The sequence below is a fragment of the Falco peregrinus genome, chromosome 17, assembly GCF_023634155.1.
Source record: "Falco peregrinus isolate bFalPer1 chromosome 17, bFalPer1.pri, whole genome shotgun sequence".
Lineage (NCBI taxonomy): Eukaryota > Metazoa > Chordata > Aves > Falconiformes > Falconidae > Falco > Falco peregrinus.
In genome coordinates this window covers 8082-288347 of record NC_073737.1, presented here as the reverse complement: position 1 = coordinate 288347, position 280266 = coordinate 8082, and the positions used below count along the sequence as shown (strand labels likewise).

The 280266-nt window shown below is 47.9% G+C and overlaps 13 protein-coding genes and 2 long non-coding RNA genes across 34 annotated transcripts in view; 8 read left to right on the top strand and 7 right to left on the bottom strand.

Moving 5' to 3' along the window:
• The window catches only part of SFRP1 (secreted frizzled related protein 1), an 18458-nt gene extending 4061 nt beyond the window's left edge, over positions 1–14397 (bottom strand). The window contains exons 1-2 of the mRNA XM_027781105.2: positions 13596–14397; positions 7272–7349 (exon numbers count right to left, since the gene is read on the bottom strand). Of these exons, the coding sequence (XP_027636906.2) occupies positions 7272–7349; positions 13596–14121 (604 nt within the window). The 5' untranslated portion in view covers positions 14122–14397. The remainder of the gene's footprint in view (positions 1–7271; positions 7350–13595) is intronic.
• A 24146-nt stretch (positions 14398–38543) lies between these two features.
• GOLGA7 (golgin A7) lies at positions 38544–45673 on the top strand. 2 transcript variants are annotated; one of them, XM_055820339.1, is made up of 5 exons: positions 38544–38794; positions 40103–40255; positions 40604–40705; positions 41852–41915; positions 44336–45673. In XM_055820339.1, the coding sequence occupies exons 1-4, from the start codon at positions 38684–38686 to the stop codon at positions 41897–41899; spliced, it is 414 nt and encodes a 137-aa protein (XP_055676314.1). In that variant the 5' UTR covers positions 38544–38683; the 3' UTR covers positions 41900–41915; positions 44336–45673. The 2 variants fall into 2 exon arrangements, with proteins under 2 accessions (XP_055676314.1, XP_055676315.1); XM_055820340.1 differs by having other exon boundaries at positions 38591–38794; positions 44333–45673.
• Positions 45674–45849: 176 nt separating this feature from the next.
• GINS4 (GINS complex subunit 4) lies at positions 45850–53685 on the top strand. Its single transcript, XM_055820209.1, has 8 exons — positions 45850–45970; positions 46194–46280; positions 46590–46703; positions 47170–47267; positions 47583–47671; positions 48050–48140; positions 48252–48351; positions 53649–53685. Exons 1-7 carry the CDS (start codon positions 45869–45871, stop codon positions 48346–48348), a joined length of 678 nt encoding a protein of 225 aa, XP_055676184.1. The 5' UTR covers positions 45850–45868; the 3' UTR covers positions 48349–48351; positions 53649–53685.
• Positions 52212–55135, top strand: LOC129782558 (protein phosphatase 1 regulatory subunit 3C-B-like). The gene is made up of 2 exons (XM_055820208.1): positions 52212–53574; positions 53649–55135. Exons 1-2 carry the CDS (start codon positions 53561–53563, stop codon positions 54550–54552), a joined length of 918 nt encoding a protein of 305 aa, XP_055676183.1. The 5' UTR covers positions 52212–53560; the 3' UTR covers positions 54553–55135.
• Positions 55136–57797: 2662 nt separating this feature from the next.
• On the top strand, positions 57798–65309 carry GPAT4 (glycerol-3-phosphate acyltransferase 4). The gene is made up of 12 exons (XM_055820207.1): positions 57798–57962; positions 60781–60850; positions 61191–61488; positions 61657–61731; positions 62174–62263; positions 62382–62475; positions 62970–63085; positions 63305–63360; positions 63698–63783; positions 64021–64149; positions 64231–64310; positions 64926–65309. The coding sequence occupies exons 1-12, from the start codon at positions 57798–57800 to the stop codon at positions 65032–65034; spliced, it is 1368 nt and encodes a 455-aa protein (XP_055676182.1). The 3' UTR covers positions 65035–65309.
• A 6256-nt stretch (positions 65310–71565) lies between these two features.
• On the bottom strand, positions 71566–73889 carry NKX6-3 (NK6 homeobox 3). Its single transcript, XM_005233531.4, has 3 exons — positions 73306–73889; positions 72103–72272; positions 71566–72026 (listed from the first exon to the last, which is right to left on the bottom strand). Exons 1-3 carry the CDS (start codon positions 73685–73687, stop codon positions 71796–71798), a joined length of 783 nt encoding a protein of 260 aa, XP_005233588.2. The 5' UTR covers positions 73688–73889; the 3' UTR covers positions 71566–71795.
• Positions 73890–74576: 687 nt separating this feature from the next.
• Positions 74577–140984, bottom strand: ANK1 (ankyrin 1). Of its 10 annotated transcripts, XM_055820128.1 has the most exons (45): positions 114875–115010; positions 108854–109009; positions 105555–105656; positions 99913–100011; positions 98706–98804; positions 97926–98024; positions 97627–97812; positions 97390–97488; positions 96705–96803; positions 96287–96385; positions 95645–95842; positions 95463–95561; positions 94977–95075; positions 94625–94723; positions 94237–94434; positions 93964–94062; positions 93776–93874; positions 92476–92673; positions 92171–92269; positions 91671–91769; positions 91247–91345; positions 91050–91142; positions 90782–90854; positions 90359–90382; positions 89575–89682; positions 89367–89469; positions 88933–89080; positions 88628–88725; positions 88324–88548; positions 87749–87903; positions 87367–87578; positions 87036–87240; positions 86751–86847; positions 86137–86365; positions 85828–85953; positions 85622–85741; positions 85322–85406; positions 85049–85123; positions 84312–84443; positions 83978–84124; positions 81790–82342; positions 80905–81163; positions 79515–79598; positions 79073–79240; positions 74577–76858 (listed from the first exon to the last, which is right to left on the bottom strand). In XM_055820128.1, the coding sequence occupies exons 1-45, from the start codon at positions 114896–114898 to the stop codon at positions 76832–76834; spliced, it is 5994 nt and encodes a 1997-aa protein (XP_055676103.1). In that variant the 5' UTR covers positions 114899–115010; the 3' UTR covers positions 74577–76831. The 10 variants fall into 10 exon arrangements, with proteins under 10 accessions (XP_055676103.1, XP_055676104.1, XP_055676109.1 ...); XM_055820129.1 differs by lacking the exons at positions 108854–109009; positions 114875–115010 and adding an exon at positions 140844–140984; XM_055820134.1 differs by lacking the exon at positions 108854–109009 and having other exon boundaries at positions 114875–115029.
• A 6465-nt stretch (positions 140985–147449) lies between these two features.
• On the bottom strand, positions 147450–198481 carry KAT6A (lysine acetyltransferase 6A). The gene is made up of 18 exons (XM_055820429.1): positions 198369–198481; positions 196455–196504; positions 195584–196354; positions 175549–175657; positions 174950–175065; positions 174623–174704; positions 173688–173823; positions 172119–172432; positions 170827–170945; positions 167564–167679; positions 165209–165350; positions 164621–164782; positions 163599–163692; positions 162059–162290; positions 160731–160941; positions 159039–159731; positions 157858–158173; positions 147450–152566 (listed from the first exon to the last, which is right to left on the bottom strand). The coding sequence occupies exons 3-18, from the start codon at positions 196184–196186 to the stop codon at positions 149979–149981; spliced, it is 6033 nt and encodes a 2010-aa protein (XP_055676404.1). The 5' UTR covers positions 196187–196354; positions 196455–196504; positions 198369–198481; the 3' UTR covers positions 147450–149978.
• A 147-nt stretch (positions 198482–198628) lies between these two features.
• Positions 198629–212809, top strand: AP3M2 (adaptor related protein complex 3 subunit mu 2). 4 transcript variants are annotated; one of them, XM_055820433.1, is made up of 9 exons: positions 198630–198867; positions 201925–202890; positions 205028–205199; positions 205731–205868; positions 206407–206492; positions 207018–207151; positions 208024–208231; positions 209061–209205; positions 212436–212809. In XM_055820433.1, exons 2-9 carry the CDS (start codon positions 202618–202620, stop codon positions 212570–212572), a joined length of 1293 nt encoding a protein of 430 aa, XP_055676408.1. In that variant the 5' UTR covers positions 198630–198867; positions 201925–202617; the 3' UTR covers positions 212573–212809. The 4 variants fall into 4 exon arrangements, with proteins under 4 accessions (XP_055676409.1, XP_055676408.1, XP_055676407.1 ...); XM_055820434.1 differs by lacking the exon at positions 201925–202890 and having other exon boundaries at positions 198629–198867; XM_055820432.1 differs by lacking the exon at positions 198630–198867 and having other exon boundaries at positions 200868–202890.
• A 1389-nt stretch (positions 212810–214198) lies between these two features.
• PLAT (plasminogen activator, tissue type) lies at positions 214199–228488 on the bottom strand. The gene is made up of 14 exons (XM_013296102.3): positions 228338–228488; positions 222737–222838; positions 221690–221729; positions 221145–221276; positions 220616–220729; positions 220100–220274; positions 219456–219547; positions 219020–219194; positions 218614–218699; positions 218018–218213; positions 217391–217527; positions 217155–217295; positions 215515–215663; positions 214199–214654 (listed from the first exon to the last, which is right to left on the bottom strand). Exons 2-14 carry the CDS (start codon positions 222815–222817, stop codon positions 214496–214498), a joined length of 1677 nt encoding a protein of 558 aa, XP_013151556.1. The 5' UTR covers positions 222818–222838; positions 228338–228488; the 3' UTR covers positions 214199–214495.
• On the top strand, positions 214555–215055 carry LOC114011088 (uncharacterized). Its single transcript, XR_003552839.1, has 2 exons — positions 214555–214671; positions 214835–215055. It is a non-coding gene; the product is annotated as an uncharacterized LOC114011088 (long non-coding RNA).
• A 1685-nt stretch (positions 228489–230173) lies between the features above and the next one.
• On the top strand, positions 230174–243471 carry IKBKB (inhibitor of nuclear factor kappa B kinase subunit beta). The gene is made up of 21 exons (XM_055820430.1): positions 230174–230430; positions 230514–230608; positions 231237–231354; positions 232093–232162; positions 234952–235040; positions 235502–235591; positions 235951–236075; positions 236413–236520; positions 236820–236949; positions 237399–237593; positions 237843–237957; positions 238304–238427; positions 238683–238834; positions 238949–239010; positions 240007–240116; positions 240375–240424; positions 240986–241085; positions 241248–241395; positions 241602–241729; positions 242340–242430; positions 242854–243471. Exons 1-21 carry the CDS (start codon positions 230326–230328, stop codon positions 242920–242922), a joined length of 2274 nt encoding a protein of 757 aa, XP_055676405.1. The 5' UTR covers positions 230174–230325; the 3' UTR covers positions 242923–243471.
• Positions 243472–243681: 210 nt separating this feature from the next.
• Positions 243682–258503, bottom strand: VDAC3 (voltage dependent anion channel 3). 4 transcript variants are annotated; one of them, XM_055820438.1, is made up of 9 exons: positions 258407–258503; positions 254637–254708; positions 253492–253541; positions 249454–249606; positions 248253–248305; positions 246683–246910; positions 245620–245770; positions 244447–244504; positions 243682–244201 (listed from the first exon to the last, which is right to left on the bottom strand). In XM_055820438.1, exons 2-9 carry the CDS (start codon positions 254701–254703, stop codon positions 244110–244112), a joined length of 852 nt encoding a protein of 283 aa, XP_055676413.1. In that variant the 5' UTR covers positions 254704–254708; positions 258407–258503; the 3' UTR covers positions 243682–244109. The 4 variants fall into 4 exon arrangements, with proteins under 4 accessions (XP_055676413.1, XP_055676415.1, XP_055676414.1 ...); XM_055820440.1 differs by lacking the exon at positions 258407–258503 and adding an exon at positions 258244–258378; XM_055820439.1 differs by lacking the exon at positions 258407–258503 and adding an exon at positions 258181–258203.
• Positions 258504–258531: 28 nt separating this feature from the next.
• LOC114011096 (uncharacterized) lies at positions 258532–269183 on the top strand. Of its 2 annotated transcripts, none has more exons than XR_003552847.2 (3): positions 258532–258691; positions 259318–259449; positions 267825–267903. It is a non-coding gene; the product is annotated as an uncharacterized LOC114011096 (long non-coding RNA). The 2 variants fall into 2 exon arrangements; XR_008750063.1 differs by lacking the exon at positions 267825–267903 and adding an exon at positions 269051–269183 and having other exon boundaries at positions 258536–258691.
• On the bottom strand, positions 259521–274267 carry POLB (DNA polymerase beta). Of its 3 annotated transcripts, none has more exons than XM_055820436.1 (15): positions 274117–274267; positions 273989–274046; positions 273809–273875; positions 273228–273302; positions 272702–272760; positions 271324–271373; positions 270853–270904; positions 269910–269964; positions 269726–269798; positions 269164–269234; positions 268344–268430; positions 266274–266338; positions 265590–265729; positions 264888–264990; positions 259521–262613 (listed from the first exon to the last, which is right to left on the bottom strand). In XM_055820436.1, the coding sequence occupies exons 1-14, from the start codon at positions 274175–274177 to the stop codon at positions 264896–264898; spliced, it is 1008 nt and encodes a 335-aa protein (XP_055676411.1). In that variant the 5' UTR covers positions 274178–274267; the 3' UTR covers positions 259521–262613; positions 264888–264895. The 3 variants fall into 3 exon arrangements, with proteins under 3 accessions (XP_055676411.1, XP_055676410.1, XP_055676412.1); XM_055820435.1 differs by having other exon boundaries at positions 259521–262602; XM_055820437.1 differs by lacking the exon at positions 259521–262613 and adding an exon at positions 262646–263244.
• Between the last annotated feature and the right edge of the window lie 5999 nt (positions 274268–280266).

Sequence of the window (280266 nt, the reverse complement as noted above, 5' to 3'; positions counted from 1 at the left end):
AGGACTACTGAGTTTCAGCTGCCTTGCTGTGGACTAAGGAGTCACACAAACAAACCAAACCAAAATTTAAAAAAAAAAAAAAAAAGACATCTGGCTTCCCAGTCCCCCCTTGCTCCCCTACTTGGGCTGTGTTCCTTAAGCTCAGACCCGCTTTTGGGGCACAAAAGGCACATTTCGCAGTGGCAGGGCTGGACATGCAGCTCTAACATTTTCCATGCACATCAGGAAAGCATTGTCTGAGGGCACATTTGTTCCCAGCTGCACACCCAGCTCTGAGAGCACACCACCACACAGCAGGAGGCATCCCCTTGGCTTGTGGCTTTTTTAAAACATAAAGGATTTGGCAGGGGGGAACCACTGTGCAACTTGCTGCTGCTGCAGCTCGCCTGGCATCTCCGCCGGCCCTGGGAACACTGCCGCCCCAGCAGCAGGCAGGCAGTGGGGAAAAGGCTGGAGCAGGATGGATTGAGTCTTGGCTCCATGATCTGGCCGAGCCGCCAAAGCAAACAGCTTTCTCCCTGGGAGCCCTGGCCTTTCCTCTCCCTCTGTGTCACGCCAAATCCATCTCAGTGCTGAGTGGAAGAAGAGCCGAAACTGTCCCCGAGACCCCAGGACACGCTTGCTCGCACAGACTAAACCTTCAGCTGTCACTGCCAGGAGGGAGCTGACCCCAGGAAGAGACCTGGAGGGTTATTCATAGCTTGCAAGCGCATGCAGCTCACCCAGCCCAGCAGCTGCAGCCTGCACCACAGCTGCAGGACTGCCCCAGCATTAGCCATAGCACCTGCTGCAGCATCGACCCATGCCACCCCACACGCTGCAGCAGCTCTGCATTGCTGCAGAGGAAGATGCCAGCCGCAAGCCTGTCCTCCCCTTTGCTCTCATGTGACACATGTTCCAGCACAACCTCTTATCCCACTCACACTCCCTCACTACATTGCAGGCACATCTCCTCACCCAACACACTCAACATCTTCCACTTTCATCCAAGCTCCTGTCAACTGAAGCATCCACTGTGTTCCTGAAGATGCTGGCTGACACGCTCACAGGGAAAAGCCATTGCTCCCTCCACTGCGAGCTCCCTCAGGCAGACAGCAGCCTCCGGGGCTGCAGAGACCATGAACCTTCCTGTGCACGGGAGCACCAGTGGGACCAGGAGCCAACTCCCAGCCATACCATGAGAGAGGGGATGGCAGAGCAGCCCCGTCCCCTGCTGCTGGCTGGCTGCAGCCAGGACCAGCCATAAAACCAGGAAAGGTCTTTCCAGACAGGCATTGTGCCCTGGTTTCAACTGGGATGGAGTTAATTTTCCTCCTAGTAGCTGGTACAGTGCTGTGTTTTGGATTTAGGATGGGGCTAACGTTGGTCACTGCTGGTTCAGTTGTTGCTGAGCAGCATTTACACTAAGTCAAGGCCCTTTCAGCTTCTCACCCCACCTCACCAGTGAGCAGGCTGGGGGCACAAGGAGTCGGGAGGGGACACAGCCAGCACGGCTGACCCAAACTGGCCAAAGGGATATTCCACATCCTACGACATCACGCTCAGTGTACAAACTAGGAGGAGAGGTGGCTGGGGGCTGCTGCTCAGGAACTGACTGGGCATCAGCGACTCCATTGTGCATCACTTGTTTTGTATATTCTAATTCTTTTATCATTATTATTTTCGCTTCTGTTTCTTTCCTATTAAACTGTATTTCAACCCACAAATTCCACTTCCTCACCACCACCAACTCTGCTGTCCCACTGTGGGGGGAGAAGCAGCTGTGTGGCATTTACACCAGGACACGTTGTCTCAGCTCTGCTCACGACATCACCAGCACTGCCAAGATGCCGAGACGCAGTGCCAGGTCCAGCACAGCACAGCACCAGAACTGCAGCCCCTTGGTGCCACGGCGGGAGGTAAGCAGCATCCCCAGGGACGCTGCGCACCCTGCTGGGACAGCCGTGCCCACAGGGTTGGGGACAGGGACAACCCTCCCTGCCATGAGGGACTGGCCAAGCAGGAGTCTCCCCCTCCTGCAGCGAATGTGCCCTGGGGTGTGCGGTGCTCGGGGCAGAGTGGGCTGCTGCACGGCACCAGGAGAGGTTTTACTTTCACACAATGCGTGGTCCCAAAACATCCTCCCTGAGAGCACTGCTGGTACATCTGCTTGCAGGCAAGTCGTGGCAGGAGACCTCCAGCACATGCCGGCATCCAGCCACCCACTTCAAAGGCTCTTCCCAGCAAACACAGAAGTGAAAGCATTAGTCAGGCTGGGAGGGAAAAGACAAAACACAACAAAGGCAAATTTCAGGATTTAATTCCGGACACAACAGCTCTCAGCTATGCCATTTCCAACAGCAGAAAATTCTCCCAGAGTGCTAAAGCCACACTTGCCCTTGCTCAGCCCTAGCGTTGAAAAGCTGCTGTCTGCCCCTGCACAAGCCACTCAACTAGCACTGCCATGGCTGGGAGAGCCAGCACCGGCACAGACCCTTTCAGCAGACACTGCCCACTGCCACAGCGAGCTGCCAGCAGGAGAATCAGATGTAGCTGAACTGCCCTCAAACAGCACAGAGACTCCTTCAAAGTGCCTGCAGGCACCAGCCGGCAGCTACGGCCAGCTTTCCCCCAGCATCCTTGCTCCTGATGCAACACCGCAGCATCAACCAGCCCTTCCTTCTCCCAAGGCATCGTCCAGCAGGACCAGGAGTGCTGGAGATATAAAAATGTCTTTTTTTATTTCTACTAATACGAAACAGGGTATATGAAAGTGTTTGCTCACTCAGAGTGAAATTACTTTTGGCAGCAGCAGCTCCAAGAGCAGCGAAGGCCCCACAGAGCTGGTCGGGGTCCAGCCTGACAAAGCACAACTCACATTTCATCACTCCAAACAATTCTTATTGATGTCCCTACAGCTCCAACTTCCAGTCCCAGCGTGAGGAAAGAGGAAACGCAGTCTCGCAGGCAAACTGGGAGCACCAACTAAGTGCCGCCTGAGGGCAACGCGCCCTCCTTCCCTGACACCAGCACCAGGGCTCCGGGACCCTCTCTGCCTCTCCAAGGGCTGCTGTACCTGGGTTGGCCACACGCTGTGATGCCCAAGCCCCTGCACCCTGCCCACTGCCCACCACCATGCACCCACCATGACTGTGCCCCACCGGCACCCCCAGTCCCTCTTTTTCAGCACGCAGCAGCCTGGGAGTGGGACGCCATCCCTGCTGTTCTCCTGCCTGCATGGGCAGGGGCCTCACACCGGCACTTCAGGGGCAGGGAAGGGAATATGAGAGAAGGGAAAGCTCTACTGTTCCTTTGGCCTCACTGCTCCTTCCTTTAGAAATCACTCAGGAGGAAACCTGCCAGAAGACACATTAGGGCTGTAACAGGAGAAGGCTGCAGGCAAGGAACTGTCAGTCACGGGATAAAATAAACAGCATGTATTGATTGTACTGCAGTCTCCAGTGCAGTGAGAGAAGCCTGTTCAGCAGGATCCCCTCAGACCCCAGAGAAAGGGCAGAAACAATAAATAAAATCACCAAGAGAAACAGACAGAGGAATGAACTCCAGGGCCAGGCCAGCCTGCACGAGGAGCAAGAAACAAACCCTGGCTGCAGCCCAGGGCAGCTGGGGGAGGCGGCTGTGGGGGCACAGGAGGGCCACCTCGCACTTCATCTTGCAACCCATTGCTGCCCCAGCACACCAGAGCTGCCCCAAAACCTATGCTGCACACCCGGCCCAGCCCCCCAGGCTGGTCCGTGCCCCCGGTGAGGATCCCTGCACCACTCGCTGACACCCCCTGCTCTGCACTCCCACAGCCCCGCTCTAAGCCACAGGCGACACTGCTGCTGCCCACTCCCAGCCCTGGCACCCAGGGAGGCAGGCGTGGAGCAGCACTCGCACAGCCAGAGGTGCAACAGGACCTTGCTGCATACCACAGGGACGGGAGGCTGCTGCTACAGCAAGGAAATGAGCAGCAAACGAGGTAGAATGCTGGGAGCTGCATGCAGAGATGCTGGGTCAAAAATGTTCCCCCCTTCCTAGGGGCACTTGGCTCGTGCTTCCAAGGAGAGAGTCGGGGCAGAGAAGAGAGGAGGCAGCTCCTGCATGCTGCTGAAATAAAGAAAGGAGAAGCTAACCTCCAAGTGCCTCCGGCAGTGCTGACCCAGGTCCCCTCCACCTACAAGCAGGACAGCCACAGTAGCAGGCAGACAGTGCTGAACACTTCGCTGCAGGTACAGGAGCGCACACCACTCCCACAGTGCGGCTATCACACAGCCAGCCCCAGCCAGAGCCATGCGGCCAGCAAGACATGCTGCCACCCCAGAGCTGCATGGCTCTGAGGAGCTGCCAAGCTGCCAGCAGCCCAGCTGGGAGCGGCGATGCCCCAAACCAGCACTGGGAACCCACATTCACCACTGCTCAAACAAATGTCAACCCAGAGTCTTGCTGGCCCATGAGGCTGGCAGGCTCCTGGAACCCCTCTGACCCCCAAGCCATCTCCTGGGCCAGGGAAGAAAGGTCGCTTTTCCTCACAGCCTTCCTGTGTTCACAGCTGGATGCAGCTCTCTTCCTTTGCTGTCCTCGAGACTGGCATCGCTCCCAGGGCCATTACACAGCCACCTCCTGCCCTGGCACGTCTGCATATCAGCGGTGGGCAAAGTGCTCCTTGCATCTTGTCTGTAATGAGCCACCGGGATGCAAGTGAAACCCACAGTAACATTACTGCGGGAATCAGCACAGGACCCACCAACAGCTGCCCTGTGCAGCACACATTAGTTTAAACATTTATTGTATGTGTCTGGCTTTGATGAAGATCTGTAACCTCTCAGCTGCCAGTGTTTACCTTGGTGGATGTGCATGAGAAACCTCAGTCTGAAGGGTTGGGAGTTTATTTTAGTGCCAGATAAACAGCTCTCCTTGAGAAATCACCCCATGACAATAACCCCCCAAGACTAAACAAAGATCCAAGGGCCACGCACTGTGCTTTGAGAAAACTTCCAGAAGTCAATGCCTCCTCTGCTGGCTGCTCTCCACCACTGGGACATCCCGAGGAGCACCCCTGCACTGCCTTCACTTCCAGGGCACAGGCAAGACACAAGTCACATCTCTCCCCTTGCTGCAGCTCCCCAGCTGGCTACAGACCGGGCACGTCTGGAGGCAGCACTACGTGCACGCAGAACCCTCCTGGGTGGCGGAGGGAAAGCACAGTGACAGAAGGAAGAAAACAACAAATGCAGCTGCATGAAGCCTACACCACTGAAAATCCATGCCAGTGAGTTCCCACCACAACTGAGTCTGATGACCTCTGCTGCTCGTGGCACACAGTAACACTGTCTCTGGCCACTAGCCACAGCCCTACCCAGGATGCCACCTGCCAAGAAATACTTCCATCCTCTACATGCTGTCACCACAAAATTTCCCAATGACCAACTTATTCTGTGGGCAAGCCAATGTCACAAGCCGCTCCACCAAGGCTGTGAATACTTCTGGTTTGGCCTCCTCTTTCCATTGTGTAACTGTCCCAGAGCACGAGGAGAATATTTAGCAGCTTAGGCTGATGACAAGCATGCGGTTAAGCTTGTATTTCCCTCCCCAGCACTTGCCCACCAGCAGGACGCTGCCTTGGGTTGCTCATCGCGCTCCTCCGGGGAGGCGACAGGTATTGCAGTGACCTGTCAGCAAGGGAGCCGCTGCTGCCACCCAGCTGGTGCCCCCCATTCCTCCTGCAGGACAGGGGTCCCTAAGCCCAGAGCCTCTGGGCTGGGGCGATGCCTCTGTGCCACTGCAAACCCAGGCACCGGCCCCTGCCCAAACCAGGTGCACTGGTCCCAGAGGCTGCTCGCTCTCCCCCCGCCAACTGGGAAGTTCTCTCCAGTCTCACCCCATGGACATGGTGGGGCAGAGGCAGCTCCTGTTCATCCCTCATCTCATGCCTGCCCGGGACTGAGCTCAGAACACACCAGCTCACCCGCCTCCGAGTGCTCAGCCCAACAACCGGGCAAGCAGCACCCCCGGCTCCCCAATCACATCGAATCCACGTGTCCACTACCCGATGCAGGCAGAAGTACACACATTCCTGGGAAACTATTACATGGGTGTTCCTGTTGATGCTTTTCCCTGTTAGAAAAAGTCTGTGCTGAACTTAGGACTTTTGGCATACCAAGTCTGCAGGAGAGTTGAGAATTCATTTCCAGCAGAAAGGGTAATACACCAGCATGCAGAGCTGGTTTGGGTTTGCATAGTACACTTTGGCACAGGGCGCATTCAAGTGCTAATCCCCAAGGAATGCACACCTTGTTCAATATGCCTTTAATAACCTTCCGGGAAAGTTACATACACCAGCAAGGATGTCAAAACCAGTTAATTCTGAGTTTGATCTGAGAAAGCTAATATTTTTCTCTGCAATACCTTTTTTTTTTGAAATGAAGTTCTGTTTACCTATGATTGCCTGACTTACTTACTCAGTCCTAATATATTTAGGAGACAGCTTTCAAGTAGCTCTGCATTTTTTAAGCTCACTGCTTGGCCCTAGCTAGAACAAGACTGGCTTTGGGGTTTTACACCTAGACTTGACAAGAGCAGCGTAACTTTTGCTAAAAAGAAACCCAGCAGCACAAGCAGTCAGGAAGGAGGAGGCTGGTTTGCTCCTGCATGATTGCAAGCAGAATAAGGGTCCATGCTATGCGTCATTCCTGCAAGCACACATGGGCACAGGAACACCAGGGTTAAGTTATGAACCCCACCGAGCTCACCAAAGAACAGGCACTGCCACCTCTGCTCCATCGCCAGACTCCAGACCAACACCATCTGGCACTCCGCTCGCAGCAGTGGGGCCTCGCAGCCTGCAGCATTGCTGCTTCCACAGGTGAGCCCACGCTCCGGCCTCGTCCCCAGTGGAGCTTCACCAGGCAAGGCAGGAGGGATGCTCAGCTCTGTGGCCAAGGCGATGCAGGAACACAGGCACCGCCGCCAGGACCCTGCCTTCCCGGTCCCCCTGTCCCGGTTCCCGGGTGTGCTCGGCTGCAGGAGCCAGACCCATCCTAGACGCATCCAGTCCCGTCCCGGACACGGCCAGACCCATCCTGTCGCCTGCCTCCGCGCACCGACACTGACATCTAGAGGCACAGTGGCCTTGCCTTGGGGAAGGACAGCAGCTGCCCACGGGTAGTGTGGCCACACTGCTCTTGGAGCGGGCAGGGAAACGCAGTGGTCCAGGATCCGGCCCACACAGGAGCCACGCTGCCCTGTGGTCCCCAGGAAAGCCCCCCCATGCCCCCAGTGCTCCTCCTTACCAAACTCGCTGGCACACAGGTGCTCCACGATGGCCTCCGACTTCATCTCATTGTCACAAGGGGGACACACAGTCGTTCCTGGAAAGAGGAGAGAAGAGGTGGTGAGGAGCCAGCTCAAGAAGCACCACAGAGCCAGGCTGCCTGTGCTGTCAGACCACTGCCCTTGAGGGGGGCACATGCCCAGGCACCCTGCCATGGGCGTCCCAGGTCCCAGCCCCACAGGATGACAACCTGCCAGGGGTCAGGAGCCATCCACCAGCTCACAGGGCAGCACTGACCACGGGCAGCCTCCTGCCAACCCCGCTGCAGCACTGCCAGTGGCCCCGAGGCCGGGCACAGGCAGGGGCAGGCAGCTGCCAAGAGTGAGAGGACAGCGCTGGCACGGAGAGCAGTTTTCAGGGCCAGGCACTCAGCTGAGGGGAACTACTCACTGCAGGGCATGGCCCACAGCCCACTGACGTGCCCTTCCCACGGCGTGCCAAGGCAGGCATGCGGTGCCCGAGCCTCGGCATGGCAGGGACACGGTTCCCCAGGGATGGCTCAGGCACCAAGGGGCTGCCCCAGCCAGGAGCTACCCCAGAGCTCAGGGCGGCTCAGGACTGGCACGGCCCAGCTCAGCACAGGTTTCCCCTTGGTGCCAGGGACCACCCTGCAGGCTGCCCAGGCATCGCATGGCAATGCACGCCTCGCCTCCCTCCATCCCACCCTGCCCCAGAGTGGCAGGGGTTGTTGATGGACCCACACATCTCTCCCATGCATTGCCCCCCTCCAGAAGCCACTCCAGCACAGCCCCAAGAACGGACATCTTCTCTTTTTTTGTTTTCAACCCAGCTACACCACAGGCCTGCGGGGGGTGGGGGGAGAGGCGGCATGACATCCTCCTCAGGAGATTTCATCGGGAACCATCATGGGAGGAAAGCTCGCTTCACCCAGAGAACAAAAAAATCTGTTTCCAGGTTTCTATCTCCAGCCAGAGTGGAGACCACCCAGCAGCACAGACGCAGATTTGTGCTACTGGCGGACAAATTTATTGAGCTGGGAGATGCTGCTTCTGTTCCTGGTCCAGCAGAACAGAGGGCTCTTTCCCACACAAGGGAGTTCCTCTCAGGGACAGTGCTGCAGCAAAACATCTGCTGGTTCCTACATGCAGACAGAGTGCCCACCCCTTCACAGCCATCAGCCAGGCCAGCAAAACCTGCAGCATGGCTGGACAGAAAAAAACAGAGGGGTCTCCAAAAAAGAGGGGTGCAGAGCCAGAACAGCCGTTGAGGGAGGCACAGCCACGACCCGCGCCAACCACAGAGCTGAGTCTCCTCAGTCACAGACGCCACACAGGGTTTCAGGCAAGACATTTGCTTTCTGTGGCTTGCTCTTCCCCTCTCACCCACCCTCCCCAAATCTGTTCTGTGCCAAATGCTAATCCCTGGGGTCATGCACCACGTCTTTATTAATTACACATGCAGAGCAACTGGCCTTCCAATCACCCTGATGTGCAAGTCACAAGGCAACCTTCCCAGCACCTGACACCTGACTTGGTCCTGCTCCCAGCACTCCATACCTGCAAGAGCCACCATCACGGGGGCAACCTCCCCTTCCAAAAAACTAGCACGCAATTGCCACTTTTACAGTCTTCACATAGAGTGACACAGGCAGAAGACGGCCTTTGGGGACATGATGTCCCCAGCACTTTATTTTTAAAATCATCAGTCAGAATATTTCCATCCAGGCTGCACATTTAATGAGCTCATGATGAGGGAGAGGGGATGCTTGCAGGAAGGTGACAGCCCCAGTGGTCTGTCTCTGCTGCAACGCCAGGAGTTAGTTACTGTGCTGGGGACCACCCTCAGGAGCGAGAGGGGCTACCTGCCACGCATTAGCTCATCTCTGCACATCCCAGTGTGCAAAGCACTTAAATGTGCCTCAGCAGCCAAAGTGTATGCTGAGAGACTGGCCAAGCCTACACGGGCCAAACACCCTAAAAGCCACTGCTGCTTTAAGCAGTCCACCCTAGGAGCTTTCCAGGCAACTAAAGGAAAAAAAACCTCGTTGCTCCCTTGTGAAAACACAAGCTTTGTTTTAGCTGTGTTACAGCAGCCCCTGGGAACGCTCCGGCACACCCGGGATGGCAGGGATCCCTGCCTCGCCAAGGGCCTGGAGCCAGCAGCATCCTGCGCAGGCTGGAGCTGCTGCGGCCAACCTGGGCAGCCCCTCCAGGGGCAGCGCGCCCACCCTGCTCCCCTCCAGCACATGGCGCACCCCTGCCAGCCGCAGCTGGCGCGCCTCTCGCTGCAGAGGGGATGCTGCCCCACAGCCCTGCTGATGCCCAAGCAGGGCAAGCACTGCCAGCGGTCCAGCACAGCTCCAGCTGCAGCCTCACCCACGCACACATTGCACTGCCGGGCTGCCACAGCCCTGTGCCAGGGTAAAGCCCCTGGCATGCCACCCCGTGTCAGGACGACCCCTGTGGCTTGGTGAGCAGCAGCAGGCACCCAGTGCCCAGCCCAGCTGCATGTTGGGCAGCTCCACGAGCAGGGAGCACCCTCCAGCCCGGCCTCCCGCAGCCCTGCTGCAGCATGGCCCTGCCTGCACCGCTGCCCAGGGACACTGTCCCATGCCAAGGGGAAGGGAAACGCTTCTCTCCTATGGGACGCCTTATCACACCAAGTCAGGAACACGAATGCCAGGGGCCCAGTCAGCTCCTGCACAGCTCCACACCCCAGGAAGACTGCTGTTCTGTGGAGCCACAACTATCCCGAAACTGCCTGCTCTCCCACCCCTGCTGAGGCATCACAGCCAACGTCCTCCAGCCCACAGCACCATCCAGCACCTCACCTTCCCCTTCTCGCACAAGCCCAGGCTGAAGGAGCCAACAAGAAGCCCGGCCATGATGCGGGTCCCCGGGCTCAGGCAGCCCCGCTGCAGCAGCCCAGAGGCAGCCACGGCAGCAGGCGCACAGCACCCCGTGGCACAGCCCCCTGCTCCCTAGCTTGCTGCGGTTCGGCTAAGGCCCATTTTCTGCAGATGACAGCTCTGCTCCAAGCACAACCTTAGCCTGCTTCCAGCTCGCTTTTCCCCTGCTGACCATTTGCTAATGCCTGGCTTCAGAGCCAGCTTACTCTAGGGGTAGGAGAAGGAATGTGTAATGCTATATTAATCTGCAACTCCCCTGATGCATCCTGTGGGCCTGCAGGCTTTACCGCCTTGTGCTTAAGCAGAAAGGAATTCAGCAGGTCAGCTCTTTGAGAGGCAGAAACAAATCCCAATTTCGAGGTGTTAATGGGGAAAAAACACTGAAAGGGTTCATTCTTATTAGGGCCCAGAGAAAATGGGGGACACTGCTGGGTTCTGACCCTCTTTGAATCAACAGGAAACACACCCCAGTGCCCAAGACCAAAGGGGCTCCAGGAGCTGGTGCTGAGGGAAAACGTGCGCAAACTGCAGGCAGGGTCTCAAGTGGCAGCGACCCCAGCGGAGGGAAGGACCCGCATGCACCAGGACAAGGGCTGAACCACAGCAGCAGAAGCGCACTCACCTAGAGGCACCCCTCGTCTGCAGCCAAAGCACCCCGGGCACCTCACCGGCTCCAGTCCCTGGCATTGCTCACAAATCTTCTGTGAAGCACGGAAGCAGGAGCACCAGTGCAGGAGACCTGGCTGCGTTGGTTTACATTACACCAGTGGTCATAATTAACTTTGTTTGCTCTGTTCACTCTAAGCTGTTTTGAGGCACGAGCATCCCAGGGCACAGCGTATGTGGCACACGGAGCTTCACCAGCCAAAGGCTATTCATAGGAGAATATGCCACAAACCAGCATTAATGTCATGTAACTGGCACACCTAAGAGCAGCAGGTCCAGCCCAGAAGGCTGCCAGGGGGGCCAGCCTTCTCACCTTGAAGAAGGTGTTTTCTAGCAAGGTGGCCTGTCCCCTCACAGGGAAGCGCCCCAACCAGTGCAATGGGCACAGAGAGCTTGCCCCAACACCTCTGGAGCTGCTGGGGCTCAGCTGCAGCTTGTGCAAGAGTTTCCTCTTGAAACACTTTCAAGCAGCCAGGGGACATGTACTTTCCACTGAACGCTGAAGAGAAGGCACATTTGCACAACAATTTAAAAGACAGATTTTCTGTAAACATTCCTGCAAACAAATTGCTCATTTAAAAGTGCTTGGGACATAGGCTTTGTGAAGCCATTTAGCAGACACTGGTTTATCTGTGTGACTGCAATACTCACCCAGCTCTGATTTACATTCAAAGAACAAGTTCATACACCCTAAAGCCTGTGCAGAACGAGGCCTCTCTGTACCCCCAACAGGACCAGCAACAGACCCACAAAGGACTCAAACCTTATGTAATTCCTTGTAATAAAGTCATTTCAGTGATGCCTGTGAAGGACAGCATGGTACCCAAATACTGGGCTGATGGGCACGTTAGAAGGCCAGTAATGTCCCACCCCAGTGCTGCTGTCAAAACAGATCTGAAAGGTGATCAGAAAGTTCATTGTTAAACTGCACAAGGGAAAACTCAGCAGATGCTGCTCATCTAGAAGACTGTTCCCACGTCTTGGGTCATTAACATCTCTAAAATGAATGACCAGCAAACAGCTCAAACTCCATTTTGGACCTTGGAAGGGGCAGCTGTACAGCCAGCAGCTCAGACCCACCTGCCCCAGGAGCACGCTTGGCTGCAGGTCCCTGGGGAATAAAAGCAACCTTTGTACCCACATCACAGGACGCGGCTGCGGTCTTGACCAAGGGTCTAGGTTCACACAGGACAGATGATTTTAGAGCCTTCCTGGAAAACAAAGAGTTTCCTCCAGCAATCACTTCAGTAACCTCAAGCCACGGCGAAGAAGCCAGCATAGCTGAGTTGCCATCAGTGCCGTGCAGGGAGAGGCTGGGTCCCTGGGAGCGAGAGCAGCCAAACCTCACCCCCGGCCCGGCACAGGCTTCACACCTCACCTGCCTCTGGATGCCACTGCCAAGACACAGCAGAGGTTTCCTGTACAGCCGTGGCAGGTGTCGAGCCGGTGTCCCTCCCTGCCTGCCCGCAGCGGCCGCCCCATCCCGCTCCAGTCCTGCTCCAGTGCCACTCCAGCTGTCGCTCTTGGGCTCCCTCCACATGCCCCGTGGACGCCCCCAGGGTGTCACCCGTCTGCCGCAGCATGCACTCCCTTCCTGCCGTGTAGCTGAGGGGCTCCCTGAACACAGACGAGCGGGTAATACTGCATGGTCCCCAGCAGGCTGGACGAGGGCTCCCAGCTGAGCACAGCATAAAGCCTTTGTCTGTAAAGGTAACTGCACACGAGCTGCCACTGCGAAGAGCGACCTTCCCTCCGGGAGAGCTCCGGACACAGTGCAGAAGCCACCGCAACGGCTCAGCCCTACGTGTGGCTCCCCCATCCCTCAGCTCCTCCTGAGCGCCTGCACTCCCCGTGAAATCAGGAGTGCCCATCCCTTCCAATGAAGCTCCAGACACAGGAAAGCATTGCACTCTTTTATAGCCCCCTGCCTTCTCCCTCTACAAACACCCCTCCCACCCGCCTTCCAAAGCATTCTGATGCGGAACGCCAAAGTAGTATTTATTTTAAGTCTTCAGCAACAAGCCAGACTCATTGTAACTCACACAAACAATCCAGTCTGGCACCAAACAGATCTGTCAGGCGTAACGGAAACAACCAAGAACCACATCCACTTTCCCCAGTTGTTTCTTGAGAAGCTTCTTGCCCCATCACCAGTGGGCAGCCCACCTGGGAGGGCAGGGCTGGATTTCCACCACACACACAGCCCCCGGCTGTCCAGACTCCAACCGCAGGACTGCGTGGGAAGCCGGGTACCCCCCCCAGGATTACTGTCACTACTTACTCCATTCAGGCAGTGCTTTCTGCCATGCGGGACCACACGTCCTACTGCTGCCGAGAACGGCAGTGAAGGAGTTGTGCTGGGGAGAGAAACGGCTGCCAGGGCGGTGCAGTGCCTGGAGGACGGAGGGTGGAAGCCCTGGTCCATCAGGGGCTGGAGCGCAGCCCTGGCGCCGTGTGGGGGGTCACAGTGCTGCGCACCCTCCCTGCCCTGGCACTGTCTGACCCCAGGCTCAGCTCTGAGACAGAGGTGAGGAGCTGGCAGCGTGTCCTGCCTTCCGCGGGACAGGAGCGCCGGCAGAGTGCATGCAGGCTGGAGGAGGGTTGCTGCCAAGAAGCAGAGTTCAGGTGAGCCTCCTCCTGCTGCAAGACCCACGTCAGTCCCACACGGCCCCCGCCTGTGCTAACACCTGCCCCACCAGCTCAGAGAAAAGTGCTGGGAGCAAGGCTGCGGTGCTGGTCATGCCTTACCTTTGGGCCTGGAGACCTCGGTGGCGTTGGGGGCCGTCATGGCAATGCAGACATCGTCCTGGGGAAACTGGTCACACTTGAGCATCTCAGGCCAGAAGAAGCCGAAGAACTGCATGACAGGCTCACAGGAGTCACGCACGGCCTCACAGAGCCAACGGCACGGGTAGACCGGCCGGTCCAGGCAGACAGGGGCGAAGAGGGAGCAGAGGAAGACCTGGGTGCCCATGTGGCAGTTCTTGTTGAGCAGCGGCACCCAGCTGCTCGCCTGGTGCTTCACCTCAGCCATGGTCTCGTGGTCCAGCAGGTTGGGCAGCACCATCTTGTCGTAGCCCACACTGTGGCAGAGCCGCAGGTCGGCAGGGATGGCCACACACTGGTGGGGCTTGGCGTAGAAGCGCCCGCCGGGGTAGGGGCCCAGGTCGGACTGGTAGCTGACATAGTCGTACTCGCTGGCCCCGCCGCACGCCAGCAGCCCGGCGGCCAGCGACACCAGCGCCCGCAGCACGGCCCCCCGCCTGCCACCCATCGCCGCAACCACCGACGGTGGCCCCGACGGCGCCGATCGCCGCTCCCCGCCCGACGTCCGCTGCCGGCGGCCGCGCCGGGGACCTCCCCCGCGCCCCCCGCCGATGCGCCCTGCTCGGGGCCCCCACCTCTGCCCGGGGCGCCGACTCGCTGCCCCTCCGTTCGATGCCCGCCGCCGGCAGCCCACCCACCCCCGTGGGGCGCCCGCAGCCGCCGCTGCCCCGCCGAGCCGAGCTGCCCGCTCCCGCCGCCACTCCGGCCCCGGCCCCGGTCTGGCCGCGCCGCGCCGCGCCGCGGGTTTGTGAGCCCCCGGCAGCCAATCAGGGCGGCGCCGCCCGCCGCGCGCTGGCCCTCCGGTGTCAATCAGCGGCCCCGGGAGCCAATCCCGCCCTGCCCTGGCCCGGCCCGCCCCGCTCGGCCCGGCCCGGCCCCGACGGCGCCGCGCCCCCGCGTCCGGCGGGGAGCACCGCGGCGGGCACCGGGAGGGCAGCGGCTGCCCCGCAGGCTGCGGCGCGGCTCCGACGGCCCCGGCGCCCGAGCGGGCGCTTCTCCGCGCCACCTGCAGCGCGGGCTGCAGGCCGGAGGGAGGCGCCGCGCAGCCCTGGCCCCCCGGGGCGCCGGAACGGTGCCGTGGGCGACTAGCCGGGGCTCGGGGGCAACGGGAGACCCCGGGCGTGGGCGGGTGAGGGTCGCCCTGCGCGGCTGGTTCCCTCGTGGGCGGCCCGAGCGCCGCGGGGCCGCGGCAGGGAGCGCGCCCGAGGCGGAGCAGCTCGGCGAGAGCCAGGCGCTCCTGGGAAACTTTTGCAAGGCTGCAGATGTTTCTGAGAACCTGAACTGGGCCGTGCAGACCTCATTTCCCTGTGGACAAATTCCAACAAAAACTGTGGTATTTGCAAAAAAAAAAACCAAACAAACAACAAAACCCACCAAAAAAAAAAACCACCACCAAAAAAAACCCAACCAAAAAAAATACAAACCCCGGAGAAAGAAAGAGTTGGTCTGTTTCTTAAAGAGGTATCACGCCTGGGAAACCTGGCTCCAGTCCTAAGGGAAGCAGAAGCTGTGCAACAGCAGCATCCACTGTTCCCTCAGCAGCAGTGCCAGTCCCTCACCACCCTCTGCAAGTAAAGGGCACGTGTAAAGCAGGGCAGCAGTGCTGCCTGCCATGGGTCCAGAGCTTCGTGCAGCGACTGGCACCTTCTCGCAGCGGGAGCCACACCACAGCAAGCCTAGCAGCTTGCAGCACAGCTGTACATCCCGCTCGGAGACAAAGCAGGAGATGCTTGGCACAGCACAGCCCTGCTGGGGAGACGACTCGAGTGTGCCCATGGGCAGGCACAGAGTGCTGCGCTCCCGAGGGCCTGCAAAGACTCAGTGCCCTCCAAAGCCAGGAGCTGGACATGTTGGAGATGGTGGCTGTGAACCTACCCAGGCGCCAGCGTGGGCATGCAGTCCTACGGGTGCTCGACGGGCAGAGCAGGGCACCCCTCGCACAAGCCAGGCAGAAGGAGCTGTCTCAGTCCTCGTGCCACAAGATGTGGCCGTTGGGCAGCTCTGAGCCCCAGTGCCCACATGCCCTCGTCCACTGGAGCTCTCCTGCGCTCCCTCCTCTGGGCTCACACAAAGCTCCCGTTACTGCTGCAGCCTTTTGCTTAAACAGCTTGAGCTATTTAATACAGGAACTACACCTCATTGAGAGGTAAATGGAAGAGGCTCTGCAGCCTGGAAGCTTGAAAGAGCCACTTTCACCTGAGGGCCAACAGAAGAGAGAAGCCAGTTAGCACCGCTAATGAAGTGGAGAATTCAGCAGTAAACAAGAGAAATCTTTGCCATGAGGTGCCAGTAGCTCAGTGAGAGGCAATTGGATGGAGCAGGACCTCTGCTGCTGCTTGGGCTCAGGAAATGGTAGCAAAGCACTGATCACTGTTTGCACCAAGAAACAGCTGCAAAATGGACTTCTCAGCCTGGGAAATTCTGACAGTCTAGCATTTGCTTTTACCAAAATCAGTTTAGAAACACAGAAATACCTTATTTTGAGAATGTAGAAAATACTGTAGTGCCCTAGTAGCATGCTCTAGTATGGTACACGGAACAGGGCACTGATCTGCTCGAGGGCCGTTTGGCCACATTTCTCTCAAGAATCTGTATTTGCACCCAAGTGCTACATCCTCAGGTATGAGTCTCTGGTCCAGAACGTGACCCCTGCTCATCTTGAGCCCTCAGAACCAAATTGGGCAAGTAACTCCATTTTCAATTGCAAGATCATAAGAAAGTCTCAGAGCCTCTCCATTTCCAGCATGGCAATGGGCATGATTTACTTGGCAGTGCTGTAATCCTTCTGTTCCAGGCTGACTAGTGTGATGTGTGATAGAAACATCATAGGTGAGCAGGCAAGATGAGGATTTAGGAGAGAAACTCCTGTTAGAAAGCTGGGGAGCTCTCTGAAGGCAACAGCAGTTAACACTGCGATAAAACTACAGTCAGGATTCTGGTTATGCCCAGCTCAGCAAACACCACGTGGAACACGGTAAATGTCCCGTCGTGGTCATTTTAGAGATGTGTGCCACCGCACACCTGCAGCATCCCACACTGATTACTGGACTGGCTGCAAGCCTGGACACACTGTACAGTCATCGCACAGCTCGAAGGGTTGCCCGCCACAGCTCAGCGCTCTTGATCCAAGCAGGCAAGCCTCAAGGCAGCATGCCTTTGCTGCCAAATCCATCCACATCCAAAGCCTGGGCAGTTCTTGAACTTGGCCCAGGGAAGGTCTTTGCTGGTTCTCTTCTCTTCTGTATCCGATACCCACAGTCACAGCAGAAGTGCCTGAATGGGAATCCAAGAGTGACCTGTAAACTGAAATACAATTGCCCAGCACATACAATTGCCCAGCAAACTGTTTTTATTTAAAAAAAAAAAAAAAAAAAAAAAAAGAGAGGAGGAAAATAAAAAGGAAAAAAACCAATAGTTCTGGTCTAGACCACTAAATTGCTTAATACACAGTATTATAAGGCCTCTTATAATAGCAGCTGCCCAAGAAGGGCTGCTCTTCCAACAAACCCCTTCCAAACTGAGCATTAACTTTTCTGAGTGAAGCCTGTGCAGCGGTTCCATTCATAATTACGTAGCCCACTGCTTCTTAAATCTCTGCATAGTCTCTAATGTCATCATTTAGCTTTGCTTTATAGCCATTTATTGCTTCCTCTCCCACAGGGGCTAACATATTCTCATTGAATAATGAGATGCTTTGCAACACGCACAATTTCGGCTATCCCCAGTCCTCTCCTACCCTTTGAAAGGCCCAGCCCAATTAACTGTGCTTATTTCTGGCTCCATTGTTCGCCCCCACAGCCTGCGGGACCAGGTGCTCTGCCCCTCACCGCAGCCTCCTCCACTCACCATGGCTGCTCTCCTCCACACCCACCTGCAGCAGGCATCTGGTGCCGAAAGGACGAAGGGATGGCTGGAGGCATGGCTGGAGGCTGACGTGCCCCTGCGCCACGACCACCTGCCTCGGCTGCCCCCCGCAGTGCCCCCCCCCCCCCGCCCCTTCCCAGCCTGCCTGGCTGCATTGCCCACCAGTCAGCACGCGGGGCTGGCAGGGCATGCTCTGCCCTGGCTGCTAGCACTGGAATGCGTGTTTCCCTCCATGCTGCCCCAGGGAAACAGGCATGGGATAATAGAATATATTAGCCCTGAGCCCATTCAGCCCTGGGCTCTTTACAAACAATGCCTGCTAACTGAGCTGATTTTTGCCAAATGACTGGCTTTCTTGCATGAGCAGCAAAGTGGAGCCCCCAAACAGTCCCGTGCAACAATCCGGCAAGCACTATCGCACATGGCCCATTGTTTTATGGCTGTGTTTGAGGGCATGGAGGAGTCATGGCCTTGCCTGCCCTGGCATTTCTTCCCCAGTTTCCCAGTGCTGCGCTAGCCCCATCTCAGCTCCAACAGAGGCAGCAGTGATGGGGAGGTGAGACCAGCCGTCCACAGGCATCTGCTGTCCCTGCCATGAGCAGGGCAACACGAAAACCGCCAGCAGCCACCCTGCGCCAGGGCTGGCACTGCCGCTCGGTGCCCATGCCCTGCCTAGGAGAGGACGGAAAGTGCCGGTGTGGCAGGGTCAGCCCTCCCACCACGTTCCCACACAGGAAGCCCCCATGCCAGCCCTGCAGCAGGACGGCTCCTGGACACCCCCAGGGAATATTTGCTTTAGATTAGACACCCCCTCGGCCAGCTGACAGATGATAGCCCCTGCCAGGGTCAGCCTGCTGAGGAGGATGTTAGTTTTGCTGTGTTTGCTTTCTGGTTTTCTCAGCAGATAGCTCCGAGGTTCAAATAACAGTGATGCAGCCAGGAACGCTCCCTTGCCCCACAACACGAAAATCTGCAGAGGGAGGTTTTGCACCTGTGGCCTGTGGCGACCCGCTCCTCTGCACTGGCATGGTGCCCAACGCCGCCTGGGCTGCAGAGGATGCTTGCACCAACAGCCAGCCTGCAGCGGGGCCAGGATCAAGGCACACAACAATTTCAGCTGATGTCTCCCGTTAGTGTGAAATTAGCACCATTAAATGCTATAACTAAACACAATCAACAAAGGGTTTACTAGCTGAGATAACATATAAAGAACTACAACAGCTAATGCCTTCAGCACTGCTGAAACTCTGATGGTTTGCCCCTAGTCCCAGGTGGGAACTGATGGCAAATATTTACAGGGGCTTATAAATATTTATCCTGTAATAACTTGCTGCATTACAGCACATTCTTCTCTATGAGGCTCAGCTTTGCCTTGGACCAGGTGCAGGCTGCTGAGAGAGTCTGTAGCATATATAAAGTTTGTCTGAATAACATACAGTGAGCACTGGTGTTCATAAAATAGCCAGCAGCTGAGCTGCTTGCATGAAATGCCCTGCAAGTCATTTCTTACCCAACAAAAGAAAAATGTGGCTGGGGAGCACAGGTGTGCAGTCACTCTCAGTGTGGGTGCAAACCCCTTCTGTGTTGCTGGAGTAACCTGGGGAAGAGCTGCAAGTCAGTGGGGAGCTATAAATGACGCCGCTGGGCCGACGTGACGAGGGCCTCAGACCAGGAGCAGCCCCGTGGTGACTGAGTGCGCAGGAACCCTTGGCTGCTTTGGTGAGGACATCAAAGGAAGGAAGCCAGAGACCTGTGCACCACAAGGATACCTCTCCTCATGCTTCTTGTTCTGCGGAAATCCTGTCTCCAAGGAACCAACCCACCGCACCCCGAAATCACCAGGGATCACCAAGGTCTGCTCTGCAGGTGGCAGCTGGCAGCAGCCCCCCGCAGTGCTGCACACGGAGGAGTCCTCTCCAGCAGCTGAAGCCGACAACACCAGCAGGAATCACAGCCCACCACGGCTCTTCCTTTGGTCCTGCAGACCTGACAGACCAAACCCCAAGGGGACCACAGGCCCCTTTAGCAGGCACTCACATCAGCCACCAGGCAAGTACATGAATTTTCTTGGGTGTCTTGAGAGCTCTTGGGTCTCTCAGCCTCAAAAGGAAGGTCAGCTGTTGGCTGGGGTTTCTGGGATTTCTTCTTTGGACTCTCCAAAACCAGACTCTAAAACAAAAACCAGAAAATAAATGGGTTTGTAATTTTTACCTGACTTTCCACTAATGAAAGTCCCTCTCTGCTTCTTCCCAGCCTTCCTCTGTGTGGTGTAATGAAGTGCAGATGGCTCTGGCGCAGGTGTCTGCAGTGCAAGCCTGGAGCTGGTGGCATGGCAGCACCCCAGAGGTGCCGGCAGACTGGCACCGCGTGACCAGCGCCGTGCAGCATCCCTTCCCCAACCTGCAGGCATGACTGCTAGCCCTGCAGCGAGTGGTGTGTTCTCTTCATCTGCTGCCCAGTGCAAACCTGACTTGCTCCGCAGTGAAAAGAGCCTGGAAGCAGCGTTTTGTTGTGTTGTTCCATTTGTTTGGAGACCAGATATTTATCTTCTCTCTAATAATTTTTTGAGCCATCCATCCACTTACTTATCTTTCTCATGCTTAACAATTTGCAAGAGCATAAGCAGCCTGTGGTGTGGAAAACATGCAACAATCTCCGAGCAGCACCAGTGATGGGGTTCTGAACTGCTTTCTAACATGAATAAATAAACAGCATGGAAAGGCTCCATTGTGTGTATCTAGGTTGCTATTTTCTTAACCCTGTCTCATTAAGATGGATGGAGTTTCTGCTTATTAGTAATTTGGCAAGTTCCTCTTTGTGTACACTCTGCACTTCTCACTAATGATGCTTTGCTTCAGTGATTAACAAAAGAGACTTCCAACATAGTCAGTGAAAACACAGCCACGCACTTGGGGCACTGGGACGGAAACCCAATGTCCTGGAGATGCCATTTGTGGAAGACAAGAAACTGCGGGGAACCCAGAAAAGGAAAAGCTGCTGGTCATAAAACCTTTCCTGACATTAAAATAATTTTGACCTAAGGACATTGGTTCTTTGATTTACATGCACAATTGCAGAGCTGACAGGGTCTATAACAAAGTGATTCAGAGCCCTTACACTGCTGTTCCTAAAACACGTCTGATGGAGATGAAGCTGGCACTGCTACTGCCTGGATTTACAGCTGGCCATTAAAGTATGTTTACAAGCCTTTAGTACAGTGTACACATCTGGTAAATCATTGATTGAACAAATAGCTCCTGCTGCCATGCTCCCTCTGTCAACTTTTTCCACTACTATGTTACCCAGCACAAAATCATCTGCTTCAGACCTTGTGTTCTGCGGCGTCTGCCCGCCCACAGGCAGGCATGCGCACGTGCCCAAGCAAGTAGCCTTGCACATACCCACATCTGCACGTGTAGCCTGGGTTGTCACTGCGACCTAGATGCCACTGGACACACACCTACACAAAAACCCCCACGCAGGTCTGCGGCACACCCCAGTTGATCTGTACCTTACCTATGAGCAGAGAAAGCAGCATCACCCACACAGGGCAGAGTCCTGGCTAGTTGCACAATGGGTGAGAAATGAGAGAGGAGGCTGTTTCTTCCTAGGGGTATGCATAAGAGAAGAGAAGGCAAATAGGAGTGCCTTCACCAGCCTGTCTGCTGCCTTCCAGCAAGCCGGCAGCAAGTGTGTACCGGTGCCCGCACTGGCCATTGTCCCAGCCGGCTTAAGGCTGGGCTGGCGGGCATGGCTCAGCGGGGCAGGGGGGGACATGAAGAGCATCAAGAGAGTAAACCTGCAACTGGAGACACTGCAGGCAGACCAAGACCTCGGAGCCTCACCAGCAGGCAAGATAAAGGTCCTAGATGAAGCCAGACCTAAGAGGACAGCTCTTCTCTGCCTGTGGCAGCACATCGGCCAAGCGACACACCCCAGCACCCTGTCAGAGCCAGGCTGCACCGGCGGCACAGGCACAGCTCACCCCACACCGGCTGAGAGCTGCCAGATCCACCACAGCACCCAGGGCTCACACCGAGCAGTGAGAGCCAGGGGCTGGCAGGGCCTTAGGTTTGCTGCATTAGCACAGGCACAGAGGGAGAACAGCAAGACGGAGATGGGGTGCAGCGCCAAGAGTGCAGGGGGGCAGCATCCATCTCCCCTGGCGCTGGGGCGGCATCGTGCAGAGCCCGTGCACAGGACCCACACTTAAGTCTTCCTTGAGGCAGGAGAAAAAAGCTGTTTGTGTTTTACTAAGCATGCCAGTGCCCGGGGCCAGGGAGCCAGAGGAGCTGTGAGCCCCCACCACAGCTCTTTGTGCTTCTGTGAGAGCATCTGGCCAGCTGTGCAGTGATCTGTGGCCAAGCCCTCACTCCCCTGGCCATGGAGCTGGGCAAAGGCCAAAGGGTAAAGGGCAAACCACGGGAGCAGAAACAAAGCTCGACCAGCTCATTCATGCAAACCTTTTCAAGAGCTTTTGGGTGGCTGGACAGACAGACATGGGAGAACAGGACTTACCATCCGGGTGTGAATCACTGCAGGGACACACAGGCTGCCAAGTCCTGTGCTGTCACTTTGCAGCAGTCGAAAAGGAGATGCAGGATCCTGTGCTCACAGCCGGCCTTTAAGTAAAATGAGAGTGCAGGGACTGCTCCCAGCTAGAGACAGAGCTCAGAAAAGCAGGGGGAACAGTGAAATCCTGGCTCTCTGCAGAAAAAAGCACTGCATCCAGTCCTGCCCCCGCACACCTGCAGGCAGCTCACAGACTGCTGCAAGGACAGCCCCCCCCCCCCCCCCCCCCCCCCCGACGCTGCTCAGGTCCATGGCATCTGCCAGGGCTCAGGCAGCTACAGGCAGGGGAAACTGTGAGGGAAGGGGCAGACAGAGCAAAGGCAGGAGGGCAGGAGGATCCATGATTGCAGCTTGGAAAAGGCAACCCAGAAGGTGAGCAGGGGAGAGTTCCCCGCTGTCATCCCACTGTGAGCAGTGACTCAGGGGAACGCAGCCTGGAGAAGCATTTAGCCAGCTTCCACCCTGCCTGGGTCACTCTTCCAAAGTACCTATTCCCCATCCGCATTCGTGCTCATGGACACTGGGTGATGTGGGGACTGGGAAAAGCCAGCACAGAAAACTGAGGCAGATTCTCTCCTGGGCTTGTTGAAATTACATACGGGGCAAGCACAGCTGCTACAAACAATTTTAAACCAACAACAAAAAAATGCAGGCAGATTTAATTGTTAGCAATAACCTCTTAAAATAGCATCATTAGCCCAAGTGCAAACAGCTTAAAAGTGTTGGCATGATTTGTGGGATCCTGTGGGGTCTTCCGGGATTTTCTGGGGTTCCTGTAAAACGAATGCAAAGAAGAAACACAGCCCCTGAGTCCCGAAGAGAAAAAAACGTACTTCATCTCACATTAGCATGTGAAAAAGCAGCTCTAATACATGGTAGGTTACCATTTTGCTGCAAACCCAGAACCTCAAGGGCTGCAGGGATGGCCGTGCAGAAGCGTCAGGCATGGCAGTACAGGACAGAGCTTTTGGGCTGCTGGAAGCCAGTAAGGGGGCTGCTGCAGCGGCTGCTCCAGGGCCCGGAGGCAGAGGAGACACCCGGGAGGGCTTGCCATGTCCAGCCGCTCTCTGCAGCCTCTGGAGTGGGAGGATGAAGGACAAGCTGAATCCCCTGCCCAGCACCACGCTCTCCTCCCACCCTGCTGACTCCCCAGCTCCCCACCGGGGCCCTGCGCAGCGCCCAGCCGCAACATCCACCAGTGCCTAAATCCTACCGCACCAGGGATCTTCGGAGTATCCTTGAAGTTAAGTTTTTGCTTAAGCGCTTTCCTAAATAAAAACTTAATTCACCAGAAAAGTGCCCGCAGGGCAGGAACAGCCCTGTTCCTGTGTCCTCTCTGTAAGGGGTGGGAAAATGTGGTGCCTGTGCCCCGAGGCAGCTGCATCTTGGGCTGGGAAGGGAAGAGGCCTGCTCCTCACCCTCCATCCCCATTGCACCCAGCTGGTGCTGGTGCCAGCTTCTGTGGGGTACTGGGAGACGCAGGCTTGAGGTTGATTTCCTGGGGCACAACAGCCCCTGAATTTCAGGTTTTTAATGGGCTAGCAGGGCATCTGGGAGGGAGGAGAGGGAAATAGACTTTTCCTTCCCCCATAAATAATTTTATGGAAGATTTTAAGAGAGATGTAAAGAAGAACCTCTTCCCTGCCCCCCCCCTCCCCCCTTCTCAACAGTACAGTGCATTTTAAACCATTTGCAGAAGGGAACTAATTAATACAGGCAGCAGAGCCCAAAGCTCTGCAGCAGCCTGTCCTCTGCAGCACAATGGAGATCCTACTTTTTCTCCCCTGCCTGAGAAACACATGCCCAAAATCCAAGTACATAAATTTTTTCTAACCTAATTCATTTTGTAGATTGATGGAGAAAATCCATAACAAATATTTATGGCTTTGCAATAAATAACCCTCAATAGAAGTTACAAAGAGCTCTGGTGAGTCTCAAGGTAACTTTCAGCGAGTTCCAGAGGTCAGGGCACATCGGGATACTGAGTCTATAGTGTTTGAGCCTTTGGCTCATCTGTTTTGAATTATTGGTATTACTCAGTTGAGCAGTGCTCTCAATGGAGTAGCTGTGCTGTTATTCCATGCCATATTTTATTTCTATGGTGGGAGAGAGGCTTCAATAATTATTAGTTGTACTCTGTTGCAGCCAGCAAAGAAACTGGCCCCAGCAAGCATGGGTGAGTCCTGCTGGTGCTTGCAGGCTGAGCTGTATAGGCTGGAGCAGGAAGGCGTCCATGCCCGAGCCAGAACTGCCTGGGATGGGATTCAGGACTGGACATAGTGCATTTTGCTGCCAATTCAAAACACAGACCTGCCAAAATGCTCGTGGGTTGTCCGGTGTGAACAGGTCTGGTGCTTCCTAAAGAGGTGCTCGTGCAGCCACTGTGTTTGCACAGGCAGCGGCCAGTGCTGCCGGCCAGGCTGGCACCAGGCAGAGCTTGGGGGCACGGGAGGCGGATGTGCCCTGCACAGACTGAGGCAGCTGTTAGTCCCCATTTAAAGGGATGTTGATGGTGTTTCAAGCTGCAGCCTTTGCTGATTGTGGTGATGCCTGCTCGGGGAGATGCTGCACCTCAAAATGCTAAAACCACCAGTCCAAAGTGAAGGGGTTCAGGTGCAGCAGTGAGTCCGCAATAGCCGAGGACCATGCTCCTTAGCCTGTTTGGCTGTTTACACTTTGCTTTCTATTTTCCTGTGGGACCCTCACCTTTCCACCTGTGCCAATCCCACAGCATGTCCAGCACTGTGGTGGGGACCGCTGCCCGCCTTCACCGTGGTGGGACGGAGCCATGGCCAGGACTGCAGCACCGCAGCTGCACATACCCGGGCAGTGGCGTCCGCCCTGGCGAAGCAGCCAGGTGATGCACCGGGCTCTGCTGGAGCTGGCAAGGGGCAGCAGGAGAGCTTGCCCTCACTGCACCGCGTGCCAGCGCATGGCATGGAGCCACCGCTGGAGACGGCACCCTCTTCACAGGAGCCAGGGCTAGGGCAAGCAGGGAGCAAGCCTGTCCCTGCTCCATCTTCGTTAGCTCTTAATCATCACAACGGAAAGAGAAACCGCCGGCAGCGTCACGCTGCTTTCCCGGGCATGGGCTCCTTTCAGGGCTTTCAGAAAACAGGGTCAGACGTGTCTTCTGACCTGTGACCTGTCGCTTCCCTCCTCGCCATAATTATCTAATACAGCGCTCTCCCTGCCAAGTACAATGAAACAATTTGTCACTTCAATTGTCTGTCAGTCAACACTGGGGCCTTTTCAACAGGCCAACACATGTTTTTTGAGAGCTTGTCAGCAAGGGCTGTCTGGCCAGGCACATAACCATGGAAAATGGAACCTTTGTTAATACTGCTTCTTAGAAAAGTAAATCCATTCACTTGCTTTTTTCAGGCCTTCAGTTTGGAATTTGCACAAGAAGCTGAATTGCCCCTGATCCCTAAATGATTGGTCAGAGGATTTGCATGAGGAAGCAGAAATTAATTATTCTTTTCTTTTCTTTTTATTTTCTGTAATTGTGTGTTTAGAAATGAGATTACATTCTACAGCAGCACGAGGGGCTTGAGGGATGGGGGGGTGGGGGGGGGCAGGGCATTGCTTTGCATTTGCTTAGCTTCTTAAGAGTTAAGATCACCTAATCGTTTCAAGCATTTCCTAAGATTCTCTCTCTCTTTTTCTGCTTTAATGACCAAACAAAGACTGTGCTACTTCCCGGGGAACTTTGCTGGCAGCTGAGCTCAGCAGCAGGAGCCAGGGGCTTATTCCTGTGCTGAAATGGTCTTCTTGCTGCTTTTGGCTTGCAGGGCACAAAATGCGTCCCAGAACCTATAAGCTTGGGAGCCATGGCAGCTCCTCGCACTGGAGAAAGGGTGAAATGGATTCCTATCAGCCCAGGAGGAATATTCTGGCTGCTCGAGTCGCACAGCCAAGCAGCATGAGATGGAGCAGGCAGACGGTCCTGGCTCAGGGAAGAGTCCCAGGAGCATCTCAGTGTGTTCACCTGAGCCAGGACTGACGCTGTTGGGACATGGACCTGTGAGCTGCCGCCAGGTCTGCGTGTGGCTCGTGCCGATGCATCAGATGCAGTGGGTCCCACAGGACGGAGCGCACTGTGGATCCACAGGCTGCAGTGCCAGAACCACGATGGCGGTGGAGTTGGGAGAGTCACCCTGATGTGGCAGGAACGAAAGGGAGGTGGGCCAAAACTGAAAAGCTTGTGGTGCGTTGCGCTGCCATGCTGTATTTTTGCTGTACAACCTAGTAGAGGGTCTGGTCCTTGGGCAGTGGCTGCATTGCACAGAAACAGGAGCAGCTGAAACATAGTCCCAGAATAAAGGGCTGGATCCTTCACACAGCCTGGGGAGCATCTGCCCTGCTGAACCCACAGTCTGCCCCAAAAAGCTTTTTCCCACTGCTGAGGTTTCACATAGGAGCTCCATACAGCTTTTATGTTTTGCAGAGTCACAGACAATAGAGCTGATAACCTTCTTAACAGCACAAACTGGTAGAGAAAAAAAATATCTAATTTTTTGGTGCTACTTAAGAGCTTCCTTCTTTTTTCTTTTCTTTTTAAAGCAGCACCCTTTGAAATTCCCACTTTCTCTGTTGACACACATGTGGAATCTTATGCCTAAATATTTAATACAGATAGATACCTCCATTTTCAGGTATTCATCATTTTCTTAACCATGCAGAAGCTTGGAATATTTTACTTGCAGAAATGCTAGATGGTCCCTACTTGATTACAAATGCCCTGAGTCAAAACCTCTCCAGATTTAGCTTTCCAGAATACCGCTATCCAAAGCTAATGTGAACCATGCAGGGAGGCCTGACTTAGAATCTTTTAAGCCTATGAAATGAAACAAATTGGCTTTGCAAGCATATCTCCCAATCTAAACTATGCCTGTAAATTCGATTTGTCCTCTTGGATCTATACTGCATTAGGTGGCCTGAAAGACTCTTTGTTTCAAAGTCCTTCTGTCTCCTCCACAAACCCTGTTTCTGTGTTTGGTCATGTCAGGGTGGAAAACCGTGCTCATTAACAGCAAGGACTTGGTGCTCCTCCAGCATCTCGGCTTCGCCTGCTGGTCTGGCAGGGGGGGAGCAGGATTGTGCAGCCCCACCACATACAGGACCTTCGCCACGAGGACCCCACGCATCAGACCAGCTGCAGAGGGTGCCTGGAGCACCCAGACACTCTTGGCCGTGGAGCCAGCACATGCCACCAGCTTTTACCGGAGAGATCCCTGCCAGAGCAGGGTCAGGGCCAGCGCCTGAGTCAGCTGGGCTTTTCCGAGCCTTGGGCTTTCAGGATCCCAGTTCATCTGCAAACAGGACCTGGCAGCCCCTCTGTCCCAAGCTGCTCCTGGAGCAGGTACTGCCGGCTCCCCATGGCAGCACTGCATCATGTGGGGCTCCCTGTAGCAGCGCTGCAGCATGCAGAGCTCCCTGTGGCATGCAGGGCTTCCCATGGCACGGGGGGCTCCCCACGGCAGCGCTTCTGCCAGGGTCCAGAGACACCCAGCAACTGCAGACCTGGGGGTCAGGGCGAGGGAAGCCCAGCCTGCAGTGACGCAAGGAGCAAACATCTGCAGGCAGCAGTGACGTTTGGTGTTTCTCAGAGGCAGGATCTGCAGCCCTCAGATCACAGCTGGTTTGACTTACAAACAACAAAAAGAATCCTGTTCTTTGCACTTGTTTTTTCTTTGTAAACATCAGGGGAGATACCCACTGGTGCAGGTTCAAAATACCTTCCGCAGGCAGCACCGGGGCAGGAGCCTTGCTGCCCACACCACACATCCCGTGGGAAACCTCCCAGAGCAGGGCCAGGGGCTCCTGCTAGTGGGACTCGGGATGCCCCTGTGGCTCTGGGGACCCAAGTGGGGCTGGGGGCTGCGTGGGTTTGCTTCATTGACCGCTGTGTGCTGCCTCGAGGCGCTTTGCCTCCACCAGCTCCCTGACCTCTCCCCAGCACAGAGAACAAGCTGCTGCCCTGTTTCAGTGGCCTTGGAGCAATGACAGCAGCACTGGGGGGCTGTGGGTGGGAAGTCCCTGAAAAACACCACCCCAAGAAAGAGGTATGAGCAGGCAGGTTTTCCAGACCCCTTGGCTTTATGCATTGCTGTTTTCCTCAAAGGTGTGTGAGCTAACACAACTGGTTTAGTTCCCCAACTTGCAAGTACACTGCTGTGTGACCTTCATGGGGCATCCAGGCTGAAGAGCCTGGGTTCAGCACAAGCCCAAGACAGGGTTTCCCTTCCCTCTGTTTGCAGCGGCAGTGCCGGCAAGGATGGGATCCCGAAGGCGCAGCCCTCCAAAGCACCGCACTTTTGTTGGAAGGGGCTGAGCCACTTCGGCCAGCTAGCGGACACAGCTTGTAGACAGAGCCTGGTTTTCTCTCTTTAACAGAGTAATTTACTCCCTTTCTTTATGTTTTCATGTACGCTTGCTATATAATTTTAATAGGCTTATTCTAATTCACCATCTTTGAATAGGAATAAGCCTGTTAAAATTATGAACTACTTAGGCATGGAATCATAAAATGCTGGAACTCAATATATGGGTCTTTCAGAAATGGACAGATTACATGATCAGCATTTTCATGCTTAGCCTTCATGTTCACATGGCAAACCTGGAAGATTCCCAGTGATCACAGTATTTACCATCTTTTCTATTCCAAACGCACAACAGTAGATGTCTTTAAATGGACATCCATTAAATTCCATACATCTCCTTTCTTGATTCAGGTTTTCACTTAAGCCAGGGAAGAAATATATTCTCACCTAACATCTCCAGAAGCCTGCCTACAAAAGACTGAAGTCACCATGCAGGATAAGACAGATCTATTCTTACACTTGCTGGGAGATAACCTAAACAACTTAGTCAATTGAAGAGTTTCCCCGAGCTCTTTAAGTTGTATTTTTAGTATCTGATTCAAATGCATTCATGTCAGCAAAGGCAAGCCTTTAGCCCCTAACAGAAAGCAAAAGAAGGTCTTGGTGCAGAGATGGAACATATTTATTATTAACTCCCTATGTTAGCTGTTTTCAGAGGTGACCAGGTACAGGACTGAAGAATTAGCACACTTACCTAATCATAAAAATTCCAAAGACATCTCTCATGTAGTAGCAATTATATTCCATTGCAAGGGCTCCAGAGTTTACAATGAAGGCCAGCAGCATCTCAGACACCCCGAACACATATTTTTATGTTTCTATAAACTATAGTAAAATTGTAATTGGAAAAAACCTTGCATTCAAAAGCACATTCTTTGAGAATATTTTATATGCACATAAAACATCTGAGAAAATGTTAACATTATGATCTTAACTGTTTGCACATTGGAACCAGCTAAAGATTAGGAAAATGCAGTCCATCTGGCACAGTATTTTAAGCAGAATATTTCTGAGTGCATTTCCCTTAGAGCTTGGCTTCTTACCACTGTACAGACGCAGCTATGACTGCAGATGCATTGTGACGCACAGGCCAAGATGCTGATCACGATGTTGGCAGGAAGAATGAGCCCAGTTTGTTTTCACCATGCTTATGACCCGGGTCCCCAACGAAGAGGCAACACCTGGCAGCATCACAGGGTTTCTGCAGCTTGCACAGTGCTGTGCTGGCTGGAATATGCAGCTCTGCAGCCTGCGTGGAGCTTGTCCCCAGCAGCTGCTGGTCAGGGCAGGGTGGGGAAGGTCTGCATGCTAGGAGCAAGAGTCCTGCTGGAAGGACAGTGCAAGCTGCGCAGCTTTTGGAGAAGAGCTGGCTGCTGCACAGCTGGCAGGCAGTGCCCCACAGAGCCAAGGTCCCCCCGACACGAGGGGACCGAGCCCTGCGGCTGGCGACAAGTGGGGCTGGGAAGGACAAAGTCTGGAGAAAGGCACAGGCACCAGGGAGGTGGGCAGGGGAAACCTCAGCATGCAAGGCTGGCCGGGGGAGCAAGCAGAGGTCTGCGGGGCTGGCAGCATGCTGTGTGACTGACGCTGTGCAGCAGGGACCCCCTTTGGTGCAGAGGCCAGGCTGCTAGCAGGGGGATCAGGTGGGCAGGAGGGGAGAAGCCAGGGGCAGCCCCACGCTCCCTGGTCTTCCCCCACACCGTGCCACGGGACTGGGGGTTTCCTATGGCTTGTGCAGAGGCTGTTTGTTCAAGCAAACTCATTAGGTGTTTATTAGCCTTCATTATGGAGTGCTAGAGGGTTAATTAGTTCAGGCTGTTCCTGTGGGAGAAGGTGGGAAGCAGGAGGGTGAGGCAAGAGCAGCAGCAGCAGCCCAGTATCCGGGTTCCTAGGGCAGTCCACCACTTATCCCGGTTTCTTTCTTTTTTTCCCCCCTCTTTCTCTCTTCCCTAAGCAAATTAGGAGTGTCATTATCACATATGCAAACCGATTAGCACAAGAAAGAGTGCCTGGGCAGGAGGAGGCTTGGGTGCCCAGCTCCTCTGGAAAGCCCGGGTGGTGGGGTGGTGGTAGGTGATGGGGAGGCAGCCTGGCTCCATCTCCTGCTGGGGTGGTCCCAGGCAGGCAGGCACTGAGGGCAGCAAGGGTCCATATCCAGGCTAAGGGCTTGAGCCTGGCAGGGACCAGCTGGCCATGGCTGTGGCCAGCTGATTTCTGGCAACCTTTGGGAATGGCAAGTACCTCTCCTGGAGGTGACATCTGAGCAACCAGGGCATCCTTCGAAGGTGTCCCTTCCCCAGTGTGCAGTGAAGCCCAGCTTCCACCAGCCTGAGCACAGGCCTGGGAGACCTTCCAGGGAGCCAGCTGGTGCAGACATGTCCCTGGAGTGTGTGTTTGGGCACAGTGACAGCACTGTTTGTCGTAGTATTTTGTTGCAAAATTGCTGCTTTTGTCCAGAGCATGACATGGACACTACTTACTATAGTCTGTAAAAACTAAACTAAATACATCACTTTTGTGTTTATTTCTTCCTTGTTGAATTGTGGTGCGGTTGGCAGGGGACAACAAATGATCCATCAGTCTCCACACTGGATGGGATGTAAGGCTGTTGAACCCTAGCAGGTCAGACAGCCCACGCAGAGCTCCTGCACTGACCCACCACTTGCAGCCTCTTGGCCTGGCAACAGGGAGACAAGGGGTGATGTGCTAGCCACCAGCAAGCTGTTCTGACAGATGATTGCCCTTCCATGGAAGCCTGAGTTCATCGAGCTTCTGCTTCCAGCTGACCTCGGTATATATGCATTTTTGCCTGTTTTTATCAGAAACCTGCTCCCTCTGTAAATACTTACAGGCCATGGGAGACTGCTAACTTGCAGCCTCAGAAGTCCAAATCAGCCATGCTATCCTGACACCTGCAGGCCCTTGTGTCAGCTCTTACCGAGGTGCAACAGAATCCATCCCTCCTTCCCAGGGATGGCCAAAATCGGCTTGCAACAGTGGAGTTTGCAAAGAAACAAACAACAAACCCAGAAGTGCTTTGCTAGAAAGATAAGCCTGGGTTCTTCTTCCTTGCTTACAGTAGGGGGTAGTCCATCACCAGCTGTGCCTTGCATCTCTCTGAGGCAGTTGGTGCTGGATGCCAGTGGGGCAGCAGGTCTGGAAAACCTGTCCCTGAGCCTGAGAGCATGCAGCCTGGGCTGTCCCAGTCCTCATGCATGGACAGCCAAGGGGGAAGCTGTAGACCCCTCCCCGGCACCAGGGAGCCCTGCCACAGCAACCAGGGTCCTCTTACTGCTTAGTGGCCCTCCTAGCTGCGGATTAAGGGTTAACATTTCTTGCTGCTCCACTGGCACTGAATTAATCTTGGCCATCAAAAGTCCTCTTGCAGAGGAAGGACAATACTGCACCAGACTCCGGTGTGATGTGAATGAAGCAGCCCAGCTTGGCCAGCATGCAAAGGGAAATTGCAAATGCTAAAAACGTAGGTTCATGGAAGTCTTATAAACTCCCAGGCTGGGCCCCCCAGCTCTCTCAAGCTGTGCTCAGCATCTGACCAAAGAGGGATGCATCCCCTCCTAGTAGCCTTCCCAGTCTCCCAGATGAATTAGCACAGTTTCCACATCAAGAGCAAAAAGAAAAAGGTTAAATGCAGACAGAAAAAGGCATCTTTAAATGGTGTGGTGCTGCTTCCTTTTCATACACACACAGACACCCACAGCCCAGTCTGCCACCCTCCTGTATATTCTGTTTAGCCTAGCAGCCACTCCTGGGATTTATTTGCCCACAAATGCCACAGACTGACTTGGGGTGCAAGAGCATCTGAAAACAGATTTCCGTATCTCTTGTGATGGGAGGAGTAAACTTTACCAGCTTTTTAGCAAAAGAAAATGCAAAACTAGCAGAAGAGCACAATGAAGTGATCCCTGCCAGACTGAACTCCAGCGGTCAGGTACAAGTTAACAATGGCTGTGGCCCTGCTTGATTATTTCTGCTCCAGCTAATTGTGAAAAAACAGTAATTTCCACTTAAAAGACACTCTGTGTGATCTTTAGGAGGGTGATTCCCCTGCGGAGCTGCATCTTCCCCCGAGGAGGCAGCGGCAAGGCAGCACCGCAACTCCATGAGGGCTTTGAAGAGGGATTCCCTGGAAGGTGGGCATTAGGCATTAGCATTTTCCAATTACTGCGTGGAGAAGTCCGTCTCGGTAGGACTCTGCCCTGAAATCAAACTGCTGCTTGTCCCGTACCCGGAGAGCTGCTGGCAGGAACGGAGATACACTGCAACGGATCCGTGAACCAGCGGGTCTGGGCTCAGTATGTCTCGCTTGGAGTGCCCCAGTGGGGGGTCTCCAGGTCCCAGGACCTCCCAGAAAAACTCCCATGGGCCTTGGGAGGGCTGGTCCGGACCTTGCTAATAGTACAGCTATTATGCACCCAATATACAAGTGCTCAGGCATCCAGCTTCTCTGATACTTCCAGCACAAAGTTTAGAAACAACATCTGCAATTTTGGGAGTTTAAAGGAAATGAAGCTCCCAAGGGGATGTCCACAGAAAGTCCAAACTGTCTTCTCGTCTCTCCAAACCCTGGCACTGCAAACCCACCTCCCAGCACGTGGCCACAGCACAGCCGTCTCCTGCTCCCCCCTCCCCTGGCTAGGGGTGACCAGAGGTTTATCCTCCTAGAAGGGATGAGGACGATAGCTCAAGGCCATTTACAGCACTACCTCCTGATGAATTTAAGAAAGCCCAGCACACACTTCCTCTGTGTTGCAACACTTTCTGCCACTGCTGTGTTGTATTTTTAAACAAACACAAGCTGAAGTGCCATGGTCCTGCAGGCAAGAACTGAACTCACTGAACCTGAGATTCACCATTACTACCTGTGTCCAAATTTGTAACCAGCTTACACAAATCCTGTGGGAAGGCAAAGTGGGTTTTGGCAGGTATGAAAAACCAGATGTCCAGGGAAGCTGTCAGATCCCTGCACATCAGGGAATGGCCGCAGTCTTTATTTAAGTGTGCCACTAGGGGACACACAGTAAGGACAAAAACCATCTGTGTTGACAGGAAATAGTTGGTCCTGGTTAGTCCAACTCTGATGTCTGGGATGTTCGTAGCCTCCAGATCCAGAGAAACCTATTAGGTGGTATTTCCCCACATTCTCAAAATGCCTCTGACTTGTTGATCTGGCAGTGCTGGTGCTCTGCACTAACCTTGTCTCATCAGCCAGCTGCCTACAACCAGCCCTGCACTGCAAGCACCCGCCCCACGTCACCTGCCTTCCCCTCTTCAGCAAGTCTGGTGCTTTCCGGGGATGCTCAGCCCTTACTCCTGGGATGATTTACATCAGCTTTACCTACAGCCAGAGATAAAGCCGCAGACAAAAACCTGGACTAGGTCAAGCTTTTCCAAACAATTGCAGATCTGAGAGGCCATTGTTGCTGAAGGTAAATAATGATCAAATGATTTTCCTCTTGCAACAGTGTTGAGGTCTGTGGCCCCAAGCCAGGAAAGGCCACCTCACACCGTGGGGGGAGAGATGTTTCAGCTGGTCTGGGGCTGAAAAGGCATCAGCATCCCTCCAGGCTACCTGAGTGCCAGCGGTAGTGCTAAAGATGAAATGGCACCTCGAGACAACAGCCTGCTTGAGGCAACAAAATAAACAAGCGGTGAATAGAGGGGGACAGAAAAACCTGAATATGCTGCCATTACTCTTCTTCCAACACCGGCCACTGATGTCTGTGCAAATGCCTGTACCCAAGGGCTCCTGAGCCGTTCACAGCATACAGGGCTGCCCAGTTCTGCATGCTGTTGGTTTATTACCTTCATAACACAAGGACAACATTGATCTGATGTGCTTACAATCTTGCTCTTAGCCATAAAAATGCAGAGCAGTATGTTCAGCAAAGGAAAAAAGTTGAACCCTACAGACAAATACCATGGCTGCTTCTAAACACAAGGCTGGCTTGTGGGGCATTAAGCAGGGATGGGTTACCCAGCCAGGAGTATTTTCTGTCTCCAAAAGCATGAATTAGAGACCGTGTCTTACTATCAGCATCTGGAATTTCAAATGTCCTTGGAATAGATAGCATCTGGATTGAATTCTCCTTCTATTTTTTACAGGGCTCTCTCATTTAATAAATAATAATAGTTTATTACTGCATTGTAAAATTTCATAATCCTTTTCACAGCAAGAATGAAAAAGATTCAGAAAAAAAAGGAAGTGCTTTAAACAGGTTGATGCCAAGAACTAACCAAGGCAGAACATTTCTTCAAGAGAGATGGGTCAACTCATTTTGCACTTGCAGCACTCAGCTCCATGTACATTTGCAGATGTGCCAACAAGTGCAGCAACAATTGCTAATAAAATCTTGGCTCACATCAGAATGGCAGAACACGCTCCACACCTGCTCTGCTGCAGGACCCATACAGCCTGGGTTGCCTCCGAATACATCTCAGCACACGTGCTGAAGAGGGGGTCCCAAGCAAGTTTTGAAACATCAGACATTTTTTATTTATTTCCCAATTTGTAATAATTTCAGACCCACACTGACAGTTAATTAACAGAGCTCCCATTGACCAAGACAGCAGGAGTTTTGGAGGTAAAATATGAGACCAATTTAAGCAGTAAAATGATGTCTTTTCTCCCAGGCCTTAGTCCCCTGTTTTACACAAAAGCTTTGCTCTCTGGAGGTGTGCATGGTCCCTTACTGAGCACAGGCACATCTCTGTCTTGCTCAACAGCCCGTAGCACTGCTGTGAGAAGGAGCAGGCAGAGCAGTGCTGTGGTTTATGACAGCCCTGGGCATCAGAGGGACCTTAGCTCTCCTCTTCCTTACATGCTAGCCCCAAGGCAGCCGGACACCAGGAGCACCAGGGCAAAGCTGCACGAGGACTGAGACAGCCTGCGAGCTGAAAGATCCCCAGGGTTCACAGCTTTCTCACTTCACTCGGGTTAGTGTTCCAGGGCTGATAACTCTTGTCATCCTCTTGCAAGACAAAAGAGGTTTAGGGAGATGAATTAATCTGTACAAACCACAGTAAGGGCACGGAAGGGCACAGATGGTGAGCCTGTGACCCACAGACTTCACCGCAGAGCGACGGGTCAAAGCCTGTGCTGCTCAGCAAGGAAGAACATGGGCATCGGTTTCTTTTTGGCACTTGGACAAAGGAAGACACTTGCACGCATCCCTTTCTTCCTGTGCAGCTTCAGATCCAGAAAGGCAGGACTCATGCCCACTAGCACTCTGCCAAGTCCCGTTATGATTTGAAGCAAGACAGTTTTCAGGTAATGCCTGCCAAGGCAGTAAGGGAGTTTGCATCCATGGAGAGGTGGACAAATGCCAACAGAGCAGCATCCTAGCACCTCACTGGGGACACTCCACAGCCTGGCTTGCCCCCACACCCCTGGTCCTGCAGCCAGCAAGCCCACTGACCCCACACCCTCGCCACAGTGTCCCGGCAGGTCCCGCACAGCCATGGCACACGGCCTGGCAGTGGCCTCCCTCCGTAAGCCTTGCTGATGTCTGGGGATGCCTCCCTGTCGGCACAGCAGACTCAGTGCCCCGGTTCATGGGAAGCAGGTCAGCCCTTCCGTCTGCTCTGACACTGACCTGGTAGAGATGGAGCATGGCCCAAGCCACTGTGTCTGCCCTAGAGTTCATTCCTCCCTGGATGCATGGGAACTGTTCTGTATATCATCTTCTAAGTGGAAGCATCAGCAGACTGAGAAGGAGCAGCTGCTGTAAGCAAATAATGAAACTGAATGTCCCAAAAGCTTTGCTTTCCTTTACTTTTTTTTCACCCAAGTGATGGCTTCCAATAATTGTTTAGTTAAACATGTCACTGACTAGCTAACTTCTGAACCTTGGAACAGTATCCTCTGATCATCCATGATTTCAAAACTTCCAGACAAGAAAAAAAGACTCTCAGGAACGCTGAAGGCAAGACATTAGCTTTATTTGCACAAATCACAGAACTAGGAACAAGGATCACACAGGGTGGTTCAACCAAGGCACATTTCCTAATTCTGGCTGAAGACCTTGCTACCATTGGACCTCAAGATCTCACAGTACTTCTGCCAAGTACTGCATTAATTAACCCAGACATACAACTCACTGATGGCTTTTGCAGAAGGGCTTGCTCTTAATACCTCTGTGTGACCTCAATGAATACTCGCTGAGGACTGTGCTGCAGCCCAGGTTCAGTAACTGTGCTCATAATCAGCGTCTGCTTGGTTTTTTGATCCCATGGGTACAGATTGCCATAGAGACCTCAGAAATCTTCAATTAGCTGTATCATTCTCCAGTTCCCCTGGTTTGTGAATTAGCTGAAAGGGTGCTGTCATTTTTCAGGGGGGTTGTGGAGTCTGCAGCACTTGTTATACTGAACAGAAGCATTTCACCTCCCAAGGAGGTTCACCTTCACCTTATGTTTTTGTCAGTTTAAATTTTTTTTTTTAATAATGTCATGAGATCCAGAGGCCATTTATCTGCAGTATGTGAATTTTCCCACCACCTAAAGAAATTTTAAACTAAACTATCTCTTTGCAAATCTCCCATGTCTGTTGCACACATGCAGGCTGCCGGGCTCCCGAAGGCTCTGGAAGGTACATGGTGCCTTTTCAAGCCCATCACCCCAGCTCTGAAGCTGCTCAGTGATGCAGCACTGTGCACGCCAAGGGCAAAGACCTCGGCAGAGGGGTGCTGCGCCCATCTCGCTGCTCAGCACCTCAGACCCACCGGTCCAACCCTGTCCCACGTAGTCCCCTGGCAGTGGGACAAGGCAGTGGGACAAGGCAAGGTAGAGTGTAACACTAAGGCAGGAGGAGGAGGCAGTGACTCCACAGTGAGCCCCAAAGGACAGGACGGGACAGCCCTCCCAAGCAGAGCTCGGCTCGGAGGCCCAGGTGGACCTGGCTGCTCCCGCACAGCTGCACAGCCCCTGCCCCGGGCAGCCAGCAGGACCCTGTCCCTGTCCCGGTGGGGCTGCACGGCGTGGGGCGGGGCTGCGGGCCCCCAAGTCCCACGGCAGCACCAGGCCAGTGCCGGGGAGGCCCAGAGCTCAGAGCCCCGGCCTGAGGCTGCCCGCCTGGCTCGGGCGCGCTGGGCCTTCAGGCCTTCCTGAACCCGAGCGGCCTGCGGCCCCACCCGCGCCCCGCAGCCGCCGACCGCCCGAGGCCGAAAGTTAACGGGCCCGGAAACGATCGCGGGTCCGTACACCAGCAAAACCAGCGTGGAACGCAGCCGGGCGAGCGCCGCGCCGCGCCGCCCCGCTCCCGGAGGAGAGCCGCGCCGGTCACAAGCTGCCGAGTCCCGCGGCGGAAACCGCCCGGCGCCGCGCCCGGGCCCGGCGGAGCGCTGCCATGTCTGCGCGCGGGGCGGGGGGCGGGGCGCGCAGGGCTGCACGCGCGTGCGTCGTCAGGGCTATACCATGTGTTCGAAGGGGGGCGTCACGCGGGCTATACCATGCGGCGAGCAGGTGGGGTAGCTGTGCCTGTGATGGGAGGGACAGTCGCTGTAATAAGTAACTAAGGGTAATTTGCTGATCAGATGGGTTTTTAACAAAAGAAATGATCTTGCTGCATTTGAGAATGTTTTGTCTGGCGAGAAAAGAGTTAACTTACCCATGAGGTTGCGAGATGTACCTTCTCAAGGCCAATGTTAAACCATAATCTCATGTTACTATGACAACCTTTGTCTTCGTCTAGACTTTAGTGTAAAAATAGTTTAGTTTTGTAATATACAGCTTCTTGCTACGGGACTGAGAGCATAACTGTTTGCTTAAACCGGCCTTGAAGCTGAGGATAAAAGGGCTGTGTTACTTGTCGGAATTTGCGAGCCTGGATGGAGCTGCGACTCCCCGGCCGCCCAGCGCTGTTTTTTCTTTCCTGCCTTAATAAACACTTAGTGAACTTATTTCGGACTCTAGTTATTTCAAATCCAACTATAACAGTCGCCACGCAGCCCACGGGACCGGGCGGCGTGCGCACATGCGTAGATCCCCCCGCTCAGCTCTCTCGCGAGCTGCTTTTGCGCACTACGGCGGCGGCGGCCCGACGCGTGCGCCAGAGCGCACTCCTGCCCTTTCCCCGGCCCGGCGTCCTCCTGACGCTTTTGCGACAGCCGTAAGTGAGTGGCGGTGCCCGGTGGAGAGGAGCGGGCGGCGGCCGCGAGTGGCGGCGGCGCGATGAGGCCGCAGCAGGCGCCCGTGTCGGGCAAGGTGTTCATCCAGCGCGACTACAGCGGTGGTACGCGGTGCCAGTTCCAGAGCAAATTCCCGGCCGAGCTGGAGAACAGGGTAAGGTGGGGCGGGCCCGCCCCGAGCCCTCCGGGCAGCCCGGGGCCGCTGGGGCCCGCAGCTCAGGCTGGCCGCGGCGGGAGCGGGGCTTGCGGGCCCGCTCGGCGGTGGGGCAGGGCCCGGCCCCGCGGACGCCCGTGCGCCGTGGGTGTCGCGGCGTGCAGGCGGGGGCCGGCTGGCGCCCGGCGGCGACCACGAGTGACCCGACAGACTCGCGTCCCCTTCGGCGCTGTTGTGAAGCACGCCGTAGGTCTCCCGCACAGCCCTCAGCTCCCTTGTCCCGTCTCTCTGGGGGCAGGAGCCGGGAGGGCTTCTCCCCCGTGTCCCTGTCCTGGGACGGCTCTCCCTCCGGCGCACCCCAGGGATGCTGTGTGAAGATCTCGTCTACTGTCTTTAAGTTTAAGGCAGCTAGTGCTTTCTAATCCTCTCTTCTTATTACAGCCCTATGCATAGTGCCAGAGAGGCATGATTTCAAAGTGTAAGGCACATTCTGCTTTGCACATTGCTTATTTTTTGGCATAATAGCGTTGTTTATTGTCCAAATAGCATTTTTGATCAGTTGCGGTAAGCAGGTACTTTTAATTTGTGGTGAAAAGCCACATGCAAAATAGTTTGAAAATGCTTCTCTTTATTGTTTATGAAATGCTGGCATGTTGTACTTTCTTTAACCTTGCAGAAAGCAGCTCTCTTTTGTAACAGTAATGTAGAATGTGTTGATTATGTCTGTGAGAATAAAGCGTACACTGTTGTGCTGCTGTGCACTAACACTGTCCTCCCTTGTGGAGCCCAGCCAGTTCTGCTGGGCCTGTTCAGTAGCCTCACAAGTACTGTCTCAGGTACTTTCATTTTGTTTAATGCTGTTAGATGTAGTATCTTCCACTAACAGCAAAACAAACACTCCTTACTAGTGCCTTTTCTTTTTCTCGTGGCACTTCTCACTTGTTTGATCAGCACTGTAGCAGCAAGATGTTACTAGTCTACTCCCTAACTGCTCTTTTTAATCCAGCAGATCTCCTTGTGCCTGAACTAAGCTCCACACCCCCACCCCGAATTGAATCGCACATTGGCTTAGTTACTTTACTCTTTAATTGTTTGGTGTTCACATTGTGTTGGAATTCAGATTGGCCTAATCACTTGGCAGATACTCAACGAAGAGCTATAGGTCTGTAACTTGGTGTCCTTCAGACTTTGTCTCTAAACAGTGGCTGCAAAGCATGGAAGTGCAAATAGGCAATAAATGAAGGCAGAAGATATCGGTGAGCTCTGAAACGTGCAGAATGTGACAGCTAAACTTGACTTCTCTTGCAGATTGATAGGCAGCAGTTTGAAGAGACTGTCCGAACACTGAATAACCTCTATGCAGAAGCTGAAAAACTTGGGGGCCAATCTTACCTTGAAGGGTGTCTCGCCTGTCTGACTGCCTATACCATCTTCTTGTGTATGGAAACGCATTATGAAAAGGTGTGCTGCTTTTGTTTACCTTCTTAATTGCAAGGGAGTATATCTCAGAATTCAACCAAAGACTTATTTCTTGGTCAGTTTCCTGTGACTTGCACCATTGTACAAATTCCATATAGACTCTGGATGTTACTGCAGAGTTGTTTCACATATACATCAGACAGACTTGTTATTAGTCAGTTTAAGTAACATAATGATTACTTGTACTTCAGAGGAATTGTGCAAGTTTTGTCTCTAGTTGTGTGCTAGGTTCTCCTAATGTTGCTGTATCTGTAATATTGCTGGGGCTCTGACTCTAATGTGCGGAAGCCTGATGAAGGAACTCTGACCTCTGTGCTCTTCTGTTACCAGGTTCTAAAGAAAATTGCCAAGTTCATTCAAGAACAGAATGAAAAGATCTATGCTCCTCAGGGCCTCCTTCTGACAGACCCCATTGAAAGAGGACTAAGAGTTGTATCCTTCTGTGGTTTCTTAGATTGTTTCCTGCTTTGTCCATCTGTGGTGTGTGCTGTCTCTTTATCTCAGTGGCATGCCTGGTTTGTGATATGGCAGAATATGTGATTAGTTTTGTTTCCATTATGTAGTGCTCTCTGGTCAGACCCTTAGTACATTAAGATTTGTCATATCGAAAGACAATCAAAGTGGAATCCATCCTTTCAGACTTCCTGAAAATCCAATGTGTATAAACAGAGTACTTCCAACACTTTAGATGCTTCCTTTATTTCAGTGACCTATAAAAATGCAGTTTGTCAGATTGAAAAAAGTGAAGAACTTGTTAGGATAGAAATCAATGACATGAAAGCAAGAGATCGCCATTTAATTTGCAACCCTCAGCTCAGGTTCTGGCGAAGATTTCGCCATATGACATCACTGTGAGTAGATGCCAGCCTAGAACTTGCTTTTGCTTCTAGCATGGCTTATTTCAACCTTTATTCTTCAATTCTTGAACCACACTGCAGGCATTTATCTAGTCATTACTCATTACTTTAGCGGTTGTAAAGACCTTGAATAGCAAGTCTAGCGATAGAGTGACTAACACACATCGTTTTTTGAGAATATTGAAACCGGAGCAGCTTGAAACACAGAATGCCAATGAAATGTGTGCTAAGGCTAATTTCTTGCAGTTGGGTTATTTGTGTATTTGTCTAAATAGCTTCTAGCTGTCACCAATATGAGAAGAATGCAGTTATTATGTTTTCTGCATTTTTCTGTGCACACACCTCCTGGAAAAAAAATACTCATTTTCAGTTCGATTAGTGACTTAGTAGCTGAACTGTAGAAGTTTTAATGTTTGTCTAATGCATAGCCTTTCCTGAAATTTAACAGAAGGTGGCAAGGCTCACAAACTCTCTATACACAGCATCTTGTGTTATTGTTGGCAGAACAGTCCTGGGCTGGATCGATCACTGATCTGACCTGACAGGGCATCTCTTAGGTGTACTATTTGTTTGCTGTGTAGCTCTGAAACTAGCCTTGAAACAGCAGGTATGAAGCAGAAAGATCAAAGGTTCTAAAATCTTAATGTTTTTCTGCCTTTTTTTTTTGTTATGTTTTCATAATCTTTTTATAGTATGTTTCCCTAATAGCTTTTCTGTGCAGATTGAAATTACCATTTATGAAGACAGAGGTATGACCAGTGGAAGATAAAACTGTGGAGTCTCAGGTACATGTTAACCTTACACTAGCTCATTCTCAACCAGTTTCCTATGCTCAGAGGGGTAGATTCTGTCATACTGAGACAGAATATTTATCCCACCACTATATGTAATCAAAGGCTGTTCACATAAATCCTGTGTGGACTAGCTTTTCTGAATAAGTAGAAATACCAATACTTGGCATTATGCCACTGAATGTTAATACAGATCAAGTGTTACCAAAATTGTTCTCTGTTCCGTTGAGAAAAGGATCTTCTTTTATTCTCGTGAAGCCTTTCTGTCATAAGGTTCTGAGCAGACAAACTTCAGACTAACCCTTAAATCTAGGCTTCAAAATAGGTGACTAATTAAATGCTTATTTTGGATTTCCAGATAGTTTTTTGTACTAGTAGTATGAGAAAAAGAGTCAAGAAAAATCGTTGATGGTACTATACTAGCACCTGCTCTTCCTATACTGCTGTGAAAGATACAGCTTTTCCTTTCAAGTTATTTTCTGTGGTACCTCAGGCCAGGGTCTATATTAAAAGCCTCCATGTTTTGAGCACTTGTGAAATCAAGGTCATAACCACAGCATGTTAAAGATCCCCTTCTATTTTGCCCAGAAGTCAATATTAATAGCCCCTGAATCCTGAACAAATCAACGGGAGTAATTACATTTTACCTTCTTGCTGCTAGTATATAGAAGATTCACTTCTGTTGAATAGTAGCTTTTCTGTTCCAGGAGGGACTGAACAGTGAACTCCTTTGCTGCTCAGAAACATTTTGTAAGATACTGTATAAATACAGAATATCTTACCTGCTGTCCTGAATCTTAGAAGAATATGATATATTCCAAGAGTCAAGCCTTAACACAGCCTGAAAGGAAAATGCAAGTTTACTATACTTGGTACTGTTACAAAATTGTTTCAGTGCTTTTTGTAACCTGCCACTGCTATGTATCTCTAGGATTTCCCTTTTGGTAGTCTGCTCATGACTGACCCGTGTTTACAGTGCATATAAACCAGGTTAATCTACCACATACTGGAGCAAACCATGACATAAGTTCTGGTAAAGCAATACGGTGAAGATTCTTTGATGCATACCCGTTTCTAAACAACTCTGACTTGTAACTTGGCATCATTTGTAGATGCCAATTGTGTCTCAAAGTATCCTTCTTTATGTGGTTATTAGCACTTGGGAAGATGTTGTGTTGCATGGCACTTGTATTCTGTTGTTGAAACAAGTTAGTGTTTTATCAACTGCATCTGCATATATTTGGCACAAGGCATTGGTCATGACTCATTTCATAGCAGTTATTGCAGAATGTTGTTCTAGGTGATGTGGGGTTTGAGCAATTACTTAAAAGCTATTTCTGCCAGTGTTCAAACAACTGAAATTTCTGAAATGCAGAAGGACTTGTATGATGAAGTTCTGGATAGTTTGATGAATTGCAAATATTTGTTGTCAGTAAACCTGTTTTGAAAGCAGTATGAGTACTCAAGTAAGCCTGCTGGAGTTTTACTTCCTCCTACTCATTTGGAGCCTGCACGCTGTACTGAATGATCTGTTCGTGAATGCAGCCTACATGGGCTCTACAAAATGTGTTTTTCTATCCAGTATAGTGGTAGTGGACACGACAGGCTAGATGGCGTTTTGTAAGACTTTAATGGTCTCTGCAGCATGTAAATTTAGAGGAACTCTGAGATCTACTACTGTATTTGAGACCTTATCCTACCCAATAGATTTAAGTGAAAACACCTCTGTATGACTCTGTCCCTGAGTGTATGCTAGCATACACAAACTTTTAATTGCAGTTTTTCAGCTGGATGCAGTTCCAGTTCTCACCTTGGTATCTTTACTCATGATGCTTTCAATTAAGAGTGGCCAGCAACCTGTAGGTTTAACTGGGAAAAGGTGCTGAAAGGCACTTGGTTTTCATGATACTGTGTGGCAGTTATGAAGTGAAAAGTGTGCTGGGAGTACCTGAAAGAGAGAGGCTAAAATAAAGAATCATGCTACTTGCATGCAGTATAGAACTGCAAAATTACTATCACCAGGTTTCCAAAATACCTGTTGAACTTTCATTAGGCTTTGCTCTTGGAAAGCTCAAATTTTAATGGGATCCCTTGTCTTAAGTACTCGGCAGATCATGGGGATGGCAATGTAAGTCTAGGTTGTTGGCAATGTGTGCAGAAAAGAGTTTGGAAATATTTACGATGGTTATGCAGAAAGAAGCAAGGAAGTAAAGGTCTTTATTTTCTGTTAGACAAATGAAATCCAGAGTGTTGGCTTCTGTTGCTGTTACGTTCACCACAGCACGTGGTAACCCTACCTGTCCCGCTGTGTACCTCCTAAGATAACAAAATGTGGCTGTGTAAAGGTTGGTGTAGGGTTTTGCTGGTTTCATTTAGTAATAGTTTCTAATAATATGAAACTTCTTTTCTAGCAGATAGCTCAACAGTGGACTTGCTGTATCGAAGTTCCCCTACCTCCTACTACAGAGCATCATTCCTTTCTTTGCTGCCAGATCCACAGTGCCATCTACTACAAGGACTAACTTCCTAAAACTGCTCCACGTGGGGTGACCTGGCTGGTCAGCATCCATTTTGTGGCAAACTTTTAAGCAATTAGATCACTTCTTAGTTTTTTGGGGGTTTTGTTTGGTTTTGGGTGTGGTGTTTTGTTTTTTTTTTTGTGGTTTGTTTTGTTTTTCAAAAAAACCCAAAAGTGGTAAAGCTACCATACTCTTCTGAAAGAAAGAGGGCACTTAGCCCAACAGAAGTCTATTTCTAGTTGCGTAAGCACAGTGCTGTTCTTCCCTAGTTCTTAAACCCTTCTGTACATCAGTTGGGCTTTGGAAAACTGCAAGTCAGAGTTGGGAATTTTCCAGAAACGAGGCCTTCCCTCAAGTTCAGTCTTGGAGTGAGGGGATACACAGTGCCTCTGCCTGGCGAGAAGTGACTCAAGGCAATGAGGATTTTATATTTCCTGTGTTGATCCTCATGGAAAACCAGAAGGCAAGGGGTTACTTGTTTCAATGTTTTCATTGTTCCTAGAAGGGGGAGGAATAGCTGGAGTTTAATAGTGGTGTTTTTTCTACTATGTCTGTGCTGTTACTGCATCTGTCAGTGCTCACCAGAAGAGGGGGGTCTACTCATTCATAAAACAGTAAGTACAATAAAATGGATGCTGAACCAATAAACGTAACAATTCCTACCCTACTCTGATTAATATGTGAAGTGTAAGACTTTCTTTATGGATTTATTGTATATAATTTATAGGAAAACATTGGTTTGACAGACTTTTAGATGTTGTGTAAGGTGGTTTCTTAATTTTCTCTGCTGGCAACTATTGAACAGTGGAGCTGTGCGTTACTCCGTATCCCCCACACATTGACATTCCTCAGCAATCCCTGCAAAAGTAAAAGTTCCTACCAACCAGACTGGTTTAGCATTTTTCTCTTGTATCCTTTTCCCATATCAAAGCAAGGATGTCCTGGTTTTGGTTCAGAGCGTCAGTGTGCAGTTGCAGAAGGAATTCAAGCATTCAGGAGAGGAGACGGCCTGTGCAGAGCGGTTTGGGCTTCTGGTGGTGCTGTAGGTGCTAATACTGGATCTGAAATTCCAGGCTTACTACTCAGCCACTGATTATTTTGGGTTTTTGAGATTTGTTTAACATTTTAATTGTATAAAACTTGTTTTTTCTAAACTGTAACAGTGTTTGCCTTTCACATCTGTTGCAATATTGGCAGGAGTACTAACGGATTAGTAAATTTTTTCTTAAACGATGTCCGTGTCCTGTTTGGTAGTACCCGGGGGGGAGAGTTTTGCTCCTGCCGCAGCGGGGTTCGGACTGTGAGCGCTCCTCCGGGGCGTTCCGGGCGCCCCCGCCGTTGCCGCCAGTGGGGCGGGGCGCGCAGGCGGGGCGGGGCGCGCAGGCGGGGCGGGGCGGCAGGCGCCGCGGTTGGCGGGAGACCGGCGGAATGGCGGCGGCGGCGGACGGTGGGGCTCCGGGGGCGGACTCGGACGGCTGTAGCGAGGAGCTGGTGCTCACCCCGGCGCAGCTCATCCGTAGCCTGGAGCAGGTAGTGCGGGCTGGGGGGAGCGGCCGGGCCCGGGCCCCTGGGCAGGGGCAGGGCGGGGATGACGGAACGCGGGGCCCGGGGCGCTCTGGGGCCCTTGTGGGGCGGCCGGGGCTGGGCCTCTGGCCTTGCCGGAGGAGGGGTGGCCGAGTTCCTGGCCTCTCTGGGGACTCTGGCATGTGGCAGGTGCGTTCCTTGCTTCTGCTGACATCGTGCATTCTTTCAGGCCTGGCTGAATGAGAAGTTTGCTCCAGAGCTGCTGGAGAGCAAACCTGAGGTCATCGAGTGTGTTGTGGAGCAGCTGGACCATATGGTAGGTTCTGCTGGGCTAAGGTGGTGGTGTAGGCAGGCCCTGGTTGCCTGGCTTGGCAGATGCGTGCTTGGGTCTCTCTGGGGTTACGAGGGTTATCTGCTCCTCTGTCGCTGGGGTACAAGGCTCATCTGAGTACCTTCTTCGAGCTTGTCTTGAGAGGGGACTGGGAGATGCAAGGAAACAGTATGCTTTGTGTCACCAAAAACAGCTGCAGTCTATTTTTGTGGGCTCTATTTACAAAACTTGTCTTCCACTCTGTTTCTTGTTTGGCGTTTCAACCGTTTAATTTCTGTTTACCTTTCTTTGCAGGAGGCAAACTTGAAACGGGCAAAGAGAGGAGACTTGAAGGTCAGCATTCACCGCATGGAGATTGAAAGGATCCGTTATGTGCTCAGCAGCTACTTGCGATGTAGGCTTGTGAAGGTAATGCTTGCTGTGCTGCCCAGGGGATGAAAAAGGGTGACTTCACGAGTGATTTTTACCCATACAAGGCCGCCTGCTTCAGCAAGGCACTTAAATAAAGCACACTCTATCTGTATCCTCTTAAGTGCAACCGGAAGGAATTAATTCCTTAGACGCATTTTTCTGTTGAATGAAGGGAGATCACAGCGTTGCAATGAGTGTTTTCTTACCCCGTCTAAGCCCAGGATGACACAATGAAGTGCTTGCGTGTTCTGCCTGGGTTCTGCCACGTACACATACAGTTGTGTAGCTTGCAGACCCTAGTTGACTATATCACTCATTAAGGCAGGAACAGGTATTTGGGCAGGCCTGCAGCTGCTGTATAAACCTTTACAGCAGTGGACTGGTGCTTGTAAGAGAAGAGCAGAGACTGTAGGCACTAAACTACTGACTAGTTTCAGTCTTTGGGATTTTGTTCCAATATCAGATAGAGAAGTTTTTCCCCCATGTCCTGGAGAAGGAGAAGTCTCGAACCGAAGGGGAGCCTTCCATTCTGTCACCAGAGGAGTTTGCTTTTGCTAAAGAGTGAGTAGGTTTTGGATGCATCTACAACCTATAAAGAGGGAGGGAGAACTTGCCCGTGTATCATGCTGAACAGTTCTTAAGACTGTTAGCCTTAGGTTTGCAGTAAGAATCATGGGTTTTACTGGTAGGTTTCCATGTGGACTGAAATAAAATAACTCCAGTAACTCTGAGCCCATTACCGGGACAAGCCATTAGGCTTGTCTCTGGCCATGCCTGTGGGAGTGGGAGATGTTACTTGCTGGCATTTTGAGTCAATACTCTTCCTGAGAATTTGTATTTGATTAAACCAGTAAATGCTCCAATGGTTTGTTTCAGGTATATGGCAAACACAGAGACTTACCTGAAAAACGTGGCCCTAAAACACATGCCACCCAACCTGCAGAAAGTGTCTCTCCTAAAATCAGGTGAGTGCATCCAGACTCTGGGGTGATCTGAAGATTACAGTGGCAGGGGTGTGGGGAAGACTTCGGGGAGCATGAAATGTTAAAAAGCGTAGTCCTCCAGCTAGTGCTTAGTAGCAGCAAAGATGATGTGACGACAGTGTCGTAACACTGCTCTGCCGTGTGGTACATGGCTTGATACTGCTGTCAGAAGATCATGCTGCCCCTGCCATTGAGCCTTGTCTTAAGTCAAGGCTGTGCACACTACATCTGATCAGAAGCATCTGGCAATTCCTTTACTGGCCCTGAGTTTGCTGTCCCTCGTACCCTTCTGTCAGCTCGGTGTCTTGCAGAAGAGCATAAGTGAATACTGAGCTTGTGCTCTGCATCCTTTGTCTGTAGTTCCGAAGCCCAACCTGGACTCCTTTGTGTTCCTGAGGGTGTTGGAGCGGCAGGAGAACATCCTGGTTGAGCCAGAGACAGATGAGCAGAGGTAGGTGGGCACTTCCCTGTATGGTGTACGTACCTGAGCTAGTCCCACAGAAGAGACATGGGTTACAGCAGAACAACAGAGGCAGCTCAGCATCACTTCTGTCCTTGGCAGAGAGTACGCCATTGACCTGGAGGAGGGCTCACAGCATCTCATCCGATACAGGACCATAGCCCCACTGGTGGCTTCGGGAGCGGTGCAGCTCATCTGAAGGGTGAGTGGTAAGTGTGGGGCCAGGACCGCAGTGACGGTGGGGGCAGCCACCACTGTCATCGGGGACGTTGGGTGGGGCTGTGGGGCCACCTGGGTAAGCAGCATGGCTGGGGAGGGCAGCAGTAGTGTTGAAAGGAGTACCCTTGAAAACATGCAAATAAAGCAGCGGGACATCTTTGCTGATGCAGAGGGGCTCATTGCCCCCACAGCTCATTGAACTCTTTAATTGCTTATGACATGCCTGGAATACAGCCAGACTCCTCTCTGGTGCTGCTGAGCGAGGGCAATCTGTGTCACAGCACTCCCTCCAGCAAGGCTTTGCAGCAACCTTGCATAGTCCCCTTGGAGTCCTGAGGGAGGGACAAGTGTAGCTACTGCCTCTCTAGATCCCAGGCTGGTTTGACAGCAGATGTGGACAGAGCACATCTATACTCAAAGGTGAATACACCTTTTGTAAATAGCAGGGTGCTCTCTTTTTAAACCTGCAGCTTTGTGTTCATTCCTGTTCCAGTTTATCACTGTTCTTTAAATTAGGCTATTGGGTGGAAACTGACTAAATGGTGTGGCAACCAGCTATGTAAACTCTGCCTTCCCCCATCAGCTTTGATCTCATCACAGGATCTACACAACCTGCTGTTGTGCAAGTGGCCAGTTCCTCTGAGGTGAACCGCAACAAGGGTGGGGGGATACTTCTGCACCATCTTTGTCACATGTTCCATCGAGAAAAAAAGTTACACATGATGATATATGGTGGCAGAGCAAATCTTGGTTCTTGCAGAAGGAGCAGGAGGGATTTGGAACACGTTAAGGATGGGAACTGCAGCTCAGAGCAAAGGGAGAGTCATGGGGTCCTGTGTGGAGAACTTAGCCCGAGCTTGTTACCTGCAGTGAGAGGGGAGGGTGAAATGTTTACCAGATTTGTTCCCTTTGTCTTTCTGACGAAGTAACAGCTAGGATATGGCCATGAAGGTAGGGTTCTAATTCAGGGTTTCTACTTCCCTCAGTTTCTCCCTTGAAACATTATGCAGGCCAAACAGCAAGTCTGTCCTTAGTTGGAAAGACCCTGCCTTTGGGGAAGGCAGGCTGCACAAGCTTTGTTCTGTGTATGTAGCCTGTGTTCCAGTGTGGATACAGTTGTGTCAGTACAGCCCCTTCTAATAGGGCCAGAGAGGAGTTATGCTGCTTTTTCCTGGCATTTTGGCCATAACAGCACTATCCTTGTGAAATACCCACCCTTGCCATTACAGGTATCTGAGACTTGCATGCACAGTAGGCCTGGATTTGGAATTGCTACCTGGACCTTATGCTGACAGTGGCATTTCTTGGCCTGGGCCAAGAAGTGAATGCCTCCAGGAGCCATGGGGAGCTGTGTTTTCTCTGATCAGATTTGTGAGTGGTGTAACCACAATCAAAGCTTTGGAAATGTCAGACAGCATGCACAGGTTTGTCACAAACCTCTTAACCAGAGCAACTGGTTCATGCCCAGGGCGTTTGTGCCAGAGCCATGGGGTCTTTATACTGCCCATGTAAAATTTGTGTTTCAACCTGTGCTTCTGCTACGTGCACAGGCTTTGCATAAAGCCAACACCAGAGCAGGTCCTGCGCAGAGGGTTTGAGTGCTGCTGTTTCACCTTTTGAAATTCTGCGTGTGGATCAAGTCCAGCAAGGAGAGTGAGAGGCCTTGCTGCTTTTCCAGCCTTTTCTAACCTGCTTCTTTGGACTGGCTGACTTCAGGGAGATTGCACCACTGTTGCAGCTAATCCTAAAGCTCAAGACTGCCTTGGTCAGTGAACTCCAGAGTAACCGGAGCCCTTATACAGGGTGGTCTGCATGGTCAGCAGCTGAGCACTGTGGAAGAACTCTGAGGAGTTTTGTAAGCTTGTGGTGCCTTCATGTTGTTCAGAATGATATTGGAGCATGAGGCTGGCAGAGCTTTCCCAGAACAGTCCATAGCTGCAGCATGAGAACAGGAGTCTTGGTTTTACATCACCTTTTATGCTTTGTGTATTAGATTTCTGCAGCAGAGCATTCAGCTCCCTGTGCAGGGAGACTTGATCAATAGAACAAATGCAAAGTGATGAATTGGAGGGCGTTTTCTGGAAAGCTTCAGTGTATAGCTGTTGGGATGCCTTATTTAAGACCACTAGCAACCAGTTTCACTAAAATGGAACAGCTGTAATCATGGGCTTAGGAAAACACAGCTTTGCACTATGTGTGATCTGAATGCCTTCCCTCCACAGAGTGAGAGGTTCTGGTACAGCTTCTGATTGCGGTTGTGAGGTACAGACTGTCAAGCTCCCTTCTGCTGAAACAGCTGCTGGGGCAAGGGGGACAGCAATTCCTTTATGCTGGTCACACAGAGGAAAAGTTCCTCCAGCCTTGTTGGGCCCTGTGTGCCTCTTCTAGTTGGAGGAGAAGCCAGCGTCCCATGCTACTTCAGCTTCGTGTCTGTCATGTGCGTTGACAGACAGTGGCTCCTGTTCCTTTGAGACAGTCTTGCCTGCATGGTTGTCTGTGTGAGGAGCAGCCTGGTGCTCCTCTTGACACTCCCCTTCCTCTGCTACGTGGGGGGTGACAGTGCATCTTGTGGGGTGAGTGGCTTTGCATGCCTGGTTTATAGTGCTCCTAATAAATCCATTTAGGTAAAGAAGATTCTTTTAAGTATAGACATTAAGAGGAGGCTGGGTTTAATCCGTAGGAATCATTAGCACATACCTCTGCCCAGCCCCCCAGAAAGGGCTGTGGATTCTGCCCTGCCCATATCTACAGCCCGGGCAGCTTCACAGAGGTGACTGAAGCTCCCAGCCAAAGTCATTGTTAATCTGCTGGTGCAGAAGTGTGCTACGGAAGAGCTGCTTGGAGAATGTCTAGGTGACACGTCTGGAAGACTTTCTCCTTGGCCCTATTAAGTTTGACTGAACAATTGCCCAGACAGCTAGTACTTGCCTCACCACTGTATCTCACGTGGCTGCGGCAATGTGAGCATAAGGGGTGCCTGTCCTCTTCAAGCAGCTGGATCTTAACTGAATCTGATTGTTTCCAGAGTGCCTTCAGTACAGCTCCTCTCTGGAGTCTTGGCAGCTGGTGTGTGGCAATGTCACCACAGGCAGTGCAGGATTTTTGACAATGGCTAGTAGGCTAAAACCAGTCAGGCTCAATGAAATTCAGTTTTGGCATACCTGAAAACGCTGCTGTCTGCTTTTTGTGTCCTTCCATGACTAAATACTGGGACACTTCTGGGACTGGATACTGCCTTGCTGCTAACACTGAGCCTCTGTTCTGTCTGTGCTGGGGGAAAGGGAAGTGTCTGCAACTTTGTCAAGAAGATGAGGCTTTTGTGAAAGTGATGCCCTCTGAAAGTCCTGATTAGGAAAAGTAATCCAAAGGTGGTTCTATTTCTTTTTTCCTGGATATCTACAGGAAATTGATCTCAAATATATAACATGATTCAGGGAGGGTAGTCACAATACTACCACACACCTACCTAGTATACTACCTAGTCACAATACTACCTAGTCACAATAACTACCACACAAACTTTCTTACACGATGGGGAAACAACTGGAAATCGTGGAGTAAAGTTTCAAGTAGTCAAAAGGTTCAAAAGCAGACAACTTGCAAGACCATGAGCCCTTGGTTCAGAGATAAGGGGGACAGTTTGTTGTCATGACCTCGTGGGATCTTGCTTGGGTTTGTAATCTGAGCAGTTGCAGCTGCAGTTAAACCTTGTAGGGGTGAGTATGCTACAGCTGATCCTCCAGCTGACCTCTGCAGAGGGATGTGGTGCTGGCCTTGGAAATGGGGAGCATTGCTTCTGGCGCGGTTACCAGCCACGGCTTCAGCCCAAGGCTTGTGGCACAGTGAGTCAGCTGTGTGCTGGTGGCAGGAGGCCTGGCGTTGGCCTGGCAGATGGATCTGCTTTGGTGCTGGGGGCTGGTATTTGGTAGTCCTGGCCATGAGCAGATGTCTCTAGCTGCTGTGGGCCCAGCCAGACGAGCACATCTGGCTCCTGGTCACCCACAAAGATGGTGATGGCTGCCCTGCTGCTCCTCAGGCAGGAGCGTCTGGCCAGCAGTGACACAAGTGCCATGCGTCCTTCTAGGGGGATGGTGCCATCTTGAGTCTCTCACTTCTTTTTCTGATGTTTTTGCTGACTGAAGCCAGAGCTGAACTGCAGATTTTTTCCAGCCAGGCACTGGGTTCAAGCTTGCTTCTGGTGGTTGTGAGAGGTGTCTTGTGTTGTGCTGGAGACATTCAGATGTGGTAGTGATGGAGAGCCATATATAAATACAGATAGGTGGGTTGTGTCATGAGCTGATGGAAATCTGTGCTGTCAGCAGGAGCAATCAGGGCTGCTTAACATAAATGGCTAGACAGCTCTGGAGAGATTAGCCGGTAGTACAGGGCAGGGGTGATCTGATTTATGTGGCGGACTTTTCTGTCAAGGAGTCACATGCAAGCTAAACAGAGAAGGTGATTTTGATTATAGATGTCAGGGACACCGCAGTGGCTCTTGCCTGCTCAGGCATGAGTGAATTTCTTTTTCAGGGCAAAGGATCTGGGGTAAGAAACTTGAGTTAGATTTGCTTTTGGTAGAGAGTGAGCCTGGAGCCTGGGGCGTTATTTATGCTCAGACACCCTGGAAGTAGCTGTCTTCAGACAAGCGCCTGCAAAGGGATGTAAAACAACGGTTCAAACCTCCCACCACTGAAGACGGTGTGAGAGGAACACGCTCCTCTTCTTCCTGTAGCTTCCTCTGGGTGTTGGCAGTCCAGAACACGTTTGCCTTTGAAAAGCAAGTTTTTGTGGCGTTAGGAGCTTTCTCAGTGCTGCCCCTCCTGTTAGGCCGCTCTGTGGCTGCGTTCGGCAGCGCAAGCGGGGCTCTGCCCCGTCCCGGAGGGTGAGAAGGCCGCAGCCAGGAGCGCTACCCGGCACAGGGGCGGTGGTCTTCGGCACCCGGGCCGGCCGGCTCTCCGTGCCCCGCTCCCTCGGGGGCCGCGCCGCCCGGGGGGCCCTGCGGCACGGCGAGGGGGCGCGGGCTCAGCCCGCCGGGGCGGGGCAGCGCCGGGCCCCTATTGGCCGCTCGGGGGCGTGTCCCCGGCGCTGATTGGCTGCCGCCGCGGCCGCGGGGTGTCCCGGCCGCCGGCGCTCCCACGGCTCCATTGACTGCGCGGAGCCGCCGGCAGCGGGACCGGACCGGGCGGGAGGCGATGAGCTGCGGCGAGTGAGCGCGGGGCGGGCGGGGGTGGGGGGAGCCGCAGCCGGGAACACGCCGCCTGACCCCCTCTTCGCCTCTAGGCTTTTCCAGGTGTATAGCGCGCGGGCCGTCGCGCCCCCAGCCATGCCCGTGGACCTGGCCATGCGGCTCTGCGGGAGCCACTCGCCCCCCATCCGCAAGCTGCTGAACTCCTACGAGGAGCTACGGGGCAACCGTGGGCGCAAACCCCTCCGGTCCTGTCTCAACCAGAAACTGAGTGCAGAGCCCGAGCGGCGAGACAGCACCAAGAGCTCAAAGGGCCAGAAGAAGAAGAGAGTCGTGTTTGCTGACATGAAAGGGCTCTCACTGACGGCTGTCCGCTTCTTCTCAAAGATCGAGGAGGACCTCTGTGACTTACAGCATGCCCTGTCTGACCTTGCCTGCTTCCGACCTAGGCTGCAGGACTTGTGCCCAGAAGTGTGCAGGTATGTGCTGGACTTCCCTCAGCCCTCTGTGGACTACACGACTTTCCGCAGCCGCCTACACAGCAACCTTGTCTGCCTGGAGAACTGCCTGATCCAGGACCGTGCCCTGTCAGGGACAGTGAAGGTCAGAAACATCGAGTATGAGAAGAAGGTGATGGTCCGCATCAGCTTTGATGGCTGGAAGAGCTTCCGGGACATCTCCTGCCGGTACATGCATAGCACATATGGCTCAGCTGACACAGACATCTTCTCTTTTGAGCTTGCCCTGCCCAAGCCATCCATTTCCTGCAGGGCCACAGAGTTCTGCATCTCTTTCCAGTGTGGGCAGAACACCCACTGGGACAACAACCATGGGAGGAATTACAGGATCTGCCACACAGGCATGATTTGCTCTCCCTCCCATGCCGTGAAGAGTTCCAGCAGGGCCTGGGAGCATCTTGGCACTTCTCGGGCTGCCGCCCTGGTCCTTTCTCACTTGCAGACCTGGCGGCGCTCAGAGACCCAGGCTCCTTATTGGTAGGAAATCAGCGTGGGGAGAGGTGTAGGTCCCTTCTGTGTTCTCATTATGGTGCAAGGGTCTTTGGGGAGGGGTCAGCTGCAGAAGATGCTGCTCACAGGTGTTCTTATTAGCTCCTCCATGTGTCTGGCTTGTTGCCATACAAGCAGCTGCTGGCCTCTGTGGAAGCTTCTTCACTGCTGGCTCCTGCCGTTGAGGCTAGAAGCTGCTGCTGGGTGTAAGTCCTGCCCCTCAGTTCTCAAGGCGATGCTGCTGTGAGAGTAGGGGGGTGACAAAGGGATGGCTGAGGCCTGCGGACCCCATCTCTGCTTTGGGCGAGAGCCAGCCCTGTGAGCCACGGGGGTCCTGGTGCTGCCCAAGTGCCTTGTGTGGAGTGGCTGGGGTGGGGTGTGCACCCCCCAGGGCCTGGGGTCTCGGCAGACCTCCCAGCTTGCAGCCGCCCTGCCAGCCTGCCGCCGTGGGCACTCCCCGAGCCACGGTCCCCAGGAGGGCTCGCCGCGGGGGTAGCCGTGCGGTCACTGGGCGGGGCGGGGGGCGGCGGGGTCGCGTCCGGTCGCTGGTGCTGTAACGGGGAGTTAATAAAGTGACGGCGCTTCGCGAATGCTGCCTCTGCCTGAGGGGCGGGGGGGCGGGCGCCCTCTGTCGGCGGCGGGCGGGACGGCGCGCTCCTGCGGGCGCGGCCCCGCGGGCGGCGCGCTGACGTCAACTTACGCAGCGCGGGGCAGGGGCGCGCACGGCACGTGGCGGGGGCGGAGCCGGGGCCCGGCGGCGGCAGCGGCGGCAGGTGAGTGCGTGACCCGTGCGGCGCGGTTCGGCGGCTCAGCCCCGGCTTCCCCGCGCGGGCCTGGGGCCGCCGCGCCCGGCGGGTCTGCGCGCCCGGGCGGGGCGAGGCCGCGGACCGTTAACCGGTGTCCGCCTCGGCGAGCGCGGCCTCCCCGCCATGGTGCGGGCCGCGCCGCAGCGCCCCCCCCGGCGCCCAGTGCCGCCCGACCTGGCCCGGGGCGGGGGAGCGGGGCTGGCCGGGGCCGTGGGCTGCCGGCGGGAGCTCGCCCCACGCGGCGCTCGTCGCCCGACGCGCACACGCCGAGGCCGAAGGCCGCCGTGCTGAGCCTCGGCCCCGCCGCGGTTCGCTGCGCCCGCGGGGCGCGGCCCCGGGGGAGCCGTTACGCGTGTCCGTGGGCCGAGTGGAAGCGATCGGCCTGCGGCCGCCAGTGCGGAGCCCGGCGCTGCAGCCCGGAGCAGTCGGTACGGGATGCGGCCGCCGTGCCCCTAGGCCTCGCCGCGGGCCGGCGGGTGCCGCTGCCACCCCGGGGCGGTGCGGCCCGAGCGGCGACCTGCCAGCCCGGGGGCGCCGGCGGCGCCGTCCTGCCCAGCGGCCCAGCGGCTGTGGCCCGAGGGCTGCCCGGTGCGTGACCTGCCCCAGCGGGGTGACACCGGGCAGGAACGTGATAGCCGAGCCCTGTGCCGGCTCGGGGGGCTCCTCTGACCAGTTTGCCAGCACCAGTCCCGGTCTGCCCCGATGGGTGACAGCTGTGGTGTGGTGGGCAGTTACACACGTGGCTGCAGAGGTGCCTCTCCCAGGACACGGTGTGTGTGTTCCTTGGAGCGCCAGCAACATTCTTGGCTCCACTGGTGTGGCAGTGCTATGCCAGCAGCTGGAAGACACTGTACGGGGGGAGCGAGAGGATCTTCCAGATTCTCCTCAGCTCCTGCGTGCTTGTTGCCCACCGGCTAAAGCCCATCCTCAGGCTGGCGCTCCGAAGCCTTTGCTCGAAGCCAGGTGAAAGCAGTGTCTGGAGGGGAGTCCCCCCGGAACAGACTCATCTGTTTTTACTCCCTGGGTTGGCCTTGCACATAGCCATGGCATGGAGGGAGTCCTGCCCCGGAAGGGCTGTAGTGCTGAGTGTTTGACTTTGGCGGTCTCGTGTCCCCGGCAAGTTCCACTTTGACTAATCATCGTCATTAATTGTCCCCTTGGGCTAACTCCCTGTCCTGAGCTGTTTGTGAAGCTGCCTGGTGTGCTGGGGGTGGTGGTGGTGGGGGAAATGTGTGTACAGCAGTAGAGGAAGTGATGCCTTCCCAGGAATCTGGGTACCTGGTTAGCTCAGCGCTCTCAGATGCCTCTGAAATGAGAGCAGTGATAAGATCTTTATCGTGAGGACGGGTTTTATGTCACTCCATTGACTCCTTTCCTGTGCTTGGGACCAGATTGCAGTGTCCTGTGTAATAGGCGTGGTTCTGGACAAGTCTGCTCAATCTGAGGTGTGGATGGTATGAAAATACGGGACGAGTGGCAGCAGGGGTAATTCCCAAGTCTGTGACAGTGCCAGGCAGTAGCTGGAGTGCCAGTCTGAGCCTGCTGTGTCTCAGGAGCTGCTCTGAGTGATGTGACCAGCCCAAGTGCTATCTTCCAGGTTTCAGAGCCCACTGTCCCTGGCTTCCTGCCACCCTCACTGAGTTGACATCTCTCTGAGGTGCGTGACTTGCCTGACTTCGGTTTCTCTTTCCTCCACTAGTGCTGGTGACATGTGAGTGCCTCATCTGCCAAGAAGCCAACTTGCTGTTTGAAGAGCTTTCCAGGGACACAGGCTTCATTCATGTCTATAATGACCCTTCAGCATGAGTGGATGACAGGGGCCTCTGGATTTAAACTTGTTCCAGGCGTCATGCAAGGATCTCTGTTACTGCCTGTGTCCTCACAGAAAGAACAACAATAGCTCCGCACACAGTAGGCTCCTGCAAGTGCTAACTCCCTCGATCTCCTCCAATGCAGGCTCAGGGATGGACTCCACCTTTTCCCTGTGAAGAGACTCTGCATGCTTTCAGCAGCCAGAAGGGGATTCTGCTGCCAGGTTCTTCACAAGCCGCCCCACAGCAGGACTTGCTCAGCGGCGCCTTGGGAGGATATCCATTTGCGCAGTTGTGTCAGCGCAGTGCTCACTGCACACCTATGGAGGAACCTCTGTGTGTGTTCCATCGTCTTTGAGCACCTCAGCCCACACTGTCAGAACTCACCTGGGCTTCCAGCAGACTGTTCGCTTGTTTTCCCAACTGCTTGCCCTGATCCTGTTGTGTTCCCTCTCTTGCAGAGCCTGAAAAGGATGTGAATTTTGGAATGGGGTCTGTGAGCAGGCTGCGAACTCAGTGCATGTGTGAGACTGTTGTTGAATAACAGGAGGACTGGTTTATTGCTGTGGGCAGCCCTTCTGTCTGGCTGCAGGGCTCCAGCCTTGCCTGGGCCCTTCACCATGTTCCTCCTGCTCCCCTTTGACAGCCTGGTTGTTAATCTCCTGGGGATTTCTATAACTGTCCTCTTCACTCTGCTTCTGGTTTTCATCATTGTGCCAGCAATTTTTGGGGTCTCCTTTGGCATCCGCAAGGTTTACATGAAAACTTTATTAAAGATTTTCCAGGTAAGTTGTTTTCGTAATTTTCTGTCTGTTTACAGGGGTCTTGTCAAGCGTGGTTGTGCCAGGGAGAGAGGCTTTTGCCCCTCAGCAGAGCATTGCAGGTGACTGGGGTGAGAGGTTGGTTTGTTGGTGACGTGTGCTGGTGCCACATGACCTGTTTGGGTCATCTCATCCAAATGTAGTTTACTAGAGCTCTGTTGATGAGCATTTTTTTCCCCAGTAATTAATGTTGTAAGTAAAGCAGTAGGATATAGCGTGGCCTGTAAGCATGCGGTGGCGCGGGAGAATCTGTCAGTGTGCTGAAAGGAGGTGTGTGCCTGGGTGGGTTAATGTCCTAGGCAAGGCAGTGTGCCTGGTATAATTTGATATGGAAGGAAGCCAAAAGGGGTGTAGGGTGTGATGGGGAGGGGCAAGGCTGCAGTCAGCAGGCTGCCTCTCTCCGGGTCATGTTTGGATGAAGCCAAAGCCGGAGGTAAGGCAAGGCTTCCTGTACTGCAAGCCCTGAGGTCTGTGGCCAGAACCCACAGCTCACCCTCAGCAGCGCTGCCTGCTCATCTGCTGGGCCCAGCAGCCATGGCTGCACCTGCAGCCTCTGAGGACGACCAGCAGCCCTTGCTGACCCTCTTGCTAAAGAGAGGCCAAGTGGAATTTTCCAGCTTGGGGTCGTGCTGTTCTCTTGCCTGCCTTTTGCAGGCTGGTTTTATGGGCTGTCTCACAGCCAACGTGTCTCCTTGAAGCAAGTCCCTGGTGAGACGAGAATTTTTGCCAAGATCCTACACCACCTTACCCTCGCAGCCCAGGCAAAAGCCAAAGGGGTGACCTGTGATTGACAGGGAGGTTTTAGGCTCTTAAATATGAAGTTCAGGCTGCTAAAGGATTTATGATATGGCTAGTGCTGTTTGAACAGGGGTGGTCTTCCCCAGCAGTATCTCTGTACTGGCTGGCTTGGGAAGGCAGCCCTGGAATTTGCATTGTTCAGCTCTTTAAACTCTTGAGTCCTCCCAAAAAGCCTGAGGTGCGGATGGGAAGACCCTGGGCTTTGTGAGGTGCTTTGTTAACACAGGTGTCTGAAGACCTGACTTCAAATGTAGTGACTGAACTGGGAGAAAAAATCAGTAAGAATTTTGGTTTATCTACAATAGAACTTTTCACCTTGGTTTTTTTGTTTTTTGGGTTTTTTTCCTTTCTTCAATTCAGGAATGTTTAATCTCAGCATCTATTTTGGTGTTTAATTTTGAAACTATTTTTCTGAAAAGACTTTGAAGTCTATTTCAGCTTTTATTAAAGAATCTTTGTGGTGGGTGAGAGGAGCACTCTGGCCCAACTGCTTACAGTTTTGGTGGAAAATTCACTCGGTAGGTTTGGTCATTCAGAATTGGATTTTTGAGGAGCGTTATTTACCTGAAAGATTTTCGCATCTCTAGAGGCCAGTGTTGCAAACATAGCCCAGATGGACAGCAGTCCAGTCTGGCAACCTGTGGGGGGACAGCCCAAGCTGCAGGGGTTGGGGTGGTGGCTACACATCACTGTTGGTGGCTGAGGGAGACATGCCTCCTGTTCCCCAGATGGGAGTCTGGGTTTTCTGCTAATGCAGTCAGGATAGAGCCCAAGCTGGGCTTGCAAGGAACGAACGCCTTCTCCATAGGCTGCTCAGCACCTGCTGGGTGAGAGCTCCTCTCCTGACTTCTCTGGGATGGCAGTGTCTAGGCAATCTTCTGCAATCCTGCAGTTCCTTCTGCTGGCAAAGGCAGCTGCTGGATGAGCTGGAAATTGCATATGTAGTTAGCATTCCCACATCACTGCCTTCTGACCTGATGCTGGCACGGGCTGAGACTGGGTTGCCAGGAGTTTCCAGCAGCTTCCCCTTCTTCACAGATCCCTGATGGAGCAGCTAGCCTGGAGCAATTGGCATGCTGTACACAAGTCCTCCTTCAGAAGCTTCTTCTACCAGGCCTGTGTAATGAAGAAGAGAGTGAAGCTGAGAGGGTTACTTGGAGGGCAGGCAGAAAGACCGATCAGAAATCCAGCCAGCAGTTTTTGCTGGTGTCCTTGAGAATTAGCTGAGAGAGGTTTCTATGGCTAACAGGTAGTCTGGGCATGGTTTCTGGCAGCCAGCTGCCACAGAGCTGTCTAAGGGTGCTTGCTGCTGCAGCTTTGGACTGACTGGTCAGCTGAGAAGCAGCAGCAGCTGTGAGCTGAATCTGAGAGGGAAGGATCCCATCCTGTCATCGGCCTGATGTTTTTAGCAGCAGCCTGAAAACACAGTCTCTGCTTTGAGCTTGGAAGAAGTAAGGGTTGAAAAATAGCACCAGCCCCATGATGGGCTTCCTGCGCTGTGGTGTGGGCCACACCAGCTGGATGCACGGTCCACCCAGAAGCTGTGCAGTGGCAACCACATGCCAGGTGCAACAGAGCCTACAGGACACAGAGACTGCAGAAAATCTTGCTGTGCCGTATCAGCACTGACCTCTCGGCTTCCCTGTGGCGCTCACGCTTCCCCCTGGCGCTCTGCTATGCAGAGTGGCGCACAAACATCATGGCTGTCCTGTGCCTGTACTAGTCACCTCCCCATCAGTTCTCTTGTCTTGCAGGGCAGGCAGGTCTCTGCTGTAAAAACATTCCTCCCAGGCCAGACTCTGCTTCCACCTTGGTTCAGTTGTGTCCACCACTCACTCTTCCAGTTCTGTATGGAAGCCTCCTGCTTTAGCCCCATCTTCTCCCCTTAACCATGGTCTTTCCTGGAAGTCTACTGTAGAACAAGGGGTAGTGTGAAATGGAGCTACAAGCCTTGTGAATCTTGCTCATCATTTGTCTCTTGCAGTGGGCAACACTGAGAATAGAGCGTGGTGCCAAGGAGAAGAACCATCCATTATACAAGCCCTACGTCAATGGTAAGATTGTGCCCTGCATGGGTACATACGAAGTTCAAAATTCTTTTAGGGAGATGAGGTAAATGTGTCTCGGAGCAGCTGAGGTTTTCTGGGAAGCCTCCTCCATATAGATGGAGTGGAGGGAGCTATGGAGAGGTCCGTTTTGTGAGGAAGGGGAGGGAGGCGCCCAGGCAGTCCTTCATTTCTACGGGGTTGGGAGGGCTGGTCTATGCCTGTCTAAACTGGAGAAGGGAAGGGGGGGCCCTGTGGAGGGTGGGCAAGTGAGCAAGGGCCCTGGCTCTCGGCTGCATTTGAATGGGCAAGTCATACTTTGCTCAGAGCTGCCTGTGGCATGTTGCAGGTATCATTGCAAAGGAGCCAACATCACTGGAAGAGGAGATCAAGGAGATCCGCCGGAGCGGCAGTGGCAAAGCCCTGGACACCCCTGAGTTTGAGCTCTCAGATATCTTCTATTTCTGCCGCAAAGGCATTGAGACCATCATGGATGATGAAGTGACCAAGAGGTTTTCAGCTGAAGAGCTGGAGTCCTGGAACCTGCTCAGCAGGACCAACTACAACTTCCAGTATATCAGTCTGCGCCTCACTGTACTCTGGGGACTGGGGGTGCTCATCCGCTACTGCTTCCTCCTGCCCCTCAGGTGAGTGCTCCTGCCGAGATGGTGCTGATGGCATGTTCCCACTGCAGCAAGTGCAGCTGGTCTCCAAGCTCCACAGAGCCTGTTCAACATGATCAGGAGAGGTGGGCTACTTGATGAGTAGGGCCTGTGGCCTGGTTATGCTAGCGTGTAGCTTCCCTCTTCCTGCAGGATAGCCTTGGCGTTTACTGGCATCAGCTTGTTGGTGACTGGTACTACAGTGGTGGGATATTTGCCAAATGGAAGGTGAGTTTGTGTTTGAGGGAAGAGGGAATGGGGAGCCCCCTGTGCAGTTTGAGACCTCAGAATCCTGAAGTTTTCCTGCAAGGCCTGTTTGTTCTGCCTGCTGCAGACAAGGTGGGTGGTCTTGGCATTTGTGGCCTCCCAGGAAGAGACACCCTGTAATTTTAAACAAAAGGCCTAGATGTGAGCACTAAGCCTATGGCAGAGCTCAGCCCTGGGCTCTGAAAGGAAAGATAACAGAAGAGAGCAAAGGCTGAGGTTTGCTTCTCACGAGTTAAGAATCGGTGGTCATAAGGTGACAGCAAAACCCAGGATGAGATGTGTTCCTGTGGGAGAGATGTGAAGTCTTGCCTGGATCTCATGTCCTGGGGCAGCTGGGCTGAGTGACATCCTTACAGGCGATACTGTAGAACCAGGGGGTGACAGCTTCTGTCCCGGGCTGCAGGTGTAAGGAGTTCCTGAGCAAGCATGTCCACCTGATGTGTTACCGGATCTGTGTGCGCGCCCTCACAGCCATCATCACCTACCATGACCGGTAAGGAGGCACTGTCTGCTGCAGGGTGTCCCTTTCCACTAACTGCTCCGTGCTGTGCCTCTTGCAGGCCTTATGTTTTGTTCCTCTGTCCTCATCTGTACCTTTGTTTTGCATTTAGAGAAAACAGACCCCGAAATGGAGGCATCTGTGTGGCCAATCACACATCTCCCATTGACGTGATCATCCTGGCCAGTGATGGCTACTACGCAATGGTAAGGTCTGCACCTCAGCCCCAGCTCTGCCTGCCAGGGCCTGGCTGCACATGTGGTGGGAGCAGCAAGTATATTTCATGGGACAAGGAGCAGGCAGCAAAAGGCTTTTGAGCATGCAGAACTACTTTTCCCTGCATGACATCGCAGGGCACTCTCAGACCTTGTGCACAGATGTCCCATGGCATGTGGCTTTCCAGCAAGCTTGGTTTGGGACTCAGAGCACCAGGGGAATCTGGGCATGGCTTTTCAAATAAAGCTCTGGGCTTTGCCGTCCGCAGAAGAGCAAAGTGCTTCCCCAGCTGGGCCTCTGGCAATGTGGAAAGCACTTGGGCCTTGCTACATCTGTCCTTCCAGTCAAAGCCTGGGACTTTTCCTCTCAGCCTTTCCAGGGCAAGGGTAGAAAGATGAACCACAACTTTGCCGTGAAGCTAGGAGCTGCCTGGGCCTTCATGTGTCCCCTGGTCTTGTAACTTGTGTCTTCTTGCCCTGTTCAGGTGGGTCAGATCCACGGAGGGCTCATGGGTGTGATACAGAGGGCCATGGTGAAAGCTTGCCCCCACGTCTGGTTTGAACGCTCTGAGGTCAAAGATCGTCACCTTGTCGCCAAAAGGTGTGCCAGTTGCTAGCTGCAGGAGGAGGTCTGGAGGCTGGGGAAGTGGGGGGAGCTGCCCACGTCCCTTGGGTGAAGACACTGCCTTGCCTCATGGGTGTTGGGAACTGTGCCACTTGCTGGCACCCAGGTAGCCCCCAGGATAAGGACTGTATGCTCTGCGGGTTGCTAGTGACAGCTGCTGTGCCCTGTGCTAACTGGTGACACTCTTCCACTTAGGCTAACAGAGCACGTCCAGGACAAGAGCAAACTGCCTATTCTCATCTTTCCAGAAGGTGAGTTGTGGAGCAAGGCCAGACAGGCACCTGGTGGAGGTGACCCATTGGGACAGCACAGCATCTCTCTTCCTTCCCTTCTTACACAGCCAAGGGCCTTGAGACCCTTCCCTGAGGCAAGGGGGACATTGCATCTTTAGAGCTGACTGAACCCAGAATGTGGAAGTCAGATATATGATGTCCCAGCGGCACGTCCTGTGCCCACAGAGAACAGGGTTTGGAGTGAGTGTTAGGGGGCAGTTGCTGGGTGCCTGTGGCCTAGCCCTTGGCTGTATAGCTTAGACTTCTGAACTGACTTGCGAAGGGGAGTTGAGAAGATTGTGCTTGCCTCTTGCAGGAACGTGCATCAACAACACATCTGTGATGATGTTCAAAAAGGGGAGCTTTGAAATTGGAGCCACAGTTTACCCTGTAGCTATCAAGGTATGGCAAAGCAAACATTCTTACAGCACAAGCAGCCCTCTGTGTGAGAGCTCAGTCTTGGCAGCCCGGTCTTGGTGCTGCTAGGTCAACAGCCCAGTCTGAGGGCAGGGGGAAGCCAAGGTCACTCCGTGCAGTGCTCTGGGAGGGCTGGCCTGTTGCTGGGCTTGGGGTGGAACTTGGAGCCTCAGGGAGGGTGCAGCCACTCCCTGACTTTGATGAGCTCTTCTGCCTCTGTAGTATGACCCACAGTTTGGAGATGCCTTTTGGAACAGCAGCAAATATGGCATGGTAACCTACCTCCTTAGGATGATGACTAGCTGGGCCATTGTCTGCAGTGTCTGGTACTTGCCCCCAATGACCAGGCAGGTGAGTAAGGTGGACCTGGTCTATCTGATCTGCTGTCTGTTTGGCCCTTTGCTCCTGCTGAACAGTGTTGTTTTGTCACAGCCCAAAGAGGATGCTGTCCAGTTTGCCAATCGAGTGAAGTCAGCCATTGCCAGGCAGGGGGGCCTTGTGGATCTGCTCTGGTGAGTCCAGGCAGGCTTTTCTCTTCCTGGTGCCAGGGTTCCTTGTTCCTGTGTCCTTGTCTGTGCTTGTGGGCTGCAGAGATAAGTTTGTGTCTTGCACGGGGCACAGTAGGGCTATGGAGAAATGGAGATGGATGTTGCCTGTGACCTCCAAAACTGCTCTTCTGTAGCAGTGACCCAAGTCTTTGCTTCTGCTGTGTGTGTTGGGCACCAGGGCTTCATTCTGTGATTTCAGCTTGCACTGGGATACTCTGGTTCTACCTTGATGCTCAGCGAAGTGGGTTGAGCTTGGGAACTTCCTTTTTCAAGCAGTGAGATCTGAGGGGCAGAGGGACTCTGCAGGCAGTCTCCTGTAGTGGTATCAGAGCAGCTCACACTTCTGACAGAACTGCCATGTTGAGCACAGCGTGGGGCCATGGGTGCAGCTCCTGGCAGAGCAAGGTGTGAAAGTAACTCCCCTTGGGGATGGTTGGTCTGCAGCGTGCCCTGGCACTGTAAGGTACAAGGGTAGCTGTCTGGTGGTTGCGGGAGCTCTGCCCTGCTCTGAGCAGCCCCAACTGAAATTTCAGATGGTGCACACCTGCAGCATCTCTGATGGTATGACTCTTTCCCCAGGGATGGAGGACTAAAGAGGGAGAAGGTGAAAGACACGTTCAAGGAGGAGCAACAGAAACTCTACAGCAAAATGATTGTAGGCAACCATGAAGACCGGAGCCGCTCATGAGCCCTCTGCCTCCAGCACTGGTGTTGGGCCTGGCCAGAGCCCTCTGCCTCCAGCACGAGCCAGGGCTTGTCTGAAGCAGCTCTGAATCTTTGGACTTTGGCTGTTCCAGAGCTGCTTGGACTTGCTCCTTCATCCTCTGGCTGTTCTTTCCCAGAGGCACTATTACTGCCTCGAGTCTTCAGGCCCTGGGCAGGTCTTGGCAAAGATGCCTTCTTGTTACTGTTACAGTGAAGCCCCTTGCAGGGGCAATATTAAATGAAACACTTATGGTGTCATTTGCTTCCATACGGTGTTTACAAGCCCAGGGGGAGGACTGGTGTGTTGATGTACATGTGTGTCAGTCACAAGTCTCCCATGGCACAGAAACTAGTGAGCTGCACTGAAATTAGCTGCCTTGACAACCAAGGGAGTCTTCGTGAGCCTGTGCTTCCCATTTGTGTGGCATAAACCCCTTAGGAGCAGTATGTGGTCTCTGAGGCCATTTCCAGCTTTACTTCCGGAAAGAGAAACCTTTCCTTTTCCTTTTGCTGCCCTCCTGTTATAGCCTGACCCAGACCATTGCTTCTCCAGCATCTGCATAACAGCCTCTTTGCTGGGGTTCCTCAAGCAGTGAGGATCATCCTCCTTGGAAGCCTTCCTCTGTCCCCTGGAACTGCGGGTTGCCAGGCAGTTGTCACTCGTGTAGCAGGTGGGGCTCTTGAATCAATACGTGCTGTGGTGGAGCCCAGGGTGGGTGGGAGAGGCTGAGAATGTGGGGCAGGAGATCCCCTTTCAGGTGTCTGCTGAGGGAAATGGTGGGATCTGATCTCGTTATGCACCAACATGTACATAGATAATCTCAGCTTATTGCAAGGAAACAGAAATCTTGTGCTGGAGGTGGTACCCCTTGCCCTTTCAGTTCTGCAAGTATATTTTTCAGTAAAACAACTTGTATTTGAGCATTCATCACCTGTACTTTCCAATTTTCCTTATGTTCCTACAAACTAGCACTTTCACTGGGTCTTCTGCCTGCTCTTACAAGCAAATACTGTTTCTCTGCTACCTGCAGAAGCCTGCTTGCATTTTCTAGAAGGCTAGAGAAGGCAGCACTGAAGTGCTTCCTTTGTACCTCACGTGGTGTTTGTTGGGGGCGGGCATCTGCTGTCCCCTAGGTCAGGACAGCTATTCTGCATAAATGTCCTGAAATCTGAATTTCCCTGCGCTAGATACTAACATGGATTCAAGGTAGTTCAGTGCCTGCTTCCTTTTATTCGCTATATCAAGACAGAGAAATGGAGAAAAGAAAGCAACAGAGAGGAAGGGTTCAGAAACTCCCCTAACCTTTCTCATGAGACAGGATGCACATACCCCCACGTTATCCCATTCTGTGCAGCTTCCCTCCTGCGCATTGCTGGTGGCTTCAAAACACTTCTCTTGGGTCGGTTAGGTCGTCTTTACCTGTGCAGAATGTGCAAGCAGGGGATGCACAACTTGTCTCCATAGTAGAGGAACCCTATTTTCCATGGTGTGCTATTCTCCACTGCCGTGGTTTAACCCCAGCTGGCAACCCAGCACCACACAGCTGCTCACTTGCACCCCCCGCCCAGAGGGATAGGGAGGAGAATCGGAAAGGAGTGTAAAACTCAAGGGTTGAGATAAGAACAGTTTAATAGGTAAAGCAAAAGCTACACAAGCAAACTTCCCATGTGCAGGCGGGTGTTTGGCCATCCACAGGGAAGCAGGGCTCCATCACACGTAATGGTTACTCAGAAGACAAACACCGTAATGCCGGATGTCCCGCCCTGCCTTCTTCCCCCAGTTTATATACTCAGCATGGCGTCATATGGTATGGATATCCCTTTGGCTAGTTCAGGTCAGCTGTCCCGGCCACGTCCCCTCCCGATTCCCCATGTCCCTCCAGCCCTCTGGCTGGCAGGGCCCAGGAAACCAAAAAGTCCTTGACTTGGTATAAAGATCACCCAGCAACAGCTAACATCGGTGTGCTAATCAACATTGTTCTGGCACCAAATCCAAAACACAGCACTGCACCAGCTACTAAGAAGAAAATAAACCTTATCCCAGCTGAAACCAGGACATCCACCTATGCCAGGTCCATCATTTAATGTAAGAATAAACTGAACTGCTCCCAGTATGATACCTGAGAGGGGACAGTCTTCCTTACAGTGACGTAAAGCTACACTTAGCAGCATATGATCTGCTAACATACAGTTAGGGGAAACATTTCTATACCTAATTGATTTACCTTTGCTTCTCATAGTGCTCAAAATAGGATCCTTTATAAATACACACACAGAGACACATTACCTGCACAAACATTGCATTCAATTATCAGTGATCTGTTACACATGATCACCATTAACATCCAGCCCTGCCAAGAGAAACCAGGCTGTTCGTGTTTGGTGATGGAGATGGCCTTATTGGCCCCATGCTTTTCACTGTTACCCCAATTTCACATTCTTCTCCTGCCCAACTTCAGCTATGGCAACTGATCTGGAGTGGGGGGTGGGGAAGAAAAAGCAACAAAGCCTGATACCATTTTCTTTCCACCTAAGGTAACAGAACAAAAGCAGCTGAAGCCAAGCAGGAGATAGTTAACATCTACAGGACTGAAGTGTATTGCTTATGCTCCTGTGCTACCAATAGAAGACAGAACAACTACTCCTTGCTGACAGACACCTCGGTTGCCCAGGCTAGGACCCCTCCTTCATTAGGAGTGTATTACAGCATCAAGGGCCTATTAACTAGCATTTCAGTTTACTTGTTTTACCCAGTTCGTTAGGTACGGCTCCTAACACCAGTTCACCAGTCCTCCATCGGTGTCCGTTAACTGATGGGGCTGTACTTTGCTCCTTCAAAAAACAAAAGAAAAGAAAAGGAAAAAGCAAAGTGCAACCCTTAGGTCCTTGGCAGTTGTTCTATTCATACAGAGTTTTTGACCATCTTTTAGTTGTAGAAGCAATGCTGGGTATAGCACATGCATTATGGGACTTAACCTGTAGCATCGCTAAGTGTCAGTTACCAAGCAGGTGTGCGTTACCCTGTAGTGACCCTATACCAGGGGTCCTCAAACTACAGCCCGTGGGCTAGATACGCTCCCGCCCCCCCCCCCTCCCCCAGGGGGTTGGGGAGGGAAACCAAGCAGCCGCAGATGGCTTCCTGCCACTTCATCCGCGCTGGCCCCCTGTTTAAAAAAGTTTGAGGACCCTTGCTCTATACCATGTAATCATAGCATTTTACGAGCTGTATTTGCTCCATTTCCTGCTTGAGTCATGTGCTTTTACCCAAAAAGCTGCTGCTGACCTCTGTGGCAGCCTTGGCAGCCTCTGGCCAGGGGAGAAGAGCCCCAGTTTTGCCTAACAGCTTTGCTGCTCAGGCTCCAAGGCTTGCAGAGCTTTTCCCTTGCTCAGGGGGCTGTTTGGGCCTAGGCTGCTGCACTGTGCCGTGGTTTGGGCTGGCTCTGGAGGGTGCCCCTACCCCAGAGAGCCATGGGGTGCCCAGGCAGTGCCGCCCTCACTGGGTCCTATGGGTGCCCTTTCCCCGTGTGCTCAGCTGCAGACGGGGACACAGCCCTGGGCTGGGGCTGCCTGGGCAGGATCTCTAGGCTCTCCTTCACCTTTCCCCAGCCAGCAGCATGCCAAGCACTCACCCACATCCCTCCTGTCCTCCAGGACTGTGCACCCAGAGCCCTCCTCTCTGGGGCGGGGGGAGTATGGGCATTGGCTTCAGGTCATGCAAACACCACACCACAGCCGCTGCAGGCACGGGCAGGGGCTCTGCGCTGGCCTCACACACACTCCAGTGCCTGCAGCAGTGTGCCCTGCACCCCTGGGTGCTTGGACCCAGCTGCGGGTGCCCACAAGTCTTCTGCCCACAGCTGGGTCCCCCAGCCCTTGTCACAGAGGCTGTGGAGATGCGCAGGAGCCTGCCCGCCCTCCCAGCTCTGCAGGCCCTCCAACTGCCCCGCCGTGCTTGGGGAACATTTCCAGCAGCCCTGCTCCTGCTGGGATGCTCAGCAGCAGGCAGGGAGCTGGCTGGACAGGTTAGGAGGCACACATCCATCTTTCCTTGGCTCCCCCTCCCCATGCCCCCAGTCAATATGTCTCTCTCCGATGAGAAAGTTAATAAATTTAGCTCTAGATTAAAAGTATCGATCATTTCATTTGTAAGCGATAAATAACCATGGGGGAAGTGCTGGGCGGCCCGCAGGGTAGGTGCTGCTGGCTCTGGCTGCAGCAGCCATGCAGCCTGCTGGGGCCAGGGGCCCTCATATGGATTCTGCCCGGATGCTGGCATTGATTTGCTATTAGTCTCCACGCACCACCCAGTAGCACATCATTCCTGGAGCCGCTATTAATGGCCTTTTGATAAATAATCACTTGTAAGTCAATAAATTTTTATTAAAGAGTGTGGCGCTTTGATTTATGAAAATCCGACGGGGTTTGTCTGGGAGAAAAGGGATGCAGAATTGAAGCGGAGCAGCTATCCATCTGCCTGCCAGGCTGCCCTGCCTGCGCTCGCACCCACACGCCCCTGGGGCTACCAGCCCCAGGCTCTGCCACACACTGGCAGGAGCCCTGCCCACACGCCCCAGGGCTGCCCAGCCCCAGGTAGGGCCCAGCTGAGGGGCGCAGGGTGGGTTTGGGGAGGGCAGAGCTGGTGCTTGCCACTGACCGGGCTTTGCATGCCCTGCTGAGTACCTGGTGTTGGCAGGGGAACCACTCTGCTGCAGCAAGCCGCAGCAGCAAGCGGCCAGTGCTGGCTGTGCAGGAAGAGAGCAGCAGTGGGCAGAGTGAGCAGGAGAGCAGGGTGGTCCTGGCCACCGCCCCGGGGGCCTGCAGAGAGCAGCACTGCTGGGGGACCCGGCCGGCTGCAGGGACATACAGGGCAGCCAAGCTGCAGGAATGCACAGGGCAGCCAGGCTGCGGCTGCGATTTGTCACCCTCCCCAGCTACAGCAGGCCCTTTGCCACCTGCTTTATTTGTCTCCCAGTCCTGACGTGGCATCAGACAGGTGTTAAACTACTTAATCACTTTAAAATTGTTTTAATTTTCTGTTTTGTATTGATCTCCACAGCACCAATTAATCAGCTCACTGGACCAGGCAGTTAGTACATTAAAAATTGTCAGCCACGCTGGGCAGCTTAGAAAATGTCAAAAAAATATCCTGACAGCAGCTCCTCACTTCTGCCGTGTGGAGCCTGCTCCTGCTGAGTGCTGGTGCTGCCCATGGATGGTGACGTGGCTCTCCCAGCCCTGCCACACAGATGGGTCGCATGGAGCACAGAGCCTCTGCCCCAGCCCCGTGCACTGCACTACCCGTGGGACCTGCCCTCCCGTGCCCTTGCAAAGGGTCTATCAGCTCTGCTACCCGCTGGCATTTGTCCCATCGAGGCAACTGAGAGGGAAGCATTCCAAGCGCCACACTCGCTGCGGCAGGGCTTGACAGGGACCTACGGGATGAGGTTGGTTCTCCTCAGCCCTGGGAAAGTGCTGCCAAGAAGTCAGTGCTCCTTGCAAAGTCCCTCCACCCCAGCGCGTGGCAGAAAGTGACACGTTGGAGGACTTGAAGCCAAATGTGGGCCCCGGGGCCTGGGCAGACGGGTTGCACAGTGATGGTCTGCAGCCCCACACCACGGCTTCACGGCACAAGGCTGGTGCTCAGGGCCGCTGCAAAGCCCCAGTGCTCCAGGGGCACTGATTGTCCCCGGGGGTGGACGTGGCCACCAGTCCATCCCTAGATGTTGCCTGCAGCCACAGGGGAGAGCAGCTTGGGATGCAGCCCCCAGCACTTCCTCCATGCCCATGCCACACTGCTAATCAGTATATGATGGGCCAGCAGCACCTTATCTCTTATTGATTTCTGCCCAAGACACAGCCGGTCTGTTTGCTCACACCTGGCTGGCACTTAACTGGCTCTTGGCTGAACAACTGCTGAGCTCGTTGGGCCCCCAGCACTATGCCTGTGCCAAAGGACTCCCTTTGGCATCCTGAGCAGCTGGGGACAGATGGCCCTATGTGGCACCCACCATTGGTGTGCAAGGGCTGACCATGAGGAGCCACAGCAGGGGGTGTGCAGCCCCACATGCACACCCGTGTGCATATGTGCATCCCCTGCTGTACAGGGGTGCAGCATGGGGAGGGGGGCCCACCAGGTTGGCAGGCAAACACACCGGAGCTATTGACACCACATCAATCCTGTAGCCTCGACAGGTGAATGGGCTCCCACTCACACCATTAAGATAAATGATATTTATTTGCTGCTAAGAGGTTCCAACATGAGGCCCCAACAAGTGACTTTTGAACCAGCACCTCTTGCTGCCCATGCACACACAAACCAGGGAAAACCCTGGAAAGAGTCCCAGGGCTGCCTTCTTCCTGTGGGCTTTCCTGCCACACACACAGAACCACAGCCCCAGCCCCTTCCCCTGCCTGGCACGCAGACCCTGCCCCATTCATGCTATCCCAGCCCCTTCTCTGGCCCAGCCTCACGAGGGGACCCTGGACCACACGGCCACAAAGCAAGCGCTGGGACTTGGCTGGGACCTTTATTGTATCAATGCTGACAGCATGGCCACACCTGATGCTGCCCACGCATGCTGCTCCCAGCCCTGCAAGCTGTGATCCCTGGGCAGGAGCTGCCAGGAAGCGGGCAACAGCCACCCCATACCCACAGCCGGGCATCTGCTGGGGGGTCACCCCTGGCAGGAAGCAGGCGGCTGGGCCAGGTGCCCCACAGCCCAGAGGAGGGGACTGTGCCGGCACTCAGCCGCTGTGCGTGCCCAAGCCCAGCACAGAGAAGGCCGCACGGTGCTTCCTCAGCAGCAGCCGGATCTTCTCATCATCTGAGTCAGGGTCCAGGGGCTTGTTGTACTCGTCGTCCTCAGTCTCAGAGGCTGCCTGCTCTCCACCAGAGCCCCCCACCCGCTGTGAGGACGAGGAGGGCTCCAGGGCGCTCTTCTTCCTCCATTTGGTCCGTCGGTTCTGGAACCAGACCTGCCACCCCACGGGCCCAGCTCAGTTAGCAGCCACCACACCACATGCCCTGTGCCACCCAGGTACCAACACTCACCTTCACCTGGGACTCAGTCATGCCAAGGGAATAAGCCAGTCGTGCTCTCTCTGGACCTGCCAGGTACTTGGTCTGCTCAAAAGTCTTCTCCAGAGCAAAGATCTGGTGCCCTGTGAAGGTTGGGCGTGTGTGCTTCTTCTTGTGGATGCTGTCAGCCAGGTGAGCAGGGGCTGTGGAAAAGGATGAGGGAGGTGGGTGAGTGCCTGGGTGCTTTGCGGTGCATGGCTCTGGGCAGCTCTCCCCTTCCTGAACACAGCACCAGCACACCTGCCAGCCCTCAGCACCCACAGAGTCCCTCCATGCTGGCTCCACCCTAAATTAAAACCGTATTCTGGCCTCAGGGCTTCAGCCCCATCCCAGGAGTGCTGAGCTGCCGCCTGTGCCAGTGCCAGGCTGTGTACCCCCTGCGCGGGGACAGCACCAGCTTGTTGTGCCGAGAGGGGAAGGGTCGTTCGCAGCAGTGCACGGCCTCAGAGCCACACAGCACTGGGATCACTGTACCCCTGTGCCCCACACCCCACAGGACGCGTGATGGGAAGGCAGGCAGAGCTGTGCTAGGAGCAGACGGCTGAGCTGCCTGACCTGCCTACTCCAAGAGCAAGGAGAGAGGGGAAGGGGACTACGGCTGCAGATGCTGAGCAGCTGCACCCAGCCCCTGGCCCTGAGCCCCCTGGGGTTCCCCACGGGACAGCGGGTGCACCCGTCCCACCCACCCTCTGGCACAGCAGCAACGTGCTCTGCAATGCCCCCGCCCTCACCACCAGGCAGGCAGCACTGCCAGCACAGGGTCGGCCACCCTGCCTGCCCCTGCCCCGAGCCAGGCCAGGCACTGGCCCTCGCGAGGCTGCCGGAGCAGCAGGGGATCTCCAGGATGGCGGGCTCTGCCTGTCCTTGCCAGATGTGGCTCGCCTGGGGACTAAGCAAAGAGTTAACGTTTGCCATTGGAGCTGCCCCTGTTCTTGAGCCAAAACCTCTGGCAGGTTGAGGTCCAGCAGCTCTGGCGCTGGGGCCGCCCTGTGGTCCTGGGGCAGCCCGCAGGGTGACCAGCCATGCCTCGCGCTGGGTGACAGAGAAGATGCGGCCTGGGCAGCTGCCCCACGTCCCGTCGCCGGTGCTGAGGGTTCGGGGCTCTGCGGGGTGCCTGTCGCTCACAGCGCCCACCCGCCTGCCCGCACCCACCCGCCCTGGCCCCACTGTACTTACGGCCGCCGCACTGCCGGCCGCCCCGCCAGTCTGGGGCTGCCTCTGCCCAGCAGCTCCTGCCCCGCGACAGGTAATCGCCACCGGCCTTGGGGAGGGCCCCCACCTGGGGCCCGTAATAGACGCCCGGGGAGCTCAGTCCGTTAAATCCGCCCGTGTGGGGGTAGCCGGGGAGGAGGGTGCTGTTTGGTGTCGCCGCAGGCCGGCTGAGGATGTCAGAGATGCCGTGGGGCGTGCCGGCGGCCAGCTGGGCACCCAGCCCCGGGGGGCCCAGCTTGTAGAAGGAGCTCTGCACCGAGTACTGGCAGACGGGAGCCTTGGCCTCGGGGAAGGGGCCCAGCGAGGGGCCGTTGAGCAGGAAGGTGCCCGGCAGGTTGGCGTCCATGGCTCCGGCGCTGAGGCAGCCCTCAGAGTCCGGCTCCCCAGGGGCGCGACAGCCAGCCCATCCCCACCGGCCTGGGGGCTACCGGGCCCCGGCGTCCGCCCTGCCCGGCGGGCACCTGGGTGGCCGCGGGGGTGGCCCAGGGCGGTGGCGGGGGCCGGGGCCCGGGCAGGGGGCGGCGCGGGCGCCCTCCTGACCCCGGGTGGCCGCGGCACCGGACACTCAACTTGGGTTTGGGAAGCGCCAACATTTCTCTGATAAAGATGAGCCCCATTAGAATACGGGGCCCCCATTGGCCGGGCGGCCGCAGGAGCCGCTCCCATTGGCCGGGTCTCGGCGGCCTCGGCCGCCATTGGCTGCGCCGCGGGGCCAGCCCGGGATTGGCCCGGCCCAGACAAATCGCTCTTTGAAAGCCGGCGGCGGGGGGACGCGGGCGCTGGACAGCGCCGGGCGGGAGCAGCACCGGGCACCGGGCACCGGGCACCGGCACCTGCACCGGGCACCGGCACCGCCGCTGATGCGGGGCCGGAATGCCGGACAGCGCGGCCGGAACGGGCCGGGACGTGGCGCCACCGGGACGCGGCGGGCCGGTGCCCTCGGCAGGCCGGTGCCCTCGGCGGGGCCCCACACAGCGGTGCCGCTGCCCCCGGCGCAGCTGGGCCACCCCCCCCGCCCCGCTGACGCCCCCAGAAGCTCCCGGGGGAGGCCAAGGGCAGCACTGTGCACCCTCCCGGGCGGCTCGCCAGCCGTCTGGCAGTGCACAAACAGGTGCCAGCACCCACCCCTGCCCACCTGGCAATGGGGTACGGGTGGAGGGGAGCCCCACGCCACGGTGCACCCCGGAGCCTCGGTCTCCCTCACACCCTTGGAAAAGCAGAGAGGAAAAGCAGAGTTTGTGTTGGTTTCTTTATTAATTCATAGTCTGATAGCTGGTGTACAGGGAAATGATCTATACATCAGGGCTAAGACAGGGAAATCCAAAAGGCTTGTTTCCATAACAATTAAAAAAAGGAAATAAAAGTAATTTTTAAAACTTCTAAAAAGCTTCTAGTGTGCAGACTGCAGCATTCTCTAGACTCAAGGTCGGGTGCAGCCTCCCCCTACCAGCCCTACAAGCAATCCGGGCGCAAAGCAATGTCACTGCAGGTGCCTGGCACGGTTGCAGCACAGCACATTCCCTAAGGCGGATACAAGGCCAAAGCACAGGACCCACACACAACTCTACGGTGGTGCTACGGAGTCAGCTGTCGCAGTGGGTCTAGGGACGTTATTGTACACAGCAAGGGTGATGGATGGAGAGTCTGTCTATATGGCTCAACTTTGGGGTGGGGAAGGGGGTGCTTTGCTCTCCAGGGCTAAGCTGGGTCATTTGCTTTGCTGCAGCTAGGCTTCCTCCTGACTGCAGAGGAGCCAGGGGCTTTCCCAGCAGATGCACGCCCGTGGCAAGACAGGGCTGCCCTACCAGGGTCACCATTGCATGGCCTGAAGCTGAAGGTGGGTTCATTCTGCATCTGGCCACTGAGAGCAAACTTGCACCCCGTGAAACATGTCCATGGCCACCTCCAGGGGAAAGAGCAGGGGATGCCCACACCACTGTGCTACAAAGGCCAGGCCCCCACACTGATTAAGTAAAGGACAGAGTCAGGGACATGGGACCTGCTGCCACTACCTGCATCCTGCTCTCCTGGGGTCAAGTACTGTAGCAGATTCAACCGACTGCACACCTCAGAGTTGCCTGGACGGTTCTGCCCATCACTGCTTTCCTGCTAGAGCAGCTGGCCCTGGGGCTGCCCTAGCTCCCAGGGAGACTGCTTGGTCCAGGCTGCTGCAGCAGGACATTTCACCTGGCCAAAGTGCAGCCACCAGGGGAGCAGCTCCTCACATCTCAGGGATTAGTCCTGGGATGGTCAGCATCCATGGTGTCACTGGACTATCCTCACTCTTGTGCCCTTGCAGGGAGGCCAGGGGACCCTGCGAAGCCCTTGCATGGGGTGCGTAGTGCAGGGCTGCTGGCTCCTGCCAGCTCCTGGCTCATGTCCTGAGCAGATATTGTGCTGAGTAGAGCTAGGCACAACCCCGTGTGTGGCACAAGCATCCCCTACTCTGTCTCACTACCCATCCTCCCTGGGCCCCAAGCACCTCATTGCAGATCTACAGCTTAACCCCAGCTGGAGGCAACACAAACTGGGGCTTGCACCACGGACAGGCCCATGGGACTGCACCTGTGGGCCCCTCGCTTCAGGCCAGGAAGGGAGACCAGGCTCAGCCAGAGGGGCACAGGGCAGCCTGATGCCCTTTTTAGTCCTACAGCCTCCCAGCTCCATTCACCAGAGCCCCTCACGTACTCCAGAGGTTTTGCCCGTCCTGCAGCCTGAAGAGGTATTTGGGAGCAGAGCTGTTACTGCTTTGTACATACTGCTAGAGTGTCCCTAGGGGTTTGCATAGTATTTATTGGTTCATATACACAAGGCTGATTGCTGTACAGTTTACACTTTCAACACAAGCAACGAGCTCAGTGCTCAGCCCAGAGCCCTGCCCTGGCAGGAGACGTTGCACGTGCTGGGGAGAGGAAGGGCAGCCCTGCACCAGCCCCTCTGCCCAGGGCAGCTGTGCTCCCTGCAGCCCTCCTCTCACACACCCCCTGGCAACGGCTGCCCTCCCCATAACCCAACACTCACTGAGAGGGACGAGAAGCGAGTCCAGCAGAGGCAGCACGGGTGATGGGGGTCCAAGCCCCCTCTCCTTCCGTGGCGGGTAGCGCTGTGCTGCCTCAGCTTCCCTCTTGCAGCTGGAGCACGGCATGGGGATGCATTTACACACGTGAACGCATGAGGGTGGCGTCTCTTTCCCTCTTGTTTTCTGCCAGTCCAGCTCTTGCCTTCCAGAGGAACTGAGAGGATGTCCCTGGTGCGAGCTGCTGTCTCTGGGCTCCTGGCAGCAGTGGGGCAGGGACAGAGGCCCCTCCATCAGTTTTAAGTACTGTAGCTCATGCGTCTTGCAGTCAGTCAGTCATGCGGATAGGATGGTAAGTATGTCTCATACAGAAATCATGCCATTAGCCTATAGAAACATGTACAGCCAGCCCTGCTCCCCTTCACTCTCTGCTCTCCTCTCTTCTCCGGTTATGTGTCAGAACGTGCTTGGAGTTCAGTGGTTTGGTGCTGAGGTGAGATCCTGGATAGACAGAGAGACAGAGATGGGGTTACCAGGCAATCATGGTGGCACAGCCAGGAGAAAGGGGATGGGCAGCCAGGTATGTGGCAGCCCCAGCCCCTGCTACACCCTGTGCTTGTCCCACACACCCCCATCCTGCCCAGCTACAAGACAAGTTTTGGGGGATAGGGAACGTGTCAGAGAGACAGCAATGGAGCACCATTAAGTGCCTACAAACACCGGCAATGCCGCAGATGGTGTTGGCTGTGCTGTCCCATGTGCAGAGAGCAGCAACGAGCGGGTGCTGAGCTGCACCAGAGGCAATGTGGTGCTGGGAGGGCTGCTGTAGGCTCTGGGAATAGAGGAGGCCAGCTCTGAGCCCCCAGCCTCAACCAGGGTGACTGCACCTCACCCTCACAGTGGTGAAGACCCCATGCGTTCCTAATGCACACCCCAGGCCACAACAACACACCAAGGAAAACAGCAAGTCCAAAGCAGCAGGAGCACTGTCCCAGAGACAGGCAGGCCCAGGGACTGTCTGGGGTGTGGGGCAGGCAGTAGGTGTGGGGACACGGTCTGCATGAACACATGTGCACAACCACAAGCCTCTTGACTGTCATGCACCCGCTAACACAGTGGAAAGAGGAGGGCAAGGGAGGGCAGACAGGCACAGCCATGCATGTACAGCAGAGACCAGAGGACTGACAGCCCCTGCTTGGCAGCCTCCTCCCTGGCTCAGGCAGTGCCCGGCAGCTGGGGAGCATGCACGCCGCACCTTCCCCCAAGTGCTGCACTGCCGGCCCAGCAGCAAGCATGCAGACAGCAGTGATGCAACTGGGTCCAAGTGTGTTGTGCCAGCCACCCTGCTTTGACCCTGGTCCAGTCCCACCCAACAGGGAAGGGCAGGGGGAGCAGGGAATGTGCAAGACTTGGGGGATGATCCAGTGCTCACACTGGGGATCAAAAGAAGAAATGGCCTGGGCCAAAGGCAAGTCCCCTGACCTCAACCCCTACAAGCATCGTGCTCCTGCACCCTGCCACTCCTGCATTCCCTACCGTCCCGATGTCCACCAGCAGCACCCTGCCAGGGCGCCTGCACCTACTTTCCCGGCGACAGGAGCCGCAGCCTCACTGCCGCCCTCTCGTGCCACCGTGTGTGGCTGGCAGCGGCAGCCGCTCGCATGTCCCCGCAGAAGTGCTGCGAGCAGACAGCAGGGAATGGTCCAGCAGAACTGTGACACCCCTCATCTGGCTCAGGGCTCTGCCTGCGCCTGGCTGCACCCCGTGGGAAGGGGAGGCAGGGGCACCAGGCTCTCAGGGCTGGTCTCATCTGCACAAGACCGCACAGTCAGTGCTCGTGCGTGATGCAGACAGCTCTGCTCAGACCCCACACAGATGCTATCCACTCCCTGGAGTGGTTTTGGACAAAGATCACCCCTCTGCTGTAGCTCAGCATAACCAGGAGTAACAACCCTGTGCCCTTGTCACTGGGGACCATTACCCCAAGTGTTCAGGATGCAGTGACTGCAGTAGCAGCCCCTAGCACTGCAGCCGCAGCGAAGTGCTGAGCACAGAGGTTGACCCAGCACCAGCAGCTGGCTGGAGCATCGCTGCAGAACAGGGCACCCCATAACCATTGCACCCACACCCTGGGCCCCAGGAGCAGGTTAGCAGCAGGGGCATGCCACTGCCCACCCTCAGCATTTTGCTGCGGCACAGCAACCCGACTCTGCACGGCTCTGTTACACTTTCCCCAGGAGGATATGCATGACCAGCAGCTCAGTGCAGACAGCAGCATGGGGAGCTGGGACAGAAGGAAGAGCAAAGGTGGGGTTACCTCAAAAGAGGCCATTTGAGGGGTCACTGCTTCCCTCTTTTCAGGCTGGCTCGTTTCACTATCTGAGCCCCCATCCTGCCCCCAGAGACCTCCACTTTCGGGACACGCACTCGCATCTCCTCCTGAGGAAGCCACAGGGGCAGGAAGCAGGAGATCACCCAGGTGGACAGACAGACATACAGAAGAAGACACGAGAGGGAAAGGCAGAGTCAGTTGGCAGAAGACACTGAGCAAGAAGACTGGTGCACTAGGCAAGAGCTGCCCCTGGAGGCCTTAGAGGGGAAACAGGAGAGGAGAGGAGAGCAGGGCGGAAGGACAAAGGGTGGCAGAGCCTCAGAGCCTGCAAATCCTGCAGAGGCAGTGCTGGACACCGGCAGGCACTATGAGCCACACTGTACCTTGGCCCCCAGACTGTCCCGGTGCAGAATGGAGTATTTCATGAAGTGATCATCCTCAGCCTCCAGGTCTTGGGGCTCCTGCAGGGAGCCCTCCAGAATCAGCTCTTCCTGTTCCTGCCTGTCATCCGTGTCACCAGGCCCCAGCTGACGCACCACCTTCCGAATGACCTGTGGAGAACCACACAGTTGGGCATTACAGCTGGCACCAGGGCACCATGCCTCCCTCCTCACCCTGCCTGGCCACAAACTGCACATGGCGTGCAGCCTCTGTCCCATGCACAGGGTCTGGCTGGAGAAGTGCTGTGACTGTAACCAAAGACGACGGGACGTGAGTGCCCTGCGTGGGCCCCTGGGCTGCAGGGAGGAGCAGGGCAGCTGGGCAGAGGGGAGAGGAGAAAAGCTGCCGCGTGCCGTTGTCCCCACCATGCCCTTGATCACTCACCTTCTTGGTGATAATATTGCCTTGATCATCTGTGAACTGCTCTTCAGTCACCTGCTCTCCAGGGAGATGAAGGACTTCGTTCCCCTGCAGTGACAGGAGGGACATCAGGGCATTTCAGGGGGAGTGAGGGGAGCCCTTTTGCAGGCAAGGACAGTACAGCTCACAGGCACCCCACAGCCTCTGCCCCATCCTGCCCCATCCCTTCACTGCTCTCCTCTTCATCTGCCCTGGGGGAAGCCCCTCGGCTCCCTGCTCATTACCTTCACAAAGATGCGCCGGCGGACGACCCTGGTGGAGAGAGCCTCCTCATCGTCCGCCAGCCTCTGGCTCTCCCCGAGCTCCTTGTCCAGCTCACGGTGGGCGTGTTTGAGCAGGAAGCGGACAGAGCCCCTGACAATGTGCATGACGTTCTGGCAGCTGACCAGGAAGAAGGCCAGCAGCACCAAGGCAATAAGCAGCTGGGCCAGGAGAGCCCACATCCTGCCTCAGCACGTGCAGCTGCACGTGTGCCCAGTGGGTCTGAGCCCGCAGCTCAGAGCCCGGCCATGCTGTCCAGCTGGGACAGGCAAAACCTCCAGGGCAGGAGCAGCTTTGTGGGTCTGCAGCCTGCCGGGCTCGCCAGCTCTGCGGGAGGACTGCTGTAACCCTAGCTGCCCAGCTCAGCTGGCTGGGGGGGCGGCGAGAAGGGAGCAGGCAGGTGGGGCACCCTTTGCACTCACAGCTTCTGTCAAAGTCATGGGCCTGGGACTGTGACAGCACCACCCATGCCCAGCCAGGCACTAACCAGGACACCCCTGTCTCCCTTCTCCATCAGCTCGCCAACAACCTGTCTTCCTGGCTGTAGTGGAAGGGCATCATGCAGTCCTCCACCACAGGACAAATAAAGCCCCGGGCAGGAGCCAGGGGTTCGGGGTGTCACTGGAATTGCACGTGACTCAGGAGACGCATACTGCAGAGCTGAGCAACCACCTCCAAGCATGGCTGTGCTGCTGGGACTGCTGTGTGCCCTGGCTGGGGAAAGGCACTTGCCCTCTCCTTGTGCTTGCCGGCTCCACGTGGCTGTGGCAAGGTGCCCACCCCCACCCCTGGCCCCCAGACCAGCTCTATTTCTGGCTCCAGCAGGCTGCTGGGCTAGCGGCCAGGGCAGATATCAATAAGGAAGAAGGCAGGGAGGCTGGCTGGGTTATAAATGGAGAGCAAGAGCTCAGGTATCAAGCATAGCAGGCTATTCTGGGCTGAGAGGCACCCCCAGGGGCAGGAAGTGTGGCAGGAGACTTGTGCCTCCACTAGCACCCAGTGTGTCCAGCTGGCCTTGTGGCAGGCTCAGGAAAGGGCCGTGCGTGGGGTCTCTACCACCTGTAGGTCTGGGTCCCCCTGCTCTTACCCTCACCTGCCCAAAGAAGTGGCTGTCTGCCTCATCTTGCCAGCCGCCCGTGGGGTTCTGGGGCTGCCAGTCGCTGTCCTCTGCGGAGCTGACCTGCATCAGCTCCATGGCCGGCGCCAGGACCTGCTCTTGCTCCTGGCCCTGTGCCCCGGAGGCTGTGGTGTGCGTCAGGAGCAGCCTTCGGGTGACCCCCTCCTGCCAGGAGCCCTCTGTCAGGTCCTGTAGGCAGGAGATAAAGGAGCCTTCTGCATTCCAGTCCCTCAGCCTGGGCACCAGAGAGGGACAGGGAGAGAGAGACAGAGAGAGAGAGGCAGTCAGCTTTGGCATGGAGGGCTGCACCCTGAGCACCAGCCTACCTCTGGCAGGCATGCCGGCACATCCTGCACCCCACCAGGCACTGGGCTCCCCTGCTCACAGCACTGCCACGCACCTGGCACAAGCAGCACAAAACGCAGATGTACAGAGAGCACAGGCCTCCTCCCTGCCATGCTTCCTACCCAGCCTACAGCCTCGCAGCCTGGCTGCAAGGGTCTAAGGCAATGCTGTGGAGCATCGCCAGGCTCTGCCAGGGACCTCACAGGACCAGTGGCACTGGGAACGTGCGGGGATACAGCCCAAGCTGAGATGGCTCTGGTAGGCACAATTTACATGCAGGGCCTGGGGTCCCTCCCAGGTGCTCTGCAAGAAGATCTTCCCACCCCGAGAGGTGCAAGGCACTCTGCCCAAGCCACTGCTCTGTCTGCTAGGGATGCCGGGGCTCCAGAGCTGGAGAGCCAGCAGAGAAGCAGGCAAAGCTGGAAGATTATTGCAGCTGGCCCAGTACGGGGCAATAGCTGGCAAAGCAGTTCTGCTCCCCTCCCACAGTCATCCCAGCACCCCAGGCCGCAGTACCTGTCAGTGCTCTTCTCCACGACGTGGCTAATGGTAGGTGATGCTGTGATCCTGGCTTGCACCTTCTGTTGAACTGAAACAAAAGAGACTTCACTCTCTGGGTCCTGCTCCCTGGTCCCTGGCTGGTGATCACCGGCTGGCATCTTCCCCTCTGGCCTCTGCCCCTCCTCCTGCTCTAGAAGGTCAATCAGGCCATTCATGGCATCTGAGTCCACTGTGTCATCCTCAACCAGGTCCATAGAGCCCATGTGGTCTGGGCCATGTGTGTCTGCTAGAAGCTGCCCCGGGAACCGGCCTTCGCTTGTGGCATCCGAGTCCTCGGCCTTGCTGCACTCCAGAGAGGAGTCCTCAGCAGTCACCAGTGAGGGGGTGAGCCCCGAAGACCACACCTGCATGTCGGACATCTCCATCAGGGCATCCTGTTCTGTGGCAGCCATGGGGATAGCATCCATGATGGCCACCTCATTCCAGTACTGGTCAGCACGCAGCGGGGATGGCAGCATGTAATGCAGGGAGGCGGGGGACAGCAGCTCGTCCTGCAGCGAAGCGTAACCTATATGGGCAGATAGAGGCGACATCTCCAGCAGCCGTCTCACGCATACACAAGCACAGTGGGGCGAGAAGGGAAATAGCCTCCAGGAGGATGCCTGCCCCAAGGACAGCAATGGTCATGCCACAGACCCCAGTGGCTGGGCTGAGCAGGGCCGCGCTCGCAGCAGCTGCTGCCTTTGCATGGTTCCTGCAAGTGCCACCATGCCTCCCTTCAAGTCCTGGGGCTGGTTTGGACAGGCCCTGGGGCTGCCCACTCCTATGGGGAGGGCTGGCCTGGGGCCCACAAGATGCCCCATCCACACTGCAGGAGACAGTGTCCTCTTTGCTATCCTGCTCCATCAGCCTCCAGGTCCCTGCCCACAGGCCCCCATCCAGCATCAGCTGGCTGACAGTCAGGTGGCCAAGTCTGGCAGGCACTCTCCACAACAGAGGAGCAGGCTGGAAGCAGTACCATGAGCAGAGAAGGATGGCCCTGGATGGCACGTATCACACAACCCTGAGGCCCTGCAGGATGCAGCCAGGGCCCTACAGCCCTGTTGGAGTCTTTGGGGGTACAAACAGTTGCCACATCCTCATCACTCAGGGCTATGTGCACAGCCCAGGCACACTGATACAGACCACAGCCAAGCCAGGCACTCCCACTAGGCAGGTGGCTTTGCTCAGCCTTTTTCAGCTCTGAGCCACTAGCCCCTTTTCCATCCCCGGAGATCATCAGAGAACCCATTCTGCTCCCCAGGCATCCAGGGATGGCTAGCCGCAGCTGAGGCAGGAGGGACAGCTGGGACACCCAGCACAGAAGGGGCACCTCTCCCCTGTGTGGGTGCCTGGCTCGGGGCAAGCAATGCAGGGCCAGCGAGGGAAGGAGTGCAGGGCAGTGCAAGAGAAGGCCTGGGGTGGCCGCCTGCAAGCATGACAGCCATGAGAGGGGCAGTCCCTGGTGGCGTGCAGTCGCTGGAGCAGGACGCAGCTCCCCGAGGGCTTAGCTGAGGTGGAGACAGTGGAGACAGGCAGTGGAGGAAGATGAGAGGAGGACAGGCCAGGATGAGCTCAGAGGAGAGAGGTGAAAAGAAGTGACCCACAGGAGTGCCTGCACCTCACAGTGCTAGGTGGCATGTTGAGAGAGCAGAACAACGGGAGAGACAGAGAGGGAGAGAGCGATGAGCCAGCGCTACACAGGCAGCGACACAGTGCAGGGCTGCAGCAGCACAAAGCCCTGCCCTTGCCAGGTGAGCCTGCTCCCTGACGGCACACCCTGCAGCTGACCCTGGCTGCATCCCCACACGCAGGCATGCTCTGGCTGGGACCCAGCCCGGGTGCACCACTGCAGCTGGACAGCCAGGACTCTGTGAGCTCCCTGGCCACCGCTCAGCTCGCACAGCTCCAGGCACCTCTCACTGGCACGTCAGGACAAGGAAACTGTGACCACCCCACCTGGAGAAGTCAGTATGGCAAGACCAAGCTCCCTGCAGCGTAAGCCCCGGTGAAGGGGCCATGTCTGTCAGCAATGCCTTAGGCCCACTGAACTCCCAGTGGGCTGCTGGTGCACCCTAGTCAGGTAAGATACCAGCCCCGCTCTGTCTGCATGGACCCTGCCCGCAGGAGCCTCCCGCCGTCCCTGCCCAAAGCCGGGACTCACCATTCATCTGGGACGGTGAGAGGGAGTAGTCTCTGTCCGTGTAGCGCCAGCTGCCCTTCAGGCTGCGGCTCTGCCGGCCGGAGCCCTCCAGCGTGTTGACAATCTCGCTGCGGTCGATGTTCCTCAGCGCCGTGTACAGATTCTCAACTGCAGGGGGAAGCCATTATCAGCAAACTGGTCACTGGGGGAGCGAAGCAATGCCCCAGACACCCCCCAGGCAGGCATAGGTGTGCATGACCCAGTGGTGTAAAGCCAGCCAGTGACCCCTGAGCACACTCTGGCACAGCCAGCCCTGTCACCTCCGTGCCTGTAACAGGGCACTGCAGATACTCACTCTTGACACCCTTGCCCTCGCGGCTGACCCAGAGGTTGAGTAAAGCTATGCTCTGCTCCAGCAGGGAGTTGGGATTTTCTGCACGTATCCTGTTGATGTCTTCCACCCCAAACTGCAGCTCACGTGCCAGCTCTGGGGGAGACACCACATCTCAGCATCACGCCCTCTGGCACCCACTGCCACCCCCTGAGCCAATAAGGCTAGGGACGCTGTGAAGGGCTCAGCCAGACCCAACACACAGTCCCCATCACATACAACAACTGAACACAACAGAACATGCAGGAGCAGGAGCTGGGACAAGGCAGAGGTTGAAGCCCCTCTGCCCAGGCTGGCTGTGACCGGTGTAGCAGTGTCTTATGCTAAGGAGAAACGTGGGTACTGCCACTGGGCACGTGGCTGCATCTGTAGCACAGGGCCTCCACAAACAGCAGCAATATGTGCAACTCAGAACAAAACCCTAGCCTGGTATCTGCACATGTGTCTGAATGCATGCACAGCTGCAAGAAGGTTCATTTCAGTGCCACGGTGTGCTCACGGTTTAGCAGAAGTGCTGGGAGGCAAAGACAGCCTGCCAGAGGAGCTAGTGCAGACTGCATGCATACCACCTGCACCAGGGCCCAGCTCCCTGGACAGCGCAAAGCATAATCGCACCACCCTGCAGCACATTTCCAGCCTTCCTAAGTGTCAGCTTTCCAAGGAGTGCTGTGTATCCTCAGAGCCCTCAGGTGTGGACTCACCAGCCCAGCTTAGGCCCAGCTGTTCTGCTATGTCAACCATCTTCTGGTCTGCCTTGTCCGTGCTGCTCAGAGAGCCTGGAGAAGAGGGAGTCACAGCTTCAGCTGCGCCGGGCCCCACACCAGGGTGGGGAGGGCAAAGGGGTGCTGGCTGTGGGGGCCTCATGCAGGACCAAAAGGAAACCCGCAGGGAAAAGGAAGCTGCCACGAGTGTGAGTACGGCAGGGTCAGCCCAGCCTTTCCACCAGGCTTGACCAGTCCTAGCAGGCTGCATACCGAAACTGGTCTCACTTAGGATGCTGTATCGCTCCCGCAGAGACAACGGCGTCAGTGTCCTCCTCCGCTCCTCGCTGCCACTTGCCTGTGAGAGTGGGGACAAACCAAGGGGTCACCAGCTTGAAAAGAGGGCAGCAGCTCTGCCCTGGCACCACTGCTTCCCCTGCAGCCTCAGAGTGGCATGATGTGGCCATGCAGAGCAGCTGAGGAAGAAAAGACTGTGAGGGCTGTCTCCTGCACCTGAGGGCAGGATGGGCCCCTGCAGCCCCCTCCCAGAGGTGCCAGAGACCAGGCACTGACCTTGGTGCAGGGTGGTATGCTGATGTTCAGGTGGCAGAGCACATGCTGGAGGTCCTCATATTTCATGGCCTTGCGCAAGAAAGACAGGGATCCACTGGCTTCCCGGCTGCTGTCCCGAACCTGAGCACCGAGAGCCTGGTTAGGTGGCTTGACACGTACAGGCACAGAGGCCCCAGCTGCAGCCCAGCTCGGCACCCTGCCATTACCTTGATGGGGATGGCGAGACGATTCTCGCGGAAGGACTGGAAGAGGAAGGTGCGGGGCTGAGTGGCCTTCTTGACTGGCACCAGGTTCCCTGAGAGCTCAACGTGCAAAGGCATCCCCTCTACCACCTGGCGCGGAGCAGAAAACAGGCTCAGACCCTGTGCGGAGTCGCTTATCCTGCCACTGGACAGGGCAGGTAACCCCGACTTTCCTCCCTGGGCCGGGGTCAGGCCCCTCCACCAGCATCAGACTCCCCTCGCTTGAGCAGCCTTCTCCCTGCTGCCCCCCTCAACATGCTGGTGGGGACAAACCTCAATGTCCCTGCTGCGAGCCACCTCAGTGAAGTTTTCATGCTGCTCTAAAGTCTTGTCAACCTTGTCGTCAGTCATGCAGTAGCAGCGTAGCCGGCCTTCCCGTGCATCATTCATCTTGGCAAACACCACGAATTTGGCCATGTAGGGCACAGCCGTCAGCTCCTTGTACAGCACTGTGGCAAAGTGCACGGCCTCGGCTGTGCGTGGGCAGTCAGCCAGCCAGAACCTGTGGGAGGGCTGGGTTGGGGCACTGCCGGGCAGGTTCCCCAGTGGCACCAGGAGAGCTGCCCCCCACCCCAACAGCAAACCGCACTGCGGAGGGTGCCCAAGAGCTCTGGGTACAGGAGCAGCCCCATCCATGATGGGGACCCACCCAAGTAAAAAGAACGGCCCCTTCCCTCTGCAACACACAGTTGTCATGAGTGTTTTCTGAAGCGTGCTGAGGCAGCATGGGGGTCTCAAGGCTGGAGGCAACTGCCCTGCACACGGGAATGGGGCAGCGCCACAATGAGCACAGGGAGGGGAGGCTCCTCTTGGCACAGGCTGCAACCTGGGAGGGCCCAAGGAGCAGCAGATGTCCCCAGATGAGCACACGATCTCCCAGGACTCACCTGGCAGACACATTGGTGGTAAAGTTAGCACACTCATTTTCGTAGACCAGCTTTGTGGTGCCTGTTATGTCTTCCCACTGGGCTTGGGCTGTCCCTCCTGCAGCAGAAAGAAAGGGTAAGCATGCTGCCTTTCTGTAAGCTTGGGGTCTGCATCCCCCAGGCATCTGCCCTCTCCATCGCTGTGACCTGTCCTCAGCTTGCAGGAGCTGCACCCCACCAAGGCAGCCCATCCCATCCCCCTCCAGAGAGCTCGACTGCCTGCACAGTAGGGGTTGGCAGCCTTACCAATGACACTGCAGAGCAGGCGCAGGCTGGTGGTGTCACCCTCACCGCTGTCTCGGGGATTGTCCTTCCAGGATGGTGGCAGTGGGATGCGGAGGCCGATGGGGCGGTGGAACTTCCTTCGGCGTGGCTCCACTGTGACGATGGGGCTGAAGGTTGCCTGGTTCCCCAGCAGCTTAGTCACCAGCTCATCGGGCACGGGCTGTGCCTGCCGGCAGCACCAGCACAGGCATCAGGGCCTGTCTCCCCCAGGCTGGGGCACAGCCTGGACCTGCTGCCTACCCCTGCCTGCAGGAGCCCAGCCGGGCCCTGGGCCAGGCTCCCCAGGGCTCACCTGCAGGGCCAACCTCACTCCCTTGGTGACAGCAGTGTCCGGGAAGGTGGCCTGTACCATGGGCACCAGTGTGCTTTTTAAACACCCTCCCTCAGGGCTGATCGTATCGCAGTCCTGGCAAATCCGGGACATGACCACGAAGTAGAGAGGAAAGTCGGTGGTGATGATGCGGCAGACCCTCTTCTTCTCCAGCTCCTCCAGGGTCTCCAGCTCTGCAAGGGCAGCATAGCCATCAATGCCCATACACCAAACCTGTGGCTGCTACCCATCACCCCCTCCAAGGTGCACTGACCACACAAGCTCATCCCACCACCCAGGCCGGCCGCAGCCCTGCCTGTGGGGAGCTGCATGGTGTCAAGCCCCCATTGCCTGGCACACTCACCCTCATCCATGCCGTTGAGCAGCTGGTCCATGTAGCTCTCCTCATAGCGGTTGCGGTGCTCCTTCCAAACAGAGCCATTCTCACTGCGCAACACCACCAGCTCACGGTCTCCACGCCCATACGAGGCAAAGTGTGGGATCTCCACAATGACAGGGCTGCAGACAGCAGAGGAAGAGCGCTTGCACCCGCTGCTGCTGCTCGGACACGCAGGCAGCAAGGCAGCCCTGGGCAGAACACCCACCCATCGTGCTGCACAGCTGCCGCAGGAGGAAGGCAAGGCTGCTCACACCCCTCTCTCAAGGAAGTGGGGCTCTGTGCCTGGCAGGACCGTGCTGGTCAGGCTTTTCCTACCACAGCACAGCCACTGCTCCATTACGCTGGAACGACCCACCTCAGAAGCAGGCTGCACCGGGCCAGAGGTGGGATCTCTCCTGCACCAGAGCCCCAGCAGCAGAGATGGACAGAGGTCTTGTTCCAGTTGGCAGAGACTCCAGAGGAGCCCAGATCCATCCCCAGTCCTGAGGGATGGCCCTGATGTGGGCAGCCCCATCTGTTCTGTTCCTAGCTGTGCTCACCTGAGGAACTGGGCACCGGTGGGCCCCAGGGCAATGATCCGGCTGGCCAGACCCTCCTCCTCAGCCAGCGATGGGGGTGCAGGCAGCTTTTGGGGCTTCACAAGGCGGCAGGTGATGCGGGTCGGTGCTGCACAGGCACGGGGTGGGATGACCACACGCAGTCCATGGTGCCGGCTGCCCCGCATGGAGCCACCACGGGCATCCACCATGAAGCTCACCAGGAACCTGGAGTGGGCAGAGGCATGGGCAGGTGAGCACCTTGCAGCTGGCTCATGCATAGAGTGCGCATGGGCTGGGCACTCACCCTGTGTGCACGGGGCTGGCCACTGGGCTGATGTTATCTGAGGTCTCAGTGGCAGGGCTGCTGGGGATCAGGGAGTCCTCATCAAACTCCTTGGAGGGCTGTATAAGGCAAGGAAGAGACCCATGGGCACAGGGACCTATTGGGGGTGCTGGGCCTGCCCACTCCTCCACAGTCTCATAACCCTCCCCGAGCAGTCCTGTACCACCAAGTCCATCCCCACCACCCACCCCATGTTTGGCTGACAGGGGGCTCCCCCCGGCAGATAATGCCTGCGGGGGCTGTGGCAGGCTGTGTCTCATGCTCACCTCCTGCGGGGACACCGAGGGTGCATGCAGCAGACTGACTTGCTCAGCTTCTGTCTCCACAGGTCCTACCTGCTCAGTCTCCTCTGCTCTGGTCACCACAGTCTCAGGTGGGATGCAGGGGACCTGCAGGACAGCTGGAGACTCCACCCTGGCAGGAGAGGGATGACAGCCACTGAAGTGGTCAGCCTGAGCCCCTCAGCCCCTAGCCCTCCCCAGAGAGTTCCAGAGCCATTGGATGAAGGCAAAGTCAACAGCAGACCCGTGTCCTGGTGCAGGAACAATACCAACCAGCTTTGCCTGCCATGCTAGCTGATAGGGGCTCAGTGATCCATTCCTTGCCCAGACCTATCCCTGATCCACTGGCAACCCAGCCCTGCACCAGGCTGGCCCTGTGCCCTGTACCTGCTCCCTCCTCACCACCCAGCGCCTCTTACGTTTGCTCCAGTGTCGTCATGGTCACAAACTCCAGCATCTCCTTCTTGCCCTCCTGGTCCCTGGCATCAGCTGTCCTGGGCTTTGGTGTGGTCAGCTCCTCCTCTGAAACCGAGAGCTAGCTCAGCATGCAGAGAGGCAGAAGGACAATGGAGCACCCATGTGCAGCCCTTGTCCCCATCCCTCCACAGGTCTGGAGCCAGGGCCCACCTCTGCTCCCACTGTTGGCCACACACACTTGCCTCCTGGGGCTCGGCCAGCCATGGGGCAGCTTTGCCCTCTGCCAGATGGGGTCGGCTGGCAGGGCCAAAGCCTGTGCTGCAGGTCGGTGAGACAAGAGCTGTGGTAGCTGTCAGGAGCCACAGCTGCTAGCTGACCCCTTTCCCACAGCACCAAGCACAGAGTACAGCCTACTGTTGGATGCTGGGGACAGGAATGTAGGCAGGCCTGGGGACATTGGAAGGATGCCCTAACATGGCCGAGTGAAGCCACACGCCCCCCTTGGAGGCAGAAGCCCAGCCAACGCTGCCTGCTGCTAGTTAACACCTGCTAAGCTGTTCACCAGCGTTTGGGTCTTGCCAATGCCCTATGGGAGTGAGGCCAGCACCTTCCAAAGCAGGGAGGGAGCCCCAGTTATGGAGAGGGGACTGTAGCAGCACCAAGACCCTGAGCACTCGGGTTCATCCCTGCCCTGGCCAGGACAGCACAGGGCAGTTGTGGAGGGGCAGCAGATTTTGCCACAGAACCAGGCTCTTCTGCCTCCTGGGGACTGTGCTGGGGGCCTACCAGGAGCCAGGGCTCCCCCCAGGCTGGGGCAAGGCCTGTTCATGCAGTCACACCACGGCAAGCAGCACGGACACAGGTGGGCAGGGCAGGACAGCAGGGCCTGCGCTGGACAGCACCAGGGCACAGCAGATGGACATGGCATGCGGGTGGTTAGTGGCCATGGGGTGAAATGGGTCACTGAGCTGGGGCGGGGGGACACATTTCATACCCATTACTGTGACATGAGCAGTGCCTGCAAAGTAAGAAGAGGCAAAGGTGAGGTGTTGGTGGGAGGGAGCAGGAGCAGACCAGCTGCAGCTGAGCTGGGAGCTGGTACCACCCCGCGGAGCAGGTCACAGTGGTGAGCTCTGCACGCCCACGGGCTCTCTGCACGCTGTCCCTGGGGCACGGGACCATGGAGAGGTCCAGTCATATCCCTCCTGCATAGCGCAGGGAAGCACCTGAACCAGGAGGTGCCACCCTAGGAGTCCGGTGGGCTCCCCTTGTCCTCTCCACAAGACCAACTGTGGGGCCACACAGTTCCCCCACGGCCCCCGGCAGGAATGCCAGTGCCTATTCTTGAGACTGCTGCCTGCCATGCTGGGCCAGCCAGCGGATCTCTGGGATGGTGGGCCCAGTTCTGGCCCCTCACCTTCATCCTCTGACACGTCCAGAATTTCGTCTACAGTCTCTGGGAAGCTCATGCGGTGCTTGTCACCAATTGACTGCGGGAGCAGAGCAGAGTCAGAGGAGGCCAGCTCTTTGCTGCACAGCTGCCTGCAGCCCCCTTCTCACCCCTGGGCTAGGCATCCAGCTGTCAACACTGGCGCTGCCCAGCCATGCTCAGTGGACCTTTGCAGGGCTGCTCCCAGCCCCATCCCTCCTCCGCAGGGTCCTGGTCCCAGTCCCCAGGGGCTTACCAGGACATCAGTTTCCTCTGTGACGATCTTGAGCACGTCTGTGACAGAAATGTAGCCAAGCCTCTTTGCAATGGCCAGGGGAGTGGTGCCATTCTGTGCAGGGAAGAAATACCGAGTGAGCAGCAGCCACAGGGAAGCCCAGGCAGGCACCCCAGCTTGCCATGGGGCGAGTAGGTGCAGGCACATGCCGTACTCACCATGCTGATCTCATTGGGAGAGGCACCATGCTTCAGCAGCAGTGTCACAACGTCCGTGTGGCCCTGCTGCGCTGCTTGGTGCAGAGGGGTGTAGCCCAGCTGCAGGGGAGGACAGAGGGTGCTGCCATCAGTTCCAGGTGTGTGCTGCCCCAGAAGTGCCCCGGGGCCTCACTCTGTGCTTCAAGCCTGGAGCATGAGCGTGGCTCCCTTCTTTCCAGAGCAAGCAAAATGGCTCTGCAGAACCCAGCACTTTCCCCAGGCCTGTAGCTAGACTACAGAAGCTTCCAGACATGGAGACAGGAGGGCTTGGAGCAATGTGGGGGTAGGGGAAGTGGAAGCAGGGAGGGAGGCTAAGCCTTCCCCATCAACCTGCATGCTGTTGCCAAGGGCAGAAAGGTCCTTGGAGCACAGGACATTTCTGTACCTTAGTCTTGGCGTTGACATCAGCCTGGTGCTGCAGCAAAAACTTCACCAGCTTGATGTTCCCATAGTGGCTGGCCACATGCAGCGGAGTATAGCCCATCTGAAAAATGACATCAGGTTTCAGCCTGCCCTCAGTGGCACTTCCTTCCCTTCCGGCTTCAGTATGCTCATCCCATGGGTAAGGCCCCACAGATGAAGGATGGGGCATGTGTGCAGGTACTGCCTGAGAGCCCAGGACCAGGGCAGAAGGCACACTGCAGACCACACCATGGTTGTGCCTGTTGGTACAGGGGTGAGCTGTGGGAGCAGGCAAGAATCATCCCTCCAGGAAGGTGGAGGGAAGAGGTGGAAGAGTCCCCAAGGCAGAGACAAAATGGTAAGGATGCCTGCAAGAGGGCAGACTTGCACAAAGAAAAAGAAAAGCAATGCTCCTCCTGAAGCAAGCCTAGAGATGGCTCCCCCACATTTTTCACCATAGCCATGGTCAATGCACCACTTTACCCTGGTTGTTGTATCCACTGTGACTCCGTGTTTCACTAGAACATCAGCAACCAGCACATGGCCCTCTTGCGCCACAAGATGGAGAGGAGTCAGGCCACTCTGCAAAGAGAGGACATCTCAGCGTGGTGGCAATGCCATCACTGCAGCTCTAGCAGCAGAGACTCTGAGGCCAGGTCTCCAACCTGGCAAATTGACCAACACTGTGCTGCTAGCCAGGGCACTGCTGCCTAAATGCAGGGAGGCACTGGGGCCTGGACTACCACCTTGTCAGCTACTGCCTGGCAGGACATGCCAGGACAACTTACCTTGTTGCCTAGGTCACCGTTGGCTTGTTTGGAGAAAAGCAGTGCCACCATGTCCGCATGCCCCTCCTGGGAAGCCAGGTGTAGGGGGGTGACTCCCTGTACAGACTCCGCGTTTGCAGAAGCCCCGTACTGCAGCAAGCTGCTGGCCACCTCCATCTGGTTCTGCTTGGCAGCAATGTGCAGGGGGGTGTACCCATTCTGCAGGGAGAGAGGCTCATTGCAGTGCTCAGCCCCTGCCAAGCAGACCAGCAGGGACAGAAGGTGTCACCTTGTCTCTCCAGGTCAGGCCTGCCCTTCCTCGTTGCCTCCAGAGCTCAGGGATGCAGGCTTACACCCAAACCATCTCCCTGGCAGCCCCTAGCCCTGGCACTGGAGCCAAATCCCACTCTTCCAGCCAAGTCAGCACAGGGGTTTCAAAGACCACCTGCTTCAGGTTCCACTGGCATTGGCTGTCCTGGATTTTTCCACACATGAATTTCTACAGCAGTATTCAGCCACCTGGACATGAGAGGCTAGGGCAGACAGACACCTCCCGGAACGTGTCTGGCTGAGCTCTGGAGCAAAACTCACAATGTGCAGGATTAGTATTCAGGCAGAGACTGTGGAGCATTGAGCACTGCCTTTGCTGCCACGCTGCAGCTGGCAGACACCCTCTGCCCAGGGTGATGCACAGACCGTTAGTGACGCAGACCAACGGGGGATCTGGCGCCGGTACTGGCTGCTCCCAGTGCCTGCCCAGCAAGTCTGCCGGCAGCCTGTGCAGGGGGAGACAGGAGTGCCAGATGGGGAGGGCCGGCACTAGCAGCCACTTGTCTGTTCTGAGGATGCAGATCCTGCACACAAAGTGGAAAGCTAGACTGCTGGTCTGCTCTTTAGGGAGATGTTTCCCATGCTCAGGCAGAGCGGGGCGACACTCACGAGCCCACGGGTTTTCTGGCTCACTGCTTCATAGCTGCATGCAAACATTTGTGTGTGGTTTCCCAAACTGCAGCACTGCCCCTCAGGGCTTGCCATGGAGACGCGACCCCCAAGCAACAGCCACCAGGCTGCCGGCACGGACTGTCTCTGAGGTAGCCTGTCTGCCAGAAGGGGTCAGCTGCCCAGCACCCCTGCCTGCCCCATGTACTGGTGCAAGGGACCAGGCGGGCATGAGCAGCAGGTGTGGAGAGTGGCTAGTGGTGGCTGGACCCTTGTACACTCCCTGAGTGCCAGGGATGAGGGGCAACAATAGCCCCAGGCTAGCAGGCAACGGACACATGACACAGCCCCACACCCCCAGGGACACTCAGTCCAGCCTTACCCAGGCTGAGCTGTGCGGGGAGCTCCCCTTGGGAAGCAGCAGCTTGACGATCTCCAGGTTGTTGTGGTGCACAGCCACGTGCAGTGGGGTCAGGCCGTTCTGGGGAGGGGGAGAGGGCACAGACAGGTGAGACAGAGCTTCTCCCCATACCACACCACTCCTTCCACTGCCACAGGAGCAGCACTCACCTTCCCTGCTGCATTGGGATGAGCATCATGTGCCAGCAGCAGCTCTGCCACATCCACCTTCCCGTACTTGGCTGCCACATGGAGCGGGGTAAATCCTTTCTGAGGAGAAAGGCAGCCCATCACAGGATGTCAGGGATGAGGAGGAGAGCACTGGTGCATGCTGCGGCACAGGAGGAGGCTGCCCCTCCTGTGACAGGGACACTGTGCCACCAGCCTGCCCAGCCTTGGCCCAGCCAGGTCACACCTTCAGCAGCAGTGGCCACAGCAGCCTACCTTGGTCATGCAGGTCTGTGACGCCCCCTTCTCCAGCAGGGCCAGGGCTGTGTCCACATGCCCCTCTTTGGCAGTGATGTGCAAGGGCGTGTGCCCTGCTGTTGTGGCCAGGTTGGGCTCAGCATTGCTCTCCAGCAGGAGTTTGACCATGCCAGTGTGGCCAATGCGTGCAGCACAGTGCAGAGGAGTCTGGTCATCCTGCAAGGGAGGCAGAAGAGCTGTTTTGGCAGATTGGGACCAGTCCCTTGCTTGCCGTGCCAAAGGGGCCCCAGCCCTGCTCTTGCCATTGCACAGCCCCTGGCAAGCCAGGCTCTGGGTAAGCGAGAGCAAAGAAACCTGCGTTAGCTATTCCCAGAGCTGGACTATCACACAGGATCTCTGTGCCTACCTTTGCCTTGGCATTGGCTTTGGCTTTGTTCTGCAGCAGGTACTTTGCCACATCCGTGTGCCCAGCTCTGGCTGCCATATGTAGGGGTGTCTCCACTTTCTGCACCAAGGACAGGATAAAGTGGTGAGGCCATAGGAGGGGATATGCCTTCCTGTGGTTGTTCCTCTGGCCTGAGCACTGGAGAGCAGTACCCACAACCTCTTCTGGTCCCTACCAGTTCCCGCTGCCAACACAAAGCAGGGGACACCAGAGATTGCTCAGGAGAGCAATGGGTGCCTGACCTGGGCAATCCCCATCTCCTGCTCGACCTCGCCATGCTGGGTTCCCACAGCCCCAGCCAGATGGGACTCACCACATTGGACACATTAGGAGAGGCTCCACGCTGCAGCAGGGTCTTGACAATGGGCAGGTGCCCCATGAAGGCGGCCACGTGCAGGGGGGTCAGGCCAGACTGTGGAAAGAAAGGGGCCAGGAGCCAAATGGGGACTGATGGCCTTCCCAACATCTCTTCCTGCCCCCTTCTCCCCCTCCCTGGGGCACACCTCAGCACAGAGGCAAACTCTGGGTTCCCAGCTTGGCCGGCCCCAGCAGCCTGGCAAGTGAGCCAAGGGGAACATGGGGAATGGCTACCTCCTCTGCAGTCCCCCTGCCCTGCAAGAAGCAGGCTGTGGGGAGATGCTGCCAGGCTCAACAGTCTCTGAGCTGCAAAGAGCTCCAAGCCGCAATAAAGGAGGTGTCTGGGGACCAGCAGAGGCAACAGGGCCATCATCCCCTGCAGTGCTGCCTGCCGGGGACAGGCAGCAGCTGGAAAGCTGGGGCTGGGCTGCAACCCACCTACCTCCGTGACGGCATCGATGGAGGCACCTGTCTTCAGCAGCAGCTCCATCACCCGGATGTGGTTCTTCTTGCAGGCGATATGGAGGGGTGTGAAGCCATTCTGCAGATGGACAAATGGACAGCCATTAGTGAGAACGCTCTCCCTCCCCCCTGCCACAGCCCTGCCTGCCCCTCTTCACTCACCAGGGCTCGGGAGTTGGGCTTGGCCCCCTTCTCCACCAGCAGTTTGGCCACTCGGTGGTGCCCGCAGTGCGCGGCCACATGCAGCGGTGTTAGGTGGTCCAGCGTGATGTCATCGATCTCAGCACTGTACTGCAGGAGCAGGCGCACACAGTCCAGGTGGTCACCCTGCGCTGCCATGTGGATCGGCGACAAGCCATTCTACGACCACAGAGCGGGGCCTCAGGGCTGGGCCAGGAAGGGGGACCAGGCATCCCACCTAGCCCTTGCCTCACTCCCCTGGCCACAGCTCTGGGCCAGAAATGATGGCTTGCTCCCCAGGGTGCTACCAGAGAGAAGCCCCAAAATCCCTCACAGAGGCTTGCAAGGCGATGCTGAGCAGAGGCAGGGCCTGAAGAGCTGCTGACATGGGGCAGGCTGTCCCCAGGCCATCCCCTTCTCAGGGCTCGTTCCTTTGAAGCATGCAGCCCTCAGGCCAAGGGCTCCAGCTAGGGCCAAGGAGGAGGTCAGGAAGCTCCTTATACCTTGGCAGGCCAGAAAGTCAGCCCCAGCCACGGGTGGCATTCAGCAGCTGTGCACAGCTTGTTACCCCCTGCGCTGCCCCAGGACCTGGCACCAAGCACAGCCCCAGAGTCCCATGGATACCTTGGTTTTGGCTTGAATAGGTGCCCCATGGTCCAGCAGGATCTCTGCAATTCGCACATGTCCATTGCGAGCTGCACAGTGGAGAGGGGTCAGCTCATCCTGGGGAGAGAGAAAAGCTCAAGGGCTCAGCATAGGCAAGGGAGGGCACAGCTCTCCCCTCAGGCAGCACAGTAACAGGGGCTTCGGACTTGTTTGCAAAATAAGGCAAAACTGAGTCTGCCGTCAGCCCCCAGGGCGCACCCACTGTAGCCATACAGCCTCCTCTCACCTCTACGTACACCAGGGAAAAACCTGGCCCATCCCCTTAGTGCACCAGCAACCTTCCCTCACACACCCGGCAAGATGTCCACAGGGGATGCAGGGAGCTCAGGGAGGGAGATGGCCCGCGTACTTGCTGGTGATTCAGAAGTGGTCTTACCTTGGTCCTTGTCTCTATCTGAGCCCCGCGGTCCAGCAACAGGCGTACCATGATGATGTTGCCCCGGCGGGAGGCTATGTGCAGGGGAGTGATCCCATTCTGACAGAAGGAACAGCAGTCTGTTAGAGGGAGAAACCCCTTCTCTTTTCCCTGCGGGGCTGCAAGGAGTCACCGTATGAACAAAGGACAGAGGAGATCTAAATCCCTGCCCAGGGACGATGCAGGGGAACAGCTTGTTTCACAGGGCTGAGAGAGAGAGGGTGAGGACCTGCTCCTGCCTGCAGCTAAAGGCTGTGGACAGAAGCTGCACAGAGCTTGCAGGAAAGCATCAGCTCATGGATTTGGCTGCACCCGTGGGACTGAAGAGGCACACCAACTGCAGGGGCTATCAGCTCTGCCCTGCAGCAACAGCAACAGCTGTCCCTCAGCCTGGACACAAGGTGTCCCAAAGAGCTTCCAGGGATGCGTGGCTGCATCCGACAAAGGGGAGACATAGTAGAAAGGGCCCACGCTGGTTATTAATGGCAACTCCTCAGACACACATCAGCGTGCTACCTTCTGCACGGTCCCACCTCTCCAGTGTACCCTGGCAGCTGCTGCTGCACCTACATGGAAAGGTGGCACAACATCCTCTTCTGGTGCTGAAGCAGTACCCGTCCCAGCAGCCTTCCCACTCTGCACTCACCTGGGGTGTGAAGTTGACACTGGCTCCACGGTTCAGCAGTAATTGGGCCACACTGAGGTTCTCGTAGTGGGCTGCAATGTGCAAGGGTGTAAATCCAGTCTAGGGGAAAGAAGGAGGGATCAGCCCAGCCAGACACATGCTCCCTGCTGAAAGGATGGATAAATACAGCATACCAAGCTGCTGTTCTCCCTGGGGATGTGGGAAAACTCCCAGAGACAGGGCGGGAAAGCCACACACCTTTGAGAGGACATCAGCATTGGGGTCATTCTGCAGCAGCACGGCAGCTGTGCGAGTGTCATCGTTGCGGGCTGCAATGTGCAGGGCGGGCAGGCGGACCTTTCCCTTTGTTCCATAGTTGATAAGGTGAGCAACCACATTCTCATGCCCTTGCTGCAGAGCCACAGCTAGTGGTGTGAAGCCATCCTGCCAAGGAGAGGCAGGTGAGAGAGGGAGAGCCAAGGAGCCATGGCAGCATCTGGCACATCCAACAGCAGCCCCAGCAAGCAGGGCCCCAGGGTCCTCCCCAAGGGTCTCACCTCTGTGGCTACGTTCTGGTTAGCTCCATTTTCCAGCAAGAACTTGACAACTTCCAGGTGGTTTTCCTGCGCTGCCATGTAGAGGGGCGTGAATCCTTTCTGCAAACACAGGGCCATGCACATCAACACAACTTTTCCTTGAGTGTCTTAGGTTCCTTGCAGATCTACACCCCATCAACACCCACACCCCCAGCTCACTGAACTGGGGCAAAAGCATACACAGTGTGGGTGTTTAAAAGGAAAAAACTAGCTACAGTGGAGCAATCACAGAGACCTGGAGCCCGAGGCTCCCCACATCCAGAAAGAACCAGGAGATGCTTCACAAGAGCCAGCTGAGGAGACACTGCCTTCCACTCACTGACACTACTCTCCCTTGCTCCAGGGACCTTTCTCCCATCAGGCAAAAGCTGAAGAGCTTGCAACCCCACCAGGCCCAAGAAAGAGAGAGCGAAGGAGGCACAGCATGTAAAGCTGCAGGGTTTGCTGGAGACCTTATGGCTGTGCCAGGGAGGCATTGGCCATGAGTCCTCCCTGGATGACTTCAGCGTGCTTGTGTGTGCTGCCATGGACTCCCTCTGCAGAGAGACCATGCTGGTCTCCCCACACCCCTCAAGAATCCCTCCCCACCACTTGCATACTCATCTTCTTCCGGGAGTCTGGCAGAGTCATCCTTGCCCCTGAACAGGAGTAGAGAGAGGTGCCCATGCCAGGCACAGCTCCCACCATGAGGGCACCATTATCACGCATGCTGGGTGCTTTTCCCACCCCAGGGCACTCTACCTGTGACTGCGCATTGACGTTGGCCCCATAGTTCACCAGTTCCCGCACCACGTCCCGTTGTCCAGCCAGGGCAGCAATGTGCAGGGCTGTGTTTCCTTTCTGAAAGACAGCACAGGGCAGCGCTCAGGGGCTGGAGCAGCCCTGGATACCAGGGGAAGACGAGGCTGACACGTGCTGACACACGTGCTGACACACGTGCAAACAGAGCAGCTGGCCAGGGGAAGCCTGTGGGGCCCTCACCCCATGCTCCGTCCCTGCAGCTATCCTTCACATTCGCTGGCCAGGGAAGAGAGTGATTTCATCTTTCCCATGAAGTTACTGGCAGCAAATGCTGTATGCATTGTCAGGCTCTGTGTACCTCCAGCACCAAGAGATGAGGAGGGGAAGGAGGATGGGGGAGCTGAACTGGCAGTCTTCAGGCAAAACTGCAGTGTGTGCCCAGGTAGCCAAGGCATCCAGCAGAGCTAGGGGATGATAAGCAGGCTAGAAAAACGCAGACACAGGCTCTTCCGACTTGTGCCTTTGGGTGGTGTGGCAGAATGCCAGACCCTGCTCCACGCCCTGAGCCCTGCCAGAGTGCCAGAGCCCTGGGGAGGTGGCAAGCCAGCCCCCTCCTGCTCTCGCAGTCTTTCAGACAGTGCTGGAGGCTGCTCATTTGTCAGCCCTGCTTGCCTGCGCGTTGTTTTGCTTGTTACTGAGCAAGAACCACTCCCTGCCGTGGTGATGCCAGGGAGGGAATGGTACGCTATTTAAGGAGCACCAGAGATTTCCAAGTTTGCTACAATGGTTCCAAGGCCATCTCAGCGTTGCAGCATGAAGGGGCTGCCCTGGGGCAGCAAGGGCTGACCTGAGCGTGCAGCCAGTGCCAGGAGGAGATGTGAGTAAAAACAGTAGTAGGACATGTTCTGGCTTCTGTTACTCCCCTCTTGAGCCTTCAGTGGCCCCCATGGCCACCACAGGGGAGAGGCATGGGCGGAGAAGAACCTCACACCCACCCGGTGGTACCCAGTACAGCTTCAACTGTGCTGAAATCAGAGCCCGGGTCCCAGGCCCCAGCCCAGCAGCACTGCCACCAGCACAGCCTTTCCAGGGGCTGAGAGCAAACAGCATGATTCACTGCTCTCATTCTCAGCTACTGCTGGCACGTCTGGCAGCAGTGGCAGGGTGCGGAACTGTGAGTAATGTGACCAGACTCCCTTAGCCTCACCTTGGTTGTTGTCTCCAAGACGATCTCCTTGTGCAGCAGCTCCACCACCATTTTCACATGGCCCTCCTTGGAGGCCAGGTGCAAGGCGTTCAGCCCGTTCTGGAGGAAGCAAAGGTGGGAGAGGGGCGTTACTCACATGCTGGGGCTGGGGCTCTCTGGCGAAGCCCCTACTCTGAGCTCCTGTGCAGACACGACTGTGGGCATTTGGCTCATGCTGGAGAAAGTCCAGGCTGGTGGGAGCAGAAGTCATTGCCTTGCCCTTGAGCCCTGCGTTGGCACCCAGCATGACAGCCATGGTTAGCTCCATGCTGCCAGGGCAACTGCACACAGCTGAATGCCGAGCTGCTGACTAATGCTGAAGGTTTCTCTATGAGCAAAACACACAGCCCCCATAGACAATTTCCTATGGACGGGTGGCACCACAGCTCAGCATGTGTGTGCTTGGTGCCACAGGCACTGTTTCAGTCCCTCCCTGCTCATGACACATCTCTGATGTCAGCTCCTGTGTCTTTGCCCAAGTGACTTTCCTCGGAGTGCTCCTGCACACGATTGTCAGGCTTCTCAGACTTGAAGCACAAAGCTGAGCTTTGTGTATGGCCCAGAGTGAGGATGCACCAGAGCTGATGTGTAAGTGCACATGCAAACCTTAAACTTAGCAGTTACACAGACAAAAGCGCAGTGAGAAGCTCTGCCTGGGACAATGATTTTATTAAGCAGCTGCCAAATTTAATTCACAACAGTTCAGGAGCTTCCAGTCCACCAGCTGGCTTCTTCCTGGCTTTGCAGACTGCCTACCAACAGCCCCATCCTGCAGCCCGTGCTCAGCATAGGGTCAGCTTTGCTCCCTCAGAGTTTAACTGCAGCAAAGAGCACAGAGAAAGTGTTTGCTGTGCCACTACTAAGCTCTACCAGTTCCAGGAAGCTCCCAAACAAATGAAGTGACTTCTCAGGAAGTCAAAACCCCCAGTTTAGGTCATCTTTTTCCTACACATGGAAAAGATGAGGTGCACTAGGTGCAGAGGGCTGGCCAGCACCCTTTTAGCATCATGACCTGACCAGAAGGGGTCAGGCCAGCCAGCATGCTAAAGGCTGCAAAGAGAGCTTCTGCTCCATTATTTCTGACACCCTCTTCCGCTTCCCAGATGCGAATAAAAGGTCTGGGATATTTGCTAGCAAAGAGGTTCAATATGCAGGCAATGTCAGATGTCACTTTTTCCCCATAAGGCAAATGTCCCTTGTCCCTCACTTCTCCCAGGTGGATGCATTATGTTTACTCACCCCTACGCAATGCTGTCATGTGGCAAAGAGACATCAGCTCCCTGGGAGCACGCAGTCCTGCCCAAGTACTCCACCTCCCAACCATCTGTTTCAGCTCCTCTAGAGTACTGGAAGGTCACTTCACAGAATTGCTTCATCCCCACCTGAATATAGGTAGGGGAGCAGAAAATGCCTGGGGAAGCTCCAGTTCCAGCACTCAACACTCCAATTAAACTTAGAACAGCTTCAAGAGTGTTATCATACTAGAAAAAGGTTTCCCACCCTCTCTTACTCAAAGCACCAGCTATCCAGGATCACAGCTGAAGACTCATAGATTCTTTTTCTCAACTCTGATTAAAGCACAAAGAGAAAACCCCTAAAAATTCACAGGCTTCCTCAGCACACCAACTCCAAAATTCCCAAGAGCCTCAAGCACAAAAGGCCTGCTTCCAAGGGAAAATGAAGTGGGAATGTTGCAAAACCCACAGAACAGAGCCACCAAAAGGAAACAGTCCCCAACCAGACCCGGCTATACGGCACGTATCACCTCGGACAAGCCCAGCTCCTTTGACTAAGAAACATCTATGCAACCCCACACAGATGGTCACTGACACCCTCACCTTCATGAGCTCACAAGTCAGATATGTGGCCACAGACACACATGCTTTTTCTCCATTACACTTGCACGACAAATGCCTGGAGTGCAAGATAGATGCTTGATTGCTCTCCTCAGCATACATCCTTTTACACAAGGGATTCATAAATAACCTTCTGAATGCTGAAAACCTGTGAGGAATCATTATTCTCTGGCCTTACAACAATAAGCACAACGTTTGCAGGAGATAGTTTCCCAGAGGCCCATCGATATTTCTGCTCCAGGAAGAATACAGGCTGTTTTGCATATCTGCTTTGTCTTGACAGATCATCTGACCCAAAACCGCCACAAGATGTACTTAATTTCAAAGGTGCTGTATTCCCCTCACTAAGTGCTGCAAACGCTTCCCAGAAATCCCAGTCGCTGGCTGTCAGTGCGACAGACACAGCCCTACAGACAAACACAGAAGGCAGGACTTAGCACTTTGCCTGCACCAAAACAGGGTCATGCCACAGACTGCCCACTCTGCCCACCCCAACAGAGACTATCCCCTAGGACCGCATGCTGGCACAGTGCTGTTCTTGCTGGTGAGGGTCCTGGCAGCAAGACGCACCCATCCTCAGGCTTCCAGCTCCTCATGGATGATATGGGAGCATGCAGGAATTTGAAACACAATGGAGGTGAGTGATGAAGGCACTGATGCAGATGGCAGCAATGAAGGGGATTAAATTGGAGGGATGAAGATCAGATGGCATGTCAAGGTCTCTGCACTTGAGTAAGAATACAGGGCCTGTGGGATAGGTCTGACCACATATATCCCTCTTTATTCTATACAGGACATGTGAGGTTGGACCTTTCTCACAGGTCTGATATTCCTCAGAAGGAAACCCTAAAGTGCCATCTAACCTCAGGGAGATGGCAGGAACCAGTGCAAAGACGTCACCAAAAGAAGTGCCTCATACTGTTGTAGCCATGTGCTCCCCATCAAGGTGTTAAATCCCTTCACCAGCACCAGAAATCGGGCTGCAAACAGGACTTGTAGCTGGCCAGTGGAGACAGCTGATGACTGTCTTTCTGGGTGACGAAGAAGATCAAAGCTATCGTCTTTAGCTTGGGGCTGGGTCTCCCTGTTTTAATTCTTTGCAGACTCCTTTCCAGAACCACATATTCCTCTGCACTAGAGTGGTACAGGAGTAGTGTACAATGCAGAAATCCCTCCTCCACTTTCAGGCTTGTCATTCGACATGAGTGAACATCCGTGGCGTGATCTGCGTGTGGAGTCTCCCATCTCAGAAGGCATGGGCCAGCGTGGCCAAACACAGCCCCCATCTACTCTTGCTCCTCTCCTCCAGACAACCGCAGGAACTGACAGGTGGGAATTCTCTGAGCCACTTCTGAACAGGCAAAGTAAGATGATTTCCCCTGCCAGGCTCTGCTCTAGCTTCTACACACACAGAGCATGCACGAATGTGCCACGCGTGGCAGCATCCCCACTCCTTCCTGGAGAGGATTGCAGCACATATGTCAGCAGCAGGATCTCCCTGCTCCTTGTGACTTGCTTTCCCAGAGGTCCATAAGGGAGCAGTGGGTGCATGAAACACCTGTTTACCTCTGCTTGTTTATGGCTAAGTGGAAGCAAGAGCGGTGTGACTGCTTCCAGTGACTGGCCTGCTGCTGTGGCTCAATTCTGTGTGGCTTCTTCTCCCCTTCAAGAGAGACTAAGGGAGGAGCAGTTGGTGGTTTAATGACTGGGCCAAATTCTGAAATAAAGCACAGCAACTTGGAAGATCCCCAGGTGCAAGCACACAATCTGCTCAGTGCCAAGTACAAGCCAAGTCCCGCAGCCCAGTGCTAAGAGCATCTCACATGGCCTCTCTTTACAAACCCTGTACCTTTGGGGTCAGAGCCTCTAACCCATGAAGGGGACACCATGGAAAAACTCATCTTCAAAGGACTCTGAAACTGAACACTTTCTACCTCTTCTCCCTACAAGACCCTCTGATCTAAATCCCATATGTCCCCAGACAGCCCCAGCATAGAAGTCTGAGAGTACCTGGATGCTGATTATGAACAAATAATCCAGATAATACAGGGATGAAAAAAATGAGCATCTCCTGAGCTTTCCCCAAACCTCATCTAGTGTTCCAAAGAGGAGGAGGGAAGCTGCAGTCTGCCCCAGGGGTCTGCAGAAGCCCAGCATCCCTGCACAATAGCATCAGTCAGAAAAGAAAAAAAGACGGTGACATTTCCTGGGGGAACCTGCCCGCAGTAACTACACTGGCCACTGCAGTGCACAAATAAGTAGGTCCGAACTTATGCTTGATTTGGGCACTTGATACTAAACCAGGTGCATATACATTTGTGCTACCTGCTGAGTCAGTCTCCCCAGCATCACTACTGCTCTGGAAAGCAGCCAACAGTGCAGTCTGTCTGTCCCCTGCTGCTCAGCGCAAGCCCCCTGAGTCTTTCCCTACAGTACCTACCCCAGCTCAGGCTGAGCCACTTCCATTTGGCAGCTACACAGATACAAAACGTTCTGTCGATTACTTGCAAACAATTCTGCCTGCAGCTATTTTTGCCTGGGGCAGACCTGCCTGTGCCCTGGGCCAGGAGGCACTACACCTGCCCAGCACCTCCTACACCACCAAGACTGGCATTTTGCAAACAACCCCTGCTTCTGTTAAGCTGCAACTTCTGAGAATCTGAAAGCCTGAGCACTGCAGGCAAGGAGAATATCCCCAGCAGTGACTCCTGCTACATCCCAGCCACCTTGCTACACCCTCTGCCCTCTGATAAGCAGCTGAGCCCCTTCCAACTGTCAGTTGCTTGTCACCCTAAAGGAGCCCCAGATCTCCCTCTCTGCTTACCTGTTAATGCCCTTTGCTATGCTCCAGCTAGCACTGCCAGGCTCCCCAGATTTGTACAGCTAGTGCTGCTCCCCCTGCCCCAAAGATGATGCTCCAGATCTGCCTTCTGGTCAGCTGTTCTCCTCTCCAGCATAGGACCTGTTTCTACTCGGTTCAGCTGTGGAAGGCTCCCCAGCAAGGGGCTGCTCTCATGCTGCTGTCTGCCCTTCGTGGTCCCTCCCCTGGACTCAATTCTGGTTAGGAGCTCCAGTGCCAGCTGCTTGGTACAGGCAGGGATGAGGGGCTGCAGGTTGCCTGGAGCCTGGCAGGGGTGGTGCACGTGAGAGGAGTTGGGGTCTGCCAGGACACTCAAGTCCACACCCCAGGGATCCCCCCACTGGCTTGGCAGTCACAGCTCCATGCTTTGCTAGAATGGTGTGCACCCATCCCTCAGCTGGGCACACCACAGCTCTGGAGACAAGAGCCTGGAGACTGCATGGTGCCTTTGCAGGGCAGATCAACCCCAGGAAATTACCTTCACGCAGCGAAGTCGCTGCTGCGCTCCACCTGACACAGCACCTCTTTTGTCTGACCCCCAGATGCTTCATCTGGAGCCAGGCACACAGGTGCAGGAGGGTAGGGAGGTCAGGACAGGCAGCCTCTCCCACAATTTTTTTAAACTTCCTCCGCCAAGCAACTTATTACCAACCAACTCGTATTCTCTGCTCCATGACAAGTGGAACTGCGGGATCAGGGCAGGTCCTCCCAGTCAGCTACGCAGAGCAGAGTAAGCAAAGCAGCCGTGGGGAACCTTCCTGCCTCCATCCTATGGGAGCAGTCTGTAAGGAGGGGGTGCAGTGGCTGCCACTGGGCGCAGGGGAGCCACCACACAGCATGCTTCATGAACCAGAGGTGGCACCAGAAGCCCTGTGAGTTTCACATACCTGGTTACAGGTGTTAATATCTACCCCATTCCTGAGGTAATCCAAGGCTTTCTCCAGATTCCCGGATCTTGCAGCTCTCAGGAAACCAGTTGCAGTATCGGCCTTGGGGAAAAAAAAGAAAAAGCATGAGACAGAGTCCCTCTGTCCTCCCCCATCACCAGCACAGGGCCAGCTCCTCAGTTGCAGAGAACATGACTCCAGAGACAGGCAGGTCAAGGTGGGAACTGCAGGGACAGACTGAGGTGCCCCAGATCAGGTAGGAAGAGGCAGGGCTGGGACCTGGACTTAGAGTGAAGGCCATCCAGATGACAGGGCAGGAGAGCTACATGAGGTCTGCAGCTTGTCCCAGCACTGCAGGCGTGGTAGGGAGGAACCTCTAAGGGGACTCTGCAACCAGAAACACCTCTGTGTCCTGGCTGAGAGACTGCAGTGATGGATGGAGCCTAGGCCACAGCTGTGGTGAGCCCATCTCTGCTGTCCTCCAGAAACGGCTGGCTGTGGTGACGAGTCTGAGTGCCGGCACCAGGGACAATGACCCTGGCTGAGCGCCCCGCATCCAGGAAAGTCATAACTCTCTGTTCTGACAGAAAGAAGGCAGTGCCTCCCTGCACCACTAAAACACAGCCACCCCAGGCAAGGCACAGCAATACTGCAAGCAACACTTTAGCAGTGTAAGGCAGCAAATGAAGGCCATGGGATGGCTCACCAGAAGCTGTAGAACAACAGGGTGGAAATGAAGTGGCATGGCTGTGTGAGGCTTGGACCTTGGACTGGTAACTGCGAGCTGCTGCCTGCCTGCTAGGTCCAGACCAAAGGGCTCTCTGCAGCAAAGAGCCATGAGACTTCCACAGCAAGGGCGCGTGACACACTCCTCTGCCCTCAGCTCAACAGAAAATCAGAACCCCTCTTGTACCACTCAGGCTGGGACTGAACAAGGGACCTCCTGTCCTACAAAAGCCCATATCCTGCCATCCCAAGCTGTCCTCTAGTGCCCACAGCCTGGCTGTGGAGGAACACCCAGGAATAGGAAGCTCCTGGATAGGAGCTGGAAGCAGCATGGCCACTGAGGACAGCCCTGGAGGCAGAGCTAGGCAGGATGATGCACCACATGGGTTCAGGGTGTCTCTCTTCCCCTCTCTTTGCAGGATCAGTCATTTGAATTTGGACTTCGAAGCAGCATAACTCAGCTGCCTTCTGCTCTCCTCCATCTGCCTCCCCCAGCCCATCCTTTTTGCCTGACCCTCTTACCCCACAGAAATGTAGCCATGTCCTGGGCCCATCACTCTGCTACCCCCTGCAGAAGGAAGACCCACAGAGAGGGTGTCCTGACCCCCACTGTGCTAGGCACACCCTGCAGGATCCTGCCTGGGCTCCCGCAGCTGTGGCTGGGTGCTGTGGCCCCTTCTGGGGCAGCCCGCAGGGTCAGAGGGACAGGTAGTGGAGGGCAGCACCACCATGCCCTGTCCCACTGCGCAGCCTCCACATGCAGAGGGAACACATGCTGATCGCCTGACCTCCTGTGCCAGCTGGCTCCACTTGCTACTGCCTCAGGGGAGAGCCCTGTCCATCTGGAAAGAGCCCCCAGATTCACAGCAGAGCTGCCGGCTTTGCGGAGGGCTGTGAGCACAGAGGAGACATGACGTGGTGCCTCAGTGCTCTGCTCGTACAGGATGATCTACTGTAAGGGGCAGAAGGCAGCACCAGCTCTCTGCTTAGGAGTGCACATCTGCTCTCTGAGCTCTCCGTGCTGTTGGGTCTAGCAAGGAAACACTGACGGCTTCAAGCAACAGGTTGAACGCAAAGAGCTTTTCCAACTCCAGACCCTGCTAGAAGCCTCGGCATCTCAGGTCAGGATCAAGGACAGGGTAGCACCTCAGCTACACTGCCAGCATGCCAGCCGTAGCACAGACCTTCAACAGCAAACCCCTTGGAAAGTCCAAGTACAGCTCAGCCAGGGTCTCCCACCCACGGGACACGCACGGAACTTCGAAGATTAAAATGGTAGAACTCTACACGCTCCAGCAGCAAAAGGGATCCTGAAGCCCTAGCACGCTCAGCAGCAGAGTCTACAGGCAGAAAGCAAGCAGAAAAGCAAAGCGGAGGTCTCTGTGGGCGCAAAGGAGAAGTGCATTGTATACTCACAGCCACGTCTGGACCGGACCTGCCCTTTCGTGCTGCCATAGTCCGGCACTTCAGCTGAAACCTGAGCCTGGTGTCCCCTCTCTCCCTCCTTGGTTATCTACTCCCCAGCTTTGAGAGAGCCAGTAAGTTACATTGCATTCTATCTAAAAATACAGGCTCCCTCCTCGCTCCAACGCAGACCCTGCAGGGATCGCCAGCCGCTAATGGAATTTGTTCATTTTCTCTCCATTATTGTGTCAGACAGGATATTTAGTACCAAGCTGCCTCCGGAAAGCAGATGACTGCTGACAAGTGCAGGGAGCGGGTCAGGGCTGCAGGTATCACCTCAGGAACTGCAGAGAAAGAACAACCCCACAAGACATGCCCGGGAGCCTGGCATTTCACAGGTAACACCCACCACAGAGGAGAGGGGTCGCAGCTCCCTCCCAGCCCTCTGGATGCAGGGGGGGAGGGGGGGGGGCGAAGGGCCTTGGAGAAAGTACTGAGGCATGACTGCTTCAGAAGTACTGCCCCTCCGCTCCCCATGCACCTTTCAGAGGTGCATAGAGAGATGCAAGACATCAGACACCAGCAGTCAGACAACACATGCAGTCAGAGAAGAAGGGGTAGCTCAGCTCAAAAAAAAGCAGAGGAAATAGGTGTGCATATGTTGCCCTTCCAGTGTCAGTGTGCATGTTGGGAGTGCCCACCTATCACTCGGGGCATTCGTTCACTAGGGAACTGAGGTACAGATTGGGTCACTGCCATCTCCTGAGTTTCAGCAAAAGGGAGCAGTGACAGCAAGAAACGCAGAGACCTGTGGGCACAAGCAGATGTGCATATCAAAAAGATACACACAGAGTCCAGCCAGCACACCAGCGTACCTGAATACCAACACACACACGGCACAGCTACCATCCACTAATAAGCACCAAGCTTAGTATGGGCATGCTACATGCACTCCCCCACTCTGTACACACACATGCACACAGCCACTCGCTACCCACATGCCCCGGGATACACCGCAGCTCCTTCCAGAAGCAGAGACTGCCTCTGCTGGTCTTCCTTTCTTCGGAGTTTGTAGTGTTTCTTTCCATTCTCCTTTGCCTTCCTAGCAATTTTCCAGGAAGGAGCTATTGCAGAGGAGAAAACAAACTGCCTCACTTGCCATTGTGTACCTTTTGCACTCTCATGCAGCTGCTAAATCCCACACACAGGTGGTGTGCTCCACAGACTTCTAGATGTTCAGGCTGTGAAGTGTCAGTGGGCTGCTGCCAGCAGTTCCCTGGGGGAGAAGCCTCAGATCTGGACTTCACAAAATACTCCAACGCCTTCTAAAGTAAAAAAAACCCAAACCAAACAACCATAGCACAGCCCATTGGACTGTGCTTCTATTCTCCTTCCTTTTCTTCCAGGAAAAAGCTCCCCTTGCCTGCTGACAATCTATATTTTTCCCTTTTCCTCTCCTGGCCCTGATCAGTGATGTCCTGTGTTCCCATTCACAGGTATCCTCCTGCTCTCACAGCCTTGCCCCGCATAGCATTACTGCTGCTGCGTGAATGTCCTAGCCACTTCAACCCAACGTGAGAAGCCTGGACTTGGCCAAGCCCATTGCACTGTAGCTGTGGCTAAGGCAATAAGCAAAGGGGAAGTTCTCCAAACCAGAGGTTCAGGCTGGGTTTCAAGGGCTGCAGTCAGTTACAGAGGTTCAGTAACCCTGCTCTGTCTTCAGGCTGCGGTTGGAGTCCTGCTTTAATCTCTCCTGGCACTACCTCACTTGCACTCCCACCCAGGGAGGAGCCCTTACCAACTCCTGCACATCACTGATAAAAGGAAGGGAGGGTCTCAGCATTGCCTCCTTCTGTGAAAGATGTCAATAGCCCACTCTGTACAAGCTGCTAAATGATGCAAGTGGATATCCCAAGTGCAAATGAGTTCAGGGACTTCTGCTGATCTAACAGTGTTTTCTGGGACAGGCAAAGACAGGCAAGAAGCAAGTTGCCACGCTATTCCAGACTGGCAAAACGCATATGTGCATCCTGCTACACTACACTGTCCTCTATACCTTAACTGTCCACTTGTGTCTTCTATCTGCAGGTCTTCTGCTAGAGTGACAAGGCAGCCTGAGCAGGGACTGCAACTCCTTTTGCTGCTTATATAGTACCCACCATGAGGAAGGGAGGAACTGGCTTCTTGCTGAGGAGCTCTGGAGGAGTTGGGATCCCTCCACCGCAAGGATGTGCACATGGGTCTGTGGGACTCCCTGGGAACATGTCCTGCTACTGACAAGGCCAAAGATGCCCAAAGAAAGGGACTGCGTGCCCTTTCCAACAGGTGTCTCACTCCAGCAGCCCCTGGAGAGCAGCCCTGCCAGTGCCACACAACCACCAGGCCACAGCATGGGCAGGTGAGGGGCAGCACACCCAGTCAGAGGTTGCTAGCATCCACCAGACCTCACTGCCCGCACAAAGTGCTTTTGATGCTTAAAACCAGCTGATTCCCTGCTCCATTGGAAAAGCCACAAGGATTAGTTACAAAGAGGGGAGAGTGTGGCAGCTTGCAGTCACTGTGAGGTTTTTTTTTTAAATGGGCTGTAATTTCTTCACTCTGTACCCAGAGGCATCACATAGCCAGAGCTGGCCTGCAACTGAAACATGCGGTGCTACAGGGAATTCTCAGTCTCAACTCAGTCTCATCACTCAGCCCCTGCTTGTCCCCTTCCCTGGTCTCTGCCACGGAGCTTTCAGAGTCTCTGGCCTCACTGAAGAACAGTGCTGCTCTTATACTAGAGAAGAGGAATTGCAGCACAGAATTTCAAATAACAAATTACCTCCCACACCTTGAGGAGCAAAATGCTTTCTGCCAAACAGCAGCCAGGAAGTTTGGGTCTGCTCACCCAGCTGATGCCTGCAGGGGAAGAGAGGGAAGCTGGCTATGTGGCAGTTTTGCCTTAGTCCCTGCATGCCAGAGGCAGAAGGATGCAGACCAGGCCTGTCTACACTATCCTTGGGGCAAGCACCCTCCTGCCAGCCCTGGCACTTGTTCAGTTTTGTTTCTTCCAGGCATAGCTACTGGAAAACCTTGCCAGTGAGGAGCAGCAGGCTTTGCTGTGTGAAAAGCTTCCTATGGCTGCTTCATAGCAAAGATCTTGAAAGCAAGCACCACTACACAGGCTTCTTGCTGTCTCATGAGCTTTGGCATTAATGATATCTCTGCACTTCAAACTCTCTTGCCTTTTCTGTATTCTTTGGAAGCCCTGTGCTCCTTCCAGCAAGGAGCTTAGCAGCTCCTATTCTGCACACTGCAGGCATCTGTTTGCAGCTCCATTGCTCTAACACTCTCTAGAAACCCCTTATCAGGAGCAACGTGTGCCATCCTTTCTCTGGAGTACATTAGGAGCAAAGTCAGCTGAGGTATTTTGCAAACTGGGATGTGCAAATCGTGTGAACAGCAGAGGAACAGCAACAGGAGGGCCACTTCCAAGAGTCATGTGCTGCTGCTAAGGGGAAGGCACAGCTTTACCATTGGCCCTACCTGGGGGAGGCAGCAGTAGCTTTTGGCCCTGCCAAGCAGACACACTTCCTCCTGGACATGGCTAGTCTGCCAGTGAACAGCAGGGTAAACAGCGCCAGGCTGACATGGCTCATGGAGCAGAGGACAGAGGAGGTCCAGCAAGGAAACACTGGGCAGCCTCGGCAGCACACAGTCGCCCCAACAAGCAAAGAGCCCCCGTACTGGCAGTGAGATGCAAACCTGAACCCTAGCACCAAAGCCATGTATTGCTATGGGCATCCTACCTAAACAGCGTGGAAAGGTCCAACTCACATCTAGGAGTTCATCATCCAGTCACTTCCAGTCACTGGTGCCAGGGTGCTGGAACCTAAGGTCAGCGCTGCCAGCTGGGGAGGTACTGCAATAAACCTTGCTACATCCCTTGGCATTTGCTTTGGCATTTCTTTGCTCATGTGGGCTTGTGTCCAGTGGTGGGCATGATCCTCACCTTTGAGGGATTATTTCCAGCAGAGACAGCAAAATCTTACACCAGCGCAGTGGTTACTTTTAAGCAGTTGGCCAACCTAGGGATTTCTCTGGAGCCAGGGCTCATTTGGACCTCCTTGCCTTACAGATATCAAGTGCCCAGGTCTGCAGGTGGTAACTTGGATCTTTTCTCATCAGATGAGAAGAATATGTCAGTCCTGGAAACACACTAGAACAGCTGGTAAGATTAAAAGCATAAGTCAAAGATGGCATCTAGGGTTCTCTCCAAGATGATCAGGGACAATCATGAAAATTGAATCGGAGATTCAACTCAAAATGCCCAGAAACAGAAAATGACACTGTCCACCTTACAGGAACTTCCTCTCCTATCTGTATTCACAGAAACTTGACGCTCTCAGAGGTCCCTGCAGTGGAAACAAAACCTCCTGGCAGCTTTCTGCCTTCCAAGTAGAAGACAGCATTCAGCACAGCACAGCATCTCCAGAGAGGCCACAGTAGCAAAGCCTCAGGCAGGCAGCCAGTGGAGCATGGAAAACAGGCTACCCAGGCACATACTGCAAACCCAGATGAAAAAGAAAAGCAAAAGCAGCAGGAAAATTCATCAGATAAAAATATAAATCTATATGCCCATATTCTGTTCCCCCATCATCCTCATCCCTGCCCCCATGGTTTAAGACAGATAAATCCATATGCCCAGGTTCTGTTCTCTAATCATCCTCACCTCTGCCCACACGATTTAGGACAGGCCAACAGATCTTAATAGGACTGATGAGACTCAAGGCACAAGAGGTCATCTCTGGAAAGCATCTGCCAAGCAAGTGTGTTCTCATTTCACACACCAGTCTGAGAAAACCCTTTGTCCATGCTCATTTTTGCTGACTGGAGATTCCACAACAGCCCCAGGCCTCCCCAAGGCAGGTACCACAGAGGCCAGTGGCTTATGTGCCCAGACCAGAATGCAAAGGGGAGCCCAACCATCTTGCAGCAGGTAAATTGGAGCATGCGGGAAATGAAAGATCTGTTCATGTTCCTGCGTCAAGGGGCTGTTAGAGCTGGAAGAGAACTCAGCACAGCTGGCAGAGGAGGAATCCCAAAGCAAAAGGAAGGACCCTGTCAGGTTTGTGGGAAGGGAGGCAACTTGTCAAGTAGTGTTCTGAAAGTACTGAAAAGGGGGCAAGCTTTTAGGTGCAGGCACCAGACTGGCCCCTCCATCATGCGCAGTCCTCCATCATTACATAATCATGAGTAACTAGCTTCCAGGAAGCCCATTTTTATGCACTCTCAACAGGAGATGTAGTTCTGGACCGTCACTGGTGGTACAGTTCAGGGCCAAGGTTAACTTTGTCCCTGCTGAGCATGTTCAGATACAGAGAGCATCTGCACTGTCATTTGGCTCCCTCCTCCTCCCACCTCACAGGTCCCCTTTGCTAGCTGCTGAAGCTGGAACAGCTTCAGGACTTTGAGGAGGGTGGATACCAGAAACAGCTTAATCAGCATTGAGCAAGGACTTGGGAGCTGCCCCTACAAAACAGGACTGACTCTTCTGATAAGGCTCCCTTGGTGCTACAGCCTATGGCTCTATGAAAGCTTGCCTATGTCAGTCCCACCTGCTACTAATGGACTTTGTAAGCAGTAGCATCAAGATCTTGTTTGGTCATTTGCAGACCAGTACTTCCCCAATGAAGCACAGCGCTGGGTCCAGCAGCAATGAGTGGAGGAGAGGAATAGGGGCTGATCCAGAGGTCTGGAGACCAAGACATTGTTCCTTTCACACAGAGCCAAAGCAAGGCAAGAATTAACACAGCTACTGCTCCTGACAGCTGAGGCCATGCACACCCAGGGGAAAGCTGTCAGTCTCCTTTGATGTTAGCAGGAGCCTCTGCTCTCTGCGTATCCTGAAAAAGAAAAGCTATTTTTACCTCAACAGAAAAACATATAGACTGTGACTGAAGACAATACACGAGAGCTTTTCACTCAGGCACTTCTAACAACATAACAGGGTTTACAGCTGCTGAGAGATGCAGCAGCACAGTAACTGCTTTTTACCTCCTACTTTTCTAATGCACTTCCTTCCTTGGACCATGACATGGCTCAGACAGGTGTGTGCGATGAACACTGGGGAGTTGAACGGGCTCTAGCAGGTTGCCAGTGCAAGGGTGAAAGAAGACACATGTTCTGAGCCCATCTGATGCAAGCCAGGGTCTAAGGCACATCTTGCAGACCAGCGTCCATCCTGCCCTGGGCTCTGGGCAGTGACCTTGTGCTTGGGAGATGTGCTGGAGTCTAGACATCAGGGTCTGCTCTGGCACCTTGTGGAGGAATGTCCTTTCTTCTAGCAATGCTTATGAACTGCTCCTAATTTCTGCAGTGTATTCTGACTCATCCTCTACCTCTGCATCAGCAGGGGTAGCCCACACCTGCTTTGCCTGCCTGCATGAGCAAAAGCACTGAGAAGGGAGCTTTCTACTCGGATCTGCACGCTGTGAGCAATCTCAGTACAGTCCCTGTGACATGGCTGCAATAGATTTACTGCCAGCAGTGTTCAGCCAGGCAGGTCTGGCCAGCGCTTGCGGTGCAGCCTCCGGAAGCCATGCAGGGAAGAAAGCATTGACAGGAAAGCACCTGAAGCACAGGCCTGGCAATATATCTCTGCCAGCTGATCCCTGGTGAGGACATGCAAGCAAAGCCACAGCAGCATAGCCACCTGCTCCTCAGTAGAGCTAGTACAGCACTGTGCCTAGAAAGAAACGTCATCCTGCACCTGTCCCAGAGCTTTGGGTGGGTAAAATAAGAAAGATGATAACACAGAAATCAACATTTTCCATTACACTAGCACAAAACCCCTTACACTTGGGGGGCCCCTCCCTTCTGCCAACGAAGCAACGGTGAGAAGGACGAGGTGAGTACAGCACCAGGGGGACCTAGCCATTCAACACCGGGCTCTGCCACTGAGTCCCAGCATGATCTTAGGCAAGTTCCCAGCCACCTAAGAAGGCAGCAAACCCTTCCTGCCATTCTGTGGTCCATTTAGCTGCAATCTTTTGGGGACAAGGACTGTTTCCCCTGGACCAGACTTAAGTCCATGTTAATGGCCAGGATACACCTAAACTCCCACATGCAAACCAACGCCCTGAGAACTGACCTGGGCTCTCTCCCTCTAGTGTTGCCCAGTGAGCCCCTTACCATGCCCAAGTACTCACCCTCAAGCAATGCAGGCATGGCATCACTGCAGGAGAAGGTCAGCTCACCCTGGACAGCCAAGGTCTGCACCTCTGATCAGCCCACTTACACTGAACACTGCAGCCGAACCAAGTGTGAGCGACCAGTCTGGAAGAGGTTTATCAGCAGCAGGGCTGCACCCTATCACCACTCACCACACTTGCCTGCCTTCGAGCTGGCACAGTGGGGAGGCTCCCGCCTGGAGTCTGGAGATTACAGGTTGTCCCACGTCAGGGGCCCGGGGAGAGCTGCCAGGCTGGACACAGTGTTGTTCATAGCGTGTCATGCCTGAGGCACGCTTCATAAACATGTCTGTGAGCTGTAAACAGGGAGGAGCCCACATATGTGAACTCTGCTCTTCAGACTATACAAGGGAAGATGAAACTTCAGAAATGCGAAGCAAAATGAAACAGCTCTGTGGCCAGAACCACACTGTCTCTTGGTCTGCACTGCACAAAGCAGGCCGAGCCAAAGGCAGTTAGCAGAAGACCCCAGGTAGGTCACTGGTCTCTTCAGACCTTGGCTGGGCACAGTCCCAGATGAAGGACACTGAGATGGAACTGGAGTGGCAAATGAAGTCTAGTGACAGCAGGCCCTACAAAGGGCCTGGAGCCTACTGCAACACAACGAACGCGCCCCTTCCCCCCTTCTACCTGCACAGCAGACTCCTGCTCCAGCATCCCTTCAGGAGATCCTTGCTTGCAGCAAGAAGGCAAGGGGTCCACAGTGGTTGGTGCATGCCCTCTCTGAAAGACACGCAAGGGAGTCACACCAATTGTTCAGAGGAACAGACCTCCTGGAGACCGCTCCCGTCCCACCCTCTCCTCGTGCTCAGGCTCAGGGTGGCACGCTGCAGCGCCAGGCTCACCCAGCACCCCTGGCTGGGGGTGGCAGCCTCCTGCCAGTGCTTTGCTGTCCCCATCCTGGATCCAGTGCTAAACTGGAGGCACCTTGACAAAGTGTGACTGCAGGACTACAGGGATGCCACACAGCTTGGTTTCTGCTTCTAGCTACCATTCACCTGGCCCTTTTTGCCAGTTACACATTCAAGAAGGCCAAGGCACTCCCTCCCAGGCACTGGGGCCGAATCAGTGAATGCAATGCCATGAGGTGATCACACCTGGAAAGGCCTGGGCAGCATACAGATAAACATGGCTTGTGGCACTTGCAGCTTCAGAGAGAAAGAAACAGCTTTGCCAGCTGCATCTCCTTAGGGAATTCCTATGAAACAGCCCAACTCACTACTGGGAAAGCTTATATCAGCTGAAAGGCAGGAAAAGCTGATCAAGAGAACCTGTTAGGATGGAAAAATGCTTTGCATTACAGAGCAACTGAGATTTTTATATTGAGAAAAGGCCACACTGAAGCATTAGAGCAAAGCAGAGTCCTTACCTCCATATAAGGAAAACACCTTCCCCTTGTCCTGTGCAATTTAGCATTTCCCTGAAAGTCTGAGATCCCTCTGGTATTTGAGCTAGAATAGATTCCACCTCCCGTTCAGGTAGAGCTCAAATGTTATTTGTTGAAAGGATGAGCACTGCAACTGCTGGCTGGCACACTACCTTTGCTCTAAAAAGCGCAGCTGCTCTAAACTTACAGAGCAACATCATCAATGTCTCAGATCCTGCTCCTCCACCCCGCACCCTGCATAACTGCACGTCATGAGTGCAAATATGAGTCCTCTGCACCCTGAGGACAGGACCTTACCAGCCAGAGTTTGAGAGCCTACTGAAAGCTGCTGCCTCAGCATAATGCAAACTTTCTCCAGGTCCTGCAGCCACCAGGACAACATACACACTTGACAAAGCCCTAGAAACAAGACCTGTGCCCTCCAAGCCGTTTGGGATTACCTTCTACCACTCCTCAGGGAAAAGCAGCTCAAAAGTGCCCATGAGATTGCTCCACCAATTTGCTGAATGGGTGTCCCCCCACTTCTACTGCGAGAACTCTCTTAAGCAGGGACTACGATTTTGCTTAGATTTGTGCCACCTCTGGCACCAGTGAGCACCAGCAGTGGTGACTTTCACAAAGCCATTACAGGCAAATTCAGGCATGGGATAACCTCTGGGGCGGCAAACCCTTTGGCTGTAAGGGATGACCAGTCTCAGACTGGCTCAGTCCTACAGACTTGTAGCTACCCAGTGATGCCACATCCTCCCCATGAGAGTGGAGAGCTGAGCCCTGCACTGTGACATGGCCCTCACCTTGCGGCTCCAGCCTAGGATGCCCTGGTGCACATCATATGCCCACAGCCTCAGCATGGATGAGGGAGGGAAACCCTGGGACAGTGTGGACAGCAGTGGTTACTGTGGGATGCTGTAGTGGTAACCACAGGGTGCTTTGGCACATGCCTGCAGGCCATGTGGTGGGTGGTAGGAAAGAATTGTCCCAGGTCCCCACCACTGCACTGAGGCAGAGCCTTGCTGCAGCCATGAGAAATGAGAAAAGTGCCTAAATTCAGGAGCCCCTGACAGGGATTTTGCAGGTCAGAGCTCCTTTAAGGGACAGAGAAACAGTGCCACCAGGCACGGTCCCAGCAAGCCTGGCCAAGCCACCAAGCCTTTGCTCCCCCACTGAGACCCGGAGTTTTGCCTGAAAACAGTCCTCCAGCGATTTCTCCATGCCTCAGAGGAGGTGCTTGGAGGCAGCAAGAGCTCAGGTCACTGACGTACCCCAGGCTGTCAGTGACACCCACTTGGGCTGGAACTACTGGACTGTAGTAGACCCATGGATCAGCAGCTGAAGCAGATGGGCATATCACAGGGCACTAGTTACACGTCTTGAGGCAACTGTATGGAGCTCACTTGGTAAACTCTACAATCAGTCACATTGCTGTGGCCCTAGAAGTGAAGGCGATTGTAGGAGCATGAGTGAACAGGGTTCTGTGAGGTGGTAGGTATGTGCCTGCTTCCTCCCTTTGCTGAAGAAGGAGGAGAACAGAGCATTTTGCCTTGAGTATGTAATACACTAATAATCCTTTCTTTCCTTGGCTGTTTGTGGAGCTGGTGCAGGCTCCATCTCTAAGGGAATCAGTCTCTTTGCTACATTAATTGCTGTCCTTTGTTAATCACTTTTTTTCAGAACACTTCCTACTGATCCCTCTACTAGGTCTCATTCACTCATTATCGCCTCACTTGAGGCATCTCTGAAGTTCCCCCTATCTAACTGCAGACTGGTGAGTTGCACGTCTCAATGGTGAAAACTAATACCCCAGAGCAACTTGCTTTAGTAGCAGTTTGTCACCGTCACCTTGCCTGTTATACCTAACAGTAACATCTTTGACATAGCCTGTGGTTCTGGAGAAACCAACAGTATGGCCATAATCCTGTCTGAGAATTCAGAGCCTGGGAAAACTTGAAAAATAACACATACAGCTCTAATAAATCAATAGCTCTTAATCCCAAGAGCTCTTTCCATTTCAATTAAAACATCTCAAAAGACTAAGGTCTCAGGCAGTGCCTTAACACTACTTACCTGCTTCCAGATCCTGAAGTGAGAGTGGCTGGGTTGCTCATTCCCTAAGATTTTTTACTGTGTCCTCTCCGTGGTGACATCTGAGCATATGGATGTCCCCTTAAAGGCCTCCGAGATTGTACAGGTCAGTGTCATGTTGCACCCACAAAAGCTAATACAAGGTTAAATTGGATCTCTGCAAAGGGAAACGATTTACAATGGACACAACAGGAATGTTCTCTAAGAAAGAGCAAACTCATGTTGAGAAGAAGTGGCCAACAGTGAATAATAGCTGTCAACTCCCACTTAGGCCACTGTGCACCCTTGTGGGCTTCAGGGGTTTTTTGCGAGCCAGGGTTCCAGTATTGTCTTAAGTGCTGTTCCCTGGATGCTATAATATCTATCATACCCACAGGAAAAATAATTTGTCCCTCTGCTGTCCTGAGATGGCTCCTAGGATGAGACTCAGCAGCCCTGGTGCCTCAGTGCCACTGCAATCCAGGTTTACACCTGAGATAAAAACATGGAATTCCAACAGCAACTGCAGACAGAGTCAGTGAGGTTGAGAGAAGCTCTGTCAGAAATTTAGAAGGCAAAAGAGGTCTTTAAGGAAAACTACCCCTTCAGCTACAAAGATTTCTCGTTTTTTTCAAGATACAAAGTTCTGCCTCTGACCTTTGGAGAAACTCTTCAACTGCACTATGATGTAGCTGTGAAGGAATGCAAGGCTCCTTCCTCTGTGTCGGTATCTTCCCTGTAACTAGAGAAGTGATCTCCCAGCACCAGACACTTTGCTGGCTGCTGCCAGTCTGTCCTCAGCTGTTCTTCTCCTTTCATTTAAGGGAATGGGGAATGTAGTGTGTGCAGCAGATAACCTTAAACACATTTCCTTGGAGAAGAGTAAATAACTTTCTTTAACAGTGGGCTTCAGTATTTTGAGGAAATAGTATGTGCTTTTGCTCAGGGAACGAAGTACATCCCTTCCTGCATTCAGCAGTTTGAGAAATGATGCTGGGATGGTTCCAGGGCTGAAGTCACCAAAGGAGAGCTGCTCCTCTCTGGAGCATGCACTGTGCCCTCCTGGAACAAGGACAAGGGTACACTAGGCATTCACCTTGCTCCAGCATTTCCTCTGTAAGCAGAAAGGGGACAACACTCCCTGTGTTCCTGTCACCTGCTGAGGCTCCAAGGAGCAGCCAGGCTCCCTGTTTCTGGTCAACAAGCTGTTATCTTAGGAAATGTAAATGCCATTTTAAAGCTGGGTCAGCAACAGAAGCTGAATAATTTAACTCCTTAGCAATTTTGCCACTGCTGCCCAACCATGGATAACAGAAGGTACTCAGACTCACTCAAGGAGAGAGCTGGGATGAAAAACAGTGTCACTGTCAGGCTGATTCCTCCTGTTAAGAGAGAACAGCAATGATGCAGGCATAAATAAGCAGATAACAATGCTCTGCAGTGCTGAACTGGGTGCTCTGCAGCTCAGAGCAGGCAGTCCTCTGAGCACAGCAAGGCTGAAGCTTGCTTTCCTGTGGCATTTATGGCTTCTGGCACAGTGATGCATAATTTCACAGGAAGTCCACAGGAGCTGCTGGTGCGTCACCTCTCAAGTGGCTAATCCCTCAGCTTCCAAAGTGCTGGAATCATCAGCTGTGAGCAACAGAGGAAGCATGTGAAAGGTGCACACTGACACCTGCTCTTCAGCTTCTGTCAGAGGAGGAGCTCTGTGTTGTTATGTGGTGGGAGAGGGAGAAAGATTTGCTATGCACAGATTTTCCAGCCCTTGCTCTCTCCCTAGTTCCCTCTCCATCTCCTCTATTGGGGGGGGCGGGGGGGGGGGGGGCAATTTACAAGTACTTCTCCCCAAATTGTTCTAAAAACCAGCACCCAGAAGCATGGGACAAATGAAAACTTGGCAAGAAATCTGGTGGACTGGGTTTGCAAAGCTCAGTACGACCCATCACACCCCTGGTCTAAGAAACCATTTCATGGTCATCATCCATCAGTTCAAAACTGTTTGAGTTGTGAGATTCTCAAAGGCAATCCAGAAATACAAAATGAATAGATGTTCTTCACATTGCGTTTCTTGAAATGTGCACTATTGCCTTCAAAGGCATGATTTTGGAGATGAAGTAGCCTGCTCTCTTACTCTAAGAGACAGCTGCCTTGTGCCATCATAACCACAGTTTAGTTCCTGGAGAGGAAGTAGTCTGAGCCCCAAATCGGGATGTCTAGCAGTCCTTTACCCCCCCCTGCACGCATACTAAGCAGAAAAGACAGCCTCATGGTATGTGCCTCTCCGACATCTTATGACATGAGTCATAAGGTATTCTTTTTGCTCATTATTTGGATGAGCTAGGCAAGGCAACTGAAAATTTCATCACACCAATTTATCTTATCTGTACTCATTCAGGCACAAAAAATCAGGAAGTCAGATTCACAGGACGAAGACATGAAAGGGTTTCAGAGCTCCCAAAGGAAAGGAATATTCATGGCCCGTTGTTTATGCTATGGCTTAGTTCTGTGCTATCCTGGCTTCAAAGAAGGTTTCTGCATGGACAGAAAGTGTTCAGCAACCTCTGCATCCAGCTCTCCTATCCAGTGGGACAGAAGACATCTCACCCACAGGATTAACCACCACTGTTTTTCCCCGTGTTGGAGACCAGGCAGCTCTGAGAGCAAAAAGGCATCACCTAACAGCATGAATCTGAAAAATCCTGGTTCTGGGAACTCATATTTTGGCATTATGCCCACAATATGGGCCAAGGGCAAATCACTTCTTAATTACTGCTTATGGTGCAGATTCCTGCTTTCACTCAGGCAGGTACCAATCTGAAAGACTTAACAAGCCCCTTATCAGGCTGCAGTTAATCCACCCCAGCTATTGATCCTGTTGGATCCATTGGTCCTGCAAGATCACAGACCCACTGAGATGCGTAAATGTTATGCCTATTTGGGGATCTCAAAATGAAGAGCTATTCAGCACTTGGCTGCAGTACATGCCTGGAGGCAATGCAGACTGACCTCCTGCGAAAGCAGATGAATGCATGGTCCCCACCTGGCAGGCTGCACTCTGCTCCTCTTGGAAAGAAATCTTCTGCTCTGCTGCTGAGCATCGAGCAGGAGAGCAAGAACTCAGACCTCACCCCATACTTTCAATGCTTGGACAATCTGATATAAACATTACAGCAAGAACAACAGCCTGCACCACTGCATCCTGCTCACAGTACAACAGCCTGCACCTTTCACCAGTTACTGCAATGCTCTGAAGAATAGCTTGGCAGATCTGCAGAAAATCTTGAAAACTTCATACCCATGGAGTTCCATTTGAGGGTAATTAATGAAAGATTCAGAAGAGATGTGCACATTTCTGTTGTATGCCCACAGCCTTGCTCTCACTGATCAGCATTTAGGATGATTTCACCTTTTCCTAAGGTCTAATTCAATTACATAAGATGCCTCTGGAGGAGAGAAGCAGAGTCCCAGAAATACTCACTCATACGCTGCTTTGCAAAGTGAACGATTCTGAGGAATAAGAGTGAGGACAGAGCTCCACTGACCTAGCAGAGCTAACAGGAATCTCACTGTTGTTCTAAAATTGAAGGAGATCAACTATTTCACTTCTCCCAGTGGAGCTTTTTCACTGAATGTCTGCAGAATCAGCACTTTTCCCTGGCCTCAGCAGTAAAAATTTGGGAACAAAGCCTTTCTGGAACCTGCCCCTCAAAGCTCTGTCAGCTACCATACAGGAGACGTGTGGGTGTTTACTGTTGAAAGTGAACTTTCTCCCAGGAGGACAAAGCTTCCAGCAGTCACCATCGCTATAGCACAGGTACAGACAAAACTGTTCTATCACTGGACACATTAACTGTGCCCTCTACAACACAGCAGCCAGGAACTGGCCCTGACATATTTGTGACAGCTTCACAATGGCTCATTTACCTACTTCTTAAGATAACGTAAGACACTGCACTGGGAAGGCTAAACCTCTGTGCTGCAGCACTTAGGTACCCACACCAGTGCTAGCCCCCACCAGTGCCACAGAGGGCTCTTCCAAAATCTCTCCAACAAACCTACCCTACCAGCCTCACTTCAGCAACTCTTGTTTAGAAGTCACAGAGCTCACACACAAACAGTTTCTCTTACCACTGTTTCCCTAACCCAGTCCCCACCATTCCTTCTTCAACAAGTAATGTAAAAATGCAGCTCCACAGTGTGGGTAGACCAAAGAAAATAGGGGAGATTTTTCCTGCAACTCGCTTAGCAAATGGTTTACTGTTCTCTTCTTCAAATGTCATCCAAATGCTGGAAAACAAGCTCTGAGCTCCTGGAACAGCAGCCTTTTTCTTGCAACATCAGGCAAATGCTTTTGAACTACCAGCAGGGTAGTGGGACCATTTGCAGGTTCTGCCCAGGCAGCAACATCAATCAGAGAAGAAATTCCATGTTTTACTTCAGAGGAAAAGATCAGGGATCACCATTGTCAGGAAAGGGCTCTCTAAACAGTCTCAAGAGACGGATACTGTGAGCCTGATACAGCAAAGACCTCGTGGTACACGGATTGTGAAACTGAGCTCCAAAAGAGGCCAGTGGTCAAGTTCAGAGAAAGGCATGATGATGAGAAAAGATGGAGGAATCCTGATGACATGTGTAGTTACACATCGCACACAAACTCACAAACCCCTTCTTAACCAAGGAGTCAAACAGGCCTCTGCAAAGCTAGCCCTTCTGCGGCCGCTCCCAAGGCAGCCTGCTTGGGGTTCACACTTGCCCCTGCAGCCTAGTGTGCCTATAGACCTATACATACAGAGATGGGAACAAGCTTTCAGATTTCTGGGCATGCTGCCTCTGTCAACATCCCCCCTTGCTACCCCAGGCAGGATTCAGACCTTTTGCAGTTTACTGCAGCGAGAGCATGCATCAGACAGACCAGGACATGTCCTGGAGTCCCCTGGCTGTGGGGAGTTCAGGACAGCAGGCTTGGCTCTCAGAGTCACACTTGGTTGAAATTTCCTCCTACTGAGACATTCAGGAGTCTAATTCAGCACCTACAGAGGCTAATCCAGCTTCCCAGAGCATCAACAATGCTGTATTGAGGCCCTTCCAACTGCTCCAGCAAACACATTAGGCTTGCCTGCCCAGGAGGACACAGGGTAACTGCAAGGACACAGCAGCAGCACGGGAAGTAGCCTGAAGACATCTGTTCACTCCACTGCTCTCCCGGTTGTGAGATGCCATCAGCACAGCAATAAGGAGCAGTCTGCTCTCAGGGCTGGCAGAAGCTAGTCCCTGTGCTTTGCCCATCCTTCCAGAATGCACTGAAACCCAGCATCAGCTTGTAACCCTCCCTAGGAGCCACCCCAGTACTACCTGTAAATGCAGGCAGCCTGAATAGAGGGTGGCAAGGAAGGACATCACACACTCTTTCACGTTTTAATCTGCTTCTGAGCCAGTGGAGTAATACAGACTGAAAATATTCACTCAACTACCCTCATTTTGCCTAGGGAATCCCTGGATGGCCCATCACTGGAAGTATTAAAGGTCAGGTTGGACAGGGCTTTGAGCAACCCAATGTAGTGAAAGATGTCCTTACCCATGTCAGGGGTGGCTGGACCAGATGATCTTTAAAGATTCCTTCCAACCCAAACCATTCTGTGAGTCCATGATTCTGTGATCTTAGAGGCAGGGCACTAAAGCACAGGTGGAAGTGAAAGGGAGCAAAAATGGGACCAGAGGACAGTGGTTCCTGGATCAGCTTACCCTGATATGAACTCTGGAAAACTTGTGCATGTCAGCAGTGGATGACAGCTCTTGCTCTCAGTCCAGCACCCAATTCTGCATTGCAGAGCAGGACCAGGCAGAGTTTAGGGAACAGACATTGGCAAGTCACCAGCCAGGCAGCAGTGGAGAACCCCAAAGTGCTCCTGTAAAGCCATGCTACAGAAAAATCTCCCACAGGTCTCCTGCAGCCTGGCAGCAAAATTAGCTCAGAGTAAATGCACAAAGAGAAAATTAAATTTCTTATAATGACTTTCATGGTCTTTGCTCCACTGCTGTCAACAACATCCTTTTGTCTGCCTTCCTACTTCTCTGATGTGAACCCCAGCTCCTCTGTCTTGCACCTGCAGGCACAGGTCAGAGCTGTGACAATGTTAATACAGTCTGGGAAAATACTGTGACATGCTGCAATAAGTTGCTCCTGAGAGAAGACCCCTGCACACACACACCAGACATACCCCAGATCCTCAGTTAGACCTTCTGCAGGAAACTGCTATTGAAAAAGTCCAGTTATGCCCTAAGACAAGCCTGTTTTATAGGCTACAGCTAGTGTAGGCTGCCATAGCTCTGGAGACAGGAACTTTACCTGATTCTCAGAGATGAGCAATCAAAATGCACTTTTTTGCATTTACCATAGAATCATAAAAAGGCTTGGGTCGGAAGGGACCTTGAAGGTCATCTAGTTCCAAGCCCCGCTACCACAGGTAAAGATACCTTCTACTTCAAGAGCATAATTTCAGAGATATTATGTAGAAAACAGATACATCTGTTGGACTGCCCCTGCCTGCAGAAGCACTGAGACCCAGCCCCATTAGGGAGTCTAGCCTAGCCTTGAGGAAGTAAAGTTAATACTGTGTACACAGAGGCAATGAAAACAGAAAGCACCTTTTGTTGCAGATGAGTTTGCAAGTAATTCAGGTGATTGCACAGGAACTTGACAGTTTGTCACACTCATGACAAACCATGGTACAGCATTATTACTACCACCTCATCACCTCCTTTAGTCTGCAGTGGCCAACAGCACTGAGACCACAAGACTGACGGTTGGTTGTCTGTGCTGTGGCAGCACAAGGAGAAGGCAGGGTGCTCTGAATTACCTGCTTTCCTACATCAAACCACCCAGCTGTTCCTGAGCGTCCACCACCACACCCCCAAAAGGACATTTGCTATGTGCTTGTCAGAATAAATCACACATGTGCCTGTCCCCTCAGCAGACACTGGCTGGAGATGCCAGGATCACCCAAAAGAGAAATGCTCACAAAACAGCACTAAATTCTCAAGGGCAATTTCACAGCACACAATAAGGATGGGGCATTTTACCAAGGAAACACAGCTTGACAAGACCCAGCAGAAGACCCCTTGATCATGCTGCTGTATTGGGCTGCCCAGCCAGACTCAAGTCATATTTTCATAATGTTTAAAGCTCAGCTTTATGTTCACTCCTGGAAATCCACTGTATCCTGCATGTGCAGAGCTGCAGGGGACAGAAGAGGCACCTGGGGCAGGCGTACTGAGGACAGACTCACCGTAACAGTGTCAGGCACCTACAGAGTCAACTGCTGAAGCAGAGCTTACTGTCTGGGCTCCCTTGAGAGCCAGTGGAGAGAAACAAGCATTTCTAAGGGTATAATTCAGCTGACCTACTTCCACGTGTGGTGCAGCATGGGAAGGACTCCCTCCTTTTCTCCCAGACTAGAGGGAGCTGAGATGAGCAGTCCGATGCAGAGGTCTGCATCACAGCACCCCTAAACTGGGGCAGACAATCCCATTACACAGCAAGAGATGCACATGCCACTGGCAGCACCAGGCACGCTCAAGTCGGTGATGACAGTAGGCACAGGTATGTGAAGAGCCCCAACACACCCAGCAACAAAATCCCATCTCAGAAACATCCAAATCCTCTCAGCTGCTGCTGCCATGGCAACGCCAGAGAGAGGATCCGCCAGCCTTTGATGTGCTGATCTGTTTAAAGCATGCAAAATGCCATTCAGAAGCTGGAGAGCTGCATGGAGGAGCACCTGACTGCCCTGAAGATGGAAGACTCTCCAAGGAGCAAGGATTAATGCACACTGGCAGGCACCGCTGCCATCTCCTGCCATAGCAAATCATTGCCAGCATGCTGCTGTTTCTGTGCTCCAGCTCACCCGCTTAGTGGAGTTTAATATTTAACATCAGACAAGCTGCTGTTTCACGGGGTTATTCGGGTTATTAATAAAAAAATCTTCCCCCCCAAAGGTTCAAAAATGAGATGCTGTTACTCCCAGTTATCAGTGCCAGCAGCCAGTACCGGCAGCTGAGCACCAGAAGAGTGCCACAGAGCAGTGAGTGAGGAATCAGGGAGGGCTGTTACAGGGCACAGAAAAGCCAACAGACCCAAGTAACGTGCAGCATAATGCTGTCCCCATCTTCCACTGCATCATGGGCAGGGAGGGAGGAAGTTGGTTCTAGATGACAAACAGGCTGTACAAACCACGGGAAGAGCAGGCTGCTTGATCCCATCTCCAGCAGCTCACAAAGGTCCCCTGCATTGCAAGGAAACCTCCAAGCTCAGAAGGACTGCACAATTACTTACCCTCAAAAAATGAATACTCTTGTAGCATTTAGCACTAGGATTCCCTGAGGCTTTGCAAAAAACCAATGCTGTCAGTGCCAGAAAATATTAGATACTGACCCCTGCGTACCATGTGCCCTACTGATCTACCAGGTTAGGGTGGTTCAGTACAATCCAAGGTGGTCTGAAATGTGAGATTTAAAACATTTGAGGGGGTTTTATGCTAGAGTCCTGGCAGAATTTACAATATGAAACACAGAAACCTGTAGTCATCTCCTACAGAGAGAACGTTCATATCCTGCACTCTGCCATTTCCACCACTTTCAAGACTCAGCCTATACCACAGTTGCAAAGTTTCCCTTGCATTCATTCACCCTCTCACTAAAACTAGTGTTTCCATGCCCAGAGTAAGAGGAGGCAGCCTTCAGCAGACACAGAAACGGTAGAGAGAATCCCAGGAACTGGAGAAACAAGGGACTTGAAGGAAGCAGAATGCTATCACCTGAGAAAGATTTTGGCTGAACAGAGGAGTCAATCCACGCATGTGTGTGCATGCATGTGTTCTCTCTCTCTCTCTCTCTCTCTCTCTTTCTCTGTGGAAAAGCATCACAGGACCTTTGCCAGCAACTATAGAGGATGTCGAATACCAGGCTCATAAAGGTAATTCAACCTAAAACCTTCAGATTTCCTCCTTTTAACTTGGAGTATAGGGGGAGTCTTAAGTACCTGCTGAGTATATAGCTGAGTGAATACCCTGGCTGTGCTGGCCTGTGAATGGAATTAAAGAAAACCTATTAATTATTTCATCTTTTGGCTTGCTCAAGTTCTTTTCAAAAGAAAAGAGGAACCATATTCACCTGCCAGCAGGCCGAGGCTGAGAAACATGTTTTGGCCAGGATGCCAACTGTGGCAGAGACATGAGAGCACACCGGTTTCATTACAGCTGCTTTGCTGCCTTAACTGCTGACCGTGTTCTGGAATGTGGGCCTGCTGGAAGCCTCCAGCATCGCAGTCTGCTCTCCTACCTCTTTGCAACCCTTAGTGGCTCTTCAACATCCTCCAAACAACATGTTTGTATGCGTGTTTGTTCATGTTGGTCTTTGAAAACATAGCCAAAACGAGGTCCCTCTTTTCATGGCTGGGCACCCAGAGAGATTCCTTGAATCTCTGTTGTCTCCTGGCAGCTCCCAATCACATCACTGGCATGTCATGTACCTCTTTTAATACAAACATAAAAATGATACATGCATATTTCCCAGGCACTTTTCATCATTAAACAAGCCTAACATTATCCCAGTAATCTGCTGGCAAAGCTCAGCAGGAAACAGCAGACACCTTGAGGGTGGGGAGCTAACTGCAGTGGCTACAGCTCCAGAAAGAGGACAAAAAGCATGTTACTTGCTTTGTTTATTTTTTCCCCTGAAATCTCACAAAGACAATAAAGGAAACTCTGAAGTTTCTTCCTCTGCTGAGCTCTATTTTTTCCTCCCAGTATGTTACAACAGATTCTTTCTGTCAAGAGCAAACTACAGGCTCATATGTTATTACTGGGCACCCTCCATTCTGCCGCTTTGTGTGCAACACTGTTTATTTCCAGCGTTAAATGGACAAAACGCACCACCTCTGCAGAGATGAAGTCTCTTCAGACTAAAGTTCCCAATATGTAATGCTCCTTCCCAGTGAATGGACCTTACCTCCAAGCTTCATGAAGAAGTCACTTCACTACTGCAGCTGTGAGCAGAGCCTCTGGATCAGCTTGCTCCAAGTGTCCTCACAGTACTTTTAGCTCCAAAGTATGACTCTAAGGCAAAGCGAATTAGGGAAAGATGCCAGCTTCTCTGCCCAAATATCTGCAATTTACCCACAGTACAAAAAAGACAGCATAAATGTCCCTCGTGTGACCCCTCTGCTCCTGCTGACGGTGGTGCCATGCAGTGTATTGAGAGGCCCCCCAGGGAAGTGCTGCTGATCCATGCTGGAATGTTGTCAGGAGACAGCAAATGCTGCTGCCTCACATTTCGGATGGAGAGAGGGTGATCTTGTCTGTGTCTTATTGAGCTGCTTCTGGCCTTGGAGAACTCCTCTGGCAGGTCTGAGAGGTGTATTTCACCATTGGCAGGGATGAGTTCACAGGTTTTGAGAAGTTTTGCTGATACAGTACTGATGGGCAGCAGATATTTTATACTTCTGTCCTGTGATACTGCAGCTCCTCTTACTGCAATCTCAGCTCTGCAGCCATGTGACAGTGGTCTTGACAAGAAGCATTTTTCCCAGCACCCACAGAAAGGGGGTCAGCCTGCTGACCATCATGCTGCTCTTTTAACAGGAGCACGTTGCTATGCATCAGTGCAGTGGCACATCCAAGCTGCGTGTGAAAAGAACTGCCATGCCATGCTCCACTGAACAATTCTGTCTTGGACCAAACCTACTGTCACTGTGAACTGAGATGATTCTGCCAGGAAAAGATCTGGAGAATGGAAAAGCTTAGAAAACTACAGCCTGCAAGGCCAAATACAGACCCCACCCAGGCATCTACTAGAGCTGAAATACACCCATGCCAAAGACAGTGGCCCACGAATAGAAATTCTGTTTCAACATTAAAGATGGGAAGCAGAACCATAACACTCCCCACTGCACTAAAAGCATGTCCAACATCAAAAGCTAATTAGGTACATTTTCCCTTTCTGAGAACTCTGGCATGCCACCACCCTATGCTCCACTTCCCATGCCCACTGCCAGCTCGAGTACTTTCACCCACAACAAAGCAAATGGGAGGGGGAAAGAGAGAATAAAACCCAACATTCAAAACCAAGAGAAACTCCATGCAGAGATTCACAAGGACAGTAGATTATTGAAATTCAGCATCTTGTTTAAGAACACACTATTTACTACTATAACCAAATCCATGAAAATAATTTACAGTAGAATGTTACGGTTCAAACAGCAGAGTAAGAACCTAGAGAAGCAAGAGGTGTGCATACGATTACATCACACAGTAAAAGCTCACAGTTCAGTCATCAACAGAGTACAGCTGATCGCCAGGCAGCCCAAAGGAAGATCCCTTTTATTCCCTTCACCACGCCCACCACCACACCCATCCTTCCATTCAGATGAATGGAAGAGCTTGGCTGGCGTCTCATCTCTGCCTAAAGCTCTGACAGATGCTATCCAGCAGAAGCAAGGTACAGCCCAAAGCAGCCATTTCTCTGCTCCATCACTACAGCTTGCATGACACCTACAAAAAGACGGACAACTGACTTGTAAGAATTTTCATTGTGTTGCAATATATTTTCACAGTTTTGGTATGTTGCACTTTAAGATTCTGCTTCTCTCAGCCAACTAATACAAGGTGTTAAAAAGGCTGCAAGTTTCTGAATCTTTCCACATTCTGATAACACCAGCTTCACTTTGTTTTTAAAAGATTATCAAGAACAATGAAGCAAAATGGACTGGCTTGTTTTGAACTCTCCAGTTCCAACAGCAAAGCCAGTCATGTTAGTGTCCATCTAAAGCACCAGTGCAAGAATCTTTTTGCAATCTCCTGAGTCAGAGAGACCAGGCACACAGCAGAGCAGGCTATATACCTCCAGGAGTACAGCCAAGGCATACTCCAGGAAACAGCACAACAACCTCACCACAAGAACCCCACTGGCTTTTTACCGAGAAGGCTGCTAGACCAGAAGAGCTAGCAGGTTGATGGTACATGCCCAGGATGACATTGCCCAGGACCCTCCCTATTAGCACAAGAGATTCCAAGGTCTCCGAGTGCAATTCACTACAGCTAACCTGTAATTAGCAACTTAAAGCTGGCCTATTGTCCAACACCAGGACAGCTATAGAAGAAACTAACATCTACTGCTCAACAGAACAGTTTCTCCATGCAGAGCAATGTAGGCCTGCTAGGACACAGATGTCAGGCCTCAGAGGCAGTGCCTGCTGCTGGTGACAGAGGAAGGAGAGCAAGCTGCTGAAGTATCTGAGAAAACACTGAACTTAACAGCAGCACGTTTGGCAATGGAAGGGTCAAATGCTTGGAAAGCCTAGTACAGCATTTCCCACCACACTCACCCAAGACAAGGCTCTGAGATCCTGTGTGACCACTGGCTGGTTCCATTGATCCGAGAGCTGAGCAGACAGCTTAGTCCCTGTGAGGTGATGGTGCAGATACTACCCTCTTCTCTTTCCCAGTATGTCCCTTAAAACAGATGACAGACCCTCAGTGCATTAGGATGCCAGGCATCTGTACTGCCTCAAGGTACATGAAAGCTCCACATGACACAGGGGTAGAACTGGAACGAGATCTAGCTGGAGCAGCCATATATTGACAGGTCAGTGTCTTTGCTGCCTGTGGCCGGCAGCCAGATAACTGCGCAGCGCTCATGGGGGCAGCCACAGAAAGGGACAGCATCATTCCTGTGTTCAGACATGCTCTGTGCAAGTTGGGAAGTACACTGTTAAAGCTGAAACTGTCCTTAGTTCACCCCACACCTGTCTGTCTCACCCACCGGAACAGCACATTCTCATAGCATTTATCTTATTCTTTGCTTTGTGCCGCGATCAGCAAGTCCTGGGAAAGACACAATGCTCCCCATTCCAGGCATGGCATCATGACAGAACTAAACGGACTATGAATACACTATGCATTTCCTGCAAAGTATCTGGAAACCTTAGTTTTCTGGACAAATTACACTGCAAAAAGGTGAAAATATTTACTAATCCTTTGCAGAGGCCATCAGAGTAGTTAAAAATCTAACATAGTTTATACTCTGCAAAGGCTTTCAGTACTCTGTTCTCTGCATTTCTCATTTAAAAGGTCCAACGTATGCACATGAATGCATGCTACAAGCCCTGAAAACTCCTGTCACGCAGTGCAATGAAGGGCCACAGCCTTCATTTCTGCTTGTCTTGCTGCAGTACCTTTTTGCTCAGTCTTGTTCTCAGTGACCCAGACACAGACACACACGCACGCGCATGCACACTCTCTCCTTTCTTCATCTCTGTGTAAATATAGAAACGTCATTTGTTTTCTAAATACTCTCCTGCTGCTGCATTCTCTCCCTCCACCTCCCAAGACACTTAAGTGAATACCTGCTGCTCTGTTTCTGCTGTAGATTTTCCACTGAGGCTGCAACGTTTTGAAGTCATAGATTCAACATTGTCCCCTACATTTGCAGCCCCTACACAGACATGTATGGCTCTGGCTTAATGTTTCACCCAGTCAGCAAAACTTGGTTTGCAAATGAGCTTGAATTTTGCTGCTGTTTGCAGCATTGTGGTGCAAAACATGATATAGTTCAGCTGTGAAAGGAAATGTGAACTTTCAGATGGTTCTGCCATACTGAACAGTCCCCTTATAGAGAGAAGGTGTCAGGAACTTCCCTGCACCCAGGAGGCTGCCCTCTACTCACCTAAGATTTTAACAAGGATGCTCTATCCAAGCCAGGGTTAATGTTTTCAGAATGTCCCCTCATAGCATTTTGAGAGTTGGAGGTGAGGACTGCTAGAGAGATATAATTAAGGCAGGGAACCCAGAAATCTCTGCAATCCTTGACCTATCCTTCCATCATGCCTCTCAGTGATGCTGCACCTTTCCAGACCAGCACAGAGAGGGTACATTCCTGAAGAACCTTGACATACTTAGACAATTAAAACAAATTAGCATAATTCAGACTAAACTTCTAATTTTAGCACTCTGTAAAGCTGCTTTCCTTTGAGCTCAGATCTAGCTTGCTGCACCTCAGCTTCAGCACACTACAGGCAGCTTCCCACCATGAACAAACAGCCCCACAGGGCTTCCACAAAAGGCACTGTCCTTTGCTGCTTATCCTCTGGAAGGCACCTGCTCTAGACTGGGGTCACTGCCTGTACACAGCACGAATCCTGCTCAGGCAGACACCTTGGCCACAGAACCAGGCACTGAGGATAGGGCACAGTTGAAAGAACTTGCTCCCAAAACAGATTTCTGAATGTTACAGGGTTTCAGACATTGCCCACATCATTTCAGTACCTTGATAACTGGTGGGCTCACCAAGCCACATAGATTCCATTATTACCTGAATAATTTAAGAGCCTGCAGAGCAGCAGTGCAGAATGGCACCAGCTTCCCCTCAGCACCTCCTCCCCCATCAGCAAATCCCTGCAGCAGCAGGGTCTGCTCTGACCTGACATCCTTTACATCCAGATGCCTGTATTCTGCTCATGTTCTCCCCGACAGCCACTCCCCCCTCCCATCACAGTGCTGCATTTCCCTCCTGCCTGGAAATGTCAGGAAAGGACACAGTCACAGGCTCTAAAATGCCTTGCTGGCTAAGTACTGTACAAGCTGTTCCTCACTTACAACTCACTTTAGTACTTGCGGACAACTATTTACTGGGAAAGGGATGGACTTCCCAAGTCAAACACGGTTCATTATATATTAGCTCACATTATCTGAAAGACCAGGCTCTCTTGGCACCACATTCTGCAAAGGGCAAGGTAGAGAGTGAAAGAATAAAAAAGTAAACACCAGAGAGGAACTGCTACCGTATAAATGGTCTGATTTCTTTAATTGGGCCATATGAGAGAGCTCTTGGTCTGTGCCCATTGCAACAAATCGTGCTCAGCCAGAAACTCCTGTAACCTTCCCACTGTGAAGGAACATTGAGATCAGTATAATTTCTGCATTGCTGTTTTCCTTCCTGCACACAAATACACTGTGCACTGTCCTCTGCCATCCCTCCCCCATACTTAATGCAAACACTGGAAAGAAAACACAAGGGCTGGGAGCACAGATGCTCCCATTATAACCAGTGCATGCTGCATCACAACCTAACAGAAAATTGCTAGAGGGTGATTGTGAGCAGTGGCGAGTGAAATTGGACAGAGTTTAGTCAAAGGTAAGTTTGAAATAGCCCCTTTTCTTCCGGCTGACTCCATACCAGAGAGACACAGGGAGAGACGGAGGGGAAACCTCAGTGGCAAATGCCCCCTCACAGGCCTCAGACAGAGCAGTACGATACATCATAGTGCTGATGCTTTTTCTAATCTTGACAGCATTTCCATTTCTACAGGACCCCAGTGGTAGGTCAGATAAACAGCATCAGAGGAAGTCATGGTCACACACAGCCCCTGTACTTCCCAACACAGCCTAAAGCAAGAACTAAATATTTATGAAGCTTCTATGAATCAGAGGTCTGAATCTCCTGACAGTGCAGCCAGCTGACGCAATCCTCCCCAAATCCTGATGGGACTTGCTGCCCCAACAACCTTGACAAAGCTTGGAGGGTCACAGTTACCTTGTAGTCACACAAAGCAGTTCCATTTTGGCATGCTGGGCGGAGGTGGGGTGCAAATCCTCCACAATTTCTCCATCCCTCAGTGCACTGGATCACCTGTAAAGGAGCTTGTGCTTTGCCACAATTTGCCAGCAGCCGTGTATACAAAACACCTTCCTAGCTTTACACGTTGGACATTTACAGCAGAAAAGATTTGACACCGTACTGCTGCTTTGAACCTAGCACACACACAACCCACAGGAAGATTTAAGATGGTCCTGTGATTTGAAAAATCCTTTTGAAAGCCTACCTAACAGCTAGATAGCTCACAGCTGAGCCTATTCCTAGTCACACCATTTAATTTGTTGTCTAGAATTTGTTGTCCTTCTGGTTACTTTCAGAGTGGTAAAAGCTAGGGTTTCCTTGAGTCTCAAGGGCACTGGCTGTCCTGACATCCCATGCCCCTTCTCCCTGCCACTGCACAGTAGCATCATGCCCCAGGCAGATGGTATCAATTCCTTTGCAGAAAAAGTGCCTCCGACAGAGAGTACTGGAGGCCAGACAGCCAATCCTGGCTACAAGGAGCTGCTGCCGACAGCTGGAGCCTAGCTGCAGCATTCGATGTCCTCATGGCCTTACCTAGTGCTGATCTCACCTGGTCCTAAGGTGCCTTCTTCAATGCTGTGCCACACCACAGGCTGGTTACCTTCTCAGGGAAGGTGTGTGCATAGCCATCGCTCTTGCAATGCAAGGAGACACAGGATGAGTTTTGGCTGATGGAACTGACAAAACTTGCAGTGGGAGACAACAGAAGTTGCAGCTGGAGCTATTGCTCTAGAAGCAGGCAGAGAAAGGAGACAAAACAGCTTTTTGCTCTGAGACTCTGCAGGTGGCATGGTCCTTTCCCTTGCTGATGAGCTCCAGCTTCTTGCAGGTTAGATACCAACACAGCTCCCAGCAGCCAGTGAAGCCCTGGGTGCCTGACAGCCACATCACGTCTTTGGCAGGATCTACTGCCATGGAATGCAAGAATCCAGGTAGCCCAATCCAGCAACTGTACCAGGCCAGACATCTATGGGAGGAGTATACAATGGTGCTCGGAGGTCCAATTATTCTGGGGATGTTCTGAGCTATCTGCAGCCTAGGTCTGCTGAAATCCTTCGCTCTCCTTCTGTCCATCATACTCTCCTCTGCAGTCCCTCTAAACCCAGCACAAGCTGAAGGCTGCTGCTTAGTGACAGCCTTTGAAAAGGGTGGCAGGCAAGCAGACAGAATAGCCCCAGTGGCTTCTCCTTGGTACCACTCCAGCAGTGATTTCTCACCCCAGTTTCTCATGTGCTTATTGCATGATTATGACAGAGGTGCCTGGATTTTCCATGTCAGGGATCCTAAGCCTGGACTTAAGTTCCACCCTGATACAGCTCATCAGTGAACAGCAGGTGAATGAGCTCTTCTGCTTGTCACATAACAAGCACAAGCGCGTAGACATCCTATGTGACCATTCGATTGTCCTGCTAAGGAATCATCTGTAACTGCTCCTCTGTCTGTTTGCGCTTGTGGCTGTTGCTCCAAACCCTACATAGCTTGCTCTGCTTCCCACACTTCACTAGCTTCCTAAGCATGCAAAATTTCTGTCATGCAAAAACATTCTCATTAGTATCCTCCAAGTCACCTCAGCCTTCTCAGAGCTGCCTATCCAGGACCTAGTCCCCCTCCCAACTCACCTCATACACCCCAGCTTGGAGTTTCTCCTGACAGTTGATGTCGGCTGGTTATCTTCACATTTATTCCTTATCCGCACTTGAGAATACGAAAGGGATCGTTCAATCCTCTGTGCTCCCTTTGCCCTTTCCCACCACTTCATTCAAGCTGGTGGAAAACTTTCTCTGCCACAGCTCCTACCCAACAGAAACACCCCTCTCTCTTTCCCACCTATTTCAAACCCTCTCTCACAAATTTCTTGTTTACCTTCTCTGAAGCACCCTCCCAGCCTTTCTTGCTGGGATGTATTTCAGCGTGCAATAGCGAGCACTAAAATATTTCCTGCTGCAGCATGCAGAGGAAACACTGCACCAAGGATGGGTGCCAGCCTGTACTGTGGACAGTCATGAACCCTCAAACTGGTCTGTGTGCTGCTTCCAGGAAACAGACAACTAGAAAAAAGGCAGGGAGTTTTATGCAGAGTTTCTTACAAGGAATAATTTTCTTTTACCTTTCAAGACTGCATTGTGTGAGATGAAGGGATTGGGTCCATTTTCTACCTTTAATATATAAACCTTTGATATATAACCACAACAACAAGCCACATGCAGCTCCAAAAGGACTCAATAACAGTGTGTTCACGTAATAAGTTACAGACCAACCTCACAAATTGCGCCAAAATGTCACATCCTCACAATGTTTTGTGCTGCTCCCCACTAATCCCACTAATTCCCTGGCAGAAAAAGACCTGGGGGTCCATGTTGATGGCCGGCTGAACATGAGCCAGCAGTGTGCCCAGGTGGCCAACATCATCCTGCCTTGTGTCCGAAACAGTGTGGCCAGCAGGACCAGGACAGTGATCGTCCCCCTATGCATGGTGCTGGTGTGGCTACAGCTCAAATCCTGGGTTGAGTTTTGGGCCCCTCGCTGCAAGAGGGACACTGAGGTGCTGGAGCGTGTCCAGAGATGGGCAACAGAGCTGGGGAAGGGGCTGGAGGTCAAGTCTTACAAGAAGCAGCTGAGGGAACCGAGGGCACTTAGTCTGGAGAGGTGGAGGCTCGTGGAGGCACCTGATTGCTCTCTGCAGCTGCCTGGCAGGGGGCTGTGGCCAGGGAGGGGTTGGTCTATTCTCCCAGATAACAAGCAACAGGACAAGAGAAAACGGCCTTAAGCTGCAGCAGGGAAGGTTTAGATTGGATATTAGGAAAAATTTCTTCACTGAAAGGGTGGTCACACACTGGAACAGGCTGCCCAGGGAGGTGGTGGAGTCACCATCCCTGAAGGTGCTTAAAAAACATGTAGATACAGTGCTTAGCAACATGGTTTGGTGATGGTCTTAGGTTAACAGTTGGACTTGATGATCTCAAAGGTCTTTTCCAACTTAAATGATTCTACGATCCTACAAATCCTGCAGAAGGCAGGACTGTAACTTTTAGGTGCTCTGCGTGACTTCCAAGCAAAGGCGTTCTGCCTCTTGAGGCAGCCTGACCACAGCACACCTACAGTGGAAGGAAGCATTCTGGACCACTGCTACCTCCCAGAACCAACCACAAGAAAAAAAGTGAGAGCGTGCTGCATCCAAAGCACAGATATGGCTACTGTCTGTCACCACTTGCCTATCAGTGCAGCTGGCCACATCAGAGACTCCACAAGCAGCCTAGCAGCTACAGCCAAGTGGCTCTGATCTCCTGTGAACTGGCCATCTAAGTAAAATGTACGGAGATTTGAAGCTAGGATACTGCGGCAGGAATAGCAAGAAACCAACCCAGATGATCCTTGGCAAATTCTCTAATAGCAATGAAGTTCTGTTCTCCAGTTCACACCCTCCTTTGCTCAGGGGCTGCTCTCTGCCATACCCGCCTGTCAGCAGGGCATCCTGAAAAGCCACCAACACAGTATCCTAGACCCCATAATGCCTCACAATACAGCACTTGCACTAAATGTGGGAATGGACAGGACTACTGAATGCTTGCCGGGCACCCTGGTGCCATCCTCAGACAGAGGCAACCTCCAGCCATGCTGCAGAGCCCAGAGCAGGAGCACTCCTCAGGACATGTCTGGGTGTTTAATGGACAGCTCGGCCCAAAATGCAAGTGCGGCTAGGCTGCACAGAGAGCAAAGGTGAGTGACAAGATACTGTTCCTTAAATTCTTGGTGCAGCCCTTGTCACATTGAACATCAGCTCTCATTGTCTGAGTTACAAAGGCTGGGGGCAGAGAACACTGGAGGAGCAACAAGGGTATACACTTGGTCTGCCCCCGTGCTGAGAGACAAATGAGAGGCATGCAACATGAAAATGGACAGTACAAGGTCAATCAGGTTCTTGTTACATGCACTTAATACAAAAGCCAAGAAATTACCATGGAAACTAAAAAGCAACAAAAATAACTATGGTCCAAGGAGAAGGGTTTTGCACAACACAGTATTAAATAACAAAACCCCACTGCCTGCAGGTATCACAGGACACAAGGTACTTGCAGGTCTGAACCATGCAGTTCACGAGACACACAACCACACAAAAATGCCTGGGAACACTAAAGGATACAAAGCTCTCATCCCCCAAGATGTAACATCAGTTTGCATGGATGCAGGAAGAAACTTGTTCTTGGGCCATCACCTCCTTCCTCTGGCCATCTCCACTGCTTCATATCATGCTAGCACTTCCTTGGATCACAGGTTACCCCTCTGCTAACAACTTGCATTGCAGCGGCGCATGGTGGGCTCAATCAAAAATCAAGACACCAATATCCTGCACTGTACAAACACAGAGCAAATAAACAGTCTCTACCCAAAAGAGCCTGTATCTGTACACGGAGCAGGAGACAACTGACAGGCACAGGCGGAGGAGCAGAAGGACCCAGTGACACAACAGAGGGTTCAGCCCAATCCAGCGGCTGGTGCAGGAGCCGTTTGAAAGAGATGTCTTTCACACAGATGTGATGTGACTCTCATGCAGACTCACAGGGCACTAACAGACACCCGGGCTGGCACAGTTTAACCCCCCACAAATGCTGCAGCCAAAACAGAATGAGAAACTCCAACGCATTCTGGCAGCCCTCAGCCTGGCACCAAGGAGACTTGCACAGTAAGCCACTACCACTGGAGACACTCAGGCTCTGGGGGCAGAGATTAGGAAGAGAGATCTGGCCTAATAGCAAAATCTCCTGGTTTGGTGGTTCTTCTCATCGGAGCCCCTTTACAGCCCTCTGGCAACGTCAGAGACAAGCTGCTCCGTCAGCCTGGAGTTAAGAGGTCCTGCAGGGAAAAGCCTCGGGCCTGCATGCGGTAAGCAGCTTCCATTGAAGAAAGCAGCCTTTGACGTGAAGCCGTGGCAGCTAAAAGACCCCACACCAAACTTCCTAGCTGCTGTCTGCAGACTTCACATCTGTCCTGAATGTGCTCACTGATCCCCTAATCAGCTGCTTTCTGCAGACACAGACCCCACCTGGGCTGCCCTGGTCAGATGTCTTGGCATTGAGAAAAGCAAACATGCTGACGCCCAGCTTTGGTCCCAAGAGGAACAGGAGGGTGAACAGGAGATCTGCCCACCCTGACGGCAGCCACCGAGCCCACCCAGGCAGGCGTCCCTTGCCGGCATGTTCCCTGGATTCATCACTCAGGAAGGGATAGCTGAAGATCACCTCCCCCTCAGCCACCAGAGCCCTGTCGATTCCTGCAAGCAGACCTTGCTCTGCACCCCATGCTGTGACCGTCCCAAAGGCCTGTTTACAGCTCTAAGGTCTGTCCCACCCCAGGGAAGCAGACCCCTCTGGGTATGTTCAGTGGTGCTTCTCCAGCTCCACGGCTTCTGTCACCATTTGTCTTGGCAGCAAGCGCAACTCGGTCTTTCACAAGGAGCTGCCCTCTCCAGTACCTTCCACATGAGGAAGTCCAGACACTTTGCAGGTATCTCTGGATGTCCCAAGCCATCACCAAGATACACATACACTGTGCTTTGGGGGGGGGGGGGGGGGGTGCAGTGAGGAGGCAGAAGGGAAGAGGATGGTTTTCTCTAAGACTCACAAAGCGAGCCCTCACCAGAAACCGTGATGAATGAAATCTAGGAATTGCAGTGTCCGGGACTAGCCCAGACAGCCTGAATCAGCCGCGTGGCAGGAAGAATAAAAGCCTGAGGGCTGGTTAGCAGTGCCTCTCCCCAGCATCTCAGCAAGACTCAGGACACAGCTATTGAGATGCTCCAAGCAGCAGAGCTTTGCTGTGAGGTTTTTGCTCAGAGGGGGCACACAAGAAGTCTCTAAGTCTTTTGCTAAAGGCAGAGGAGAAGCCCACCTAAGACATCACTGTATTGCAACCTCCTGTCACAGATATCCTTGATTACCCTTGGTTTCACCTCTCTCCTCACTGCCTCTCTGTGTTGGTGCATAGCACATACATCCTCAGGCCCTGCTGTGAGAAGAACAGTTTGAGAGGTCTTCAAGGGGTAGCAAAGCTTTCTCAGCAACATGCCTGCTCCTGCAGGAAGCTGGTGCCAAGAAAAAACTGACAGTGACTTTCCAGAGAGGAGCTACAGCTTGGAAAGCTGACGAACCCAAGGCTCCAGCATGTCTGTGTCAGTAGAGGGGAAAGGCACCTCTTCTCCTGATCCCCCCACTCACCTGCTCCCAGCAAATAACCTGCCTTTTCTGGGAGGGATGACCTGTATCCCCCTCACAAACACAGCCTGACCTAAGCAGCAGCAGAGCTCACAGTCCCCTGCACAAAACTGCTTTCTCTGTTGGTGGTCTGCTCCTGCTGTACCCTGATTTCAGTGTTCTGGCAGAGATTAAGCAGGGTATGGAGAGGACATCAAAACCACTTCTTCTCTAGAGAAGTGGGGTGGGGGTCTCTTGCCCTTTTGCTCTGCAAACACAGAGCAACTCTGGGAAACTGCATGAAGCTAGAAGCCAGCAATTTTATCGTGGAGATCAAAACTGTTCCTGGGCTGAATGAGATTCTTCAGCTGCCTTGACAAACCCCTCACTTCCTTTCTCCCTTCACCAGGCTTTTTTATACCTCCCCCTCACAGATTTCTGGCCCCAAAAGTTGTCCTCTGTTTGGAAGACTTTCTTGCACTGACTGCAGGTAGATATGTACAGGGACTAAACTGCTCCCCTGCCATCTTCCCCACCCCCCCACCCCCCCAAATGCAAACAGCGCTCACTGCCACAAGCGCAGGCATCTGGATATAGGGCTGCTTGCCCCAGTGCCACTGACCTTTTTCTTCCGGTCCCGAGAGCGGTTCCTGCGCTTGCGATTGGATTCTTCCTTCTCCCTCTGCTCCTGCAGAGCTTGAGCTTCAATATCTTTGATTTTCTTCAGCTGCTTAGCTGCTTGAGCCATGGCCGGTCAGACTGCAGTTCCCTCCAGAGCTCAGACCTGCACTTTCCACGGAGCACCCTCCAATTTCTGGCCAAGAAAGTCCTTCCCCTAGCTCAGATGCTGTCGACCCAGATGAGTGTGAAACCAGTAATGAGAGGAAAATAGAAAGCAGTCAGCAAGCCCCAAAGGGCAGCCGATGTCTCCAGCTAATTGCTAGATGGAGCCTGGGACGCCTTTATAAAGCATTAATAATCCTAAATCCAGCTGTTCCAGAGGTTCTGTGCACCACTGCAGCAGCCCCTGACTGCATTGGCACATCATGCAGAATCCTCCTTGTGGGACAGGACACCAGGCTGCTGCTGTGCTCTCTCCTCACTGTCTCTCCTGCAGTATGAGAAGAGATGCACGCAGTCAGCCACAGGAAGGAAAATAAATCTCAGCAATTAATGCATAATGACAATAGAGAAGCAGTGGAAAAGGAGGGTGATGCATTTCATCTCGACTTCTGGGTTCTCCGTAGCAATGCATAAAGAACAGTAACCTGCATGTAGTCAGTCAGTGGCTTTACCACTGCAGTGCTGCTGAGGCAGGCACATATTCCAGTCTCTCCAATTTTCTTCCTTGCAGTCGCTCTCTGTGCAGCAGCCGTATCACTCGCTCACTCTCTAGGTTATGATTCCAGCTCCTTTCAAGGGGAGCAATAGGGAATCACTGCATCAGTTTGGAGGCAGGCAGCATCTCTGCTCAGAAAACCGCCGATACTGCAAAGGATGTGCCAAGTACTGGAGCAAAGTGCAGTTTAACAGCATCCTTTCCTCCTCACATGTCTCCACTGAGTGAGCAGCAAGGGGAGGGGAGGGATCTTGGCTGTGAATGGGAGACAGAAACCAAGGGCTCAGTCTGCTCTTTGACTACGCAGCACCAGGAAAGTAAACCAGAGCCACAAGCTCCTGCCCATCCAAACATCACCAGAGCTCAAGTCCTCTCTGTGGATCCCCAGTCAAGGTTCCTGGAGAGCCAGCCGCTCTCTCCATACACATTCATGCATTTCACCTGCAGCTGCCTTCCAAAACCACAAAAAATTCTACGCTGGAAGCCAAGGGTCAAGCGTGGAGGTACAACTTTGGTTCCTATGCATGGCACCAGTCTGTGAAGGGGCCAGGATAAAACCAGGGCGGACTCGGTGGTGGTGACCATAACATGACCTGCAGCAAAGTGTGCTTTACTGTTCAGGTGCTTTGGAGCAGCCCTGCCTTTATCAGCTCAATTCTGGTCCCTCAGAACAACTGTCCCCTATGTGCAAGCCCATGGGCAAAGTACTAGGAAAATCATCAGCCCAGGTGGAAGCCCTGCACTTTTCTGGCACAGTCCTGCCCATCTAGACAGAAAGGGTCCCTTTTGTGTCAAAAGATGGAGAAGCAGGGATTAACATCCATCTCTCCGCAACTGCTTGACAGTCATTTACAGGTTATTTAGACTGGCGAGAAGCTGAGATGCAGACTTAACTGTACAGACACTACTTTCTGCCTGAGTAAGTTTTCCTGCATGTCTTTTCCCTTTGAAGTTCCTCCAGTTCTGTTGCTTCACCCACAGACCAAGGAGGGTGCTAAAAACAGGAAAAAGGCTGGCATGTTATAGTTTATAAAGACTATGACTGAGAATATAGAGAAGGCCCTAATAAAATATGAAGAATAAGAAATCATAACGTTTTACAAGGCTTTTCCAAGGACAGCTTTAGCTCTGTGTACTGTACCCATATGGATAAATAATACTCAAGTATTATATACATACATAGATAGATAGATAGATATAAAAAATACAGCTGCACATCTTTATATAGCAATGTTCTATGAATACCCCTGCAAAAAAAAATTTACAAAATTAAATAGAAGCTGCATAGTGAAAGGCTCCACGGACAGGAGGTGCCAGGAGCACAGCTGCGCCAGTCACCCCAGTTGTGCCTCTGCCGCATGAGCACTTTGCAGCCAAATGAGGCAGAGGTCAAACAAAAAAAGATAACCTGTGGTCAACAGTAAGCACACAGGATGCAAAACAGTTGTCACAATTAGCCATAATACACTGAGAGCTCCTCAATTCTGCATGTTTGACTTTGCATCCTAAACCAGCTCTCTGCCAGTTTAGAAGTCTTTCTGAGGAACTTCCTAATTTTTCAAAACGAGGAACTCAGGAATGAAGCTAAATTCTGCTACATACAACGGCATCAGTTTCCACCACATGTACTCACTACCGTTTGGGCACCAACCTGTCAGTGCGGTGGGGCACACGGAGCTCCGAGCAGAGCTCCAAGGCGGTAGCAAGGCACTGCTGTGACTTTACATCTCAGCCCTTACTTGAGTTCTGCCTTCCAGGTTCCCGCTACGTGGCAGGGTCTGCACACTTGCGCTTAAGGGATAGCTGTGCTACAATCCGGATTTTGTCATAGGCATCACTTTTTTGCTGATGTCAACAAGGCATCTACTGCAGACACAGCTAAATGGCATCAGGCAGTGGCAGTACATTCAGTTTTTGCCTGTAGGACACCGCCTCCTCCTCCAAACAGTTCCCACCTCTTAACTCCTTATAAGCCAGAACAGAGTGAGCACAGGACAGGAGCAGTAACCAAGGGAAAACTGGGATACGGGGAAAAAGACACAGGAGTGAGAAGAGTCATGCTTTTGCTGGTCCAGGGGACAAAACAGAAAAGCATCTTCCTGAAACTGTCTGAAAACTTGCTTCCCCCTCCGCGTGCATACAGGAGGAAGGAGATCCAGTCTCCCAGATGGAACAAGAACATTTTCATGAGCACCTCAACTCTGAATTCAGAATTCTGTCTCAACATATTACAGCCCACAGGCTGAACTCCTCCATCAGTCAACCAGGTAGTTACCAGAGCCCGTTCACTGCAGATCCCTTTACATCTTGCCTACTGTTTTCCTGCAGCGGTCTGTAGCTGCCCCGTATTTGCCACTGACTATATAAAGCTGTAGTCAGGAAAGACAGATAGGGTCAGGGAGGGCAGGCAAGGCACTGGCACCTTGCCATCTCTCCTAGGTATACCAGAAGTTACACCTACCTTTATACATTTCTCAAAAGCCCTTGATACTAAAATCAGAAAAATAGAAGTTCTTAAAAAAATGGCTTCAATTTTTTGAATTGAATTCAATTTCAGTTTCCTCTGGGGAAACAGAGGATGGCAGAATTTCAGTAAAAGGATTTCCTCCTTTAGCTGAAAGGTACCATGTGCATACACTAACCAACATGTTAGTAGAGAAAAAGCTTTCCAAGAACCTTATTTAATTGTTTGACACACAGCACCACATTTATCACTTTTTCCTTGCAAAAGAGATTATTTGAACTATGACAACTCTCCAGTACCTCAGTCACAGACTGGGATTCTAACATGTGACACAAATGACAAACATATCGACAACAGAGTCCCTGTTCCAAAGAGTTCACAGGGTAAAATATTTGGCAAGAGAGAACAGACAGATACTGACAGGGGAACCCTTCAGAGAAATAATCACACAAAACAAACAAGGTCATTAGGTGCCAATTCTACATATAGAGCTGTCCTCCATGAGGAAAGAAGCACAGAAACAAATTTCTGACTCTGTCTGCAAGGTACTGCAGCTGTTTCAAGAGATTAAACATGTAGCTGGAGTCTTGTCCTGCTCTAGGTGAAGACTAACGTTTGGTGAAATTGCCGAGATTCTCTGTGTTAGGGGCAAAAGGTTTTTACATTCAAAGCTCAACTTCAGGCAGCTATTTTTAGGTAAATTATTTGGGGTGACAAGCTGTGAAGATAAAGGATGCTGCAGGCCCCACCTTAGCTGCTGTAAACTTAAGTCTGCCTCAGTCTATTTGCATTCTTCTCACTGCAGAGATAGGATCTCACCAAGGAGCTCTCTCCCGAGTTGGGAACCTAATTAAGATGGTTCTATTCTTTTTAGCATTTTCTTACTATCTCACTGATGAGCTTTCAGAACTGTCAGACCCCTTTGAGATAATTCTCCTTTCAGTTAGCCTTTTTTCAAAACCACAGTGCTAGTCTCCCAGGCAGTAGTTTGCTGCTGTGGGTTGCATTTAAACTCTTCCCTGCATATTGAGTTGGTAACAGACATTTTGGTCCACATATCAACAAATTTAGAGTAGACCTGACCGCGCCGAATGGGACAACTCTCACCATGTCCACAGCATGATACCTGGCTGTGGCAATGCAGAGCCTGCAGCAGCAGCTGCTGTTTACACCGTTCAATACAGTACTAAGGGTTCTTGCATTTCAAGACAGTCTGATTTCAACCCCATTCCAGCTTAGCAACCCTCTCTCCAAAAAAACCCACCCTTTAGTTCAGTCATTCTCTAACAGTAAGATTTGATAGTTTGTATGACAAGATTCTAAAAAGAGGTCACCTTGTTCATGGCTCATAAATGTGGTTACCATCAAGTTGGCCCACACAAACAGGTTTTTGTTGGTTTGGGTTTTTTTTTAACAAGCAGAGGCTATTAACAGCCTACTTGATCAAATAATGCTTTTTACAAATATTTCTTAAGTAGCAGTTACTGTTTATCAGCTCATTAACTCTGGAATCACATTTCCTTGACCTCTTCTACAGATTTCCATAAACATTTACCTTTGTTCCTTGGCCTACAATGCTAGAAAGTTGTTATAAATCATTATGTTCCTATCTAGACACTTGCTTTTTCTCCTTGAAATAGTTTCAACTACCTTAAGAACTGAGAAATGCACAAAAAGTTAAATTTTAATAATTATTAGCACTGACTCAGCTCACCTTTAGCTTGACTGCTTGTGATTATTAAGCCTTGCAAAGATCTCAAACAGTTATTTGAAAAACATTTTGTATCAGTGTGTATAACCATAACTTGGTGCCAGGGCATCAGATAAAGATTTTGAACTGCCCTACCTTTCAGATTATGGTGCAAGCATTTCACTAGAACATAATCATATGCTGTTATTGCACGGAAGTGATTTGCCATGACCATTTCAAATTTCGGAGTTACCTAAAGCAGCAGAATTACACTCTAATCACTCAGCACGTTAATTCTGGAAGTTAAAGCCATTTTGAATTGCTGGAGGACATGCAACTTTCTCAATTAGTATTTTATTTTTAAAACGCATAAACGTATCCTAAAAATGAGAGATGCTTCTGAAAATTGCTAATAAATAAAAGGTGAATCATTGATAGATAATAATTCAAGCCAAGTACATTTTAATGGTCAAATAGAATCTGCCAGATTTGTTGTATACAGAAAATAACAAGCAAAACTCAAAGGACACCAAACTGCAGTTGTTTAAGGCAGGAAGAAAACAGGGCACACTGGGGTGGTACCCACCACCTCATAACTTTGCTACTGGCCTGTGCCAAAGCTTCTTAATGAACAACTTAAAAAAATCTAAAGTAAGCTATGAGTGACTGAACACAGCTTTCTGGCACGGAATGGTTAATTCAGTCTTAACGCTAGCACTCACTATGGGAAAGTAATGCACACACATGCAAACACGAAGGATGTGCATATACCGAGATCCTGATGACTCGTACCTGTAACACTGCTGATGTACTCACTGTAATTCACAAGTGATGAAAGTAGTGAAAACCTTAATCACAGGTCACCCTGTCTCTCCTTCCTTCATGCCTGAATAACTTAAAAACTGTTATGTGAATAAATTAACAAATCACCCAGGAGCACCCCTGTATGATTAGCTTCCATCTGTATCCTGACACAATTGGTCTGAAAATTCAGGTGCCTTCGATAAAACAACTATAATGAGTCCAAGGCAAAATGTATCAGCTTAAAGGCAGTTGCAGCATCATACTCACCTTATATAAACTTACATTCCACCTTGGTGAGGACTGGAGATGGGAAAAGCATGTCAAACTTAGTTTTACTAGCTCTCAAGGTCCCTTTAATTTATTTGCCACAGTGTGCTTCCTCAAAGCCATACCTGTGGCAACACATGTGTGAAACCGCCTTCGGAAGCCTGCCTGTGGCCCCCCAGCAGCCTGCAGGATTGTCCCGGCCCCGGGGCTGCGGCCGTGCTAGGCTTCTATTCCCAAACCCTGCCCGGTGCTCCCATTCCAGGTACCGAGCATAGAGATGAGCGCGCAACTGAATGGGGGAGGGGGAGAGGCAATTTTTTAAGTGCACAAGTCAAATCCCTCAAGTGATCGTAGGAGGAGACACCAACGAAGACCTGCTCATGCTCCACTTCAGCTCTGGGTAGCCCTTGCAGAGGGGAATTTAAAAGGTGACAATTCCTGGAAAAGCCCTCACGTTTTTGGGTTTTCTTCTTATCTTTAATCTTTCTCCGACTAGAAGCTGTAGATAAAAATTAACATGGACAGATACCTCGCAAGTAAATTGCAAGTACCGCCTCTCTTCCAGAGCAAAAGGCCAACAGGGAATCACATACCCAGAACCAAGGATCAGTGACAGAGTTCTGTGCTCAAATAGAAGAAAAAAAATCCACACGCACAACTCGCATCCAAAATGGCTCAACATAATTTATTTTTTATGTTAAAATGTACAGAGTTCTTTTGAAAGTACTTGCTAGAAAGGGGAAAAAAAAGTGATATTACATACAAGGAGAGGAAGGGAGACCATCCAGCCAGGAGCGTATGACATGGAGAATTACAAAGGCATCTAGGCACCCCTTCCCCTTAGCTTACAAGTCACCATGAACAAAGTACAAAGAGGTTACAAAACAGGAAAAGCAAATATAAACAGACAGGAATAGACTCAGCTTCATTTGTACATGCGGCTTTTAGAGGCATCTGGAGCTCCTATTCACACACTCTAGAGATCTCTTTAAAGAGAATTTTTATCTTTCTTAAAATAGTTTTTAATATTCTACAACAAAGATAAAAAATTTTAAAGATGGAATGAAATGAAAAAGCTCTTATTTTTAAAAGGCATCAAAGTCACTAACGGTGAGATTTTTTTTAATTTCTTTTAGAAGATTACCCAAGTTATCTTGCTAAAAATACATATTTTTTTTTTTAAACAGAAGTGAAAAAATGGTAGGTACCAATATTACTGCGTTGGATAATTTCTTTTTTTATATAGAAAAGAACATTTTTTTTCTACAATAGTTCTACAGTCACAAAGGCTTGTGGAAAAGGGAGCTGCCCAATTGATTAAAAAAAAAAAAACAAAACAAACATACAAAACCAAACCAAACATAACGGCAAACAAACTAAATTCACGGCCCTCATTTCAACAGCTTCTCCTCCTGTCTCAGACCCCCCCCCCCCCCCGCCCCCCTCCCCCCCCCCACCCCAGCAATCAGGAAGCAGTGACACAGCTGAAGATCTAGGAAGGAGAGGGCAGCACAGTGCGCTTTCTACATGGGTTATTTGGAACTGGAATAGTATATACAGAGAAATGGGGTTCTACACAGCCTTGTACATGCTCAAAACTAAACAGAAATAAAAAGTGGAAGTCCTTTGAATTCTGCCTTTTACGGTTAGCAGTTACTGGAGGAAAGTCCATTTTAGTGCATCTGAAGAAACCCCAACTTTCTTTTAGACTCTTTTGGTTTAAAAACAAAAGAAATTAGTCTTATTAATGTGCCTGTATTTCTACTTCATATACAATAAAAAAAGAACTTTACATTAAAGGGTGTCCCTTTTTTCCTGGGTGACATGCCAGTAGTGTAGCCAAACAGAATGTAAATTGGTTTATACGGTAATAACAGCAAAATCCTGCCGCCTGCATCCTATTACAATGTTTGGACTGTTTCCCTCCTGTAAAACAGGCCGATTCCCTTCTTTTCCCAGCGTGGCTATTCCTATAAAATGGGTCTCAAACATAGTGGGAAGAATCATGGAAAACATCACTGACTCCCCCAGAGAGCGGCACATTCAGCAACTTCCTACCCCATACTAGGAATGGAAGAGTGACAAGGACACCACAGGGTTCTCATCAAGTCACTTACAACATACACTTTGTCTTCCAAGATGACTTAAGTAAAGAGAGTAAGAGGCAGACCACTGGAAACAGCTGCTTTTGAGCTCAGCCTGACTCAAAAGGCTCAGAACCAAAACCCACAGCATTTCCAAGTACATACTAAAGCAGACTTTGGGATGTCAGAGGTGCAGCTGATTTGGCAGTTCACCAGAAGAGCCTGCAATCATCTTCTTGTCCTAACAGACCATTAACCACCCTATCCTCCTCATGACTGCATAAGGGATACAAACAGATCCCTCTTGAGATAATTCCAGCAGTTCACAGTGACAGAACATGTGTGCATGCATGCACATGTGTGTGCACATGCATGTCTGGGTGGTGAATGGGATCATTTTAAAGTTACATTATATTTTCAGCATGAAACATACAATTTCAATTAACTCTTCTACAAAAACACCAATGTGAATAGTTTATTGTTTACACGTAACTCCAAATTTTACTGGGGGCGAGGGAGTCAGGGAAAATTAAAGATTAAAATTTCCTGACTTGCAGAAATAGCGAGCATCATTTTTCCTCTGTGTCCCTTTCCAAGTCTCCCAATAAGTGCCTCCTGCTAGAAGTAGGAAATGCTAGGTGGGGTTTAGAGGGAAGGGTTGTTATTGAGATGTCAAACATTTTACATGACTGCAGCACTAGAAACTGCATACAGAGGGGCACAAGGGAGGGAGAAGGACGTACATTAAAAAAAAATATTTAGAAAGATGATCACTGTTACACATATTCTGTCCACATTTTCAGCAAAGTAAGGCTCTTTTTAAATTATGAAAAGATTTTGTGCATGTTTTCCCCTCTAAAAAACACCTGTAAATGATTTTAGCTGTAAAATGTTTCAGGATTGTGAAGAAAACAAAAACACAAAACAAAAAAAACAAATCAAAAAAATAAAGACCAGGCTTCCTAAAAAATAAAATAAATCAAAGAAAATCCCTCTAAATCTACAGCAATATTTTAACTGGAAAAAGGTCCATTTTCTCTGGTTCGTCAGTATAAAAGGTTCCTTTATTTATATATATTTCAGTTTTTTAGGATGCAAGTTCATCTTGCTCATCTTCTCATGTATGGTCCATTGAGAGACTGCTTGGGCACCCCAGCAGCATTCATGTAGCTGTGATGGGAGGGGCCAGTGTACATCATGTTTCCATGAGGATTTGGCTGCATAGGCTGCTGGGTATAGGCCTGGCTCCCCATCATTCCCATCTGCATCTGCATAGGATACTGTGCTGTCTGGTTCATGTAGGCAGGGTTACTATGGTAACTGCTGTTCATCATAGGCTGTGTCATCCTGTAGCTGTTCATGGCATTCAGGGTGTTCATATTCATGGAATTGACATTGTAAGGGGTGGTTGGCATTAGGTTGACTCCCATGTTCATACCCCGCTGAACAGCTAATGTACGAGGACCAGCCTGCATGGCAACTGCAGGTGGGCTGCGGCCATAGAGCTGCTGCTGGTGTGCAGTTGCAGAGGGCAATGGTGCTGATTTAGAGCGAATGGAAATGTGCCCCTTGACTGGCATTTGCCCCTGCAGCCTCTGCGTATGTGGAATACCAATATTGGTAGCAGACATATTACACTGAAGCAGAGGTGATGTGAGGTTCATGGTGGTGGACGCCAGATTTGGTGGGGGTGTCATAGTGGCTTGTGCTTGCGGTGTGCCTGCTAACGGGTGAGAGGGAGCTAGCTGAGCCAATCCTGTGTTGGACAGAGAAACGCTGGTTGCATAGGAAGTCACAGCAGGAGAATGGCTATAAGGCATGGCATGAGGGTCCATAATGGTGTTTGTCAGCTGCTGCAACTTGGCTAAACTGAACGTGGCTGATGGTTGTGAATAGCTCCCAGCACCAAAATCCCCTGGAATCCTCTCATAGATACTTATGTTACCAGTGCTTCCTGATTCAGGTATTTCCATGATCATAGGTGCTGGGGTGAAGCTGTTACTCATGCTACACTGAGACAGTGGAGGTTGCTGCTGGGGTGGAGGTGGGGGCTGTGGCTGCTGTGACTGAGGCTGTTGCTGTTGTGGCTGCGTTGTTGGTTGCTGGTTACTTGGAGGCCTTTCTACTACACAGCTCTGAGGTGACTTGATATTGCAGTTTGCTGCAGGCTGGACAGTGTTTTGCTGCATCATGCTGCAACTGCTGCCAATGTTTGCCATTTGCTGAGTGACAACACAACTGTTCTGAGTGAGGCTGCTAGAAGAGGATAGTCCTCCATATGAACAGCTGCTCTGGGAAGAGTTATTTCCACAAATGCTGCCTCCCATAGTGGAATCATAGCTGCTGGGGTTTTCATAATTCTCTGTAGTGCTCTCAATGCTGCCAAGGTCACTGAAGCCACTATCCACCACCTGCTGAGAGTGGTCTGATACTGAAGGCACATCCATCATGGGGCTGGTCTCCATGTTCTGCATAGAGGGTGCGGACAGGGATCCTTGTTCAGGACTTATCTGGGTGTAACTGCTCTCCAAAGCAGGCACATTTGGGCTGCTGACAGAACGTACAGACTGGCTGGGGTGGGACTGCACAGAGGATATTGGACTGTTGTGTTCTGAGGCCTGGCAATCTTCAACCATTGATATCTGAGGATCCTCCTCAGTCTGGGTATAACTCTGCAAAGTCTGACAAGCTGCAAGAGTTTCTTCACAGTCCTGGTAAGCTACATCATGCTCATTGCTTTCCTCCTGTGTCAAGGACTGGACTGCTTGAACAGTTTCAAGATCTAGTTCACTATGAGGAATTTCTTCCTCTTCCTTTAATTCAATTAACCCTTCTTTATTACTTTGCTCTTCTTCGTGATCATCTTCAGACCCAGGGATGTGCTCTGAGCCAACTGATGTCTCATTGGACGCCTGCTCTTCCTCAGAATCTGCCTCTGCTTCATCTTTTTCTTTTGCATCTTCTCTACTGCTTGGTATGCTTGCTTCTAAAAAACATTCTTGCACCTGAGGCTCCTCCTTTACCCCTTCTCTAACTGGCTGTTCCTCCGATTCTTTCTTCTTCACTGACTCCAGATGACCGTCATCTTCGTCATCAGCATCATGATCTTCATTTTGATTTGTCACTACAGCTACTTCCTCTTCTTCCTCATGGTCATGCTCAGGTTCATCTAGTTCTTGCTGTTCTTCTTCTGATTGCCTCTGCTCTTCTAAAACCCGTGGCTTCTCCTCTACTTCCTCTTCTATCTCAGGCTCTTTTACTTCTGGCACTGGACTGCTGTTGCTGTCCACAGGAGAAACTGCCCTTACTTCACTGCTGGCTGTATCTTCCTCTTCTCCCTCTCCTACCTCTTCTGCTTCCATATTCACATCATCTTCTTTCCTTTCCTCAATAAGAGGCAGCTCTTCTTTCTGCTCAGCACTTTCTTCTTTATCTGAAATTTTGGGCTTACGCCCTGGTTTTGAACTAGCTCCCACAGCATCAACTCCTTCATCCTGAACTGATGGTGGTACCTTTTCCTGGTTCAGTTTAAAACCTGGTTTTCGGCCAGGTCTTTTCTTCCAGTGGACCGGCTTTCGGCTTTTCCCTTTTGGCCATCCCTTCTTCTTTTTCATGGGTGTAGAAGTATCTAGCTCAAGTGAAGAATCCTTTGCTTCACATTTTCTCAGCATAGACAATGGTTTCAAAGTTGGGTTACCTGAAAACACAAATTGAAAGATACTGTTCAAACACTTTTGTTTGACTTGAGCATTAATGGAAGCTTTCCCAAGCATTCCCATCATGGTTATCAACTTTACATATCAATACTAGCTAAGAGATTTATTGTGAAGGGTAATGAGAAGGATCAAGGTCTATCCATTAGCAATCACATTGCACATTATATTTTCAAAGAACACCAATGCTTTCTCTGAGCCTTTAATACACAATCAAATTAAACACTAGGTTATGTGATAAAGTCCTGGAAAGACTCACCACCCTTTACAGATTTTATTTACACAATATGTTCACAAATGAAAAATATTCCAATGTAAGGAAACACATGAAGTTGCAATATAAGCATGTTTCCCTTCAGATTTGTATTTTGTGCATCTGCTGAAGAAAGGAAACATTTCTACTTTTTTCATGGCTTATGGTTTTAAATGCCAAAAGAAATACACAGATGACTGAATTTGGCTAGTGCGTGTGGGTTTGTGGGTTTTTTTTGTTAGTCTGAGAAATAATTAAGAGCTAGCTGAACTTCTCCCTCATCTCACTTTTATGTGATGAAGCAAGTTTTGCATTTCAGTGACTTCCCAAACACTAGAACAGGTTCAGAGCTTATACAGCCAGAAAGGAATGTGACCATTTACTGGAAATTTACTGAATAATGTAAAGGCATTCCCTGAATTAATTTTGTTTTGAACCTGCCAATTAGGATAGTCAGTGACATTTTACACAAGTGCTAGTAAACTAGCCCAACAGTTAATCATTGATAATAGTTGATAGTCACACTTTACTATCTGAATTTGTCTACAGACACTGAATTCACTTAAACTGCTTTTGTATTAATTTTCCTTTTATCTGCTAGGCAGAAAAGCTCTATTACCAAATAACAGAGCTCACTTAAGCAATCTGTAAATTTATCAAGCCACTTTTTGGCCTCTACTTTCTTTAATTCTATCATTACATAACATTTGTTCTAGTATCTTAATCAGCCCCCAACTGTTCTTTAAACTATTCCAGTTTATCAATACTCTTATCAAGTGTGAATAACTGAGTAAAGATGGTTGTAGTAGTTTCACCAAAGCTAAATGAAGAGATGACAAGAGCATCTCTGCTCCACTCCAGATTCCCCTGTTCATATATTCAAGGCTCATCTGAATCTCTGTGGCTTTGAGCTAGAAAACCATGCTAATTACTGGACATGACCTTCAAATACTCTCTGACAGACTTTGTCAGTGATTTGCCTTTCACTTCATTTACCAAATCCCCTCTTTTTCTGTCAGCTGCTACATTATTTTTTAATCTATCCATAAAATAGCAGTATAGATAGACATGTGATCCAGAATAGAACTGTTGGGATATACAATGATCATCTAGTCCAACTGCCTTGCACGCCACTAATAACAAAGCTGTTTAATTACTCCGTGTTTACAGCTCAACTTACTTAATATGTATTAGCTTGATTCTGTAACATTTCAGCTTAAGCAAATGGTTTTAAGTCAAATAACCTCTCAAAACACTAAGCAGGTAACATTAATTACCCCTATTAACCAAGCTATAGTCTTGCAAAAATGTATCACTATAAATACATTAGTATCAGTTTAAATACATTTTTCACGTAACAGTGTTCATTTGTATTGAGTAAATAACCCTCCCTGGACTTTCTACTGAGTAATAAACTAGGCATCCTACTGTTTAAATCAGGATGAAAGTCACACTGATGGGTCTGTGATCAGGTTGGTCATCCCACTATATAGATATAAGATCAATCTCCCACCAATACTCACAGTACATTTATTCACATTTCTGCCCTTTCTACCATCTTAAAAAATGTTATGGATTCCACGCTATGAATTTCCCAAGAAATGCTGTTTTAAAGTCCACAGTTATGCAACAAAGTCAAACTACATAATGTGTTCCTAGCAGTTCACAAAGGCTTCTTAAAACCTAATCGTAGGTCAGCTGAGTCATTCTTGCCCTTTGCCTAGACAGGCATTTACTCTAAATATCTCTAATAAGAAGCATTCTGAAAAAAATTGGGTATTAAAAAATTAATTGAAAACAAATACTAAATTAAAAATTCAACAACTTGAAGTCATCCATAAACCAAATATTTGGAATGTGAATAAAGGAAAGAAAGGATCTGTCAAAATCAGTGTATCATTGGGCAGGAAGAAGGAAACACTACATTCATAGTATTTGTTAAAGCATTAACACTTAAGCCCTTATGAAAAAAAAAATCCACCTCTAAAGAAAAAAAAAATAAATAAAAAAATCGCTATTTCTCTTCCCCTTCTTTCACATTTCTTATCTACTACATAGGATCAGATTTACCACCCCTTAGGTAAAAACCTTTTGCTTTTATCCATACTGTCATGGATGTGTATTTTTAGGAATAAAGAAAAAAAAAAAGTAAACAATCTTATGACAGCAGGCTCCTCTTCGAATAACGTAATAATAAAGATGTCCAGTCTGGGCTCCCCAGCACAACACAGACATGGAGCTACTGGACAGAGCCCAGCAAAGGGACACTAAGATGCCTAAGAGATGAGCATCCCTCTGATGAGGAAAGGCTGAGAGCTGGGACTAGAGAAGAAAAGGCTCAAGGGGGATCTTATCAATGTGTACAAATATTAAGGGAAGGTGTAAAGAAGGTGGAGCCAGGCTCTTCTCAGTGGTGCCCAGCGCCAGGACCAGAAACAATAGGCACAAAATGAAACACTGGAGGTTCCATCTGAGCACCAGGAAACGCCTCTCTATGGGGCACTGGAACAGGCTGCCCAGAGAGGTTATGGAGTCTCCCTCCTTGGAGATATTCAAAAGCCATCTGGACATGGTTCTGAGCAACTGGATCTTGGTGGCCTTGCTTAAAAAATGGGGCTGGATAAGACAACCTCCAGAGGTCCTTTCCAGCCTCAGGGGACTGTGATTCTATGGTTTTTGCCACAGGCACTTGATGCAGAGAACATGGATTTGATGACTGCTCAAGTTTTCATGTGCATCATGTTTCTCAGTATCCTAAAAAAAATATGTGCGCATTCAGTTGCACTTGGTTAAACGTCAGCGTGCACGCAAGCTTGAACAGAAGATCCTTAAAGTATTCATACTGACAGTAAAACTTACAGGTAAAACTAAGAAAAACAAAATAATACAGCTCAGTCTATTACAGAGCTCCATCTTCCCCCACACAACACTAATCAAGTTGCACAGAATTGGTAGAATATAGAGAGACAAACTTTATTTGTTTTCTACACCATAGAACACACCCTGTGTTCCAGAAAGCCTAGCCCTTATTAATACTGTATTTAATATTAAATACTGGTCTCAAATCACCACACCACACTGTCGGGGCTACAGCAGTCAGAACCAATTCAAATTCTCATCAGACACCAAATTTAAGAGACTGCAATGTTACATTCCAGGGAAATCATAAAATACTTTCAGATCATTGCCTCGGCTAGAGATAAGTTGTCAGGGAAAAATCGAACCCAAACTACTCTTAGAAAGTTTAAAAAAGAAAAAAAAAAGTTACAAACAGGTTTCTATAGTGATGGGAAAGCTTCCAGAAAATTTAAGCTTCCTATAAACATTCCTAACTCATAGTTATGATTAAAATAGTCCAAATCTGAATCAAGTATTAAGGACTGCAATACTACATTTTTCAACTGTCATAAAGTAGTGCTGCCCCCTCCACCCAGCTTAATTTTTATCAAAAAAGGCCAGCTGCTTATGATGACTGATTATCCCCATGGGATAACATGTTTAGGTAATTGAAAATACATTGTATTTTCTCTAAGATCATTACAGTTTTACCATGTATATGCAAAAGCACATGCACTGAAGGCAGAATAAGCCAACAGATACCATTTGATGTCAGGAGCAGCAATATCCTAAAATTGTGTGCTTACTACTTTATTACTTCAGAGGTTCCGACAAATTTGCAGAAGTTTGGGGGGTGTGGGGTGGGGTGGCGGTGGGAAGGAGAGCAACAGAAGTGACACAAGGGAACAGAAAGCACTATTATAAGAGGAGGGTATTTAAAAAGTAGGTGATCACAAAATTGTTTGCTGTAGTATATAATGGGTCTGAGCTGAAACAGTAGCTTTCCAAACACCATTTTTGATCCCTGGGCACCCTGTGGCATACTTTCAGTCTGTAAAAGGTGATTAAAAATCATTGATGTATTTTATAAAGCAGTACGTGTGTGTGTAATCTCTAAAGGGATCCGCATCTCCACCAGAAAACATTCAGAAGAGCACAAATGAAAGAGACTGAAAACAACCTTAGTAACAGATCTTCTCCCAACTCTATAGTCTTATGATGGTGCTGGAGTACCATAAAAACGTATTTAATCAGTAATCGGATAACAAAAGAATTTTAAAAAAAATGGTGTAAAATGACTGCACATATATTCCCACTAAGCAAACTTAACGCTGCATCAACATGGGTTTTGACTAGATTTACATGGTTACATGCTGCTATAAGGATTGAAGGGTAACTGGTATATATAGTAATGGATAGTATACATGGCTATAATCATACTGACGCTTTCACTGTTCAGTCCTTTTAAAGAAAAATTCTCCTCTGCTAACCACAGGCTAGTTGAAAGCCATAAATAAATGAGTTTGTTCCGGTAATGATTTTTTACTGTGGGATAATGGCACCATACTTTTCTGACACAGCTCTTCATTTTTATTTGGCTGACTGCCTTGTACTGTGTAGACCATCAAGGGAACAGAACATAACAGTCATAATGAAGATTACTAATGGAGCATCTGAATGACAGATGTTTCTTCTGAATTGTCAGTGCACTCTAAGTAACCAGTTCCAACCAAATAACTATTTTATGAACTGAAGGTTCAAAGAACTTTAAGGAGATATGAGAAGCTGAAAGGCAGGACACAGTGTGATGAAGAACAGGATCTCAAAAGACACAATTTATTATCTCTCTGTTACGGAAAACTGAGGGCTCTCCAACTCATTTCTGAAGTGACCCTGGCTGCATAGATTCTTCCACGGTAACAGATACCAATTCTACTAGGAAAGCTGAATCAAAAGGATACCTGTGATCAGGTCATTGCTAGTAAGATAGTTTAAAACATGTACCACATTATAAGACTTGGGAATGTTTAAGGCTAGTATGACTAATAATTTATGCCCAACCCTACATTTTGGCTGGAAGTTACAAGAGAAGGTAGGCAGCTTGTTCTGTCATGAGCTAGTATCATCTGACACCCAACTGACACACTACCTATACCAAACTCAACAGCATACCACCAAACATACCATTAGTGTCATCAGACTCCTCCTCATCTTTGGACTTCCTCTTAGAAGAGGGTCTATGCCTGAGTGTGTCTGGTGGGGCTAAGTGCCGAAAGTATCCACTGGGCAAAAGTTCATTCTCCTCCTCTTCGTCGTCATCCTCCTCTTCCTCCTCCTCAATCTCGAATGTAGGCTCCAATCGGGGCATTGGTCGTTCAGAGTCTGAGTCCTCAAACGGTTCATCCAGCACTTCTGTGGTCTCTGAGATTGTTTCAGTGACAACACTGCTGTTGTGGTGCTTGCGTTTGCGGACTCGCCTCTTCCGATGAAGGATTGGTTTCTGAAAGTGGAAAGTGGGAGAAGAGAAGACATTTTATCACATGCAGCAGAAACAGAACACTGATAAATAGAAAACATGAACAGCCGAGTTGAACAGTCTAAGCAAGACCACTAAGCAAGGGCTCCCTTCTGGAATCCAGGCTTCACTAGAAATACTGACCAGCATCTACCTTCAGTTAGACAGATGTTAAATACAATGCAAGACAACCAACTTCCATGAAGATTGCTATATTGACATTTCTGTAACAGTATAAACCATTTAAACAGCTGAAGCTAAGAGCCCATCCATAACAGCTGGAAGTTCAGACACTACAACATAGATGTGAATAGTTTAGAATAAACTGCAAAGATGATATAGAAGAACACTTTTTAGCACAGCATCCCACAAAGAAAGGATTTTCTTGGTCACGTTGATAGAATTTACATCTCCGTGGCAAATTATTTCAAAGTCTTTATGCTGTGATTTTAGTTGTTTAGATAGCATTCGTGTTTTGCAATCTTCTTTAAAAGTATGACCATATCTGTTTCTATTTGGAGTGACTGAGTAAAACTTAAAAGATAACCAAGGTTGAAAAATATCAAAAGTACAAGGCAGAAATTAGAATTTGGAAACAAAAAGACCCCAAACAAACCCCACAAAAACACCTACCTCTGATTCCACAAAAACCACCACTACAAAAAAAGTGTAAGTACCCTCCAGACTTCTGGAAATTGTTAAAACAGATTTCTCCAGAGTTCTGGAACGCTGAGCACACTATACGCTTAATACATACCTCATGAATTGCACAATCCTTCAAAAAGCACCAACATACTGATAAAATAGACTGCATGATATAGTCAGAGAGAACAATAAAAAAGGCACGCACCTTTCGTTTTAATGTTGGCTTGGTGAGAACAGGTGGAGAGCTGGATCGAGGACTCACAGGCTCATCATCTTCCTCTTCACTACTCTCACTAAAACACCTCAGAAGTGCCCTATCACTGTCACTGTAGCGGCGGGGTAATCTGTTGCAGTCCTCTGGGAATCTACACTTCAGGGACTCCGTGTTCTTTTTCAACTGCCCTCTCCACCTTTCCATACCTTCACTGTACCGCCGATGGGGAATTGCAGATTTTTCACCTTTGCCATACTGTCCCTGGGAAACTGCAGATTTTTCCTCATCTTCAGCATACCGGCCTCTTGGGGCTGGAGACTTCTCCTCACATTCACCACACCTTCCTTGCAAGGCCACCGACTTCTCCTCACAGTCACTGCACCGACCTCGTGAGGCTGTGGATTTCTCCTCACATTCACTGCATCGCCCGCTGGGAACTGCTGTTTTGTCCTCAACGGGCAATACTGGCTCCTTCTCACAAAATGGCTCCCGAAGTTTTTTGCTCTTACGGTTCCACCGACCTCTTCGTGATGGCTGACTGTTTGCAGGAAGACTATCCAGAGGAAAAATGTGCTTGTTTGGCCATGCAGAATTGGCTGGAGCAACAATGTCTGGCTTTTTTTCACTCTCTGTAGGTGAGTAAGGCTCTTGCTCTTTCTTCTCCCACGACACAGATTTTACCATCTGATTTAAATAAAAACAAATAGATTTCACACTTCCTATTTTAAGTATGCATTCTGAATTTGATTCCACAAAAGCTTTCGACCAAGAAGTCAGAACAGTTTAACAAGAATGACTTTTAAGAATCTGAGAATAACAAAAGAATTGACCATGAGATTCTAATAGTGCTAACTGCTAATCCTTTCCTCCCAGGTGATAACGTACTCAATTAGCTTCCTGAAAAGTGACTTCAGTCAGCAGCAGCCATACAATGGCCTGCTGGAGTGCAAACATCATCCTGCTACTTTCAAACACAGTATTTGTGTAATTTTCAAGAAAAAAAGCTACTTTTCCATTAAAATACACATTTAGTCTAATCTCAATAAAGTAACAGCACATAGTATGCCTCTTAGCATTCTAGCCAATGTGCATCACTTGATGCAAGGGTGTAATCAACTCTTCAAGGACAGAAGCCTAGATTTCAGAAACCTTCACTGCTCTGTGGGCAGTAATTCTAAAGCTATCAGTAGTTTTGCAAAACTACACAGCAAAAACCTTTGGTGAGAAATGTTAGCTTTTTGCTGATTCATTTCCATTTATGCTATTTGTCACTCACAGAAATATTGGGTCCTTCAAACCTGAATCCATTTCAATAATTTGACAAAAGACCACATTGCTTGAGAGTCAGAGGTAGATTTTTTGTTTGTTCAGGTTTTTGGGGGGTTTTGTTTGTTTGTTAACACCCCAACACCTACTGCAAGAATCATTAAGGATAGAAAGAGCCTTTTTACTCTTCTCAGTGATAGTCTTTAACCTTTCTCTAGACTATGCCTCAGTGTTTTCCCTATTCTTAGTTTCTAATCTGAAACTACAAAGATACATAAACTAATCATAACTGCATTGCTTTTAATGATAATGCCAAATGTCCAAGCTTGGCACTTAAAATCTTGTTAGATTTGCCTGCTTTGCCTGCAAAAGGTAGGCAAACTATGTGCCTCACAGAAGTAACAGATTCGCTCTTACGCTGGCATCTGGATCCTTTTCTTTCTGCTGTTGTTGCTCTTCATTTTCCCCATCCTCTGTCTCCTCTTCTTCATCTTCAGAGACAACCGAGTTGGAAACTATAATAGGTGTCCAACGTAGGCATTCTGCATCCACATCTATAGGTCGGACATTAGTTCTAAGCTTTGCCATATGCTCCTGGATAAGTTTCTCCCGACGAATGATCACAAACCTAAAGAGTAATAATACCCTAATCAGCAACAGGCTACATGCTGTACATGTTGTCACGTGAAACAGATATAAGATGTTACAGGAAAATCTCCATACTGTCAATCAGCGCTGTCATGAATAACTTCAGAGAGGACAGAAAGCTCATTAAAATTGTACAGTTTGCAATACCATCAGATTACCAGAGAAAGCATCTGAAAACTGAGAATATGTTAAATTCTTTCCACCTCTTGTTAATGGTGAAGCCATTATCCTTCTGTGGGTAACATTCAGTTGTGATGCGTCACTTATTATGTGTTAAATGGTCAAGGGGTATGCCATTTGGGGAACAGGCAACATAAGGTGAAAGATACTGAATGGTAATAAAAGGACTGCTTAAAAAAGTTACAGTCCTACTACCAGCGAGATTTTCTTCAGGGAGCTGGGAGTAATATCACTGATTAGAGTATACTGTGAAACAAGGACATAAAATTGCTCTCAAATAACTTCAAGTTTTCCAAATAAGTTTCAAGTTTAACACAAAACACATCAGAATACAACCCCACTCCCAAAACTGCTGCGGTCTGAATCAAGACTAACTCCCAGTATTTCACTTGACTTGTACACTCAGCTGGGCAAGCAGACTAACTCAACTCTACATCCACATACTTCATTTCTCCCAGTGATCCCACTGCTCAAGCATCCCGCGTTAATCCACACAGTTAATGACATCTCTGAGGCACAGAGAGAAGTGGGGAAACAACCATCTACTCAGTGACGGGAAAGAGGAACTGATTATTTCCCTCTAGAGAAGGGAAGCTGCTGTTCTTTGCTCTGTTTTGCATGTAGTTTAGACTGATTATGCTGAGGGACCCCAAGAGAACACAGCCAAGAGACCAGATTGCTTTCTCTCACAGCTGCAAATTACTCAGAAGTTCCACAGCTACACAGCTGGAAACCTGATCCAGCTTTGGCAATGAACAATTCCTGCATCACACATGAGCACCACAAATCTCTACAGCCAGCATTTGGACATTTAAGTCTTAAATCAAGCTTATTAGATGTGACTTGTCTCCAAATATTACATTTCATTCAAATACATCTGAAGCTATTTGGAAATACAACAGGGCTCCTGTACTCACTGATCACTACGGAAGTCAAGCATTCGTAGGTGATGTAGAGTGGAAGTGATATCTTGAGGGCAGATTCCAGTCAGCTTACTCAATTTCTTGATGCTTAATTGCTTGTCACGCTGATGATAAAGGCACTCCAATATTACACTTTTCCAATAAGCCATATATGAGAGGCGCCCCAGGTCTGACAGGGGCTTCTCTGGTGATCCTGCTTGACCCTCACGCTTTGAAAGCAAATAGCCTAAAATATACAAGAAAAAATTTTCAAAGAATTATCATATATAGCTTCTGTTTCCACCCTAACTTCTACAAAGGCATTTTCCCAGAAAGTAGCTGAATGCTGCCTATAAGACATAGATTAGAATTTTGAAGGATATACTGAGTGGTCAGGACAACTTTTCTTGTTATTTATTTAAACTCCTGTTATTCAGTGATGGACTCCAAACTGCACCGCCATCAGACACCGGCTACGGACAATGCCACGAGATGGCAGCAGTTGCCTACCTAGAAACTACACTAAGCCTGACGTACACAGTCTGCTGGGTATCTTCCAACTGCAATTTTGAAGATTAGATAGTTTTAAGTGGCTAAAATGTTTTCCCTCTATCAGGGCAAACATTTTCTTGAAAATTCTCTGTCAAACTTCAGGGCCATACTGGACAGTACAAAGCTCTATCGGCAGAGGCTTAAATTAATTTAAGACTGTAATACACTGTACAGGTTCAATAAAGACCGAGAGCTTATATCCTCCCTGATATGACAAAGGGGGGAGAGGGGAACCAGCTGACAAATGTGTCTTCTCACTGCTACCCTAATATAGCCCACATTTGTTGACTTCTCAAGATACATCGAGTTCCTTTGTTTCACCACTATTTTCAGAACAACTTACCTACATAAGGATATCAACCAGCAAAATCATTCTAATCTAATTACACCAGTAGGGTTCTTCCTCTGGATATTAGCTCCAAAAATAGCACATCCACAGGGAGGGCTATATTAGATTGCACTCAGCATAAGAGAGATATAGTTACAGTGGCAAGTTTCCCCATGAACTTGCTGAGATCCATATATCAATCTGATAATTGTTTGAGTATTCAGAGCATAAGTATGTCTGGTTTTGTTGCTCTCAAAGCTGAATTGAAATGTATCTATGGCTACCTTTTGCTTAAGATACTCATTTACTTAACCAAGCTGCTGAAGATTTCAACAGACTATGCAGTTTTAGGGTTGGCTTTCTGCAGAAAGAACTACATGCACAAAGTAAGCAAGCTTCTGCTAAAAACACTATGCTGACACATGTCTACGGTTTCCACTGTAAGTTACTTACACAGGAAACATGAGAATTAGGGGGAAAAATTACCAGTTTGCCTTTAGAATTGAAGCCTTCCAATAATAAGAGTAAATTGTGAAGTTCAGATGATCCTGTGAGATTTAGAATTCTTTAGCCCGAGATGTTTTTTAATTTGAAAAATACCCTCTTCTACAGTTAACCCTTCCTTTAAAATATGAAAAGACAAAGACTAAAAAAAGTGAAGAAAAAGTTCCTTACTGAAGTCAATTAGGAACCTGCCATAGCCCTTACGCTGGTACTGTGGAAGAATCATTATACAGGAAACATTGTACTTCTGTTGGCAGTGTTTTTCCTGTTGGAAAAAAACCAGCAAATTAACAAACAACCCAAACAGTGAGAAATAGTAGAATTTGCTGTGTGCAAGTCCCTAACTACTTCTATAGCAAAAACTGAGACAGAGAGCCACAGTTTCTTAGGAACAACAATGTATGTGAGCCAAAGAAAGATTTTAGAAGCTATTAATAACATTAAAACTCTATCACCACCATTTCAGTTCAGAAAAACAAAAAGAATGAAACCTTGACGTAACTACCACCTTCTGCTTAGACACAATAAAGAACAAAGGCTACACAGCAGATAAAGTTCAAAGCATAAACCTGAAAGCAGCTAAATTAACTGAAAATTATTGCAGTTTTCCAGTGACTATTTCAACGTTATAACCATAATATACTAAAATCCAATCTGAAATCTGCTGTTCTGAAGACTGAATGGAAAATCTTCAATTAAAGCTATTTAAAAATAAGAAAAACAATTATAGACAAAAATCTTAAGAAAAGACCTATCTGAAATCTTGGCCCTGTTCAGTCAAAAAAATAAAAGGTTTGAAATGAGGTGCAAAATTGACAAATTTATTTGGAATACAATGTGTTTACGGAAGGGAAGATGAGATAAATGTTACCAAGTAGCTCCATCATAAACAGTACTACCCATCACCACCAAGACTAGGAAGTCATTTGAAAAGCTGGAGTATTTTTAGCTGCTAGCTGCAGTACAAGTTCCTTAGAGAATATATGCTATTCAACATTATGAGGAAACCTGATTCCATTAGTTGGTGGTCTCTGAATGTAATATAATCTGGTTGCAACAGATGCCTATACCTATATTACATAATGTATTATATAAAATGCTAGGGTCTAAATTACAACAATTTTAAGACTCTGAAGCAGCATTTCTCACCATAGCAAATGCGGTTCCAAAGTCTGAAGTACTCAAATACTTGCCTTAGAAAAGTAGCCAACGAGGTGACAGCCCTTGACATCATTCTGTGTCAGCACGTAGAAAAGAAATGGCTCCACATCGTAATAGAGTGTCTTATGGTCCAGGAAGAGTTTGGCTAACAAGCACAAATTCTGGCAGTATATTGTGCTGACATTGCCATCAACCTTCCAGAAATGAGGAAAAGTTTTGTCACTCCATTTGCTGTCATGCAAGGACATGCTTCATCTGAGTATCCCTGTACATTTGAAATGTCTAACATGACAGGAAGACTGTCACAGGTAGCACCTCAAAGGACTTAAAACTTATACAACATAAAGGCTGTGGCCAAGTCACTGTTACCTTCATTAGCTTAAGAGAGAGCTTAATTAATTTTCCTAAAATGAAAAAGCATTTTTACAAAGCAAGCCTTCTCATACGTTTTATGGATGAATAACCTACACATGAGGTCAGTTCTTACTGCTTGCTTGTAGTTCTTCACTCTCAGCAACTGAATGTTTCAAGAATGAAGATTCTTTAGGGCTATGGAAAACTTACTACACAATTGGGGACTAAAGACCTTACAAAGTGAGTGGCTTAGTTTTTTAACATACCTCAAAGACTGAAATATTGTTTTTTCTGTAAATTTCATTGGCTGGAGGATGAAACCAGCCACACTTTTTCATATGCTGTTGGAGAATAGTTCTGCTTTTCATATACTTTAGACAGAATTCACAAAGGTACAACTTGGGTAGCCTGTAAGCAAAGAAAGAAAGATCAGAGAGTGAAGATAGACTTTTGTATAAAAAACCTCACTCCTGCAGATAGAGAACTTGAGGAAAACAAATCCAGTATTATACCGACCTTGTGTATGTGCTAATCAGGCCAAAAACAACTTACCACACTTAAACTACTTACTAACTTACTTATTCTGTAATGAATGTGTATTAAATGTAATCAATGTGTATATCAGAATACATGCATCGATTAAAATCCTATTAAAAATATAGTAAAAATACCCCAGTTTTGCACTACTGACACTAGAATGGATTAGACAAATGGTTCGCATTCTCTCACTTCCCTCCTCCTAATAGACAGCTGTATGTACCTGTGAGCCATGGGTCACAACACCATCTGTTTGCCTTAAAATCATTTTACATACTACATTGACATGAACAATTTCAATGCAAGTGTCCTGATACTGTTGTGATTTAACTCCATTTACATACTTTAGCTTGGGCAGGGATGTTATTTTCATTTACTTTCAATGTCTTTAGCAGAGCTAGAAAAATTCCTCGTGTGCTCTTATTAAATGGTAGCATGAAGAGTTTGTCTCTCTAGCTATGGCCCTTGGAAGTTATTCCTCTTTCTGAATCAAATTAAAGTTTGGAGAGTTTGCAGTTTAGACAGTTTGCATAGTTGTTAAGCAAGAGAACATCAAAACAACTATACATGCCTCACAGAATAATCTTTCAGATGCCAAAACATGTTAACATTAAACATTTTTCTTAGCTATTTGTATTTTTCATAGCATTTGTGGCTATGTTGAACTACATACAGCATAAAAATAATACATCAAAGTAATCCCCATGAAATTTCTATTCATTATTCTTTTTCAACTCCCATAAATAGTATACAGCCATTTCTAATCAAATTATTTAATACACAGTTAACATGCTATTTCCTAAACAAATGTACTATTTTTTATCACGAGAAGTGCTGCATTTGATTCACTGGAGGGAAGGGATGGCATCCAGAGGGACCTTGACAGGCTGGAAGAGTGGGACCATGCAAACCTTGCGAAGTTCAACAAGGCAAAGTGTAGGGTCCTGCACCTGGGTCAGGGCAATCCCCAGTATCAATACAGACTGAGGTGAACAGATTGAGAGCAGCCCTGTGAAGAAGGGCTTGGGAGATACTGGTGTATGAAAAACTGGACATGAGCCAGCAATGTACACTTGCAGCCCAGACAGCCAACCGTATCCTGGGCTGCATCCAAAAGAAGCGTGACCAGCAGGGTGAGGGTGGTCATTCTGCTCCTCTACTCCACCCTGGTGAGACTCCAACTGCAGTACTACGTCCCACTCTGGGGTCCTCAGCACAAGACATGGACCTGTTAGAGTGAGTCCAGAGGACAGCTGCAAAAAACGATCCAAGGGCTAGAACACCTCTCCTATGAGGAAAGGCTGAGAGAGTTGGGGTTGCTTAGCCTGGAGAAGAGAAGGCTCTGGAGAGACCTTGTTGCAGCCTTTCAATATATAAAGGAGGCTTATAGGAAAGACCAAGAGAGACTTTTTACTGGGGCCCGTAGTAATGGGACAAGGGGTGATGGCTGGAAACTGCAAGAGGATAGATTTAGATTGGACAGAAGGAAGACATGTTTTACAATAACGGTGGTCAGACACTGGAACAGGTTGCTCAGAGAAACTGCAGATGCCCCGTCATTGGAAGTGTTCTAGGTCAGGCTGGACAGGGTTAAGAGCAACCTGATCTAGTGAAAGATATCGTGCGTATGGCAGGGGGGGTTGGACTAGATGGTCTTTAAAGGTCTGTTCCAATGCAAACCATTAATGATATCACCTGTAAAGAACCAACGCACTCTTGAGAGTCAGATACTCTAATCACTTACATGTTTAACAGAGCCCAGTACTAGGTCATTTAGCTGAGGCTGTTCCCTCCTCAGAGTATGGAGTAAGTCAGCTCTTTGGGAATCCATTTAATCATATATTCCTGTGGCAGTTTAAATGCTCACGGCATATGCAGGTTGTAGCAGAGAGCTTATAAACTTTTTGACTCAGCCTAAATAGACCTTAAGACTCTATTAACTACCATGAAAAGTATCCAGATTATGTGTACTTTGCTTCTGTCTTACATTCAGATAGAATCTTCCTAAGATTTCTGTGCCTGCTGGAGTTCAGCTTTCCTATAAACACTAAAGCCAAACAAAGGAGAAGAATGTTCAGTCATACCTTGAGTATTCCTGTGGATATGGGGAGGAGTACCAGGTCTGGATTTCATACTTGCCAAATTCGATGACAGAAGGGCATCGGACTTGTGGATCAGGAGGCCCAGTCACCCCTACTTTCTATGCAAGGGAGAGAAAAAAGTTTTCGTGAATTTCCAAGTGAAGGATTTCTAAGCTGAAATAAATTATTCTCATCTATCCTTCTTATCAGTCCATCCTGCTCAAACTCACAGAGAATTAGGAAGATGCATACATTGCTTTCTGAAACTAAAAACCAGTACCAGTCACAATTAAAGCAAGCATATGATTCACAAAAGGAAGAATTAGTAAGCATTGTCAAACCACATATATCCGCTACCTTTCACACTGTTGCATGTCATAGCTTTAAATACAATTAATATACAGCAAAATGTAACACAATGTTTTCTCAGTCCCGTTGCTATTTCCTTTCTTGTTATTTCAACAACCAAGAACAGAAACACATAAACTGCTCCCGAGGTTAAGATCTAGAACATTTGAGTATCTAACATAACACACCAGTGTCTTCCCACCTCCAAAACTCGATGTACTATGGCACATGTATTACCTACCAAAACAGTATTCAAGGTACAGCTACCTGCTTATCATCATGAGTGCAGAAGTCTTAAGAGAAAAACCTCAAAGTATTTATTAGAAGAAAAAAAATTAAAAAAATTTACTTATACAATTTTTATTTCCCTTCTCTCTGATAGTAACTGTGTATGTCATGGGAACTAAAAATAAGGGAACTACATGCTCTGCTTCCAAAGAAAACAAATATTTTACCAAGTAATGAAGATTCTTCCCTCAAAAGACTGTCACTTGCACAATTAGAAATCCAACTATTCCTATTGGTTGTACATTATCATATGAACTACTTGGACAGCAAAGCTGTCAATAAATGAGACCAATGTTTCAAATAGGAGGTCAGAAACAAATGTGAAGAGTACCACTGAATTACCTATATGCTAATTTTTGCTTGCAGAATGAAACAGCTACACCCAGGACAATGGCTCAGGGTTTCAAAGGCTAACATTCAGAATTAATATTTTTCTAAGTTTCCTGAGTGTTGACTGCTGTAGGCAGAAGCCTCCTCAGAATCTAATCTTAGGCATACACATTTTAAGGAGCTCTATCTAGATGAAAAAGGACAGTAATCTCCTATGAAAATATTTAATCCAAGAGCTCCAAATAGAGCCATCAATAAGTGATTCATGTTTCCTTCTATTCTTACTCAGAAGATAAACAGAGTATTTCAGCAGTCAGCCAAATGACACCTTAGAGCTTACTACTTGCATGTGATCCACAATGACTTAATTCCGTTCCTTCCCCCTCCCCCTGCAACAGTTTACAAATTTATTCCTTAGGCTTCTCCTTTCTTCTTAGGCTACCTACTAGGACAGAAACTAGACAAGAGAGTCAATTTATCTTACTTCAACTCAAAAGCTAGATTTAATAAGAACAAACTCCTCAGCATTTAAGAAAAAGAATTAAGACAATACTATTAAACAAGCACAATCTTGGGTACTGCAAGCTTTTGCTGTTTGGGAGGATTTCATGACGAAAGGAAAGCATGACCTCTACATTTTTGCTAACTGATATAAGGTTGCATGCAACACAAGCATTTCAACCGGTGGCAAAGAGATCACCAAAAGAGCAGTTACGAAGGCAGCTCTTTATAGCTGTGACGATCTACAGTTAAGCACTTCCTGCACAGGAGTTTCAAAGGAATCACTATTAGCGCCCAGTACAGTATGTCAATAACAAACACAACTACCACAGACATCTGACAAGTCTTATGGAAAACAAGAGTAACATGCACCTGCAACAATGTGTCCTGTACCTGCGCCTGTGCTTTCTTTTCGGCAACGCCTCCTCCAAATGAATGCCCAACACAAGAGACCCAGCTCCCATATAACTGTTCACACATCAGTCAGAAGAATGCCTTCAACAGTAGACTACTGCTTCAGCGTCTGTGCTAGCTGCAGATAGCTCTGAAGGACCTTCTTCCTGAACATTTAATATGCAGTATCCTCTCCCCAGCTCACTCAAAAGTGTTTCATATACACCATTCTGTATTTCCATTTTCTTTGGTGAGGCAGTTAGCACAGAGTCCCTGTATCAGCTACATCACAACTCTGGTTATCCCTTTCCCCACCAAAACCAACCAACTTAGGCACTTTAAATTTAAAGTATTTAATCTACAACAAGTATTTTCCTCACACAGGAGAAAAAAACCCACAACCAAACAAAACCACAAATAAAAAACCTCTCCAAAATATGCTCCTTTTTCCAAGCACATTTTGCAGATTAGTATTTTCTTTATTCTGGGTGCACTTCCATAGATTTCATTTCAGATCTTCAGTTATTTTTCTAAAATGTAACTATAGTCACAAGCCACAGTCTCATATGCAATTTGCTCAATGATGGACATGCTGAATTTTTTTAAAAAAATCAATCCTGTAACAAAGTTTGAAATAAGCAGTTATACAGTAGTGCTGTATTTGCAGCACCTCAATAGAAGAGTTAACTGCACTTCATCTTAGTCTGCTTTATCACACACATAGCGTACTTTAGTCTTATCACAATTTATTGTTCATTAATTCTCCCATTACAGAGACTGTATTTATTATAGTGGAATTAAACCAGCCTATGACAGAATCATAGACAAATAAACAGAAGTCAAATACCTGGAGAAGTTTAAAAGGACAGTTAGTGAAGTACTGTTCAGGGAAGTCACTGCATAAATTCAACTGACTTCTTTAGCTTCAGAAGGAGTTAAGTCATAAGACCATTCAAGTTATCAAAACGTACAGGTAGAGATACACACACATATACTACACGTGTACATGCACGTATATGTGCATACAGACATACAGAGTAATGCCCTTTCCTGGAGGGAAACCATAAGGAGTTAAAAGTATCTAGAAAAAGAAGCTATTTAACAGCTCTGTTCTGACACAACTGAAGCCACAGCTTTTTAGATGCCCACCTTAAATCTCTTGCACTGTTATGCTCACTTTTATATTATCCCGTAGCTCTCTTGAGGTCAGTTCCCCATTACTCTCAAGCAGCAGAAACCAAGCACATTAGCTTCTGTGACAGATTGACTCACCTGGAGTCTGTGTTTCTTGGGTTTTTTTGTTGTTGGGTTGGGGTGAGTTTTTTGGGTTTGTTAAATTATTTCTTTTTTTTTTTCCCCTCCCCAGATTTGGTACTTGGTGCCAGACACTGAAAATTTAACTTTACCTGCAGTGCTTGTTCCTGAATATCTCTAAACAACTCCATGTCTTTTTCAGTTAAGACATCCTGGCTTCCAAAAAAACGCTCCTCATTTTCCTGTTTTCCATCCCATCCGTCCTGATTGTCTGTAAATGAGAGAGAAAATTGTCTTCACTTACATTTACAATGGAGTTCTTGCTTTTTAGTGCAGTGACTAACATCATCTGGCTGTATTCAGACACACACCAAGTTTTTTTGATGGGATATTCTATTCAGATTTGGGACCACAAAAGAAGAGCCAGTTCTAAGTTTGTGACCATGTAAGAAGTATTGTCATATATTTAACCTCGTCCAAAACTCACCACATTCAAATGAAGGCATTTGTAATAATGACACAGTTTTGCATAAATGGCTTACCTCTAATGCCCATTTTTCACAAAAAAGCATCACAACTATTTAAATGCTGTATCTGGTGCAACTGAAACCAGTGCACTTACATTCATCACCCAACAAACACCTCTTCCACAAAAAAGTGAACACAACCCACAAGATACTTCACCCCCAAAATATTAAGCTACATTATTGTTCTTCCAGCACCAGCTAGGCTAATGCCAGCAACTATTTTAAAGCTGTAAAACTTTTATGTTATTGCAGACTATTTCCCACTGCTTGCTTAGGAACAATTCAAGCTATGAAACTATTCAACAAGACTGTAAAGATCTGAGTACAGAGATTAATCTATGACTGGACCTTGATTTAATGTCTTAAGCCAGAAAACAAGGAAAGTAGAACTCTGCTCAAAAGAAGGGATGCTATCCAGCAAGAAAGAAGGTGCCAAACTGCACACAGCAGACTCCTCTAAGGCTGAAAAAATTAAGAAACATTGGCATGCAACCCCATACCATAGATTGGAAACTTACGGGTCTGTCAGACTGCTTTTAATTATCTTGTTTCCCATTTCAAACTTCTACTTTGCTGTTCTTATTTTCGTTAACCATTCCCTACATTACCTCTTTCAAATGTGATATTATTCAGCACATTTCCTAGGGCTATCTGCAAGCCCCTCATTACCTCAAAGCAATCATTTAATCCTTTATCACACCTTGTCATCATATATATATAGAGGCAAATGCCTCTAGGATCAATTCCTTTTTCCAACTGATATTCTACTTCAATGCACCAAAGATAACTGCATTTGAGTGTTAACTTTCAGCTCAAAGTTTCCAGCCTCTAACAATTCTAGTCACTTCAACATCCTAGCCTTTGAACATTTCCTTGGTGTATGGGATACTTACATTGGCAGGGTGAAAAATCTTTACCTGTGGGCCATTCTGAAGTGCTAGATTTCCTGGTACCCTTTTTCCTGATCCTGTACTGCTGAGAATAGTCTACTACTTCCCCTCGAGCTTTTCGTCCATCAGGGGAGGGAGTGAAGAATTTAGTAAGGCCATCTATAAGCCCTTTGGTTTTCTTGTTAAACTTTAAGGTGGTGCTGCCATCTCTGCAGAAGTCCAAGACGTCTGTCTGCTCCAGGTATCCTCCTTCTGATGTTGCTGACTGGCTGGACAGAGCAATCTTACGCTTCCGACCCCGACCAGGGCCAGTTCGGACTTTGCTGAAAGGGCCTTTTGAGCTAAAGAATAAGAAGGGGAAAGATACGGACAGAGTATTTGGTAAGGTGGTTTGTTTCAGGCTGGACATTTTAAAACTCTATTGAGATAACTGATTATTTAACTCTTCTCAGAAGGACTGCCCTAGACTGACTGCTGTTTCAGGAAGCTGACTGGTTTTTGCACAATTTTTGCAACTACAGAGGACAGAAATAGGCTGCTTTTTCCTAAAAAGACAAACTAAGCATCCGTGCATAATTCCATGGATATATCTGGCAAGTGAAATGATGAAATAAAGGCAAAAGAGTTGTGAATAAATCATAAAATAAAAATTAAAAGAGACAAAAGAGCAACAGAGGATAGGTAGCTTTCCTTTTGCCCCTCTGAATTATATCGGGAGTTCCTCTAAGCAAAGGTATCACACAGATTGAAAATAATTAGGGTGCTTAAGAGACACATTCCCTTTACGTTTTTATAAGCATTAAACTTTCTAGGATTTTTCTCCAGAACATCCTTTGGTGCTACTGTTTAGAATCAAGTGGTAGTTCAACTTCTTTTTTTAAGCTGATCCAAGGCCCAAAACATAAGTTCTTGTGACGTGCTCCTTCACTGTTTTGTCCCCTGCACAGTCAATAGTGCTGCATCACAACAAGCACTGCACAGCAACCTTAATTCAAGGAAACGGCTCTGGCTGAACAGCGATCCAAAGAATTTCCACCCACCAAAATCCAAATCCCTGATGACTGGCCGCCCCACAACAACCATGACAAAACCACACAATCTGTCCTAGCACAATATAGAGCTCTCCAAAAATGCAGAAGCATGTGGAATGGAAGCAGAAAGGGGCCAAATATTTTCTGGCAGCAGTGTCAGATTAAATGTGTGTCAAAAAACAACCTTGCATGCTTTATTGTAGATGAGTTAGTTTCTCTAAACATCAAAAAGGGTTCTGGAGAAATGCAAAGCAAAACAATTATGCTGGAAGAAGCAGCCATCCAGCAAAACAGACCTGACACAGACAGCAAAATGAATCTTTGACTATAAGAAACAGGGCAAAACTGAATAGTAAGTTACCACGAAGAGTCAAAAATCTAGGCAAAAAGAAGCACTAAGGCTACTTCTAGTCTTTCACAGCAATCTTCAGAAATACTGTATTAAAGACTAACAAAAAGCTCTTAATTGTACAAGAAACCTTTTAACAAAGTAGACCGCACACTTCAGAAATACCCACTGCCCTATAAAATCTCATAGCTTACTCCTCCTTATAAAGAGACTTACGTTGTATTTTGATTCTTTAACCTGTTTTTTGGACGTCCTATTGGGTTAGCATAGCGTCGTTTTATCTGTGCTGCCTTCTTGTGTAAAAGTTTTCTTCCTTTCTTCCGTGGCCGACATATTTGACATATCCACATACCTGTAAGACACAAGTCCCCATCACCGAATGCAAAGAACACCTAAATAAGACAAAAAGGAGAATTGCAAGGCCCAGGCCTTCCAACAGAAAGGGTAGGAACAGTACCAAAGGCCCAAATTATCACATATACACATAAGAAAAATTATGTGTATGCTCTAGCAATCTCAACTTAAGCCCAGTTAATTTCACACACACCCCCCCTCAGATATACTTCCCACAACCATGGCAGGAAGTCTTTTTAATTTGTAGCACATTATCAGAAAACAAAAAACCCCACAAAAAACCAAAAAAAAAATCACCACATTTAAGTATCACATATTCTGCTTATGACTACACTAGTTCCAACTATCTTCTATAGGTAAATATTCTTCTACCTACTAAGGAAGAACCTCCCATAGATAATCTGCTTTCTGATGGAAAAAGAGAAGTTTGGTTGTATTCCAGAATTCTCCACTGTCCAAACAGATTAACTTCTAAGTTTTTGAAGTCCTATCTCCTTCTTTTGTAAAAGGCTACTAATTCAAATGGAAGCTGATAATTGTAAACTGAAAGAATCACTTCTATTCCTTAAAATGTCAAAGATTTTGTTCAAAACCTTCAGAGAGTAACAGGAAGCAGGACACAACGGAAAATCCAGATGCGAAGCTCTGACCTTTCTCTACTTTCTAATACCTGAAAAGCAATACTGTAAAGAGCAAGTTAAACGCAGCTAAGAGGACCAAATACGTGAAAGCACTTTCTACCTACTGACTTCTTCCAACACCATCATAAATTAACCTTTTCATCACAGAGTCCTCACCTTTTGGCATCCTGGTAAGAGGGGGGTCACAGCACTCCATGTGAAAGCCACGGTCACATGAGTCACAAAACAGCATGTTATCCTGTTGAAAACAGGTAACGTTAATCTCTCTACATATGCATCAGGATCAAGCCCTCCATTAGTCACCATCTCAGAGAACACAGTTTTCAACTACAGACCCATCATAGTATTTCACAGGTCTCAGAAATACTAGACTCAGACAAAAATTGCAAATATTCGACTCTCAAATGATTTTATTCTGTAGTTTAACAAAACATCCACAGAACTGCTATCCTCTTCACTCAGTGCATATTCCACTGTACTCACAGCATTTTTGCCCTGATCTCGACAGGAACTGCATGTTTTGCACTCAATACACTGCCATCGCAAGGCTTTCACTCGAACTGTCAACTCTGGAGAGAACTTCAAACAGGACGGATGACCTACAGGAAAAAAAAAAAGAGAAAATTATACCAGTAAAAGAATTCCACTGCTGTTAAGGCTCACAGGTAGCTCACTTTATGAATTATGTATTCCCATGCAGAATTTTGGTTATCCAGACAGTCCTGTTTTCAGGTGCATCTATTCCTATCTACTTATAACACAAAACAAACACCCTAGATAGCAAACGGTAGGCCCACATACAAAAGAACACTAAAATAATTTTCCATAACTGAATTGAGAAACATGATAAAACTGGTCATCATTACTACATTTTTAAAGAAACCTCCAGGAGACAACCAAACTATTTGTGTTAGGTTAACTTAACTGTCTCCCCTCTGGGAGCATGAAATTCAGATGAATTAACTGTATTATATGCCATAGATGCATCCTCCTCATACGTATGGGTCAGGAGCAGTCATTATACCAAGCTCTTCTGTCTCAAGTGGACATTATTACTAGCAGCACCGTAAATGGTCACCTACCACTGTTGCCACAGTCAGCACAAGAAATGAGCTCTTCAGGTTTCTTCTCTCGATTTTGCTCTTTTGTACCAAGGCAGAAACTGCAGATTGGAATAGGTTCAGCAACCGGCTGTGAAGAAAATAGACAATAAAAGTACTGAGTTTATCAAGGGAACAAATTGTAATACACAAAATCACACAGACATTTATATCATATGTGAACAGTATGTAATCTACACCATGTCTCACAGATTTTGGTTGGTTCTCACCACACAATACCACATTAATTGTAACTTGAATAGAAGTTAGAACTCCAAAGACAAGAGACACAATCCCAGGTACAAAGGAAAAGAGAATGGAATTTCAGGTCTAGGGGAAACTTGGAAAAACAAGCTGGGAAAGAGGGCTATAAATTAATACATAACTGAATGCAAAGTTAAAAGAGAGTTGGTGCCTTAATTTGTAAACAAATGAATGAGCTATGAGGCGATGCAGTGGTGGAAAAAAGGCACAGATGACTGCTGAACACAGTAGCCTTAGAAATTCCCATCAGGTATCCAGAAAGCGGTAGTGCAGTCATCAAAAACATTTGCAATACATTACCCAGAATAAAATGTATTATAGATCAAGTACAACAACTGCACAACTATTAACATGGTTATGAAAAATGAAAATAAAAGAAAATTCTCTTTTAACAAATTAAGTTTTCAAGCTGTATCTTTACCTCAGCATACAGAACCAGGACACTTACAGACTGAGGTGTGTTATTTAAAACGCCACCAGATGGAAACCAGCAGAACACCTTAGGAAATTTGCTGTTTCAAAATTAAGCCACACAACATGGAGCAACTACTTGGGAATGAAAGCCTAACACTCCTCATCCTGAGCACAAGTATTTATCCTAGCCTCCAGGTAAATGCCAGGCAGTGTTAAAATGTAAACTAATATGAATTCACCTACTCAAACCATTACAGTTTGAAACACATTCACAGGTTTAGTTAATTGAAGGATTCCAGTTTCTTCTCCTTTTGAGAAAGGAAGGAGTACAAGACAACTGTAGATAGTTATGCCAAGCATACAAGTTGTTAATGTCAAAGTGGGAGGGGGAAACTACATCTTCACTTCCACAAGAAGCATCTTTCCAGCCATAGTCGCCATAGTAATGTTGGCTAAAATCAGCTATGTAGGGATCCCCCATCCTCTTTTAACACAAGAGAGGGGACTGACTGTACACAAATTGTTCTCTTTTTGTTCAAGACTGAACTCTAGGTGGCAGACAGCTAGTTGCTTCCAGTCAGTATGAGGTTTACTGGGGTGGGGGAAAACTGTGTATTAAGGGTCAGTCTGTGTTTTATTTTCTTTGGAATCAAGATTTCAGGAATTAAATTTACTCTCTACCTTCTGAGAAACATTGACTTGTCTTCTTACCTTCAGTCTCTTCTTCCTGAGGAATACTTACTACCTCTTGGAACAAGTTATTATTAACTAACTTTCATCTTTCCCATAAAAATAATAACTTGTTCTTTTTTTGCTATTTTATTCACATTCCAATACTACACAAAGTAGATAAGCACCATTATTCCCATTTTCTGATAAGAAAATGCCCAAAGAAAATTCCTTGACTAATGTTAACAGGCAGATCAGTGTGGGAACTAAAGAATGCAGTGATCTGCAGCAGGCATCTTCTGGTCCTCTCTGAAAGAAATGCAATGATCTTGGATCCACCAACAGTTGCAGTAAAAAGGTTTATAATCCTTTACAATACAATTTGGCATGTTCACTCATCCTTTATATTTGGTCACATATTAACTGAGTTAAAATCTAATTTAAAAAAAAAAGCAAAGTATAACTTCTACAATATTAGAAGTGTCATTTTGCCAGAAATGCCATTGTGAACATCATTTCACAACCCAGAATCGTTCCTTTCCCTCTCTTTTCAGTCTGCAGTTAAGTTTCATAACGAATATCAGCTACATTATAACAGTTTTTCAGACAGAAGGTAAGATGGAAGATTTATTCTTTCTAATACTTAAACTTTAATGTGAATGAGCATTCAACAGCATCAATTTCCCTGCATGGCTAAACCTTACTTTCTGACACAAACTGATTTTTAACTCTAATACTGAGGTTTACATCTGGAATGAAAAAAAAATAATAATAAAAAAAAGGCAACAAATCAGAAGAAAGGTTAAGAATGACAAAAAAAATTCTATTATTCTACACACTTCTGTTAGCTTTGAAGTTACCAATTCAAAGCAGAAATAATTAAACAAATGAAAACCACCAAAAATACAAAAAGAAACTATGATCTAAACCTCCAGCACACTTCCTTGCTCTGAATATAGAATAATCTCAGTGGTACTGTAAAACGGAACAAGCACAAAATGTTTATTTTCTTAATACAAAAGGGACAATATACTTTCAGAACTGAAATCTGCACCAAATTTCAATCTCAGCTGCTTGCGTATCTCAAGAAAACATTTATGGCTTTAGTTCAAAGGGTTGTAAAATGCTGAGTTAATTCAGAGACCTGATGTAAGCCTAAAATGCCTGCATTGCCAGTCTGGATATATAGAATCAAACTCCTAAAGGCAAGTACTCAGAAATTCTGTCAACATATAGTTACAATTAAACAACCAGAAGAATTTCATTCTCCACTATTTATGTAATCACAGTAGCACTTGGAGACATTATTATTGATGGAGAAGGCCTATACTCCAACATCACAAGACAAGGAAACCAGACAAATCATATTTGCGATCACAGTAAAAATTGATGTTTTTACCATCCCTGACAGATTACATCAAGAATGCATTTGGTCTAACATCTGCAAGTGTGGTAAAATGGACTTAATTATGCAGTCACACCTTATTAACTGTATTAGTGAACTGTAATATAACCACAGATAAAACATTCAAACTTTTGGCAGCACTTAAAGAGCACATAAGCACCATTTGGTAATTATGTTTCTCTCTCTCTCTCTTTTTTTTTTTTTTTTTTTTTTTAAGAAATGAAGGAGAATAGCTTTACTACTTCTGAAGGAGTCGTACACTACAGCCCCTGACGAAGTGATGTAGTTTGAAAAACTGAACTACTTGCAAAGTATGAAGTATAAAAGGGGGTTTATCTCATCAACATCACAGCAGACACCATGGGAAGAGATAAATTGTGTGAAAGCAGATAAGAAGATTGCAAGATTTTTGCCAGCAGTTTTAGGTGTACGTGAAAGATACAGCAAGAATGACAAACTATTATTGGCCAGCAAGTAAGAAAAATAAAGACAACTGAACAAGAAATGAATGGCAAAAGGCTCCTTGTGTGGAGCAGATGACAAAGTTGTAAGTGATGCCAAAAAGGAACAAATATTTCCTATCTACTTTTGCTTTATATGTTTAAATATCACAGACAAATACAAGAACAATATAAAATAGAAATTAGATTATCAAGAGTATTATTAGGATTGTGTGTCTAGCTCAAATATTCACGTAACAGCAGAATATGCAAATAATTTTCAAGGAACATGCAATAAAATTATTTAAGAATAGATGACCTACAGAAATTAATATAGTCAGGAATGACTTGGAAATGAACTGGACACATGTTAAGTTTTTATACATGGAAGAAATACAAACTTATCAACATTAATATAGAACAACCTTTCTGACAAAGCAATAGCAAATGAACCAATTCCTGACAGTATAGATAGGCAGAGTCTTAAAATAAACTTCTTTTTTTCTATATGCAAGTCAAGTAATAAAGACAAAACAAGAGAAACCCATAGCCAACAGATGTATAGATAATAAGAGGCTCTTTTAAATGTATTATGGGTAAAGAATCCTAAGCACAGCTTTTCTTAAAAAACATCACAGATTATTGAAAACATAAGAAAGGCAGAAATATTGCACAAATATTTGCTTTGTTTTGGGGAAAAGCTACTGAGGTAATCCTACCACATGATGTCAATGAGATGCCCTCCACAGCAACCCAAAGTAGTTCCCATTTAAAAAAAATCTCCCAACATTACCATTCATATGCCAACGGCTGATGCTACTAACACTTCAAGCCTTTATGATGCCTACTAAAGATCATCTTCTGTACAGCTTCCTAAGAAACAATTAACAGCTTAGATGCATTAAATACATCATTTCTCCCAACACCTTCCTACCTAGTGGGAAACCTTGTGGCACTGAACACTGCAGTCCTATATACTCATTCATCAAAGAACAACAGGACAATAAAAGAAATATTGTGCATGTAAACCTATTGTGTACTTCAAGCAATATGTACTACACTATATCAAAATTTACCTGTTGGCCCAAACTTTAACTTAAATTATATGTTAGCCTCTACCATAAGTACTGTTTGATATAGTTTCAGACGATTTACACATGCCTACACATTTGAATCTCTTCCCAAGTACACACAGTTCATTTGTACAAGAATGGACATTTCACAAGTGACAGCAGACATTTCTGGATACCAGTGATGCTGTTATTCATTGAAGGTATCAATCGTCAATTGCGTATTTGCATATCTCTGGTCCCAATGCTGTGGTTAGTTTGCACCAAAGTAATTTTAAAATAGCCCCTTGCTAAACCGCACGCAGAGCATGCTGAAATAGTTTTTGCAGGGCAGAATAAGACTGATGGCAGTTTCACTCCTTTTGGCACAGAAAAGCCAGCAACAACAAACAGTGGTATCAGCCACTGTATTTTATAGGAACATGTAAGTGACATGTCAATCAAAGCAATCTGAACAAAGGTCTGACAGACATCCAAGCTCAGAAGAGATTTCAGATGGCTATGCCCCTTTGAACAATATTTAGAGCTACCACCTTTCTCCTGATGGCAAAAACCACAAACACTATCACACCCTAGGAAAAGCACCACGGAAATATCAATTCAGCAGTGCAGGATACATGATTAGCATCAGAGAACGTTGTCAGAAACCTCCACTCTTTTTGATCTGAAAGACTACAACATTTTTTTTCTCAGTGAGGAAACCATAAATTTTGATCCACTGTTTCTTTTTATCTGCCTCAAATCCATGACTCCTCCCTTCCAGAATTCAAAACCTAGGAGTTAAAACAATCACTTATATAACCTGACACACTTTAAAGAAGTCTACTACATTAATGAAGCAGTTTGGGGCATTTTTCTGGGGGCGAGGAAGACTACCATACCAGATTTATGAAAGTAAAATATATCTTTATTCCATCAATGGATTGCTGTCAGAATGAAAGCTTCCTGAGCCACAGTCCCACATTTTTTAAAATATGTACAACACCTGCTACTCTCCAAGCTTTGTAGCTGAAGGTTTTACCACTACATCCTAAGGAACGTATCAACTTCCTGCTGCTTTAATTTGCTCCCTCACCTTCCATGAGAAAAGCTAGTAAAGGAAGACACAGGAGAAAAAAAATAATCCAGAACTTTAAGCAGAAGTCCTTGGGTTTTAATTTAAATAAGAAGTGCTCTACAAAATTAATATTTTATAATTACAGTCAGCAACATGGCATCTCAGAGATGCTCCCTGACAAAAGTCTGTTAGAGCATGAATTATGTGATCTACTAACCAAGGAATTCTATTTTCCTTTGGAGCAAGAGCTTACTCCAGGCAGCAGTACCCCAGAGTGTACTTGCTCTTTTTCCTGGTCAGCAAGGCCACCCCCACCTTATCAACAGTAACAATAATCTCCACTTGTCTGTGCTTTGATTTACTTGCTGTAAAAAGGAACATTTCCTTTTCTCAAATTCTGACATTAGAGTTCAACTTCAGCACAGCAGTTATACTGGAACTGAACAATTCCATTGTTTTCACTGTCATTTCAGCTACCTTAATTCAGCTGTGTGTAAGCACTACCAGTGGAAGTTAACTGGTGTAAGGGAAGAATTATTTTTCTTTGACCTGTTTGACTTAAAGGGAAAACTCAAAGTAATTGTGCAATCCAGCGCAGCTGACTTTTACTGAAAATTTTTAGAATTTGATTATAATGTTACAGCAACATAGCTCTAAAGAGTAGTGAGCATGAAAAAACAGGTACAACCAAGTAAGCTTGCACCGGATGTATTTCATCAGGCCGCCATGCTGCTTCACTAAGCATAAGCCTCAACTTTCCTAGTCCATGAACTTTCACTTGCATGCTTTTCTTTTGCTCATGTCTACACAGCATTTGTATTTGCAAGTCACTTTAAATCATTAAACGAGACTTATATACGCTTCTCTTCACCTTGTACATGCTTATATCCAACTTCACCCACAAAATCCTCAGGTAGCTGCAGCAAGGTATATGGCATTAGTCAGAAGAAACTTTGTTTCTAGAAAAAGATGACTTACAAATAAAGTTAATTCAAGTAATCAAATAACCAAACTTTAAGGATACTCCCATGACTGCCACACAATATTGCATCAAGGAGTCTTCTGCAACACTGTTTCACTAGTTGTAATATAATATACTTTGTTCTTGCATTTAAAAAAGCAGCACTACTATGGCCCCTGCAGACTTGTATACAAATTATAGGGAATTTATTGTATTGGCAGTTCACATCTGAATTATTTCAGATTCAATGATAGCTTCATACGATCGCATACGCTTTCCAGCTATGCAACTTAAGTAGTTACAAAATGGTTATATGATCATAATAGATGCATATTCCTTGTGAAACATTAGAAGACATGAACAATCATATTTGTTATGGTTCTCCCTATCTCGTATTTTTCCATAGGTTACTGACTAGCAAGGCTTAGCAGTGAATTTCATTAGCTACCTTGCAAATTATTTTTTTCTTGAATATAAATACTTTTCTGCAAACTGGAGGAACAGAAAGTAGATACCGCTTCATAGAAACTTCCCAAAATACAGCTGGCCTCATCTAACCACGGCTATCCTATATCATTTGTGAAAGCAGAGATGGAACATTCATCCAGCTTTTCAGGAAAGAAGTAAACTATTTCACATATCCTCTGCAGGAACTTAATGAGCAATTAATTTAATCAAAGAGAATTTTGCAGAACCTCTGTACAGTCAACCGCTTAAGATAATGTTTCTTATATCTTCTAGCCAGTATTTGTGCACACCCTGTTCATCCCCATAGTCCTTCAAAACTTGGATATCCACATGTAAACATTGCCTAGCTTTGGAAGGACCACAAAGACTATCCTTCACAGTCTCAATGTTTCCTTATTTACCACCTCTAGCAAACTGCAAACACTTAACAACATTAAAAAAAACCCCAACAAATCAGCTATAGTTTGGGGGAATAAAGAATAAGATAAGAATTCAAACCATTTCAGAATAATTCATTAAATTGGAATAACTTTGAATGTGGAGATCAGGCTACTCTTCCAAAGTTTCTGCGCGAATCTGTGTTATGCCAAGTATGGAGAGATTTCACTGCTGCTGTGTTTGTTCAGCAAAGAACATCCTGGCAAGTGAAAAACGCAAGCACACAATGAAAGATTCGTGAAAACAAGACTGCAAGCAGCCAGTTCAGTTTCATGCTGCAAAGTCTTGGCAGACACTCAACTCCTTCTGCTGTTTTTCTTGCAAGACATCTATCTGTATGTCGTCACCAGATTCAGCGAGGGAGGGAGCCAGAACAAATTGGACCGACAGTGTAAGCAAGTATGACACAGCCTGCCAGCCTCCCAGCACATGTTGTTACTATACAAAGGATGTCTAGAAACCAAATGTGCTCTACAGATTCACAAACTGTACCCTCTCCTGAAGGTAACTGCGGAGAAGTGCCTATGGAAAAAGTGAGGGGCGAAAACCCCTTAATAAAGCCTCAGTCCTGGCCAATCCATTTGCTTTGTAGTCTTAATTTAGGAAAAGAGAGACAGGAAACTCCTCAAAACTCACAGCCAGCTCTGTAGCCCACAGTCAGTCATCACTGCCAGTAACCTGAATGCACTTTACTTCCTGCAGAAATTTAACGCCACAAGAGGCTCACTAGATACCAGGACTGTCTTTGCCCCACCACCACACAACTGCTTGTAGTTGTCACTGTAGTTGGAACTGAGGTGTAAAGTTAAAGCTAGTGTAAAACAAATACCTACACTTACACCAGCTTCCCTCCTCCCCCCCCCCCTTTTCTTTTTTTTTTTTTTCCTTTGGTCTTTAAGATATCTTGAATGCTAGCCCTCCAGACAGAAAATCTACCAAACCAGTATTTACAGAACCATCCCAACTATGGTACATTTGTTTCTTAGCTAGAAAGCTATCATCCAGGAGCACTGATAGATGGCTTCTGGAGATTCATGCTAGGTAGTTTTTTGTGTGTCTGTTTTTATACAAGTGACAAACCATTACTCCTCACTTCAAATGGCCCATGCTACTGCAAAGGTCTGCCTCAAATGCTGAAGCTAACTGGAAAGAGGAGATGAACCAGAAAAGCCAGAGGGGAAGTACAACCTACACCACGTGAAGGAAATTATTTAAAACATGAGGAAACATGTTTCAGTGAGCAGTGCATCACAAAGCCTGGATTCCATGCCTTTTCAGTGACTGGGGAAGAAAACTGCTTCAGTTCCATGCCTCAATAAAATCAGGACTAATGAATTTTATATTACCAAAGCAATTTTACACATATTTTTGTTGTATATAGGGAAATCAGCATAATCTGGGAAATACTATTCAGTAGCATCAACTTATGGCAGCAACGGGTTCAGTTTTTTTAACCTAGTGAATGAAATGAACCATCCTTCTTTTATCTGAGTTACAAAATCACAATTTTTAATTATATCTCCAGAGAGTATGATGAGGAAAAAATATGAAGCAACTGAAAGTAAAACCAGAAATTCCTCAGAATATTCTTTGTGCTCAAGAACAGAATGCTAAATATATTTTAATATACACAGGTATGTATGTTTGCCTGTGTGGATGGATATTTTGTCTCCAATTCACTTAGGCGAGTCTCACTTGAAAGAAAGAAGCATATTTGTATGGCAGAATGATGGCCTAAAAAACGAGGCTACGTTACAACAAGTGTAAATGAGAAAAGACTAAAAAAGTATACAGAAGAAACTACAAGCATGAAACAAATACCTCTTCCTAAGAGAAACATAAAAGGGTCATTTAAAAAGAAAAATCAAAGGAATTCAAGATAAGTGCTGCTGTTTTAAGGAAGGACTACTCCAATGGAGAGAATATCCGAAATGCTGCCACAAGAGTAAAGTGAAGTGTGAAGGTTAATAGCTTAGATATTAGTGCACTATATACAGGCTGAATTCTATGCGGTGGTTATGACATCTGGAAACCTACGAAAAAAAAGTGGATACTACTTGGGGATACTGCTTGCAGCTGATGTTCAGACTGAAGAATCTGCCTCACTATTAGGCATGTACATAGCAAGAACTTTACAGAATGTCAACTAGAAATATTTAGATAGTCAATCGTTAAATAACCTTCCCAGAGCTAACAAGCCCTCTAATCAGAGGATTAAAACAACTCAAGATTTGTACAGTCACAATCAGAATCACATGCCAAGACTTCCTGCTTGCAAAAAAGGGGGGGGGTGGGGGTGGGTGCGGGTGCGGGCAGTGGGAAAGGGGGGGTTACATTTCTTTATTTGCAACATAAAGAAAACTCCACCTGACATCCGATTCAGGAACCCGGCAGTTCAAGTTACTGAAGTTTTCTTTGCTCAAAGCTATATGCTGTAACCTCTCTCTTGTACTTTATCCCAGCTTCCTAATTTTCAAGAAAATAAAGGATGCTGCCTTAGAAGCAACAGATGATTGTACAACTCAATTTTAGATGAAATAATATTTCTAAGTAGTCACAGACTTTCACAGCTGCAAAAGCAAAACACACTCTTCAACAGCAAACTAAAATCTTGACTCCTCTCATTGGAAACAGTCTGTGTTTCATGATACTTTGATATTCACGTAAAATAAGAAACTTGTGTACTTACTCTGATCTCTAAAATGAATAAATTACTTTGGGGAAGAGACTTTTGTAAACACCTAAGTAGTTTCTGTGCATATAGGTAATTATTCCATCTTTAAACACTGTACACTGCTTTACTTCAACATTAACTGCATCCCTAAAAGGAGGGAAAGTACTTCAGTTAGAAAACCTACACAAATGACAAAAAATACTTAACAATGTGCAGGAGCCCACAAACATGGTAACAGCGAAGGCACAAACAGAACTGTGAATGAGAATTCAGTGCACATTAAAAACATCTACCCGATACAAGGCTGCTATTTGTAGTTTACTCAGGATACCCACACAAGTGCAACTACAGGACCAAATCTACTCACTTTTTGAAGCTCTACCACCTTGAACACAGGAAAAAAAAGAAAATAAACACTCTGCATATAATTCTTCACTATTAAAATCAACTGCTCAATATAACACTTGACAGTACATTTTAATGAAGTCACATGTTCTTGACCCTTATTCAGTGCTATGCTCCCTCCCTGCACACTGTGCAGTCTCTGCACAAGCATGGATCATTCTCATGTAAGCAGCCTTACACAGCAAGTGTGGCAAAAACTCAGGCACAGATAAAACCTTTTCCAAACAGGTCTGCTACTCAGAGACTACCCTTACAAAGGTACCCTGAATTTGCAAAGTAAAAGCCAGATGAAGTCTGTGCTGAAGTAAGGCAGTCAGTCACTGTATATGAAAGTATATTTAAAAAAAAAAAAAAAATTAAAATGGGTAGCAGCACAAAATGAGTGCATCTACTTTTTCTTGAGATCGCGCTAAAGATTTTGCATGCATCTTAATGATTAGCAGCTTCTAAAGCTTAGTCATTGTAACGCTGAGCAGCAGAATTTCTTTCTTTCCTTCCACACACACACCTTCAAGGAATTCACTATGAGTCCAGACAAGCTCAGAATCCAGCACTCCAATCAGAACACCTCATTACTAAATATCTAAGATTGAGTCTCAAAAGACCAAGGAGAAACCTAATGCCTGGGAGAGGCTGTATATTGTTGAAGAATTTTAAATTAAGTCAATCTAAAAGCTGTATCTGTCACCAATTTTTCTGGATTAGATGGGATAGTTTAACAGAAATGAGGAGAAACACATAGAAATGGTGATTTCCTTTATAATTCAGAACACCTTTTAGTTTTGACATAATTTCTGTTTTACACATGGATAAATGCAGACAGAATGGTAACTCAACTTGCTGAGAAAGATTTAAAAGCAAAGATTCCAGAAAAGGAAGAGCTCTATTCTCATATTATTAATAACACTTTTGCAGCTGTGTACCAAGATCCATAATTTGTTCTATCCAATTTTCAGAAATAAATGAACTGTAATAATTAATTACAAGTTTTAGTAATTCATAGGTCTTCACAGAAACATGCCTGGAAGATTCAGTATTTTCAACCCAGAATTCATCGTTCATGCATGGGTCTACAGACTGGTTAACCAGCCCTCAAAAGTAACTCAAAACAAGCAAATACATTACCAATGGGATTCTGTTTGCTATGCAATAATCATTCTTTTTGGACACCCTTCTCCCTCCTTTCTTTTCCATCTCACTACAAGTCGAGATTTACCACAATCGCAGCAACAATGAAAAGACTGCCAGGTTCCTGGACAATGGAACAAGCAATGAGCTGCAACTTCTTGCCCAGTGCTTGAAAGTGGATTAGGAGCTGTTCCAAGGAAAGGTGTTCACACAGTAAGAAAAAAATCGGTGAGGACAGAAAAATTAAGTCAGGTTTACACAACAATGAAAGAGAAAACCTAACAGGTAGAAGACTAACAAGACTTATCACAACTCATTAGCATACATTTAGTTAAAAACCTTTAATGAGTCAATAAGGAATAAAACTACCTACCCACCTACTCCATAGAGGACAGAAGTCAAAAAACTCAATAGTCTGTCACACATAGAATGTGTTTACCAGATTTTCTGTTGATTGCACATTTGTACTTATTTTAAGAACATGGAATGTATGTTACAACTAGAATGACATTACCTCATTTAATATTTATACCTTTTTAACTGTTTTTCCTGCTACCACTATGACTTAAGATAAAATTGCTAGGAAAGTAGGCGAAGGGCAGGGACAGAATTACCTGCCCTCATTCTCTCTGCTGTTTCTTCCCTTGCCATATAACAAAGCTAACACTGGAATCAAGCTGTTATTTAGCAATGTTCTCCATCATCCACCCTCCTTCCTCTCTGATTATACTTTAAAGCTCTGTAGTAAATGAGGTTCCTTTATTAACCAAACTTCAGAGATGTGCCATTCCACATCTGTCAACCATCTCCAGGACAGAAAGGACTAACAACAGTGATTCAGCCAACATACCGGACTAGTCTCCTCCTTTTTAACCAGCTAGCCTATACTCAGCTTCCGCTGGAACTGTGTCAGAGAACGCAGTTAAAAACACTTCCTTCACAGTAGTAGCCCACTGACATAGGTACTCATCACAACATCTGATGTCTTCCCACAGTCACAAACTTTGCCTTTAGGGTCACTATTACTCCAAATACTGCCAGAACCCCTCCTGGTGTCACTGTGCACCATTTCACCCTAAATGCACAGTCTCATAGCATCCATTCATAGCTATCCATGACAGTAACATTTCTTACCTGCTTACATTTGCTCTGTTACTAAGAGCTCCTTCACCTTTTCACTAATCAAGTGAATCAAGTTCAAAGTAATTTTTTAGCATTTGAGTTTCCAGAGTTACACAGATGGAGGCCAACTGTTATCAACTATGACTTATTTTGCTTTTTTTAAAGACAAAACTACAGCCTTCCCTTCCACAGAACCAGCTGGGGGAGAGCAAATCCTAATCCTCTTCCAGCTGGGAGCCAAAGCTTGAAGAGCACCCTTGGAGAGCAAGGGTGAACTCTCAAAATGTAATTACAATGCTCTGGTTGCAGATCATTTATGTACTCCACCCAAAACAAACCAATCCGCAAATAACTTCCTTACCAGTAATGGGACAGTCCTTGACTTTAAGACATAGAATTAACAGTTATTAACCTAAAACAGGCACAATAAAGCAATAGCTACTGCATACTTAAAGGCCTTCAAAACAACTATGATGCCCTCAAAGCGTAAGAGCTTTCTAAGAAGATACAAGAACTATGGCTTCATGCGATACATGCAAGTGCACACCAAGATCTGGAATTATTATTCACAAGAGGGAAGGCCTAAAGGATGCTGCATGTATAATAACCAACAGTTACTGATTTACCAAGTGACTGTTAAATACCAACAGATATAAATAGCAACACAAAACTAGGAAACAAACATGCCATGAGGAACACGTTAGACTTAAGTATTCCTCCTATCTTTCAGCCACAAAAGTTTCCCTCTGTTTTTTTCAGGAAGCACTTCCAGAATTTCATTTTCATACTCTCAGCTGTACTGCAGTTACAGTATTAAGATACTTACTTAAAGGCTGCTACAGCGATATCCAGTTTTAACTGACAAAAAAAGATAGTTTCAAGGAGAGTGCAAATGGAGATCAATTAATAACTTAAGTATATTCCTTTTAATTGTGGAAAAAAATAGTCCTGTTATTGTCCTGAGATCAAATTTCAAACACTCTGAAAACATACAACACATACACCAATTATTTCAACTTCTCCTTCAGTTAGCTGATGTGTTTAACATTTTTTTTTAAATAATAACCATTTGACAATTCTTACAGCCTTTTAACCTGTGTTCTGTAACAAGTATCAAAAAAGCAAAAGCAGAGCAAGATGTCTTTATCTAGGGCTTCCAGACTTAAGACCTGCATCTTGCTATAGCTTGGCTCCTCACAAAAATGTACCAGGAAAGAGCTCTTTGCTCTTAAACAGTACTGTACCATAGTAGTCTTGTAGTAGTGCAGTAAGGCCAGGGCAGACGGGGCTTGTAGCAACCTGGTCTAGTGAAAGGTGTTGCTGCGCATTGCAGGGGTTTGGAACTGGATGGTCTTTAAGGTCCCTTCCAAACAAAACCATTCTATGATTCTAGGATAATTCCTGCATTGCAGAAATACTATATTAACTATTCAACATTTTTCCTGGTTTTGGCTGGGACAATTTTCCTCCTAGTAGCTGGTACAGTGCTGTGTTTTGGATTTAGGATGGGGCTAACGTTGGTCACTGCTGGTTCAGTTGTTGCTGAGCAGCATTTACACTAAGTCAAGGCCCTTTCAGCTTCTCACCCCACCCCACCAGTGAGCAGGCTGGGGGCACAAGGAGTCGGGAGGGGACACGGCCAGCACGGCTGACCCAAACTGGCCAAAGGGATATTCCACATCATACAACATCACGCTCAGTGTACAAACTAGGAGGAGAGGTGGCTGGGGGCTGCTGCTCAGGAACTGACTGGGCATCGGTCAGCGGGTTGTGAGCAACTCCACTGTGCATCACTTGTTTTGTGTATTCTAATTCTTTTATCATTATTATTTTCCCTTCTGTTTCTGTCCTATTAAACTGTCTTTATCTCAACCCACGATATTTTTCACCCCCTGATTCTCTCCCTCATCCTGCTGTGGGGGGAGAGCAGCGGTGAGCAATTGGCTGCGTGGTGTTTAGCTGCCTGCCAGGTTAAACTATGACAACAGTACCTGCCAATTATAGCCATACTGAAAAAAACCCCCATGCACAGACCACACAAACGGTAAATTTAATTCCTATTTGTTAAATATGTTATTGCTATTTTTGTTGACAGTGAATGGATAAATAGAACGTGCAGGGTAGTGAAACAATATACTTTAGCATTCTGCAGATAACAGCTTAAGCATTTATCAAAACCTGCTACATCAATAAGGTAACAGTTTGCCTGGACTTTTATACAAGTACTACATTCTGATCTCCCACATCTTCATTAGTTTTTGACCCAAGCTAGTATTCAGGCTGTGGCTGGGTTCTTCCTCCTAGGTTGACCATCATACTCCACAATTTTAAAGTCATGCTAAACTATTCCAGAGGAAGATATACCCTGCAGTAAGTACAGCCATAATACAGTCACAATTTTTTGTAATCTCAAAACCATGAATGTATTTGCCTTGTAATGGCTAAAAGACATGATTAAAATTTTATCGTGTAGCTAATATACCATGACCTTTATTTGTTACATAGACAGTATTACCTCATGCTCTCCCTCTCATGAATATTGTCTTATTTCACACTAAATGCCAACTTTCTAAAACAAGATGCTTTTCAGTTACACTTCTGTACAGTGCCAATACAGTATGACTTGAACTACTAGGTACCATAGCCCTACAAATAAAAGCTACTGTACCAACGAGACTTGTTCAGGAAGACAACCCAGGGCTTTCCAGACCAACGTAGGTTCAGTTAGTTCTTCTGTTTCAACCAGACAGGGGAGGGGGAGAAATTTTTTTTAAAAAAAGCGAAGTTATCTGTTTCAAAGTTTCTGATCAAAAAAGACTCCTGAAGCACTGCAATCTGCAATCCTTCCCCCTGGCATTCTAAAGTCGCAGCACACAACCATATAAGAAGTTTCCCACAATTATATATATATGTAACATGCATTTGGTAGCTGTAGATAAGCATCAGATAGTTGTTACTTTTCAGGCTTCAAATGAACAAATAGAACATTTCAAACTAAGTGAGAGAAATCAGGCCTTCTTGTCTGGCAAATGCATGCCTTTGGTGCCAAAAAGTATGCAAAAAAATAAAGGTATTAGTAGTACAGATCAAACAAGCAGGTTGCATGGCCAACTCAACAGCATGCAACCAAGGCCTCTGATGATGTGCCAGTTCACAAAAGAGATGATTAAAGAGGCTACTGCCCTGTGCTGCCCTCTCTGTCCCTTCATCAGAGATTCTCTCCCAATAGCAGCAGCTGAATTTCACAGCACAGAACATTAATAGTAATAAACAGGGCTACAAACCACAGCAGTTGAGGAGCAAAACACCACTTGCTTTATCTTTGCAATGGCCGCGGTAACCTCTGGCAGAGATGCAAGGTGTCAGTACAAGTAAGATTAATTTCCTAAATCATCTCTACAGCAACTGCCCAATCACGAACAAAAAAACAACCCAAAACTAAAACCCCAATCAAACAGTAGTGAAATATCCCAGAAAATTTCATCAAGATACCCTTTAATTTTTTCTGCATACTGTCAAGTCTTTCTATACCCAAAGACACTTCAATAGCCAGTATACGTTAAAACAGTATCGCTGTTTATTCTTTTAGCTTTTATAACTAAAAAAAAAATCTGCCTTCAGCTCTCTTAGGATACATGGCATTCATTTAAAGATAACTTACGGTTTCCAAAGCAGCATCAAAAAATTTTTCTCCCACTTCAGAAAAAGTATTTTTAAAAATAATAATTAGTAGGAAGTTTCAAAAAAGAAAACTGTTCCTCTGAACAAACACTAGCATACAGCATTTTTTCCTCAAGAAAAAAAAATACTCTAAAAAGTAAAAATTGTTTCAGTCTGCAAATATATAATTACAAATGAAACAGAAGCAACAGCTATACTTTAAAGAAATATTTCACGCATATTTAATCAGTGCTTTACTGTAGAAATTGCACTTTAACAGTAGAATTACTTATTTTAGAGTCTAGCTTGCACAGTATTGCTCATTCCCTACAGATGTCACTGCTGGATGGTGGACTCACCACCAAACGTTCTTTGCTCCATACTTACCACCTCTTGGCTGACCTAATGTGGGAGGCCTGACACCTACACTTGCAGCTACACTGAAAGGGTAAGGGTTGCCTGCTACTTACCCAAGAGGCTCAACCACCTTCTCTTTCCTTACAATTTCAGTATGAACTCCCTTTACTTTTAGGTATTGTAACAATTTGACACACACACCACACACAAGCCCATTTATTTCCTCAACAGGGGTAGGTATTGTGAATCTTACCCGTCTGTCACTTTTTATAGAAATTACACCAAAATCAAGTCCGGTGTTTACTCCAAAACATCATAAGGAATGCAAAAATAGCTCTTAACTGCAATTCCCATTTTAGCTTCTAAACTACAGGAAACTGAAAAGAAAGACAAGGTCATTTTCCTAAAGCCTACACGAGTGAAGGCACATGTAGTGCTTAAAACTGAAATTAAAGACAACTCTTTGCTTGTCCGCCATTGTCACTAGCAGATAAGCAAATTTCAGCACTGCACTCTGCCCATCAGCAGGTTCTTTTTTTGTTTGCTTGTTTTCATCCAAGTAGTGTTTCTAGGCCAGGGATTTCAAAACCATAATGTCAGCACCATGTCATTACTACCTGGTAAACCATGACAACTTCCCAGGTTTTTTGCCCTTGTACACTAGAATGTGATATTCGCAGAATAAGGAGATAAAAAATAAGAGCTGAAAGAAAAGCAAATAATATTTACTAAACAAAGCTTCTGTAGTGCTACTTTATGTTTATTTTGTTTTAAAAAAATAAGCCCCAACTTTTATAGACCTCCTGCAAGGTACTCAGTTTCACAATACACAGGAAAATACCCAGAATTGAATGTTCACTTCTAGGCATCTAAACAAAGCAACACTACTATCAGACAGACAGGTATGCACTTGCAGCTGAGTGGAAGCTACATTTGAACAAATAAAAGGAAGAAATATTACACCTTTAAGATTCATAAATTTGGATCATATGATGTATGGACAGTTCTTAAACCGATGTTAAAAGACCAAACAGTGCAAGGATAAAAGAGAACAAGAGACAGGTCATTGGGATTTCTCAGGTTTGGGAGGTTGAGCCTTTGTTCCTGCTGTTGCCAGGCTCTTCTAAGAGCCAAGAGAAACCTTGTCACAATACTCTGAAAGAATGTGTTCTGAATAATTCCATTAAAGAAAGGGGGGGGGGGGGGGGAGGGCAGGAGGAATTACAACAGCATAGTAAACCTTTTGCACCTGCATAACTGGTTGAGATTTAACAGAAAATAATAGAGTGAAGGATGATTACCACATAGTGCCTGCATTCAAAAAAAACCCAACCTGACCAAAACAAAAACCAAAACCAACCACCTTAAAACTCCTGTAGAATAGGAACTGACCTTTTGGCTTCCACTGACTTGCTAGTCAATGCTGGCAGAATCTACATAGAAGTTTTAATAGCATATCTTCAAAATTGCTTAAGAAACTAGTATGAAACTCAGCATGGGTTACACAGCACAGAGACGGTAGATGAAAAGCAGAAATCTAGAACGTTAGTTTAAAACACACCAAAAGAGAAAAAAATATCAGAAGAATTTATTGAAGAAACCCCATACAAAATTTCTACTATAGCTACTGTGCATTCTAATGTTAATAACAATCCTTCTAGTGTTCAAGCTGCTCAGAGAAGAGGTGGAAAGGAATTAGGGAGCATATCTAACCAGTCCAAAATGCACATACATATGTGTGCATGTGTTCATATTTATGCACACACATATTTTTCTGGATAGCAAAAAACAAACTCCAGACCAAATCCTGTATTTATAGTAGCCCATATTATCATTTACCACTCTGAGGTATCCCATTTCAAGAAAAACGCAGGGAACACTTGATCTGAAAGAATATCAAGCCAGTCCTGAGCTTTGGCACATTACAAGAAGACTGAATAAGCTGTGAAACATAGTGTGTTAATAATAATATGCACAGCTAATATTTTCCACTGTTACTACCACTCTCAATCCGGCTGCCTCATGTGCCCGGCTTCTTTATATCCAATTTTCATACCATTTTACAGCTCTACTGATTTCATTACAGATATAGTTGGAAGAAGTACATAGGAAGCGTTTGTAGACAGAACACTTGAAAAAACATAGAGAAAGTTGCTGGAATTTTCAGCATAGTAATACTTACTTCCTACATTCCACCAGCCCACAACACAATGCTCTGGCTAGTTAAGTACTACATCCACAGTAGAGCTCCCACAGTTAAATTGGAAGTTCTGAGAAACTCTACCGGTGATAAAGCAGCTGAACAGATTTTTTTTGTATTATTATTATTATTTTTAAGGAAGATGACTCCTACAGTAGTTTTAAGTCTTCAAACCCTAACGGACCATAAAGCAGTCCTCTCACCAGAGAGTGAAGCTGACATGAAAAAATATGAGCAGCACAAACCCAAAGTGAAGAGGATATTTACAACAACAAAAAAAAATTTCAACACTGCTGAAAAAAAATATTATTATGGATAGGAAAAAATAATTTTCACATTCTAGAAGTCCTGGAGAGTAGTAGTGCAAAGATAGGAATTACTGGGGAAAAAAAGTGGTCTTCAATAAACAAAGGCAGACTTCTGTTTTACTCTGCTTCCACAGTAGCACAAGGACCAGAAAGATACTGACTGGGTATGAATTTCACTCCAACAGCTTCATCTTGAGGTTGGAGTGGAGGATCAAAGACCTTAGGCATGCAGAAGGATGAAAGAAAGGACGGGGGAAAAAGCATTAAAAAAAAAGGGGAAAACAATGGAAAAATACTTCGGTTTGCATAATGGACTATATTTAAGACAGGTGGGAGGAGGCATACAAAAGGGAATAGAAGCCCACGAGCTTCTTCATTCCAGCATTCCCACGCTCTCTACATCCTCTGATTTCACTCTTCAACTGCTATATCCTATATACCTTTCCTTCTTATTTCACAACAAAGCTGTTCTGGGACAGAAAGTGATTTTTTCATTGTGAACAAAGAAAGCCTCTACAACAGCATTAGGCAACAACTGTTAATCAGCGCTTCACCATGTTATCTGTATTCAAATAAGAAGCCGAACTGGCAGTCAAAAATGTGAAAACAAGAGATGATCTCAAGCTTGCTTTGCAAATCCACCTCACCTTAAAAGTAAGGAGGCTTACTTCTCAAGTTTTGCTAATGTAACTATAGTAATTCTGCTATGATACGTACAATTCTGCTGCACAAAGTGTTGAAGAGGTAAACTCCCCACAGTAGTTAATTTGTAGTTTTCAGGTCCAAGGTACAAATTATGATCTACAGCACCTCCTCTGTTCACGCTTAGAAATTTGGACACAGTAGAATCTTAAATGCACATTAGCTGTTTCTAACTTACAAGATGCAAGTGAAACAAATAATTAACCTCAAATCGTGACTCTGTATTAACACATTTCATCAATCCCAAGAAAATGCTCATGCAAACTGGGTCTTACCTTATCCTTTTCATGGGGAAGGAGACACACTGGAGGGAGACAGGAAAGAGACTCAAAACTTTCCTTCCCATCAGCATTAGTGGTTGCTTTAGTGTTGAGTTGGTACAGAGGTCCATCTTTAAGGAGCCTGCCATGGCCAACAGCACGTTTGACAGCTAATCGTAGTTGCTGGTGAAAAATGGAGGCAGTGCTACCTCCAAATGATGCAGACACATCTTTCTGACCTTTCAGAAAGCGCTCGATGTTCTTCAAGGATGAGCCGCTAGACTCAGCCAAGCCCTCAATTGCCCGTTTGATAAGTTTATTCCAGTCCACGTTTGGTTTACCATCCAACTTGCCATGGTTCCGAGGCTTCGGAAGTGCTATTCTCCCAGGATTATCAGGATCCTTATAGGAGTTGAGACCCTTGTTGGAGACTTTTAAAATAGTTCCATCTTTAACACTCAACTCTAACTGTTCCAGAACAGTTTTACGGTCCAAACCGTGTGAAGATGACACTGCATTGCATATCCTCTCCTCAGAAGGACGCTGTTTTTGCTTCTTTACCTTTTTGATTGCCTCCAAAATCCACTCTGTATACAGCGGGTTGGCTAGTTTTACCATGGTGAAGAATTCTGTATATCCATAGAGTCGTTATCCTTTATCCCGATGCTGAACAAGTTTCACACAATGAGAAAAGAGATTCTCGAATGATGGGAACCAGCTAACCATAGCATACACGTTTTCTGTTCTGAATTATTCCCCCTTTCTCAAACATTATTTGTTTTCACACTAAAGAAAGGAAAGCAAAACAATGAGAAATTTCCTCATTCTTTCCAATAAATCCTCTAACAGCTTCAGATAAAGATATAAAGATTTCAGCATATCTCACCTCAGCTTCTGGTCTGCACACTCACAATGAGAAGAACTGTAACATTAGGCCTAGAAGAAAACAAAAAGAGAGACATTTCCAAAGAACAGTTAGAGAAAGGGGAAAAAGCCCCACAAAACAACAGTCAACACTAATGCATTAAACACATCGGAAAGTTTTAATCCACTACTACAGTTCTGAAACACTGAAGTAATACTTAAGGTTTTATCTTCACTACTAATACAAGCATGCTTTAACACTGAAATAACTCCATATAGCCTAGAGAAAAAGTGTGCCCTTTTTATTTCAATCTGTAAGTCACTATAAATTCCATACCAACTTTTAGATCTTTGCTGAGCACAACCTAAACTAGTATTTGGGGGTGGGGGGGTGGGGGGGTGATGGACCCATAATGAAGACAGCTGCTGCTTTTTTAAGATCTTTATTTTTGCACATGAAAGCCCTGCCTGAAACTTCAACAGAAAGCAGTAGGAATAGCCAAGAGTCTTGAGCAAACAGCAACAAACTTTCAGAGCTCTTCCAGAAGTGTAATCATAGGTCTGATTCCCTCCTGCTAAGAAAAGCTATGACAGTTGTCCCATCAAGAAAAAAAGTGAAGAAACGCAGCTGGAGATTGTAATTAAATGTTCCACTTTCAGAGACCACAGAAAAGAAGAATACAATGTTATAATCTTCAGTATAGTTGAGGCACACTGAAAACACTTGAGGACAAAGTAACAGGTGACCATACACAATGAAGAAATGCTTATGAAACTGCTAATTAAAGATGCAGATGGAAGAATACAAAGCTCTACTTCACAGCCCTTAGTTGTCTTTAACAAAGACTTCTACGTTGATGACAGTACGTTGTGCTTAAGTTCTACTGCAAAAATACCCTAACCGAGAAGGACTTATGAACTGTTTATCACAAGGAATAACGATTTTCTGCAAGGAAAGTTTTAGTCACGAGTTAGTCATCAACACAGCTCTCCCATTCTGCTTTCTAGTAAGTACTGAAGAATTTATCAACACACGGAACAGATTTGCATACAGACATCAGACTCCACTGCACAGCTCCATACAGCCAGTACTGGAAAGATTCAGAACTACTGTTCAGACCAGAAAGGATGCAGCGCTCGCCTGGAGCTTTTACCCCGCGAACAACCGATGGAAAGGGAAAGCGGGCCCCTGAGACCCGCCCGTCAGCCAAGCGAGGCTGCGCTGCCGGGGCGCCCCGGCACGGCGGGATCGCGGGGCCAAGGCGGACGCGGCGCGCTGACCCCAGCGGAGCTCCGTGCGCAGGACGTTACGTAACCGCCCGGCCAAGCTGGGGCGACACCGGAACGGTCCCGGCGCCGGGTCGGTTGCTCGCTCTCTGCGTGACAAGCGGTGCCTGCACCTGCTACCGCTCGTCCCCATCCCTGTCCCGGACAGGCCCCGCACCCGGCGCCCCGAGGGACGCGTTGCCTCGGTCGAGGGGCTCGCACTAGCAGAATCGGGAAAAGCAGGGCGCAGGCCGCAGCCCCGACGACCAGCCCGGCCCCACACCATTCTCCATCCCCACGGAGGCGGCCGGTGCAGCCTGGCTCTCGCACCGGTTCGGCCGGGCCCGCGCCCGCCTCAGCCGCGCTCTCCCGCGCCCGAGAGACGGAGAGGAGCGCAGCCGGCGGCCCCCCCCCCCGCCTGAACCGCCCACTTCATCCGCGCCGTGCCGCGGCCGCCTCCTCCCCGGGGTGTAGGCCCGGCGGGCCCCAACGGAGCGGGCGGCTGGGTCCGGGCCTGGCGCAGAGCGGCGGCGGGGCCGGAACAGGCCGCGAGCCTGAAGCGCCCAGCGGGCCTTCCCCTTCCCCAGGCCGTGGGGCTTGCCAGCCGCCTGTCTCCGGGTTCCCCGGCATCAGGCACCCAAGCTGAGGCGGTCCCGCCGGCGCTACTCACCGAGGCCCGCGAGAGACGGGAACCGAGAAGCAAAGGCCGGACGGCGGCGAAGCCCGAAACTGACACGGCGGCCATCTTGGGTCCGGAGCTCTGCGGCGGGGGGAGGGGGCGTGGGAGGGGAAGAGCCCGCGGCGGGCGGGGGCGCGCGCGGGGAATGGCGCGGCGGGGCGGGAGCGGCCGCCGCCGGGAAGAGCCGCGGAGACGGGGTCTGCGGCAGCCCCGGCCGCCGGCGGGAGCGCGCGGCGCGGGGAGGCGGGGTGGCTCCTCGGGCAGCCGGAGCGGCCGGGCCGCCGCCCCGGGGCCCGCTGCTGGGGGCGGCCTGCGGCGCCATGCGGGCAGAGTGTGAGGGGCCGGGCCGGGGCGGGTGGCGGCAGCGTTCGGTGAAGGCTGGCTGGACACGGCGCTTGGGCGGGAGCCGCGGAGCGGGTGCTGTCGGCGACGTCTCGCTATGGCTGTGGGAAGCCCCCCGCGCTCCGAACGCGCGGGGCTGCGGCCGAGGGTATGGCTACCGGCTGCTCCGGCCGCTGGGATGCGGGCGGGAACGGCTGGGCGGCGGGAGGACTCGTGTTAATGGTCGTACGCTGGTAGGCGGGTGGTTGTAACCTGTAAGGTAGGAGATCTGTCTCTTAGGCTTAATTAAGCTTGCGCTTGTAACAGTGACTGGGGCTTTGTGACTCAAAGGTACCGAAGTTACGTGGAATTTTGAAATAACGATACCTTTTAGCCTGGAGGGCGGGCGCGCCGTGGCTGTGCCTCGGCGGCGCGCGCTGAAAGACGGGTCGGTCCTTGGGCGTCTTTGTGAGGTAGTTCGTGGAATTTCCCGACATCTTTGATACGTTTTAGTTGTTAGAGTAAAAACATGCTGCTCAAAGTCGCCGTTCTGCACGGAGGTAACTTGGGAGCTGTCCCGGTACATTGGTGTTGGCTCTGCTGTCGCTGAGGTGAAGAGCGGCTGGTGCCTGGCGGGGGGCGCGGGAGGCTCCTCTGGCGCTGTGCGGGGGGGTCGTGTCGGACTGGCGCGTGCTGAAAGTTGGCAGGAACGAGCAAAGTGCAAGTTCTCACTTCACACAAGTCTGTCCCAGGTTATATTTGGTTTCTGTCTCAGGTTATATTTGGCTGAAAGTATCTCGTTTTGCTACCCATCCTCAACGACTACATGCTGCCTGCAATTCCCTATCCTATTCTAACCTCTGGCTCAGTTTACCAGTTGTGCACACACGTTATAAACTAGGCATTTTTTGCAACTTCCTTGAAGGGACAGCTATTGTGTAAAGTTTCGTGTGAGCTTCCCTTTCAAGAAAAGAAAAAATAAAATCTTAAAAAACATTGTGGAGACAGTTGATAAAGCAAACATGATGTTTTCTGAATGGTTTTGTTTAGTGTCTTGAGGTGAGAAATCTCTCTGTTGAGTAAGACAAACTCTTTTGACATTTTAACAGAATAGGTTTTCTAGTGCAAAAGTTAGATGTTTTCAGTGAGTTGCTTATTACTTGAAGCCAATGGAGTTTGACATGCTACTGTACAACATACTGTACAAATGGTTCTGTTTCTGCCATGTAAGACTATAGAGGTCTGGCCTTGTCAGAGTTGGATTATCCCTACAAATTAATCTCTTCTCCCACCTCTTCCTGAGTCTTCAAAATTCAGGTGGTTCTATGCTGCATGGCTTCCAGTGCCTTAAATTACAAACCTGTGTTGCTATGTCGAGAGAAACTAACAGAGAGAGAAATGTAATTTTCCGATGTGAAAGTAAAGCAAGACTAAGAGGATTCAGTATTTAACAGCAAAACCCAGTTGTGTTCCTACAAGAGTATCACTCTGTAGACTGTTCTGTTTCAAAATTTGCAGTAGGTTATTATTAGCACCCTTGCAAAATTAATTGGTTTTGTTGACTAATACAAATTAAAAAATGGCCTGTTTTCTTCTACTCTCTTATTTGCACAGTACAGGCTAACAGTTAAATCATCAGAATTGCTGCATATGGCAAAGTACAGATGGTAAGGAGTTGTTTTATTGTAAAAACAGTGCATGGTTTGGCAACATCATTTTGTAGCACTGCCCTTTGACTGTGCTTAGGTTTCTCTGGGGGTTCATATACTGTGACTGAAGTATAGTACTCTTCAGTGAGCAGTTTTTAGGCAGTCACTAAATTAACCAGCAAAGTGATATTCTGTTCTGGCAGCATCTTCTGCTATGTTCTCCTTTTAGGTTCCAAGTTTAGATAACTTCCCGAGCCACTGTGGAGACTGACTTGCAGAACTAAACGTAATCTTTGCGCTAACAGTTTGGAAGCAGTCAGGCAGCATTTCTGCAGCAGGAAATGGTGGTGTAACTGCAAATTGTTCTCTGCACATGTCAGCAAGATATTTTAATAAACTTGTCTGATTTTAAAGCAGAAACATATTTCCCCTTTTCCCTCAACAACCCTTTCCTTTGGTGTGCAGAAATAATTAACTGCCCTATAGTTGCTTTAGTATTGGCACCAACGTTCTTGATGGCTAAAGAAACTGAAGTAACTGTAGGAAAAATACAGAAGTAACATCATCATGAACTGGGTAAAATACTAACAATTTTAATAATGGGTGCAAGCAGTTAGAGGGAAATGGCAGTTTTTAAACGTGTAATACAGTCAAAACTGAATTGCTTTTTGTGAGACAGAAAACAAATGGCTATATTGAAAAGATGTATCCCATGAATGTTGATTTGGTGGTCCAGGGTAAAACCAGAAGGGTTTCCTCAGAGAACCAGACATATAAAGGCTTTATGTTGTTGGTCAATGTAATGATGTGCTGCTGCTTTCTGCCTGTGATACCTACAAGATTCCCATTAATACAGTCCCCAAGAGCCTCATAAGCTGATACAATAATCTTTACAATATCTGTGTGTTAAAAGTAAAGCGATTATATTAAAATAATAAATAACCTTTTTGAATTTAGAAGTGCTGTGATTAAATGACAAATTATTACCCCTTTGCGCTCACAAATATGTAATTCATTACAGTAATTTGAATTAGGCATTTAAAAAACATTATTTGATGATGTTTAAAAAATGCATTTGATACAAATTATGACCATGAAAGAAATTCATCTGTAGTTAATTTTTCCTTCATTATGTTCTGCTATACTAAAAAGCTCATCTAGCATGCGTTGAATTATCTAATACTTTAAGTAAGGATGTATGCCTACAGGAGTATTAAAAGGTAATGTCAGAGTAAATAAACTGACTTCTGCCCCATTTTAGGGGGAAAATAGCTACAAAGTATCAATAGAGAATAAGATCTAATATAAACTCTGAACTGTGCAGATTTTTTTGCATTCTGACATAAATCAGTCCGTTCAGCTTACTCCAGGCTTCGTACCACTGCTTAAAAGATTTGCCCACAACCGTGAGGCATCGTCAGGTGCAAAGACTCAGGCCAGAGTCTTGCGGTGCTCGTGCAGCAGTCCTAACCGGTAGGCAGTCACCATGTAATAAGGGTTGTATACTTAGACAGTTTGTTTGATGGGATAGAAAGGATGTCTTTTTTTTTGTTCTTGTATTTGTTTGTTCCCAGCAGAGCAGCAGGATTGGAAAATTACTTGTAATGGCATCTGCCTGATTCAGAAGTCCAGAGATTTGCTATGCGAATGTGAGACACCTCTTCTAATTCTGCAAAGGAATCACTTGGCGTAGAGTTCAGCTGCATTTTGCGTGGTAGTTGCCATTTCCCATGCCAGCTGGACTGTGTGGTGCTCTGTGGTGAACAAACCAGCAAAACAACGCAGTGCAACACGTTCAGCTAGCAGCACTGCACTGTAGAAACTGGGTTCCTTAACACATTTTATATACTATACTAAGACGTCAACCCGAAAAAGAGGGTACCCTTAGAAAAACCAATCCGTGGGGATTCTGAGCGCCCCACCGGAAAACCTGGGCGGGCGCGCCACGCCGGGGACGCAGCAGCCCGCGTACGAGGAGCCCGGCCCGCCGGCTCTCCCGAGCAGTCAGAAGCTGAGGGGCACGAGCGGCGGCGACAGGCCGCTGCGGCCTCGGCTCGGGGGGCGTTGCCCGGTCGCAGCGTGCCTTTCGCTGCGTCATCATCCGCCCGCCTCCCTTCGGCCTATCGGGCGTGGGTGTTGGCGGGTCACCCAATCAGCGTGCTTGCTGCCGAGCCCCGCCCATTGAGGTCAGGGGGCAGCTTCGGGCGCTGCCAGTCCTCGCGGCGGGGCGCAGGGCAGGCCCGGCGCCGGCTCCGGCTCCCGCCGCAGCCATGATCCACAGCCTGTTCCTGATCAACGCCTCGGGGGATATCTTCCTAGAGAAGCACTGGAAGAGCGTCGTCAGCCGCTCCGTCTGCGACTACTTCTTCGAGGCGCAGGAGAGGGCCTCGGAGGCGGAGAACGTGCCGCCGGTGATCCCCACGCCGCACCACTACCTCCTCAGCGTCTACCGCCACAAGATCTTTTTCGTGGCCGTCATCCAGAGCGAGGTGCCGCCTCTCTTCGTCATCGAGTTCCTGCACCGCGTCGTCGATACGTTCCAGGTGCGGGGCGGGGGCGGCCTGCGGCGCCGGCTGCAGCCAAGGGGTCGGTTGGCTGGTGCGTGCGAGGTTAGAAGAGGAGCCCCGGCTTCACTGCCGTGTTGTGAAGGAGGACGGGGCGGCGGGGAAAAGGGAGCCCTTCAAGTTAGCAGCAGTTCATTTTCTTTTTCCTATCTCGTAATTCTCATCCCGCACCTGCGAGGACCTACAGTGGGTCTCGACGGCTTGCGGTGGTTGGGAGTATACAGCTCCGGATGACGATGGATTCCAGATCAGCCCATGCTTGCAGGAAGGACCCCTCAGCAATCAAGATTTATGTTTCTGTTCTGCAGCCTCGTGTCTTCTAGGGGCTGTGAACTAAGACCGAGCTGGCCTTGTTCTCACGAGGAGTTTTTGTGACTCATAGCCACGTGCTTTAGTGAATTAGTGACAACCATCCTATGTGCTTGTATCTCTAGGTGTTTCTTAAAAGTGTACTGGCTTGCTAAAGAAGTGAGTCACAGGAGTTGCTGCGGAGCAGCCATGTTCCCTCGGTGCTGTGGCTGATGTGACTGTTGATCAGTTTAGGGAAACACTGAAATGTCTTGTCTTCTGCCTGTCAACAACATGATTGTGTAGTCTGGATTTGAAATGTCTTGTGACCAGCATCCTACAGGAAATGTGGGTGCCTGGTCAAACAAGTATCATGTGAGCTTTTTCTTCCAGGTGCCAATGAGAATGAGAGTGCAGGCTGTGGACTGGCTGTTCAGGCCAAAAATGTACCATGTCAGTTGCGTAGGTCTTGTTTTTTGTGAGGGGACGAGGTGTGAGCATTTCTTCACTGGCCTGGCCATATGTTAAGATCTGGTATGTCTGAAAAAGAAATAGTATTTTTAGTGCAGGCCTAGGAATTCTCTAGCATCACGATTTATGTATGCTCATGCTTTGTGCAGAATCCCTGAGCTCTTTAATTGCTGTAAGTAACTAGAAGCTCAGGTTTGTCTTTGTGTGCGTGTGCTTGCTCGCTCACTCTCCGGAATGATGGTTGAAGACCCCATAGAATAGAAATGTGAGTAAATTAAATGTTCAATCTTAAAAATGGCTTCCTGTAACATATACTGAGTCCTGAAAGATCTCCACTGAGGTTTTCCGTACTTATATTGTGTTACAGATTTACCGTTTGACTTGGTTTATTTTTACTACAAACTTCAATATTTCTAATTATTAGTAGGAGCTGAAGAAACAGTAGAGGAATCAAGCTGGGGAACAAACATGTCTGTGGATCTTCTGTTATTCATGTTCCGAGGTTCTGCTTTATACACCTCTTAAATTACGAGGAAGGAGGGTTTTGTTATGTGGATAGAATTATTTTTCAGACTTTTCAGAATAGTGGACTTTGGTATTACTCTAATATATCTTAGGATGTGTAAGCAGTCTGTGCACCCCAAGCAGTATCAGAATGAAAAAACACAGGTAGTGTGTTAGATGGACTTCAGAAGTCTTCTCCTATAAAACAGACATGGACTTAGGCAGAATATGCAGAGTCTGAAGTTGTGCTTCCCCTGTATTCCGCGTTAGTTTTTGAAAAATATTTACAGAATTGAAGTTAATAATTGTATTATTGCCTATATGTACGCAAGCATTATAACAAAAGTAAACAAGAAGCTTTGATTTGATGAGGAGAGGCTGAATTCCTCAAACAGCAGTGCTGCACCGTTGAAAGTGTTGAGAGTACTGTAGGTAAAGACTAGGGTAGCCGAGGAATGTGATACTGGAGTCTAGTGAAAAGCATCACTGCACACAAGTTGGTAGTGTGACCGCACAAAGTAAGTTCTTATTAATACTGCTGCTTAATTGGTTGCAATTGAGACAGTTTCAAGTGCTAATTAAAAAAATCTTTTAGCTATCAAAGGGAATCTTGTTATACTGAAAGGAAATAAGAACATATGATGATGCAGTGATTTGCAAGCTCGCTGGGGCAGTGGCAGAGGTATGCTCAGAGTTGTGCACTTCTGTTGGAGTGGTCAGCCTATCTGATGTGCTTGCACTAGTACATGGAGGTTCAGTGTTGTTTTATCTCCTCCAGATGCGGGGGGACACTGAACTGAATGATCACTAAAACTCTTTCAGAGATTGTTGAGTAATTATTTTTTTTGCACAGGATTATTTTGGTGTCTGTTCAGAGGTGATGATCAAGGACAATGTTGTGGTGGTTTATGAGGTGCTGGAGGAGATGCTGGACAATGGCTTTCCATTGGCAACAGAATCTAATATTCTTAAGGAACTGATAAAACCTCCCACTATCCTGCGAACAGTTGTCAACACCATCACAGGTACAAGGAGACAAAAAGTAGATAAACTGGGGTGGCCGTGTGACAGTATTCTTGTATAAGTAAATAAGACATGGGTGAAGAAAATTTATGTGGTCCCATGCCATTCTAAACCCCAACATGGGTGTATTTAGGGAGTCCAGTGTTAGTATTTGTTTTGGGGTTCCTTCCAGTTCCAGCACTAGTGGCACTTTTTGTTTGTTTTTTTTTAACTGAAACAGACATATTACATTTCCAATTACAGCCATGACATGACTTCCTGGATGAGTTAGTTTAGGATGCGGGTTTTCTTGGGGTGGCTTTTGGTTTTGTTTTTTCAGTTGCACTTCCCCATGCCTTATTGTGGTATGTTTTAGAGTTGGATGTAAGAGAGATGTAAAATGTAGTATACAAATGGTGAGTCTGGAAGTGTAATTGCTCTCCTACAAAGAGAGAGAGGTTCTCAGGGATTATTTGCAATTATGTAAGGCCAAGGACTTGTTCTGGAGCATTGGCTAACTTTTGTGGTGGTTGTGATTGCCCTTGTTTTTCCAGGAAGCACTAATGTGGGTGATCAACTTCCTACTGGACAGCTATCAGTGGTGCCTTGGAGACGTACTGGTGTAAAATATACCAACAATGAGGCATATTTTGATGTGATTGAGGAGATAGATGCAATCATTGATAAATCAGGTATGGAAGCTGCTTCTGGCTAAGGCGAGGGTGACTTGTCCAGATAGTGCCTGAAGAGAGATTTAGGTTTTCAAAGAGAAGCTCCCCTGTCTAAGTGTGGGAAGCTCTATTCCTGTTCTTACTCTGGAATGTTGCCAAGTTGTAGGTGCTATTCAGTCAAAAATTCTAGAGCAGTACCAAGGTTTTAACATGTTTTTGTTCCTGAGGTCTTGTAAACAGTTCTGTATCTATTGGGAAAATAGAAGGTGAGTGAACATTGTGTGTAGCACTGTCTCCTTAGTTTTTGTTCATCTTAGTCTTGTTAAGAATTGGGAGCTACTGACACTGGCCATTCAAATGGACATGGCTGTTGTCGCTGGTTCTTTCTTGTATGCATCTAGAAGTTGTTGGGAATGAGAGAAATCTTGAGCAGCAACATAATGAGCTATGACATTTCATAAAGATGATAGATTTCTTTCCTCCCCACTGATAAGTTTTTCCACATTGGGATTTTTTTCGTCAGGTTCACATAACCTCCGTGTTTACTTTATTGTTGCAGGTTCCACGATTACTGCTGAAATCCAAGGAGTGATTGATGCTTGTGTGAAGCTGACTGGGATGCCAGACCTTACCCTCTCCTTCATGGTAAAGCTCAAGGATGTACCTTTCCTTAAGTGTTTTGAAAAGGGTTTCCTACCCCTGCTACTAAGATCTCAGTCTCATGCTGATGGATTCCAATACATAAGAATGTGGGTATGCCAAATAGAAAGAACTGACAATGGAAACTCACAGTGAACTTCAGCAACTTTGAGCCTAAAGGTGGTTTTTTTTCAGATTCTTTTTTAAAAGTACTGTTAGTGTGTGCTGTGACTAAGTTTCTGAGATACAGTGGTGCTTTAGGCAGATACCCTAAAGGGCCATCTTTTTTATGAGTATGTATCAATGTAATTATTTGACATGACTAAATTTTCTAAAACAGGGTGGAGGTTACTGAGTACTGCTATTGCACAGATGTAACAGCATCAAATAGCTTAACATGTCTGAATGTAGTTACCTTCAAGTGGGCAGAATGCATCAAATGGTAGGTCCTTCATGGATAGAAGACTGAGAAGAAGAGGTTATTTTAAGTAGTACTGCCTTGACAAACTTTGTGGTGTTCTTTTATTTCAGAACCCTCGGTTGTTGGATGATGTCAGCTTTCATCCATGTGTGCGTTTTAAGCGGTGGGAATCGGAGAGAATACTCTCCTTCATTCCACCTGATGGAAATTTTCGCTTGCTCTCCTACCATGTCAGTGCTCAGAAGTAAGTGACAAATGTAGTGCTGTGAATTATGAAATTTGGATCTTCCTGGCTGGGGGGTGGGGAGGAATTGCTTTTAAAAATCAGGTGGCATGTTGTGCCATATGAAGTAGAGGTGCATAGCAACTTGAACTTTTCCTTTTTTAAAACATATTTTCTCCTTGTTTGGAGCATTGATTCTATCATTTCTTTTTGGTCAGCCAGCATTTTTTTCAAAGACTAGGAGCAGATGAACAAACTAGAGAGGGAAAGAATTAGGCAGTATGGAGTAATCAAGCTGTTGCTTTCCTATATTTATAAAATACTTACAGAGTAAAACAAGATAGTTTGGTAATCTTTTGGGGGTTTATAACATTTCTCTTAATAGAACCACAAGTTCTTGTCAGCTGCACTCTTTTCTAGAAGCAGCTTACTAAGTACTAATCGGGGTTACAGATGCTAAAACATTTTGTTAGACTTTGTCAAGCTTGTCTCAAATAGGTGAAAAGGAGTGGGAAATCCAGCCAAAAGCACAAACATGAAGTTCAAGTGCTGCTGCACTGCCTGGAACTACTTGCCAGCCTGGTTGAGACATGGAAAAACATTCCTCATCTTACGTTCAAGTCTCCTGTTACTTATTGGATGTAGCTACCTGTCCTGTAGAGAGATAGAAAACTTAAGATATGGCAAACTTGATTGAAAACACTGGAAACCAATCTCCTTAAAAGAGAAGAAAATCCTACACTGATTTGTTTGATCTCTAACAGCAAAGTCAGAATCCTGTTCTCAAGTCATAATTACACTTTTTTTAATGTAGAGAGCAAGGACTGCATTGGGAAAACCAAAGATGAAGACAAAAGATTGACAAGGACTTTCTCTTCATGTCTTTATTCTAGTCTTGTGGCAATTCCTGTCTACATTAAACACAATATCAGTTTCCGTGATAGCAGCTCACTGGGACGTTTTGAGATCACAGTGGGGCCGAAGCAGACTATGGGGAAGACTGTGGAAGGAGTGATGGTCTCTAGCCAGATGCCAAAGGGTGTCTTAAATATGACCCTCACACCCTCTCAAGGAACACATGTCTTCGATCCAGTTACAAAGGTGAGAGGAAAGAAATTATATGTATTTTTTAATCTTTCTTACCTTTCAGCAAATTAAGTTGAGCTGCTCATGCTTACATGAACATTTCCTTGAACATCAGTTGTCTGAAGGCAGTATCTTTTCTTGGGGTGAGAGCTTTTTCTGGACAATTGCATAGTAGAAGTTGTCTTAATCCCCACAACAAACTGTTCAGTGTCTGAGTGGACTGTAGTTCTGGTTGCTTAGTGTGTGCAGAAAATCCTGCTGGTATTGTATGATGATGCATCAGTCTGGTGCTTTACAAACTTCTGCGTATCTAGTCATGCCCAGTACTGCACATTATACTTGGTCCTTTGCAAACACTGAGGATTTGTATTGGTTGGTGGGTTTTGATGCGGTTTGGTGTGTTCTGGTTTTGTTGTTTAATGTCTGCTGCCTCCCCTCCACCCCAAGTTCACTTTTTTTTTTTTTCTTCTTATTGCAAACACAAGTTTGATGGTTTACGCACAGTGGAGCCTCAAGCAACACTGCTGCAGCTACTCAGAGAGGAGGCAATTCTGCATTATTTTGGTCACTGTTACACATAGGAAATGGGGGCTGTAGCATAAGCAGTGGAAATACCATTCATGGTAGATTTCTGGAGAACCTTATGGAAAGAGGGAGGGAGAACAAAGGTCTGAGGCAGCTACTCCTTAAGCCTGTACTGTGTCTGCCCAATATGAAAGGCAAGATACCTGAGACAAAGACTTTTTCCATAAAGAAACATTAAAAGATGTTTTTAGAGGGGGACTCTTCTTCAGAGGGTATTACCGTATTTCTGTTTCACTGCTGCATTTTCTGTTCCTTGAAGTTGCTGTCATGGGATGTGGGGAAAATAAACCCCCAGAAGCTGCCAAGTCTGAAGGGGAGCGTGAGCCTGCAAGCTGGGACATCAAAACCAGATGAAAACCCCACCATTAATCTGCAGTTTAAAATTCAGCAGCTGGCTATATCTGGTAAGTGACTGTCAGGTAAAGAGGCTGAGGTTGTCTGCTTTGTCAGTGCTCACTCTGCACATAGCTGCAGTAGCTCTGCAGGCCTTCTGAAGTACACTTTATCTGAAACCTGTTCTTCAAGTAAAAAAAATAATGTGCTTTGACTATGGATGCATGGATTTGTTCTCTCATGCACTGTGAAACAGCCTCTCTATGCTTCCTTGCATTTTGTGCTTATAGGCCTGTAGAGAATTTTAGAGTATGGATGTGTTTGTAAAGAGTCATTCTGACAATCAGCAGTTGTCAGCTTTTCTCAGTTTTGTTTACTGCTTACTAAAACTTTCCCTATGCTTTCTGCACCTCTAGTGTGATCTTCTGTTCCTTTATCCTGAACACCTGTCTGCTTTGTTTGTGGCAGCAGTCAGTCTTATGCTGTGGTTTTTTGCCTTTAGGACTGAAGGTGAATCGCTTGGACATGTATGGGGAGAAGTACAAGCCCTTCAAGGGGATAAAATACATGACTAAGGCTGGCAAGTTCCAAGTCCGAACCTAGAGGATCCTGATAATGAGGAAGAGCACTTTTCTGTTTCTCCTGTCCCTGGCTGTTGGATGCAGCCTCTTACTCCATCCATCTGTTTAGGGTTGCTCCCTTGCCTGTAGTAGCATGAGCAGGATAGCCAGTCCTTAAGGTCCTGGGGAGCACGGAAAAGTAAGGTTGACCTGAAACCATCTCATCCCTAGCTGAGTCTGAAGTATTAAGAACAGTGGCAGATGGGAGAGGTGTTCAGGTCCCTTGGGATTAGTGAGTCAGTTGTGCAAGCTTGTATCACCTTCATGTTGCTGTGTTAAAGGAAATCCTAGGCATTTGCTGCCTTTTGTAACTTCCCTCCCTTATATTTTGGTTGGCTTTCATCCTTTTGTGGAAATTCAACTTTGCATCATCTACAAACTTCAACTCCAGTGTGATGGTCTGGCACCTGCCCTTCTCCATCACTGGGCATTAGGGTGGAGAGCTGTATACTTCTTGTCAGCAGAGGGGTCATCTAGCTGTTCTGTCCGCCTCAAAGGGACTGGAAGTGGAAAGTTAGATTGTTCCACCCAGGATGGGAAGTTAAGAAGCCTGAGATTGGGGATGGTGCCACAGGGGAGGAAGGGAAGAAGTGGATGATATTTCTAGATTTTTCTTGAGCTTGGTCATTAAGTATCCTGGATCTTTGGAGATAGACGGGAAACCCATCCAAATCTATGAAGGGCTGACTGTAGCACATGCGATCTTGTGCACATGTGATCTTGCAATTGGTGGTGGCGACACCTGAATGTAATTCTGCGTTGCTTCTTATTTTGTCAGTATTTGGAGGTAGGGATTCTTCTAGCTTCTTTGAGGAGTCAGGGAAGAGACAGAGAGGCAGGAGAATTTTTGTGGAAACATAGCACTTTGGAAACTGAAGCTGTGACTAGATGAAGGCCATCACTACCATAGTAACTTGTTGGAACCTCTTTTTGTCTCTGCCTGCATATTACAAATGAAGGTGATAATGCTGTTCTCCAGCTCACTGATGTCTTTCTTTGAGATAATTGTGTCCTGGTACCTTTGTAGTGTTTCTGGCTGCCCTACCTCATTCCAGTTCCTGTACCAATCAGCTGCTGTGCAGGTGGATTCACACCTACGCTGGATTTTTCACTGGGACTCCTCTGTTCTGCAGGAGCTGTTGCTGCATCTGCCCATTCCAGTCTGCGCTGCATCTCTCTGTACAGCATAAATATGAAATGAGAGGCAACTGCTCCGTATTGTCTGTAATGTGCTCTTTGGCCACTAGATGCCAATGTGTTTTCTCTGTGGTAGCAGAACTTGTCCCTAGGCTGCTGTACATACGGCTATGGCATCTATCAGGTAGCCGTGGAGTCCAGCATGTATAGTTTGTGCTTGTGAACAGAACAAGGTGACCCTAAATGAAGGATAACACATATTCTGGTTTGCATGTGATGGATTTGCAGTGGATGATGGCATCTTGCTTGTGGAATTGCAAGTTCCAGTGCAACTGATAAATGCTATAGCAGGTGGCCTTACTGCTGAGCATGTTCAGTGCAAATATAACCTTCAGCAAGGACATCAATAAAATTCAGTTTTACATGTCATCTGTGTCATTTCAGAGTGTTTTCTGGGGGCTTTACGAGAAAGATAGTTGGTATTTGAGGAGGAAGGTAAATCATGCCAGTTGGACTGTGGATACTGGGTGCCATAGGGAGATAAATGTCTTTATGCAATTGGGATTGTAAGCTCAGGACTAAGCCACTGCCTGAAAAGCTAAAATTAATAACTTTCTTGGTAATTTTTCTTAGTGTTTCCCGAAAGGAGTGCTGAGCTTTTCCTAGAACCTCAGCGAAACTGTTGTTAGGAATGCAGCCGAACCATTTCTGTTTAGTAGGTGGGGTTTGGGGTAGCTGGTTAAGGGCTGTGCTTTTAATTATGAAGACCAATACCTCTACACCTTCCTGCTCTTCAAGTGCTTAATATTGTCCTTTGGGTTTGCAGCTTTGTTTTTTGAAGTATCTTTTCTTTTCTGCTGAAGTGATTCATGTCAGTCAAGATCTTGAAAGGGTTCTTATATGCATAAGCGTGTCTGGCTCTTATGACAAGCTTTCTGTATCAGTCTGAGATGGCTGCAAGTTCCTACAGAACGAAAGATGAAGCAGGGCAGAAGAGGAAAGCAGGGAGCAACATCAGTGAGATAACTTAGTAGATGATAGAAATTTGGGGGGAAATGTGAGGTATACCTGTGTTCTTCAGTTACAATAAATGCTGATGTCGACTTAGGTTCTGGAAGAACTTGAGTATGACAGTATCATCTGCAAAGCAAGAAGAAGGATGATGCCAGCAGATGGCAGTCATTATTGTCTTAGGCCTTGCCTCAGGATGGTGCTACTGTGTGCTGGATGGAAGAAGACAAGAAGGGGGGAAAAAAATAAGAAGAAAAGCTGATGCCATAGCGATGGAGACTTATCATGGGGATTTTTATCAGGGAGGGTTGTAATGGGTAAACAAGCCAGAGAAATGCAGTTAAAGACACTGAGCTAGGTGGCAGCAGCTTCTGGGAAATGAAACACAAGAAGTTAAAAGTAAAGCTGGAGAACAAAAGTTCTAGTTATTGGACTGGGATTTGGTTAATATCCCAGATTAACGATCTACTACAAAATGAGTGATAAAGAAGAATTTGAAAAAAAACAGAGTTGATTCTGGGCCCTTCTTTAAGCTAGCCACAGAGAAGACATCACAGAAGACAGACCAGGATGGAAGGAAGCAGCCAGTGCAGGGATGGCAACTAAAGCTTGTATAGCTCTCTTGTCACCTTGGATATTTCATGTAAGTGTGTTTTCAAGGAGCTGGTAATGACTGTTATGTAAAACTGTTCCTCTGCTACTTATATTTCTGTAGGATGTATTTTTTCCTAAAATACATGAGTGTCAAGTGTGGTTCAGTTACACTTGGTGGCTGTTATATCACATCAAGCCTAAATAATGTATTTCATAGACTCTTTGAATTGTGGAACAAAAGTTGCATTCCTGAGGAAATTTACCTGTGTTACTCATTGGAATGGTTTTGGTGTTCTACAGGCAGTAGTGAGTATTTGGCAGGCTTGCGAAGGCCAGGACAGTGAGGCACAGCAGCACTTGGAAATGGGTTTAGGGGAGGGGAATGGAAATTTGTCTTTTTCTCGGGGTTAATACCTAATAAAATTCAACTAACATCAACAAAAAATCACACCAAAAAAACCTGAGCTGTGACTCTTTTAATAAGCATCATGGGGGTTTTTTTTTTCCCCCCTTCCACTGGCTGAAATACGGGACTCATTGCTGAAGCTAACTGGACTTACACCACCCTTTCTCTGAGGACATTAGAAAAGGTCTCTTGGAGGTCAGTTTCTAAGCTGGTAGCTAGAAAGACACAGACTGTTTGTAAAGTTGCCATTTACAAAACCCATTTGATAAAATAATGGACATCCTTACCAAATCTCTCTTCTGTACTTACTATATATAAGCTACTCTATTTGACTAGAGGCTGTGCTACTAGATCATGGGAGAGCTCCTTAAAATTAGAGTAAACATTCTCAGTTACAATGTTTTGAAATTTCCCAAATACAATAGACTAGTTTTCTAGCTACAGTGTCTGACTGATACTAAAGCTAAACTCCTTTTGTAGCCTCAGTGTTATTTTTTTCCTTTTGTAAAATGGTAGTCGTAGGTGCTTTCTCTTTATAAAACAATTGGACAAGAAAGAGTCTGTCAAAGCGGCTTAACTCTTAGGATGTGCATAAGTGCCACTTAGAGTGTTGTTTCTATGTGACTCTAAGTAATGCTTGATTATTAAGATTCTAGATCACGGTGGCTTGATTATACCTGTCCTGTCGTCTGTTAAAGGACAAATGCAGCCTTATGACATTTGACTTGATCTTTACCTGTGGATTTAAATCTATCAGGCGCCAAAACCTGCTGTCATTACACTTATCTGTTGTTCTGCCCTGCTGTGCTGAAGAGAGAGCTCTAGCTTTCATATGAGATGATAATGCATTGAAACCTAATAGTCAAAAACGTAACGTGTTGATTCTGTTGCAGAGAAAGCTGTTAAGATTTTTACCTATTCCACATTTGTTTAAATATTTAGTTCCTACCAGGAGGAGAAGCAAGTGGAGGACAGATAGTCCTAACAAGCATACCATCCTGGATTTGCTCAGAGTTTAAGTTCAGACTCAGTTAATTGGTTCCAAACTGAAGAAGTAGTATGTTAATATGGAAATAAGCATCCCATGCCTACAACTTTGCTGTTTCTATTGGAGTCAAGCTGAAATCAGCTTAAATAACCAAAATAAAAAGACAGAGCTCAAGCCTGACCGGAATGTATTCCAAATTTACAGCCAAATAAGAAGGAGGGAGGTGAAGTTTTCAGGAGATTAAATGTCCCCTTTGCCTTCAGTTCACACCCATTCCCAAAACAACATAGCTGTTCATGGAATGCATTATGTTCTCTCCTGGTTTATTCCCTCGGGCAAAAATTTATTTCTAATTGTACTCCTATAATTTAATGCAAGAAGAAAGCTTGGGGATGTGAGGGGAAAGGTGTGTTAGCTTCTGATAACCTATAATAAGGATAGTAGTTTGAGAATGTTCCCTTCCCACACACTGCAGTTGGTCTTCCTCTTGTACTGGAAGTCATAAGCATCTGGACAAACAGAAAGCCCTGTTGGCATCCTTAAAGCACCCAGAAGGAAGCTGCAAGGGCATGGACACAAGACTGTGGATCATTCGCTGTTCTTTCTCAGCGTTTCATGTTGTCCTGAATCCAGTCAAGATAACGATTCACATTTGTATAAACGCCAGGTATGTCTTTGCGGCCACAGCCTATTCCCCAGCTGATGATTCCAATTAGATACATGCGATCATCCTTCATACAGACCAGAGGCCCTCCAGAGTCACCCTACAGAGAAGTAACAGGTTAGTAAAAATCTCCTTTTTTGTTTGTTTGGTTTTGTGTTGTTTTTACCCCCACTGGCTTTAGCGGTGCACTAGTATCTATGGAAATGCCCTGTGCAGTATGCTTACAAATCAAGAGCTCTTAGTAACAGCATTTCCATATAAGCTACTTTTTGTGTTCCAGACTCCCTCAACACTTCTCTCATGAGGAAACCCTAAATATTCTTGACACTGAAGCATCTACCTTTGTATGGCACTCATTTATGAAATGTAGGTGAAATGTTGGTAAGAACAAAAAGGGGGATGCTGTTATTCAAGCTATAAAGATCCAGGGTGTTCTAAACTGCTATGTGTAATAGTAAAGCACAATTATTAAAAGAGCTGTTTTAATGGAAAGGATGTGAATTGAATGTCTGCCCTCCTTATTTTTCACGTTAGAGCTGCTCATGCCATACCCTCTTTTGGCCTTTATTCTTTTCTCCACTTCCCAGTTAAGTGGCACCCCCTTCCTTTTACAGAACCTCCTGCTGAGTATTTTGCATGCTTACATAAGAGAAAAATACTAGGAAATGCTGCTGAGGTGGAATTTCCTGCTTACTTTTGTGCTACTTCCTGTATTTGGGATTTTCAGTCTGTGTTGTTCTGGTTTGCTTGATTAAATGTGGCCTACTTTCTCAGCTATGAGGGACAGGGGGAGAAAAAAGGAAGAGGAGCCAGTGGTTTTTTTTCTGTTCAAATAAAGTCTACTAAAACTTCTATGTAGCCAAATGCAGAACTACTTTAAAGTATTTTCTGAAGCTTTTTGATTAGTCCAAACTGTCAAGGATAGACCTAAAAAGAAGAGAGGAAGGGAATTGGGTTTACCTTGCAGGCATCATCAAGGTGTCTGGTGTCTCCTGCACATAACATATTGTCTGTAACTGTTCGGTTGTCTAGATGCTGTGTTGTGCACCGACTGGCTGGAAAAAGTCTGACATGGCCTTCCTTCAGGTGCTCTGAATAGAATGGAGAAACTGGAAGAAAACCAGCAATATAAATACATATATATGTCTGTGTATGTGTATACAGATTTTTAAATTTTTTTTTATTGCAGTTCAGTTTCTCTAGTTTAGGGGAGAGTACACCAAATAGCTGGGTGGAGGTGGGGGTGGCTGAACAAATATTTCCTTGCCAAAGGGTCTTTTTTAATTCTCGGGGTTTCTGCTTTGCTAGTGAGAACACCTTAAATCTACTTGAGAGACTATTGCTGCTTTAGCATGCTGAAATGCTAAATAGGTTTTTGTAGGCTCGAAATTAAAGACTGCTGGGTTTCTTGATTGGGTAAGTAGCCTTTGCACAGTTAAATCAACCAAGATGAAGTCACAGGAAGTGCCTATGAGAATCACTCACTGCATGAAACAGGAGCCTGACATTTTATTATTAGACTTGTGTCAACAAAAATCAGATTCCTTGTACGCAATACTGACTAACTGGATAGGAATGTATACTCATGTTATGTTGGAATGGGAGGGATTTTTGGGGGGGGGAGATGGGGTGGGTGGGCAGTGTTGGTTTTATTCTTCCGCATAGCTGCAATTGCACAAAGCTGAAAGTAGGCAGGTTTTGTTCTTTTTTTGTTTGTTTTTCTGACATTTGTTTTTCAGTCTAGTTCTGAATTATAGTTGCAGCATCCTTTCCCTCTCAAAGAATTTATCCTGTACTCACTGTAAGCAGTGCTGAGAACTAGCTTTAAAAGCACTGTAAAAACAGTTCATGACATGCTTATATTTTACATCTTCCAAGTCTGCTCCAAAGTCCCTATGGGTTCCAGTCATGATTAGGTCTTGTTATGATGGGTGCTTCACAGTCTCTGTCTCAAAGTTTACAAGTTAGAGAATAAAAAGAAATTAGTAGAAAGTGCCAGTAAAATAAGAGCTGGGTTTTTTTTGTTTGCTTTAAATACAGGTCAGCCTGTGTATACTTCCAGGCAAGTTTTATTCCTGTTTGTTGTAGCTCACTTTAAAAGCCATTTAGCCAGCCTTTTCTTATATATCTGAGATTGCTATTGCTTTAGCTTTTTTTTTTTTTTTTTTGCTAATCACTGCACAGCCAGTGTATCTTTTAGAATAATGCAACTACCTGCAACTGTGTAGTATATCAAATCTTGACAGAAATGTGTTTCTGTCAGTGACAATGTCTAAATGTACTCAGTACAGCAGAAACGTGGCAAACCTGATTGTACATTTTCTGTCTTTCCTACCTCATCCATTGTGCCATTTTTTGTGTTTCTACTATTGGAGAGTATCAAGACAGGCTTTATTAGTGCATGCAGCTGACAGAAACCAGACAAATTAAATAATTTACAGAAAAGCTTATTTTTGTCTATCTCCCACTTACACATATGTTTTATAGTGCTGATATAAGCCTGTATAATAATTTAGGGAGTCACACATTAAGCAATGCTAAAATCTTAAATTCTTTGAGGGCAGGGGACCCAAACTTTGAACATAGTATCTTCTACTTACATTCTTCATTTCTGCCATAGCCAGAGATCTCACATTCAGTCCAGTCAGGCAACTGCAGTTCTGGTGCTGGGAGGCAGGCAGCACGGACAGTGTCTGTTTCAATAGCGCAGTCTTCTGTATCTGAGTTCAACTGCAACAGAGCTGAAGACGGGGAAAAAAAAATAATCTCCACTTCATTAACTGCAAATCTGAGCCAACCGTGACCTTTCCAGTCTTGAAGTCAGAAAAGTTCTTACCAATATCATTGTTGAAATTTTCTGAGTCAAATCTCTGATGCACAGTGTAGTTCTTCACTTGAAACTTTTGTTCATTTTCCTCGGGAGTTGCTCGGGAAGTCCTACCCAGCACAATCTTCAGCTGGTTTGCACTAAAGCTGAAGAACAAGAGTCTTGCTTTCTTCCCCTGTTAACTGGAGTGGACTGCTCCCTTGAAGATGTACTGTTGGAGCTTCTCTTTTCTTATTTTAGCACTATTTAGTGCATTACCCAGGCAGTTTAACTTAAAGTGTCCTGTTTGCCTTCGGTTTTGCACTAACTGCTTACAACCACCAATGGCAAAGATCCTCTGCCAGCCCCTAGCTGTTCCCAAGTTTCACACGGCTCTGCATCTCTATTGACATCTTTGCTCTTCAGCTATTTGATATTCTGCTGTGGTACCTTAAAGCCCTGCTGCTAGTTTGTCCAATAAATGCCTGTCTGTAATTCTCAGCACAATTAACTCCATAATCTTCAGTGCAGAACGACTTACTGGGATAAAAAGCTTTTTCTTCCCCAAGTCTTTTACCCTTTCAGTAAACTGGCTATACTGGATGCTTTAATTTTCCAGATTTTTTTCCCCCAGACAGTACTGAATTCTCAACTTACCCTTCCTCAAAACAGTGAGCAGCTGACAAAACCCAGCAGGAGCTGATCAGAATTCCTCCACAGAGGAAGTGCTCTCCAGGTGCTCGGCGATACTTCACAAAGATGGCAGCTTGCCATGGGTGAGCTGCAATGTCTGCGTAGGAGCCACCTTTAATCCTGTACTGGTGGACTCTGCGCCGCCGTAAGCCACAGGCGGCTGTGGATGACAAACCCAGAAACAGGCTTCTTGTTCAGGCACTCTAGCTTTGAGTTTGGGTTAAGAGCCTGTTGTCTGTGCGTGTTGAGGCAGCCTGGCTCAAACTGCTTAGTATCTGACTCATTCCTGTTTCCTAGGAAACTTGTACTCTGATTTGAAAAATACAGTAAGGAAACCCTGCCTTTTCTGTTCTCCATTTCTGCAGTCTTCCCTTCTGGCAGAGAAAAGGGCACTTCTGTGAGAGTGGAGCCACAGAATCTGTTTCTACTCCAAAAAGCTTCCTCCCCCCCCGCCCCCCCAGCTCTTACTTTACTATAAGAGGCTTGACTTTAATGCAAATGACATACAGAACACCAACACCTCAAAGAAGGAGAAGAATTAGGAGTGCTAGGATCCTTACAGCAAGTAGGCACATCGCAGTACTCCCATGTGAGCTGATTTCCTTTCAGTACATGGCACCAGGGCTTGCTGTCATTGTCAGGATTCCTGCAGCACAGGAAAGAGAAGAACCATTTGTATTATCAGATCTGCAGGCAGTTTGGAGAGACCTGAGGGTGGCAGACTGTGACCTGAGTGTACTCTTAGATATTTCTAGAGATACAGAGGGCCCTTGGGGCACGTAGTCTCCTGTCAGAGAAGCATAGATAGGTCGAGTGGAATAAAATTACTATTGTTAGTGAGCTTCATTCCCAGCAGTAATATATTTCCTGAGCTTTAATAACCCATGTAAAAGACTAGAGCCCTACCTCAAGGGTATCACAAGGAAGTTTTGTGGGATTTTTTTAACTTTATAACTGGCTACATACCGGCAGAAATTGTGACTTCCAAGGCCCAGCTGGTAAGCATCTCTTCTCCAAGCAGTATATAACTTGTTGATAAGGATTCGAGAATTCCACCTCAAACAGGTAGCTCCAGAACTGGTAACACTGTGGCTGCCTCGGTAATCTGTGCCTCTTCCAGATTTGCAGTTGACGTTCCCAACTGCAATAAGAAAGCTGCACATTAACCGACGGGTGTGAACCTGTCAGTTCTTCCTAACTACTGTGATTTCTGTCAAGTCATCTATATATTAGCTATACTTATCTCAGTTTCTTGGTGTCATAAATATTGAAAGCTTAAGCATGATTTAATGTGAGTCTCAGCTTTTCAGGCTACAGAAATAGCACAATTCCACAGAGAACCTTCATATATGCAGTGAATCATGGAAGCTCTGAAGTCCATTCCCTATCCCCCTGCATGTACCTTTTGAACAGGAGGGCACACCGCAGTGTTCCCAGGTGTACTTTCCCCCTTTATAGATATAGCACCAAGGTCTGGAATCCTCATCTGGGTTTCTGAAAGAGTTATGACATTATGCATCATTATAAAGCTATTGTTATTAGTCCCATGTCTGCCATTTAGTCTGGTAACTTAATCCTGCACTGCAGTGAAGACATGGACTGAACTACCACAAGTTGTCTGGATTCTTAATTTAATTTTAAAATTGTGGAGTAAATGGAGGTGAGGATGTAGCTAGCGGGAGTGGACAGCTTCTTTGTGCAGTTTAGTTCATCTACATTCCTGTATTTCTAGAGTTTTGAGCAGGATCTGGAGCTGCAGGAAACTGGTTTACAAAGAGAGTTTTAGGCACTGAGAAGGGACAAGGGAAAGACTATGACATGAGAGATGTACGTATTTTTCAATCTGTCATGAGCATCCAGTCTAGATAGATCTGAAGTTCAGATATGTCTACGGAAGTCGCAATTGCTACTCATGGGCTATGCTGTATTTGCGCCTGTGCAGAGTCATCTCTGCTTGGTATTAGACTGTTGAAAACAGCTGTTCTTTTGCTCTGAGCTCTTAGAATGGGCTGATTCCTGTGGCTTGGCATGCCATCAGCCCCTCACCTGCAGTAGTTGTGGTTGCCCAATCCCAGCTCAGCAGCATCCTGTCTTTGACCGCTGTACACCCGGTCCATCAAGCCATTGCTATTCCAATTTAAACATTCAGTTCTGCTCTCTGTCATGCTCCATGTGCCCCTGTATGTTACTCCAGCATCTTTGTAGCACTTAACTTCAGTATCTGAACAAAAGGGAACAAAATGTTACTATAAGGACAGTATCCCAAGCTCAGCTTTCCCAGTCGGTTCTGCTTAAACTTGACTCCCGTATGTCTTGTCTAGAAAATGCCTTGCCAGGCAGACTGAAAGTACATACGAAGGTCTTCAGCTCCAAAATTCAGTTTCATTAAGAGACACTGAGAACAGCCCAGATGTCCTTAAAAGCTCTTTGTAGTATTAGCTTTAGAATAAAAAGAGGTAACTTAACAAAGAGCCTAGTATACAGCAGCAGCTTCTTCATCCTTCTGCACTGCATAGCTAAAACTGGTAGCGTTGTTCACAATAACTGACACAGTATACTTGCCTATTTCACACTGCTTCCCAGAGAAACCGTGGAGGCACTGGCAGATGAAGAGCTGTGGGGAATAATATGCCTGTGAACACTGGCCTCCATTGTAGCAGTTATTTCTAGTGCAGGCTGTGGAATAAGCGAAAGCCAGGAAATACTGTTAGATTTCACGGAAGTAAGAAGGTGGTAATGTATACCCATCTTTCCTCTCCTGTCAATCTCCTTTGACCCGTTATATTTTTCCCTGCCTACCTGTTAATGTCATGTGCTTACAGTCTTTTCCTGCAGCGTTTACACTCTTCCTTTGCTCCTTTCCCTCAACATACACTGTTAGGAGCCTTCCTCAGCTCCCTAAGCAGCTGCCCACTCCTGCTTAGTCCTGCCCAAGTTGGTATATGTTAGTATTTTCATTTCTATCTATTCTATTTCAAGCTGAATTTTCTGTGTGGTAACTCCTTCCCTGTCGGTGGACTTCTTCAGGATGATTAGATGGGCGATTTCTCATCCCCAGTGATGTCTTTCTCTTTTTCTTCTTCATACTCACCTCTAACAGGCACAGTGTGGCAGCGACTCTGACCACTGTTGCACCTACAGTATTCTGTTCTGCTGCCTGAAAGCCTCAGCCAGGTCTCCCTGTGGTGGTAAATTTCTCCAGATGAATTGTCTGTGCAAATGTCTGTAATTGGAGAAAAGAAATCCTCTTTTAGAGATTCAGGGAAGAGACCTGGCTAGGCAAAAGAACTCCCTTCTCTTTCCAGAAGAGTATCAATCGTAAGAGCATCTGTCTAGCAGGCTGCCCTTTTTCCTTCTCAGGCAATCGTCCTGTCTCTCTCACTGCTGTGTTGCTGGATGTACTGTTGCAATATTGACCGACTTCTTTTTCTTTGAAGGAGAGCAGAGGGAGGGGAGAGGAAAACTTTGGTCTTTGAGCTGTGGATGGTATTAACAGTCTGGTATTTTGTCTTCTGAATATCTCATCCAGATAACCATGACAAACAGCTTTTAGGTTCTGTTCCCTCAGCATCATCTGCTTTCCCCTCCTGTACTCATAAAGCTCCAGGTAACACGGTTGTAGTTTGCCTGGCTTACCTCTAGATCTGGCTCCCCGTTTGAAACGCATGCGTAAGCCCTGCAAGCAAAGAAGGTTAATTCTGTGAGTAACTGCTCTCTTAAGAAAACTGAGAGAAAAAGTGTTTCCAAAGAGCTAGTCCTCTTCTTAAGGTCTTGTAAATCAGGGGAGCTCTAAGCAACTTGTCAGACAGTACAGTGAAAAGTGCCTTTAGTACCTCAGCATGGGTACTGAGAATTGTAAATCCAGTCATCAGAGGTTACCAGGTGATTGCTTGTCATCTGAGTGACGTGAACTTGAGATGTGCTGTCCTCACATGGTGCGTGAAGTGATTATGTGCTCTTGGGGCATCGCACATGCTCACTAAGGCTTATCAGCTTTCTGATATTTGAAGGAGATTCAAGAAAATAATTTCCGAATAAGTAAATACAAACAAGCAGTTATTTTTGCTTGTTTACATGCAGTTTCCCCATAAGCCTTTGTAGCTTGATTACCTTTGAGAGAGATGTCTCCTGCAGCCAAATAAATAAAATATTTTGGATAGGGTTGTAAGGAAGAAACCAATTTAGAAAGCTTTTTTTATTAGGCCATAAAAGAAAGCATAATGTAAAAAGCAAGAGGAAGGCTGGGATAGAATTTGTTTGAGAGACTAAACATTTTAGAATTGTGCAGGGTTTCCTCAAGCCTGTGCAGTGTGAGATATAAAGTGCAGGGACATGGGAACCATTGATGTACAGTTGTGAGAGTAATGATGAAGGTGATGACAATAGAAAGAAAATTAAAGGGTGATCACAATGGAACTCTTACTGACAGTGAAAGGTGACAGTGAACAGATGTGCCAAGAAGATTTGGAGATGACTTGCTTACTGAAATGAAAACCAGCCAGGACAACACATTACTGGAAATCACAGCTCAGAGGTATACTTTGTAAGGTTTTTCCTTCCCCTAATTTATAGTAATATGACCAGATTATCCTGTGACATAGACAGCTGGAGTCGATGGTGAGGAAGTGCTGCTGAAAACTCAGGAGGATGGCAAGACATTATTGGATGCATTAGCCTGCTTACCTGGCACTGAGCAGCCGCGATTGCTCCCACCAACAGGAGGAAACATGGGAGTTTGCCTTCCATTCTGAGTGCTTTCCACATCACCTCCAAACCTCAAGTGATCTATAGAGACAGAAGAAAAAATAAGATGTTGAACAAAGACATTTTAAAGTGTGAGTGGAGTTCAAGGTCTTAAGTTTAAATACAGGCTTTAAATTAAGAAAATTATTTTTACATTAAAACACACTTCCTACTCCGCAGTTCTCTGCCATCTGGTCTAGCTGTCCTGGTGTTCCTGGACAGGGGAAACTTCAGGCTGGACCCAGATGTTCTTTTACTTGATAAACTTAGCCATGCAACAAGCTAAAGCACACCATTTTAGGTCTGGTAGAAACTCAGACACTGTTTTCTGGGGAATAACACTGGCAGAAGTAAATTCTAAGTCCTTTTTCCTAAGGTTGCTGGAAGCCAACAGTATCATGTGCGTTATTCAGGGAGATTGACTTGTCTAATGAAGGAATGTAATGCTGATTGGAAAATATTAATTGAGAGTCAGGTCATTGAGGCCTACCTAAGAGATCTCTAGCAGGGGCTCAAAAATCTGCTGAAGGATCAGTCTGTGATAATGGTGGTTTAAGAGGATTTGCACTTTCTGCACAGGCTGCTTCTCTGGGTGACAGTGAGGGCTTCTCCCTTAGGTGGAGGATGCATCAGCAAGAAGACTTTGGTTTATGACAGGAGGGCATAGCACTACTATGTCTTTGGTTTTCAGGATTTCTACAGCTTCTCCCCAGCTAAGCTTTTAGTTTCTACTATTGTCATTTAGCTTTTGCTAAAAAGGGAGGGCACGGCAATTGGCTGGCAAGCTAGCTTTTGGTCTGGTGTTCTATTTTATTCGTTGCAGCATCCTCCCATGTGTCACTTCTGTGCAGTCACAATGACTTCTTATTCCCACTGATCCCTTCAGCAACTTTACACTTCAGATAAAGCCCTCTTCTGTCTCACAGCAAGAGTTTCTGCTTCCTCCAGACTGATTTACATAGTCTGTCTCCTACGGTAGTATTGGGAGAGAACCTCCAATGATCTCCTGTGGGAAATCGCTGGCTGGTATGGTGTGGTTGGGGTTAAGGATGAATCTGGATTTCTGCCCCCATTTATCTAATTCACTTTGAAAATCTACTTATCTCTTCACTCATCAGAGGTTAATTTCCTACCTGGTGAAATTGCTGCTCAGACCTGGCCACAGACAGCTATAGGAAGGACATTTGGTTACTGTGACCCATCTGTATTTCTTCCTACTGTAGCAAAATTTATTTCTGTCTGGCCTTGAACAGGCAAGTTTCTTCACAGAACTGTGAATTTAGATTTCTGTAGCCATTGAGTGCAGCAAGATGTGCTACCATCTTGTGCCCTAGTTTCCCCTCCCCCAGTTTGCTTCCTGACAAAGAAGGGAAAATTATTTCTTCCACCAGAGTGCCTTGTATAGGCACTGACTGGTTTAGGGCAGCTGCTGGGCAGAGAGAAAATTCTAAGCAGCAGCAGGTGTGCTCATAACACAGTGCAGCCTCGAGGACATACAAAACTTAATGCTGAAATTAAGCAACATGGTTTTTTTCACGGGCTGCACTACATGCCATTTTCTAATCTCATCCTAGTACCAGAAAAATATGCTGGATGTGACGGGCAAAGGCAATGAAGGGCTTTCTGAGGTGGTCTGTTGCCTATAAAGGCAAGGTGCTTTGCTGTGGATGTCTGGTTCCCCTGTTAATCCCTGTAGGAAAAATTCCCAAGAAGATGTATATTGCCCATTTCTTTATCTTGGTGACCTTGCAGTAACTATAAAAGATCAGGCAAGTGTTATGTATGTAAAAGAACTCCAGTAAAGCCTGCATGAGTTTGGTAGTTAGCAAAGTTCTGTTGTATATTTAGAAACAATGCTGAAGTTGAGGACTTTGAATGAGGATTTACTGCTACACTAAGGAGGAGGTTGTTGTTCATAACAAAACTTCAATCAGTAACATAGAATCAAATGAGTATATGGTATCAGAAGTTTAGAAACTTTTAGTGCCTATGGGACTTCTTGGAAACGTGTCATTAAATAGCAAGGTCCAATACATCTATTAAAAACTGGGAAGGTATTGCTGATTTTCACAGTTGAGTAATAGCTTTGAAGGACTGGAGTTGTCATTATTATGTAATCTGAACTCTTACAATAAGGCAAATAACTTTATCACAGGTTTTCTGACTTGAACCCATGAATTTCTTCCTAAAATTAATAATTACTCCTACATGCAGTAATAATAGCTCTTTTTTACAATTGAACAAGACTTAAGTAGTCACCAGTGTGAACAGATTTAGCTTGATCCTCTGTACTAACCAAGACTGCTACAGCAGTCAGTCTAGTTGTCTGAGATGATGAATCACTTCATACAAAAGTATGAAGTAGGTGGGAACCCTCCTGCTTTGAACAAATCCAGCACCAGAGGTCCTTTTTCTCTTTTCCTTTAAAAATATTATACCTCCTATATAAACCATGAGCTGGGAGTGAGGTAGAGTAGCAGGCAAGAAGATGTAATTTCATTCCCAATCTCTATTACTCTGCAATTCCAGTGCTTTGAAATAAATCAGGCACTGTCCCCCACACGATCAGCTTTTTATTTTCTACATTATGCAATCCCTGAGCAAGTAGAAAGATAACTTAATTATTTAGGAAAACTACTACTACCAGAAATTAGGAGCTCAAACGCTGTTTATATAATAAAGCTGGAGAAGGCAGCTGGGTAATAGCTGGTGAAACTGGAGTATGACCGACGAAGGAGTCATAAATTAGGATTCAAGGCTATAAAAAGGGAGCTTGTTTGTGGGTTTTGTTTGTTTGTTTGGTGTTTGGATTGTTGGTTTGGGTTTTTTTTTTTTAAGATTTGTTCAAAGAAAAAGCAAAAGGCATAAATATTCCAGTCTCTGAAGCAGAACTACAGCACGATAGTTTAGGCTGTGATTTTTCATCATTAGACTGCACAAAGAGGAGACTTAAGTTGCAAGTCAGACTAAAAGGATTCACAGAAACAGCTTCCAAGAGCCTTAGTTACTCCAAGTCTTCTCTTTAGGTCACGTCTTGATGATGAGATCCATGTAATTAACAGAATCTTTCAAGGATTTGTATTAGTATGCAGAATTTGTAGTATACTTTATATACTTTCAAGCCCCTTCTCACCTCTTAGGAAGCATTTTGCATTATATAGGAAGCCTTTTTAAAAGCTGTAAGGGTGATTTCCAAATAGGCATTGGCTTCAGTTGAATCTGAGCTAAATCAGCAGCGTTTCCAAAGCTGAAGCGGATGATCTAAACCGCTACCTGGAGTCACTTGGTTGCTGCTGTAACCCTGCATTACATTATCTTCACTCCCTGCAGCTGGAGCCCCTTGCTGGAGCTATGCAGGCTTGTGTTCTCAATCCCACTGTGGCCGGGTTTCAACTTGTTAATTGCTAGTACCACTGGTCATCTTTGTTGCTGTCTATGGAGAAGGCTTGAAGTTCTTACTGACAGCTTTAAGAAATGAGATTCTGTGAGCTAAGACCTTGTTAAGGAAAGGTTCATTCAGCGAAGCTACTTATCTGAGTTTAGCTGCTTTTTTGGAATTTCTGTCTGGGAAGCACCGTGAAGAACTGTTGAGACCTCATTTCTGAGGTAACTGCTAAGATGCCCCAAAAACAAGCAACACTAGTGAAATCTGATCTCGTGTGTGTGTGTGTGAGGACAGAGTGGTAAATCTGGCCTAATTAATATCTTGGAGGAAGTCCTAGCTGCCTGAAACCACCAGGGACCTATAGCTAGGTTTGAAGAGGGAGTGGGAAACATCTTGTAAATTACAAAAAAAACAACCAAAAATTTCAGTCTTTGAGACTGACATGAAAGGAGGCATCCCTATTTAGAAAGCATCTGCATGGTTTAATCAAGTTTATGGTTATTAATCAAGCTTACCCCACACAGTCTGCTATACAAGATGATCCTGGTCTTACACAGCACCTAGTTACACTGTAGAATGTGGCCACTGTAGAATGTGATAGACAGTCTAAAGTTGTCTTGCATTGCATGCTACATCCTTTCTTCCACTTGCACTTCAGGCTAGCTTATCTTGTAATGCTGTAGCATGTCCCCCCTCCCCTCCCTCCTGCCATGGTGGGGATGCTTGTCCATCTTTTGGTGGCTGCTGTCCCACTATGCACGGAAAACTGGTAGCAGCTGTTGCCAGATGTTTGTTTTCAGTTCAGGAAAGGTACAGCTTAGTCCAGTCAATTGGAATGTTCCAAATGATAAGACCTATCAAACTGAAACCATGCAGTTTGAAAAATACCATGTTTACAAGACTCCAAGCAGAAACCTGCAAGCAATGTGCTTTCTAGAAAGGCTCTCCTAAACAGTTTGTGCCTTCTGCTCTCACCCTTTGCTTCCTCTCTGATCAAAAATACTCTAGCAATAAGCCAGAGGCACAGATGTGGTGTTCTGACATTTTGATTCTACACTTTCAGGTACATTAAGACATAAAGATATACGACACCCTAAATTGATCTCTCTTTGCTTAAGCAGCAGCAGGAATACTTTAAATTCCACTTATTAATTTATTATTAATAGCAGCTCTTCTAAGCAGTGAGAGTGTGAATATTATCTTATCAATGTGGAATAGGACCTAGAAAAGGGATGTATCTTATCAAGGTCAAACAAAAAATCATTAATAGAAAGAAATTAAAAGTAGCTCTCCCCCCCCAACCCTGTGTGCCTCCCCATAAACTAGTATGTCTATTCCAGAATACTGTGATTCTGAATCTGTAGCATTAATAGCTTTCTTGCTGATGAACAGCTATCTTGATCTAGCTTGAGCAAAAGACTACAGATCCTTGCTCCCTTTTCCTGCCTTCTGAAGAAAGTGCTTCTGTATCCCTTTTCTAAAGTGAACAGATGAACATCAGACTTGTACTATTGGTCTTTAAAATATACCTCCGCTTTTGGGGAAATAATTAAAAAAAAAAACAACAAACAAACAAACCCCTAAGATTTGGTAGTCTTCAAAAGCACTGGAGAAAGTGGATATTTCAAACTCTGGCTTCATTTTGGGAATAATTCTCAATATTTCCTGTGGTTTTGGTCACATTTGAAAGGAAGCATTTAGGGAGAACCGAAGACAACCCACCCTCCTCCTCTTTTGTCCTTCCATTATCCTGGTTGGGAGCCTGGGGTGAAAGGCATAGTCATCTCCTCCCAGGAAGACTATAAATTATCCTTTCACAGCTTGCGTTCTGGATCTCTTCTTATCATCAAGATATTTTCCCGTAACTCTCTGCTTTAAGTTCTTTTGCTAAAGTTCTTTGTGCAGGAGACTCCTCCCTGCCTGAGGCTCTCAGTCTTTACCCTGGAACAGCTGAAGCTTTCTTGAAACAACTGAAAGCTGGCAGCTTTACCCAGCATTATGAAACTCTTCGAAAGCTGAAAGGCAATAGCTCAAGTTAGTTAACTACTATGCTGCTTCAGTGGGATTTATTAAATAATATTTCATAGTACTTAATGACATGCCATTGGTGTTGAAAATGGGAAATGCACCTTTTGAAACAAGTCAATAGTACCTACCTTTTTGCTTTTTCTTTTCTGTATTCTGCTGATTATTTCCTTTGCAGACGAGTCTGCTTTTGTGTTTTCTGCGTCTCTGCTCTGATCTCTCTGAACAGCTCCTGTCCTACTTAAAACTCCACTCCAGGGGGTGGAGACTCTAGACGGACGAAGGGCGTGTTTTCCCCCACCCCCACCCCTGCAAGAGGATCTGGGGATGATCCAGGGCAGGGTGGCATGTGTCTGGAGTATTAGGGAGCCAGTCTGTGTGGGACCGGAGGCAAGTTTGCTTGCTGAAGTGAGCGGGGCATGCTGGATTTTACAGCCGGTTTGTTTTGTTCCTTCTCTCTTCCGTCAGAGTCTTCTTAGTCTTCAAAAGACTTGTTCCCCATCAACACCTTGTTTCAGTGACAGTAAGAATAGTATGCATCCCTTAGGATGAACTGTCCTATCATGCTTCTAGGAGTGTGAGGGGGGGGCCCAAGTGTAACTTGCCCAGGCAGTGCCCTAAGTGAATGCACAGGTGTGTTATTTCTTACATGACCGGAAGTCTGCGATCTGTGGACTTAGTCCCAGTGCTGAGAAACTCCTGTTTCAAGCAATAGTGCAGTGTACTGTGCTCTGAATGGCATCCATTGAGAATCTTTGACAGAAAGACCCTGACCTGTATGTGGAGCAAAGCATGCAGTGAACAGTGTTGCTGGGAGAACAAATGGTCAAAAGAGCTCTCACGTTAAGTGGGGACAAGGAGCAAAACTTCTAAGGATCCTTAGACAGGAATAGCATGTTGAGGACCAAAGAGTGAAATGCTTGCTGATACTGTCTGTCATAGAAAATGAAGACCTACTCACCAGGGTGTAGTCACAAAATACCTGGTTATCAAAGTGTGACAGACAAATCTGAAGGATTTCTTCAAAATCTGCAAAACTGTCAGTGATGCAATTGTTACAGTACTGGATGTGTCCTAACTTAAAAACTGATTCACTACAAGTCGGGTTCCTGACAGAGTTAATGTAAGCGCAGCCATCTTCAAGAAGTAGCTGCAGAGTCCTCAGCTGGGAAGCACAGCAACAGCTATTTTGCATATTGGCAAAGATGAAACGCTGGTCACTGAATATTTAGCTCTTTTCTGTATGGAAATCTACATCAACATTATCACATCTGAGAGTCACAGTGCTGGTGGTAACATCACTGCCATAAATATGATTTAAGGGCAGCTGCATCTGACTGTTCCCAGTTGCTGAGACCAAGATAACTGGACACCGCTGAGTGAGCAGGGGCAAATTCACGTTGTTTTTAAAGATAACAGCTATTTGCTACCAGCCCTCTAGATTAAGGAGGCTAACAAAGTAACAGCCATGGGAGAAGATTTCTGACGCTGTTATTCCCTGGCTTTTCACAGCTTAGGGGCAACTATACATGTCTAGAGGGCGTGGTGTGGGTGCCAGTTGTAGCATTTAAGGTATTTTAGGGAAGCCAGCAAGAATAGCGTCTCCTCTCTCAAGCACTATCTACGGGCTTACCCGCCAGCTGATCCTGCCTCTGGACAGAGCTCGGCAGGGCCGTTAGCGTTAGCGATGAGCTGTGTCATGGTGGCGTCCTGCGGCCGGCCCGCACCCCCGGCAGGATGCCTCGAGGCCGGGGGGGCGGCGGGCCCGGGGCGCGGCGTCACGGCCCCTAACGCCGGCTAGCCCAGGCAGGCAGCAGCTAAACCCGGCGCAGCGCACCGGCGGCGCTTTGGCGGCGAGGCGGGGAGCCGAGACCAGCAGCACGTTCGGTACGATCAGAGCATTTTAAAGCGGCTGCGGGCAGCAGGCAGACGCGCTGCCGGTTTACCTAGCCGCCCGCGAACTCTCCTCCCAGCCCAAGGCCCCGGTTCCGGGAGCGGTGGCGGCCCCGAGACCCGGGCCGCGCGGCTCCTTTAAGGGCGGGCAGGCGCCCGCGCCGGAGCCGGAAGCGTCGGCGGGCGCGGCCCAGGCCCGGTCGAGCCGGAGCGCTGCGGCCCCGCCATGAGCCGGCCGCCGGCCCTGCAGGCGCAGACCTGCGGCCCCTGGGAGATGAAGGAGCGCCTGGGCACCGGCGGCTTCGGCAACGTCATTCGCTGGCACAACAAGGTAGGCAGCGGCCACCCCCCCCCGGCCCGGCGCGGCCCGGCCCGGCGCGCCCGCGCTCAGCCGCTCCTGTGCTGCGTCCGCAGGAGACCGGCGAGCAGGTGGCCATCAAGCAGTGCCGGCAGGAGCTGAGTCCGCGCAACCGCGACCGCTGGGCGCTGGAGATACAGATCATGAAGAGGTGAGGCGGGGCCGGCCCTGGGCCTGGCGCTGCCGCCCGGGGGCGACCCTGCAGCGCGGGTCCTGCGGCTGCGCTGCGGCCGGGGCGGGAGAGGCCGCCGGGCGCCGGCCCGCTGCGGGGGAAGGTGCGTGGGAGCGACCGCTGGAGGAAACGGCGCCTTGCGTTTCGTCGGAGCCTCGAGTCTTCGGCTTTCTTCTTCGGTGCTTCTTCCGTTGCCCTCGGTGTCACCGCAGCTGTGCTCCGTGGCTGTGCTTTCACGGAGCCGAACGTCCGCGCTGGCTCGTCCTGCGGGGCGCCGGTCGCGGCGTGGGCCCCTCCGGCCGTGCCGTGCTCTGCCGGGCGCCTGCGCGCAGCCCCCGCCCGCGCAGCTCTGGGGCGCGTAGCGGATGCACCGGCTGCGCGTGGAGTGCAAGGGGCTGGGCTGGGTCTGCGTCACGGGGAGATGGATGAATTGTAAACCTCTAGAATTCATAATTCAGCTTCTGAAAGGCTTACTGGCCTTGTAGGACTTTCCACGATGACCGCGAGCGCATGAAACGGTGTAACTGTTGCAGAACAGTCATCTTTCAAATGTTACCCTGATTCCATTCTGCTCATCACGTGTATTTGCCTCATTTCTACGCCTCAGGCTGAACCATCCCAATGTGGTGGCTGCCCGTGATGTCCCTGAAGGGATGCAGAAGCTTGCACCAAATGACTTGCCTTTGCTGGCCATGGAGTACTGCCAAGGCGGAGATCTCCGTAAGGTGAGGTCCTTAGGATCCTGATCAAGGGCTGGACCAGCTTCTCAGCTGATCCTAGGGCATCTGTTGAAGCTGCCTTGTAAAACCTCTGTTTCCACATCCTGATGCTTCCTGATTCTTGTCATGGCACCGACAGGTTTTGGTTGGCTGGTTCTTGATATTATCGTTCAGCTTTTCAAGGCTTAAGTGTTTTCTGAAACTTTTTATATTTGTTTGACTGCTAGCGATACTGTGAGGAGTTTGCATGTAGAGCATGAGGGCATGTGTGAGGGTTGTGCAACAGGCTGTGAGTATGGCCAAGGCCGTTGAAGGGCAGGATATGTCTGTGGGCTGAAAGTGATTAACTCCTATGTGTCACAGGAAAAAAAAAAAACCCACATGTTAATTCTAATCTGACTGTTTTTCTAAACTTTGCTTTAATCTGTCCGTAGAGCTTAGAGATGAGATTTGAGCTGATATTGCTAGGCACAGGGGAAATGGCTGTTAAGGTTGGAGTGAACAGAAGGAAGAGAATGGGGATAACACTGACTTCTTTCACCCACTCTTTTCTCCTCCCATGTGGTTAGACCAAGGCCCAAAGCTGTGATTGCTACCAGAGGTTACAATCCCTTAGAGTTTTGTGCCTCTAGAGAATTTCTTTGCTGTTACTGAAACTTCTTGCATCCATGGGAGTTTGTGGGACTATGAGCCTCACTCAGGATATAGGAGGGAAAGAGTTTGTCTGGTGTTGTTTTCTTGCAGTACCTGAATCAGCTGGAGAACTGCTGTGGCTTGCGGGAAGAAGCTATTCTCATTTTGTTGTCTGATATTGGTAAGTGATAGTAGTACCTTCAGTTGTTTGAACCATGGAAGCCCTTTCAGTGCCTGGTCCACTCTTAAAGGTATGCAGCAGTGACCTTAACAACTCAGTCTTAAGACCGACCTTTGAAGAGTATGCTTCTTTCCTGTCTTGCTCTGACAGCCCTCCCTGTGGGAGAGCCAACCTTTGATTTTTGTTCTTGAAAACGTGGAGACTGGTTTTCTCACCCAGCAAAAGTGCCACTCGGGATTTCCTGGAAGGTTCTGGGTAGCTGAACACTTGCCAAGTGACTCTGGTTTATGTTGCACATCAGTCTCCACTCTCAGCTTAACAGCTGATGATCAGTGGGTTTCCGTTAGTATGTGAGCAAGCACTGTGTGGAATTTTAGAGGGGTCTGGTGCAAAGGTTGCAAAGTGCTGTCTAGAGACTTCTGAGGTGGAGTTTTTTTTGGTCAGGCAGTGTTGTGATCTCACCGAGTTGCAGCTGAGGCAAAACTGGACAGGTGCTAAGGCTTTAGAGAAAAGATACTTAAGAAGTGCATTTGGGGCAGATGTATGCTTAGAAAGTGCGCTTGTGGCAAGAGAGTAAGTGTGCGTTTGTCACTGCTTTTACTGCAGCGGTGGCTGTTAGGCATCATCTCCTGTCCTTTGTGTTCCCAGGGCACTTGTGTTCTGCTGCCTTATCCTTGTATTCCTTAGTGGCCAGCAAAGGATACCGAGTGCTGACTAGAGACAGCAGCAGATCATGTTTAGGGTGAAGTTTGTGTTCATATGCTTGTGTGTGTATGGGAAGAGGGACAGACTCAAATTTTCAATTGTATGATCTCAACTGTAGCTGATAAGAAATATTTTTGACTATTGATGTAACTTGTTCTCCTGATCAAGTGCATACCTAGTTGGTCTTTCTAGGGTAAGGAGAAAGATAATTACATTGTTGATAGCTTCTGAAAGTCTAGCTGGATCATTTTGCACTCAACAAGAGAACTCTGCCTGGGAATGCAATGGTGTCAGAAGGGGTGTGAAGTCTGAGAAAGCAGAAAAGTGAGTCCCTTTGTTTCAGGCCTGGCTGAAAAGCGCATACTGGAAATACTGCCAAATTTTGTTTTTCCTAGCGCTGTGATCTGTCTTTTTATTCACAGGAGGGCAGATATATTAAGGCATTATCTTGAGCAAGTGTGAGAAAATGGGCGGCATTTGTTCTGCCTTTGTGTATTCGTAAGATGAGATTTTTGTCTTTCTAGTATAGATGGAATTCATCAGTGTGCCAGTTTTGGGGTCTCAGTGGTTCTGAGCAGAGAAAGTATGTTGCACAGAAATTTCCTATGAAGAATTTTGCAGGTGAAATGTGGGGAAGAACACCTTGTGGACAGGTCAGAACAAAGTGGTTGGCAGAACAGCTTTTGGATTCTACGTTAAGACTGTTGAAGAAACAGCTAGGTAAAGAAAAGCTGAGTACAGCCACTCGGATCACCCAGCCAGGTTGTTAGCACTGAGTTATTCTATAGGCAATTGGGAGATATTTTTGAATTGGTAGCCTTTGTCCTATGGGAGATTTCAACTTCCCAGACATCAACTGGGGATATATCATATTGCTGTGACAGGTTGATCTTGGAAATTCTTGATATTTGTGGGAGATAGCTTCTTGTCACAAGTACTCAGCCAACTAGGAAAGATGCCCTCCTGGACTTGCTATTTGTGAATAGACTTGTGGGAGATGTGGTGATAGGTGGCTGTCTTGGCCACAGTGATCATGCAGTGGCTGAATTTAAAATTATCAGTGTAATGAGAAAAAAGGACAGCAGAGTTGCTACCCTGGACTTCAAGAGAGCAAACTAAACTATTAGGGTGCTGTTTATCAGAGTACACTGGGAATCAGCTTTTGAGAGCTTAGGAGTCCATGAGTGCTGATCAGTTTTGAAGAACCACCTTTTAGAAGTATAGGAGCAGGCAACTGGAATGTGTTGTAAGTCAAGCAAGTGGGGCCGAAGGACCAGCTTGGTTGAACAGGGAACTCTTTGTGGAGCTCAAGAGGAAAAAATTTGTATGATCTCTGGAAGCAATGTCAGGCTTCACAGGAAGACTACAGAGTTGTGGTTCATATATGCAGTGAGAAGACATGAAAGGCCAAAGCTCAGTTAGAGCTGAAATTGTGTTGTGTCAGACAACCAGAAAGGCTTTTTAAAGTTGTTAGTAGCATGAGGAGGTCTAAAGAAAACATTGGACTGATACTTGTTGAAGCTGATCACCTGACTAACAGGGATGAAGGAAAAACAGAGGCATTCAATGCTTTTTCTGACTCAGTGTTTAATAATACTGATAGACCTTGGGCTGCCTGCTCACCTGAGTTGGAGGACTATGAGCGTGGGAACAGCGATTTTCCATTTGGGGACACTGAAACTGCCAGGGACCCAGCTGTACCAGCTGAATGTTCACAGGTCTGTGGGGCCTGATGGGATTCACCTCAGAGTACTGAAGGAGCTAGTGGATGTTCTGTCAGGACCCCTTTTGGTCATCTGCCAAAGGTCTTAAGAGTCCGGGGAGGTCCCTGCTGACTGGAAATTAGGCAATGTTATTCCAGTTTACAAGAAGGGCATGAGGGAAGACCCAGGGAGGAAACTGTGTTTCCATCCAGAGGTGTTTGATGCCGACTTTTTCTCTTGCACTTGGTGTTACGTTGTATGTTTGATTGTACAAGATTTGACCCAAAAGCCATGCTTATACTAGGTAGAAATGAATCCTTACTGAGCTCATGCTAGGTGCTGTTAGCTACACTCTCACAAGTGGCTTTTTCTGTGTCTCAGCTTCTGCTCTCAGGTACCTTCATGAGAACAGGATCATCCACAGAGACTTGAAACCAGAGAACATTGTGCTGCAGCAAGGAGAGCAAAGGGTAAGCAGGAAGCAGGTGCCTGTCCCTACACAGACAAGTAGGTGTAAACTTCATTGGAATTACAGTGGTCCCTCTGTGAGAGCCCAGGGTAACAGCTAGCTCAGACCTGCATGTCAGATGATTGATATTCTGCACGCAGCTGAGATGAAAGGTTGTATTGGACTTCTGGCAACACCTGACACTTTGACTTTCAACTCTTAAGGAAAGAACACAGCTGTGCGGATTGACGAGAGATCTGAATTAGCAGTAATGTTTCCAGCTCTGTGTGTGTCAAGCCAATGAAAACTTTACATGCTTTGCAGGTTTAGGAATCTGCAGGAGCCTCCCATTTCTGCTTCCATTTCTTTGTTGGTGCCTCTCCTGTGTACCTTTGAAGAACTGAACCTTTCCTTTCTCGGCTGTATGGTGTGGTTTTAACAGGAATTATCTCTAGTGTTCTTATTCTTTGTTGTGTTTTTCAGTTAATACACAAAATCATTGACCTTGGGTATGCCAAGGAGCTGGATCAAGGTAGCCTATGTACATCCTTTGTTGGGACTCTACAGTACTTGGTAAGGAAGGAATTAATCTAGAAGAGTAGCTATGGCTTTGGAGTGGGATAGATTTAACTGTTACCAGGTTTTGGGCTGGGATGTCCTGGTATGGGGTGTATTTGGGGTGCTGCAGATAGCAAAGGTGACTGTTCTTTTGCTTGCACTGGGTTTTCACAATGTCTGCTAGCTATGTCTGTTATGAATAAGATGCAGGAGTGCCAATAACCTCTTCTGCTCACTCTAAGAGGATCTCAAAGCTTGCGAGCAGCAGTGTTCAGCACCATCTTTAATCTGTTGTACAAATGCTAATGAGCTCTTAAGGGATTGAGAGAGCTAAGAGATGGGTGGCTTTGTCTCGTGTGTGTAAACTGTTTCAGGCTCCAGAGCTGCTGGAACAGCAGAAGTACACAGTGACAGTGGATTACTGGAGCTTTGGCACACTGGCCTTTGAGTGCATTACAGGCTTCCGACCATTCCTACCCAACTGGCAGCCAGTGCAGTGGTGAGTGAGCTGGGGCCAGGTGATAAGAAGAGTGCATGCAATGGGACTGTTCTGTTTACAGGAGGTAGAAGAATGGTCTCTTGATTCTTATCGTAATATTCCTGTGTTCCTTGCCCTTATGGAGACTGACTCCCTTTGCAGGGGTTTGACCTACTGAGCAAGTTCAGCATTCTTGATACTTGCTCTTTGGGATTGGGAGTGATTCCTGCAGGGTGGTGGCAGAAACCAAAGTGGCATCTGTATGGCATCCATCAAGAGTAGCTTTAAGAGCCTACTAACATGCAGACTGGGAAAGACAGGTGATTGTTTCACCGTTGTACTTGCTTGCATTCATTAGGCATACAAAAGTGCAACAGAAGAGTGAGCTGGACATTGTCGTTTCAGAAGATTTATCTGGAGAAGTCAAGTTTTCTAGCAGTTTACCCTGCCCAAACAATCTAAACAGGTGAGGACTAGAAATCTGTTATGCCATGCTAGGATAAACTGTTTCTTCTGCAAAAGGGCCAGGTTTGTATTTTATGTCTTACACTCAATTTATTTGCAGATTAACATAGTATGACACACACAATGCTTGTGTCCCATCAGGCTTGTGTAGTTGTGAGTCTCTGTTTCTGCCTTCTAAACACTACATTTGTGATCGGGGTGGGAAGCTGTTTGTCAGTCTTCCTGCAGAGACCAAGCCATACGGTGACTGCGAATGCACTTTTTACTTCCTCTGATCCCCTTCTTGTTTTGGTCCTTCAGTGTTTTGGCTGGGAGGCTGGAGAAATGGTTGCAGCTCATGTTAATGTGGCACCCACGGCAGAGAGGGACAGATCCCACATATGGACCCAATGGGTGTTTCAAAGCTTTGGATGACATTTTGAACTTGAAGGTGAGCGATGGGTCTGTATTACCCTGGAAAGCTTTCCGGAGAGCAGTTGCGTGTAGCCCATGAGAGAAGAGGCTTGAGTCATAGACCTAGGAGGAGCAGCAGCACTGAATCTCATTTTGCTGTCTCCTGACAGTGACAGGTGCTTTCTTCTTGCTTATTTGAGGACAGATACTCCTTGGGAGTAGCAAATAGCTTCTGCGTGAGTTTGGTTCCATATTCTGGTAGAGAATTCTGTGACTGGAGTGGTTTAGTTGCCATGTGGCCTCTCTTCCAGTTGGTGGAGGACAAAGATTTTAGCATAATACTGTGAAATAAGCTGCAGAGTGACTTCCTGAGCCCTGCAGGTGCTTTGAACAGTTTATTGGCGGCCAGTATCAGTCCTGGGATCTCTGCTCAAACATAACCGGTGTATTTTCAGCCCTTCTTATGTCACGCTACTCTTCTTGTAGTTGCTCCACGTTTTGAACATGGTTACGGGAACTGTATATACCTATCCTGTGACAGAGGAGGAGACTCTGCAAACTGTGAAGGCCAGGATCCACTCAGACACGGGAATCCCAGAACAGGACCAGGAACTACTGCAGGAAGCTGGACTGGCATTGTTTTCTGAGAAGCTGGCTACTAAGCGTATAGTTGATAGCAAGGTGAGCCTGAATACTCCCTTCCTTGCCGTTGAGTGAATCTGCAGGTACTGCTCTCGCTTTGGGAGCATGGCACTCCCTGCTGTTCTGGTAGGCTTTTGTCTAAACCACACAGACTGAACAGCCCTTGCAGAACAGGCACCCTGTTGCCTTTGGTGTTTAGTCTTTGGCTAAGGAGGAGCATTCTCTTTATGGTGTTATTGAGGCTTGCTTTTTCTGAGAGAGCCTAGCTGGGTCTTTCATTCTCTGCAGGTGAACGATACTGCAGCTGCAGACACAGACCTCCTCTTCCTCTTTGATAACCAGAAAGTTGCCTATGAGCCTCAGGTTGCCTTGCGCCCTCATCCGGAAAGCGTTGACTGCATCCGTAAGGATTTTCTCTAGCATGAATGTGAAAGGTTGTCCGTGTTGAGAGGGCTGCCTGTGTTCCGTGGTTTGTATTGTGTGCAAAGAGTAGAGAGAGCTTTTGCACGTTGGGACGAAAGCAGTAAAATGGACCAGCATAGCATTCATTAAGTTAGTCAGAGTAACTGAGGAAGGGAAGGGTCTGATTTTGACGTACTGGGGAAGCTGCATAGGGGTTAGTTGACTATAGGCTTTGCAAGAGGTAACACACTCCTCAAAGGAGTGATGTTTTGGTCTGTTTTGTCATATGATAACACTACTTTTAGACTTCATGCTGATACATACATTTCCCTCCCCTCTGTTTCCAGTTCAGGATCCAAAGAAGAATCTCCACTTTTTCCAGTTGCGGAAAGTGTGGGGTCAGATCTGGCACACAATCCGGATGCTGAAAGAGGACTGTAACCGGCTTCAGCAGGGGCAGCGAGCAGCCATGTACGGTGGCAGTTTCTCTAGAGTACATATCCCTGCCTTTGCTCTGTGGTGAAAGGCAAAGGACAGGAATGGAACCTTGTTGGAACAGGGAAGCTCATGAGTGGAGCTCGTGATAATGAGAAGCTGAGAGTTCTGCCCTCTGACACAACTGCTTTTGTGCTCACTGCTACTCTCTGAAGTATCTGCTTTTGATGTAAGTGGAAGTCTTCATTTTTAGTTTGGGAGGGTAATAGGACCTTCTTCTTGTCCATGCAGGATGAATCTGTTGCGTTACAATAGTACCCTTTCTAAGATGAAGAATTCTATGGCCTCGCTTTCCCAGCAGCTGAAAGCAAAGCTGGACTTCTTTAAAACAAGCATTCAGATTGATCTGGAGAAGTATAAAGAGCAGATTGAATTTGGAATTAGTAAGTATAGCATCTGGAAGACAGAGCTCTTTTTATACCTGTTATCCCCACAAAGTATCTACCTATTTCTGTATGAACCTGAGAAAAGCAATCGCCCTTCTTTCCTTCCTGTAGCTTCTGAGAAGCTGCTGTTTGCCTGGAAGGAGATGGAGCAAGCTGTGGAACTTTGTGGGCGGGTATGTTTCTAAATCTAACTGCTTATCCTGAAGATAAGAGGCTTTTTTTTCCCCCTTTCCTCTTGCCCTCCCACCCCTTTTATTGTCTTCCCTTAAACAGAAACTCCTTGTGTCTGGGCTGATTCCAGATGTCACATTGCCTTCATTTTGGTGGCACCATTTTTGTCCATTGTCAACTTCCTGAAGCTCACTGTTTGTAAGACTTAGGGGAAAAGGGGAGATTTTGGCGAATGTGAGGAGATTTTGCAGTGGTGGCACTTGGATGTCCTGCTAACCCAGTCCTGGAGCCAGCATAGCAGAAAAGATGTTATGGAGCATAGGTTAAACTGAATGGGAAAGCGAATGATTAGATGATTGAACACAAGAATTTTAAGCATCAGTCTTAAATTTTGAAAAGCAACAATTTCCCTCTTTTGGTGCATGTTCCACGGCTGTTCCCCGTGAAACATTCAGCCTCTTGACACAAGACAATGTAACCAGGCACCATCACTCCCGGATGAGGAGCAAAAGCCAACTAGTTGATATCTTATTCTTTTCCAGCACTTAGTCCTCCTCTGCTGGGGGGAGGCAGAGGGCAGAATGTCTGTCTAACAAACAGCAGCTTCTCCATGCAAATGAATTCAAGTGAAAAGCACAATTTGGGGTGCCAGAGTGGATGTGGTGTGCCGGGGGAAAGGCGGAATAGCTGAGGAAAAGGAAGCATCATGGCCTGGGAACTAGCAGCACATTTACTACAAAGTGATCCTTCAATGGCTCTTTGTTGCAAGGCTGAATTTTTTATCAGAAAATTCTTGGAAGTTGTTTGATCCCAAAGCACCAAGCTAACGTCCCTGAATGGAAATTACTCATTCTCATTTGGTTTTGTCCGAGTCTGCTGTTTGCATCTTGCCAATGCGAGTGTTTAGAAATGTGAATGAGAAGGGAAGAGCCAGTATGAGTGGTAGTGTCTCTTAGTTATGAGAGTATCCCATTGCTTTTGTTCTGCCCTGCTTTTAGGAGGATGATGTGGATCAGCTAGTGAAGAGGATGATGGCCCTGCAGACAGACATTGTGGACCTGCAGAGAAGCCCACTAGGTCGTAAACAAGGAGGAACACTGGAGGATTTGTGAGTTGAACTACCTTAAACTTCAGATGCAGGTGTATTGCTAGCTAAGCTTATTCACCACAGGACAAGGGAAGTGCTTCAGCCCAAAATTATGGGGGTTTGGGAGGACTTTGACACTAAAAGACAGTTTATGACTCCATACCTGTCATTGGTCAGAAATGGCAGACTGGTGTATATAAAAGATTGGAGTTCTCGAACTACTTGTTCATGGTTTACTTTCTAGAGAAGTCTTTTTGTGTTCTGTGCCTTTTCTTCCAGAGAAGAGCAAGCCAGAGAGCTGTACCGGAGATTGAGAGAGAAGCCAAGAGGTAAAAGACGTTTTAGCTCAAGGTCAGCTTGCTAGCTTGGTTTGTGTGAACAGTAACTTTGGAGATGCAGTAATGAGCACTGAGAAAACTCTCTCTGCATTCTAGGCCTGCCCATATGCTAGCTGCACATGGACTTTACTGGATCGGCCTTTCTTTGGAGAAGGGGGTCAGGGAGTCAATTTTACATTAGGGCCAGCCTTGCTTTTTGTGGTGTCTTTGTGGTGCCTTTTGAGCTGTTCTTGAAACTCCTCTGAAGCTTTTCTCAGAGCAAATTGTTGCCACAAGCATATGCTGCTGCTTCTGTGTAGGAAGGACGAAAAACATAGCTGTTCCTTTGAGCAGCTATACATCCCCAAGGCATCAGACCCACCTTATCAACTGCTTTCCAGTTCTCATAATTTTGAAGGTGGTGGCTGAATTCCAATGCAGTTCATCCCACTCAAATGGCCTAAACTCGAGATGTTTCAGGACTGAAGCAGCAGTGGAAATAAGCCACTAAGAATCTTCTCATTTTGTCCTGTAAGCCTACCCTTCTGTGTAATACTCTGACTCTCCTTCCAGATCAGAGGACAAGCGGTGACAGCCAAGAAATAGTACGACTGCTCCTACAGGCAATCCAGACCTTTGAAAAAAAGGTCAGAGTCATTTATGCTCAACTCAGGTGAGCTTTGTAGAGTTACCTTTTATTGAGGGTTAAGCAAAAGCATCTAGAAGTTTAAAAACCAGTGCATATAGCTGATGAGATCTCATCTCAGAAATATTACTCTACTGCAGTTGTCCATGTGTGATCTGATTTCTTTTTTTTTTTTTTTTGTATTAACAGTAAAACTGTAGTTTGCAAGCAGAAGGCACTGGAATTGTTCCCCCGAGTGGAGAAAGTGATGAATCTGATGAATGAAGATGAGGAAACGGTTGTTAGGCTTCAAGAGAAACGACAGAAAGAACTGTGGAACTTGCTGAAAATTGCTTGCGTAAGTAAAATAACAACTCCAGTTTAGCCTGAAAATACGGTTTGTAGCACAGGTTACTGAAATAATAGTAAATTTGGTATGTCCTATGGGTTTTTTCTCTGTTATTTTGAATTAGTATTAAAGCCAAGTTCCAAGCCGTCTCATACTTCTGGCTGCTGGAAATCAGTGGAAACAATTGCAATCTGAATCTTTTGTGTTTTCTTCAGAGTAAAGTACGTGGTCCTGTTACTGGCAGTCCAGAGAGCGTGAACACATCACGTCTTGGTAGCCCTGGTCAGCTGCTGCTGCAGGTTCCTTCTGGAACATACAATTTATCAGAATCTGTCAGGAAAAGGTGAGACAAAGTCTGGAATTCTGTAGCTGCTAACTACAGAGCTGGGGCTCCTGCTTTGTGAAATAATGACACACAGGCTTTCCCACATTTTACGCTTTGTGTTCAGCTTCCATTGTCAGATGAACATCTTCCTTATGAAAAACAGGGGATAATCCCCCTGCCTCAATAAGAAAGGGATTGCATTATCTGGAATGGTTGGGCTTGCTTGAGGGTACGCTGCCATGCAGAATTGTTGAAGCATTGTCATGTAAGGTGATAGTGGCTGAGCTGTATCATAAAGGAGAGAATGTCGTTAACCAAGCAAGCGTAATTCTGGCTTGCTTAAATGAACTGGGTCACCAGCTGGAATGACAGACCTTGATCTAGCAACAGTGATTCCACAGAGTAAGAACCCAAGTTTGACTTGAAACATGCTTCTTTTCCCCTGCCCCAGTGAATCTGGGGATGACACAGACTTCCCTAGTTGTGATATGAATTGCTAGCTTATGAGCTCACTGGTAAAGGTTAATATTCCTCAGTGCTGTGCAGCATACCTGCCAGAAGTATTTCCTAAAGGTAAAGGCAGCATCTCCTCAAACACAGAAAATTGTGTAATAATTCTCCCTTTCAGTGAGGAGCTACTGTTGGAATCACAGAAACTCTGTAACCAACTGGAAAATGTGATGCATGACACAATGAAGGATCAGGAGCAGAGCTTCATGGTAACTTATTTAATATTCTTCTATAAATGGGACTGGGGAAACTCATGGCTTCAAGCTCCTGCTTATGCAACTTTGCCACCAATAAGTAACATGGCTTACAGAAATCTTGCATATTCCTCCTTTGAGCAAGGAGAGTAGGTATTTTGGGGAACAGAAGGCACCCACTCCCCTAAATGAACCGCAGACTGACTCCTTGCTTGCCATGTACAGGAGCCATGTGTTGGGGACTTAAGTTGTGCTGAACAGTAAAAGGATGGGGAAAGGCGCTTGGCTGTTGTACAAAAATACTTCAAAACTGCATTCTTATAAGTGGGTTGGTCTAGTGGTGGGTCATACACTGGTGGAATTGCTTCCCCTTTATTCTGGAGAGATCTGAACTGTAAGCTACGTCAGATTTTGTAGTTCTAACTCTTTATTCATTAGGCTCTAGACTGGAGCTGGCTGCAGCTTCAGGTAGAAGAAACAAACAGTCCGGAGCAAACCCAGATGTAAAATCACTTTGGTTGCCTCTGAAGACATGCTCCTTCAGGAAGCCAACTGTGAACAGCTGTTGCCTCTGAGAAGGGAAGTTCAAGTGCCTCCTTCTACTGTCACTTAACCTGCTTATGTGATACACGTGGCCTAGCTTTTAATATCCACCTCTCAGATGCTCTTTTTTTCACAAAGATACAGTAGGAAATGCCTGTTCTAACTACTTGGAAAAGGTTCTTTGTTGTGCCTTAAGACAGCAGATAACTCTTGATTCTCTGTCCCAATGTGTCTTCCCTTAGGCAGCACGTGGTTGTTTCACTGCCTTTCAGGCTTTCTAATGAACAATGCATGCAATCAGCTTGCACAGTCACTGAGAGATGTCAACTTCCTAATATACTTGAACTGTGAACTTAAACTTCTTAACTTTGCTGATTTGCACTTTTTCTCTGAAGTGTAATGGTTATACTTAACTAATAGTTGTTTCCTATATGGGAACAAAATTATCTAAAAGATGTAAACTTTTGGTTTGCTCTCTTTGATACATTCAATAACATTTTAATGAAAAAGCTGCTTTCACTGTGCAGGTCTCTGAAACATGGGTGGTATAAAGATGTTACGGTAGAGGCCACAGAGAAGGAAATCATCACTATGCAAGTATAGTTTCACAAAGCATTTGCAGATGATCTGCTAACTGCTTGAAGTTGCACCAGGAGGGGGGGGGGAAAGCACAGCTGCCTGGAACGGTTTTTCTGAACCTTACTGAGACAAGACACACCAACATTTTATGTTCCAACCACGACCAATTTATTTCATTCTGATGTAAACCCATATTTCCACTACAGCACGGAGACCACCTTTTATAAAAGGTTGTAAAGTACAGGGCATGCAGGATGCAATACAATACTGAGGAGAGGTGGGATGGGATTTTCTTTTTTTTTTTTAGGAACAGATTTAAAATAAGGGAAACTGAAGTGAAATGTAGCACAAACATCACAAACTTCCATGCATGCCTTCAAGTATCTTCTTTTGATATGCTCGTGCTCTCTGGACTTCAGTGTAGGGTTAAAATGATTCTTTGGAAGAGCAGAAAGTTCACACTTCTTGAAATTTTATAGTAGTATTAAGGCCGAAATACACTGGGTACTACACTTCTTCACCTTTCAGAGCACTACCTGCTGGTAGCACTACTTGTTTTACTTCAAGCTGCATTAAGCTTCCAGCTCAAATCCCAGCCCAATTTTGTGACCTCCAGCACTGAAATTCTTGCCGTCAATTAAGCCTGAGAGGGTCAGCTTTACACCTAGGAAAAAGCAAATAATGAGACCCTTCATATACTCATCTCTGTACAATTCCCTCCCTCAAGTACCTGAGCCTCACTGCTGTGTCAGTTGCTATAGAGGTTCTGTACTTGCACATCCTTTACATCTATGAGCCTATGTAAGATTTCTAGCTGATCTGTTTATCTAATCTGTTATAGAGATGACAGTAAAATAACGCACAGTGTAGTACTAATACTATTTGCTGCTACCAGTTAGACTTACATACCAGGTCGGAGGGCATGAGTGTAACCAATTCCAATCAGGCTGGCATTATTCACTTTAGCCTACAGGAACAAAAAGAAATCACAGTATTTATAAGCTCTGTATAAATATTTGGACAGACCTGTCTCGGTGCCCTGAGAAGGTGGCTTCTGCATTAACTTTTTCAGCTACTTGTAGACTAACCTCTAGCAGAGGTGTATTCTAATCTTTCCCTTTTCTCAAGGGTTTCAACTTAAGCTGTAACAGGCGCAAGTAATAATTCCAATCTTTCCATCAAATTGTGACCCATTATGCCTACATAAAATGCCACTGTCATTCACTGCCCCTAGCATTATCTCTTTTATATCCTTTAGAAGGGCTAGTTACTACAGCCCCTTAGTAGCCAATGAAGTCTGTCTTGTTCACAGACCCCTGTTCATGAATTGCTTAGCAGTTATTTTATTTTTTTAAATAAGCAATAAATATATGAATATGCAAACCCTTTCTGCATTACTAAGTTTTCAGCTGTTTACAATAGTATTTCCCATCTTTAATTTTGGCTAAATTGCCCTGGAACAAATTCTTCTTTTGAAGCACAACAAATGCTTGCTACTTCAGTTCTTAGTGTTGGAATGTACGCATAGTTATTCACTGTCGCTTCGTGGATGTGTTTTGTCTTGTGAACCTCTCTCTTGAGACCTCCCTGCCCTGTGCCCACGCCCCGGCCCCCGCATAAGTTTCTGCAAGAATTTGCAAGTGTTGCTAACACTTGTCTCAGGACCTCAGCTGACTTTCAAGGGTTAACTGCTTGTTAGGAGAAGGCCATAAGCTCAGCTGAACTTCCCTCATTTTACTGTAGTACCATTCTACATCACGCATTAGATAAGAATTAGAGAATTAAAAGGACACTGCATCCTCTCATTACCTTTTGAAAACACATTTTGCATAGGCTCCAAAGCACGTTAATCAAACTAGTGACTATTTTGCCATGGACAAAATGGTGCTTTACATTTTTTGTCCCCCTGTCGTTTCACAAGTATGACCTGTGAAGTCCCAGTTTGAACTTGAACCACAACAGAAGCCACAGTCTGCCATCTACCATACTTGCTCAGTAACTATTTGAAGCAACTACTTCACACCACAAATTTGCACGATTTAAGGGAGCTTGAAACACTTGTTCCTGTAACAAAATTCTTACCACAATGGAAGTCTTCTCATCCAGTTGATACTTAGTAGCAATACCAAACCGTGTGTTGTTACTGCCAGCAGTCCATGCAAGATTGACTGATGTCTCAACCTTATTATTAACCTTCTGATAAATAGACCCACCAAACTCTGTGCCATCGTTCCTGTTTGTAATAGATGCAAGTGTGTCAAGCCTTGCCTTGTTTAATAAATAGTAATTCTTTAGACTAACTCCTCCCCACAATCATCTGATCATTGTCTCTTAAAACGAATGAAGAGCTCCAATACTTCCCTGGACCCATGCTCATCTACTTCCTAGCTGGAGCTGGCAGACGACTCCTGCTCATTTTTTTTACCCAAAATGTTTTGTATGCAGAATGGAACAAGACTTTCCAACAGCTGAGACCTACAGTTTGAGGTTCTGACAAAAAAAAAATAATCCACCCAGGTTTGTATTGTGCTTGCTTGTCTTGAGAAAGCAAGCCTGCAATAACTCATAAAGGGGTAAATCCAGAAGGAGACTTAAGTCAGTTATGGGAAAGAGGAGACTCAAAACAACGTTACTGCACTGCAGTTCTTGAAATATACCGCCTTCAAAGACTCTCAGAGCATCTGAATGTCAAAACTAGAACTACACTGCAACGACAGCTGGAAACACTCAAGCACAATGCAACATGCACCCCTCCTCCACCTTGGGCATTTCTGAGCCAGAAGCTTTCTGTCTGGTGGGGAGTGGGGTAAGGTACCGTAGCTTAACTGAAGGCTCTTTTATCTGGCATCAAAATAGAAGAAGTTTACAGATTTTAATTCCAAATTATGAAATGCCTTTACACCACTGTCTTATATACACAAACCCCAAAATTACCCTGAAACAAGGTCTCAAAAAAGACAGCCAAGTGTTGGAAAGTTGCCCCTGCTTTAGTTGTACTGAAGATGAAAACACAGAATATAAATTATTTTGAAACAAATCAGCATACCCCGCTTCCATCCACCCACTGTTCACTGAACTTCTTTGATGCTCACTATTCATCTAGTTTGGCTGCTCTGATGTTTTTCTAGGCTCAGACAATACTTACACGTTAGTGTGCAGCTGAAAGTCTCCTGCCTTATATCCCAAGGCAAAGTTATTTTGTGAAAGCTTAGACTTGGCTGTATCAAAAGCCATCTGGTAGCCAGCAAGCCAGCCTTCATAGCCCAACACGGCCCAGCCATAGATGGTTGGTCCAGAGACATCAATGTCTATGTTGCAGCCTAGATTTACATATTCTCTTTTGTAGGAGGTCTTCAACTTTCCACTCTTCTTCCTGCAGAGAGAAAAACGCCATTTCATCCCTGGTAGTACACAAGTACATATTATATGTAGTTTTATTTATGTATGTATGTCCTTTAAGGCCAGTTAATTAAATTACAGTAATTCCTACTCAAAACTTAACAGCTGCTGAAGAAGGCATGGAATAAAAGTAATGCTGGTATTATGCATATTTACATGGTGCCACTTCTTCCTCCACCATCTCAAACTCCTTAGAATCCTCAAGCAGCAAAAAACAAAGGCATTTCTGCTGAATATTCTAAAACCTGTCAGGTTTCAAATTTTGTTCTCCACAAGTGAGTGCAAGGCATTATGGCATCATCAGTTTCTTTCAGGAGCATTCATGACATCCTGCAGCAATAGCTGGCCTTTCTGTCCTGTGACTTTTTGTCTGTTTGGTTCACTACATTGTTCCTTTGTGTACAGTGCTTGCTTTCCTCCCTTCTTCACTGCTGAATACCAGTCTCCTCGACTGAAATGCATTTCCCCATCCTCCAGACATCCACTTTAGTCAGCCTTTTGTCCCTCTAGAGAAGTCTTTTCCTCTCTCTCCAATGCATCGTTGTGCTCCTTTTGCTGTCAGTTCAAACCTAACTGAGACAAAACGTTATCACATCACCTCCTTAATCCTCTCCCCAAACTCCTTTCCCTCCCACTGAAGACACAGCAGAACACTGTGCTGCCTGTCACTCATACCCAGGTCTGGGGTCTCACTTTTGACTTAGCTTCTAATTCCTTACATCCAAGCAGGATTTCAAACCCTGATTTTTCTGATAGGCTCTCCCCAACAATAAAGAAATACCAGTCATTATTTACAAAGCAATCTCAAGCTTTGTGCATTATCCAGACATAAACACCCCTCCCTTGCTGTACTGCCTACCAAAACTAAATACATGATAATTGATAAAGACAAAAAAAGTGCTATTTGACCACCTACATAATACCTATACAGTTCTACCTCCTCATTCAGTTGTGCATAGACATCTGCCCAAAAACATCAGGAAAAAAATTATTTTGCTTTGTGTTAAGACACTGAGTTCACAGCACTAGGTCTGTCAACACCATGAAGACCTAGCTGTTTAAGGGGAGAGTTTTGAAGGTATAATACCTACTGCAAAACAGCCAATTCACCAATGGCCAAAAAGCTGAAGAGTCATCTTCAGCAGACCTTGTCCTGAGCCGTGTATTATCCACTGCCTTCAAAATATTCTACAGTGCCTGCAGAATATTCTACAGTAAATTTTGAGCATTTACACAATAACCAGAATAAGCATTTCTAATTAAAAGTTACGGGAAATTTTAGCACTCCTTAGATAAATGTAACAGAAAATACTTACCCTGTGTTTGGTACAAATGTAGTGTCAAGAGCCACCTTCAATCCTTCAGCCAACTGCAAAGAAAAGCAGACATCTGCTCAGAACTCTGCTGAAACATGACTTGTATATTCCACTACTATAGCTCTACTTCCTGTCTAAAGCGAAGACAAAACATGACCATAATGTCTCCCACATGTTTTACAACAAAATCTGAAGATGCTGTATGATGAGGGATTAAAATTTGGAGGTTTTCTCCCATGAGGCCCTACAACAGCACATGCTTTGTAGATATGTTATTACAAGAAGATTTTAAATCCAGTGTTGATGAAAAGAAAATCGAGAAACTGTTAAAGGAAGAAAATGTTCAGTTCATGTTTGCTTATTCCCTGTAGTTCCACCAACCCATGCAGTTGCTGAAGAATCTCTCAGAATCGAGAGGTATTCTTTTAAAACACAGTACTACTTCACAGGCCAAACTGTACCTGCCTCAACTTTCCCACCTGTGTTTTGAGCTGGACAGCATTTTCCATTTTAAAGCACACGTAAAAGCGCAAAACTGTAACTGCAAAAACTGATGGCCATGTATGGTGGAGGGCACCACAGAAATTTTACTACTTGTGGCACCATTACCTTATGCTTCAGGCATTAAGTGAGAAGCATAAAGCTATTACTTTGAAAAACAATTGTGTGTTTTGAGAGTGCTGTACACTAGCAACCCTTTCTGTAAGCAGTGCCAAGCTGCAAACACTAATCTTCCTCTTCAGCCTTAGAAAATTCAACATCAAGGCAGCCAAACTTAAGTCCTTATGTATAAAAGCATTTAAAGATGCTAGACCCCTCTTTTGTTTTCCTTGCCTGACTGCAGCAGTGAGAGTTCTACATAGCTAGAGTGCAGCTTTAAAAACTCCTATTCGGAGTAGATAATGGTGATATTTATTCAACAGCTAGCTAATTTTGTATGCCTGTAACTGCAGTAACTCTGTACCTTTGGATGATTATATAGCAGCACATTGCTGTCGAGATATCCTCCACCCTCCACCCCGCCCCTGGCAAATTCGTGATGCTCTCTCTCTCAGTCTGTGTGTTCTTCAAATGTATGTAACTTCTTTCAGTACTCCAGATTAAGTTTTCTGCAACTTTCAGTCTTCAGTGTCTTCTGCTCAATTCAATACTTTCTCATACCAGTTGCAGAAACATTTTCAGAGTACCTACTTCCTCTTACCTGATCCTCCATGGAAACTTCTGTTCCCAATGTGTTGTCTGTGTTCCACTTCTGGGTGAATGTAAGCCCATAGTCTTTGATCTTATATTTGGTCTCTAGACTGCCTGAAGCTTTGCCTGTGTCTGTGTTGGAAGAACCAGTTGCAGTGAACTCCTGCCAAGAGCATAATACAAGTTTCAGCACTCCGGTATTTAATCACTTTCGGTTTTTCCACTTGTCAAGTGCTGACACTCACAACTTGCTACCCTTACGTGTTCTGACAGAGCCCTCAAAATCATCCTCCTCTTCCTTATCCCCACCAAAAAGAATTATTTTTGCATCACAAAATGCTACTCCTTTTGGCATCTCTGTTCTGGATATTTCTTTTATCAAGGTGTGCTGATATAACCCTGGAACTTGCTTAGGTTGGAAAACACTACTACACAAAGACCTGACATCTTCACTTTCATTTGTATCATGATTCAATGACCTGCTCCCCCTCCTTCAATTTTTACTGCACTTTTTTCCTAACTTGTCCACCAACCTCCCCCACACCAAAAAAAATCTTTTCCTGCTGTCTTTTTTCTGCTCCAGAGTAGCAATTGTTATTTCAGTATTCCACAATTTGCTCTGTACCTTCATGTAGATCCATGCCCTGATACAAAAAGATGCTTGGGATACAAAGCTGCTTCTATCCTTAGATTTTTCCCTCACAATCTCCTCTAATTCCCTTTATCATCTTTACCAGTACAGTCCCAACTGTGCATGAAATAGCACCCATTACAGTCCTTCTGGAAATCCACTCTGCCTTAAGAAAAGCTATCCTTCATCCAACTTATGCTGCTAGAGAAATAGCAAAAAAACCCCCAAACATTTCTCTCATTTCTCCAAACATCTTGTGCTTCTTCTTTTTCTTTTTTTTTTTAATTTTTCCACCTTTCAGCGGTGAAAATATCATCTGGAGAATGACCATCTATGCTTTTCACATTGACTATTGCACCCTAACACTGTTGTTCTCCTTACCCTTTATACTGTTGCCACTCAGACTCTTTGTATACTACGCATCAGATGACTTTAGTACCTTCTCCCTCAACCTAACCTCTGTCACTACCTCAGCCAGCACACCTACACTTTAGAAGCTAGGTCACTGCTTTGTAAGGCACCTTAAAATCACAGGCCTTTTCTCCGTCACAGTGTCAGAAAATAACCTGACCCCAGTGGCACCTTGACATCTCTTCATCAGGCTGGTCATTCACTGACCAGTGTAACTGAACCAACAACTCTGAATTTTGTACGATATGTATTTTGTAACATGCTGTCCTATGCTGTTTGGCCAGTCCTCCACACATCAGAGCTTCCTGTTATTTAGGGGACTTGAAGTCTCAAACATCTCTCCTCCTGGAATAACGCAGAGGTAGCCTACTCAGTATTTCATACACAACAGAGTATAAAGTAATAAGTAGACATACTTCCGCAGTAGTAAGCTCAAGGCATACAAGCTAGGTTGTAAGAAGCATCTGATTTCATTTGTTGTCCTCATCTCTCAAATATTTTCCCTGAAGAAAGATAATTAATCTGCCATTACATTTCGAAGTTACACCTCTTTTGAAGTTTGAATATTGAAAGATACAGTGCTTAAGAGATGACAGTATCCATTGCCAACACATCCACACTTTGGAACCCTCACTTTCCAGATCCTTCTCATTCCAGGACAGTATTCCTGGGTGCTGTGTACATTGCTATCACAATTCTGGACTTTTCAGAGTGTACAAAGACTGTACACTATGCAAAAAATAATAGTTTTGAAGTGTTGGGAAAGTACAGCCAGGTAACACACTTGGTAACGTGCACTCCTTGGTCACTGTAGTGGGGCAGGGGGGAGCCAACACTTACACAAGCTAACACACTACTACAAACTACAACAGCATAGCGTTATGGTTTGTTGGGGTTTTTTTTATAACGTATCTATCCAGAGAACAAACAGGTGATGCAAGTCAGGTGCATTAGACTAGCCTTTAAGACATAATTGCTACAGACTGCTGTCATGTCACTTGCACAAATTCACTGTGAAAACATCTCAAGCCTGCATCAGAAGTAACTTTCTTCTGATCTTAGGGCAGGAAACATTAAAAAGGCTTGATTTGTTTCTCAGATCAAGCAAAGACTGTAAAATGCTCTTCTCACAGCAAAAGGAAAAAAACCCTGCACTGTCATATAATCAAAAGCCAAAGGATTTTACCAGGTGTCAGAACTGGATATGATTCTGGAAGCAGAAGGCACACAGCCAGCATCTGCTGCCATCACTATTTAACTGTCTAAACTAGAGATGTCTCATCACACTGTCTGGTATAGAAGCATTTCTTGAATTTGTTGTAGCTGAAAATCAAACTCATTCCGGCTCCATCATACACTCCACTCTGAATCAGCAGCCAAGCTCAGCTTCACACTGACCTTCTAGTTTATGGTGGCTGGCATCTTCAGGAACACCATGCACTGACTAGGCCAGACCACTTGCAATCTGTGGAACACTTATAACCAGTAGACAATACCATTGCTGTTTTCTAAGTCCACAGGAAACCCACCCAAAACATTTCGCTATCATAACAATCAGAGGTACTGCTTGTACGGAAGTACAAATTAGATATCACACTTTGTTTCTAACCTCATCTCCATCCCCAAAACCTCCTTTTGTCGCATCAGAATGCTCATCAGAAACACTAACAAGCACAAAACCGGAAGCAACAAACAACCATATCAATACTGTACCCTTCTTGTTTTCCCTCCTGCTGTTTTTACAGTGTTCTTATTGTGGATTGTTGGACAAAGATTGCAAATGGCTTTACATACATGGATCATGCAGCAGATTAAGAGCTACAGACACAGTTAAACTTCATGACATGGATGATAACATGACTACACACAATTGAACAGTTCATGAATGACAGTATGCACCACAGAAAACCTTGCTAGACAAAGCAATAAAGAGCCAACATGCCAAAACAGTCACTATTCTTACCAGCTGGATAAACGGCCAATGAAAGTTGCATGGAAAAGAAAAATAACTAACCATTAGCATATTATCTGAGAATAAAAACTTCCAGCCAGAAAAACTATACATACGAGATGTCAGTAACCAGTAGCAGTCATAATGTAGAGACCATAGTTCCTCGTGCCTACACATTCCTGGTGCACAATGTAAGCAATCCATCAAAAGCTCAATTAGACAGAATACAGTAATACAAAAGGAATGACTTACACCATTTGCATAAGAATGGACGATAAGGAGGGAGCTAAGGCAAATACGGTTATGAAGTAGGCTGAGAAGCAGCACAACCAGAACAGCAAGTGGCAGCACACACAGAACTGAGACTCAATGTAAGAATAAGCTTATCTAGTAAACACTGTATGCTTGTGGTTACAGACCAAAATATAGAAATCCATTCCTGGTTTTGCCAGCCCTCCTGTGAAATCATGAGGAAGCTCCACTGCTGCATCATTACAGTGGGGATCATAGTATTTTCTAGTTACCTGAAGTGCTGACGCTTAATTAATGTCTATAAAATGCTCTCACATTCTACATAAAGGAGGACTGTCTAGTTTTAATTAAGTCTTGCATTGTAACACAGTAAAGATGAGTGAAAAGGAAGTTAGGTTAGACTGCGGCTCTTACAGCTTTCCCTGGCCTTTTGTAGAAAATGTCAGTGTCGACTCAAAATCCTGTAAAAACCAACGACAGCAGAGAAACTCGGTTGCGTTCATAAGCAGAAATGAGAGTTACTTAGGGAGAAGAAACTCTTATATTTGGGATATGGCAATAGAAATGGGGAGGAAAGCCACCCATCCACCACAAAATGTGTGAAAATTCTTGTAAGTTGCAGGAAAAGAAGTACCGCTACATCAGTTCCATGCTGTTATGTAAGTACCTCAGTCAGCTATGGGTTTTAAAATGAGAACTGAAAGACAGAAGCAACAACTGCTATCAAGTTATTACCACCAACCAGTTTAGGAATTTGTCCTTCCATTGCAATGCTGGTGATGTTGAAAGCCCGCAGTACTTACCACCCCACTGGAAGACTTGGTCTTCAACTCTAACTTGACCATTCCAAATCCTGAAAATAGAAGAGAACGCAGCATCTGTTTCACTGCAATACACAAGCAAGGCTTACTTCCAACACACCCAAAGTACAGCAGGTAGGGTACACTGACCTGAAACAGCCTATTTTCATGTTTCAACAGTTATTAATCTTACTGAGGAATGACTGAAGGTATTTTGACAATTCAGAGTGGGTGGCCTCATAAATTACACTCATTAACAGTCACCCATCATCAAGCATCTCCACCTTTGGTAGCTGCCTACAGTCTGGGACCTATCAATACAGTTACATTCCTTCTGATTTACTCGATTTAATTCTATATTTCTGATTGCAGGGCAGGAATTTTTCTTTTCCCCTTCCCTGAGAAAAATGCTTAAACTTACTTCAACGAGTGGTGTACACAAATACTATTGCTTTCTTCCTTTTCTTTCTGTTCTGCTACAAATCTAGGGAAATACCTGGCCCTTGTAAAGAGCAGAAAAGCCTGAAACTGCTGACACTAAAACTGGGAACTTGATTTGAATTTTAGCAAGCCTGAACTGACAGGGCAGACCAGATCAGGATGCTTTTTCATTTTATGTAGCATATGGATTTGAGATTCAAATGCAAACTACTACACACTTCTAAAACTAGATAAAAAATGTCAAAACTTCTAGTACTGCTCTCAGAAGAGGGACTAATATCAGAATTTCTCCATTTAAATTCTTTGAAGAGGAATGCAAATATTGTGAAATTATTTCCACTACAGCTATGACAACAGGCTATCCTGATTAACATAAAAGATCATTCTACCACAGGAACCTATTTGTTGCCACATACGGTCTCCTATAGCAATCTACACGCATTTAACTGATTTAGCACCTCTACGTAAAAGAATGGGAAGGTAAAAAAACCAGGATTCTCCAGAGACTGTTCTGGAATGCATCTTAAGGTCAAACTTGTAACTTTCCCCTCTAACTCTCTGCCTACTGCAGCATTTTCATGATATGTGTCTAAAGTTCAAATTCAGAAGGGGCGAGATGCTCCGGGCCTCTCCTGAATTCCTACCACAAGGTATTTAGAGGATCTTTGGGGTACTAATGTTCTCACGGCCTCAGTCAGGTTACTTACCATATCCCTTGTTGAATACATCCCTGGCAGACTTTCCCAAGTCACTGTATGATGGTGGGACAGCCATTGGGTCTGAAACACATTGGAAACTGTAAGAATCTTAGAGAGATTTGGCATAATGCCTAAACTACACCCAAAGAATTTATAAGTGTTTATGTTTATGACTGCATACTTCACCAATACAGAACTGCAAGACTTCTGAAGAACATTCCTGAAAGTCATCCTTGCTTTGTCAGAAACAAACTTCAATTCAAAGAAGCTGTGAAAGCCCATCCATTACCTGGAATCACTAAACCCCAGGAACAGTATTACATTCAACTACCTATGTAGGCCTCTCATCCTTACACTGCAAAAAGAGCTCACAGGAGCCTTATTGCTGTTTCAATAACAAGCAACCATTGCTTTTGTGACAGGACCCTTTCTGAAAGGGACCCAAAGTGGTGAAGCCATGTCACCACTGAACAATCCCAAAGGAAAAGATCTGACTTCCACAGGCACTTGCGACTTCTTGGAAAGTTTTTTCAGAGATTTGTAAAATACAAAAAGAGATCTCTGTACGCTGTCCAGTTGCTACTAGTGAGTATTTATTTCTTCACTGTGTATACACAGCAAAAAAAAGTCAATTTTCTAATACAGATAACTCTTACAACTACTTTGAAGGACAAAACTCAAAAGGATAGGCATGTGATATTACAGCTTACGTGACATATTTAATGTTAGTTGCTGCAATTTAGTGATTTTGCATCAGAAAACCCACAATAAAAGAAGTAGGAAAACGCTTCCCCAGTGGAAAATTCTCCTTCTATAATAAGCTTGCATAAATGTAAAGGCACACCTGCTCCAGAAAAGAAAAGCTATCAAAGATGATGCTTTTGTTAGATTTTAAGGGTAACTCTTTGCCACTTAATCCCTCCTACAGCTGATGCTTCCGTTGATAATTCTTTTCCGCAACACCTGACACCAGAAATCCCTGATGCCCCATTTGTTACTTATACCATACTGGAAGACCGATCCGATCTAAAATAGCAGTAATGCAAGCAAAACTTCTAAAATCCCTGAAGTATCATTTCTCTTCCACCATTTTTAGTTGCTTACTGGTGTACTCAGTCCCTCTGTCACAAGAGCAACAGTGTCTGTATTAAGCAATTAAGTCCTGTTTTCAGATAGCTAGCCCTTTCCTAAAATGAAGTGCTCAGGTAATTTACATCACATAGTAGACAAACACCCTGTGTTCAGTGACTTAGTAACTAACCTGCACTATGTATCAATACATGGACTCAACGATCCTTATGGGACCCTTCCAACTTGAGATATTCTGTGATTTTATGAATATATATCTGTGGGTTTAGAGGATCTAAAATAGCTGGACATGACTACGGGTTCCTTATCTGAAGATTAGTATGTAAAGCAGGTACTTCTCAAAATTACTATGTAAAAAGACCTTCTTACCTGTCAGACACGGAGGGAAAAATTACAATCAGCAAATCATTAAAATGACAAAAGAGAAACAGAATGTGCACTTTTATGAGGGCATAGTTTATTAAAATAGTTTTAGCAACACAGCTACAGAGCAAAGAATATCTTTCTTTTAAAATGTTGTTTTTTCAAACAAATCTCAATTCAAAAGTTCCAACTCATACTTCAGATTTGTGGTTTGGGGTTTTTTGGTTTTGTTTTTTCTGGGTTGTGTTCAGGTTTGGTTCAATTTGATTTTTTTAATAACTTGTCAAAATAGTTCAACTTGCTGATTGCAAAAGCTTAGTAACTTAGTTTCTTGAGCAAGGTAGACACTTGGACGTTTTATCATGGTGATACTCTACATATGCAGTAACTACCTAACATGCTCTTGAAGTTTGAAAAAAAACCCATATTTTTTTCCAGGAAAATCCAGGATGAAAGAGAACTCCCTGCATAAGAACTCACACAACACACAAGCAGGTGTTTTTTTGGTTTGGTTTTTTTTTTTTTTTCCTTTAAATGCTCTTTAGTCACAGCAGGCTTTCAAGGAACTGTCCAGCTGTTGGAAACATGACAGCAACACTCCATAATCATACGGGTTTGCAGCTGGACTCCAAACCATGTAACTCATTTTCAACTAGAAGTTTGGCAATGACTGGCAGTGAGCCACAACATGTTTTGGGGGTTGGGACTGACCTATTCAGCGTTTAGAAGACATGAGTCTAACTTTCAAATTACACGGAGATCTTACATCAAACAACAGCAAGAGCTTAGACAACACCCCACCCCAGTTTTTGAAAACATGCCACACCCCTACCTCTTTCATGCCTTTCCAACATGACTCTCAAAACTTTCTACCTCCCTGCACAGAGGGGCACGGGCTTTAGAAAGACAAATGGCAACAGAGCTGACCACCAAGTAGTCTCGAGTGTCCCCTCACCAGCTTCACTGAAAAGGCTTCGAGTGAAGGCCTTTACCATCCTGTTCAGCACCTTCTCAACCTAAACCTCACCCTTTGGGGTGACACCCTCTTCTGTTTACACCTCACAAGGCTATTGAGACATCTTGAATATTGTGAGCCTGTTCACTCCACTACTGCGTCTCCTCTCTTTATGCAATATGAGTGTATTTTCTCTATCCTACGTGTTTTAACGTATAAATTATGCAAGTATTTAAACTATTAAAAAAACAAGAGAGATTCTTCAGGTGAGCTCATATGTAAATTCTTGCAAACCAGAACTGTTTAGAGGAACCAAGCTCACAGTTCCACAGCTATTAATACTAAATCTGAATTGGTCTCCATCAACCAGATGCGATGACAACAGCTGACAAAACACACTGCAAAGCAGGAAAAGAAGCATTAAACCAGAGATCCAGAACTAAGACACAATAGTCATTTCAAGCATCTTGTTTTTAAACAAAGCTTCCTTAATCCTGTACTTTGCTTTTCCCTCCCACAACAGTAAAATTAACACAACCACCTCAAGAGAAAAGGCATCAAGGAATAAAAGGTAGAGGGCAACTGATGCTTAACGTTGCCATCTTCAGAAACCACGCACAGTAAGCCAACATCGGTAAATAAACCGCAAAAGGTAACACCAGATCAGAAATTTCAATTAAAATACAACCGTAAGAGCACCTGAACCGCTCTACGGAATAACTGAAAAAAAAAACCAAACCCACCCAAAACCATCCCCAAACCGAAAACCCGTACGCAAAACAGAAAAATGAGAAGAATTACGCTTTGAGAGGCCAGGCCCATGCTTCCTGGCAGGTACCGGCGACCGCCGACCATGGCAGCGGCCACGCACTCACGCGCAGCCGAGCAGCGCGCGGGCACGCGTGCGCGCTCACGAGCGGCGCGACCGGCGCCTCGCCCGCCAGCGCCGCGCGTTACGCAACGGGCAACGAAGCGGGGCCGCCCCGAGCCGCGCCCCAACCCCTCGGCCGCGGTACGGCGGCGCCGGGGGACGCTCGGCCGCTGCTGCCCGCCGAGGTTCGTGCTTCCCGGCCGAGGAACCGGAGCGATGGCAAGCCCCCCCCCCGCCCGCCCGCAGACAGTCGGCCTGCGCCCCGCGGCCGTCACCTCAGCAGCCCGCGGCCGCGCCGCAGGACGCGGAAGCCCCGGTCGAAGCGAGAGCCCACCGACCCCGCGGGGCTCTGGCTCGGCTCAGCGCCGCCGCGGCAAGGTGACTCGAGGGACGGCCGCCTCAGCCACGGCGAGGGCCGGAAAACGCCAGCGGACCCGGCCAGCACAGCGCCGCAGGTCCCGGCGGGGCCAGCCGCCCACCCCGCCCTCGCCCCGCCGCTACCTGCCGCCGCGCTGCCTCCGGGCAGAGCTCTCGGCGCCCCCAAGGCCGCATGCGCGGCGCCGCGGCGGCACCTGCGCACTGGCCCCCGCCCCTCGGCCTCGGCCCCGCCCCTCGGCCTCGGCCCCGCCCCGCCGCGGGCTCCTCGCCGCACCCCGGGGCGCGGGTAGCGCCTACGGGAAGGCCCCTCAGCGCCAGGCTCGCCCGCCGGCTCAAGCAACGGCGGCGGAGCGGCCGGAGTAGGTTCCGGGATCGGCGGGCAGCAGCAAGCTGTAACATCCGCTCGAGGTACGCGTCGAGGAGGGGGGAAAGAGCGCTCCCCGCGCCCTGCGCCCGCGGACCTGCAGGGCAGCTGCACGCAGCCCGTCACGGAGGGCGCAAGACCCCCGGCCAGTGCTACAGCTCTTCTCCAACGCTTCAGCCACGTCAGCAGCTCCCGCTCCTTGCCATCCCTGTTTTGAACCGCTGCTCTGTTAGCAAGAGCCACTGTAGCCCTAAGGCTATGGAAAGAGGTGGCACGGCCCACCTTGATGTAAGGCCTCGCACCTGGGACAAGAGCAGACACCAGAAGAACAGTGTGCAGCCACGATCCCTGACAAACCCCAAATGCTCGTCTGCATACACATGAGGCTACAAATGCACATACAGTAGTACAGTGCATACCCATTTACACAGATTCTCTAGGATAGGCACAAGGTTCACAGCTATTTCCTTCTGTGATTACCAGGTATCTTGCAGTCGACATTGGCAGGAAGGAAAGAACTGTAACACAATGCAGCCCAGATTCAGGGCTAGTTAGTTAACTAGGGGTGGGGGGGGGGGGGGGCGACCAAGAGATTAGAAATAGACACATTTCTATAGCTTGACAAACAAGCAAGGAAGCACTCTGAACAAGCCATTTCTCTTCCACTTAGAACTCATTGTTGCGGAGGGAGACTGCAAGGCCAGCAAATTCTGCCTCAAGTCACACAAAGTAATTTTCTGGGCTACCTGCTGAGGATGATGAAGAATGCATCAGTGTATGCCTAGGAAACATCTGTAAACATGTTAGGCTTATGTTACTGCTTTTTGATGCTCCTAAAATTACAGCTAAAAAAAAACCCCTAGCCAAACAGGATTATACATTCATGATGGAATTCTTACTTTATTTATTCCCACTGATTACTGAAGAAAATACTGAATACATCACCTATATATATATTTAATATGAGGCATCAGAAGACTTCACATAGTACCAAGTTAACTTCTTGTCACCTTACATACCACTGCATGCATTAGGGTAGGGGCACATTCCCAGAAAATAATTAAACTCCCAGTATGAAAAACAGAAGAAAATAAATGGATAAGCAAGGATACGAACTATCTCCATGACCAAGACTGATCAACACTAATTATATAAGAACAAGTAAAAATGTAGTTCTATAGGCTTAAGTCCGATAAAATAAGAAACAGTATTACATCTGTCTTTGTTATGATTTGTCACACTAAGTAGTCTGATGATACAAACTCCACTCTACTCCATAAAGTCAGAGGACCTAATAATTAACACATCAAGAAGAGTGCTATATAATTAGCAATAGTCAATTTGATTATGTATAAAATAGTCTTGCCTTTTCAAGCTTGCTATTCTGCAATACATTTGCTTTATACACCTACAAAGTATTCAAATACAGTAGCAGCAATATGTTCCATGCTGATGCTCTACAATACAGTTAGCAGTTCACTACTTAAAACCAGTTAAGTTTTATGTTAACCAACAGAATCCCTGTCCCAGATACAACTAGTAATACAATCTTGATTGGACCTCCTCTCATGTCCAAAATAGTCGCTACCTTTCACAATGACTTAAGAGGAACTATAGAATCAGAGCTGACAGGTTTGCATATAAAAAAAGGCAGATTGACTCTATAGGAGTGGTAGAAGTGCATCAGTTAACCAGACCAGTCTTCTGGGTAATGGCAAGTTGAACAACATGCAGGACACTGCAACCAGTAGTACTACAATGTATCTAGGAACAAAGAACACAGGTCATGTGCAATAGGAGAACGGTCAGATTACTTTTAAAAACTTTCAATATGACCATATGCTAAAGACACAGAAACAGCCTAGCATGAGCTTCAGCACTGCACCAGGACATTAACACAGAGATAAGGAGATACAGACTGTAGTTGAAAATGGTATTTTTTAAGAGTACTTCAGGGCACAGCCAGTTTTCTCATTCTGGTGTCTCCACATACAGGGGATACAAAGAACTAGAAACAGAGCAGAAGAAGGATCTAGCAGACCAATACACAGTTCTGAGCGGGCAAATACCTACATCAGTTCAAAATTCTCTCAAGCAGGAGGTTGGTTAACCAAGAAGTGCAGTCTGTCTTCAGAAGCAGGATTGTTGCTGCTAGATTAAACTGCTGTCTGTTAAAAGTCTACGTTGGACAATTTAATCTATTATTTAAATTGGGCGGGTTTTTTTTTTTTTAAAAAAAAACCACCAAACCAACAAATTGCTAAAAAACAGACTTCACTTACTCTTCTTCACCTGAATTTTTTGAATCAAGGCTTAATGTAAAAAAAATTACTTTTCTGTAAAAAAAAAAATTGGATCTGTGACCTTTCTGTCTTTAAAAATGTATGCAGGAATAAATCTCTGAATGTTTAAAAATATCAGGAGAAAAAGAAGGAGAGGTTGACTTTTCTCTCAAGGTACCAGGACAAACGCACCATAAGTTTAAGCATCCACACTATTCAGAGACTGTACAGTTACATTAGAATTCTCATCCCCTTTCTCTACTCTAGGGAAACTCAGTGCCATTTCTCCTCTTCCTTTCACAGCACATCTGAAAAATATGACTGTTTGCTCTCAGCTGCCTCCTCTGACCCTGAATTAGTATCAGAGGTACACCCACAATGCTTTTCTGTACTGGGGGTTTCCTTTACTTTGTAAATAAAAGCAAGGTCCATCCTGGCAGAAGCCTGTGTCTACAAACAGCCAGCACACTGGATCACATGCAATGACAACATTCTTTTGTTTTAGACTCAAGTCCCAAAAGATGGGATAACCGCACAATCCTTACAACAGTAATTTAGTTAATGGTGCACAGCAGTGTTCTTAGATGAAAAGAAATGCAACACTTCCTGTTGTTGCTCTTTGGGCAACACAAAGTTCTTGAGAGCTCCTGACAATTATGAACAGTTGTCTGCATTGCTGTCACTCATAAAGCAATTACACTAAGAGCTAGGTGCATAAAGAAAAAATGGCAAGCACTCATGCACCTGCTTACCCAGCTGGAGAAAGGATACTTCCAAGGAGCTCTCCAGAATATGCAATTGTAGTCTAACCAAAGACACAGAGGCAATTGTATAAGAACAATCTCTTATACAGGCACACATCCTTGTGGCTTTAAAAGCCACAATAGCAGTTCTTGCAGCCAGTTTCAGCTGGACAAACTTTATAGGGAAGACATTAGCAGATACATTACTCAGTAAAATAACAGCACATCACTTTTAAAACAGCAAACTCAGCAGCAGAGCTAGTGCAGAGGAGGCAGAAAATAATCTTTTTACGTACATCAAGAATTTGCATGTTTATAGTATCTCTGCATACCTCACCAAACCTGTAATAGACGCTTAGCCCATAAATAAGGATTAGTTTCTGGGAAAGAGAAACATCCCCTAAGGAGACACCAGTTTGTTTGGAGCTGGCAAGGGAGGGTTCTTGTCTAAAAGAAAACACACTTCAGCATGCATGACTCTGTAACATTGTGTTCCTTATATGGAAAACAGAAACATCAGGATTTGCTCTGGATCTCTTAAATAGGACATTTGGGGTTGAATAAAAGGAGAAAGCCAGAGTGAGGCTGGGGAAGAACGCCACTCATCCACCGCAGGGCACATTGAACATTGATTTGTTACAAGGAAAGCAGCTAGGGGGAATCTGTGGACAAGATATATGGCTGTAGAAAGGACAGAAGGGCAGATCACATGCTGCTTATCACAGTCAAGAGGGAGAAAGATGCCTTTGCACCTCAGGCTGTGCTTCTGGGCTTTACTGTGCACATCATTTCCAGACCGAAATCTGCAAGCCAGTTAGTTCTCAGCAACATTGTTCAACATCCAGAATTTTTTCAGCACTGTGACCATGGCTTCAGTTCGTCTTGTCAAACGGTCATCAGTAGAACAGCACAATGACCACACCCGAGCACCTGCCAAAAGACTAAGAGAGATTAGTAACACAAAGCAGTATAAAGGGATGTGCATTTTAATTTAGAGTTAATTTGTGCACTGTGCCACAAACACTGTGCCACTCTCCTCTTCCACACGCGAACAGCAGCAACTAAAGAAACATCAGCCTGCAACACATAAGCACCTAAACCCCTTGTATTTATTTCAGTCCATAACCCTGAATGATAAGCCATAGTGCGTCCAATAGGTTGGGCCAAGGCTAAAAGATTCCCCTTCCTCCTCCCTAGGCAAGTTAAGATTAGTTTCTTTAAAAAAATCAAGAGAGTATTTTAAAACCTAGATGCCTCAAACATTTCCAGTTGGCGTCAACATGATCTGTAATGTTTACTAATGCTGCAAAGAAAGCAACTGGCCCAACAGATTTCAGGTTCTCCGTCAATGGAGGTTTTTGACAGCAGCCAACAGAGACATGAATAAAGGTTTAAAAATTCCACTTCAGTACCAGAAAGGGTCCTCTAAAGACATGTACGCGATTTCCTTCTCCCATTTGCTCCAGTTATTGCAGAGCTTGAATACAACATCCTTGTCTGATATCAAACTTGAAGTCCTACAGAAAATTATGATGTCTGGCTTGTGTCCCATGTTCTTTCTTGTACAGCCACCTAAAAGTGTAGTATTTCAATAGCACCAGCCATAATGACTTTGCATTCTATAACTGTGTACCAAGGTGCAATTTCAGCAGTGGAATGTAAGACATTTCTGCCTTTCATGTTCCTTGCTAGTCTAGGTGTTCCAATGACACATTTTCAATCAAAAAATATTGGAGCAGGTAGCTGTGAAGCTGAGTACATGGGCAGTCTTTTTCTGGCCTGATTTGTACGTTCCATTTGCTGACTAGTGGGGAGTCACAATACATTGTTTTGTGTAACCAACATTAGAAGTTTTTTATATGTATACTTTCATCTATTCAGTGGGGGTGGGAAATAGACTTTTAGGTGCTTTTTTTATCACCCCCACCCCCCTTGAAATATACATTTGAAAAGAGACAAATATACAAAGTCTGAGATCTAACTGCTGTAAGAATAATCTTATCATAATTATGGCACTTAAGTACTGTAGAAATAATGCTCTAATACAGTTCTTCTAGCCTCCCAATACATACGAAAAAGATTGGTCTCATACTGAAGTTTCAGAACTGTAAGTTTTCCAAATTGTATGATGCCAGTACTAATTCACTGCCACAGCCAAATCTAATCTATGGTCATTTATAAAGTGCCTACTGCTACACACAGATGCTGTAGAATATATACTCAAGCAATTTATGCTGGCAGCTTGTATGAGCAAAACATTCATTTGAGCATTCCAAGATGCTCTACAGACAATTACTCAAACTGCATTAAAAAAAGATAATTAAAACCCCCATACATATTTCTTAAGAGACAATTTGCAACTACACAAAATCAACTGTTTTACTTACAACTCTTTCAACCTCAACAAAGTAAATAGCAAAAAAAAAAAAGTTACATTATTTCGTGTAAGAACTGCCCAGTTTTTTGATACTAAGCAGTAAGTGATGTTTGCACAGAGTATGCCTGTGTATACAACATTAAAACATGGAAGCATCTGAACTCTGATCATCCTTTGCAAAACTACAAGAAACAAGCTAAGGTAGCCCATTCAGTTTGAAATAGTCAAACTTTTTTAATAAGGATCACAGCCCAAGGGCCACTAAGATTATTAGAAAAAAACCCAATAGCTTGATCACCACAGATATTATCAAGTCAAAGCACATAGCCTTTTATAAAGGGCTAATACTGTTTTGTAAGACTCTCCAGCAACTCCAAAGAACCAGCACCATTTTGGTTGAAAGCAACCATCTTCAAACCAAGCCACAAGAAACTTAGTAAGATGAAACATCTTGCCTTTATGTCAGAACTTTCTGCTCACTGGGTGTTAAATAGAAACCTGTGATTTATCATTCGATGTTTTTTTCACTGAATTCCAAAGCAAAAGACAATGTGCATTCCCTAAGCAGTCTGACTGCCACACCATCTTCCCTACAGGTTTTTCTAGTATGGCAGGCCATTCAGTTACACATAGTGTTTTAATCAGCTTTAAGGTGGGGTGCTGCATGTGGTCAAGATGAGATCTTACAGGATTTGCTCTTTACTACACGTTCTGTGCTAGTGCCATGGACTTGCTTTAAGCATTAGTAATATACACTTTTTGCAATAACACCCAAAGAAAGAATATGCACTTTGTAGGTTCACAAGCAGCTATGAAAACATCTCTCTAGGTTACAAACCTAGGCAGTTATTCACTCCGATCCTTTGGCTCTCGGTACTTCCACTGGATGTAGTCAAAGATATCTTTTTCACATTCTACAGGTAGGGCCTCCCCAGCAACTCCTGCAAACAAATTACAGATGCTGTTTCAAAGGTGAAAGGTCTGTACGATCCTGATACCAAATGCATTGCAAAATTAAGACAAAACCGCCCTAAGTAAAACAGACTAACAAAAAAAAAAATACCCACCACCCCCCCAACCTTTTCACGGTGTTTAGGTACCAATTCTCATTAGTGTTGAAGGAAGTAAGGCAACAAATTAACTATGGGGCCATGTGGTTAGTTACATGTTTTTATGTTCATATATTTATATACACACACAGCACCCCTCCAAACCAAAACTAAAGGACATGACATCTTATAGGGAAAAGTGGGGGAAGCCACATATATGCTGTGCACACCAGATCCCCAATGTTTAGGTCAGTAAGACTTTACATAATTAGGTAGCCCAAAGAGGTAACTTCGTGTCACAGCACTGCCTCTGTGTAAGTAGGCTGCCCCTTCCTGCTATAATGGGTGTTCAACACCAGAAAGGACACTGAGAAATTTTATGAACTAGAGTATTTATCAGAAGTGTTTCCAGTACGCGGAGTAACCCATTTAAGAAGATCACACCAAGCATGTAACTAGGAAGAATGCTCCATGCAAAGGCCCAGACTGACCAGTGACACCCAAGCGACGGATTGTGTACTCATTGATTGTGAAGCCCATTTCCAGAGCATGAGTTCTCATGTTCTTATTGAATATATCACTTCCTGTGAAATACAGTACACCACAGTAATACTGATCTTTGGGGATAAGTCTACAATAAAAGTGGAAGAGAAGTACATATTTAGAACAATCACAAAAAGGTTACAAGCCATTTGTAATTCAGCCATTCAGACACTCTTCTAGGTTTACTTCCTATTTACATGCATGCATTCTGCAATATTGCATGTTTGATTTTTCCCACAAGCCAGATGGAAGAGTGAAATGAACTGCGTATCAAAGAAAGGTTCAACACATCTACCCTGACCCAGATGTTACTGGTGTCCAGACACTACATGGTCATGGTGTTTGCACTCCTGCCAAAAATTAATGTCAAAGCAGTAATGATAAAGTAGGTCACAAATTCTGAAACTGCATACAAAATCATGATTTAAAAATACAGCATTCTTGCTAATAACCTGTTGTAGACACTGGCAGTTGTACAGTGTCTTCCATACTGCAAAGGAATCAAATCTAGCAAATGCACTGTTCTGAACATGGAAGTAGAGATTTGAATGCAGAACTCTATGTGAATGCCTACTATGTAGCATACAGCTACAGCAGTTTTTTGGGGTGGGGGTTTTTTTGTGTGTGTATACCGGATATCAATTCTCCTATGTGGATAGGCTGTTCCGTCGTCTTTATTTGGCAGCTGACAGACACCCTGTGAGGAAGTAAGGAAAGCAAGAAATTCAAAATTAAAGACTTGAGATGAACCTTTACCTCCCCATCCCTACAGAACCTCTAAACAATCAGTCAATTTGGAGAGCAAAGTTAAATTCCCACCGAACCAATTATTTTACTAGGAGAGCTGGATGTCATAGCACTGTGAATCACTATTTTATACTGCTAAGAGGACTGCAGTTCAATGTAGCATATAACTGCTTCTTAAGTTTTTATTACAGCAGGAAGGCTCATAGGACTTCTCATTTCCCATTCCTCTGCCCTAATTATTACCAGGCTCTTCAGTATGCACAAACATCAGCAGGTTAAGGAAAATGCAGATGAAGCTGAAGCTAATAGAAGAAAGTTTTTTCTTGAGAAGCCCTCTGCCACTCTTCAACTGCTTTGTAATCTTCACATAATTGACATTACCAGCCTTTTCTTTCCACTCCCCTCCCCCAGTATACGATCACTTTAAAACGACAATGCAGTAGGGTGGAGGGACATGAACCATAATGAATGACGACAAGTATCTAATTACTGAACAGTTTCACCCATTGCAGCTTCATGCTGAGAATTCTAGTCTTTCTTGGTTTTGAAAACTTTGATGTTGCTTATGCTTTTAAAGTTATGTTCTCTGTCTCCTTACTGAGACTTGCTTTTCTCAGATTCCCCAGCTACAGTTGTACTTCCCTTTTTACAACATTCCTTGGCTTCCACTTTGAAGAGCTATTTCACAACTATTTAAGACTTGACAGGATCACACAGAGCAAACGGTCAAACTATAGCGAGCTTGTTGAACTGGGAATGCAAACAGGGAATGCAGAGTGCCTCTGCTTTTGGCAGACAGATGTACATTTAACTTTAAGCCCATATGGTATTAAACCATGTGGCAAGAAAGAGAGCGCCTTTCACTTATTCCTCCTAAAGATCAAGCCAAACAAAAAGCCATCGAGTTTTATTCCCTCTCAGAATGCAACACAAACTAAACTGAAGACAAATCCTCAGAGTTCTCTCAGCTCTTAATTTTAAGCAAAACTAAACCATCAATCAATAAAATAAAATAATCAAGTGCTCCAGCAGCCCCTTTCATCTTGGGAAAGCAAATGTCTTTAAATGTAGTATTATACAGTTAAGTATTTATGCCTTTCAAAAAACTAGCTGAATATAATGGTATCTTGATTACAAATGTGTATGGACCTTTAGTGAACCCTCCTGCAGGACCACTCCTCTGAGCTTCCACGGAATTCCATAAAGCCAGTATGAGTGACTATCAGAACTAAGCAGCCTTCATGCCCGCTAAGTATTGCTTACGGTTCTACGTGTCTGTTAGAGTTGACTTTTAACTGGCCTGTAAGATCAAGATATCCAGGGCCTGTAAAGAAAACTAAGCAAAGCAAGGTAACACCCAGTCCACATATTTAAGAAAAAAAGTTTTGCTGTGACCTCAAAAAATGAATGTTCTTTTAATTCATTACTTTCTCTAGGCATCCCACATATCCCCTATTGTATCCTGAGTTGGCATCTTATCCATGAAATCTGCTCTGCAACAACATTGACAAAAAAGGAGACAAAGGTATGTTACATATATTAGAAAAGACATGGCAAACATAAGCCTGAGATCAAAGATAGTGTTTCCAAGATCCTGAGGGCAGAGTTACAAGAGCAGTCACTGGTGCAACTAAGAAGTGAGGTTGTATTAAGGTTCTGGGGAAACATCAAGCAAAACAGAGACAAAACTGGCATTGCGTGATGAAGGTTATATCAGTGGGGTTCAGTACTACATAAATACCTGTAGATTTTTCTAATACTGAAATCTTAGCACAAGAGATTCACAGAGTTAATTGCAGAAAGCTTTTATGGGGGGAAGGGGAGGGGTTTAAAATTTTTTTTTTAAAAAAAAATCACAGCTCCAGCAGTCCCAACAATCTACCTCATATACAACATAGTGGGGGATTACCTTCCCTGACAGAAGCTAACACACCTGACCACCAAAAAAGCCTTACCATGAATTTGGTGTCACCTTTAGACAGCATATCTGTGACAAAGTGGACTTTTTCCAGTTGTTCTACAACTTGACGCAGAAGTTTTGACTAGGAACAGTGACAACACAGAAGAGGAGATTATTTTACAAATAACAAGAATATCTTATCCATTTACCAGACAATGGCCCACATAAGTACAGGACATTGCTACAATTATACGTATTACCATACAAAAAACTTTACTGAGTGGAAAAAAAATAACGCCAAGGAAAAGCTAGTAAAATTACAGCTGTGCAATGTAAAAAACCCAAAACTTTCCAAAATCCCCTATCAGATTTTTTTTTCATCGTAAGTGACAAAACTCTTTTTTTTGGCTTGAGTTTTCAAATTTTAAACAATTTACCTGTAGAAGACACAAGAAACACAAACTGTCATTAAGGCTTCTCCAGAGTTAGTCCCAAAAGATTACAAGGGCAGCAGGACATTTGTTTCTCGTCCAAAAGATTATGGCTATGTAAAGGGATACTTACTCTACCTTTAATCCCTGCTTTATCCAGTAAGCTGTTACAGTTCTACATTGTAAAAGTGCGTGAATTTGAGGGGGTGGGGAAGAAGAGGGACAGAAGGTTAAGAGTAAACCTCTGTAATAGTTCTGCAAGAGGAACACAACATAATACATGGACCTGAGAAGTGATCATAACTCCTCAAAATAAAATTTACTATTACAGTAACAAGAAGATGAACGAAGTTGCATTACAAGTTTGAGACTACGTTATCTTCTGAATTTAAAACACTGTGGAACCAATGCACAGTACTGACCCACAGCAGCACAGAAACACACCTGTTTAGATGATTCAGATGTGAAACTTGGATGGGTTAGCAGAACATCCATATCGCCACTTGATTCTGCACCTAGGCAAGTAAGAAGCAAAGAAAAAACCCTCTGCGTATGACAAAGTATACTAACATTAGTCAACATCCATCCATCCTCCTGCAATAAACATGGTTTCCTGGTAGAAAATAGTCAATCACGATTCAAGATATTTGCGAGAAAACAATCTTAAAGAAAATCTTGTTCTTTCATCAAAAAGTTCGTATCTTTGCATATCTCAGAAGACACCAAAGAATTTCTTCCTGTACTTCTGCAGCAGTGAAGCACAAATATGTTAATGTATTGTTAATGTAAAAACAAAGCAATCAATTCACATGTTACAATATACAGCTCTTTACGGGGGTTGGGTGGAGAAGCAAGGATTTATACAGGTGTTTTGCTACTGAACTAACCAGTCAAGACAATAACAGGAAAGAGCCCAGTTCCAGCACAGACTTTCCCTTTGGAAGAACAGATACAGTAATAAGTCTTGCTTACTAGCCCAAAGTAAACATAAGATCAGAGTACCAACCTCGTCTAAAACTGCCACAGACTGTAGCAATATAGTTTGGGTCCAGCTTGCTGACCTCTTTCAGCACAATTTCCTATAGGAAGAAAAAAAAAAAAAAAAAAAAAAAAAAAAGAGATGTGTGTTCAGAAATGTCAGTCATTCATTGTCCACCAGTGGCTCACATCCTCAATAAAGACATTCTTACCTGCATTTGCAGCATTTCTTCCCTTGGGATTCTTTTCTCAAAATCTTCAAAGTACCTGCATATATAAGAATAAGAGTGTCTGTAAGAGTGATAAGGGTAGCATCTTAACATTTTTGTCAAGAGGAAAGAATACAACTTTCTGATGTGACAGTAATGAAGAATCTCCCCACCCTCACCAAGCATCTTAGAAAACATCTTGCCAAGCGATAGAAAAAAACCTCACAACTGCAAGTTTGACAATGCTCAGAAGATGGTTTCGTTGCAAATTATTTCCACCATATATGAAGAGCTGCTATAAGGTGGAAGTAATGTTACAATATAACCAATTGGTTTATATTTGCACAGCCCTCTGAAAATACAAAAGGTTCCTGACAAAACTCAATCCACCAGCAAGCAGGAACGTTCACCCATGGTCAGAGGTGATCTTTGTGGGAAAGAGCTAAACAGAAGCTCCTCACAAGGCAAATACAGCTCCTGATACCTTTGCATGCAGCTGTAAAAACCAGACTGCCAGAATGCTGCTTAACTGTGGAGAAAAAGAGGCCAGGTGAAACAATGACACCCAACCAGCAGGCACATTTTTCACCCCTCCAGTACCAGAACCACTGACAGCAGGTACTGGCAGCCATAATGCTGCTTCAGAGCCACATGTTCCCCAACACCCATTACTAAACCATCCCAATCCCAAACTCTGCAGACAGGGCTTTTGGATGAGACTCCTCCACCCCTCACCGCCCCTTTCTTCCATTTCTCTATTTCTTTCTGGATGGAGACCAAGCCTACTGCATTTTAACCCCAATGAAACAGATGTTCTGAATAGCTGCTGAAAAGTATGAAAAGCACACAGCGAGAACAGAACCTTACTTGGCCCATGTAACCTTACATTACATCCTGGTGTCTGAGTCATTAGAAAAGCCAAGCACTTGCACCAAAGAAAGCTTACTTCAACCCAATACGCTGGTGATGGGTTAACTTGTGCTCATTTTTTCTTAGATCTACAAGAATTAAGAAAAAACAGAAAAAAGTTACTTGAGGACTAGAAATCTTACAGTAAGTTTCCACCGATGCAAAGGTGATACATGCTAAAAATACGTAACAAGAAAACAGCAACCTCCAACACAAAGGAACAGATTTTAAATGGACTACTGAACAGCTGATAGGATGAGTACAAATGCATAGAGCACTTCCCGATAAAGATTTCAGTAGACCATTCACCTCAAAGCCAAAATCCTTGTTATTTTCCATGTAACCTGTAAGTACTTTACATTGGATGTGCATGTAATGTCTTCAGCATCTCACACACTTTCCTCAAAGCCTAGGGCATATCTGCTGTCGCAATACCACCGTGGAACAGGAAGCTTAACAGAAAAAAAACATTATTGGATGGGAGCTGAGGACCCAAAGTTACACTTACCTTCTAAAGTCTTAATTCCTTCCTCAACAAACTTCCTAGCAGCAGCAGGACTGCAAGAAGAGAAAGCAATCTGCCTTCAGGAGCAGTAAAAGGACATTAGAATTCACTGTAACTGCCTAGATTCTTCAAGGCCAAGAGTGAAGTTGCTTCTGATGCTTACCCTCTTTTCAGCATGTGCATTTTCGGTTTGTACTTTCAGTTAGCAGAGATGGCTATCCACAGCTTGGCTTACATATTTTTTAGCACTGATATAACTATACAGTGACGTACAATTTTAAAAAATAAAAATCTCACCAAATAATATTGTTTTAGGAAATAATCCTGAATGCATGCCAAGAACTACTTTAACCACAGTCTCTGAACCAGCTTAAGGCAACTGGAGCAGAGAAGTGTCTTTAGACTAGCACTTCAAACACTGAAGTGAATGGCTGAACCTTTTTCCCCTTTAAGGGTTTGTCATTAGATTAATCTGCATGTCTCTGTAGGGAAAGAACATTTCAGCTGAGACAGACATTCAGGTAATGTTATACCCAAATACCTATCCAATATCTGAAAACACCAAAGTACCATCAGCCTGGAAGCATAGCCCCTGCATGAGGAACTATTCTCCAGCTACTCTGAAATCTTATGGTTACAGCTCTACCACCCTCAAAGACTTTAAATCCACTTCCTCAATAAAACTATTACAGTAAAATGGTCAGATCCTGACCTGCCATTTACTTCCTTTCTTACCCTTCCTTGTGTCTCTTGCCAGGTTCCAGACCAGGAAAGGCAACTTCCACTGTCCTGAGACAGGATAGCATGCAAGCTGCTTTCTGCATCCCATCCCAATTTCTCAAATCCCAGTGTATCCTCAAACTTAGAATGCATTTTCCCTCAGAATTACTTGAGAACAATCCCATTCCCTACCCTGAACCACAAGAATTTCAAACACTGCTCAACAGCCCTGATAGCTTGTTGTTTGTTTGTTTTGTTGCCCATTTCAGGGCTCTAGTTCTCCTTTTACAAACACATGACAGAGCACTGTTGTCCCTGGGGCCAACTTCCCACCAGAAGTCCCAAAGGGACTTCTCACTTCCACTCTTTTCAGCCTCTTATGGTTCCATTCTTGACCAGCTCCTCTCTCCTTCCCCCCTCAGCTTGCACACAGGAATTTTCCACTTCCACTCCTTTACCGCAAAGTCCGTAACTGACAATTCTATACCCTTTCTTCTCTTCACAACTATAGTGTCTCAGTGTAGGCACTATAGCATCAGCTCAATCTCATTCCCTTCATTATCTGCAATCACCCAAATTATTTTCAAAACTCCACCAGGAGAAGGAAAAAATATCTAACACGCCCCCCCCCCCCCCAAAAAAAAATCCCAAAAAACTTTACCCAATGCCAGTAACTCGTGTCAGGAGACTGATAGATGCACTTGTATCATCTTGTCGAATCTGCAAAATTCAAAACCAAGCCCTTCTTAACTCCACTTGCAATGAATAGAAACAATGAGACGATAAAACAGTTCAGTCAGACTGCACTGGAGGCTCGTTATGAATCAATGCAGAGCAGTACCAAGGGTAGTACTGTGTATCACAATAACGCCATATATACCAAGCCTGAAAATTCCCTAATTGCCCACGCTAAGGTGAAGAACGTGTTTACACCACAAAACTCCACAGCCCTCCAAGAGTCAGAATTCCACTTCTAACAAGACATTCACATGCTGATTACGTAACTTAAATATTTTCAGCTGAGCTTCTTGTTTCTACTCACCACAGATTCCACATCCACTCTTCCTAAGCTTGACATGAGTCTCTCCAAGGTCGACAACAAAAATTGCACAAAACAAGCAGGCTACTTTGCAAGTTACAAAGAAAAGCAAGTATTGAGAAATAGAGTGGAAGGGAAAGAAACACACCTTTTCCAGTTTGCGTAGTTTTCCAGTGGATAAAAACTCATCTATCTTCTCAGCTATTTTAGCACCTACTCCATCCTAAGTATCGAACGGGGTGGGAAGATAAGTTCAAGATTGCTTAAAGACATTACATCTGGAAAAAAAGGAAAGCTCCCCAGAATTTAGCATCCAGAAAGAATTATGAGGCCACTGAGACCATGATAAAATACTGGACCATAAGGAAACACAAGAATTCAAGGCTACAATGCAAGCAGCATAAACACTGTAATTCAAGGGCTATATTAAAAGTTCCCCCAAAGCAGCAATTTTGAACAAGGCCTTGGTTATTACTGCTCAAGTTCTCCAAATTTAGCGAAGCTGTAACAAGGCAAAGGGAAAACCTGCCACAGCAGAATCCTTTTACACGCAGACTGGGCTGGAGCCCCCAGTTCCAGCTACAAAGACTCACGGCAACCAGACCGCATCCCCACCACGGCTACCGGGAGGAGGAACCGGCGCCCGCAGAGCCGCCCCCCCGCCCCCCAGAAGCCGCCGGCCCCGAGCCCCGCCGCTGCCTCGCGAGCCTCCTGGCCGCCAGCACCTACCAGCTTCTTGGCCTCAGCCCCACTCCGTATCTTGCTGGGGTACCGGGAGATGACCGAGGCTGCCTTCCTGCGGAACAGTGCGGGTGAGCGCCCGAGCGCGGGCGGCGCCGCTGGCCCGGCTGGCGCGGCGGCGGGCTGGGCCCCGAGCCGAGGGCGCCGGCGGGGAGGCGGAAACGGTACCTGTATGCGTTGTACTTGTGAACGGCCCGGTTCACGTTGCGCTCGTAATTGGCCAGTTCTACGGGAAGAGCCACAGTGAGAGCGGGCGGGCGGGCGGCCCCGGCGGCCCGCCCGCCGCGCACACCTACCGGTGAGGAAGTCGGTGATGCCCTCGTTGGGGCTCTCCCGGGGAGCTTTCCGCTTGCTCATGGCCGGCAGCACCGGCACCGTGCTGCGCTGGAGTCCCAGGACGGAGACGGCGAGGACGCGTTTCCGGTGGTGACGTCACAGAGCGCGACAACGTCATCACGCGTACGCCGGCGGGGCGGGGCCTGCGGCGGCGCGGCGGCAGGGGCCGGGGTGGGCGGCGGTGCTGTGGGACCGCGGTGGGTGCGCCGAGTACCCCGGTGTAGGGCAGTCGAGAATTGCTGTTGTGATCCCTCCGCCACATCAGTGCGGCCTGCCAGTACGACGTCTCCTCTGCCTGCGCTCGACTTTCCGGCAGGTTGTTGCATCAAAAGGATTTTCCATGAGGGTCTGTTTGATTTATGCCACTTGTGTTGTCCAAGAGGCAGCTTAAGTGACGGAAGAAAACCCCTACAGCCTGCTCACATTCATTAGCTCAATCTCTCCAGTATCCGGAGTTTTTAGAGGCTGTAGTTTTTATCCTGTTTTTGCTAGATGCCTCTTTCTGAGCAGCCTGAGATGACTGAAAACTTGCTGTGCCAAGTTAGGTAGTATGCACAGTTTTGCTAGAAATTAAGTGTAACCCAGTAGAAATTTAGTTTGTTTGTTTTTTTAATAGGAAATTAAAGTACATCCTTTTTTAAGATAATATTGTTACCGCATTTAATGAGCTACTTTCTTACATAGCTTAATAGGACATCTATCTTTTTCTGTCTGTGCCCCAGAAAAATTAAGTTTTGTTGCCTACCTGGTTACATAGCTGACAGGATAAATGCAGTTGCAGTAAAAGAGCAGGTATTATTTCCAGCGAGGGTCACTGTCTCTGTTCAGCACTTTGCATGCCTTAAACTGGAGGCAGATGAGCAAAGCCCCTGCCGCTCCCCCCAGCCGCCTTTATGCCTCCTGGTGGCGGGCCCTGCCCCTTACCCAGGGGCCGCTGAAATGGTGGTGGCCGGGGCTTGGGGTACGTGAGCCACAGCTTCTCCGGAGGGAGCGCTTTCTGCTCCCGGGCTTCTGTAGTCTGCGCCCTGCCGTTCCTTCAGCCAATTACAGCTTTTGAGCTGTCTGAGTTCTTTAGGACCCCTTGTCCTCAAGGGTACATTTCTTGGGCAGTCTCAGTCACAGTATGGTACAGTTTCCATCTTTTTAAGCTTTCTGGATTCTGAATATTTTCTGGGATTTTGTTAGAATTCTTTTTGACAGGGTCTCTTTTGTTTATTTCTGTAGGTAAAGTCTGTTTTTCAGCCTCCCTTTTTTTTTCTTCTCTGCTCTGTACACTCCTGTCTGTAGGTGTTCACTCCCCAATGGCTCTCTGTAGATGGCTCCCAGTCCCGGTGTTTTAATTCACCGCTCTTTGCCCTGTGGCCCATTGCTGTTTCTGTGTTCTCTGTCCTGCTCCCTGTCCCGAGTCTTTAATCGCTCCCTCTCTACCCTGCAGGCTGTTGCAGTTTTTTCCCAGCATTTCTCCATCGCTCTCTCTCTGGCTCCCTGACCCTCCTTTTTAATTCTTTCCTTGCTGCCGTGTGGCCCATTGCAGTCTTCCCTTTCTCTGTCTCTTTCTACACAGGCCTGGATCTATATAAATAAAGCAGTCCAAATTTTGCCAAAGCATGTTGGTTGGATTTTCAAGTTTTTGTTTAAAAAAGATAGACAACGAGCAACTCATTTTCATAGGTGCTAAAAGATAGGAATTTCTCCTCTTCCTCACAGGCAATCATGGGGAAAGCCATAATCACATACTGATGTTGACAATAACTGTTCTATGCAGAGTATTTTAGTGGACATAAAAATGGGAAGAAGAAGGAATTAAGTCTACTGGGAGGGAACTAACTGCTGCTGTAGGAAATACAAAAATGTATCACAGAAAAGGTATTGAGAAATTAACTGAGAGGGTGAGCGAGCAGGGTAAGGAAACCCTCAATATAATAAACAACAGTTGTCCCACGTATGCATCCATGAAAATAAGCTGCATCCAAAAATGACCCTACCACAACCCCCCCCCCCCCCATCCTAAAACAACTCCCCCAAATCCCCCAAAAGACTAAGGTGTTACCGAAATCTCGGCATGAAGAACTTACCGACACCAATGTGAGGTAGGTAAACAGACACTTCTTTATTGACGGCCAGGTGTGTGAGTGAGTCCTCTCACGATCAATGCGCACCAAGCTTCAAAATCATACTCCATATATAGAACTTATTCATACATATTCATTAAGTATTCATGCATAAACATAATATTTCCTGAAAATCATCAACATACTCTCCTCCCATATCTGATTCTGCACAGTAAAGATTAGAAAGATCTAGAAATGGGTATGGGGTACTATTTGGGTAGGTAGTACATGAGTCAGTGGTTGCGATCTCCCCCTGCCAGAATTACCTTTTACTTTCTTGGCAGGTATCTACAGGTTGTTCCAGTCTACTCTTCCCCAGTTCCCATTAATTCTACATTTTGATGTCTCAATGCATTCTCCTATGTAAATACTGTATCCAATCATCTTTAATCTTAAGTCTGTTATCTAAGTTCTAATCATTCCTGCTAGGTGATTCTGACCTATTCTTTTGGCCTTGGTACAGGGCTGTACAAAGGATTTCATAGTAACTGTCAGTTGTTGTGCAAATACAAAGCTCCACTCAAATGTTTCTTATAATTTTATATTCCTATTAAAATAACTCTATAAGATAAAATGTGTTTCTAATATAATCAAATGTGGTTGCTAATTCTAACTAATAGCAGATATGTAACACCTGGGCGGGGCTCGGTACCGAGGCGAAGCTGCTGGCCAAGAGCAGCTGCCGCTCGGTGTCACAGCCTCCCAGTCCCGTTGCCGGGGTGTGGAGGGAAGGGAGGGAGGCAGGCAGGCAGGCAGGCAGAGGAAAGACCTTGCTCCCTTGTCCCACTTTCCAGCCCTGCCGTGTACTCCGCACCCCTTCACTCTGGTAACACCTCACTTTCCCATCACAGGGAACCGCTATGAACTCAATAGCTTAAATCATGCAACAGATCATAATGGCTTACTTGTGCAGGGGAAAACCTTGTATGAGCTTTTCCTAAGCCACACATTCCCACCTCTCGCTTTTTCCTACTCCAAAAGTGCACTCCTGCAAAATCTCTTCTATTTAAACAAATATATATTTAAAATTGCTGTTACTAACGCGCTTCCAAATGCAAACAGAGCAAACGCATCCCTATTTCCCACAGCAAACCGGAATGCATCATACGGAAAGGATTTAACAGCTTGAGCCACGTGAGTGCTTTTGCATACGGAGGCAATAAGTATTAATGCCCGGGCTGCGAGTGGGAAAAGGGCAGAGCAATATGAACCCTGCAGCCGCAGCGAGCATTCCCGGGGTCCAGTGGTAGCAAAGTGGGCTGAGATCCCGCCCAGTGCTCAGCATAGGGTTGGTGGAGCGCTGCTGCCATCTGGCGACCAAAAATTGGTATCAGACCACGGGGCTCGAACGCGTGTCCTCCGCGCGGGAAAGATTCTACCGACGGCGTGACGCGAACCCAGGTCGTTGCAGTCGAGCCACTTCTACGCATGCGCTGCCCTTAGTTCTGTCAGAAACACTACTACGCATGCGTGAAAGCGGATGTCATAATACGCATACGTAGCCACAAAACCCGCCCCGCGGCATCAAGCCAATTCTACGCATGTGCTGCCCTTAGTTTTGCCAGAAACCACAATGCGCATGCGTAAGCGGCGATTTTGTGATGCGCATGCGCCAGTGGAAACCACGCCCCGTGGCGTCAGGCCCAGTCTGCGCATGCGCCGCCCTTAGTTTGCCAGTCACGCTATTGCACACGCGGGTTGGGGGAGTTAGGTTTGTCACCGAAATCTCGGCATGAAGAACTTACCGACACCAATGTGAGGTAGGTAAACAGACACTTCTTTATTGACGGCCGGGTGCGTGAGCGAGTCCTCTCACGATCAACGCACACCAAGCTTCAAAATCATACTCCATATACAAAACTTACTGTAAAAGAAGAGACTCGAACTGTTATGGGTTACTCTAGGTTTGCACGTTTTAATCGGTCCAGCAGTGTTGGGTCACCTCCGCAGACAGTGACAAGCTTACAAGATTTTCAGTCACATATTTATAGTATCTACCTAAACATTACATAATCTCTTGATTCCACAATAAATCTTCTCTCAGTTCCTATCCTGACAGTCGGCTTCACAGGTTGTTCCGTATCTTGATCACCTCGCTATTTTGCTTCTTCTTTCAAGGATGATTGCTTCAGGTTCCATACTCCCAGTTCTGAGTAATCACAATAGACAACCTCCATCGTTTCAGCCTTCTAAAGGTCAGGGTCTCCTGTTCTAAAAAGCTCCTTTGAACTGTCAGGCATAATCTTATTAATATTAAACTTTTATTGTCTAGCATCTATCAGCTGACTGTGCTTGCAGTCCTGGTTTGGGCTATACAGGGGACAAAGCTGAGGTGTACAGCCTACAGCAGCAGTGATCTGGCATTTTCCTCCAACACTTATTCATACATATTCATTAAATATTCATGCATAATCATAATATTTCCCGAAAATCAGTAACATTTCCAATTCTGCCATATCCGATTCTGCGTAGTAAAGGTTGGAAAAGTCTAGAAACGGGTCTGGGGTACAATTTGGGTAGGTGGTATATGAGTCGGTGGCCGCGATCTCCCCCTGCCGGAATTACCTTTTACTAAAGTTCACGGTTTCTTGGCAGGTAACTACAAGCTGTTCCAGTCGACTCTCCCCACTTCCAATTAATTCTATATTCTGACATTTCAATACACTTTCTACGTACAGAAGACTAGTCAAATACAAAAAAACCTGTAAAACCCAACTTTTTACCTAAGCTTTAAACAATGATTCTAGCCCATTCTTCTGGCCTTGTTACAGGACTGTACAAAGGATTTCATAGCAGCTTTTACTGTGCAACTAAAAGTTTCATTAAAATGTATTTCTTATCCCTCTATATTTCTATTAAAATGATTTTATAAAATCAAATAAAGTCAATTAATTCTAACTTATTAGCAAAGCTATAGCATTTCCCCCCTTTGAAAGTGTTGAAAATTATTATTTCAATACTTTCACATTATTTACATAACATTTGTTTCAACATATTTTGGTGGCGGACTATGTCTTGGTGGAATAGTTGATACTTCTCTCATGATCATGCAATTGACTGCAGTTCTATTGGTAAAATGTTTCTTCAAACATGCATATACTAGCATGATCATCAGAAAGACGATTAGTAACAGAAACACAGTTTTGATTATGGACTGTATCCAAGAGCTCAAATTCCATCCCAGTTTGCTAAAAATTTTCCCCAGCCAGTCTTCTGACATATCTTCTCAAATTGATTCTGTTTCCTTTTCAATTTTACCTAATAGGTCCAGATCATGTTCCACATCTCGAGTGACATTTGGAATGTGAATGCAACAGTGGTCCAGTCTATCCTTGAGATATCCACATACCCCATGCTCTTCAAGTAGGAGCATATCTAATGCCATTCTATTTTGTAAAGTCATCTTGGAAGTCACCTGTAACTGTACGTTCAATTCGTTAAACCCTTTCTTGGTGACATTTGCTAACTCTTCTACCTGACCTGTTAACTGATAAAGCCATGCTCTGTTTCTATATGAGGCTATAGGATTCAAAAATGATTCAAGTGCCCAGCCAATTTTTACTCCTGTTGAGGGTTCATTCCAAGTATCATCATCTGTGTCAGACCTCTTGGTTTGTTTTAATTTTAAACTTTCTAAGGGTCCTCTAAATGGTGATTTCTTCAAAATCAGGCACATTGTTGGCATGCCTAAAGTAATTTCTTTCACCTTACCATCTAATGATAAATGAGCTGTCCAGGTTCCATCACTTAGTGCCCGAATTAGATGTCCTTGACTTTGAATAGTAGATTTTCTGCAACTAAACCGAGTTCCTCTTCTGGGTGTAAAGGCACTTGTTAAATTGAGAGTATTTTTAAGACCTCAGCAAAAACAACCATATTTTAAAGCGGCAACCAGAGGAGTAATTTGTTGAATTATTAAGTCTGCATTGCTGCAATCGTACACTTTTTAAAAATTCCACCATGGCACTGCTGATTTCTCTAAAAAGTATTGCAAAGGGC

Excerpts from the sequence above, each read along its gene's own strand:
- GINS4 (XM_055820209.1), top strand. The coding sequence starts at position 45,869 with ATGGCGGCGGCGGCGGACGGTGGGGCTCCGGGGGCGGACTCGGACGGC. Across the intron at positions 47,672-48,049 it reads AGTGTCTCTCCTAAAATCAG|TTCCGAAGCCCAACCTGGAC; the intron begins GTGAGTGCATCC and ends CTTTGTCTGTAG. Across the intron at positions 48,141-48,251 it reads CCAGAGACAGATGAGCAGAG|AGAGTACGCCATTGACCTGG; the intron begins GTAGGTGGGCAC and ends TGTCCTTGGCAG.
- GOLGA7 (XM_055820339.1), top strand. The coding sequence starts at position 38,684 with ATGAGGCCGCAGCAGGCGCCCGTGTCGGGCAAGGTGTTCATCCAGCGC. Across the intron at positions 38,795-40,102 it reads CGGCCGAGCTGGAGAACAGG|ATTGATAGGCAGCAGTTTGA; the intron begins GTAAGGTGGGGC and ends CTTCTCTTGCAG. Across the intron at positions 40,706-41,851 it reads TTGAAAGAGGACTAAGAGTT|ATTGAAATTACCATTTATGA; the intron begins GTATCCTTCTGT and ends TTTTCTGTGCAG.
- ANK1 (XM_055820128.1), bottom strand. The coding sequence starts at position 114,898 with ATGCCATGCCTGCATTGCTTGAGG. Across the intron at positions 87,241-87,366 it reads GAGTGAGGTTGGCCCTGCAG|GCACAGCCCGTGCCCGATGA; the intron begins GTGAGCCCTGGG and ends TGCTGCCGGCAG. Across the intron at positions 76,859-79,072 it reads GGGACAGTCTGGGGGCCAAG|GATCTCACCTCAGCACCAAA; the intron begins GTACAGTGTGGC and ends CTGTCTATCCAG.
- KAT6A (XM_055820429.1), bottom strand. The coding sequence starts at position 196,186 with ATGGTAAAACTAGCCAACCCGCTGTATACAGAGTGGATTTTGGAGGCA. Across the intron at positions 167,680-170,826 it reads TTCAGGAACAAGCACTGCAG|AAAGTAGGGGTGACTGGGCC; the intron begins GTAAAGTTAAAT and ends TCCCTTGCATAG. Across the intron at positions 158,174-159,038 it reads AGCCAACATTAAAACGAAAG|AAACCAATCCTTCATCGGAA; the intron begins GTGCGTGCCTTT and ends TTCCACTTTCAG.
- PLAT (XM_013296102.3), bottom strand. The coding sequence starts at position 222,817 with ATGTGGAAAGCACTCAGAATGGAAGGCAAACTCCCATGTTTCCTCCTG. Across the intron at positions 221,730-222,736 it reads TCGCGGCTGCTCAGTGCCAG|GGCTTACGCATGCGTTTCAA; the intron begins GTAAGCAGGCTA and ends CTTTGCTTGCAG. Across the intron at positions 220,275-220,615 it reads TGGGAAGCAGTGTGAAATAG|ATACTGAAGTTAAGTGCTAC; the intron begins GCAAGTATACTG and ends CCTTTTGTTCAG.
- AP3M2 (XM_055820433.1), top strand. The coding sequence starts at position 202,618 with ATGATCCACAGCCTGTTCCTGATCAACGCCTCGGGGGATATCTTCCTA. Across the intron at positions 205,869-206,406 it reads TGCAATCATTGATAAATCAG|GTTCCACGATTACTGCTGAA; the intron begins GTATGGAAGCTG and ends TTATTGTTGCAG. Across the intron at positions 206,493-207,017 it reads ACCTTACCCTCTCCTTCATG|AACCCTCGGTTGTTGGATGA; the intron begins GTAAAGCTCAAG and ends CTTTTATTTCAG.
- IKBKB (XM_055820430.1), top strand. The coding sequence starts at position 230,326 with ATGAGCCGGCCGCCGGCCCTGCAGGCGCAGACCTGCGGCCCCTGGGAG. Across the intron at positions 236,521-236,819 it reads TGCCCAAACAATCTAAACAG|TGTTTTGGCTGGGAGGCTGG; the intron begins GTGAGGACTAGA and ends TTGGTCCTTCAG. Across the intron at positions 237,958-238,303 it reads GGAAAGCGTTGACTGCATCC|TTCAGGATCCAAAGAAGAAT; the intron begins GTAAGGATTTTC and ends CTCTGTTTCCAG.
- POLB (XM_055820436.1), bottom strand. The coding sequence starts at position 274,177 with ATGAGCAAGCGGAAAGCTCCCCGGGAGAGCCCCAACGAGGGCATCACC. Across the intron at positions 272,761-273,227 it reads AACTACGCAAACTGGAAAAG|ATTCGACAAGATGATACAAG; the intron begins GTGTGTTTCTTT and ends TGAATTTTGCAG. Across the intron at positions 268,431-269,163 it reads CATCTGAATCATCTAAACAG|TCAAAACTTCTGCGTCAAGT; the intron begins GTGTGTTTCTGT and ends CACTGTTCCTAG.
- NKX6-3 (XM_005233531.4), bottom strand. The coding sequence starts at position 73,687 with ATGGACGCCAACCTGCCGGGCACCTTCCTGCTCAACGGCCCCTCGCTG. Across the intron at positions 72,273-73,305 it reads CGGCCGGCAGTGCGGCGGCC|CCCCTGCTCACCTGGCTGAC; the intron begins GTAAGTACAGTG and ends CCTTTTCCACAG. Across the intron at positions 72,027-72,102 it reads TGACTGAGTCCCAGGTGAAG|GTCTGGTTCCAGAACCGACG; the intron begins GTGAGTGTTGGT and ends GTGGGGTGGCAG.
- VDAC3 (XM_055820438.1), bottom strand. The coding sequence starts at position 254,703 with ATGGCTGTCCCACCATCATACAGTGACTTGGGAAAGTCTGCCAGGGAT. Across the intron at positions 245,771-246,682 it reads TTTCAGCTGCACACTAACGT|GAACGATGGCACAGAGTTTG; the intron begins GTAAGTATTGTC and ends TATTACAAACAG. Across the intron at positions 244,505-245,619 it reads ATGAGAAGACTTCCATTGTG|GCTAAAGTGAATAATGCCAG; the intron begins GTAAGAATTTTG and ends TTGTTCCTGTAG.
- GPAT4 (XM_055820207.1), top strand. The coding sequence starts at position 57,798 with ATGTTCCTCCTGCTCCCCTTTGACAGCCTGGTTGTTAATCTCCTGGGG. Across the intron at positions 62,476-62,969 it reads GTGATGGCTACTACGCAATG|GTGGGTCAGATCCACGGAGG; the intron begins GTAAGGTCTGCA and ends TGCCCTGTTCAG. Across the intron at positions 63,086-63,304 it reads CGTCACCTTGTCGCCAAAAG|GCTAACAGAGCACGTCCAGG; the intron begins GTGTGCCAGTTG and ends TCTTCCACTTAG.